Source organism: Pongo pygmaeus, chromosome 9 (assembly GCF_028885625.2).
Source record: "Pongo pygmaeus isolate AG05252 chromosome 9, NHGRI_mPonPyg2-v2.0_pri, whole genome shotgun sequence".
NCBI lineage: Eukaryota > Metazoa > Chordata > Mammalia > Primates > Hominidae > Pongo > Pongo pygmaeus.
This window is the reverse complement of record NC_072382.2, coordinates 102,570,291-102,858,648: the sequence shown is the minus strand read 5'-3', so window position 1 is coordinate 102,858,648 and position 288,358 is coordinate 102,570,291. Positions and strand designations below refer to the sequence as shown.

General features: G+C 38.2%; 1 protein-coding gene and 1 long non-coding RNA gene across 3 annotated transcripts; one reads left to right on the top strand and one right to left on the bottom strand.

Moving 5' to 3' along the window:
• Positions 1-117,397: 117,397 nt before the first annotated feature.
• Positions 117,398-184,783, bottom strand: LOC129007696 (uncharacterized). Its single transcript, XR_010127625.1, has 4 exons — positions 184,687-184,783; positions 182,311-182,430; positions 120,628-120,778; positions 117,398-117,534 (listed from the first exon to the last, which is right to left on the bottom strand). It is a non-coding gene; the product is annotated as an uncharacterized LOC129007696 (long non-coding RNA).
• Positions 184,784-185,663: 880 nt separating this feature from the next.
• Positions 185,664-285,081, top strand: PGR (progesterone receptor). 2 transcript variants are annotated; one of them, XM_054438878.2, is made up of 8 exons: positions 185,664-188,049; positions 189,319-189,470; positions 223,708-223,824; positions 252,047-252,352; positions 263,143-263,287; positions 264,657-264,787; positions 272,610-272,767; positions 275,429-285,081. In XM_054438878.2, exons 1-8 carry the CDS (start codon positions 186,407-186,409, stop codon positions 275,582-275,584), a joined length of 2,808 nt encoding a protein of 935 aa, XP_054294853.2. In that variant the 5' UTR covers positions 185,664-186,406; the 3' UTR covers positions 275,585-285,081. The 2 variants fall into 2 exon arrangements, with proteins under 2 accessions (XP_054294853.2, XP_054294854.2); XM_054438879.2 differs by lacking the exons at positions 272,610-272,767; positions 275,429-285,081 and having other exon boundaries at positions 186,407-188,049; positions 264,709-264,763.
• Positions 285,082-288,358: the final 3,277 nt, after the last annotated feature.

Below are 288,358 nucleotides of genomic sequence, written 5' to 3'. Positions count from 1 at the left end.
CATGATCATCTCAATAGATGCAGAAAATGCATTTGACAAAATTCAGCATACCTTTATGATTAAAACCCTCAGCAGCAAAATTGGCATACAAGGGACATGCCTCAATGTAATAAAAGCCATCTATGACAAACCCATAGCCAACATAATGCTGAATGGGGAAAAGTTAAAAGCATTCCCTCTGAGAACTGGAAGAAGACAGGGATGCCCACTCTTACCACTTCTAGTCAACATTATACTAGAAGTTCTATTTAGAGCAATCAGACAAGAGAAACAAATAAAGGGCATTCAAATTGGTAAAGAGAATGTCAAACTGTCACTGCTTCCTGATGATAACATTGTATACCTAGCAAACCCTAAAGACTCATCCAAAAAGCTCCTATAACTGGTAAATAAATTCAGCAAAGTTTAAGGATACAAAATTAATGTATACAAATCAGTAGCTCTTTTCCACACCAACAGCAACCTAGCTGATAATTAAATCAAGAACTCAACCCCTTTTAGAATAGATGCAAAAAATAAAATAAAATACTTAAGAATATACCTAACCAAGGAGGTGAAAGACCTCTACAAGGAGAACTAGAAAACACTGCTGAAAGAAACCATAGACACAAACAAATGGAAACACATTTCATGCTCATAAATGGGTGGGTAGAATCAATACTGTGAAAATGGCTGTACTGCCAAAAGCAACCTACAAATTCAATGCAATTCCCATCAAAATATCACCATCATTCTTCACAGAACTAGAAAAAAAATCCTAAAATTCATATGGAGCCAAAAAACAGACCACATAGCCAAAGCAAGACTAAGCAAAAAGAACAAATCTGGAGGCATCACATTAACTGATTTCAAACTATGCTATAAGGTCAAAGTCACAAAAAACATCATGGAACTGGTATAAAAATAGGCACATAGACCAATGGAACAGAATGGAGAACCAAGCAATAAAGCCAAATACTTAGAGCCAACTGTTATTTGACAAAGCAAACAAAAACCTAAAGTGGGGAAAGGTCACCAAATTCAACAAATGGTGCTGGGATAATTGGCTAGCCACGTGTAGGAGAATGAAACTGGATCCTCATCTCTCACATTATACAAAAATCAACCCAAGATGGATTAAGGACTTAAAGACCTAAAACTATGAAAATTCTAGAAGATAACATCAGAAAAACCCTTCGTGACATTGGCTTAGGCAAGAATTTCATGACTAAGAACCCAAAAGCTAATGCAATGAAAACAAAGATAAATGGGTAGAACTTAATTAACTAAAGAGATTTTACACAACAAATGGAACATTGAGCAGAGTAAATAAACAACCTGCAAAGTGGGAGAAAACCTTCACAATCTATACATATGACAAGGGATTAATATTCAGAATCGACAATGAACTCAAACAAATCAGCAAGGAAAAAACAAACAATCCCATTAAAAAGTGGGCTATGGACATGGATAGACAATTCTCAAAGGAAGGTATACAAATGTCCAACAATCATAAGAAAAAATGCACAACATCTCTAGTAATTAGGGAAATGCAAATCAAAACCACAATGTGATACTATTTTACTCCTGCAAGAATGGCCATAATAAAAAAAATTTTTTTAAATAGATGTTGGCATGGATGCAGTGAAGAGAGAACATTTCTACACTGCTGGTGGGTATGCAGACTAGTAAAACCACTGTGGAAAACAGTATGGAGATTCCTTCGAGGACCAAAAGTAGAACTATCATTTGATCCAGCAATCTCACTATTGGGTATACACCCAGAGGGAAAGAATTCATTATATGAAAAAGATATTTACACAGTCATGTTTATAGCAGCACAATTCGCAACTGCAAAAATGTGGAACCAACCCAAATGCCAAATGCCCATCAATCAACGAGTGGATAAAGAAACTGTGATATACACACACACATGCACACACACACACTGAAATACTACTCAGTCATAAAAAGGAAAGAATTAATAGCCTTTGCAGCAACCTGGGTGGGATTGCAGACTATTATTCTAAGTGAAGTAACTCAGGAATGGCAATCCAAACATCGTCTGTTCTCACTCACAAGTGGGAGCTAAGCTGTGAGGATGCAAAGGTGTAAGAATGCCACAATGGAATTTGGGGAACCAGGAGGAAAGGGTGGGAAGGGGCTGAGGGATAAAAGACTACAAATTGGGTTCAATGTATACTGCTCAGGTGTTGGGTGCACCAAAATCTCACAAATCACCACTAAAGAACTTACTCATGTAACCAAATACATCTGTTCCCCCAAAACCTATGGAAATAAAAAATGCAAAAAAAACACAAAACCTTTCAGTTATTTTATTATATTCATTAACTCTGATTTGATTAATTTATTTTCTTATGCAAGACCCGAGGCTTGTTATTTTAACTCTCTAAATTTCATTTAGAGATACATACATACATAAGAGATACATACATAAGAATATGTAGATAATACTATCATGTATTTGTTATGAATATCAGGATTTCCATATTTAAAATACCTAACACAGGGCTGGAGCCAAGATGGCCGAATAGGAACAGCTCCAGTCTACAGCTCCCAGCATGAGCGACGCAGAATACGGGTGATTTCTGCATTTCCATCTGAGGTACCGGGTTCATCTCACTAGGGAGTTCCAGACAGTGGGCTCAGTACAGTGGGTGAAACACACCGTGCACCAGCTGAAGCAGGGCAAGGCATTGCCTCCCTCAGGAAGCACAAGGGGTCAGGGAGTTCCCTTTCCTAGTCAAAGAAAGGGGTGACAGACGACACCTGGAAAATCAGGTCACTCCCACCCCAATACTGTGCTTTTCTGACGGGCTTAAAAAACGGCATACCAGGAGATTATATCCCGCACCTGGCTCTGAGGGTCCTATGCCCATGGAGACTCGCTGATTGCTAGCACAGCAGTCTGAGATCAAACTGCAAGGCGGCAGTGAGGCTGGGCGAGGGGTGCCCGCCATTGCCCAGGCTTGCTTAGGTAAACAAAGCAGCCAGGAAGTTCGACCTGGGTGGAACCCACCAAAGCTCAAGGAGGCCTGCCTGCATCTGTAGGCTCCACCTCTGGGGGCAGGGCACAGACAAACAAAAAGACAGCAGTAACCTCTGCAGACTTAAATGTCCCTGTCTGACAGCTTTGAAGAGAGCAGTGGTTCTCCCAGCATGCAGCTAGAGATCTGAGAATGGGCAGACTGGCTCCTCAAGTGGGTCCCTGACCCCTGGCCCCCGAGCAGCCTAACAGGGAGGCACCCCGCAGTTGGGGCAGACTAACACTTCACACAGCCAGGCACTCCTCTGTGACAAAACTTCCAGAGGAAGGATCAGAAAGCAGCATTCGCGGTTCACGAAAATCTGCTGTTCTGCAGCCACCACTGCTGGTACCCAGGCAAACAGGGTCTGGAGTGGACCTCTGGCAAACTCCAACAGACCTGCAGCTGAGGGTCCTGTCTGTTAGAAGAAAAACTAACAAACAGAAAGGACATCCACACCAAAAACCCATCTGTACATCACCATCTTCAAAGACCAAAAGTAGATAAAACCACAAAGATGGGGAAAAAACAGAGCAGAAAAACTGGAAACTCTAAAAAGCAGAGCGCCTCTCCTCCTCCAAAGGAACACAGCTCCTCACCAGCAATGGAACAAAGCTGGATGGAGAATGACTTTGACAAGTTGAGAAAAGAAGTCTTCAGATGATCGAACTACTCCGAGCTATGGAGGAAATTCAAACCAAAGGCAAAGAAGTTGAAAACTTTGAAAAAAATTTAGATGAATGTATAACTAGAATAACCAATACAGAGAAGTGCTTAAAGGAGCTGATGGAGCTGAAAGCCAAGGCTCGAGAACTACATGAAGAATGCAGAAGCCTCAGGAGCAGATGCAATCAACTGCAAGAAAGGGTATCAGTGATGGAAGATGAAATGAATGAAATGAAGCGAGAAGGGAAGTTTAGAGAGAAAAGAATGAAAAGAAACGAACAAAGCCTCCAAGAAATATGGGACTATGTGAAAAGACCAAATCTATGTCTGATTGTTGTACCTGAAAGTGATGGGGAGAATGGAACCAAGTTGGAAAACACTCTGCAGGATATTATCCAGGAGAACTTCCCCAATCTAGCAAGGCAGGCCAACATTCAGATTCAGGAAATACAGAGAACGCCCCAAAGATACTCCTTGAGAAGAGCAACTCCAAGACACATAATTGTCAGATTCACCAAAGTTGAAATGAGGGAAAAAATGTTAAGGGCAGCCAGAGAGAAAGGTCGGGTTACCCACAAAGGGAAGCCCATCAGACTAACAGCAGATCTCTTGGCAGAAACTCTACAAGCCAGAAGAGAGTGGGGGCCAATATTCAACATTCTTAAAGAAAAGAATTTTCAACCCAGAATTGCATATCCCGCCAAACTAAGCTTCATAAGTGAAGGAGAAATAAAATCCTTTACAGACAAGCAAATGCTGAGAGATTTTGTCACCACCAGGCCTGCCCTAAAAGACCTCCTGAAGGAAGCACTAAACATGGAAAGGCACAACTGGTACCAGCCACTGCAAAATCATGTCACATTGTAAAGACCATTGAGGCTAGGAAGAAACTGCACCAACTAACAATCAAAATAACCAGCTAGCATCATAATGACAGGATCAAATTCACACATAACAATATTAACTTTAAATGTAAATGGAATAAATGCTCCAATTAAAAGACACAGACTGGCAAATTGGATAAAGAGTCAAGACCCATCAGTGTGCTGTATTCAGGAAACCCATCTCACGTGCAGAGACACACATAGGCTCAAAATAAAAGGATGGAGGAAGATCTACCAAGCAAATGGAAAACAAAAAAAGGCAGGGGTTGCAATCCTAGTCTCTGATAAAACAGACTTTAAACCAACAAATATCAAAAGAGACAAAGAAGGCCATTACATAATGGTAAAGGGATCAATTCAACAAGAAGAGCTAACTATCCTAAATATATATGCACCCAATACAGGAGCACCCAGATTCATAAAGCAAGTCCTGAGTGACCTACGAAGAGACTTATACTCCCACACAATAATAATGGGAGACTTTAACACCCCACTGTCAACATTAGACAGATCAATGAGACAGAAAGTTAACAAGGATACCCAGGAATTGAACTCAGCTCTATATCAAGTGGACCTAATAGACATCTACAGAACTCTCCACCCCAAATCAACAGAATATACATTTTTTTCAGCACCACACCACACCTATTCCAAAATTGACCACATAGTTGGAATTAAAGCTCTCCTCAGCAAATGTAAAAGATCAGACATTATAACAAACTGTCTTTCAGACCACAGTGCAATCAAACTAGAACTCAGGATTAAGAAACTCACTCAAAACTACTGAACTACATGGAAACTGAACAACCTGCTCCTGAATGACTACTGGGTACATAACAAAATGAAGGCAGAAATAAAGATGTTCTTTGAAACCAACGAGAACAAAGACACAATGTACCAGAATCTCTGGGACACATTCAAAGCAGTGTGTAGAGGGAAATTTATAGCACTGAATGCCCACAGGAGAAAGCAGGAAAGATCCAAAATTGACACCCTAACATCACAATTAAAAGAACTAGAAAAGCAATAGCAAACGCATTCAAAAGCTAGCAGAAGGCAAGGAATAACAAAAATCAGAGCAGAACTGAAGGAAATAGAGACACAAAAAACCCTTCAAAAAATTAATAAATCCAGGAGCTGGTTTTTTGAAAGGATCAACAAAATTGATAGACCGCTAGCAAGACTAATAAAGAAGAAAAGAGAGAAGAATCAAATAGACGCAATAAAAAATGATAAAGGGGATATCACCACTGATCCCACAGAAATACAAACTACCATCAGAGAATACTACAAACACCTCTAAGCAAATAAACTAGAAAATCTACAAGAAATGGATAAATTCCTCGAAACATACACCCTCCCAAGACAAAACCAGGAAGAAGTTAAATCTCTGAATAGACCAATAACAGGCTCTGAAATTGTGGCAATAATCAATAGCTTACCAATCAGAAAGAGTCTAGGACCAGATGGATTCACAGCAGAATTCTACCAGAGGTACAAGGAGGAACTGGTACCATTCCTTCTGAAACTATTCCAATCAATAGAAAAAGAGGGAATCCTCCCTAACTCATTTTATGAGGCCAGCGTCATCCTGATACCAAAGCCTGGCAGAGACACAACAAAAAAAGAGAATTTTAGACCAATATCCTTGATGAACATTGATGCAAAAATCCTCAATAAAATACTGGCAAACAGAATCCAGCAGCACGTCAAAAAGCTTATCCACCATGATCAAGTGGGCTTCATCCCTGGGATGCAAGGCTGGTTCAATATACACAAATCGATAAATGTAATCCAGCATATAAACAGAACCAAAGACAAAAACCACATGATTATCTCAATAGATGCAGAAAAGGCCTTTGACAAAATTCAACAACTCTTCATGCTAAAAACTCTCAATAAATTAGGTATTGATGGGATGTATCTCAAAATAATAAGAGCTATCTATGACAAACCCACAGCCAATATCATACTGAATGGGCAAAAACTGGAAGCATTCCCTTTGAAAACTGGCACAAGACAGGGATGCCCTCTCTCACCACTCCTATTCAACATAGTGTTGGAAGTTCTGGCCAGGGCAATTAGGCAGGAGAAGGAAATCAAGGGTATTCATTCGGGAAAAGAGGAAGCCAAATTGTCCCTGTTTGCAGATGATGTGATTGTATATCTAGAAAACCCCATTGTCTCAGCCCAAAATCTCCTTAAGCTGATAAGCAACTTCAGCAAAGGCTCAGGATACAAAATCAATGTACAAAAATCACAAGCATTCTTATACACCAATAACAGACAAACAGAAAGCCAAATCATGAGTGAACTCCCATTCACAATTACTTCAAAGAGAATAAAATACCTAAGAATCCAACTTACAAGGGATGTGAAAGACCTCTTCAAGGAGAACTACAAACCACTGCTCAATGAAATAAAAGACGATACAAAGAAATGGAAGAACATTCCATGCTCATGGGTAGGAATAATCAATATCGTGAAAATGGCCATACTGCCCAAGGTAATTTATAGATTCAATGCCATCCCCATCAAGCTACCAATGACTTTCTTCACAGAATTGGAAAAAACTACTTCAAAGTTCATATGGAACCAAAAAAGAGCCCACATCGCCAAGTCAATCCTAAGCCAAAAGAACAAAGCTGGAGGCATCAAACTACCTGACTTCAAACTGTATTACAAGGCCACAGTAACCAAAACAGCATGGTACTGGTACCAAAACAGAGATATAGATCAATGGAACAGAACAGAGCCCTCAGAAATAACACTGCATATCTACAACTATGTGATCTTTGACAAACCTGACAAAAACAAGCAATGGGGAAAGGATTCCCTATTTAATAAACGGTGCTTGGAAAACTGGCTAGCCATATGTAGAAAGCTGAAACTGGATCCCTTCCTTACACCTTACACAAAAATTAATTCAAGATGGATTAAAGACTTAAACGTTAGACCTAAAACCATAAAAATCCTAGAAGAAAACCTAGGCATTACCATTCAGGACATAGGCATGGGCAAGGACTTCATGTCTAAAACACCAAAAGCAATGGCAACAAAAGCCAAAATTGACAAATGGGATCTCATTAAACTAAAGAGCTTCTGCACAGCAAAAGAAACTACCATCAGAGTGAACAGGCAACCTACAGAATGGGACAAAATTTTCGCAACCTACTCATCTGACAAAGGGCTAATATCCAGAATCTACAATGAACTCCAACAAATTTACAAGAAAAAAACAAACAACCCCATCAATAAGTGGGCGAAGGATATGAACAGACACTTCTCAAAAGAAGACATTTATGGAGCCAAAAAACACATGAAAAAATGCTCACCATCACTGGTCATCAGCGAAATGCAAATCAAAACTACAATGAGATACCATCTCACACCAGTTAGAATGGCAATCATTAAAAAGTCAGGAACAACACGTGCTGGAGAGGATGTGGAGAAATAGGAACACTTTTACACTGTTGGTGGGACTGTAAACTAGTTCAACCCTTGTGGAAGTCAGTGTGGTGATTCCTCAGGGATCTAGAACTAGAAATATCATTTGACCCAGCCATCCCGTTACTGGGTATATACCCAAAGGACTTTAAATCATGCTGCTATAAAGACACATGCACACGTATGTTTATTGCGGCACTATTCACAATAGCAAAGACTTGGAACCAACCCAAATGTCCAACAATGATAGACTGGATTAAGAAAATGTGGCACATATACACCATGGAGTACTATGCAGCCATAAAAAATGATGAGTTCATGTCCTTTGTAGGGACATGGATGAAATTGGAAATCATCATTCTCAGTAAACTATCGCAAGGACAAAAAACCAAACAACGCATATTCTCACTCATAGGTGGGAATTGAACAATGAGAACACATGGACACAGGAAGGGGAACATCACACTCTGGGGACTGTTGTGGGGTGGTGGGAGGGGGGAGGGATAGCATTAGGAAATATTCCTAATGCTAAATGAAGAGTTAATGGGTGCAGCACACCAGCATGGAACATGTATACATATGTAACTAACCTGCACATTGTGCACATGTACCCTAAAACTTAAAGTATAATAATAATAAAATAAATAAATAAATAAATAAAATACCTAACACAGGTCAGCTAGGTTATGCTTCCTTCACTTTGAAGTAGAAGATAAATGAATTATGCTTTCAATGTTGAGTTTGCAGTGAAGCACTGTGGTCCAGAAAGATGTTTGCCCTGAAGGTTTATGGGTTGAGTAGCCCTCATCTGAAATGCTTGAGACCAGAAGTATTTCAGATTGTTGATTTTTTGAAATTTGGAATATTTGCATATACATAATGAGATAAGTTGGGGATGGAACCCAAGCCTAAACACAAAATTCATTTATATTCCCCAAATAAGGAAGTTAAAAAAAAAAGATGTTAGCTGGAGAGAATGTGAGATCAAGGGAGGAGATACTAGATCATCTCTGTATCATGAGAGGATTGCTTAGAGAGAGAAGCAGAGGGAAACAATGGCTGAAATAAAGACCCTGAGAAGAATAGAGGAGACAGAATCCAGAGTACAAGTGAAAACTGACCTTTCATAGGAACAGTGACACTCCATATACTGTAAGAAAAGGGAATGTAAACAGTATGGTTTAGATGCAGGGAAATTAGAAGTGGGAAGATGGAGTTCACTTAGGTTGCTTCCATTTCTCAATAAGGTATGATGAAAGATCTTCTGCTGGGAGTAATTGGGAAGACGAGGTGTGGGAAGTCTGAAGTGAGAAAAGAAACTGTAATGCTCACAATTTTTGACCTGTAGGAGTTCAAACCACGTGTGGGAACTCTCACTCTTGCCTTACCCTCTAACCACCAGAAAAACCCTGTTTTGGTCAGGGTTCCCCAAGAGAGACAGAACTGATAGAATATATATAAAGAGAGAAGTATTGGAAAAAATTTATTAGGGTAATTGGTTCACTTAATTATGAAAGCTAAGAAGTACCACAATAGGCCGTCTATAAGCTGAGAACCAGGGAAGCCAGTAGCATGTTCAGTTCAAGTCAGAACACCTCAGAACCTCATAAACTGATAGTGTGGCTCCATCTAAGGCTAAAGGCCTTTGAGTCAAGGAAGCATATGGTGTAACTCTCAGTCCAAGGTCAAAAGTCCAAGAGCCCCAGGGGCCACTGGTGTGAGTATTGGAGTCCAAAGGCCATAGAACTGGAGTTCTGACATCCAAGGGCAGAAGAAGAGCACCTGACTCCAGCAGAAAGAGCAGGAATTCACTCTTCCTCCACTATTTGTTACATCAAGGTCCCCAGCTGATTGGATGGTACCCACCCACATTGAGGGCAGATCTTCCCCTCTGTCCAGCTACTCACATGCCAATTCTCTCAGGAAACATTTTCACAGACACATTTGGGGCATCCCAATCATTCTAATCAAATGCCAAACCACCTGGGTTTTTCTTTCAGAAGAAGAGGTATGGGCTTACTGCCTCCTAAAACATTGAGAATAATTAATGCTTTACCTGCTATCTGGGTACACCTTGATGCAGTCAAGTTGCACCCAAAATCAACCCTCATAAACCCCAAGCTAGTCTCTCCTTTCCCTGTTCTTATCACATTTTTTTATTTGCTAGGGAGTCACTTGATCTTCCCAGAAAGGATCATTGTGTGAGTAATTAATTTTTTCATATGCTTTTAGTGTGTGTGTGGTGTCATCAGTTTTGACATCGAAACCAACAGGGTCCACCTTGTTTCTACAGCATGTCAATAATACCATAAAAGCAATATCCAAAATACTGTTAGAGTAGCTAAACTTATATTAGACAAAATAGACTGAGACTAAAAACTGTTTTACTAGAGAGTAACAAGGTCATTTTATAATGATAAAAGACTTAACTCGTTAGGAAAATATAGCAATTATAAATAAATATATAGAATGTATTCTATATGTATATCTAACAACAGTGTCCTGAAATACATAAACCAAGACAGAAGAAAAAGAAGAGATAATTCAACAAGGATTTTTCAATATCCCACTTTCAATAATGGATGGAACAATTGAGGTATAAGATCAACAAGGGAATAGATAACTTCAAGAAATACACACATCAATTACATCTAACAGACAGCTAGAGAACACTTCCCCCAACAACAACGAATACACATTCTTCTCAGGTGCACATGGACTTCTCCAGAACATGCTAAGCTATGCACAATATTCGATAAAATTAACAGGATTAAAACCATGCAAAGAATGTTCTGCAACTTCAATAAAGAAAGATTAAAATTCAACAACAAAAGAAAATTTGGGAAATTCATAAGTATGTGGAATTAAACGCTACACTCCTGGGCAAGGCGTGGTGGCTCATGCCTGTAATCCCAGCACTTTGGGAGGCTGAGGTGGGTGGATCACTTGAGGTCAGGAGTTTGAGACCAGCCTGGCCAATATGGTGAAACCCTATATCTACGAAAAATATAAAAACAAACAAAAAAATAGCCAGGCATGGTGGCATGTGTCTGTAATCCCAGCTACTCAGGAGGCTGAGGCAGGAGAATCACTTGAATCCAGGAGACAGAGGTTGCAGTGAGCCAAGATCATGCCCCTGCACCCCAGCCTGGGTGACAGAGCTAGACTCCATCTCAGAAAGAAAAAAACAAAAACAAAAATCAAAAAACAAAAAAACAGCACACTCCTAAATAACAAATGTGTTATGAGGAAATCACAAGGTAAATTAGCAAATACTTGAAAATGAATGAAAATGAAAAGACAAACACTTACGGAATGCAGCTAATGCAGTGCTTAGAGGTAAATTTATAGCTAATGATGCCCATATTAAAAGAAAAAAGTTCTCAAAGCACTTGAAGAAACTAGAAAAAGCAGAGCAAATTAAACCCAAAGAAAGCAGAAGGAAGTGTAACAGAAACTACCATCCTTCTTGAAAAACAGTTGTTTTTCTTCTTTTTCCCCCTTTCTTTCTATGCTAGGCTTTTCGTAATGTTTAATTCATTTTTTTTTTTTTTTTTTTTTTTTGCTTAAAGAACTCCAGGAAGTAGCCTTGAAAACTAAGCACAGAATCAAGGTTGTGGAACATTCCTCTCCAAGAAGAATGCTGAGCAGTTAATCTATATTTCTGTTGGAATCAAGCTGATGCCAGCCAGACCACCAGATGGCCCATTGCTCAAGACAGTCATCAAGATGAGACATGCTTACCTGCATATAGTCAACCTCTGTGTGCAGTTTCTCTATACTCCCCCCACCCCACCATTAAAACCCTCCAGCCAGCTTGAAGAACTGAGATAGTCTTTGCAACACTAGTCTGCCATCTCTGTGGTTATGGTTCTTGAATAAGACTGCTTTTTCTCCCACCAACTCTTGACTCTGGAGTATGACTTTTGAGCAACAACCAGCCAAAGCTAGGTTCAGTTACAAAAGAAAATAATAAAGATTATAGTAAAAATAAAATAAACAATAGAGAAAATCAACAAAATGAAAAGTTGATTTTCTGAAAAGATTAACAAAATTGCCAAACTTTGGTTAGACTAACCAATAAAGAAAGGGAGAAGACACAAATCTCTAAAAATAAAAAATGAAAGAGGAGATTATCTGTCAAAAAGACAGACAAGTGTTGATGAGGATGTGGAAAAATTAGAGTCCCCATACATTGCTGGTGGGAATGTACAACAGCACAGCATCTTTGGAAAATAGTCTTTGAAATGCTAGGCATAGAGTTATAATATGATCCAGCAATTCTACTTCAAAGTTTACATCTCCCCGCAAATGAAAATGTATGTCCACAAAAAACTTGTGCATGGATATTTGTAGCAGCATAAGTATAATAGAAAAAATGGAAAAGGTCAGGCATAGTGGCTCACACCTGTAATCCTAGCACTTTGGGAGGCTGAGGCAGGCAGATCACCTGAGGTCAGGAGTTCGAGACCAGCCTGTACAACATGGCGAAACCCCGTCTCTACTAAAAATACAAAAACTAGCGGGGCATGGTCATGCACGACTGTAGTTCCAGCTACTGGGGAGACTGAGGCAGGAGAATCGCTTGAACCCAGGAAGCAGAGGTTGCAGTGAGCCGAGATTATGCCACTGCACTCCAGCCTGGGAGACAGAACAAGACTCTGTCTAAGAAAAAAGAAAAAATGGAAAACAACACAATTGTCTATCAACTGATATCCATACAATTGAATGTTATTGGGCAATAAGAAACAGCAAAATAGTAATACATGCTATAACAGGGAGAAATCCTGAAGTCATGTTAAATGAAAGCAGCCAGACACAAAGTTATACACTGCATGATTTTATTTATGTGAAATGTCCAAAACAAGCAAATCTTTAGAGACAGAAAGCAGCTTAGTGGTTTCCTGGGTCTGGGACAGGGGGACAGAGAGCGGAAATGGAGAATGACTGTGAATTTGTATGGGGTTTCTTTCCGGGGTGTTGAAAGTGTTCTAAAATTATATTGTGGTGATGGTTGCACAACTTCAAGAATATACTCAAAACCACTCAAGTGTACAATTTCAATGGATGAATTTTAAAGTGTGTGAAATGTATCTCAACAAAGATATAAAAAATAAATACAAGTATAATGAATGTTAATAAAGGAAAAGAGCAGTTGACAAAGGAGCACAGAACAAAGGGCCGTAACCTAGACTGGTGTGTGTGAGGGGGTGGGGGGCAGTGAGATGAGGAGGGCTCAGAGAAAACATTCCTGAGCACATAACCTGTGAAAGGGGACTTGAGGATAAGAGGCAGTTAGTCTTGTAGGAGAAAAGAGGCAAGGAGGTTGGTAGCTGCTAAAGATTGTCTCATAATAATAGATGAGCATATTTGAAGATCTGAGGACAAAACATAGAACATGGCACACTCCACTTGAAGCAGCTAGACTGAAGGAGGGAGTGGTTGGAGAGGAGGCAAAAAGCAAGCAGGGGCCAGGACACGCAGAGTCTCATACACCATGTTAAGAATCTTGAACATGATCCCAGTGGAAAATAAGAAGTAATTGAAGCATTTTAAACAGAAAAGTTACATGATCAAATCTGTACTTTAGGGAGATCACTCTGACTCTGAGTGAAACATAAATGCAGATGGTCATGAATAAACCAAAGGAGATAACTTGTGAGGTTATCTGAGCAGCCCAGATAAAAAGGTGATGAAGAGAGGTCCGGTGGCTATAAACAAATTTGTCAAAATTTGGTGATAGTTACCAAGATTCTAGCTTGAGTTGTAAGTACATAGTGGTTTTATTTATTGAGAATGGAAAGGTGGTGAAAAGGGAAGTTTAAAAGTTTAGATGAGGGCCAGGCACGGTGGCTCACACCTGTATTTCCAGCACTTTGGAGGCAGGAGGATTACTTGAGCCCAGGAATTAGAGGCCAGCCTGGGCAACATAACAAGATCTCATCTCTACCAAAAAAATCTTTTAATTAGCCAGATGTGGTTGGGTCCACCTGTGGTCCCAGCTACTCAAGAAGCTAAGGTGAGAGGATCACCTGAGCATGGGAGTTCAAGGCTGCAGTGAGCCATGATTACATCACTGCACTCCAGCCTGGGTGACAGAGTAAGACTATGTCCTCCCCCCCAACAAAAAAAAATGAGTGGATGAAATGAGAATTTAGTTTAGGACAATCTGAGCTGGTCTTTCTAGGTAATTCAGGAGTGACATGTGAGAAGATAGAAGGACATAGGGACGATGGCTGGGGAGAATCTACATGCTTAAGGGATGACCAGAGGAGGTGGAGAGGAAAAGTTGAACTGAGAAAGAATATTCAGGAAGGAGAGACGAATACTAGGGGAGTAGGTGTCATAGAAACCTGAAGAATTTCAAAAAGGGGGAAATGATCAACAATGTCAAATGCAGTTGAGGTCAAGTGAGATGAAAATAAAAAAAAGTATTCTTTCAATTAGCAAAAGAAAATGGCTGCAAACTCAGGAGAGAAGTTCCCATGAAGCTGGAGGTGGGTCAAATTGGAGTAGATTGATTGAGGAGGCAGTTGGAAAGAAAGTGAACTGAAGTGGTGTAGTTAAATAATCTTCCCAAGGTTTGAACTACTGGAGAGGAATTAGGGAATTAAGAGAATGAGTTTCTTTATTTTTGAAATAAGAGTGACTGATTCATATTTAAATGTTTATGCAAAAGACCAGTATAGAGAGAAGTTGGCTGGACAGAAAAAAATAATTAGTAGAGCAATTTCCATGAGAGAGCAGGAATACATGTGACTAAAAACAAAGGTAAAGGTAAATAAATTGGTCTTAGGTAAGAGAAATTGATATTACCTCCTTTCTTACTAGAATGGAAGTGAAGAAAGTTGGATGAGGTCTGTGTACTAGTCTGTTCTCACACTGCTATAAAGATATATCTGAGACTGGGTAATTTATAAAGAAAGATTTAATTGACTCACAGTTCCACATGGCTGGTGAGGCCTCAGGACATTTACACTCATGGCAGAAGGGGAAGCAGGCACGTCTTACATGACAGCAGGCAAGAGAGTGTGTGTAGGAGGAACTTGTCAAACACATAAAACCATCAGATCTTGTGAGAACTCAATCACTATCCCAAGAACAGCATGGGGGAAATCGCTCCCATAATCCAATCACTTCCTACCAGGTTCCTCCCTCAACACCTGGGGATTACAATTCAAGATTAAATTTGTGTGGGGACACAAAGCCAAACCATGTAAGTTTGTATAGACTTGGTACTGTTAAACTGAGGGACTTCCTGAACAAAAGTTTCTCTTTTACACACAGGGTGGAAAATGGAGACCTTTTTGGAAAATGAGAAGTATTGGTGAAGAGTGATGGAAGTCTGAGGAAGATGAAAAATATTTGAAATAGTAAGTTTGAACATGAAAGAATGTGGTAACTTCAGTAACTACTCGGCAGCCTTGAGGGCCTATATAGGACTGGGGAGCTGTGTCTGATGATGTGACATTGGTCAGCCTGGTGGTGTGATTTTCCCCAGCAGTGTCCAGCTGCCCACATCCTTGCAGCGGGGTGGACAGCTGGCTTAATCAGAGATTGTGATTTTGCCACATGGCTATTTGTAGAAGCACAGCATGGGAAGTAAGTGATGGAATTGATGCATAAAGGATCTATGTTAGACAGGAAAACAGGACCGTGAATAGGCTAATGAATAGTAGAAAATAGAATGATCAAAGGACTATAGAAACATGTAAATTTGGAGAGCAGGCATACTGTGAATATGTGAGAGTGGGATATCTAAATTGATGATATCAGTGGTAGAGGGGGTAAGCAAAGTTGAATTTTGGCTTGTGTAAAGAGGGAATCAAAGGAGTCTTAGTCTATTCAGGATACTGTAACAGAATACCATAGACTGGGTGGCTTATAAGCAATAAAAATTTATTTCTCACTATTCTGGAGACTTTGAGATCAAAGTGCTGACAGATTTGGTGTCTGGTGAGGGCCTGCTGCCTGGTTCACAGTCAGCTATCTTTTTGTTGTGTTCTCACATGGCAGAAAGGAAAAGGAAGCTCTCTAGAGTCTCTTTTATAAGGGTGCTAATCCCATTCATGAGGGCTCCAGCCCCATGACCTAATCACCTCCCAAAGACCCCACCTCATAAGACCAGTACATTGAGGAATAGGTTTCATCATACAATCTTTGGGAGGGCATAAATGTTCAGTCTATAGCAAAAGGCTATAGTTTTGTTCCTGATTTTGACATCAAGAAATATAAGTTTAAATAAAGCAATGTTCAGATGCCTTTCTTCACTTCAGACAGGCCAAGATTAAAATGTTTGAAACTACTATGTTGGCAACAATGTGAAGCAACAGGCAATCTTATTTATACATTTCTAGTAACAACTTAGATTAATATAATCTTTAAGACGGACAATTTGACAATATCAATCAAAATTAAAATGTGCATGCACTTTGACCCAGCAGTTTCACTTGTAGAAATTTTACCTAAAAATAAGTTCGCATAAGTAAAAATTGTCAGATGTACAAAGTTATTTTTTGAAACAGTTTGTGCAAGCAAAAAAATTGGAAACAATCTAAATGCCCTTATACAATATAAGCAAATAGTTAAATAAATTATGATACATTCATATGATGGAATTAAAAGAATTCATACAAAATAAAGATGCTATTTTATGTTAATGTTGAACAAATTCTAACATAGCTATTAAGTGAAGCAGGAGAATGTGTGCAGTATGTGATTAGTTGTGTAAAACGAGGAAAAGAAGGAAAAAATATATTTACATATATAATTGAAAAGGCATAATATGCTATATTTACAGATACTCTAGAAGTGAAAACATTATTCCCCTTTAGAAAGAAGAATTCGGTTGACCGGAAAACAATGGTAGAAAATTTGTCACCATAAATATGTTTATACATTTTGATTTTATAATCATATTATTAAATTTCAAATTCAATTAAGTGGTTAACTAATTAATATGTATAGTTAATTACATATTTTATACACGTAAACCATTGGTAGACTTTAATTGAGGATTTTGTCCTATAAATCACTGTATGTGCATATATTAAACAAAAGATAGAAAACAAAGAAAATATCGAAAAGTATTTTAAATTTTAAAGTATAAAAAAATTGCCAAAGTAAAGGAAAACATATCAGTTACAACAATAAGTGTAAGTGGGTTAGGTTAGTCTTGGTTATAATTAATAAAAATAATAACTATAATAATATACTATATATTAAGCTTTCAAATACTGTGGTTAAGAGGTTTAAATAAACTATTTTGTTTAATCCTCAAAGCAATCCTATGAAGAAAATACTTTTTTTATGCCTTTTAATGACATGAAGTAAATGAGAGTGAAGGGGGTTAATTAATTGCACAAGAATGCATAGTTAAGAAATCAGCAAAGGTTGAGTCTAATATTAAGTATAGAATTATAAACCTATTAAAGGAAAATACTCCCACATTGAGTTAAAGAATAATATACCATATGCTACTTACAACTGCAAACAAAATCACAAAAACATTAAAAATAAAAGAAATTATAAAGATATATGTTACATAAATATAATAAACATAAGTAATGACTGGCAATAGTAGGCACACAACCATTTTTTTTTGAAAACAGGAAAGGAAGAAAGTGAAAAAGGAGGAGGTGGAGGAAAAGAGGAAAGGGAGGAAGAGGAGGGAAGAAAAAGAAGGATTAATAATAAGGAATAATTACTTTGTATTTCGATAAAGGTCGTCTAGGTAATTTGGACCAACCATCTATCTGAAGACTACTGAAAAAACAATGAATTAATCTTAAAAGCATCAAAGAGCCAACAATATAGTGGGGAATGGTTTTGCCCATGTTTGGAAGGTCAAAGGAGGAAACCCAATTTTCTAAAACACTTTTGCCTGGAGGATTTTTGCAAATCCAGAAGCAAAGGATTTCAATATATTTGTGGGGAAGGAATACAATAGCTAAAGTTAGCCCAGGTGGGAAATCCACATCTGATAAGACTTCCAAAAGGCTACAGCTTCAGAGTTAGTAGGAACTGAATGCAAACAGCTCTCAGGCAGACTTATGGCCTGGATATGCATCACCTGAACGGCCCAGAAAACCTCAAACCTTAATGGCCCCAAACCTGTAGAACCTACTAGAAATCAATGATATGAATAACATATTTATCAGTATATATATCTCATTATATATTATGATGTACATATTATGATGTAATACATATATAACTGTACTTTTAAAAATATATTTATATTTAAAATAAATAATATTCTTAAAATATACCTATATAATATAATCTAATATAATTATCCTATATATTATCTTACATAATTATATAATTAGGCACATAAGGAACAAGAACAGAAGAAATAAGAAACAACTAAAATAAATCCACAAAGACTTGAGATAGTAGAATCATCAAAATTTATATCTTATGAAATAACTAGGCTTACTATGTTTAAGATTAGGGAAAACATGCTTGGAAATATCTGCAGGGAGACAAAGGGAAACTAAAAACAACTCTAAAAACCAATTGATCCTAAGCGAATTAATGTAGGAGCATAAAACCAGATACCACACGTTCTCACTTTAAGTGGGAGCTAAGCATTGAATATACATGGACGCAAAGAAGGGAACAATAGACACTGGGGCCTACTTGAAGGAGAAGGGTGGGAGGAGGGTGAGAATGGAAAAACTACCTATCAGATAGTATGCTTATTACCTGGGTGAAAAAGTAATCTGTACACCAAACCCCCTTGACACACAATTTACACATGTGACAAATCTGCACATGTACCCTCTGAAATTAAAATAAAAATTGGAAAGAAAAATAATGACCAAGAGGGAATAAAATGAGAAATAAGAACTCACATTAAAACAAAGCCCCATAAATGAGGTTTAAAATGCTCTACTCTGTTTAGATCAAAGAAAGAATAAAAATACCAAATTAAAACCTAAGAAATCATTAAATATTGGTTTAAGATGCCATCTAGTTAGTATCTCTTAGTGTAGCTTTTCCAAATATAGCTTTGAAGGCCCAGAACAAGACACAATAAAATAGAAAAGTGGGGCTGATGGGCAATGTAATGTCAGAATCTGGAGGGTTCATCCACAACCTATTCAGTTGACTGAACTAGAGAAAAACCCAATCAGGCATCCCTTCACTTATTTATCCAGGTGTTGCCCAGAAAACAGAAACAATTTTTCCAAGATATTAAGAAAATATTTTATATCTTCAAGACGGCCTCTGGATCCAAATATCCAATGAGACCAGACACTCATACATGTCTAGTTTTCTCTTCCCTACAAATCTCCAATTTTGCTTGCAGCAGCAATTTGTCCAGCTAAGATTGTTGCTTTGCAGCCACCTTGCAATTAGGATGGTCCTTCTGACATTCCTGCAAATTAATGTGAGCAAGAATTAAATAGGTAGGACATCTAGGAAAATGTTTTAGTGGTAGATTCTCATTGCATGTGCTTTTGCTTATTGCATTTGCCTTTTCCTTTTCTTCCTGCTTGTCTGGAGATGTGGCCACCATCTTATAGCCATAAGGACCAAAGCATCATGGTAAGGATGGTGGAACAGAAAGACAGAAGAGCCACCATTGCTTCTTCATGACAGATCTGAATGCGGATTTTGTGGCCTTTTTGTTACATGAAAAGTAAACAAAAGTAAACAAGTAAAAACACTTGCCCATGTGTTTAAAGCCACTGTTGGTTGTTTTCTGATACTTAAAGGTGAATTCTTTCATAACTGAAGGTCAAGACCTCAGAGAAAACTCAAGAGTTATCCTTCTACCATGCGGAGGCTGCCTTCTGAGTGGACAGAAGACCTCTGTTCTTTCCCACTACTGCCACTTCAACATCCACTGCCCACATAATGCACTTAAATTCCTCAGCCTACATTCAAAGCTCTCTATAACTGAACATTCCTCCCCCTGTTCAGTTATTTTGCTGAATAGTGCTTATAGTTCATTGATCATGTTTCTGCCAAAAGAACTTCTTCATAAGTTCTCGAAACCCAGTCACTCCTGACCCCCAGGCTTCTTTCTTGCTCCTGTAAAATTTCCCTCATTGTCTTTTTCACTCTTTTCTATGAGCTGTCTTTGAATTTACCAGCGATATTACTCATTTTCTCAGTCAATGATATACCCTTCTACAATGTTATTTGTTATTTACTTCATTTGTATATATGCTTTTTTTTTTTTTTTGAGTTGGAGTCTCGCTTTGTCGCCCAGGTTGGAGTGCAGTGGTACAATCTAGGCTCACTACAGCCTGTGGCTCCCGGGTTCCAGCGATTCTCCTGCCTCAGCCTGATGGGTGGCTGGGATTACAGGTACGTGCCACCATGCCTGGCTAATTTTTGTATTTTTAGTATAGACCGGGTTTTACCATGTTGGCCAGGCTGGTCTTGAACTCCTGACCCTAGGTGATCTGCCTGCCATGGCTTCCCAAAGCACTGGGATTACAGGCGTGAGCCACCGCGCCCTGCCCATTTGTATATATCCTGTATTTTCAACCAGACTGAACATTTCTAGATACACCTCCTTCAACATCTAGTATAGTTCCATAGACAGGACACATCTAACGTTACTGGATAAATGAATTAAAAAGTGATGTGAAAATAAATCTTTTCACATTCTCGATTATAGTGATGATGATGCAAGTTTCTCTTCAGAAGTCTTAACTTCCATGCCTCACATCTTGCCCATTTTTACTTACTCCAAAAGAATATGAGGCATAACGTGATAATGCATCCTGCTGAGTAACCTAGGCAACCCCAGAATGCCATCCTTCAGAATATTAGATACCTGTTGTTTCTCATCCTCTCATGAAACTTCCCGTAAAAATAAAGAAAGAGGCATTACTGTGTGCCATCATTCTCTGCTTTCATCCACATGAATTTTATACTATTAAAATGATTCTAGAAATTTGGATGTTAAAAATATTTTGAAATTGATTATATGTTACACGCTGAAGGGCAACATATAATCTGGTGCATTTTTCAAGTGGAATGGAGAGAACAGTCACGTAATTGCTATTTCAATTTTAGTCTCTTGAATGTATAATTAGGCTCATTTACTAATGGCAACTAATACTTGTTAGGCAGTTACATTTATAGGGGGCTTGCACGACTTTTTCCTCATTTATACCTATCAACGAGGTAAGATTATAATTGCCACTATTTATATATAAAGAGCTCAGAGGTGTTAAGTGATTTACAATAAGTGCTGAAACAAAACTGTTCACAGGTTTTATGATTCTAAATCTAAAATGCATTTCATTATTCCTTTTGGACTTCAAAGGAAGAGCTTCCCTTGAATGTTAAATTTAAGATCAGGAATAATAAGGTCATTCTATGTGTTTCAGGTCCTTAGATAATCTAACCCCTTCCTTCTTTTTTGCGAAAGAAGGCATTACTATCTGGAACAATATTTAATAGCACAGTACTGGAGGTAAATAACTGGATTTGAAGCCTTATTAGCTATAACATGCCAGGGAAGTTCCTTAACCACTCTGTGCCTCAAGTTCCTAATTATGAAATTGATGCAATAAAAGCACTTATCTCCTGAGATTTATGTGAATGATAAAGTGCTTACCACAATATCTCATTAGTCATTTTACAAAATATTATTCATTACAATTATTTTCCTTAACATGACTCCTCTTGAATTTTTAATATTTATTGGTTATAATATGCTTGGCATATTATCTGTATGTCTCATTTACTTCTCCAAATATTCAGTCCTGCAAGGTAAGTGCTATTATTCCCATTTTACAAGTAAGGATAAAGATATGGAAGTTGAGAGTACATTCAGTAGCACATCTAAGGTTTTATGCCTAAACTTGCTTAGCTTCAACCCTTGTTCTTTCCAACTCTCTGCACTGCCTCTTTGGTTAGACAAATGAATTGAATTTCAAATGGGCCTTAGTTTAATAAAGGCTTGTAGATGGTGTGTACAGCATTCCCCATGGACAGAGAGCTGTACTCCCCCAGCATGGGATCAGAGCACGTTTGTGCTCAGACAATGCACAGACTGAATCAGGACTACATGTGCTGCCCAAGTATGGTCCCAGGAGGAAGTTTTCTGTTCATCTCAGCTTCTGATCATTTTATGGAACTCCAATGAGCTACTGCCTTGGGACAGTGATTCTCTTACTCTTAGCTGAAGATTCATGTGGGAGATAAATTTATGCCAAAGGAGAATAGTGAGCTTATTATCTCCTTTCCTCCACTCTGCCTTCATCCAACACATACAATTCTAGAAAATCTACTGGATTAAGAAGAATATAACCTAATAAATTTAGGTGTCTTATCTTTTATTTAATAATAAAAATCTGAACAACTTGAGAAGGGTTCTGAAGGGGATAGGAAAAATGTAACCCACACAACTATAGAAATAAGAGCAGATATTTTTCAGAGTATGAGAACAGATTGGAGGTAATAGGAGGTTTTCTTTGGATAGGTTTAGGGATTAAGATTACAGTGGGTAGGCCAGGCACAGTGGCTCATGCCTGTAATGCTAACACTTCGGGAAGGTGAGGCAGGAGGATTGCTTGAGCCCAGGGGTTTGCAACCAGCCTGGGCAACATAGCAGAACCCTGATTCTACAAAAAGTAGAAAAATTAGCTGGGCTTGGTGGCATGCACCTGTAGTCCCATCTACTTGGGAGGCTGAGGCTGGGGAAGTCGAAGCTACAGTTAGCCATGATTGCACCACCGCACTCTAGCCCGGGTGACAAAGTGAGACATTGTCTCAAAAAACAAAAAATTATGGTGGGTATAAATCCTGGTCTCTAAATGTAGGCGTTTAATATAGGTGCCTTTCTATATTTTCTTTTAATTAAATTAAATCTGACCTTGAGTTCCTATGTCATACATTTGACACGAAACTGAATTTCAGAAGTGCCAGAGTCTAAGAAGCACCTGGTCTACAGTGCCCAGAAGATAGAAAAAATACCTCTAGCCTCTCCTCTATTAAGGCTACCATGAACACCCTCATTATCGAAGCCCATGCATCTTTTCTCTGGACTACTGTGTGTTTGACACAGGAATCTTTGCAAAGGCCAAGAACAGCAATAGATTCAGTCCAACATCCTTAGGTACATCATATGGCCATCCTCTTCCAGGTCTTATCTCCTCAGGGCACCAACACTAAGTGGCAGGATATCCCTGCTTGCTCCACTCCAGTCCTCCTATCCTATAACTTGTTTCATAGTCTTAAAATGCCCTTCCTTCTCCCTTCCAGTTTCCCTTGCTCCTTTCAAAGGTGCTCCCTTCTCCTTTGGTTGCCCTCAAAAGCAATAACCAGAACTTCACTAAGCTTAAAGAAATTTTTAAAAGAACACTGAACAGCAAAATTTTACTTTCTCTCTCTATATATACACACACATATATAATTTTCTATTCACTATAATTTTCTATTCACTATGCATATAGTGAATATAAAATTTCACTATATACACATATAAAATTATAATTATTTATTTTGTAGAGATGGGGTCTCTCTATGTTGCCCAGGCTGTACAAATTTATATGTAGAAAATTAAAAATCAAAAAAATACATCAGCGCAGATGCAGTGGCTCACACCTGTAATCCCAGTGAGGCAGGCGGATCATTGAATCCAGGAGTTTGAGACCAGCCTGGGCAACAGGGCAAAACCCCCATCTCTACAAAATATTCAAAAATTACCTAGGCTTGGTGGTGTGCACCTGTGGTCCTGATACCTGATAGGCTGAGGTGGGAGGCTCACTGAGCCCAGGGAGGTTGAAGGTGCCATGATTGCACCACTGCATTCTAGCCTGGGTGATAGAGTGAGACCGTGTCTCAAAAAAGAAAAAAAATCAAAGTGCAAAAGCTGGAAAAACATATCAAAATGCTATTTTCATCTTTAGACATGTGTTTATTTTATTTGTTTTAACATTTGTTAGAGTGTTGCAGTGGCTATTATAACTGAAGCTCAAAGATACAACAGGAGCCCAGAAGAAGAAGTATGTAACATTACCTGAGGAGCTTATGGAAGTTTTCAAGAGATTTAATTTGAACTGAGAATTGCAAAATGAGGCAGCATCAGAATCCAAGGTTCATGGCATCATGAGGTAGACTGGCTTTCCAGGTAAAGGGCTAAACTGATATCCATTCATTCTCTCAGATATTGTCATAGGTTTACTCCTTTGGGAAGAAAACATCAAGACAAAATTAGATATACTTTATTGCTGTTCTGAGAATGTCTAAGCCATGCCTAAGGGGAGTCCAAGAGCAAAGACTACCTATCAGAGAAGTCCTGCATTGCATCATGCAGGAATGGTCTCCTCACAAACCCTCCACCAGGCTCATTCACAGGTTAGAAGCATTCCTTGGAAGTCCATGACTCAGCTTTAAAAATGCAAAGTTCCAAAGGTGTGGCAAATAGGAATTATTATCTAACAATCATTCTTGCTGCAGGCTTTCTTGGCAATCCTAGTGATGTTTCCAAAGTCTATCCTTTGCATTGTAAAAATCCACACCTCTATACATTCAGGAGAAACTCCTTCATAGTTTTTGTGGACCTTTCTACCTGAGGGGACATTTAGAACAGGGAAGTTAATGAGATGAACTCCAGTACCCACTGTTGCAGTCAGGCTCAGGATCACAACAGGTACTTATTATATTCCCCCTCCTCCACTATCCTCAATCTCATTTACAATAGCTGCAAATATCTATCTATATCTATATCATCTCAGAGTATGTTTAACCAATTAGAAAACACTGGTAAAAGAAATCATAGATGACACAAACAAACGGAAAAACATCTCATGCCCATGGATCGGAAGAATCAATATTGTGAAAATGACCATTGTGTCTAAAGCAAACTGCAGATTCAATGCAATTCCTCTCAAACTACCAGTGTCATTTTTTACAGAATTAGAAAAAAAATCCTAAAATTCATATGGATCCAAAAAAGAGCCAAAGCAATCCTAAGCAAAAAGAACAAAGCTGGCAGCATCACATTTGCTGACTTCAAATTATACTATAAGGCTATAGTAATCAAAACTGCATGGTGCTAGTACGAAAGTACACCCATAACCAATGGAACAGCATAGAGAACCCAGAAATAATGCAAAATACCTACAACCAACTGATCTTCGACAAAGCAGACAAAAACTTGGGGAAAGAGCATCCTACTCAATAAGTGGTGCTGGGAAAATTGGATAGCCACATGCTATCCAATGCTGGATCCTTATATTTAACCATATACAAAAAGTAACTCAAGATGAATTAAAGACTGAAATGTAAGATCTGAAACCCTAAAAGTTCTAGGAAAAAACCTAGGAAAAACTCTTTTAGATATTGGCTTAGGCCAAAAAAAACAAAAAAATGTAGGACTAAGGCTCCAAAAGCAAATGCATCAAAAATAAATAAATGGGACTTAATTAAACTAAAATTCTTTTGCACAGCAAAAGAAATAACCACAAGAGTAAATAGACAACCTACAGAATGGGAGAAAATATTCACAAACTATGCACCCAACGAAGGGCTCATATCCAGAATCTACAAGAAACTCAAACAAATCAGCAAGAAAAAAAGTAATTCTGTTAAAAAGTGGGCAAACAACACGAATAGACATTTCTTAAAAGAAGATATACAAATGGTCAACAAACATACAAAAAAAGTGCCCAATATCACTAATCATCAGGGAAATGCAAATTAAAACCACAGTAAGATACCAACTTACTCTGCAAGGATGGCCATTTTTTAAAAGTCAAAAAACAAAGATGTTGGTACAGATGCAGTGAAAAAGGAACACTTACACACTGCTGATGGGAATATAAATTAGTATGATCTCTACGAAAAACAGTTTGGTGATTTCTCAAAGAATTAAAAATAGATCTACCATTTCATCCAGCAATCTCACTACTAGGTATCTATCCAAAGGAAAAGAAGTCATTATATCAAAAAGATACCTGCACTTATATGCTTATCATAGCACAACTCACAATTGAAAAGATACAGAATCAACCTACAGGCCCATTAACAGATGAGTTGATAAAGAAAAATGTGGTGTATATATATATAAATGTATATATATAATGTGGTATATATATATAAATGTGGTGTGTATATATATATGTGGTGTATATATATATGTGGTGTGTGTATGTGTATATATATATATATATATATATACACCACATACCATGGTGGTATATACACAACATGGAATACTACTCAGCCATAAAAAAGAATGAAATAATGTCTTTTGCAGCAACTTGGATGGAACTGGAGGCCAATATCTTAAGTGAAGTAACTCAAAAATGGAAAACCAAATAGCATATTTCTCACTTATAAGTGGGAGCTAAGTTATGGCATGCAAATTATAATTGGTATATATATAGAAGTGGTATAATTGACATTGGAGACTATTATCTTCAGAAGGGGAAGAGTGGTAGAGGGGTGAGGGATTAAAAACTTCACTTATTGGGTATACTGCACAATAATCTGGTGACAGGTATACTAAAAGCCCAGACTTCACCACTCTACAATATATCCATGTAAACAAAAACCACTGTACTCCTAAAGCTATTGAAATAAAAATAAAAAATAACGAGTAATAAATAATACATTCCCCTTGATATTAGCTATTGTCTTCGCAGATCTTGGCTATTTACCAAGTGATATGACCCAAACTCTTTTTCTTGAGTAGTCTGAGCCCAGACTTCTTAGGCCAGGGTTGCTGCATATGTTAATCATCGTTACAACTGTTATGGAAGAATCAAGAGATATCCAATTGAATCATGTGGGTTCCAAATGTATTAATCTATGCCCCTGTTATGTAAAAGTAGCCCTACCTCCTCCTGTTGATTGGAGGCCATTACTTCTCCCAAAATGGTGGCTCTTTTTATCTGGTGTTTCCTGAGCACAAGGAACCCAAAGTGCAAACACAGCTTGTACAATAATGGGATCTTTGTTGTGTCCCTGGCAAGAATGTGCTCCCCTTTGGGAGTCAGGATCACTAAATTTGCATAGCCTAGAATTGTGGGGACAAGAAACACAAAGTGCTTCTATGGGTCACTGAGAGTGATAATCAGTAAGGTCACTCCTGTTTCCATCTGTAAGTTTCCAGACCCATGTATTCTTTCTACTAGAGATACAGCACCATATAGAGGTCTATGATTAATGCATATGCTGAATACTACAGCATAGCATCCTTTCAAGTATTGCCATTAACCTGGTACTTCAGCTGTATATTCAGTAATCCATTGCCAATGCCCATCCAGCTGGCTGTATGGGATATAGAATGTATGGTATATAACACAAATAGTAGGTCCCTCCATGAACATGGCCCTATCTCATATCTCTGCTGAAAAGTGGATTCCCTTGTTGAATGCAATATTTTGTGTTGTTTTTGTTTGTTTGTGGGTTTTTTTTTTTTTTTGAGACAGGGTCTCACTCTGTCATCCAGGCTGGAGTGCAATTGTAAAATCATGGCTCACTGCAGCCTCAACCTCTCAGGCTCAAGCAATCCTGAGGTGGGAGAACCACAAGTAACTGGGACTACAGGCACACGCCACTGCGCCTGGCTAATTTTTGTATTCTTTGTAGAGACAAGGTTTCACTAGGTTGCCCAGGCTGGTCTCAAATTCCTGGACTCAAGAGAACCACTCACCTCAGCCTCCCAAAGTGCTGAGATTATAGGAATAAGCCACCACGCCCAGCTGAATACAATGTTATATGGAATGTTGAACCTGACCATTTGACATGCTATAACTCCCTGATATGGGTGCTGGTTGAGGCTCCATGGCAGAAAAGGTTAACCCACATTTGAAAGATCTATCCACACAAGAATGAACTGCAGGCCCTTCCAGGCTGCAAGGAGTGCAAGGAAGTTGACTTGCCATTAAGTAAGGGCTTAGTTGTCCTAAGGAATAATGCCAACTTGATAGCTTAGTATTGGTCTCTGTAGGATATTTGGAGGTGGCAGCAGGTAGGTAACCTTGATAAGTAGGAATCCATGCTGTTAGGCCTATATGTTGTCTCCATCACTGCTACCACAGCCACTCAATTCATGCCCACTGTGACAGCTCTAAGATAACAAATGACCAAGTGATATGGCTTGGATGTTTTGTCTGCTCCAAATCTCATGTTGAAATATAACTTCCAATGTTGAAGGTAGGTCTAGTGGGAGGTTTTTGAGTCATGGGGGCGATCCCTCACGAATGATTTGGTGCCATCCCACAGTAATGTGTGAGTCCTCACTCTACAAGTTCACATAAGATCTGATTGTTTATGAGTCTGGCGTCTCCTCCCCTCTCTCTTAATCCCTCTCTCACCAGATGATATGCCAGCTCCTCCTTTGCCTTCCACCATGTTTGTAAGTTTTCTGAGGCCACACCAGAAAAGAATGCCAGTGCCATGCTGCTTGTACAGCCTATAAAACTGTGAGACAAATAAACCTCTTTTCTTTACACAGCCTTGGGTATTTCTTTATAGCAATGCCAGGTGGACTAACACACCAAAGTTGGCGGACATCAGCTGATTAAGTCATTTTGTCAACTTGGTCAGTGCAGTGCCCCTTCTGTGATTGGTTCTATCTGGTGGGTGTTAGCATATGATACATAGATCTGTATATTTTCTGGCCACTCCCATATATCTATCCACATTTCTCTACCCCGGACCTCTTTCTCATATTCCTGTCCTTTTCCTTCAAAGGTCCCTGACCAGATGGCCAGATCATTGACCACTGCCCAGGAATCTATTCATAGCCTCACCTCAGGCCGCTTCCACACAAAGTGAATGACTGGGTATCCTTCCTATTCACAGATATGTGCTTTGGGAAGACTTTCCCTCTCTACTGTCTTTTGAGGCCTATCCCTGAGTTTGACAGAAATGCAATCACTGTCTATTTTTAACTTGCACCCACATATCAAGATGACCCATTCATAAGTCAATCTAGAGCCTTTGCTTCCTCCTCAGCTGGTTATACAGGACCATCCATATGGCATGGGTGTAAAATAAAGGAGGGCACAGCAGCAAATCTGCTGGGTTACATGGAGGCCTGGGCTGCCTGCTCTTGAAGCTAAATCTGAACTCTGGATCTACCCAGGCTCAATACCTGGTATGCCATTTCATTTCTATGATGGGCTGTACTGGGCCCAAATGACTCATATGACTTAATTCCAACAAAACTCACCTAATAATCAGCAGTTCTGGACATGGCCACATGGTGTTCCAGGGCCAAGCATTCTGTTTCCATAGGGCCCAGGGATATACCAGGAGTTATTTTTCATAAAATGTGTAATTCTCCACTGAAGATGATATGGTCCTACTCCAGAATTCCAGGAGTCTGCATTATTGTTCTCCAATGGGGGATTTCCATTAATTCCACCCTCCATCTTCTTTCCACTACTGAAACCTTAACATCAAAGGGTCTTTTGGACGGTATTTGCACTTAAACCTGCTACAGAGCCCTTACCTGTTCTGGGACCCATTCAGTGCTGGCTGGCAGTCAGTATATGGACCACAGAAGTTTTCTTAGGTTTGAAGTGTACTGTCTTCACAACTCAAAGAAGCCTATCAGGTGTTATGTTTACTTTTTTGTGAGAAGGAATGCAAGATGCAGTGATTAGTCTTTTATTTCAGAGAGGATGTCCTAGCACATGCCTGACCATGCCCCCAGAATCTTTACTGAAGTGGCAGGTTTTTGAATCTCCATAGGGTTCTCTTCTCACCCTCAGGAGTACATGTGTGCTACCACCAAGGCCTCCATACTGGAGGATGGATGTTTTTCCATTTGTTGTGTCATCTATGATTTCTTTTACCAGTTCTTGCTCATTCTGCCCTTTCAGCTTGAGGTCATCAATTTAATAAATCAGTGTAATGCTTTGCAGGGTGTCTAAATGATTTCTTCAAACTATATTATGGCAGAGAGTGGGAGAACCATGTTCCCCCCAGGGCAAAATGGATTGGAAATGTAAACTTTTTCTTATTTTTTTCAGAAGAAGAAACAACATGTGTGCAAATCAAAAGCCACATACCATGTGTTAGAGGGCTTATTCATGGGTGCTAGCAGTGATTCTACATTCAATAAGGAAGCTACAATTTGGGCTATGACTTGGCTGAGCATGTACTCCACAATCATTCTCCAGGATGCATATGGTTTCTATAGGGACTAGACTAGTTAATGAAAAAGAGACATTGCAGCCTTTAGGGCTTTACTGGTGGCAACCTCAGCCAACACCAGGAACAAAATTGTTGTTTTTGATTTACTATCTTGGCCAGGAGGGTAAGGAGGGGCCAGTTTCAGAGACTTCCCTACTATGACAACTCTTAACCTCACAAGCCAAGGAACAATTGTGGTAGTTGTTCAAATAGCCAAGTATTTTGTTCTTTACTATTAATTTGATAACTAGGAAATGTCTACAAACCCAATGTACACTAAACTTCAGCCAGTCTCCATTTATCACCTGTCTCCCATAAGCTTCCATTCTAAGAGGAGAATCATTAGCATGCTTTGGGTCTCTGGGTACTAATATCAACTCAGAATATGTGTCCAATAGTTCTCAAAATATCTGGGTATCCTTCCTTTCCCAGTGTACCTGAGTAAAGGGCTGTAGGCAGTGGTGTGCTGGTTAAGTATTTTAACAACTAGCTCGGGGGTAAGGAATACTAAGAGGAGAATATCCTCTTTCATAGTGTTTGCTAATTTCCATGGTATAAATTCTCCTACTTTGATAAATTTCAAGCTTCTATCAAGTAACTGGAAAAAGATACAGTTAACTCTCTGAACCCGGTAAGAGTCAGCTCCAGCACACCACTCACTAGGTTCCTTTGGGGCAGAACTTGAGTGTTGCAGAGCCCTTTCCCCATAACCCAACCATCTCTTTATTTACTGAGTTCTGAATCTGAAAATTGGCTCAAGTTCAGGAACTGAGCCAAGGCCTGAACATGCTTTTCCTTCATTCTCCCATTCTTCTGATTATAGATATTATGTAGCATCCTTGTTGGTTGCCCATCTATTTTGCCCCTAGGGACACCAAGTTCAATTAAGCATCTCCACAACTCTCTGTGGGTCAAGGTCCCTTGGCTGCCCCTTTTACATTACCAGTTGTTATGGTAATTACAGCTGCCTGGTCTCTACTGAGTAAGCACTGACAACTCTTCTATTATTTGGGGGCTTTATCATCCCATTACCATTAATGAACCTAACTCTGTGACTGCTTCTCCTCCCATCATCTCTAGTCTGTAGGGAAACCCACAGCTGAACTTATTATTGATGCTGTGACTTCACACAGCACATCTCTGATGGCCTTGGTGGAGATGGTGTCCTCTGGGCCTTTCTATAGAGCCTAATCCTATGGTGAGTCCATTAGCCTCACAAAACATATCTATGCCAGAGTGCCAACTCCTTGAGCCTTTTGATTCCTGCCTCTATTATCTGCCAGGACAACTCAGGCATTTCTATTTCACTCAGAATGAACCATCACTTTCTCCAAGTGCTAAGTGTCACCCTAGAAGTAAATTTGCCTCATCCTCTAGCGTCTTTGCCAGAGTTCAATACTGTGTCTTGAGAAAGTGCCTCCAAGTCATTGAATTCTTGTTTATTCAGTCTTATGTTGGTGATCTCTTAATCAGGCACCCTCAAAACCCAATGTCATGCATATTGTCTTGTCTTCTGCTAGGCATAACAGCTAACACTTGAAGCTCCCTTGTGAATGTAATCTTCTCTTCCTTATCATGCTCCAGCTCATCTCTATCCAGGTTATGTTGATATTCAATCCTCAGTATATTGCTGGCAGCGAGCAGAAGAGGTGGGGGGGATCTTCTGAGGGGTCACCTTGTGGCAGGGGAAGGCTGCATTGTTTTCTCACACTAGGGGAGTTCCAGCTCTTGTTAGAGAGAGGCCAGCTGCCCCTGGCTCTCAGTTCAGAGAAGTCTGTAAGCCAATTTTTTTAAAAGTACATGGCCCATATGTTCCTATCCTGTATTTTGGTGGTCCCAGGTTTTCCCAATCAAGGCCTTGACCTTAACATAAGGTCAAGCCCTGACCCTTCTGGGCTGAGCAGTTAAAATTCACAGGAGCTCTGCAATTCTAACTATTGAGGCCTGAGCACACTCCTCAGCTGCACCCACTCTTTACTAACGGCCAAAGAGGCCTGCTGGCTCTCACAGATAGACTTTACAATTTATTAACTACTCTCATTTTTCACTCTCTCTGTTAAGCATCAATGCAATTTATTAATTAACAGCCTACCTCCCTGTTGCTATAGACATTTTTCCATTCATACCTTTCAAATGTCTGAATCATCCTACCATTAAGGGCATTCCTAGCCACCAGGGCTTTCTTCTAAATGGGTGTTGGTGAAAGCTTAGCCATTGGCCTTCCACCTGGTGCCAGGGGTTATCCATGCCCCACAATCTACATGAAATGGAGTTCCCCTCACTAGACGATGATGAGCCAGTACTTAAGCCCATCTTAAAACCTGTTTTGTTGGACTACTGCTGATACCATTAATATAGTTCCCAAGAAGTAGATGCCCAGATGTAATAAGGTAGACAAGAGATGTATTGAGGGTGCGGGAGACTCCAGTGAAAAACAAAAGGAGAGGTAGCAGGAATAGGTGTATGCAGTGAAAGCAATAATGAACTCATCCTTGGGCAGACAGTGTGAGGATGCCTGCAGTATGTGGAGGAATTTCTTTTTCTTTTCTCTTTTTTTTTTTTTTGAAACAGAGTCTCGCTCTGTTGCCCAGGCTGGAGTGCAGTGGCACGATCTCAGCTTACTGCAACTTCCACCTCCTGGGTTCAAGCGATTCTCCTGCCTCAGCGCCCACCACTACGCTCAGCTACTTTTTGTATTTTTAGTAGATATGGGGTTTTACCATGTTGTCCAGGCTGGTCTCGAACTCCTGACCTCATGTAATCCACCTGCCTCGGCCTCCCAAAGTGCTGGGATTACAGGCGTGAGCCACCACACCTGGCTGACTGTGAAGGAATTTATTTAAGTAAACCCTAGTTGTGCTTTCTGGGAAGAATTCTGTCACTCATTGTTTTCCGTGGACCTTCACTTGGCTCTCTGATAGAGATAAGCACTTCTTTGACTACTACATCCCATCTTGCATCTAAAAATGACTACTACAGGACTATGCCTTTCCTGAGGGATATTCATCTTTGGGACAAATTTGAAAGCCCAAAGTTTGCTTAAACAGTCAAAAGCTTTTTCAGACTAGGCTCAGGGGTTTCTTTAGCAATATAATTCACTCAAAAATGTTTGGGTTTTGCCAGCTGCATATACTAACATTCTTGCCTTCTGTTATTTCCTTGCTCTCTTGCTCCTGTGCCTCTCTCTTACCTTAACTGGCCTCCAATAAGGCCATCTGAATAGATGCTTGACTGGCATCTCCATATTTCAATTTGCTTTTCTTGTAGGTAGTTCCCTTTCTTTGACTAGGAAGTCTTCACAGGAGGCACTTGAGCTATAGATATCTTATCTCCTGCTATGTGAGATGCAGAAGCTTTTCCAAACCAGAAACGAGTAGGTAGACATGGTCCTAAAAGTCTGTACTTTCTTTCCTTCCATCTCTGCTAGCAAACCTATCAATTTTTGATTAGGTTCTTCATCTTTTTTTATACCTTGATAAAAGCAACAAGGAGCAGCCAACACAGGAAATTTTCACTTTTTTCCAAATACTTTCCTTAGAGCTTTAGGTTAGGTAAGCACTTGCTCTGCCCTCCGATTTATTACAAGCAATTGACTTGCAAAACATTTGACCACAGCATCCAAGAATTCCAGATTTCAAGTTTAACTGCTAATCTAATGTCACACAGTTTGGGTTTCTCTTATGACAATCTGACTGCAAGATACTAACTGGTGAAATAGTAATGGTGGTCTGCACTGTTAAGAATAAAAGAATAAAAAAAAATCTTAAGGACTATAGATTTTCATTTCTTAAGGATTATAGATGTTTATTTATTATAAACATTCATGAAACATTCTAGGGAGGGTGCTGCAGGGGGTTAGCAATTAGCAGCTTTATAACCTTCAGCATGTGACTTCCAAGGTGGCTCTGGTCATCAATATTTAAGCCTAAAGAGCATGGAGATGCACACATAGAAGTCTAAAGGAGACAGGTATGACTTCTGTTCACACAACATTTGTGAGAATTTAGTCATGTTAGATAAATCTAAGGGGTCTGGGGAATATATTGCCATATAGCTTAGCTACGATTCTATTAGTATGAAAGAAGGTAAGAACAAATTCTAATCAACAGCTTACTGTCAACCTTTTTTTATGACTGTCAGGCATTTCAAATAGTTTTGTGCTCAAACCTAACATGCCAAAAACAGAACTCATTCTTTTTCCCTCAATCTAGCTCTTCTTTGTGTCCTTTCTACATTTATTAATGGCACTACCATTTTTGCAGTTATCCCTGCACAATATTGGAGTTATTCTTGGCTCTTTCCTTTCTCTAGTTACCCTATCCAACAGGTTGCCAGGAAATTGTTTGTTCTGCCTGGCTTGTGTCCTCCACAATCTGTCTCTTCCTTTCTGTTTCCACATCACCAATTTAGGTCAGCCCTCATTACCACTCCAATTATTGTGATGACTTCTTGAGTTGTCTGCAAAGTTCCAAATGTTTCCCTATCTTCCATATAACTTGATGAATTAATCTTTCAAAAGTGCATCTCTGAACTACCTAGTTTCTGTTCAATGGTTCTTCAGAGCCTGCTCAAAATTAAACACAAATTAGCCTGTTGTGCAATCTGAGTGGCCTTGTCTTCATGCCTTTGGCTTTTACATCAAACTTTCCCAACAGGGTTAGCTGCCAATGCCAAAATACGTCTCATGTTTTCCCACTTTCAAGCGTTTGCTTTTCTGCACCTTGAAATGTAATTTTACGCTATTTCTTGAGCTAGCATAGGATGAAACATAGCCTCTGGGTACATGATTTTGAACCTCAGCCCCACCACTAATTTTTTGACCCCAACTAGTTATTTCATATCTCTAAGCCTCTGTTTCTTCATTTATAAAAGAAGATGACAACCACTTCACACAAGGTTGTTGTGAGAAATAAATACAATGACTTATATGAAGTGCCTGATGTATAGTAAGTGTTGACTAAGGTTAATTTGCTTTCTCCTTTTGTCTATTGAAATTGTGCCTGCTTGAAGTACAGTATTACCTCCTCCACTAAGCCTGTACATCACTAGTGATATCACAGATAAATCCTCAAACACCAATGTGCTGTGGTTGGACCTGCTTTCTGCACCTCTGCTATTGCTTTAAGAAAAGCATGTCATGGGTAGCTCATTAGTCCATGGAGAATAAAAAGCATATATAGTAGATCTGATCACAGCCTGTAGTTTGGAACCAAGCCAAGCCGAGACCAGTCTGGTATAGCCAGAGCTTAGTCAACATATAAATGTGGGTCTGAGAATAAACGATTTGTTATCAAAACCACAATGAGATACCATCTCACACCAGTTAGAATGGTGATAAGTAAAAAGTCAGGAAGCAACAGATGCTGGAGAGGATGTGGAAACATAGGAACCCTTTTGTATGGTGATTCCTCAAGGATCTAGAACCGGAAATACCATTTAACCCAGCAATCCCATTACTGAGTATACACCCAAAGGATTATAAATCATTCTACTATAAAGACACATGCACACATATGTTTATTGCAGCACTATTTACAATATCAAAGACTTGGAACCAACCCAAATGCCCATCAGTGATAGACTGGATACAGAAAATGTGGCACATATACACGATGGAGTACTATGCAGCCATAAAAAAGAATGAGTTCATGTCATTTGCAGGGACATGGATGAAGCTGGAAACCATCATTCTTGGCAAACTAACACAGGAAGAGAAAACCAAACACCACATGTTCTCACTCGTAAGTGGGAGGTGAACAATGAGAACACAGGGAGGGGAATATCACACACCAGGGCCTGTTGGGGGTGGTGGGCAAGGGGAGGGATAGCATTAGGACAATTATGTAATGCATGTGGGGCTTAAAACCTAGATGATGGGTTGATGGATGCAGCAAACCACCATGGCACATGTATACCTACGTAACAAACCTGCACAGTCTGCACATGTATCCCAGAACTTAAAGTTATAATAATAAAAAGATGCAAAAATATAAAATAATAAATAATTTTAAAAAGAATCAATGATTTATTGTTGTAGGCCATTGAATTTAGGGTGGTTTCTCAGGAAGCATCTTTGCAACAAAACCGATGGATACACGTTGTTATACTAAACATAATACACTCAACACACACTTAATAAATTGTTTAAAATTTGACTTAAATAAGTTACAAGTACAATCATAATAGTGCTAAATATGCTCCCTTAAAGTTCTTCTTTCTTTTTTTGTTTTTAATGAGAAAATGGTATCAGAAGAAAGAAAATAAGATCTTCAGATTTTTTTCATATCAGAAACTTTTGATTTAAAAACCAGCACCTCAATGAAGCTGTTTAACATCAATAAGTCAGTCATCCTGAAAATGGCAATAATCAATTAATGGCATTGCAGAGCACATAGAATATGTAGTATACTTCTCTTTAAGATAACTCCTGCAGAACAGAATGGAAATTCAATTTAAATTGTACTTTGAAATTTTATGAAATTCTTACAACAAAAATGGTAACAGCTAACATTTACTGACCACCTAATATACCACATACCAAACACAATACACTGCTATGTTCAAATACAATTTATAAATTAGCTCTGTGAAATAGGTATTATTTTCCCCCGAGTTTAAATTACTTGCCTCAGGTCACAAATGTAGTACAGGTCAGAGCCATGATGCAAAACAGACATGACTGACTCTGAAAATCATCCTCTTTCCCCTGTGCCACACACTGAGAAGAAAATTGAATTTATTGAGACTTAGTCAGAGGAGTTTCAAAAGTAACCTTACTTACAACTTTTTAAAAGTAAATTGTGTCAATTCTCTATATTTAGCTTTGATTAAACCTGGATTTGATATATACAGCCCACTTCTGTTTAACTAGAGGCCACTTTTTCAGCAGTCTCTGAGATTCTGATGAGTTCATTCATCTACTCACTTAGTAAATAGAAAGTTATTGATCTTGAGCATGTTCCACATACTGTTTTGGAAACTAGGAAATGAAAACTAGAACCCATGGTCTCTATCTGCAGGGAATTTACAGTCTAATTGGGAGATGGACATGCAAACAAATAATTACTCAAACTCAATAGCAATTAGAAAAATGCTAATTAAACAAGATTTATACCCATCAGATTGGCAAATATTAGAATGCTGTACAATGCTAAGTGTTGGCAGGGATGTGAAAACTCCAAATGTGGGGGTCATGGTACTATAGTACAGTGTTGAGGTTTATTTTGATTATATTAAACTTTAAACATCTGGGTGAAACCTAAGTGGAGATATCCAGTAGGAAATTGAATATAACAAGTTTAGAGCTCAAAGAGGTCTTTCCAATGAAAGTTTAACTGTAGGGGTTTTCCATGGTTAAGGCCATAGAAGCCAAAAACAAAACAAAACAAAACAAGCTGAAAGGTCTCTGAGCAGAGAAGTTTCAAAGTCTGGGCACAAAATCTCATGTCTGCAGTCAAAACTGGGTGAAACATGTTTATCATGAGTTATTACAATGCCAACCTAAAGAAAAGGATGTGATTAAATGAGGTAAAATGTTGAATGCAAATCTGCAAATGAGAGATTAAGCTTTGAGTCAGATGACCCAGGGGCTGAATCCATCTTCAGACTGAACAGCTTTCCTTTCTTTGGATTTTGAGTGCCTCTGAGAGTTTTTTTTTTTTTTTTTTTTTTTTTTTTTTGAGACAGTCTTGCTCTGCCACCCCGACTGGAGTGCAGTGGCATGATCTCGGCTCACTGCAACCTCCGCCTCCCGGGTTCAAGCAATTCTCCTGCTTTAGCCTCCTGAGTAGCTGGGATTACAGGCGCCCGTCACCACGCCCAGTTAATTTTTTTTGTATTTTTAGTAGAGACGGGGTTTCACCATGTTGGTCAGGCTTGTCTCGAACCCCTGACCTCGTGATCCACCCGCCTCAGCCTCCCAAAGTGCTGGGATTATAGGTGTGAGCCACCGTGCCCAGCCTCTGAGAGTTTTATGAAAACTACATGTCCTTCCCCAGAACAAAGAAGAAATATATTTTTGAGAGTAATTTCGGAGTGTTATGCATCCTCTGATGAACCCCAGGTTCAAAATACCTAGCAAAGATTAATTGTTATTATGTGACTCACTTCTCTTTCAAACATTTTTTTCCTCTTTACCTAATCAAGTTTTTCCATAATCTATAAACTGGTGGCAATGGAGTTCACTGCAGATGGTAGGAAAGGTGATCTTGACATCCAGGTTTATTTCATTGTGAGATAGACTCATGGCTACACTTGACTGTCTCATTAAGTTTTGAGTAAAAACGGAGAACTAACCGATCTTGTACTTGTTCCTAGAAATCTATATAAAAAGAGTCCTAAGTTCTCTTTTTTCATTTTCTTGTCTTTGTGTTCACATGATGTGTTAGGCTGCTGTTTATAAAGCTATCTCCCAGACTCCATTTCTGAGGCCAGGTGGCATATTAATAGTGACAAAGAAACTGATCTTGTGCCTCCTGAATGAGGGTATTAAATGCCTATGTGAGGAACGTTACATAGCAGATTTAATTCCATGGGTTAGGTGACTGCCATTTCGAGTAATGATACAGTAAAAATCTAAAACCTTGATAATAAATGGTGAAAACTCTACTAAAGAGTACCTTCCTCTCTCAAAAAATTATGAAATTTGATGATGGAAAAGGATGTTTAATCAATGAACTTGTTGATTGTCAGCTTCATACTGTGCTTGAAAATATTTTTTCCAGTTCAGTTTTAAGTCTAAAATAATGGCTTTTTTACTTTTTCTTTTCTCTCTTGGAGTGGAGCCATTTGCTTCTGATATTAATTATTTTAACAAATATCTAGAACATACTTTTACTTTATCTATGAACAAAGTAACACAATAAAGTAAAAAGGGTACTAGATTGAAATTAGAATATCGGGGATCAAATCTCACTACACAACAGGTGTGCGTCTTTTTTTTTTTTTTTTTTTTTTTTTTTTGAGACAGAGTTTCACTCTTGTTGCTCAGGCTGGAGTGCAATGGCAGAATCTCAACTCACTGCAACCTCACCTCCCAGGTTCAAGCAATTCTCCTGCCTCAGGCTCCCGAGTGGCTGGGATTATAGGCACCTGCCACCACACCCAGCTAATTTTTTGTATTTTTAGTAGAGACGGGGTTTTGCCATGTTGGACAGGCTGGTCTTGAACTCCTGGCCTTAGGTTATCCACCTGCTTTGGCCTCCCAAAGGGCTAGAATTGAAGGCATAAACCACCACTCCCGGCCATGGCTGTGTGTCTTGGAGCAAGTTCTTGTACCTCCCTGATGTTCTGATTTGGAAACTGAGGACAATACTTTCCCTTACTTTCTGCTAAGAAAGAAACTATTTCCCAATATTTTCTGCTAAGATTGTTGCAAGGATCAAATGAAGTAAAGTACATACAAAGCAATTTTGTCAAGCTTAAGGTTTTATATTTCTATTTTATTATCAACGTTTAAATAAAAATCTGATGCTCAGATAAGTCTTGAATAAATATTCAACCTTGTTAAGAGCTAGGATCCAAGACGTTGATTCTCAATTCCCTCCTCTTCCTCTGTGGTGGAATACCTGAGCTCACTTGGTACAGTGATGGGTACTTAGATAAACTGCTTGAAGAGTGTGTGTGCAAGGGTGAAATGGGAGATACTGCCTGTACCCCCAAAAGGCCAGCTAGATGAAGGTTTGATGATTTTTTTGGCCACTTAATAAAAATGGAGAACTCCATTAACTACAGGGCTTTTTGTTTTGCAAAGCATTATTTACAAATATCGGGCCACAGCTGGGTTGATTAGTTTGATTAGCTTGTTAGTAATGTTGGATGTGGATCTTGACATATTTGGTTGCCCTGATAAGTGAACCAGTGTCATAAGTCATAGTGGAGCTATGAAAGGCAGGGAGAAAGAGAGAGAGAAAACCTAATGTCTGGTCATTAAAGAAGGGATTTCAGATGAAAATAAAAACATCCAATGGAGAATTGCATTAAGTTGTTTGCTCTGCTCTGTTCTATGAGATGTGAACTATCTGCTCAGTCCCCTGTGAAATCTTCATTACATTCTCTTGCTCAGTGTTTCCTGGAGGAGGGTTTGCTCTGGGGCAGAATGCTGCAAATCCCAGAGTTCTGCATTGAGGCTGAGGTAGAACCAAACTAGAGGCTGCTCCCTGGAGGGCAGCCAGACAAGAGTTACATGAAGATTAACAGAGACAAAGAGTGCAACACTGAGTTCCTTAAGTATCAGTAATCATTTTATTGTTGTCACCTGCCATCTCCTGAATCTGACCGGGACAACTAACAACCTAGCTTCCCAGAGAAGGAAGGAGTGGCAGTGTTATGTATGACATATGGCCTTTTGCCTCCTTACCATGGTTACAACATCTGTTTAGCTCTTTAAAGCAATGTGGTTAAGAAAGGGACACATTGAATGTGTTCTGTTTCTATTATTAGGCTTTATATTTCCTATATTTTCCTGTATTACTAAGCTGTATTTTTCCTTCCTTTTTCAATCAAGATGTATCTCACCATACTTTAGAATTATCCTTGTAGAACATCATTCTCTCTTGTCATTATAGTTATTCATTCTAATACACCACAGAAGTAACCATGTTTCTTTGGTAAGACAACAGCATGAAACTGTGGAGTTTAAAAACAAACAAGAAAACAAGCTTAGGCATGTGAAAGATTCATTTATCAAAGCCCTTAATTTTTGTGGATTTTATTTAAAAATGAATTTGAATTCACCTTTGGCTATCTATTGCTTTATCTACAGAATATACACCTTTATCCACCATGTATCCAAGGATAGATGCTTGCTTTTACCTCGGTATTCCTGATAAAAATCTTTGGCTAGATGTAACGGCTGGTTTGTGAGGCATCTAATAAATAAATAAATATATACATATATATACACACACATGCATCTATATATATACACATATAAGATACATGCATCATATATATATATACATAAGACATATGTGTATATATATCTTTAAGAGCATAGTAATTAACATAACACAATACTTTTTTGCTATGCTTACAGCCTAGAAATAAAAAAAGGTGGATTTTTTGTTTTCACAGATATTGAAACTTAGAGGGGCTGAACTTAAGGAATAGGAACTGGGAGAGCCTAAACATCCTTCAATGTGAGGCAGAGTCCTGCACACAAGGAATTGTCCTCTGCAAATGCCAACATGCCTTCACTGGGAGACACCTCTGTTCTTTACTGATATGATAGAGACTCATAGATATATAGAAAGAGAATTCCAACTTCTTAACTTTGACTCACCTATATATAAGCCTGCAGGTGAGTCAAAAGTTAGGAAGCTAGAATTCTCTTTCTATGTATCTGTGAGTCTCTATCATATCACAGATATATAGAAAGAGAATTCCAGCTTCCTGACTTTGGAATTCTCTTCTGTAACTTGTAATTCTCTTTCTATATATCTGTGAGTCCCTATCATATCACAGATATATAGAAAGAGAATTCCAATTTCCTAACTTTTGACTCACCTGCACTCCAGCCTGGGTGACAGAGAGAGACTCCATTAAAAAAAAAAAAAAAAGACTGCAAAGATTAAATTGCTGTGGTTATTATGCAACACTCTTCACTCTATAGGTGATGGGTTGTGAGTGATGTAGTGCATTATCCAATCTATTGCAGCCAATCATACCATCATAGACTTATGACACAGGTTCACCTCTCAGGGCAACCAAATATACAAAGACCCACAGCCACCATTACTACCAAACTAATCAGAAACTGAGGGTTGTTTTAAAGTGTTGACTGGATTTCTACTTTATACTATTAAACCACTCAATAAAAGATAAAGAAAATAATCATTTTACGTTGAAAGATTAAAGATAAAGATAATATTTTAGATTTGATTGTTAAGGAAAGGACACTAAATGCAGGTAGGTTTTGACAAAGATTCTTAGGTGATATGCTGGGTCAGCAGGAAAGAGTTTTATATCCAATTATCAATGGCCACGGTGAATGCAGGAAAGGTGCTCACACCACATATTTTTCACCTGTTAAAATTAAAAATTTTACATTTTTATAGTTCATTAAAATTTTAATTACAGTGAATCAATAAATATGATGTCTATAATACTGTCAGATATCATTGTATATTTTTCTGATAATATGTGATGAATAATCCATTATTAGAGCAATTTTAATTGTTCATTAAACATATGCCTTGATAGCGAAAATAGAACCATCAAGGAATAACTAGGATCTAAAGAAAGAAGGTGAGAATGAAAGAAAGGGAAAGATTTATATTCTTGGTGAATTTAATTACTATGATTTGGAGAGCACAATGCCCCAGAAACAAAGAGTATTCTTCTTAATCTATGACCCATGACTTCTCTTCCAGAAAAAAAAAAACAAACTTTGTCCACAATGTACATTTTCATTGATTCTTATCTTCCCACTGTTGTAGCTAAGGTTTTAAAAGTGATCACTTTTATGTTTTTTAAAAACTGGTTTAAAAATCCAGGATGTGTTGAAAGATTTCTCATGTCCTGAATTATTTTTGATTTCCAGGATCTGGAAATCTGATATTTCTGATTTTACCAGAAATAGTTCTCAGGCTTTTCGAAGCCTGAAATTACATTAACTTTTCTTAGAGTTAGACCCAAGATCTTGATATTCAATACTACAAAGTTTCTCAGTGGATCTTCTCTAATAACCAGTGAATTTATAGCTTCATTGTTTAACAAAATACTGCTACTAGAACACATTTTTATAATGCCTTCTAATTTAGAAAGTACTTCCTCTTCGGTAATAGTAAAGCAACAGATACAAAAACTAATAAACAATGCATATGAGTAGTATACTATGAAAATATGGAATTAGTTGACAGTTCTACATTGAGATCTAGAAGTAGATTAAGTAGCTAGAATTAAAAGATGAACATTCTGAAGTTAAATATATTTTCACCTCAACATTGTGGCTATGCTTACTATGTCTTATTTAGGAATAGTTATTATTCACTGTGGAACTGGTGAACCAAAAACGTCAATTAACTAGCTAGTGAGATGAAAATGTCATTACTCTTATTTATTATTATTTGAGTTTTGGCCACATTCTTACCATACCTCTGAATCACTTTTGATGTCTCCCCTCCCTCCTTATAATTTATAATCTGCTTTAACCAATTCAATGTGGTTTATTGAAGACGAGAAAGTTAGATCTTCTAAAGACCAAAAAGATTTTATTAGGAGATGATTACAGCATAAATAATAAGTCAATAGTCTTATAAAAATACCTATCTAGAGATGAGAAATTTTTAAAAACTTATAAAAAATGTAATATATCTCAAGAATTATTTTAGAGTACTAAAAAAATGTGATGAGGTTTCCAGAGATTCTAATTTTAAAAATTATGAAAATTCAAAGATCACATTGGGAGTAGATTTTTAACTGAAAAAATAGTTTTAAAATGCATCTTGAAAAAGTCTAATCATAAACCCAAATCCAGAAGAAACTGCACTAATTTTTTGAACCTTTCAACCTTTGTTTTTACTGTAAAATTAATTGGATTTGGGGTGCAGGGAGAGAAAAAATATATTAACTAAAATATTAGCAAATTGAACCAAATCCAAATGGGTGTTTATAAGAATATTCTTCAAATCAAATGATGACATTTAATCTTGACCCCTACATTGTTCTTTTGAGACAATAATCGTACCTACTAGATAGGGCTGATCATCACACAGTTTTTCCAGTATATAATCACTAAGTCTTTGCTAAGTAGTATTAGCAAAATACTACTGCAAGAATGCATTTTTAAATAATGCCTTCCAATTTACAAAATACTTCCTCTTACCTCCCTTATTTATTCCTAGCAATATCTGTGTGAGATTGTAGGCAGGGTACTTCAATTTCTGCATTTAGAAACTGGGAATCAAGATATTAGGTGATTTGACCAAGACTACAAATGTACTATGGAGCAGCAGATGGAAAAGAAACACAGATAACCTGCCTCTGATTTCCATGCTCTCTCTATCTTAATGCTCTCATCTTTGGTACCTCCTATTAGCTAAAGGTGCCCTGATGAGAATGTGACAGCTTTTCAGCATAATGAAACATAGTACTGAATGGAAAGTATTCTAATTCTCAAGACTCATATATATATATATATATATGAATTTATCTTCTAAAAATTGTCTACTAAAAATATTCACTTGTATATTACACTCTTCCCTATTTTCTTCATGTTCTTTCACCCACAAGTTGTGTAACTATGGACAACTCTAGATATTATTCATTCATTCAGCAACTACTTAATGAGTGCCTACTGTTTGCCTGGTACTGTTCTTGATATTGAGGATGTAGCGTCAGCAGTGAAAAAAACAGACAAAAACCCAGCTCCTATTTTAGTGTGGGGAGATAAATATCTAATAAAGATTAAAGTACAAGTATGAATTAAATTGAAAATTTAATTTATAGTAATTGCTTTATAGTAAAGCAATTTTAATTACAGTAATTTTTAAATTATGGCAAATTCTCTAATTATAGTAATTGCTATAGAAAGAAAAAAAAAACAAGAAAGAGAAATAGGGAGTGATAAAAAGCTGGGGAGTTGGGAGACATGAACAAAAAAGGAGGTAAGGGCCTGGAGGAGATCTCGGGAATGGAGTTCACAGTAAAGCAGAGTTCTAAGACTCCAAGGTAAAAATGTACATGGAGGGGTGAAGGAATGGCAAAAACTCTAGCTCAATAAGAAATGAATGTCAGCAATAATGGAGAACCAGATGAAATGAGGCATTATGGATCATTTTAAGAACTTTAGTGTTTAAGTGTAAAACCTCAGAAGAAAAAAATTCATTTTCCAATCAATAGCTAGATAGACATATTTTTATACTGCTTTGAAACTCTAAGATAATGTTCCTCTATTCTTCTTCATTTCCTAAACTTTAAATAAGAAGGATGGACAAGGCAGCACAATCATAGTCACATTAAATGCTGAAATATAATTTAGTAGTGGCTTTAAATATGATAATTAAGAAACTGTAAAGTGTAAAAAAAATTGTTTCAGCTAAATTCATATTCCTTGGAAAATGAGCAGATGCCTACTACCCACGATGAATTACATACTGTGGTAAACAATAAATAGAATGTATTCATAGGAAAAGGTTCATATGTCAATGAAAGAGTACTAAAACTGAAGTCAAATAAGAAGGCTTGGCTACAGATTTGAACATGTGTGATTCTGGGCAAATCACAAAACTTATCTGAATCTCCATTCCTCCTATCTGTTTTGTCTCCCTTCAAAGACTATCATGAAGATCAAATGAGACTACATGTTTATTTGTGTAAAGGCACTAAAAATCACTGTAGCTCTAGAATAAATTATTATAAATAATAGTAGTGATATAACTCAGAAATACTCAAATGACAAGAAAGTGAACTTATATGAGTAACTGAGAGTAATTGGTATTGTTTACTGCGGAGGATTTTTCCTGCCTTCTTGTTAAATGAAGATATTGCCCAGAATTAGAATTCCATCCAATCTTGTTCTCCTTGTCTTACTCGGCTTACATATTTTCCCTGAGCTCCAGACCCATATTTAAAGAAGAGTATTGAATACGTCCATAAGTGTATACACCTCAGAATTAATATTTACCAAATAAAGTTTATCTTTCTACCACACTACCACCCCCATGTAGTCCCTCTCTCAGTGAATAGCATTATCATCTAACCAATTTCTCAAGTTAAAAGTTTAACAGTGTTCATGTACTCCTCCCTATCCCTCATTGTCACCATCCATTTTAGAGCACTGATTCTAGAGTCAATGCTGAATGACTGTAACCTTGGTAGAGCCAAGATTAATTTCATGGCTAGATTACTAGTCATGAGAGCCCAGCAAAATCATTTAAGCTCGCTCTACTTCAATTTTCTTATCTGTAAAATGGGTATTGGATGTACTACTCCACAGGGTGCTTGTGAGGATTAAATACATATGCACACACACACACACACACACACACGTCTTAGACAGTTGTGTGCTAAGTGCTATATAATTGTATTATGTGTATTATTATCAAAACTTACAGAACTGCCCACTAGCTCTGACCTTACTCTCCTCACCCATTACCATTATCTCACTGCAGGCTTTCATCATCTCCTACATGGTGACATTTTTCCCATCTTCTTCATAACTTTCACCACACCATAGTGGCAGATTGACTTGTCTGTCTCCCTTTCTGGACAATGGGCTCCTTAGTGCAGGGCCATCATTTATTTATTTTTGTATCCTTAAAGCCTAGTAATGAGTCTAGCACATGGTGGCTTCTTAATACCTATTTGCAGGAAGGAAGAAGATGCGGGGGGCGGAAACGGGAGAGAGAAAGACAGGGGAAGGAAAGAGAAAGAAAGGAGAGAGAAGGAAAGGAGGGAGGGAGAGAATGAACGAAAGGTAGATGAAAGGAAGAACAGGGACAGAAAAGAAAACAAAAGCAAGAGAGAGAGTGAGAGAGGAAGAAGAAGGACTAGCCAGCTTTCTTTTCAACAGTTTCTTACTCTTACGAAATCCCATACTTAAGAAACTCCTTCCATACTGCTAGGAGAGTTATTCTTAAAAGCAAAATGTTCACATTAAAATATCCATTAAGAAGTTTGGTTGACTCCTGAATAAAGAATAAAAAATAAAATTCATAGCATGGAACTTCTGATTTTTAATTATCTTTCCAAATTCAACCTCTGCTACCACTTCCCTATCCATATGTCCTATACTCTAGCCACCCTAACTGTCTTGCCATTCTCTAAGTCCATCAGAAATTTCGTCCATTCATTGCTCTTTTTGTTCCCTGAATTGCTCACCCTCTTCCTTGCCTGGCAAACTTTTATTCATCCTCTAAGTCCCAGCTCAGTTATCTTTTACATGGTGAAATTTTTTAGATTCCTATAAATTTAGGTTTTCTACAGAATTTCCTCCATCCTTCCACAGTAACACATCTGGTTAAGTAGTTTATTTTTAAATATAATGATATAATACATATAGTCTGATGTTCCTTAAGATCAAGGATTGTGTCTTTTTTATTTCCATAACTTCTGACACACAAGGGGCTCTCCATGGCTATTTCTTGGATGAATAAATGAATGAATGAATGAAGGCACTGACCTTCTCTATTTTGTTTCTATGAAAAGCAGTGGTTCCCAAAACTCAGTTTTTAGACAAGGGTCATGTGATTCCAAAAGAATCACTGGACAAGTGAATTAAAAAATCTTATCATCAGAGATTATGAATCAATAGATCTTAAATGCAGCCTAGTAATCTGTATTTTAAAAAGGTCATCAGGTAAGATCACTAGTGCCAGTTTTTCCCTGCACAAATATGTCCAGCTAAAGGGATAGGAGCTGAAATAGAGTTCAGGCACCTTTCCTCATGCCAATTTTGTGTCTTGTAAGAGAAAGGCGAATAGATTCTAATATACAATAAATCACTGTGGACACTAGTGGGGCCTTTTTAGGAGGATTCTGAATTTAATTAGAAATAAAGAATGTATTGATCATACAAGCAGTTAACCTGTAACAGTATACAAAAGCGATTTGTGGAGATCTTTTTCAAATAAGTAGTTGGTCATCATTTTAGGATATTTTAAAACTGCTGGAAGATAGGATTTGAACAAGATGTCCTTATACATCCTTGCTTCCAATATACAACTAAATATTAATTCCAAAAAATAATTGTATGTAATCTTTTGTTTAACACAATTCAGCTAAAACAGCTGTATCAGAACCCCAGAACTTGAATCATCACAAGGATTTCATTTTGAGTTTCAAAATGAAGGTAGTATGGGAATCTGTTTAAACATTAAGATCAGCTAGTCTTCAAGGCTTCAAGTCAATTTCTCACAATACGGTTTTCCTGTATACTCATTTTAAATGGTTTATCAAATTATCACTCAGAATCTATAACAGAAAATTTGAGAAATCTTTGAAAATCTTCATGTATTTAGATACTTTTCATATCTCTGATTGCATCAAGTGCTTCCATGCACCAATGCCTTTATACTTGTGACTCCCTCTATCTTGCCAGTTCATCCCTTCTCCCTTCTCCTGGCAACATTTCACTCATCCTTCAAACTCAGCTGAAATATGTAGTCATTTAAAAACTGTATTTGGCATTGCCTCATTGCTATAATTTAACAAAATAAAGCCAACCTCTGAGAGTGAGTGAGAGAGAGAGAGAGCGAAAGCTGCTTTAAAATTTAAGAGCTTAAATCCCCAGATCAATGACTTCTAAATTAATAAAATATATTTTGCTAAAAAGGAAATACAGTGCCATAGAAATGAACACATAGGCATTGTATGTATAGAATTACATAGTCAATGGACAATAGTCAGTATAACAGCAAGTTCAATGTAAAAGCTAGAGCTTTGGAGCTGAGCAAGCTGTAGGATTAGAATCTAGGGCCTGATTATCAGTTGTGGGAGCTTAAACAACTCATATAATATTTCTGTGTTTTAGGTCTCTTGAAGTGAAAACAGTAGTAATTTGACCTTATTTTATATGGTATGAGGACTAAATTAAACAATGAATGCGAAAGAGTAGCCCTGGATGCAAAAATGGCTTAGAAATAGCCAATGGGAGATAGTTAATGATGTTATCCAGGAAGTGTCATGGTATCTAGACTTTTCCCAAACTAGAGGCAATCTATTTTCAGCTCATACTTCAATAATGAAATTACTTCTCCCACCAAAACCAGTAATTTCCCAGGTAGAATGCAGAATAAAGAATGTTGATCAAGTGGAATACAGAGAGCACTAATGTCAGAGGTGCTATGAGGAAAAAACACAAGGCCATTTCTGAGTAACTAATGCTAGATCCTTATGCAGCATGGAGTGAAGAAAGCAAATTGTTCCTAATAATAAAATGAATAATGTTTCTAAAATGAACTTTCAGGAAATGCAGAGCCTAGCGTTGCTTTGTAAATATGTTTTAAAACAAAACATGGCTTGGCAGGGTGGCTTACACCTGTAATCCCAGCACTTTGGGAGGCCAAGGGGGGCGGATCACCTGAGGTAACGAGTTCAAGACCAGACAGGCCAACATGGTAAAACCCCATCTCTATTAAAACCACAAAAATTAGCCGGGCATGGTAGCTGGCACCTGTAATCCCAGCTACTCAGGAGGCTGAGGCACAAGAATCCCTTGAACCCCAAAGGCAGAGGTTGCAGCGAGCTGAGATTGTGTCACTGCACTGCAGCCTGGGTGGCAGAGTAAGACTCTGTCTCGAGAAAAACAAAACAAGACAACAACAACAACAACAACAAAACAGAACAAAATATGACTATCCCAGCACATGCACTCAACCATTAGTCAACATGCATTTACTTAACTCCCTGCTTGGTGTAGGGCTCTGTGACTACAATGGGAAAGATGCCCAGAGCCTGTGGCAGAGACCAGCCCAGGATGCACAGAAAAGGACTGGCAGAACCTGAGTAACAAGAGTAAAATACAAATATAAGCCCGACTAGCTCTATCTTCTTTGTTTAACCAAATAAAACCACTTTAGTTAAGCATAGTTAGCCCTGTGGTGATGAAAGGGAACTTGAAATTAACATCATGACAGTTTGATTATACATAATTTGCCTTTTAGTTGTCTAGCAAGGTCTCACTAGTGTTGGTATAGTCTTTCTCAATACCTTTTTTCCATTTTCACAAAATTCAAAAGTTTCCCCAATTATTGTTTTATATTCTCTGTGAATTAAATGCTCCTTACCTATCCATTGCAGTAACATTTCTGGTATTCACAATAATTATATCAGCTAATCAATATACCGTTATAGAATATAGTCAGGGAAAGAAATTTTCATACCAGCCCATTTGTAAGGTTCTCAAAGCAGTTTGTGAAAAAATAAAAAAAAAATTACCAAGGAATATTAATCAGGCTCATTCATTCATATCCTTCTACTCCTTTATTGTTGTAGATCATATATTCTACCTGAATTCCCAGGTTTCTTAAGGTAAGATAAGTAATGTTTTAGCACTAAGCTTAAACATAGACTGTGTGTGATTGACTGAAGATTGAAAATGTTTCTCCTAGAATCTAAGTCTGAAAAAAAGGGGAAATAAAATAATTTGGAAGTTGCCTGTACTATGCCTGAACTCAGTAGAACACCATGACCCAGGGCATAGAAAGACAGAAATATTTTAGGCAATTTCTGATTTAGAAAAATCACAAGCCTATTTGGCTTGAAGCCATTGCTCCTCCAACCTTACTTCATACAAATAAATAACACAGAAAAATTGAAGATTGTAAAGTAGATTTAGAAGAAGCCTCGAATGACTTTTGGTGGAATATTATGTACCCAAAACACAAGGGGTTTAAATTAGTACCTTAAAATGTTCCATTTACCACACATCACAGGAAGTAAGAGTCTGTTTTTGGTTTCTGTTCAGCTTCATTCCTCCAAATCTTTGACCAGATGAACTGCTTGTTCCAGGTCATCAAACTCCTTAATAATTTAAACTCCCAAATTCAGACTGAGATAGGATATAGCTGGCTACAGATTGCTGGCAATTCATGTAGAAGAAAAAATACTGCTACACGTAGAGTCACATGTGTACGCATATATACCAAACATGAACAGACACAATTTCTTCTGAAACACAAAGGAAATCTATATTACCACAAAGATAAATATAAAGAGGAATTTTAATTGGTAAGCCAACATATGGCAACTATGTCAAAGCCTGAGTTAACTTTCAAATTTTAAATTCTTCACAGTCTTTCCCATATGAACCCAAGTCATTTTACCTCGCCTAGGATCTCTGGTTCAAATATGGCCCTACAATTCTACTGGCTATAGATAAAATGAAGTAGGCCTGACTTTCTCAATTTGAACTCTAAAGAAAAGTCAGTTCCATAAGATACTGTTACACACAGAGAAAAGAGCTTCATGGTTAAACTGGACACTACTTAGTTAAATAAAGCTGAATGAGTTTTTGGTTTTTGTTTGCTAACTAGTGGGTTTTCTCACAACTGTTAATGTGCATTGTTCCTAAGATGTTAAATTGTGAATTGGGAAGTGGGTGCAGAGCCAACACTAAATGTGGCAACACTAAATGTGGCTTTTCCCAAAGGTGTTTGAACATCCCATGGAGGTGTTATAAGCCACATATAATGAGAAACTGCTAAATATTTGCATTTAGCAGGCCCCACCACACCAGATTTTTCCTGCCAGTACCCTTTAACTAACTCCTTCCCACTCTCCTAGTTATCATTTCTCCCATTGCCCAATAAGCTCCAGGTGCCCTCACGCTGCCCAGGACCTCTTTAGTGACTGGAGGCTAATTTTCCTCCAAATGTAGGCAATTGTTCAATTTGATTCTCTCAATTTCTTTTCTTTATTTATAACAATAACAAAAGCTAGGATTTTTTGTTGTTTGCTATACATTAGACATGGGATATGCCTTATATTTTTTCATATTTTTAAATTAAAAATGTTCATAATACAATATCTGACTCATATGAGAGACTATATGTAACATGTATGTTAATTAATTAAAATAATCCAGCAAACAGATTAAGAATAATAGTATAATAAGTACATTAGTGTCTACCTATGTTCCTCTCATCTCCAGTCCTCCTGCTACCACAGGTAACTGCTATAATAATTTTAGGATATATTTTTCCTTGCTTTTTAAATTTTTAAATTTTTCAAGTATGTATTTGTCACTAAACAATATTTGTTTACTTTTGCTTATTTCTAGATATATAAAAGTAGAATTGTACTCTATGTAATCTTTAATGACTTGAATTTTTCCCTAATATTTTCTAAGATAGAACCAAATTGTGTGTACAGCTGGAATTCATTCTTTTTTGCTGCTATATAACATTCTATTTCATGAATATACAATAATTTATCTATTTTCCTGTTGGTGGACATTTAAGGTGTTTCTAACCATTTTACTATTACAAATAGTAACACTATGAATATTCTTGCATATGTACAAGATTTTCTTTAGGGTATATAATTAGGAGAAAAATAATAAATTCTATTACATGAGACTATTAAACTTTAAACATAAATCTAAAGCAGATTGTACCAATTTATATCCCCATGAATTACATATATGTGTGTCTATGCATGTATGTGTATATGTGTATATATATATGTGTGTGTGTGTGTATATATATATATATATATATATATATATATGAATACTTATTAGACCTCCTCATCAATATCAGTTGAGGTTATCTTATTTGGTGGATACAAGTTTAGAATTGTTATCAAATCTTAGTGAATTAAGCCTGTTATTGTAGCAGGAAGAGCAGAAGACAAAACCCCTCAGACACCGAGTTAAAGAAGGAAGGGGTTTATTTGGCCAGGAGCATCAGCAAGACTTCTGTCTCAAGAGCCGAGCTCCCCAAGTGAGCGATTCCTGTCCCTTTTAAGGGCTCACAACTCTAAGGGGGTCCGTGTGAGAGGGTCATGAGATTGAGCAAGCAGGGGGTACGTGACTGGAGGTTGCATGCATTGGTAATCAGAACGGAACAGAACAGGACAAGGATTTTCACAGTGCTTTTCCATACAATGTCTGGAATCTATAGATAACATAACCGGTTAGGTCAGGGGTTGACCTTTAACTACCAGGCCCAGGGTGCGATGCTGGGCTGTCTGCCTGTGGATTTCATTTCTGCCTTTTAGTTTTTACTTCTTTCTTTGGAGGCAGAAATTGGGCATAAGACAATATGAGGGATAGTCTCCTTCCTTATTCCCCTCTTTGAGACTCACACTCATTTTATTAGTGGGGGTTCTCACCTTCATCCTCACTACCTATGTCTTCTTGCATGACAGATCGATTGTGATTCATGTAGTACACTTGTGCTGAATGTGAACTGAATGTGAACATTCTGGTGAACTAGAGTAGCGATGGAAACTTTTACCATTTGAATGAGTACAGGTAGTAAACAAGGGATCAGTAAGCAGTTATTACTACTAAAATTTCTATTATAAGAGTTTTAAATCCTCCTAGCACAGGGAACCATTTTCAAACATGGTCTCAGGGTCAAATCTGTGCCACACTTGTACAGGCACGTGTGCCAGTTTCGTCATGTCTTTAACTATATCTTCAACCTTCCCCGATCATCTATATGCAGGCAGCAATTGGTAAGGTTAAATTTTCTACAGACCTTTCCTTCAGCTGCTAGCAAGTAGTTGGGAGCCAATCTATTTTGATAGACAGCATTTATCATCTGAGTTTCTTGCCAGGCCAGAATAGTCAAGGCTCTGCCAGTCTTATTAGTGATTATTTCTAAGACAGCTTGTAACCGTATGATTCGGTTGAGCATGTAAATGGGGGTTGGGTATCCTCACGAGCTGTCTTGTGCCTAAGTAGCAGGCCTATAATATTGTATGATTCTCTCAGGGGGCTATTTATTATCTTTTCTATTACCTGTGGCTATGTTTCACTTTTCACGGGAAGCATAGACAGGGAAGCCGAGGAGTTCGCCTGTTTTTATGGACAGTAGGAAGAAAGATGGTTTAATAGTTCCAATAACACAACTACCTGCCCACTAGTCAGGTAATTTGGTGTAAGCTCTATGCCTACATATCTAGCATAATCCAGTGGAGGCTGTCCAGTCCTGATGGGACTCCAGGTGGGTCCACATGGTTGGCAACCTTGGGAATTTACTAAATGGATTTTTCTTTAGTGTGGTTTGAACTCAACTAGGTGGCTGTTTTTGTAGTACTATTATACAGTTTCTGCCTAAGGCAGCTGAGTCTTCCCACAGGAAGGGTGAAGTCCTTCCCCACTCTTGCTATACAGCATTGTCTAGTGATTGAGGCTTTTAGGACCTAGAAGTTATCAGGGTGATTCTTTTGAGCCGAGAATTCATTAAGAACTGGGTCTGTAGGTACTAATTCTCAGGTTTCTCATGGCCATTGATCCCCTATTACAGTTCTTCTCTGTATATAACATGAAGTGACATTGAGAGACTGGGCTACATGCTTGGCTAATTGCAAAAAGGGCAAATTTCTTGTTTTTCCTGGAATTTCTGGTACTGGCCCATTCAGTTTATCCTAGAAGGTTTGAAATACTGGCTCAGGAGAGCGTCTATAAACTTCTCCTCAAACCACGATATTTACTCGAGGATCCAGTCTGGCCCTATCGATTCCTAGGGTTACACACTCCCCTTTTTTCCAGCAAGGATCAAGGGGGTTGGTTATTACTAGTTCTAAGGGGTTACACTGACCACTGGTACAGGAAGGGCCACTTTTCCTTTTCTGAAAATGGACAGGATCCTTTTCATTTTTTATCCAAGTAGCCTAAATGACACAAGACCAGAATCCACATTCATTTTTAACACAGTTCTAATTCATGACAAATGTACTTATTTTCTGCCATATGGCCTGTTTCCTGATTAAGAGAACCACATCCTATTCCTAACTTATTACTATTAATGACAGCACAGGCATCAAACTTTAAGGTGACTTATTTGGGCACCTTTTGTTTGTTTGTTTGTTTCTGCTAACACTTTACTCGTATCATTTATGAACCCCTACCAGTCCTCAGACGTTAATCTTATTTTAAAAACTTTGGTCATGGGAGGCTCAGATGGGTCATAACACACATCAGGTTGGTCATTTCCTAGGCTATATACCTTGTGTAGAATAACATTATACAAACAAGCTCTTTTTAGAGTTCTAGTACACTTGTAATAACCATAAAATAACAGGACTGTAGCAACCCTTTGTCCCACCTCAGTGACTTGATGTATACACTGGGAATAGTCCTCAGTCTGAGGAAGGACAGTTGAAGTCCTTACTGTAAAATTCCAAATGTGAAGGAAAATGAGTTCCGTGATGAGTTTCCTCATGCTTCGGCCATGCATGGACCAGTCAGCTTCTGGGTGTGACTGGAGCAGGGCTTGTCATCTTCTTCAGAGTCACTTTGCAGGGGTTGAGGAAGCTGCTCCTATCCATGTACAGCTCCCAGTCTACTGATGTTTAAGGATTGTCTCGGAGGTTGGGCCCACTAGAATAAACTGAGTCCAATACTTCTACACAGTTATGTTCAACTGGGCTCTCTGATACTGGGAGCAAGATGGCGGGGTTTAGGGTGTTGCAAACTTTAATGGTTATGTGGGGATATTCACAGAGCAAGCTTTGGTATCTAGTTAGTCTAGCATTCGTTAGCTATTGATGTCCTTTGGTATTTATTAAAGTCACCACAGCATGGGGGGACTTTATGATTAGGATTTGCCCAATAGTTAGCTTATCTGCTTCTTGTGCTAACAGGGCCATTGTTGCCAGAGCCCTTAGACATGTGGGCCAGCCTTTGGAAACCCCATCTAGTTGTTTTGAGAGATAGGCCACTGGCCTTGGCCAGGGCCCCACAGTCTGGGTTAAAACTCCAACTGCCATTTTTTCTCTTTCTGACACATAAAGTGTAAAAAGTTTTGTCAGGTCAGGTAGCCCCAGGGCTAGGGCCGACCTAAGTTTTTCTTTTAACTCATGAAAAGCTCATTGCTGTTGGTTGTAATAGATGTAATTTATCTAATCTACATTTTTATTAACTGTCACCTACTAAAATATTGACTTAAATCCTGTAGCTATTTGATTTCAAGCTTTAAATCAATCTGGTATTCCTTGCGGGGCTCCAATTGCATCTAAGTTGATGTGAGAGTTGAAAGACTCATAAGGGGCTTCTCTCGCTTTATGATGTCTTATTTTTTCTCCCTCTGGTTGATGAAATGCCAGGGTGAAAGGGATAGCCAAATGGACTAAAGCACAAGTGGCACTCCTGTTGTTTGGCAGAGTGCCCAGTAAAGGCCCACCACAATACCACCACACATCCACTCAGGGATGAACAAGGGCTGACTGATTGATAAGCTCTTGAATATTCTTAAGCTCATTGCATCCCTTCAGGTCTCCAAGGAATGCTAAGTTTCCTCCCTGTTGTGAGAGACATGAAGTGAACTTAGTGTTGGGAGATGGAAGCTGGATGGCCCCCAGGGGCTGACCTTCAGGGTGCCGGACTTTGGGATATAGCAGAGAGAGCTTGGCATGACTTATTTCTCCAGGCTGTAGAATCCTGGAAAAGAGCTACCATGCAGCCTATGCCTGGTCGACTGGAGGATCACCTTAGTGGAAGGGGGACAATCTGGGCCTCTGGCCTGCCATGTGCACAAGCATAACAATTGCTTTTGTTTAACGTGCAGATGGAATATTTGATCCATTTTAACCAGGCATTTGCATCTTGGTATCCTGTCTTAACTGCTAAAGTTTAAGTCTTTAATTTCTATGATTCTCTAGTAAAATGAATGTATGGTTTTAGGAAATTACAAAAACTGGTTGGGACAGTCCATCCTTGCTCTTTAGTGGTCCACAGAACCTTGGACCAACTATGGCACAAAAGCTCTACATTGGGAGGCAAGACTTCTGGTTGGCACTGGGGTCTTTATTGAAATCTCTCCAGATTAAATGTCCTAGTCTACTAATGCCCAGTCTGAGGAAAGTCAGGAGGGACAGAAGTGCTTTTCTGAAGTAGAAAATTGTCTTTGACTTGGCAAGTCCCTACAGGGTATAACAAGGCAAGCATTAAATGCAATAGTTTGAGGTGAAATTGACTTGGTTATGTTAATAACTAGATGGTCAGCAATAGAACGAGGAAAGAAGAAAGAGTAATAGAATAGATGAAAGAGTTAAATTTTTCTTAGTTTGAGTTTGGTACGGTTTTCTCCTGGGACTATGGCCCACAACTCTGGAGGGGGTGGCGCTTTCTTGACTCGGGTGTGATGAGTCCATCCTTTTTTGCTGTATGAACAGCAGTCTTGGTGGTAAGCAGCACAAGATAGGGTCCTTCCCAGGCTGGTTCAAGTTTTTCTTCTTTCCACCCTTTGATGAGAATGTGATCTTCAGGCTGGTGCTGGTTTACCGGAAATTCTAGGGGTGGTACATGTGCTAAAAGACTTTTAGTTTTTGAGGGAAAGGAAAATGGAAGATAAACCAAGTACATAATTTTTAAGAAATTGACCTTTTGTTTTAAATGTGGGGACCTTGGCAGTGGACTTTATAGTCCTTAGTGCCTTTTTTACTGAGAAATTTCCCTTAGCACCTATTTAAATATATATATATATATATTTAACTTTTTTAAACTAAACTTTTTTAGTTTTTTTAGTTTGTTATATTATTTTTCTTTAGTTTTTTAAACCAAAGAAAGCCAAATACCATTTTACATTTAACAATGCTTCCTGTATGATTTTTATACCAGATAAGCTAAATTTTACCTTTATATTAGTGTGTTATTAATGTTAAACCTAATTTTAATGAAACCTTGTAGACATATTTATCCAGTTTTCAATGTTTGACCATAAGGTAAGATTTTATAGGCTATTTTTAACCTCTTATAATTTTTGTTAAGGAGCAGGTTGGTTCTTTAAGAAAAATCTGTTATGCTTTTAATGTCCAGTTTACAGAAAAACTGGGTGATACCTCTTTAACTTTAGCCAATGTTTACACACAGAATTTTCTTTCCAAATAACATTTTAAAACTTGATCAAACCTTTAAAACAAAATATACATATTTTTAACCTTTTAATATAGGTAAAACTTTATATTCTTATGCCTCCTTATAATTCTTCTACCAAAAGTATATTTTACTTTCCTTATATACCTTGCATATAAAACATTTCTTTAATAGTTTTATATTTAGGAGGCTTAATTACTGTTAAATTATACAACATTTCTTGCATGAATTTCCTTTTATAACCTTTTTTTTAAAAAAAGTTAATTTACTTTAGAAAATAATTTACCATATAACATTCCTTTTCATATAAATTCTTCCCTATTTTAGGACAATAATTTACCACATAACATTCCTCTTTATATAAATTCTCCCTTTTTTTCCTAACAGAATAGCCCCATACTTTAAGATTTTTGAGTTAGTAAGCTACTTTTTTGCTTTTTGGATTTAGGATAGTTCTGAACTGAACTATTGAAGTGTGCTCACAGTGAGGTTTCCTCTAAAAGTTATTTTTCTACTTTCTTCTGTTAGCAAAGCAGTTGCTGCTACAGGTTGAATGTATTTGAGCCATCCATGGATTACTGAGTTAAGGATTTTTGATAGAAGGCTACAGGTTGTCAGTGGCCTCATTTGGCCCCTCTCCGCCTCTGCACCCCTCTCTGCCCCAATCTCTCTCTCCCTGCCTCTCTCTCTCTTCTGTCTGCCTCTGTCTCTCTCCTCTCTGCCTCTCTCTCCTCTGTCTCTCCCTCTCCTCTCTGCCTCTCTCTCTCTCCTCTCTCTCTCTCCTCTCTGCCTCTCTCCTCCTCTTTGTCTCTCTCTCTCTCTCCTCTCTGTCTCTCTCTCTGTCCTCTCTGCCTGTCTCTCTCTCCTCTCTGTCTTTCTCTCTCTCTCTGCCTCTGCCAGCTGCTTATGCTGCAGTTCTCTCAACCACTGTGGAGGGATCTAAAACCAGCTGTAACCAGGCTTCTATGTACAGGAACTGGTCTGGGTGCCCTGGCTTTTTAGGTTACCTTGTGCCATACCTTTGAAACAAGGGACCTGTCCAGGCTTCCTTCTGATGGCCAACCCACCTCTAATGCTGGCCAGTCTATTTTATATAAAGTTCTAAGTTTTCCTGGTGTCATAGTAACTCTATAGTCTCCTTTAAATCCCTTTTTGAAATTTTTCAGCATAGTTCCTAGTGGGGTGGGCTTGCTTTGTGTCTCACCCACGTTCCTTGAGACAAAACACCACGTTCACACCACACACACACCACGAAATAAAGAATGGGTAAAAAGGGCACACACACACTTTTACAGTTTACACCAAACCAGACTAAAAACCAAAATCAGAGTATCAAGAAATCCAAGCCAAGTCAAAACCAAAGTATCAAGCAATCCAAGTCAAGCCAAAAACAAAAACCAAAGTGCCAGTACAGGCATGTCGTGGGTGATCAGGCCACATTTCCACTCAAATGGAGTAGGCAAGTTCCCAAGACCAGTCCTGTTAAGTAATTCAAACAAAGTCAAAACCAAAACCAAAACCAAAGTGCCGATAAAGGCACGCCATGGGTGATCAGGCCACGCTTCCACTCAAATGGAGTGGGCAAGTTCCTAAGACTGCTCCTGTCAAGCAATTCAAACCAAATCAAAACCAAAACCAAAGCACCGATAAAGGCACGCCATGGGTGATCAGGCCATGCTTCCACTCAAATGGAGTGGGCAAGTTCCAAAGACCAGTCTTACCAAGTTTTAAATGTCCGGACTCCAAGTGCCAGTTCCTTCCCAGTGTTCAGCCACAGCGTTGATCCTTCATGGGAGCCTGCCACACACTGCTCTGGCGAGGCATCCTGCCAGGGCAAATGTCTACCCGAGAGCACTCTCAGGATCTGCATCACTTGGGCTGGTCAGAGTCCCCTGCAGGGATGTTCCACAGGGCAGGCTTAAGCCCCCTAAGGAGCTGCCTTCACCATCCACCAATCACCTCGCTTCCCGGTCAGGGAACCAAGAAATGTAGCAGGAAGAGCCACAGACAAAACCCCTCAGACACTGAGTTAAAGAAGTAAGGGGTTTATTCAGTCGGGAGCATCGGCAAGATTCCTGTCTCAAGAACTGAGCTCCCCAAGTGAGCAATTCCTGTCCCTTTTAAGGGCTCACAACTCTAAGGGGGTCCGCATGAGGGGGTCATGATTGATTGAGCAAGCAGGGGGTATGGGACTGGAGGCTGCATGCACCAGTAATCACAATGGAACAGAACAGGACAGGGATTTTTACAATGCTTTTCCATACAGTGTCTGGAATCTATAGATAACATAACCGGTTAGGTTGGGGGTCGATCTTTAACTACAAGGTCCATGGTGCAGTGCCGGGCTCTCTGCCTGTGGATTTCATTTGCGCCTTCTAGTTTTTACTTCTTCTTTCTTTGGAGGCAGAAATTGGGCATAAGACTATATGAGGGGTGGTCTCCTCCCTTATTATCATTATACATTGATCCTCTCTTTGCCATTTAATTCTTTTTATCAGAGATGTATTTTTTCTGATTTTGATATAGCTATCCTAACCTAGCTTTTCCTTTTCTTTTCAGTTAGTACTTGTCTGGAATATTTTTTCTAATCTTAACTTTCAAGTTTTTTTGTCTTTACATTTCTTGGTCTTCAAAAATAACATATAAGCAACTTATATTTTTACCTGCCAGTTTCAGTTCATTTATGTTTACTATGATCACTGACATATTTGGATTTGTTATACAGGTATTTGGATATATTTGTCACATCTTTTTTATATATATATTTTTTTTGCTCCTCAATTTCATTTTCATTGAATGCTTTTGGCTGTTATACGCTTTTCTTTTGTGGTTAATTATTCAGCATCTTTTTTTATTATACTTTAAGTTCTAGGGTACATGTGCACAACATGCAGGTTGGTTACACAGGTATACATGTGCCATGTTGGTTTGCTGCACCCATTAACTCATCATTTATATTAGGTATTAATTATTCAGCATCTTAAGACCTTAAGCAATAAAAGAACTCTAGAATCTTGTTATCCAAAGTGTGGTCTCACCTGGGAGCTCATTTGAAAGGTACATTCTCAGCCCCACTAGACAAGCTGCTGTAGCCATCCAGCTGAAAAAGTATGGACTCTATCCAAAATTTGGTTTGGGTTCAGTCTGATGATGTCACAAGAACATTCCACCTTCCCCCTACACACACACACACACACACACACACACAAACAGGGCCTAAAAATGTTTACTCCTCACATAATGAAGCTTACTGGAGAAAGTAGGGTGTATTGAATTAAGTCCAAAAATGGCTACAAAGATAAAGGAAAGGCAACTGGCTTGGTGTTTTGTGTGGAGAGCAGTGTGCACTATACTTGGTGCTGTGAGCAGGGTGTATAGACCACAATTACCACCACTGGAAGTCTTTTTTCGTTTGATTTGACTTTTTTAACGGAATTTCATGCCTGTTGGTGAGTTTTCTCTTTGAGCTGTGCCAGTTTATGCTACATTTGCTGAGCCCTACCAAGCCTTTGTTATAGATTTAATGGATCTAAGTCAGATATTATAACTGACATTTAGAGCCAGGTGAGGGTATTGGAGCCCTTGTTAAAGTGACACTGGCTCTTGTGCTTTATCCCAGACCTGTGTAAGACTCAGAAAAAATCATATGTCTTGATTCTAGCATAAGCTCAGGATGACTTTTACCCTGGGCCCCATGGTCATATGCCTCAAACAGGTGTTATCTCCATTCTATAGCACACTCAAAGGAAACACTGATATCCACTGGGTGGTCACTTGCATGGAAAAGTAGTTACTGTGTGGCTTGCTGAAGTCACACGCCTAAATGCAAATACGTCCTATTTTTGCTGCTGCTGCTGCTGCTGCCTATGCCTCTGTCACCAGAAAATATCCTGATCCTCAAGGTTGTAAGGAAAAGACCTATTGCAGCCCTGTGGCACAGCCAAAGGCTAATTCTGCCACTGCCATGAGAGAGGCCCCTAATGCTGATGGTGCTGGTTTGAGAATCTCTTGAAGAATCTCGTACTTAAAAATATGAGCAGAGTAGAGAGTACCTCCTCACCTCCAAAGTAATCCCATAACCACCAAGATGGCCAGCGAGCAGGCAGGCAAGAAGGAAGGAAGAAATAAAGGAACCACCAAAAAAAGAAAGAAAGAAAAGAAAGAAACCCGGATGCAAGAGGAAGAAACAAACAAACAAAAGTGAAACAGAGGTCCAAAATTTGACCCAATTGGAAATCCAAAATTTACTTAAAGAATTTACATACAAAAAATAAGAATGCTGATCAGCTTTTGCGCATCTAGAACACAAGTTCTAAATTAACTTTAAAAGCTGCTGAGCACCATGGAATAGTATGCAGCTATAAAAAATGATGAGTTCAGAAGGGGGAGGAGCCAAGACAGCCGAATAGGAAGAGCTCTGGTCTACAGCTCCCAGCGCGAGCGATGCAGAAGAGGGGTGATTTCTGCATTTCCATCTGAGGTACCATGTTCATCTCACTAGGGAGTGCCAGACAGTGGGCGCAGGTCAGTGGGTGAGTGCACCGTGCGCCAGCCGAAGCAGGGGCTAGGCATTGCCTCACTCGGGAAGTGCAAGGGGTCAGGGAGTTCCCTTTCCAGGAGTGACAGACGGCACCTGGAAAATCGGGCCACTCCCACCCGAATACTGTGCTTTTCCAACGGGCTTAGGAAACGGTGCCCCAGGAGAGTATAGCCCACACCGGGCTCAGAGGGTCCTATGCCCATGGAGTCTTGCTGATTGCTAGCACAGCAGTCTGAGATCAAACAGCAAGTCTGCAGCAAGGCTGTGGGAGGGGTGCCCACCATTGCCCAGGCTCGCTTAGGTAAACAAAGCAGCCAGGAAGCTTGAACTGGGTGGAGCCCACCACAGCTCAAGGAGGCCTGCCTGCCTCTGTAGGCTCCACCTCTGGGGGCAGGGCACAGACAAACAAAAAGACAGCAGTAACCTCTGCAGACTTAAATATCCCTGTCTGACAGCTTTGAGGAGAGCAGTGATTCTCCCAACACGCAGCTGGAGATCTGAGAACGGGCAGACTGCCTCCTTAAGTGGGTCCCTGACCCCTGACCCCCGAGCAGCCTAACTGGGGGGCACCCCTCAACAGGGGCAGACTGACACCTCACACGGCCGGCCAGGTACTCCAACAGACCTGCAGCTGAGGGTCCTGTCTGTTAGAAGGAAAACTAACAGAAAGGACATCCACTCCAAAAACCCATCTGTCATCACCATCATCAAAGACCAAAAGTAGATAAAACCACAAAGATGGGGGAAAAACAGAGCAGAAAAACTGGAAACTCTAAAAAGCAGAGTACCTCTCCTCCTCCAAAGGAACACAGTTCCTCACCAGCAACGGAACAAAGCTAGACGGAGAATGACTTTGACGAGCTGAGAGAAGAAGGCTGCAGATGATCAAATTACTCCGAGCTACAGGAGGATATTCAAAACAAAGGCAAAGAAGTTGAAAACTTTGAAAAAAATTTAGAAGAATGTATAACTAGAATAACCAATAGAGAGAAGTGCTTAAAGGAGCTGATGGAGCTGAAAACCAAGGCTCGAGAACTACGTGAAGAATGCAGAAGCCTCAGGAGCCGATGCGATCAAATGGAAGAAAGGGTATCAGCCCTGGAAGATGAAATGAATGAAATGAAGCAAGAAGGGAAGTTTAGAGAAAAAAGAATAAAAAGAAACGAGCAAAGCCTCCAAGAAATGTGGGACTATGTGAAAAGACCAAATCTACATCTGATTGGTGTACCTGAAAGTGACGAGGAGAACAGAACCAAGTTGGAAAACACTCTACAGGATATTATCCAGGAGAACTTCCCCAATCTAGAAAGGCAGGTCAACATTCAGATTCAGGAAATACAGAGAACGCCACAAAGATACTCCTCTAGAAGAGCAACTCCAAGACACATAATTGTCAGATTCACCAAAGTTGAAATGAAGGAAAAAATGTTAAGGGCAGCCAGAGAGAAAGGTCGGGTTACCCTCAAAGGGAAGCCCATCAGACTAACAGCGGATCTCTTGGAAGAAACCCTACAAGCCAGAAGAGAGTGGGGGCCAATATTCAACATTCTTAAAGAAAAGAATTTTCAACCCAGAATTTCATATCCAGCCAAACTAAGCTTCATAAGTGAAGGAGAAATAAAATACTTTACACACAAGCAAATGCTGAGAGATTTTGCCACCACCAGGCCTGCCCTAAAAGAGCTCCTGAAGGAAGCGCTAAACATGGAAAGGCGCAACTGGAACCAGCCACTGCAAAATCATGCAAAAATGTAAAGACCATCGAGACTAGGAAGAGACTGCATCAACTAACGAGCAAAATAACCAGCTAACATCATAATGACAGCATCAAATTCACACATAACAATATTAACTTTAAATGTAAATGGACTAAATGCTCCAATTAAAAGACACAGACTGGAAAATTGGACAAAGACTCAAGACCCATCAGTGTGCTGTATTCAGGAAACCTATCTCACGTGCAGAGACACATATAGGCTCAAAATAAAAGGATGGAGGAAGATCTACCAAGCAAATGGAAAACAAAAAAAGGCAGGGGTTGCAATCCTAGTCTCTGATAAAACAGACTTTAAACCAACAAAGATCAAAAGAGACAAAGAAGGCCATAACATAATGGTAAAGGGATCAATTCAACAAGAAGAGCTAACTATCCTAAATATATATGCACCCAATACAGGAGCACCCAGATTCACAAAGCAAGTCCTGAGTGACCTACAAAGAGACTTAGACTCCCACACATTAATAATGGGAGACTTTAACACCCCACTGTCAACATTAGACAGATCAATGAGACAGAAAGTCAACAAGGATACCCAGGAATTGAACTCAGCTCTGCACCAAGCAGACCTAATAGACATCTACAGAACTCTCCACCCCAAATCAACAGAATATACATTTTTTTCAGCACCACACCACACCTATTCCAAAATTGACCAAATACTTGGAAGTAAAGCTCTCCTCAATAAATGTAAAAGAACAGAAATTATAACAAACTATCTCTCAGATCACAGTGCAATCAAGCTAGAACTCAGGATTAAGAATCTCACTCAAAACCGCTCAACTACGTGGAAACTGAACAACCTGCTCCTGAATGACTACTGGGTACATAACGAAATGAAGGCAGAAATAAAGATGTTCTTTGAAACCAGTGAGAACCAAGACACAACATACCAGAATCTCTGGGATGCACTCAAAGCAGTGTGTAGAGGGAAATTTATAGCACTAAATGCCCACAAGAGAAAGCAGGAAAGATCCAAAATTGACACCCTAACATCACAATTAAAAGAACTAGAAAAGCAAGAGCAAACACATTCAAAAGCTAGCAGAAGGCAAGAAATAACTAAAATCAGAGCAGAACTGAAGGAAATAGAGACACAAAAAACCCTTCAAAAAATCAATGAATCCAGGAGCTGGTTTTTTGAAAGGATCAACAAAATTGATAGACTGCTAGCAAGATTAATAAAGAAAAAAAGAGAGAAGAATCAAATGGATGCAATAAAAAATGATAAAGGGGATATCACCACCGATCCCACAGAAATACAAACTACCATCAGAGAATATTGCAAACACCTCTATGCAAATAAACTAGAAAATCTAGAAGAAATGGATAAATTCCTCAACACATACACCCTCCCAAGACTAAACCAGGAAGAAGTTGAATCTCTGAATAGACCAATAACAGGAGCTGAAATTGTGGCAATAATCAATAGCTTACCAACCAAAAAAAGTCCAGGACCAGATGGGTTCACAGCCGAATTCTACCAGAGGTACAAGGAGGAGCTGGTACCATTCCTTCTGAAACTATTCCAATCAATAGAAAAAGAGGGAATCCTCCCTAACTCATTTTATGAGGCCAGCATCATCCTGATACCAAAGCCTGGCACAGACACAACAAAAAAAGAGAATTTTAGACCAATATCCTTGATGAACATTGATGCAAAAATCCTCAATAAAATACTGGCAAACAGAATCCAGCAGCACATCAAAAAGCTTATCCACCATGATCAAGTGGGCTTCATCCCTGGGATGCAAGGCTGGTTCAATATACGCAAATCAATAAATGTAATCCAGCATATAAACAGAACTAAAGACAAAAACCACATGATTATCTCAATAGATGCAGAAAAGGCCTTTGACAAAATTCAACAACTCTTCATGCTAAAAACTCTCAATAAATTAGGTATCGATGGGACGTATCTCAAAATAATAAGAGCTATCTATGACAAACCCACAGCCAATATCATACTGAATGGGCAAAAACTGGAAGCATTCCCTTTGAAAATTGGCACAAGACAGGGATGCCCTCTCTCACCACTTCTATTCAACATAGTGTTGGAAGTTCTGGCCAGGGCAATTAGGCAGGAGAAGGAAATCAAGGGTATTCAATCAGGAAAAGAGGAAGCCAAATTGTCCCTGTTTGCAGATGACATGATTGTATATCTAGAAAACCGCATTGTCTCAGCCCAAAATCTCCTTAAGCTGATAAGCAACTTCAGCAAAGTCTCAGGATACAAAATCAATGTACAAAAATCACAAGCATTCTTATACATCAATAACAGACAAACAGAGAGCCAAATCATGAGTGAACTCCCATTCACAATTGCTTCAAAGAGAATAAAATACCTAGGAATCCAACTTACAAGGGATGTGAAGGACCTCTTCAAGGAGAACTACAAACCACTGCTCAAGGAAATAAAAGAGGATACAAACAAATGGAAGAACATCCCATGCTCATGGGTAGGAAGAATCAACATCGTGAAAATGGCCATCCTTCCCAAGGTAATTTATAGATTCAATGCCATCCCCATCAACCTACCAATGACTTTCTTCACAGAATTGGAAAAAACTACTTTAAAGTTCATATGGAACCAAAAAAGAGCCCGCATCGCCAAATCAATCCTAAGCCAGAAGAACAAAGCTAGAGGCATCACACTACCTGACTTCAAACTATACTACAAGGCCACAGTAACCAAAACAGCATGGTACTGGTACCAAAACAGAGATATAGATCAATGGAACACAACAGAGCCATCAGAAATAATGCCACATATCTACAACTATCTGATCTTTGACAAACCTGACAAAAACAAGAAATGAGGAAAGGATTCCCTATTTAATAAATGGTGCTGGGAAAACTGGCTAGCCATATGGAGAAAGCTGAAACTGGATCCCTTCCTTACACCTTATACAAAAATCAATTCAAGATGGATTAAAGACTTAAATATTGGACCTAAAACCATAAAAACCCTAGAATTAAACCTAGGCATTACCATTCAGGACATAGGCATGGGCAAGGACTTCATGACTAAAACACCAAAAGCAATGGCAACAAAAGCCAAAATTGACAAATGGGATCTCATTAAACTAAAGAGCTTCTGCACAGCAAAGGAAACTACCATCAGAGTGAACAGGCAACCTACAAAATGGGACAAAATTTTCGCAACCTACTCATCTGACAAAGGGCTAATATCCAGAATCTACAATGAACTCCAACAAATTTACAAGAAAAAAACAAACAACCCCATCAAAAAGTGGGTGAAGGACATGAACAGACAGTTCTCAAAAGAAGACATTTATGCAGCCAAAACACACATGAAAAAATGCTCACCATCACTGGCCATCAGAGAAATGCAAATCAAAACCACAATGAGATACCATCTCACACCAGTTAGAATGGCAATCATTAAAAAGTCAGGAAACGACAGGTGCTGGAGAGGATGTGGAGAAATAGGAACACTTTTACACTGTTGGTGGGACTGTGAACTAGTTCAATCCTTCTGGAAGTCAGTGTGGCGATTCCTCAGGGATCTAGAACTAGAAATTCCATTCGACCCAGCCATCCCATTAGTGAGTATATACCCAAAGGATTATAAATCATGCTGCTATAAAGACACATGCACACGTATGTTTATTGCAGCATTATTCACAATAGCAAAGACTTGGAACCAACCCAAATGTCCAACAATGATAGACTGGATTAAGAAAATGTGGCACATATACACCATGGAATACTATGCAGCCATAAAAAATGATGAGTTCGTGTCCTTTGTAGGGACATGGATGAAATTGGAAATCATCATTCTCAGTAAACTACCACAAGAACAAAAAACCAAACATCGCACATTCTCACTCATAGGTGGGAATTGAACAATGAGAACACATGGACACAGGAAGGGGAACATAACACTTTGGGGACTGTTGTGGGGTAGGGGGAGGGGGGAGGGATAGCATTGGGAGATATACCTAATGCTAGATGACGAGTTAGTGGGTGCAGCACACCAGCATGGCACATGTATACTTATGTAACTTACCTGCACATTGCGCACATGTACCATAAAACCTAAAGTATAATAATAATAATAATAATAAAATAATAATAAAAAAAGAAAAAAAGAAAAACATAAAAAAAATGATGAGTTCATGTGCTTTGTAGGGACATGGATGAAACTGGAAATCATCATTCTCAGTAAACCATCACAAGAACAAACAACCAAACACTGCATATTCTCACTCATAGGTGGGAATTGAACAATGAGAACACATGGACACAGGAAGGGGAACATCACACTCTGGGGACTGTTGTTGGGTGGAGGGAGGGGGGAGGGATAGCTTTGGGAGATATACCTAATGCTGAATGGCGATTTGATGGGTGCAGCACACCGGCATGGCACATGTATGCATGTGTAACTAACCTGCACATTGTGCACATGTACCCTAAAACTTAAAGTATAATAATAATTAAATAAAAAATAAAAAAATAAAAAAATAAAAGCTGCTGAAATATATCAACTGGAAAATCTTACAGCCTTCATCCACACTGTGGCCTAAATTAGTTGTACCTGAGGATCTCACTAAATTTAAACAAGGTATCCCCTATAATCTTAAGTGAGTTACTGAACATAAAAGAGAACAAAGAATTATGTGTCACCTTAATTACCAGAAGTATCGCCTTTCCTAAATTTCCATGATCATAACATCCATTGCTTTAAAATATCCCATAGTAGGCATGAATGCTTTAAGCCAATAGCTAATAAACTAAATTTAACTTTTTATCCCTTATAAGCTGGATTTACAAAATAGGACCCTATGGATGATCCCTCTCTACTTAAATAGTTAATACTGCCTAATGTAAATTAAAACAGAAACTTCAAAAATTAAAATCATTATATAAGACCTATTTGAAGAAGAGTGATTATCCCCATTGTGTCTCTACTTAACAGCCCTATTTGGCCTGTTCTTAAAGTTGGAAAAAATGAGTGGTGCCTCACAGGGCTTAACCACAGTCTTAAAACTGTGATCTCCCTCTTTAAGGCACTCATACGCAATATTATTGAAATTACTGGCTCCATCTACTCAGCAAATTGTACTAAGAGGTGACAGCATGCTGGCAGCCCTCGCTCACTCTCGGCAGCTCCTTGGCCTCGGAGCCCACTCTGGCCATGCTTGAGGAGCCCTTCAGCCCACTGATGCACTGTGGGAGCCCCTCTCTGGGCTGGCCGAGGCCAGAGCTGACTCCCTCTGCTTGTGGAGAGGTGTGGAGGGAGAGGCACAGGCGGGAACCAGGGCTGAGCGAGGTGCTCGTGGGCCAGTGTGAGTTCCGGGTGGGTGTGGGCTCGGCGGGCCCTGCACTCAGAGCAGCCAGCCAGTGCCACTGGCCCCAGGCAGTGAAGGGCTTAGCACCTGGGCCAGCAGCTGCAGAGGGTGCACCAGGTCCCCCAGCAGTGCCAGCCAGCCAGCCCTGTGCTTGAATTCTTGCCAGGCCTCAGCTGCCTCCCCATGGGGCAGGGCTCGAGACCTGCTGCCTGCCATGCCTGAGTCTCCCCCCAACCCCCACCATGAGCTCCTGTACGTCCTGAGCCTCCCCGATGAGTGCTGCCCCCTGCTCTGCAGTGCCTGGTCCCACTGACCGCCCAAGGGCTGAGGGGTGCGGGCCATGGTGTGGGACTGTTGGGCAGCTTCACCTGCGGCCCTGGTGCAGGATCCACTAGGTGAAGCCAGCTGGACTCCTGAGTCTAGTGGGGACTTGGAGAACCTTTGTATCTAGCTAAGGGATTGTAAATACACCAGTCAGCACTCTGTGTCTAGCTCAAGGTTTGTAAACACACCAATCAGGGCTCTGTGTCTAGCTAATCTAGTGAGGACTTGGAGAATCTTTATGTCTAGCTAAGGGATTGTAAATACACCAGTCAGCACTCTGTGTCTAGCTTAAGGTTTGTAAACACACCAATCAGCACCCTGTGTCTAGCTCAAAGTTTGTAAATGCACCAATCAGTGCTCTGTGTCTAGCTAATCTAGTGGGGATTTGGAGAACTTTTGTGTCTAGCTCAGGAATTGTAAATGCACCAATCAGCATCCTGTCAAAATGGACCAATTGGCTCTCTGTAAAACAGACCAATCAGCTCTCTGTAAAATGGACCAAACAGCAGGATGTGGGTAGGGCCAGATAAGGGAATAAAAGCAGGCTGCCGGAGCCAGCAGTGGCAACCCGCTAGGGTCCCCTTCCACACTGTGGAAGCTTTGTTCTTTCACTCTTTGCAATAAATCTTGCTGCTGTTCACTCTTTGGGTCTGCACTGCCTTTATGAGCTGTAACACTCACCACAAAGGTCTGCAGCTTCACTCCTGAAGCCAGCAAGACCACGAACCCATGAGGAGGAATGAACAACTCTGGACAGGAGGAGCAAACAACTCCAGACATGGTGCCTCAAGAGCTGTAACACTCACCGCAAAGGCCTGCAGCTTCACTCCTGAAGCTGGTGAGACCACGAACCCACCAGAAGGAAGAAACTCCGAACACATTCAAACATCAGAAGGAACAAACTCCAGACACACCACCTTTAAGAACTGTAACACTCACTGTGATGGTCCGTGGCTTCATTCTTGAAGTCAGTGAGACCAAGAACCCACCAATTCTGGACACATTTTGGCAACAACGAAGGGACTATCGCCTATCACCAAGCGATGAGACTATTGCCAAGTGGTAAGACCATCGCCTATCGCTGAGTGGTGAGACTGTCACCTATCACCAAGCAGTGAGTACCATCGGACCCCTTTCGCTTGCTATTCTGTCCTATTTTTCCTTAGAATTCAGAGGCTAAATACCGGGCACCTGTCAGCCAGTTAAAAGCGACTAGCTGCCAGACTAAAGACACTGGTGTCAGGCTTTCTGGGAAAGGGCTCTCTAACAACTCCCGACTCTTCGGAGTTGGGAACGTTGGTTTGCCTAGAATCAGCTTCTGCTTTTCCTGTACTTCTGGGCTGAGCTGAGGGTCGACAGAGAGGAAAGCCATGCAGCTCCGGTGTCCCAACAACAAGTTGGTTGACCCTGCGGCTGTGAGCAGACCTCTCAAAGGCATGTCGTCCAAGCAAGACTCGCCGATCTATCTTGACCTTTGCCCCCTGGGTCCTAATGCCTGCCAGGCAAACTTCCTCTCACCTCTCTTCTCCAAGGTTAGTCCCACTTCTAAAAATCACTACCTGTCTCTGGTGCTTTTCTAGTTTCTCCTATAAAAATGATTTCTAGTATAAACTCCAGGGCTCTGTTACATTCTTTAGCCACCTGGGCTCACCAATCAGAAAGAGATAATTTTTGCCCAAAGCCCCATCATAGTGGGGACTACCTGGAATTTTAGGATCTCTCCTCAGACTAGCAGGCCTAACAAGAGCTATTCCTGAAGCTACGATGTGGGGAGCCTCAGAAATTGTATCCTTCCTATTCATATAAGTGAGGACAAAAGGCATCACTCTTCCAATTCTGGAGATCCATTCCCTCCCTCAGGGTATGGCCCTCCACTTCATTTCTGGGGCATAACATCTTTATAGGACACAGGGAAAGTCCCAATACTAACAGGAGAATGCTTAGGACTCTAACAGGTTTTCAAGAATACGTTGGTAAGGGCCACTAAATCCGATTTTTCTTGTTTCTCCTTGTGGTCTAGGAGGACAGGCAAGGGTGCAGGTTTTTGAGAATGCATTGGTAAGGGCCACTAAATCCGACCTTCCTCAGTCCACCATGTGGTCTGGGAGGAAAACTAGTGTTTCTGCTGCTGCGTCAGTGAGTGCAACTATTCCGATCAGCAGGGTCCAGGGACTGTTGCGGGCTCTTGGGCAGGAGGAGAAACAAAACAAACCAAAAGTGTGGGCGGTTTTCTCTTTCAGATGGGAAACACTCAGACATCAACAGGCTCACCCCTGAAATACATCCTAAGCCATTGGGACCAGTTTGACCCACAAACCTTGAAAAAGAGGCAGCTCGTTTTTTCCTGCACTATGGCTTGGCACCAATATTCTCTCTCTGATGGGGAAAAATGGCCACCTGAAGGAAGTATAAATTACAATACTATCCTGCAGCTGATCTTTTCTGTAAGAGGGAAGGCACATGGAGTGAAATACCTTATGTCCAAGCTTTCTTTTCATTGAGGGGGAATACATAACTATGCAAAGCTTACAATTTACAGCCCACAGGAGGACCTCTCAGCTTACCCCCATATCCTAGCCTCCCTATAACTCCCCTTCATATTAATGATAATCCTCCTCTAATCTCCCCTGCCCAGAAGGAAATAAGCAAAGAAATCTCCAAAGGATCACAACCCCCCACACCGGGCTATCAGTTATGTCCCCTTCAAGCTGTAGGGGGAGGGGAATTTGGCCCAACCCAGGTTCATGTCCCCTTCTCCCTCTCTGATTTAAAGCAGATTAAGACAGACCAGGGGAAGTTTTCAGATGATCGTGATAGGTACATAGATGTCCTACAGGGTCTAGGGCAAACCTTCAACCTCGCTTGTAGAGATGTCATGCTACTGTTAGATCAAACCCTGGCATTTAATGAAAAGAATGCGGCTTTAGCTGCAGCCCGAGAGTTTGGAGATACCTGGTATCTTAGTCAAGTAAATGATAGAATGACACCCAAAGAAAGGGACAGATTCTCTAATGATCAGCAAGCCATCCCCAGTATGGATCCCCACTGGGACCTTGACTCAGATCATGAGGACTGGAGTTGTAAACATCTGTTGACCTTTGTTCTAGAAGGACTAAGGAGAATTAGAAAAATGTCCATGAATTGTTCAATGATGCCCACCATAACTAAGGGAAAGGAAGAAAATCCTTCTGCCTTCCTTGAGTGGCTATGGGAGGCCTTAAGAAAATATACTCCCTGTCACCTGACTCACTCAAGGGTCAATTGATTCTAAAAGATAAGTTTATTACCCAATCAGCTGCAGATATCAGGAGAAAGCTCCAAAAGCAAGCCCTGGGCCCTGAACAAAATCTAGAGGCATTATTAAACCTGGCAACCTTGGTGTTCTATAATAGGCACCAAGAGGAACAGGTCCAAAAGGAAAAGTAAGATCAGAGAAAGGTCGCAGCCTTAGGCATGGCCATCAGACAAACAAACCTTGGTGGTTCAGAGAGGACAGAAAATGGAGCAGGCCAATCACCCGGTAGGGCTTGTTATCACTGTAGTTTACTTGGACACTTTAAAAAGGATTGTCCAATGAGAAACAAGCTGCCCCCTCATCCATGTCCCCTATGCCAAGGCAATCACTGGAAGGTGCAATGCCCCAGAGGATGAAGGTTCTCTGGGTCAGAAGCCCCCAACCAGATGATTCAACAACAGGACTGAGGGTGCCTGGGGCAAGTGCCAGCTCATGTCATCACCCTCACTGAGCCCTGGGTATGTTTAACCATTGAGGGCCAGGAAATTGACTTTCTCCTTGACACTGGCACAGCCTTCTCAGTGTTAATCTCCTGTCCTGGACGACTGTCCTCAAGGTCTGTTACCATCCGAGGAATCCTGGGACAGCCTGTAACCAGGTGTTTCTCCCACCTCCTCAGTTGTAATTGGGAGACTTTGCTCTTTTCACATGCCTTTCTTGATATGCCTGAAAGTCCCACACCCTTTTTAGGGAGGGATATATTAGCCAAGGCTGGAGCTATTATCTACATGAATATGGGGAACAAGTTACCAATTTGTTGTCCCCTACTTGAGGAGGGAATCAACCCTGAAGTCTGGGCATTGGAAGGACAATTTGGAAGGGCAGAAAATGCCTGCCCAGTCCAAATAAGGTTAGAAGATCCCACCACTTTTCCTTATCAAAGGCAATATCTCTTAAGGCCTGAAGCTCATAAAGGATTACAGGATATTGTTAAACACTTAAAATCTCAAGGCTTAGTAAGGAAATGTAGCAATCCCTGCAACACCCCAATTCTAGGAGTACAAAAACTGAATGGTCAGTGGAGACTAGTGCAAGATCTTAGACTCATCAATGAGGCAGTAATTCCTCTATATCCAGTTGTACCCAACACCTATACCCTGCTCTCTCAAATACCAGAGAAAGCAGAATGTTTCATGGTTCTGGACCTCAAGGATGCCTTCTTCTGTATTCCCCTGCACTCTGACTCCCAGTTTCTCTTTGCCTTTGAGGATCCCACAGACCACACATCCCAACTTACGTGGACGGTCTTGCCCCAAGGGTTTAGGGATAGCCCTCATCTGTTTGGTCAGGCACTGGCCCAAGATCTAGGCCACTTCTCAAGTCCAGGCACTCTGGTCTTTCAGTATGTGGATGATTTACATTTGGCTACCAGTTTGGAAGCCTCATGCCAGCAGGCTACTCTAGATCTCTTGAACTTTCTAGCTAATCAAGGGTACAAGGTGTCTAGGTTGAGGGCCCCACTTTGCCTACAGCAAGTCAAATATCTAGGCCTAATCTTAGCCAGAGGGACCAGGGCCATCAGCAAGGAATGAATACAGCCTATACTGGCTTATTCTCACCCTAAGACATTAAAATAGTTGTGGGGGTTCCTTGGAATTATCGGCTTTTGCTGACTATGGATCTCCGGATACAGCAGGATAGCCAGGCCCCTCTATACTCTAATCAAGGAAACCCAGAGGGCAAATACTCATCCAGTAGAATGGGAACAAGAGGCAGAAACAGCCTTCAAAACCTTAAAACAGGCGCTAGTACAAGCTCCAGCTTTAAGCCTTCTGACAGGACAAAACTTCTCTTCATACATCACAGACAGAGCAGGGATAGCTCTTGGAGTCCTTACTCAGACTCGTGGGACAACCCCACAACCAGTGGCATACCTAAGTAAGGAAACTGATGTAGTAGCAAAAGGCTGGCCTCACTGTTTAAGGGTAGTTGCAGCTGTGGCTGTCTCAGTGTCAGAGACTATCAAGATAATACAAGGAAAGGATCTCACTGTCTGGACTACTCATGATGTAAATGGCATACTAGATGCCAAAGGAAGTTTATGGCTATCAGACAACCACCTACTTAGATACCAGGCACTACTTGAGGGACTGGTGCTTCAAATACGCATGTGCATGGCCCTCAGTCCTGCCACTTTTCTCCCAGAGGATGGGGAACCAATCAAGCATGACTGCCAACAAATTGTAGTCCAGACTTATGCCGCCCAAGATGATCTCTTAGAAGTCCCCTTAGCTAATCCTGACCTTAACCTATATACCGATGGAAGTTCATTTATGGAGAATGGGATATGAAGGGCAGGTTATGCCATAGTTAGTGATGTAACCGTACTTGAAAGTAAGCCTCTTCCCCCAGGGACCAGTGCCCAGTTAGCAGAACTAATGGCACTTACCTGAGCCTTAGAACTGGGAAAGGGAAAAAGAATAAGTGTGTATACAGATATCAAGTATGCTTATCTAATCCTACATGCCCAAGCTGCAATATGGAAAGAAAGGGAGTTCCTAACCTCTGGGGGAACCCCCATTAAATACCACAAGAAAATTATAGAGTTATTGCATGCAATGCAAAAACCCAAGGAAGTTGCAGTCTTATACTGCCAAAGCCATCAGAAAGGTGAAGGACACAAGGCAGAAGGAAACCAACAGGTAGATGCTGAGGCCAAAATTGCTGCCAGGCAGAACCCCTCACTAGAAATACCTATGGAATGGCCCTTGGTATGGAACAACCCCCTCCAAGAGATTAAGCCCCAGTATTCCCTGACTGAAACAGAGTAGGGACTTTCATGTGGGCAGTTTTCTCCCCTCAGGGTGATTGGTGACAGAAGAAGGAAAGGTACTTATACCTGAAGCCAGCCAGTGGAAAATACTTAAAACCCTCCACCAAACTTTTCATATGGGTGTTGAAAACACTAATCAAATGGCTAAATCCCTATTTACAGGGCCAAATCTCCTCTGGACCATCCAACAGGTAGTCAAAGCCTGTGAGGTGTGCCAAAAGAATAATCCCTTGGTTTATCGTAAGGCCCCTTTGGGGCAACAAAGAATAGGTCACCATCCCAGAGAGGACTGGCAGTTAGACTTCACCCATATGCCTAAGTCAAAGGGATTTCAATACTTGTTGGTCTGTGTTGATACCTTTACAAATCGGATAGAAGCTTTCCCCTGCAAGACAGAGAAGGCTCAGGAAGTGATTAAAGTCCTAATTCATGAAATAATTCCTAGATTTGGGCATCCCCAAAGCTTACAGAGTGACAGTGGTCTGGCCTTTAAAGCCACATTAACTCAGGGAATTTCCAGGGTGCTAGAGGTACAATATCACCTTCACTGCTCCTGGAGGCCACAATCCTCAAGGAAGGTCAATAAGGCAAATGAAACACTCAAGAGGCACTTAAGGAAACTAACACAAGAAACTCATCTCCCATGGCCTACTCTTTTGCCCATGGCCCTGTAGAGAATCTGAAATTCTCCTCACAAAATGGGGCTCAGTCCGTATGAAATGCTGTATGGACAACCTTTTCCCACAAATGACCTCCTACTTGATCAGGAAACGGCCAACTTGGTCAAAGATATAACTTCTTTGGCAAAATATCAACAAAACCTTAGAAACCTATCTGAAGGATGCCACAGAGAAAAGGGAACAGAGTTGTTTCAACCAGGAGATCTAGTGTTGGTCAAATCTCTCCCCTCTACCTCTCTATCTATGGACCCTTTGTGGAAAGGACCATACTCGGTAATCCTCTCTACTCCCACTGCAGTTAAGCTGGCAGGAGTGGAATCTTGGATTAACCACACCCGAGTTAAACTTTGGACATCCCCTGAGGAACCTGTGGGGCCATCAGCTCAGGAGTCCTAAGATCAGCCAGAATAGCCTCGATACACCTGCGAACCATTGGAGGACTTGCACCTCCTATTTTGGAAGGAAACATCCCAGACTAAAAAGGCTTCTACCACTGATCCTGAGGAAAGACCCCTTCCTCCTTAAAAAAGATAAGTGAAAACAGCATATTAACCATACTCTTTGTGATAGGACTAAATACTCTAGCTCCTGCCAGGATGAAAATCCTAATCACATCAACCTTCTTTCTATCTTCCTTCCTTTTGACAGCAATTTACTCCTACCTCTAACTCAGGCTAGATAAAATGATCTCATTTTCTAGAGCACCCTCTTTACCTTCCTATTTTCTCTTTGCCTATGTATCCCTCCTGCTTCCTTGGATACCTCATACATCACCCCTCCCCTTCCACTAGCTCCTAATTACCACTACAAGACTCTCAACTTAACTCAGTCTCTGTTAAACCAGTCCAATCCTTCCCTGGCAAATGACTGTTGGCTTTGTATCTCTCTATCAACCTCTGCCTATGTTGCCACTCCCATTCCCGCAAAAAACTGGGTCTTTACCAACTAGACCTACCACCCTCGTTATGAAGGAAAAGACCCTTTCTGACTTCTAAATATGCAATCATTAGCCAACTTCCCCATATCTGATAGGACCAAGAATACCCCAACAGGATGTGCAATGCAACTTTCACATTTTTAGATTTCCAACCTCACCTATTACACAAGCAATGAAAAGCCCATACAAGGCCCCATAACCATGAATACTATTTTAACTTTCCAAGCCCCTTTATGCATCCAACGCAACCTGTTATCAGGCCTGCCCCTGGGGCACCTACTACCGCATCAGAGTAATTACACCCTATGACTTCAAGCCCCAACTGATCATAGTAACTTCTGAGTCACCCAAACAGCTCCATTCAGATGGCTTATCCACTTCTCATGGCCCCCCAAAATCACCACCTCCTCTCTGCTTAACAAACAGTCCAGGTTTTGTAACGGCAAACATACTCCCTGCATGACCATTCACCCCTGGACCCCCTGCAGCAGCGCCCCCACCACTAGTGAATGCCTTCTCATCCCATCTTTCAATCACTGTCTCGAATGGTCCTAGTGGATACTAAACGTTTTTTTCTCCAATGTGAAAATAGAACACAGGGAGCCACTCAGTTTGCTCCCAACACCCCTTCCCAGCCACTCACTGGAGCTACCTTGGCAAGTACTCTAGGAGTATGGGAAAATGAAAATAACAAACTCACACACCTTTTTAACATACATAACCAGTTCTGTCTACCCAGCCAAGGTATATTCTTCTTATGTGGAACATTGACCTATATCTGCCTCCCCACTAACTGGACAGGCACCTGCACCTTAGTCTTTCTAAGTCCCAACATTAACATTGCCCCAGGAAATCAGACCTTATCAGTACCCCTCAAAGCTCAAGTCCGTCAGCACAGCGCCATACAACTAATACCCATACTTATAGGGTTAGGAATGGCTACTGCTACAGGAACTAGAATAGCTGGTTTATCTACTTCATTATCCTACTATCACACACTCTCAAAGGATTTCTCAGACAGTTTGCAAGAAATAATGAAATCTATCCTTACTTTACAATCCCAAATAGACTCTTTAGCAGCAGTGACTCTCCAAAACCTCCGAGGCCTAGACCTCCTCACTGCTGAGAAAGGAGGACTCTGCACTTTCTTAGGGGGAGAGTGTTGTTTTTATACTAACCAGTCAGGGGTAGTATGAGATGTCGCCTGGCATTTTACAGGAAAAGGCTTCTGAAATCAGACAACGGCTTTCAAACTCTTATACCAACCTCTGGAGTTGGGCAACATGGCTTCTCCCCTTTCTAGGTCCCATGACAGCTATCTTGCTGTTACTCACCTTTGGGCCCTGTATTTTTAACCTTCTTGTCAAATTTGTTTCCTCTAGAATCGAAGAAATCAAGCTACAGGTGGTCTTACAAATGGAACCCCAAATGAGTTCAACTAACAACTTCTACCAAGGACCCCTGGACTGACCCGCTGGCAGTTTCACTGGCCTAGAGAGCTCCCCGCTGGAGGACACCACAACTGCAGGATGCCTTCATCACCCCTATGCAGCAGGAAGTAGCTAGAGTGGTCATTGGCCAAATTCCCAACAGCAGTTGGGGTGTCCTGTTTAGAGGGGGGATTGAGAGGTGACAGCATGCTGGCAGCCCTCGCTTGCTCTCGGCACCTCCTTGGCCTCAGCACCCACTCTGGCCATGCTTGAGGAGCCCTTCAGCCAACTACTGCACTGTGGGAGCCCCTCTCTGGGCTGGCTGAGGCCAGAGCCAGCTCCCTCTGCTTGCGGGGAGGTGTGGAGGGAGAGGCACGGGTGGGAAACGGGGCTGCTTGCAGCATTCACGGGCCAGTGCAAGTTCCAGGTGGGAGTGGGCCCAGCAGGCCCTGCACCCAGAGTGGCCAGCTGGTGCTGCCAGCCCTGGGCAGTGAGGGGCTTAGCATCTGGGCCAGCAGCTGCGGAGGGTGCACCGGGTCCCCCAGCAGTCCCGGCCTGCTGGCACTGTGCTCAAATTCTTGCCAGGCCTCAGTTGCCTCCCCACAGGGCAGGGCTCGGGACCTGCTGCCCACCATGCCTAAGCCTCCCCTCCCCACTGTGGGCTCCTGCATGGCCCAAGCCTCCCCGACGAGCACTACCCCCTGCTCTGTGGTGCCCAGTCCCATTGACCACCCAAGGGCTAAGGGGTGCAGGCACACGGCACAGGACTGGTGGGCAGCTCTGTCTGTGGCCCTGGTGTGGGATCCACTAGGTGAAGCCAGCTGGGCTCCTGAGTCTAGTGGGGACTTGGAGAACCTTTATGTCTAGCTAAGGGATTGTAAATACACCAATGAGCACTCTGTGTCTAGCTCAAAGTTTGTAAATGCACCAATCAGCACTCTGTATCTAGCTAATCTAGTGAGGACTTGAAGAACCTTTATGTCTAGCTAAAAGATTGTAAATACATCAATCAGCACTCTGTGTCTAGCTCAAGGTTTGTAAACACACCAATCAGCACCCTGTCAAAACGGACCAATCAGCTCTCTGTAAAACAGACCAATCAGCTCTCTGTGAAATGGACCAATCGGCAGGATGTGGGTGAGGCCAGATAAGGGTATAAAAGCAGGCTGCCCAAGCCACAGTGGCAACCCACTCGGGTCCCATTCCACACTGTGGAAGTTTTGTTCTTTCACTCTTTGCAATAAATCTTGCTGCTGCTTACTCTTTGGGCCTGCACTGCCTTTATGAGCTGTAACACTCACCATGAAGGTCTGTGGCTTTGCTCCTGAGGCCAGTGAGACCACGAACCCACTGGGAGGAATGAACAACTCCTGATGGGAGGAGCGAGCAACTCCAGATGCAGCAGCTTAAGAGCTGTAACACTCACCGCAAAGATCTGCAGCTTCACTCCTGAAGCCAGCAAGAACATGAATCCACCAGAAGGAAGAAACTCTGAACATGTCTGAACATCAGAAGGAAAAAACTCCAGACACTCCACCTTTAAGAATGGTAACACTCACCGCGAGGGTCCACAGCTTCATTCTTGAAGTCAGTGAGACCAAGAACCCACCAATTCCGGACACAGTACTTTTTTTTTTTTTTTGAGATGGAGTCTCACTCTGTCGCCCAGGCTGGTGTGCAGTGGTGCCATCTCAGCTCACTGCAGCCTCCACCTCCCAGGTTCCAGTGATTTTCCTGCCTCAGCCTCCCGGGTAGCTGAGATTACAGGCACATGCCACCATGCCTGGCTAATTTTTTGTATTTTTAGTAGAGACAGGGTTTCACCATGTTGGCCAGGATGATCTCGAACTCCTGATTTCAGGTGACCTGCCTGCCTTGGCCTCTCAAAGTGCTAAGATTACAGGCACGAGGCACTGCACCTAGCCCAGATTTTTGTATTATAGATTTGGTTAGTGTTCAGGGCCTATTTGAATAGCCTTCCACCACAATTTGCCTTTACCTTCAAAGGGACACAGTATACCTGTTATAGGCTCAATTTTGCCTCTCCAAAATTCATATGCTGAAGTCTTAATGCTCAGTAAGTGGCATGTGTCTGTATTTGGAAATAGAGCCTGTAAAGAGATAATTAAGGTAAAACGATGTCACATGGGTGGGCTGAAATCCAATATGATTGGTGTTCTCATAAGAAGAGTTTAGGACACAGACAACACACAGGTGGAGGATGAGAGCAAAAGAGAGAGGCCTCAGAAGAAACCAAACCTGCTGACACCTTGATCTTGCACTTCTAGCCTGAAAGACACTCAAGAATAATACTTGTATATATTGTCTCTATGAGACAAAATGTTCCCAGAATTCTTTATCCAGAAAGTTCCAACCTTGTACAAGGAATTGTTTCTGCCAACAGTGATCAGTCCAGGCAGTCAGACCATTGAATGGCACAAGAATCTATAAAAATGTGCAGATAGAGATGGATATTGCTTAATGTCTGTCGTAGTCTGTTTATGCTGCCCTAACAAAATACCTTAGACTGGGTAATTGATAAAGAACAGAAATTTATTTCTTACAGTTCTAGAGGCTGGAAAGTCTAAGATCAAGGTACTAGCATTGGTGTCTGATGAGGGCTGTTCTCTGTTTCCAAGATGGCACCCTGTTGCTGTATCCTCCAGAGGGGAGGAACACTGTGTCCTCATGTGGAGGAGGAGCAGAAAAGCAAGAGAGCACTCCTTTCAACCTCAAACCCTTTTATAAGTGTACTAATACCATTCATGAGAGCAGAGCCCTCATGACTTAATCACCTCCCAAAGGCTACATCTCTTAATACTGTTGCAGTTGGGATTACACGTCAACACGAATTTTGGAGAAGACAGAAACACACAAACCATAGTAATGAGTGACCAAGGCACTCATTTCACTTCTCAGCCTACACAATGTTGGACTTTCTTTTTTTTATTTTTTTTAATAAAAACTTATTTCATTTGCCAAGCACACATGGTTTTTAATATATTTATTTATTTATTTATTTATTTATTTATTTATTATTATTATTATTATACTTTAGGTTTTATGGTACATGTGCACAACGTACAGGTAAGTTACATATGTATACATGTGCCATGCTGGTGCGCTGCACCCACTAACTCGTCATCTATTATTAGGTATATCTCCCAATGCTATCCCTCCCCCCTCCCCCCACCCCACAACAGTCCCCAAAGTGTGATGTTCCCCTTCCTGTGTCCATGTGTTCTCATTGTTCAATTCCCACCTATGAGTGAGAATATGCGGTGTTTGGTTTTTTGTTCTTGCGATAGTTTACTGAGAATGATGATTTCCAATTTCATCTATGTCCCTACAAAGGACACGAACTCATCATTTTTGATGGCTGCATAGTATTCCATGGTGTATATGTGCCACATTTTCTTAATCCAGTCTATCATTGTTGGACATTTGGGTTGGTTCCAAGTCTTTGCTATTGTGAATAATGCCGCAATAAACATACGTGTGCATGTGTCTTTATAGCAGCATGATTTATAGTCCTTTGGGTATATACCCAGTAATGGGATGGCTGGGTTGAATGGAATTTCTAGTTCTAGATCCCTGAGGAATCACCACACTGACTTCCTCAAGGGTTGAATGAGTTTACAGTCCCACCAACAGTGTAAAAGTGTTCCTATTTCTCCACATCCTCTCCAGCACCTGTTGTTTCCTGACTTTTGAATGATTGCCATTCTAACTGGTGTGAGATGGTATCTCATTGTGGTTTTGATTTGCATTTCTCTGATGGCCAGTGATGGTGAGCATTTTTTCATGTGTTTTTTGGCTGCATAAATGTCTTCTTTTGACAAGTGTCTGTTCATGTCCTTCACCCACTTTTTGATGGGGTTGTTTGTTTTTTTCTTGTAAATTTGTTGGAGTTCATTGTAGATTCTGGATATTAGCCCTTTGTCAGATGAGTAGGTTGCGAAAATTTTGTCCCATTTTGTAGGTTGCCTGTTCACTCTGATGGTAGTTTCCTTTGCTGTGCAGAAGCTCTTTAGTTTAATGAGATCCCATTTGTCAATTTTGGCTTTTGTTGCCATTGCTTTTGGTGTTTTAGTCATGAAGTCCTTGCCCATGCCTATGTCCTGAATGGTAATGCCTAGGTTTTCTTCTAGGGTTTTTATGGTTTTAGGTCTAACATTTAAGTCTTTAATCCATCTTGAATTGATTTTTGTATAAGGTGTAAGGAAGGGATCCAGTTTCAGCTTTGTACATATGGCTAGCCAGTTTTCCCAGCACCATTTATTAAATAGGGAATCCTTTCCCCATTTCTTGTTTTTGTCAGGTTTGTCAAAGATCAGATAGTTGTAGATATGTGGCATTATTTCTGATGGCTCTGTTCTGTTCCATTGATCTATATCTCTGTTTTGGTACCAGTGCCATGCTGTTTTGGTTACTGTAGCCTTGTAGTATAGTTTGAAGTCAGGTAATGTGATGCCTCCAGCTTTGTTCTTCTGGCTTAGGATTGACCTGGCGATGTGGGCTCTTTTTTGGTTCCATATGAACTTTAAAGTAGTTTTTTCCAATTCTGTGAAGAAAGTCATTGGTAGCTTGATGGGGATGGCATTGAATCTGTAAATTACCTTGGGCAATATGGCCATTTTCACGATATTGATTATTCCTACCCATGAGCATGGAATGTTCTTCCATTTGTTTGTATCCTCTTTTATTTCCTTGAGCAGTGGTTTGTAGTTCTCCTTGAAGAGGTCCTTCACGTCCCTTGTAAGTTGGATTCCTAGGTATTTTATTCTCTTTGAAGCAATTGTGAATGGGAGTTCACTCATGATTTGGCTCTCTGTTTGTCTGTTATTGATGTATAAGAATGCTTGTGATTTTTGTACTTTGATTTTGTATCCTGAGACTTTGCTGAAGTTGCTTATCCGCTTAAGGAGATTTTGGGCTGAGGCAATGGGGTTTTCTAGATATACAATCATGTCATCTGCAAACAGGGACAATTTGACTTCCTCTTTTCCTAATTGAATACCCTTTATTTCCTTCTCCTGCCTAATTGCCCTGGCCAGAACTTCCAACACTATGTTGAATAGGAGTGGTGAGAGAGGGCATCCCTGTCTTGTGCCAGTTTTCAAAGGGAATGCTTCCAGTTTCTGCCCATTCAGTATGATATTGGCTGTGGGTTTGTCATAGATAGCTCTTATTATTTTGAGCTACGTCCCATCAATACCTAATTTATTGAGAGTTTTTAGCATGAAGAGTTGTTGAATTTTGTCAAAGGCCTTTTCTGCATCTATTGAGATAATCATGTGGTTTTTGTCTTTGGTTCTGTTTATATGCTGGATTACATTTATCGATTTGTGTATATTGAACCAGCCTTGCATCCCAGGGATGAAGCCCACTTGATCATGGTGGATAAGCTTTTTGATGTGCTGCTGGATTCTGTTTGCCAGTATTTTATTGAGGATTTTTGCATCAATGTTCATCAAGGGCATTGGTCTAAAATTCTCTTTTTTTGTTGTGTCTGTGCCAGGCTTTGGTATCAGGATGATGCTGGCCTCATAAAATGAGTTAGGGAGGATTCCCTCTTTTTCTATTGATTGGAATAGTTTCAGAAGGAATGGTACCAGCTCCTCCTTGTACCTCTGGTAGAATTTGGCTGTGAACCCATCTGGTCCTGGACTTTTTTTGGTTGGTAAGCTATTGATTATTGTCACAATTTCAGCTCCTGTTATTGGTCTATTCAGAGATTCAACTTCTTCCTGGTTTAGTCTTGGGAGGGTGTATGTGTTGAGGAATTTATCCATTTCTTCTAGATTTTCTAGTTTTTTTGCATAGAGGTGTTTGTAATATTCTCTGATGGTAGTTTTTATTTCTGTGGGATCAGTGGTGATATCCCCTTTATCATTTTTTATTGAATCTATTTGATTCTTCTCTCTTTTTTTCTTTATTAATCTTGCTAGAGGTCTATCTATTTTGTTGATCCTTTCAAAAAACCAGCTCCTGGATTCATTGATTTTTTGAAGGGTTTTTTGTGTCTCTATTTCCTTCAGTTCTGCTCTGATTTTAGTTATTTCTTGCCTTCTGCTAGCTTTTGAATGTGTTTGCTCTTGCTTTTCTAGTTCTTTTAATTGTGATGTTAGGGTGTCAATTTTGGATCTTTCCTGCTTTCTCTTGTGGGCATTTAGTGCTATAAATTTCCCTCTACACACTGCTTTGAATGCATCCCAGAGATTCTGGTATGTTGTGTCTTGGTTCTCGCTGGTTTCAAAGAACATCTTTATTTCTGCCTTCATTTCATTATGTACCCAGTAGTCATTCAGGAGCAGGTTGTTTAGTTTCTACGTAGTTGGGCAGTTTTGAGTCAGATTCTTAATCCTGAGTTCTAGCTTGATTGCACTATGATCTGAGAGATAGTTTGTTATAATTTCTGTTCTTTTACATTTACTGAGGAGAGCTTTACTTCCAAGTATGTGGTCAATTTTGGAATAGGTGTGGTGTGGTGCTGAGAAAAATGTATATCCTGTTGATTTGGGGTGGAGAGTTCTGTAGATGTCTATTAGGTCCGCTTGATGCAGAGCTGAGTTCAATTCCTGGGTATCCTTGTTGACTTTCTGTCTCATTGATCTGTCTAATGTTGACAGTGGGGTGTTGAAGTCTCCCATTATTAATGTGTGGGAGTCTAAGTCTCTTTGTAGGTCACTCAGGACTTGCTTTATGAATCTGGGTGCTCCTGTATTGGGTGCACATATATTTAGGATAGTTAGCTCTTCTTGTTGAATTAATCCCTTTACCATAATGTAATGGCCTTCTTTGTCTCTTTGGATCTTTGTTGGTTTAAAGTCTGTTTTATCAGAGACTAGGATTGCAACCCCTGCCTTTTTTTGTTTTCCATTTGCTTGGTAGATCTTCCTCCATCCTTTTATTTTGAGCCTATGTGTGTCTCTGCATGTGCGATGGGTTTCCTGAATACAGCACACTGATGGGTCTTGACTCTTTATCCAATTTGCCAGTCTGTGTCTTTTAATTGGAGCATTTAGTCCATTTACATTTAAAGTTATTATTGTTATGTGTGAATTTGATACTGTCATTATGATGTTAGCTGGTTATTTTGCTCGTTAGTTGATGCAGTCTCTTCCTAGTCTCGATGGTCTTTACATTTTGGCATGATTTTGCAGTGGCTGGTACCGGTTGTGCCTTTCCATGTTTAGTGCTTCCTTCAGGAGCTCTTTTAGGGCAGGCCTGGTGGTGACAAAATCTCTCAGCATTTGCTTGTGTGTAAAGTATTTTATTTCTCCTTCACTTATGAAGCTTAGTTTGGCTGGATATGAAATTCTGGGTTGAAAATTCTTTTCTTTAAGAATGTTGAATATTGGCCCCCACTCTCTTCTGGCTTGTAGGGTTTCTGCCGAGAGATCCGCTGTTAGTCTGATGGGCTTCCCTTTGATCGTAACCCAACCTTTCTCTCTGGCTGCCCTTAACATTTTTTCCTTCATTTCAACTTTGGTGAATCTGACAATTATGTGTCTTGGAGTTGCTCTTCTCGAGGAGTATCTTTGTGGTGTTCTCTGTATTTCCTGAATCTGAATGTTGACCTGCCTTGCTAGATTGGGGAAGTTCTCCTGGATAATATCCTGTAGAGTGTTTTCCAACTTGGTTCCCTTCTCCCCGTCACTTTCAGGTACACCAATGTGACGTAGATTTGGTCTTTTCACACAGTCCCACATTTCTTGGAAGCTTTGCTCATTTCTTTTTATTCTTTTTTCTCTAAACTTCCCTTCTCGCTTCATTTCATTCATTTCATCTTCCAGGGCTGATACCCTTTCTTCCATTTGATTGCATTGGCTCCTGAGGCTTCTGCATTCTTCACGTAGTTCTCGAGCCTTGGTTTTCAGCTCCATCAGCTCCTTTAAGCACTTCTCTGTATTGGTTATTCTAGTTATACATTCTTCTAAATTTTTTTCAAAGTTTTCAACTTCTTTGCCTTTGGTTTGAATATCCTCCCGTAGCTCGGAGTAATTTGATCGTCTGAAGCCTTCTTCTCTCAGCTCATCAAAGTCATTCTCCATCCAGCTTTGTTCGGTTGCTGGTGAGGAACTGCATTCCTTTGGAGGAGGAGAGGTACTCTGCTTTTTAGAGTTTCCAGTTTTTCTGCTCTGTTTTTTCCCCATCTTTGTGCTTTTATCTACTTTTGGTCTTTGATGATGGTGATGTACAGATGGGTTTTTGGTGTGGATGTCCTTTCTGTTAGTTTTCCTTCTAACAGACAGGACCCTCAGCTGCAGGTCTGTTGGAGTACCTGGCCGGCCGTGTGAGGTGTCAGTCTGCCCCTGTTGGGGGGTGCCTCCCAGTTAGGCTGCTCGGGGGTCAGGGGTCAGGGACCCACTTGAGGAGGCAGTCTGCCCATTCTCAGATGTCCAGCTGCGTGCTGGGAGAACCACTGCTCTCCTCAAAGCTGTCAGACAGGGACATTTAAGTCTGCAGAGGTTACTGCTGTCTTTTTGTTTGTCTGTGCCCTGCCCCCAGAGGTGGAGCCTACAGAGGCAGGCAGGCCTCCTTGAGCTGTGGTGGGCTCCACCCAGTTCAAGCTTCCAGGCTGCTTTGTTTACCTAAGCGAGCCTGGGCAATGGCGGGCGCCCCTCCCCCAGCCTTGCTGCAGACTTGCTGTTTGATCTCAGACTGCTGTGCTAGCAATCAGCAAGACTCCATGGGCATAGGACCCTCTGGGCCCGGTGTGGGCTATACTCTCCTGGGGCACCGTTTCCTAAGCCCGTCGGAAAAGCACAGTATTCGGGTGGGAGTGGCCCAACTTTCCAGGTGCCGTCTGTCACTCCTGGAAAGGGAACTCCCTGACCCCTTGTGCTTCCCGAGTGAGGCAATGCCGAGCCCCTGCTTCGGCTGGCGCACGGTGCGCTCACCCACTGACCTGCGCCCACTGTCTGGCACTCCCTAGTGAGATGAACACGGTACCTCAGATGGAAATGCAGAAATCACCCGTCTTCTGGGTCGCTCACGCTGAGAGCTGTAGACAAGAGCTGTTCCTATTCGGCCATCTTGGCTCCTCCCCCCCAGTGTTGGACTTTCAAATAATGCTTCCAATGAAATTTTCACCTCCCTTACTGGCTTCAGGCTACAGGCCTTACATGGAACTATAATGGCTTATTTAAGTTTGAAATCCACTAAATTAAACATGGTGAATTTCAGTCATCAGTCATATATCAGGATTTAATTGTAATAAAAAATGTGACTCCATGTATTTTTAACATTTTGCTGCTGACAACTTTTAAGCCTCACCCTCCCTTTTCCCCTTCTGCCACATATCTGTGCAAGCTGAATAAGAAAGTTCAGGTTTTTCTCCCCTTGGCACCTATGGAAAGTTTTAAACCTCATGTAGGAACCCTGACCCAGACCCACCACTAATCACCATGAAAGCCTCAAGCCAGTTTCCTTTTCTGGCCCTTGCAAGCCATTTTTGGAATGCCTGAGAGCCTCCCTGCTTTCCCCAGCAAATCTTATTGTATGAGTAATAAACTTTTTCATACCCTGTTGGGTGGGTGTGTGTGTGTGTGTGTGTGTGTGTTTGTGTGTTCATCAATCTTGACATTTGAACCAAATTTTGTATGGGGGTCCATCCTACATTTTCAGAGTGGCTAGACAACTCATTAAATGAGAATCCTCTTGTTTAAAACCATCAACAAGTTGATAAAGTATTAAGCAGTGTTCTAGAACACTTTACTATCACTCTCTCCTCCCAATTTACATGTTTTTCTTTAGTTCTGTTTCCTTTTTAACCTACAAATAAGATAGCACTATTTTTAGTATCTTACAACGTTTACCTATATGTTTCCCAACATATTTGAGCACCATTTCTTTTTTTCTGTCTCCTACCTGCTGTCTATAGTCATTTTCTTTATTTATTTCAGCAGTTCTTTTATCTTACACATTTCACTGTTGTCACCTCTTCATAGATGATCTGCCTGGCCTTTATGCCTGCTTTTATGAACTTCTCCTTGGTTTTATGCTGTTTCATCACAAAGTGTGAAGGTGTACTTTTTTCCTAATTTATCCTGCATGGTATTTGCGTTGCTTCTCTCTGTATGGATTCATATTTTTCATTTATTTTTAGCTATTATTTCTGCAAATATTCACTCTTTTAAATTTCCTCTATTCTGACTTTGTAGCAGTTCCTTTGCCTTATATTGAATCTTATTCTTTCCTTCATATTTTTAAAACTTTCTTCTATATTTTTGTCTTCTCTATGTACTATATTCTAAGTGATTTATTTTGGCTTATCTTCCAGTTCACATCTTTCTTCAGCTGTGCCTGATCTGCTATTTAATATCAATTTTTCAAAACAATTTTATTTTTTATACCTAAAAGTTCTATTTGTTTTTTTTTTTTCAAAATAACCCTAGTAATTTCTTGAGGTCTCTGCTTTTGCATTACAGATTCTGTTTTTTTATATTTTTAGACACTTCATTTTTAGTTATATTGTGTTCTCTGTTTCTTAGTTTCAATATCCACAACCCTTGGGGAAATCTCTCTTGTTTTTGCTAAATTTCAGTCATAAAGTCATCTCTTTTGTGTTTTTTTGATCTTTATTTTGAGCTAAATTTGCTTGAGCTTAATCTCTGAAAATTTTACAGTCTAAATAGAAGTTGTTATCTTCCAGAGAGGATTTGCACCACTTCTACTAAAAGCCAGGAGTTGCTGTCAATCTGAAATCACTTGAGTTCAGTTTAACGATTCCACATTGCAACCAACCGACAACACTGTCTCTTCTTTCTTCACTAATATCAGCACTTTTTTTCTTTTTTTTAGGCAACTTCACCTGTCCAGCTTGTTCTGCAGTTACCGCTCAGTGGTGCTACTCTAGCCTAAACTCACGTATCAATTTTCATAATATGTGTTTATTTAGGAGGTGATTCTTGGAGATTTTCTTAACTGCCTTGAGTCTAGCAATGCATTAGAAAAATGCATGTTTTATTTAGGATCTAATTAATTTGTGGCAGGAATGCCTTCAGAATTAACGTTACTTCTAGAAGCAGAAATTTAAAGATCAGAATTTCAGCTCATTGAACCAGAGATATTCAGGAGTAGGAGTAAGATGTGCCTCTTAACTTACACTCCAGAAGCAATTGCCTCCTTAGTCTATACATCACAGGGACAGCCCTCTCATACATTTAAGTGGAAATAGAAGATTCATCATTATATAACTTTTCTAGATTATATTTCTTGCATTGTCTTGAATTATATTTTTATTTAAGATGTTTCATTTTTAAAGTGATTTTGAGGCCGGGCACAGTGGCTCATGCCTGTAATCCCAGCATTTTGGGAGGCCAAGGCAGGCGGATCATAATTTCAGGAGATCGAGACCATCCTGCCTAATATGGTGAAACCCCGTCTCTACTAAAAATACAAAAAATTAGCCAGGCGTGATGGCAGGCACCTGTAGACCCAGCTACTCGGGAGGCTGAAGCAGGAGAATGGCATGAACCTAGGAGGTGAAGCTTGCAGTGAGCTGAGATCACACCACTGCACTCCAGCCTGGGCAACAGAGCAAGACTCCATCTCAAAAAAAAAACAAAAAAAAAAACTGATTTTGATTATCTCTTTCGTTTGTTTATTTTATTTTATTTTGCTTTTTGTTTCATTTTAGGGCATTGAGTACTAGTTTTCAAAAAGTCTTGTTATATTGGTAATAATTGCTAAAGAGACACCTCCCCAAACTGTGTTCTCATTATAATAAACTAAAAAGAAAAGTTAAAGTCTTTAGTTTTGTCAATCTGGAGAGTTGATTTATACTTTGAAGAAGATTAGTTTTGACTCAGCATTTAGTAACTACTAAATTTTCATTTAACAGTACATCTTTCCTGAGCTACAATTTCCAACTGGTATAATTATTGTACAGAATTTTGAGTAGCTGTATTCCATCTTGGTCGCTTATCATATAACTAATAAGTTATAATTATAGCAGCAAAACACTTTGAAAAGCAAAATTAGTTTAGTGGCAATTAAATTAAAAAATCCATTCAAAGAAAGCTAAGTAATAACTGTAACTGAGTCATATGTAAAATGAAAAAGCTTCAAAACATAATGTTTTAAAACAACTTGTAGAAAAGTGACACAGCGTCTTTGATTTTCTTGCTATGTTGCTCTTTAGCTATAAAGATAAAAAAATTGGAGCAAGATGATTGACTAGAGATGCTGAGTATGCATCTCTGTGACAACAAACGACCAAGGCAACAACAAATAAACAGCTAAGATTTCACTGGAGTGTCAAAGGGAGAGGACTGGAGTGCAGTAGGGGAGTGGAGATACACTTGCAGTGACTGCAATTCCAGGAGGTCATCACCTCTGTTGTGTTGTCTCCACCACTTGGACCAGATTGGCCCAGAGTTAAGAGAGACTTCCAGTTGCAGGGAAAAGGTAAGCAGATGATCCCACCACTCTCCAGTGCCACTGAAAACACCTACCATTCTTACTATAGGAGAAGCTCCATAGTACTCAGCAAGCCTTGAGCCCAGGTTGGAAGGCTGCTGGGAATTCATGCAGATGCATTGCCTCAGACTAGGCACATAAAGTGTGCACCATCTCCCCCTCACCAACCCCTGTGAGACAAGCTGCTACAGCATAGTGCCATCTTGAGACCAGAGCCACCTCTGGAGTGCACCCTCCTCTGGGAGCCAGTAGCCACTATACTTCTTCAGTACTGTAACTCCATTTTCATTATGCCAAGCCCATACTGATGGCTAAATACCACAACCAGCTAGCTGTGAGGAGCCTGGGTCCAGGATCAGCTATGATTTGGCTGAGTTGATGTCTGTTCCCCAACCTAGCAGCTGTGCACCCACATCCTAGACTTAAGAAATAATCTTGTGGGCCATACCCAGCAGAAATGTCCCTAGATCAGCCAAAAAGCCATAGGATCACATCCTGAGCCTGAGAAACACCTGTGTGGGCCACCCCAAGCAAACATATCCCCAGATCAACTGGGAAGTCATGCAGCTGTGTCCTGGGCCTTAGAAACAGCCCCATGGGTCACCCCAAGCAGATATGTGCCATACTGGGCCAGCCCAGTAGCTATGTGTCCACACAGCAGGACTAAAAAACAGCCTGTCAGAATGCCTCTGGTAAGCATATCCCCAAGCCAGCCAAGTAGCCTTGTGCCCCATCCCAGGCCTGAGAAACAATCTTGTGGGCTGCCTCTGACAAACACATTCCCAAACCAACAAAGCAACCACATACCTATGTTCCTGGCCAGAGTAACAGCCCCATGGCCCCAACCCCAGTGAGCCAGATATGAAGTCAGCCAAACCACCATTTGTGTAAAAATGACCCTGACCTGAGAAATAGCCTGGCAAGCCCATTCCTGGAGAGCTATACCACAAATTCTGTCTGTCTAAGCTGATGATAAACTTGCAAATGCTACCAGTATGGATTACAGCTAAAGAAACTACATGGAGAGTTACACGATTGCATCTAGAACCAAGGCCAATATACTCCATCAAACCAACACACCAAGGCTCATTTATACAAATAGCTCTTTCTATATGAAACCTATTCAATAAAAGAGAAAAGTCAACTTTTCCAGTACATGCACAGAAGTCAACACAGGGACACATCAACCATGAATAAGCAAGAAAACATGTCACCTCCAAAGGAAAATAATAACTCTCCAGAACAGATCCCAATCATAAAGAAATATATGAAATGTCAGAAAAAGAAATAAAAAGAATATTCTTAAGGAAACTCAGTGAGATACAAGAGAATATAATAGATAATTCAACAAAATCAGAAAAGCAATTCATGATTTCAATGAAAAATTCAACAGAGTTAGATATAAAAAAAGAACCAAATAGAAATCCTAGAGCTGAAGAACTCAATGAATGAAATAATAAAAAAACAAAATTAAGAGCTTCAACAAAGACTAGACCAAGCAGAAGAACTTCTGAACTTGAAGGCAAGTCTTTTAAAATAGCAAAGGCAGACAAGAAAAGAAAGAGAAAAAGCCTACAGGATTTATGAGACAAAATTAAGCAACACATTTTTGTATTATGGGCATTCCAGAAGGAGAAGAGAAAACAAAAAGTGAGGAAAATATATTTAATAAAATAATAGCAGAAAATTTCCCAAATATTGGGAAAGATATCAACATCCAGCTCTGGGAAGCTCAAACAGCCCCAAATAGATTCAACTCAAACAGGTTCTCTCCAAGGTACATTATAATCAAATTGTCAAAAGGCAAAGACAAAGGAATAATTATAAAAACAGTAAGATAAAAATAGTAAGTCAATATAAGTGAATCCCCATTAGTAGAACAGCAGATTTCTCATCCAAAACCTCATAGGTGAGGAAATAACATGATATATTCAAAGTACCAGAAAAAAACCCCTGCCTGCCAAGAATATTATACTCAGCCAAGCTATCATTCAGAAATGAAGGATAAACAAAATCTTTTACAGACAAGCAAAAACTAAGAAAATTTATCACCATGAGGCCAGCCTTACGAGAAGTGCTCAAGGAAACTTCACATCTGGAAGTGAAAAAATAATAATCACCATCATAAAAACATGCAAAACTATAAAGCTCACAGGTAGAAGAAGGAACCAAAGGGTATCACTACAGACAAGCACCCAACCACAAAAATAAACAATAAGAGAGGAAGTAAGGAACAAAGGATATGTTAAAAAAAAAAAAAGAAAGAAAATAGTCAATAAAATGGCAGGAGTAAGTCCTCACCTATTAATAATAACCTTGAATGTAAATTAATTAAATTCCCTATTTAAAAGGTATAGATTGACTGAGTAAGAAAAAAAAAAGACCCAACTCTGTGCTGCCTACAAGAAACTCAAATCACCTGTAAAGACATGCATGGGCTAAAAGTGAAGGGATGGCAAAAGATATTCAGGCAAATGGAAACCAAAAGTGGGCAAGAGTTCTATATTTATAACAGACAAAACAGACTTGAAATTAAAATCTGTAAAAAGAGAAAAAGAAGGACATTATGTAATAATAAAGGGAACAATTCAGCAAGAAAAATATAACAATTGCAAATATATATGCACTGAACACCAAAGTACCCAGACATATGCAGGAAATATTATTAGATTACAATGAAGAGATAGACCCAATAGAAAAACAGTTAAGGACTTCAACACCCTACTGTCAGCATTAGACAGATCATCTAGATAGAAAATCAACAAGGAAACATATTTAAACTGCACCATAGACCAAATGGACCTAACAGACATTTACAGAACATTTCACTCAACTACAGAATACACATTCTTTTTTTTTGCTTGTAAATTGTACTTTAGTTTCTGCAATCAGATATGATGCAGTGAGATACAAGTATAAACTTTCATTGTGCATCCAGAAAATAAAAAGCTCATGTATACAGGTTTAGCTCAACAGCCTATTCCCTTATAAAGAAAAAAAAGTTTTGAATTTAATTAAAGCTAGTTTATCCTCAGTGTAAAAACTTGGAGGTATAAACAAACTCTAGATATTATATACAGTAAATTAATGTGCATTTCCAAACTTGCACAGTACAGCATATTAAACAAAGTACATGGCCTCATTTCAGCTTAATGAGACCATTAAGCATAATCCATGTCCCAATCTCAGATAAAAATTTCACAATATGTAAACCCATTGATAATTCTGTACACAAATACAAGTTATAGAAATCTGATTTCAAATATAAATACAATAATTGTCATGACCTTACACTTTAAAACAGCTTATTTTTCTATTGTAATTTTTAAAAAAATCATAGAAAAGTATTTCAATGAACATTCAACTGCTATGACAAAGGCCATGACCTTGTGCCTTTAAACCATACTTTGTAGAGTGTAAAGCATCACACCAGGCATTTTTGGAATGGAAATTATGAAGCCTGAAGAGGCTACCATATACATATTCATGTTATAATGTGGTAACAAAAATAGCTCCATAGATATTTGGGAGGCAATGGGGCAGAGAAGGAAGTGGAGGTTAGTGCTAATTTAAGAAGGCCTATAGAATGTATGTGAAGGTAGCTAAGGAACTAGTTAGTGTATTTTAAAATCCCTATTGCAAGCCTAACACTGGCCTCACTAGTAACTCTTAAAGCAATCAAGGCAGAACATGTGTGTAGCCCCCAGATGCATGAATCCTGCCCTCCCCTCAATGTTTGTTACAGGAAGTCAGGGCCCCGAGCAGAGGGACCGGCTGGAGCTGCAGCAGAGGAATACAAATTGTGAAGATTTCATCTTAATATGGACATTTATCAGTTCTCAAATAATACTTTTATAACTTCTTATGCCTCTCTTTACTTTAATCTCTTAATTCTGTTATCTTCGTAAGCTGAGGATATACATCACCTCAGGACCACTGTGATAACTGTGTTAACTGTAGAAACTGATTGTAAAACATGTGTGTTTGAACAATATGAAATCAGTGCACCTTGAAAAAGAACAGAATAATAGCGATTTTTATGGAATAAGGGAAGACAACCACAAGGTCTGACTGCCTGTGGGGTCAGGCAAAAAGAGCCATATTTTTCTCCTTGCAGAGAGCATATAAATGGACTTGCAAGTAGGAAACATATTGCTAAATTCTTTTCCTAGCAAGGAATATGAATATTAATACCCTGGAAAAAGAATGCATTCCTTAGGGGAGGTCTATAAATAGCTGCTCTGGGAATGTCTGTCTTGTGCCATTGAGATAAGGACTGAGATAAGCCCTGGTCTCCTGCAGAACCCTCAGGCTTATTAGGGTTGAGAAAACTCAACCCTGGTAAATTTGTGGTCAGACCAGTTCTCTGCTTTCGAACCCTATTTTCTATTGTTTAAGATGTTTATCAAGACAATACATGCACTGTTGAACATAGACCCTTATCAGTGGTTCTGCTTTTGCCCTTTGCCCTGTGATCTTTGTTGGACCCTTATCAGTGGTTCTGCTTTTGCCCTTTGCCCTGTGGTCTTTGTTAGACCTTTATCAGTGGTTCTGCTTTTTGCTCTTTGAAGCGTGTAATCTTTGTACCTACTTTCTGTTCTTATACCCCCTCCCTTTTGAAACCCTTAATAAAAACTTGCTGGTCTGAGACTCAGGCAGGCATCACAGTCCTACCGATATGTGATGTCACCTCCTGGCAGCCCAGCTGTAAAATTCCTCTCTTTGTACTGTCTCTATTTCTCAGCCAGCAGACACTTATAAAAAATAGAAAGAACCTACGTTGAAATATTGGGGGTTGGTTCTCCCAATATCTGGCACGCCAATGTGGTTTTCTTTTTCCTAAGTGCATGTGGGAACCTGATTTCCTCTGGTAGGTATGTAGAAACGTTCATCAGTCTGGCTCACAGAAATGCGTGTTCGGCTCCCTGACGATTGGTGAGTTGACTGTGTATTGTCCAGGGTAACTATAGGTCACGCAAAGTCTAAACGTTATGCTTATCTCTGCTATATTAAACTCTTGTTAAAATGGGGGAGTTTGGGTACCCACGGAAAATATGGTCACCCTATTCAGGGTGGTGGAAGAACACTGTTCTTGGTTTCCTGAAAAGGGAACATGAGATGTGGAACTATGGGATCCTGTTGGTGCAAAATTCTGGGAACTGATCCTGAAAGGAAATTATGTTCCTGTCACTGTTTCAGGTGATTGGGCCTTGGTATGTGCCATCCTAATGACACGCCAATCCTGTGGCCCCCTGCAGTTACCACAGTTTTCTGAATCTGGTGACCCTCTACCTCTTCCTCAGCTTTCCTCTCCCACTCAGCCTTCATTATCTGCTCAGCCTCTCCCTTCATTTTCTCCTCCCCTACCTGAGGATATTGAGGATCCAATACTAACTGGTGATTTTGGCTTAACGTCACCCCCGATGATCTTATTTCTTTTCACAAGGAGCCAGTACTTGTAGCTCCCATGGCCCCAACTCGGACAGCCCAGGACCATATCTATGCTAACTCTTCCCTCTTCAAACCTTTGCAGCCTTTGCCTCCAGAGCCATGTAATGGCTCCAGGACCAAACTACAATTTACCTGTAATTCTGCAGGCCCTCCCCTCTCCACCACAGCCCCTCACTCTCCTGTCATTTTGGTCCCTTAACCGGTCATTTTGCCATCCACTCAACCTGCTTCTCTGTAGCCTTCTTCATGCATGGACACCCCTGCCACTGTGGTTGCACAGGATTGAGACAATAATCACCAGTATGCTTCTGCCTCTTCTGCTCCTCCAATGCCCCTTTCTCACACTCTCATACCGGTCTGACCTCCTCAACCTCAGTTTCCTTTATCTACACATACTTTTTCTGTCACTTCTATGCTGACTTCGTCTCATGTGCTTGTTCTTGAAACTTCTGTTCAATGCTTATTATGCCAGAACAAAGAAACAAGTGGATTAGAGGTGTGGGCTTATGTGATTGCGCTGGAACTTCCCAATGCTCAAGGGGTACAAGTGCATTGATATGCGCCGCTCAGTCTTACCTTTTTAAAAGAATTCAAGGATGCTTGTACTCAGTATGGTCCTACTTCTCCATATGCTAAAATGGTATTACAGATTCTTTGTATAGAGGTCATTTTGCTTCCTTTAGATTGGGGCCTTTTGGCAAAAGCTGTTCTAACTCCATCTCAGCATTTATAATTCCATACATGGTGGTCAGAGGAGGCCCATCTGCAGGCTCAGTTAAATTGGGCTGATGGTATTACAATTACTCAGGCTCAGTTCACAGGCTCTGATAATTACTCTGACACTACCACCCAATTAGGTTTTGATGCTCTTACCATGGAACAAGTAACAAAGGTTTGTATGAGAGCTTGGGATAAATTACGCACCCTGGGCCAAGCTCCTGTTTCTTTTACTACTGTTAAACAGGGTCACAATGAATTATATCCTGATTTTTTGGCTAAATTACAAGATGCTGTTGAAAAATCTGTCTCTGATGAGCACGCTCAAGGCATTCGCCTTCGTATATTAGCTTTTGAGAATGTGAACCATGAGTGTAAAATGGTATGCGTTCCATCCAATGACAAAATTTACCTGATCACAAGGTGTTGCCTACATATATTAAAGCTTGTGAAGGCATTGGATCAGAGACCCACAAAGCTATTCTGTGAGCACAGGCCATGAAGGATGGCAACCAAACTGGCTCGACTGATTCTTTTCTTGGAGCCTGCTATAATTGTGGTCAACTTGGTCATACTCGAAAAAATTGCACTGTTAAAAACTTAAAAGTGGCCAAGCCAGCTCAGCAAACATGGCCAAATGCTCCTGCTACTGTTTGCCCTCGTTGCCATAAAAGTAAACATTGGGCAAGTACTTGCCACTCTAAGACTGATATAGATGGAAATCCCTTGCCACAGAACCATGGAAATGGGAAGCAGGGCCAGTCCCAGGCCCCAATATCAAATGGGACACCTCAGACTCAGACCAATGTTGCATTTCTGCTTCAAGCAGCCCCAACACAGCCCCCAGCACAAACAAATTTACCTACAGCCAACCCAGATGGGTCCCAGCCTCTTCTTCTGTCCCAGTACAATGCTTGTCCACCTCCACAGTAGGTGATGGGGTGGTCAACCTCTGTAGTTCCATTCCTCTAAATTTACTACCTCTTTGCCTTTAATTGTCCCCATGGGGGTCACCGGCCCTTTACCTCAAGGTTCAGTGGACCTGGTGTTAGGCAGGGCATCCACTACTACTAAAGGTATCACAGTTCATACTGGTCTCATTAATTCTGATTCATCTGACGAGATTAAACTTATGGTGTCTACCAAGGTTCCTGTCTCCATTCCGGCCAGTGAGTCAATTACTCAATTACTTTTACTACCTAATATTGTTTTAAACAATGGAGATAAGACACAGGGACCTGGGATGGGCTCTGGCAGTGAAAAAGCCACTTATTGGATTAATGTAATTTCTAAACAACAGCCCACCTGCACCATACACATTCAAGGAAAAAAGTTTGAGGGCCTAGTAGATACCGGGGCTGATATTTCTATTACTTCCTCTAATTTATGGCCTTCCTCCTGGCTTAAACATCCCACTAACATGGGACTAGTAGGGGTTGGAAAAGCTGATGAAGTTCACCAGAGCACATTTATCTTGCCTTGCACTGGCCCTGATGGTCAAAAGAGTACAATTCAGCCTTATATCATGCCATTCCCCATTAATCTTTGGGGTAGAGATTTGCTGGCACAATGGGGGGCTGAAATTAATATTCCACATAACTCTTATAGCACTCCCAGTCAACATATAATGGAAAACATGGGGTTTGTTCCTGGACTCAGTCTCGGTCCAAAACATGAAGGAATTACTAAACCTCTTCAAATTACTGTAAAAGAAGACAGGGCTGGTTTAGGTTATCCTTTTTAATGATGGCCACTGCTACACCTCCTAATCCTGTTCTTCTGCAATGGAAATCTGAAACACCTGTTTGGATTGAGCAGTGGCCGCTCTCTAAAGAAAAACTGGAGGTTTTAATTCAATTAGTTTCTGAACAGTTACAACTTGGAAATGTGGAACCTTCTTTCCCCCTGGAATTCTCCTGTGTTTCTAGTAAAAAAGACATCAGGCAAGTGGAGGTTGGTAACTGATTTAAGGACCATTAATGCTGTAATTAAACCTATGGGAGCCATCCAACCCAGCATGCCTGTCCCTGCTTTAATACCTAAGAATTGGCCTTTCATAGTTATTGATCTTAAAGACTGTTTCTTTCATATTGCTTTACATAAATCGGATTGTGAAAAAAATTGGCTTCTACTGTACCATCTATCAATAATCAGGAGCCTGCAACTTGTTAACAATGGAAAGTACTCCCTCAGGGAATGCTGAATAGCCCTACCATCTGCCAGCTTTGTGTTGGACAGGTCCTTTCACCAGTTTGAGCTCAATTTCCCCAGGCCTATATTCTTCATTATATCGATGATATATTAACTGCTGCCCCCACTGATAAAGAATTAATTGACTGTTATCAATTTCTGAGCCACCGTGTTACAGAGGCTGGATTACACATCATTCAGGATAAAATTCAACAGACCACTCCTGTTCAATATTTAGGACTGGTGGTCGATAAAGAATGTATTCAGCTTCAAAAGGTTCAGATTAGGAGAGATTCTTTAAAAACCTTAAATGATTTCCAAAAACTTTTAGGTAACATCAATTATTTAAGACCTACTTTAGGGATTCCAACATATGCACTGTCTAACTTGTTTTCTATGCTATGCGGAGATTCCAATCTCTGCAGTCCCAGGACTTTGATCCCTGAGGCTTCACTGGAACTGGAATTCATGGAGGAAAGAATCCAAACTACCCAGTTGTCTAGGGTACAGCCATCTCAGCCTTTTCAGCTTCTGGTTTTCACTTCATTGAACTCCCCTACTGGGCTAATAGTTCAACATAATGATTTAGTGGAGTGGTGTTTTCTTCCTCATTCTGTGTCAAAACCTATGTCTGTTTATCTGGACCAAATGGCCACCTTAATTGGACAAGCTTTGTGTAGAATACTTAAAATTTCCAGATTTGATCCGAATTTAATTGTGGTTCCTTTAAATCAGCTCAAAGTCCAAGCCACTTTTCAACCTTCCATACTGTGGCAAATTCACTTGACTGATTTTATCGGTGTTATTGACAATCATTATCCAAAAAACAAATTGTTTGATTTTATAAAAATGACTTCTTGGGTGGTCCCTCAATTGACCAAATATCAGCCCATTCCTGAGGCCATTACAGTGTTCATTGATGGCTCCAGTAATGGAAATGCTTGTTATGTGGGTCCTACAGACAAGCTAATTTCTACTCCTTATACCTCTGCTCAAAAGGTAGACTTAATTGCTATAATTACTGCCTTACAGGATTTCTCCAAACCTTTAAGTATTGTCTCTGATTCTGCTTATATTGTACATGCCACTAAAAATATAGAAACTGCTACTATCAAACATATTGATAATTCTGAATTGGCTTCTTTATTTTCAAGGTTACAACAGGTGGTTCACCAATGTAGACACCCTTTCTATATTACACATATTAGATCTCATAACACTGTACCAGGACCCATGTCTGCTGGAAACCATAAGGTCTACTGTTTGGTCTCTTTTGCAATCCAAGAGGCTCAGGAGTTCCATAATCTCACTCATGTCAGTGCGGCTGGATTAAAAGATAAATTTACTCTCACCTGGAAGGAGGCTAAGCTTATTGTCCATTGCTGCCCTCAGTGACAAATTTTTGTACTTCCAAATCAGGAACCTGGCATTAATTCCAGAGGCCTAACTCCTAACAATATATGGCAAATGGATGTGACTCGTGTTAGCTCCTTTGGCAGACTTTCATATGTATATGTTTCTGTAGACACCTTTTCAGGTATTATTTGGGCTACTTGCCAAACAGGGGACCGCATGGCCCATGTTAAAAGACATCTGTATTCTTGCTTTGCAGTTATGGGGCTTCCATATCAGATAAAGACAGACAATGCCCCTGGATATGTTAGTAAGGCTTTGATTTATTTATGCAACAATGGGGAATTTCCCATATTACTGGAATCCCTTACAATCCTAAGGGACAGGCTGTGGTGGAACAGGCCAATCGCACTTTAAAAACTCAATTGTCCAAACAGTCTGAGCAACAAAAGCATAATTTAACCACTCCCCACTCCCAATTACATTTAACATTGTTTACTTTAAACTTTCTAAGTGTTCCTAAAGACAATATTCTGACTGCAGCTGAACGTCATTATACAGGCAAAAAATTGTCCCTAAATGAAGGCAAGCCAGTGTTATGGGAAAACTCCCAGAACAATACCTGGGAACCTGGAACAATTATAACGTGGGGAAGAGGGTATGCTTATGTTTCACCAGGAGATCATCAATCCCCTGTCTGGGTGCCCACTAGGAGACTTAAACTTCATGTGAATACTGACAATGAAAACCACAGGGAAGAGACATCCATGTCAGAGACCACCTCATACCTGGTGAGATCTGTGCCGACTCCTCAGAAAATGACATGCCAAATCAAAATGGGTCTGGTTCTATCCTCCCTAATGGCAACGGAGACCCCTCTAACTAATTCCACTTCTCCTAATTCCCTTTCTTTTTCTCCTTATGAACCTAAAAATCTCACCATTTCTATTAGCCTGAGAAAAACATCCCCCTCTTCTTCTCTTCCTCCTTCAGCACTGGATCTCACTTACAATAGGTTTTATTTAATAATTCTCCTCTTTATACTTTCTCTCTCACCAGTTTCCCCTCAAAGTGATTTACCTGCTACACAAAATTATTCTTATTGGGCTTATGTGCCTTTTCCTCCACTTATTTGACCTCTCACCTGGATGGATGCTTCTGTGGAAATCTATACTAATGATAGTGTGTGGATGCCGGGAGCTACAGATGACTGTTGCCCCACTCAACCAGAAGGCGGCACTACATTTAATGTTACTATGGGTTATAAATACCCTCCTCTCTGCCTTGGACATGGACCTGGTTGTATCCATCTAGAAACTCAAATCTGGGCTGCTTACCTTCCGGAGAGATCAGCCACAGGGGAACAGGGACATTTGGTCTCTGGCCTCTCCCTTTCTCCTTTAAGACAAATGAAAGGGGGAGTAATAGGAGATACCCCATACTTTCAACATAAACCTGTAGGAAAACCATGTCCAGAAAATTTTGAGGGCCCATCTAAAACTTTAATTTGGGAAGACTGTGTTAACTCACATGCAGTAGTATTAAAAAATGACTCATATGGTTTAGTAATAGACTGGGCACCAAAGGGCTATTTAAAAAACAATTGCTCCTCTGGCAGAAGGGAATGCCTGGAGGCTACTTATTTTATTTCTTATTAGGAGGATGAGGATCATCATCCTACTTTGCATAGGAGGTTCACCTCATTCTTTCCCTTAAAATAGGAAGATAGGGGCATTACTCCCCTGAGGCCTCATATGATATTCCCCATTCTGAGCCCAGAACACCCAGAACTTTGGAAATTGGCTATTGCCATGTCTGGACTGCAAGTATGAGAAGGGGAAACTTTTCTGTCTGTTGTCCCCACTACTGCCCCTCACATCTGTGATTCTGAACCCCATGATAAAAATCCCCTTTGAACCCTCTTCCTCTTTTTGATGCCAATCCTCCTTTATGAGACTCTGACTGGTATTATGATAATTCTTCTCAACCCAGGTATGCCCCTCTACCTCTTCAGCATCCCTGGGCACCTCGGATTGCTTCTTTATGGCAGAGAACATCGGGCATTGCCACCGCCACTCCTCCCCCTCAGTATCAACATAGATTCAAATATTCTGCTTTGTTTACCTCCAGCCTGACTATTCCTATACAGAGTTGTGTTAAGCCTCCTCACATGCTGTTAGTGGGAAATATCAAAATTTGGATGAACAATCCAACTGTCCAATGCATTAATTGTCATTTATACACTTGTGTTAACTCCCGTTTTGACTTCAGGAAAGTGTAATGTTGGTTCAAACTCGAGAGGGAATCTGGATACCAGTAACTTTACCCAGAACTTGGGAATCTTCCCCATCAGTACGTTTAATTAATGAAGTGTTACAACGAACTGTCAAAAGATCTAAGAGATTTGTTTTCACTTTAATCACTGTGATCATGGGCCTAATTACAGTCACTGCACTGGCCACCACTGCTGGAGTGGCATTACACCAATCTATTCAAACGGCTCATTTTGTTAATGATTGGCAAGCCAGTTCCACCCAAATATGGAATTCTCAACAGGACATTGATCAAAAATCAGCTAATCAAATTAATGATTTAAGACAGTCTGGTATTTGGCTTGGAGATTGGCTAATGAGTCTTGAACATCGCATGCAAATGCAGTGCAATTGGAATACTTCTGATTTCTGTGTCACACCATATTCCTACAATAAGACTGATCATTCATGGGAAATGGTCAAAGGACACCTTCTGGGTAGGGAAGATAATTTATCTTTGGACGTAACTAAATCAAAGAAACACATTTTTGAAGCCTCTCAAGCTCATTTATCCATTGTGCCTGGAGCTAAGGCATTAGATCACGTGGCAGGAAGTCTTTCTGGACTAAACCCCACGACTTGGATTAAGTCTATTGGGGGCTCCACTGTAGTAAATTTTGGAATCATGTTTCTCTGTTTAATCAGCTTGTTTTTAGTGTGCCAGACCAGTCAAAGAATCCTGCATCAAAACTGAGAAAATGAACAAGCCTTCATTGCCATGGCACATTTATATAAAAAGAAAGGGATACATGCTATGGGAAGTCTGGGACCCCGAGCGGAGGGACCGGTTGGAGCTGCAGCAGAGGAACATAAATTGTGAAGATTTCATTGTAATATGGACATTTATCAGTTCTCAAATAATACTTTTATAATTTCTTATGCCTGTTTTAACCTCTTCATCCTGTTATCTTCATAAGCTGAGGATGTACGTCACCTCAGGACCACTGTGATAATTGTGTCAACTGTAGAAATTGATTGTAAAACATGTGTGTTTGAACAATATGAAATCAGTGCACCTTGAAAAAGAACAGAATAATAGTGATTTTTATGGAACAAGGGAAGACAACCATAAGGTCTGACTACCTGCCGGGTTGGGCAAAAAGAGCCATATTTTTCTCCTTGCAGAGAGCCTATAAATGGACGTGCAAGTAGGAAACATATCGCTAAATTCTTTTCCTAGCAAGGAATGTGAATATTAATACCCTGGAAAAAGAATGCATTCCTGGGGGGAGGTCTATAAATGGCTGCTCTGGGAATGTCTGTCTTGTGCAGTTGAGATAAGGACTGAGATAAGCCCTGGTCTCCTGCAGAACCCTCAGGCTTACTAGGGATGGGAAACCCAACCCTGGTATATTCGTGGTCGGACCAGTTCTCTGCTTTCGAACCCTATTTTCTATTGTTTAAGATGTTTATCAAGACAATACATGCACTGTTGAACATAGACCCTTATCAGTGGTTCTGCTTTTGTGCTTTGCCTTGTGATCTTTGTTGGACCCTTATCAGTTGTTCTGCTTTCACCCTTTGCCCTGTGATTTTTGTTGGGCCCTTATCAGTGGTTCTGCTTTTGCCTTTTGCCCTGTTCCCTCAGAAGCATGTGATCTTTGTTAGACCCTTATCAGTGGTTCTGCTTTTTGCTCTTTGAAGAATGTAATCTTTGTACCTACTCTCTGTTCTTACACCCCATCCCCTTTTGAAACACTTAATAAAAACCTGCTGGTCTGAGACTCAGGTGGGCATCACTGTCCTACTGATATGTGATGTCACCCTTGGCAGCCCAGCTGTAAAATTCCTCTCTTTGTACTGTCTCTCTTTATTTCTCAGCCAGCTGACACATATGGAAAATACAAATAACCTATGTTGAAATATTGGGGGCAGGTTCCCCCAATACTTTTTTCCTATTAACAGACCAACCTGGCTCCTGCATTAATACGGAATGGGGAGAACAGCAAAACAATTCATTGTATGCACAAAAGCCAATTCAGTGCAAACCTAGAAACTCCTCTTAGTCAACAGTTTCAAATTTTCTTGTTTTTTGAGATGAGGTCTTGCTCCATCACCCAGGCTGGAGTGCAGTGGCACAATCTTGGCTCACTGCAACCTCTGCCTCCCGGGCTCAAGGGATCCTCCCACCTCAGCCTCCCAAGTAGCTGGGACTACAGTTGCCAGCCACCACGCCTGGCTAATGTTTTGTATTTTTTGTAGAGAAGGAGTTTCACTGTGTTACCCAGGATGATCTCAATCTCCTGACCTCGTGATCTGCCCGCCTTGGGCTCCCAAAGTGCTGGGATTACAGCTGTGAGCCACTGCACCTGGCTGAAAGTTTTTCTAAACATGTAACATTCAAATTAGGATCCATGCTGAAGAGCAAATATATGTAAAAGGCAAACATTCAATTTAAAACATTCTAATGAGTTTTGTTTTTTTTCCACTTTTATGGGATTTGACAGGGTTCCACTGAGAACAAAATAAATAAATAAATAAAAACTACTCCTTACAAAGTATACTTTCCTGCAGTAAAATATATATATAATCAGACAGCAGATCCAAGAAGGTGACCAGGCATAGTCAAGTTTCTTTTATGGCTTTTAAAATCACTGAAGTATCATATTATAATCATCACTTCTGATATTTATGTTCAAACTGCTTTCCTGTGAAAGCCACATTCAAAGGTGACCCAATCCCATCAGTCTGTAAAGGTAAAGGAATGCGAGGAACTCAGCTCAGGGGTTGCTGCAGAAAACCGCAATCACAAGTGCTCCAAAGCCTCAGCAGGTGAGTAGAAAAAGGTGAAGCAATTTTATCCAAACACCAAGAGACCTCAGACGAACAGAAGCTCCTCAGGCAAAGAAAGAGATCCCCCCAGCATAACCAACAGGTTTAGCAGTGAGACACTACCCACATGGAGGCAGGGAGTGCAGAGGGACAGTGGGGAGTGGTGTGGAGCAGGCGGAGGAAGACCTGGGGCTGGCAACACAGAAAAGAGGGCTGTGGCTGGCTAGCCCCCACCCACAAGCAAAGTGACACAGTCTATGAAGGTGGGAGGGCGATCTGAAGCTTCAGGATGGATGACACCAGTGGAATTTCCTAGCTGTTTTATAGGCAAGGGGGCGTAGAAAGGAAAAACATGACTGTTTAAGTAAATGCCACACATCTTAATACCTCTACTTGAATCTTCAACTCGCCATACAAATATGTAAAGCTGAACTTGCCTTTATAATTGAGATGGGTTACACAGAAGTTTACTATTCCCAATGACTGGATAAATTATCTTGGCACAAAGTGGATCTGAAGAAAGTATCAAGACCAAGAATATCTTACTGAAGCCCTTTCTGGTAGTAAACTGGCCATTGTGGGCTCTGTATAATACTTAGGCATCAGAAAACAGTCACAACCCTATTACGGGTCAAGTAATAATTCCTTCCAATTAATAATACTACAGATGTGGTTTTGAATGCATAGTCTTTTAGAACCACGAAAAATAATGAGAGCCACCTCTTTTCCTGAAGACCCAGATTTATTCCAACAGAGCGCCAGGCTAAGGATCCGGCCAGCATTAGCTGCAGTGTGACACGAATCCGGGGATCAGCTGTCCCAATCTCCCACATTCCTCTTTCACAATCACTCAATAAACAGGTCACATATCCCCTAGGTCCACGAACTCATCTTCTCGTTTGGCCAAATCATCTTCATCTTCCAAAGCTTTCCAGCCACTTGTGGGTAAGACCGGCTTAGAGGAATGTCGCTGGAGCAGAGCGAAAGGAAACAAAGAGGACAGGTGGGAAGAGTTCCTCAGCAGGCAGTGGGCCTCAGCCTCGGGGGCCTGCTGGCTGTGGTGTCTCTCATCGACCTTCTTTTGTAAACTCTGGACTTCCTCCATCATTTACAAGAGTTTGCTCATACTGGCCACTCAGCCACCAACTAGGATTTGGGCTTCTGGAATCCAACGCAGAGAGCGCTGGGCCCAGACTTTGATTTCCCGCCCCTGGATATGCGGTAACAACAAACCATGGTAGTCAGTAGGCTTGCTATGCCAGCTGTCATAGAACTCTTGAAAGTTGTCTTGGAGCTCATCAGGAGAATTAATAAGTTTGCTAATTCTCTTGCCCAGAAGGTTTTTAATTAAATGATCTGTTTCTTCCCTGAAAAATCCTCTTTTGGGAGATGACTTAAATTGAGAATACACATTATTTTTGTCAGCACTTAGAATATTCTTCAGGATTGACCATCTCTTAAGAAACAATGCAAGCTTCAAAAAATGCTTAAAAATCGAATCATATCAGGTACTTTATATGACCACAATGGAATAAATCCAGATATCAATAGCAAGAGGAACATTTCAAACTATAAAAATATATTGAAATTAAACAACATGCTCTTAAATGACCATTGGGTGAGGGAAGAAATTAAAAATAAAATTTTAAAATTCTTGAAACAAATGAAAAGTGAAGCACAACATAACAAAACCTATGGTATACAGCAAAAACAGTATTTTAGGAGGCAAAGTTTATAGCAATAAATGTCTACATCAAAAAACTGGAAAGACTTCAAGTAAGTAATCTAATGATGCACTTCAAGGGAGTAGAAAAGCAAGAATAAGCCAAACCCAAAATTAGTAGAAGGAAATAAATGAGAAAGATCACAGCATAAATTAATGAAATTGAGAATAGAATAAACAATACAAAAGATCAACATAAAAGCTGATTTAAAAAAACAAACAACATTGACAAACCATTAGCTAGATTAAGCAAAAAGAGAGATGACTCAAATAAATAAAATCACAGAAGAGAGATGTCACAACAGATACCCAGATACCACAGAAATACAAAGAATCATTATAGACTACTATAAACAATTATTTGACAATGAATTTGAAAACCTAGGGAAAATGGATAAATCCCTGGACACAGACAACTGATCAAGATTGAACCAAAAAGAAATAGAAAACCTGAATAGACCAATAGCAAGTAATGAGATTGAATCAATAATAAAAAGTCTTCCAACAAAGTAAACTCCAGAACTGGATGGCTTCACTGCTAAACTGTACTTAACCTTTAAAGAAAAATTAATACCAACTCTCAAATTATATTAAAAAATTGAAACAGAGGAGATTATTCCTAACTCATTCTACGAGGACAGCATAACCCTGATATCAAATCCAGATAAAGACAAAACAAAAAACTACAGTCCAATATCTCTGATGAAAATAGATGGAAGAATCCTCAACAAAATACTAACAAACTGAATCTGACTACATATCAAAAAGATAATACACTGTCTTTGAGTGGGATTTATCCCAGGATTAGAAGGATGGTTCAACATACACAAATAAATAAATGTCATATATCACACTAATAGAATGAAGAAGAGAAACCATATGATCATCTCAACAGACACAAAAAAGAAGCTTATAAAAATATTCAACATCTTTTTATGATAAGAAGTCTTAATAAATTTGGTATAGAAGGAAAGTATATCAACATTATAAAGGCCATATATTACAAACCCACAGCTACCAAGAGCTTCAAGCTTTTCTTCTAAAACCTAGAACAAAAAAAAAGATACCCACTCTCATCACTGTTATTCAACACAGAGGTCCTAGCCAGAGAAATCAGGCAAGAGAAATAAATAAAGGCATTCAAACTGAAAAGCACGAAGTCAAATTGTCCTTGTTTGCAGATGACATAATCTTATATACAGAAAAATCTAAAGACTCATCCAAAAAACTCTTAGAACTGGTACACAAACTCATTGAATTTGCAGGATACAAAATTAATATACAAAATCAGTAGCATTTCTATACATGAACAACAAACTAGCTAAGAAATAAGTTAAGAAGGCAATTCCACTTATAATAGCTACAAAAATAATACTTAGAAATCAATTTAACCAAGGAAATGAAAGACCTCTACAAGGAAAACTACAGAGCACTGAGAAGGAAATTAAAGAGGACACAAACAAATGGAAAAATACCAAATACTCATGAATGAGAATAATTAATATTGTTAAAATGGCAGATAACCCAAAGCAATCTACATATTCAATGTAATCCCTATCAAAATATCAATAACTTTCTTCACAGAAATAGAAAAATGTCCTAAAATGTGCATGCAACCACAAAAGACCCTGAATAGCCAAAGCAATCTGGAGCAAGAAGAACAAAGTTGAAGGTTTCACACTGCCAAACCTGAAAGTATACTACATAATTATAGTGACTAAAACAGCATGGTATTAAAAAAGACACATAGACCAACAGAATAGATTAGAGAACCCAGAAATTAATCCATATATCTTCAGTCTATTAATTTTTAACAAAGACACAAAGAACACTCACTGCAGGGAAGTGGCGGTCAATAAATGGTGCTGGGAAAACTGCATTTCCATATGCAGAAGAATGAAACTAGACTCTAGCCTCTCACCCTACACAATAATCAACTCAAAATGGATAAAAAACCTACATGGAAGACCTGAAATGATAAAACTACTGGAAGAAAGCAGAGGACATGCTTCAGGACATTTGGCTGGGCAAAGATTTTATAAGACTTCAAAAGTACAGGCAACAGAAGCAAAAATAAACAGGATTATATATATATATATATTTTAAAAGCTTCTACAGAGCAAAGGAAACAATCAACAAAGTGAGAAGACAACCTACACAATGGGAGAAGATATTTGCAAAGTACTCATCAACCAGAGGTTAATATCCAGAATATACCAAGAATACAAACAAAGAATACAAACATGTCAAAAGAAAAAAAATCCAATTAACAAATACGAAAATAATCTGAAAATACATTTTTGAAAAGAAGACATATAAGTGCCCAATAAACATACGAAAACAGCATCACTTATTATCAGGGAAATGCAAATCAAAACCACAGTGAGGTATCATCTCACCCCAGTTGGGATGGCTATTATTAAAAATACAAAAAATAATAAATGCTGGTGAGAATGCAGAGAAAAGGGAACTCATACACTGTTGGTGGGAATGTAAGATATGAAATGGGTGGGAATTTAAGATAGTAAATGAAACTAGGTGTCCAACGACAGATAAATAAAGAAAATGGAACATATATACAAAATGGAATACTATTCAATGATAAAAAAGAATGAATCTTGTCATTCTCAGGAACATGGATGGAACTGGAGGAAATCATATTGATGAAATAAACCAGGAACAGAAAGTTAAATACTGCATGTTCTCACTCATACGTGAAAGCTAAATATAAATAAATAAATAAATTAATTAATTAATAAAAGTTTATCTCATAGAAATAAAAAGTAGGACAGAAGATGAGGCTAGGAAGGGCAAGGCGAACGGGGGAATAAGCAGACATTTGTTAAAGGATACAAAATTACAGCTAGATAGGAAAAATAAAGTCTAGTGTTCTATAGCACTGTAGGATGAATATAGTTAACAATAATACATAGTTTCAAATTGCTAGAAGGTGTATATTGAACATTACAAAAACAAACACATGAAAAATGTTTGAGATATTGGATATGCTAATTACCATGATCTGATCCCAATATAATATATGTATCAAAACATTACTATGTACCCCATGAATATGTACAATTTTGTCAATTAAAAAACTGAATTAAGAACATTGTACATTAAAGTTTTACATAAATGATTATAAAATGTTAAAGAGTATATAAAAATGCCAAAGTGACCTTCATATTTTAGTAAACTCTAACATATGGTTTTTCATATCTCTTTAGGAGGAAAATAAATGTCCACATCTTATTTATTACCACTTTTCAGGGGTGAAAACAAAAAGTAAATAATTTTATGTGATTAAAATTACTAAGAACTCTTTCTGCCATCTCCTATAATAATTAAAGGCTTAAATGTAAAACCCAAAACCATAAAAACCCTGGAAGACAACCTAGGCAATACCATCCTAGACATAGCAACACATAAAGATTTTATGACAGAGACACCAAAAGCAATCACAACCAAAGCAAAAAACTGACATATGGTTGGGAGGCCGAGGTGGGCGGATCATGAGGTCAGGAGATTGAGACCATCGTGGTTAACATGGTGAAACCCCATCTCTACTAAAGGTACAAAAAAAAAAAATTAGCCAGGTGTGGTGGTGGGCGCCTGTAGTCCCAGGTACTCGGGAGGCTGAGGCAGTAGAATGGCATGAACCCAGGAGGCGGAGCTTGCGGTGAGCTGAGATCATGCCACTGCATTCCAGCCTGGGTGACACAGCAAGACTCCATCTAAAAAAAAAAAAAAGACATATGGGATTTAATTAAACTTAAGAGCTTGTGCAGAGCAAAAGAAATTATCAATAGACTAAACAGACAACCTACAGAATAGGAAAAATATTTGCAAACTATGTTTCTGACAAAGCTCTACTATCCAGCATCCATAAGGAACTTAAATTTACAAGAGAAAAATAACCCCATTAAAAAATGGGCAAAGGACATGAACAGGTGATTTTCAAAAGAAGACATACGGGCGGCCAAGAAGCATGTGAAAAAAAGCTCAATATCACTGTTCATTAGTGAAATGCAAATCAAAACCACAATGAAAAATGCAAATCAAAACCCCAATGAGATACCATCCCACACCAGTTAGAATGGCGATTATTGAAAGGTCAAAAAATAACAGATGCTGGTGAGGTTGCAGAGAAAAGGAAATGCTTATACACTGTTGGTGGGAGTGTAAATTAGTTCAACCATTTTTGAAAGCAGTATGGCAATTCCTCAAAGAGCTAAAAACAGAACTACCATTCAACCCCACAATCCCATTAGTGGGTGTATACACAGAGGAATAGAAATCATTCTACCAAAGACACATGGACATGAATGTTCATTGTAGCATTATACACAATAACAAAGACATGGAATCAATCTAAATGCCCATCAATGACAAATTGGATAAAGAAAATGTGGTACACATATACCATGGGATATCACGCAGTGAGAAAAAAGAATGAGATCATGTCTTTACAGGAACACAGATGAAGCTGGAGGCTATTATCCTTAGCAAACTAACACAGGAACAGGAAACCAATTACCGCACTTTCTCACTTACAACTGGGAGCTAAATGATAAGAACTCATGATCACAAAGAGGGAAACAACAGACACTGGGGTATACTTGAAGGTGGAGGGTGGGAAGAGGGAGAGGAGCAGAAGAAAAAAAAAACTACTGGAAACTAGACTTAATACCTGGATGATGAAATAATCTGTACAACAAACCTTATGACATAAGCTTACCTATATATCAAACCTGCACATGTACCCCACAACCTAAAATAAAAGTTAATTAAAAAAAAATACTCCATGGTATATCTTTTTCCTGCCCAGCAGATTTCTGTTTTTAAATTTTATCTCCGTCAAAATAAATGAACATTCAGCTGGGCATGGTGGCTCATGCCTGTAATCCCAGCACTTTGGGAGGTCAAGGCAGGTGGATCACTTGAGGTCAGGAGTTCAAGACCAGTCTGGCCAACATGGTGAAACCCCATCTCTACTAAAAACACAAAAATTAGCTGGTCATGGTGGTGCACATCTGCAGTCCCAGGTACTTGGGCAGCTAAAGCAGGAGAATCACTTGAACCCAGGAGGCGGAGGTTGCAGCAACCTGAGATTGTGCCACTGCACTCCAGCCTGGGTGACAGAGTGAGACTCTCTCTCAAAAAACAAAACAAAAGTAAATGAACACTTTATAAATTTACTTTAATGAAGTCTCCACTTCTGGTTACCATGTTGTAACTGGTAGTGAACTCACCTTTTTGCCATAAGCAACAACACAAAAGTGCAGGGTTGTGATTGGCACACATGAGTATCATGTTTGCCTGGACGTTCTCCATGGAGGCACATTTCATGGTCAAGCCCAGCAGAGCAGAATAATCTCTCTGAGCTGAGAAATCAGTGACTGTAGCTCATGATAAGTAAAACAGTGGGAATACACAAGGTATATTACTTTGCTCACAGATATGCAATCTGGGCAGGACTCAGAAGCGACACCTAATTTCTGTCCTGCTCAGTCATCTGGGGCAGCTTGAAAACTGGGCTGAAATCATCTGAAGTTTCTGTTCCCTTGTGTCTGGCGGTTGACACTGGGAAGACTCAAACTGTTGGGGGCTAGGACAGCTGGAGTTCCTTGGGTCTTTGCATCTCTATGTGGCTTCTATATGTGGCCTCTCCAGTGCAAAGCTTTAGGATAGACAGATTTCTCATGTGTCAACTCAGGGCTCCCAAGACATGTGTCTCAAGAAAGGGTAACAGGCAGAAGCTGAATTGCCTTTCCTAACCTAACCTTTATGGCCGTTCTGCTTCTCATCCAACACACTAGAAGTGAGTCACTAAGACTGGCCCAAGATTCAAGGGGAGGGAATCCAATTCGGCCAACTCTTGTGGAGGAATGTCCAAAATTTTGCCAACATGTCTTAAAACCATCTCAAGATCCAGAAGTACATCCAGTAGTCTTAGATGGAGATGGAAATCTAGATTCATACAGAGATAAACTGATATGCTGGGATGAGAAGAGGGAGCAGGACAATATGATGGTTCTCAGAAAAATATGATTGCTGAGTTATAAAAGTATACAAAATACAAAATGTAGATGAAATTTCATACTGTCAGCTTTAAAGGAAGGCAGACTTAGCCAAACTTCTTGAAGAACATGGTCTTTGAACTATTAATATGTCTTAAAGAAAAACAATGTGGGGCATATTAAGGATTAATTAGCAAGATGATTAAGAACATCAAATTGGGCTGGAGTCTAGCTGGAATGGGAGTGGAGGCAGAAGGAGCCAGAGAGTGGTGTGAAATTAAAGCTCTGAGGGTAACTGTAGAAACATAGAGGTACAAACAAATTTTGAAAATGGAAACACCTCATCTTGGGTTATTTCAGTCTAGAAGAACTAAATAATGACAATAAATTTATATTACACATTTTTTTTAATTCCAAGGAAAATCTTTAAGGAAAGTAATTCAGTGCCCAAAAGAGAAAACAGATTAAGTATGAAAGATCTTTAAAAGGTCAATCTTAACATGGAAACAAAAGAGAACAAGATAGAAAATTAAGCATGAATGTGTACAAGGAAGAGAAAGAATAGGGACTCAACAACAAATGGGGAGAGAATAAAGAAACACAGTTACGAACAAAGTATAATTTTCATTATCCATAAAAATTGTGAGTCCTCAGAGAAAAGAAGGGAAAAGGGGAAATTTCATCAGCAAAATATTTCATCTAAAGGAGTGTAAAAGGAATTATTTGGCAGCAGAAAAAGGCCAAGACAAGAAGTTTTTGTTAATAAGCAAGATTTTTAATTTATCAAATTTATTAAATATATTTAATATTAATAAATGTTAAATATTAAATATTGTATTAATAACAATATTCCAGCACATTGATAATATGCTAGGATTTCAGCACATCTATTGGCTAATAACACTTGCTCAGTACCTTTTTATAAATTAAACTAAAATCACATAAGCTATGGATTTTAAACCTAAAGGTAAGAGACCGTAAACTGGTATGCAAAAGATTATAAATTGAATAGATTTTTTAAAGCACATTTCGAAGTAAGTTTTAAACATCTTTGTTATATGTTTATTATATATCTAGTACTCTCAAAAGAGTGAATAACAAATTCAGTAAGAAGGTCTGTTGATGTATAAGGTGAATGATATTTTATTATTGAGTGTGCAAAAACTAACATTTTGTTTATTTGCTGTAGCTTATCTTGCTTTCAAGAGACCATTCCCACCAGCTTCTAGTGGTCTGAAGTAGTCTTTTTGTGAAAAATATTCAGTTAATTCAAAATCCTTTGTCCAAAAGCACAGCTGGTTATCAAGTTATAATGCCAGCACCCACTGTTTAAGTTTGTGCTGGCTCTCCTTACTTCTGAAGACCTGAGAGGTCTTTTCACTCTGTAGCCTCCTTGATGGAAGCCACAGCCCTATTCCAGTTCACTAGTTCTTTCCTCCAAGCCATCTGAGGAGCCTGGGAACTTCAGCTCCTTTCTTCCTACTACATAAAGCCATGCCGTAGCCATTGCTGCTCCACTGCTTTGGCACCTTGTTGGATGTGGTACCAGGGAAAATGTGGAACTTCTTTTCAGGGCTAGCAATTTTCAGGACTGTGCTCTCAGCATCAGAAAGAAAGACCTGCTATAATGGAGTGTTCCTAGGAAAGAAAATTATCCTTTACTTGATTTCTTCTCCCCATTTTCCAGGTACTCCCACCATGAGGGGGAAACGCAAGGTCATTTGTGTGTCTCTTTCTCCTCTTCTCTCAGGACTGGAAGGGCTGTGCACTCAGCACTTCTCCCTCCTGTCTCTGAGGGAATTCTATACATTCTCCATACCTTGGCTTTTAATAAAATTCTACCTTCAGACCAGTAAGCTTTTCACTACATAAGCAAAGAGAAGTTTTTCTACTTAGAAATTTTCTCAATGAAAAAAGCCTAATTTTTAATACTATTGTCTTTCTAGAGACATAAGAAAGTCAGCTTTGAGACTCAAAGCTAAGCAATAATTTCTTTGTTCTAGACCAGTATTTTCAAACTTCAGTGTACGTCAGAATCACCTGGAAGGTTTGTTAAAACAGAGATTGCTGGGCCCCACCAGCAGAGTTTTCTATTCAGTAGGTGAGGGGTGGGGCTTTAGAATTTGCATTTCTAACAAATTCCCAGGAAAATGACACTTTAAAATCACCTGTTATTACTTGATATGAATTTACAAGAAGATTCGGGGACTATAGGAGGCCATTTACATAAATATTTCTAGCCCAGTAGGCATTACTATTATCTCTACTTTCTCAAGGACATACAATCAGTCTTGTAGAGATTACATGACTTCCAAGATGGTACAGTTTATAAGTGTCAGGGCCAGGATTTGAATCCAGCTTGCGCTCCAAGGATGTACTTCATTACACTGACTAAGGATCCAAGCAACATATGAAGGTGATGGTAATTTTAAACTGTATCTAATGGACTACTCTAATAGTGCTTGCACACACACACATACACATGCACATGCATGTACATAAATTATCCTGACACCTAAGAGGGTCAATGTTGGAGCCAAGAGTACCCACTTAGGGGAATAAACTTACTGAAGCACGATTTTCCCTGATCCATTCCCAGGAGGGAACTGGAATATACAGGTGCTCGAACTAGCCAGCTGCTTCAGTGCCGGCAGAGGTGAACTCTACTTACTGGGACCCGCTACACTCCACCCCTCGCCAGAGGGAGCACACAGGTGAGCCAGTGCAGAAGCCAGGGCAAGTGCTTTTGGGCTCTGGAAGCTTTACTTTAAACTCTATTATTAAAATTAATTTCATTTTATAATTTACAACATTTTCAAAATGAGCTAAAAAATGTGCAACTAATATCTGAACTCATGGTGATATACAACTTTGGCATGCAATTTGTTTTACTTCACACAGCAGGAAAAGATTTCTCTCTGAGTGTCCCAAGACACATGCAGTCCCAGAACCTGGAAGATGTTATGGACTGTGAATTTGCATTCTGGGTGGGTCCCTGGTTAGAGTCAATTGGGACCCTATTTTAGGACTATTACCTTACAGTGTTTCTTCTTGTGTCCCCTACTGTCATAATATGGCTGAGACAAATGCAAAGCAGTGGTTTCCCCTTTTTACTCCTATTTTTTTGAAGGTTGGTAAATTGTAAGGTGATTTTCACATTGAGTAAGAGCTAGCAATGCTTACTGAATGTCCCTTATATTAAAGATTAAGTTTTGTTTTGCAGAAGCCAAAGCCTAGTTTTTAAAACTGACAGTGGTGTTTTAGAGATGAGAAAGCTGTGTTAAAGATAGCTCTGTAGGTTATTGGCTTATTAGACATATATATGTCCTGTAATTATAAAACCAAATTCATAATGCATCTTTCTGATACAACAATGGAGCATAGATATCAATATGAAGTTTGGAGTCTGACCAGGAAAATTTATCTTTAGAAGTGGCAGGATTATTTCGTCCTGGTTATCTATGGTGCTACCTAATCACAACCAAAGCTCTTCAATCCAGAAATTTCTTGAATTCTCATTCAATACATATGATAATATAAGGCCAATCAATATGTTACAATTTGATGTTATAGCAAGACTCTACAGCTCTTTGAATTTGTAATTGTTCATTCTTCTATGTACTAGAAATTAGAAATGTTGCACTTAAGCAGGATTACAACTCTATAAAGACAAACATTTTGAAAAGGAAAATAAAGTTTTATTACTCTAATATATATACTACAAGAAAGACACAGGATGACAACTTTTCCAGAGAAAAAGAATGAAAACAGCCTTTCCAATGAAATAGACCGACTTCTAATCCCAGTTTCCTCACTTGGTATCTATAAGACCTTGGTTATTGTCTCTGATGCTCTCATCTGTAAAATGGATTAATAAATAAGACTGTTAGGGGACTGTTCAAAGAATCAGAAATTACTCAGAAGTTTCTTAGAAGCAATGTGTGATTTAGAGAATTACAGCTATTTACATGAGATAAAATAAAGCTTTAGTTGAATTTGCATTTTGAAACAAAATTTAATCGGTAAGCATACTGTCTCTGGACATATACGTATGTATACAAATAATTACAGACTGTTTGGATTGCATGTGATTTATATGTCATCCAGCTCAAACCTCTACTTAAGGCAAAATCTGATATACAACTTTCTTAAAATAAATTCATTCAGCTTTGCTTGAACCTTTCCAATGACCAAACTTCAAAAGGCTGCATTTGTTTTCAAGGAAGGGATATTGGTGAATTAAGAGCATCTGAGACCTAGTGGAGTTTCTATGGTTTCATCATTTTTCTCCTTCTTTGGGTGATGTTGAAGTCACTTTTTATGCATGACTTGCCTAGTTGCCTTCTAGTAGACTTGCTAATCAGTCCTGCTCTGAACTCCCAGAACCAATCACAATAGGGATGCAGGTTGGATATCACAGTTCAAGAAAATTATTAGTTCTCTCTCTTTCTTCAAACTTATTCTTTAAAAAAGAAACATAAAACCAAAAGGGGCACTAGCATTTTGTGAGACCCCTTCATACTTTTGGTACATGTAAAGTTTCATTAACTACAATTTGTCGGTTTGTCTTAATGGGGTCTTTACTTAAATATCTGATCATTGCTAGGAGCAGAGAGTCAGAAGAGTAATTTGAGATTCCTCATTCTCACAGTGCTTGGTATTCCTGATGCAATTCCTATTAATTCTACCTCCTTGAAAACAAAACTATAAAACTCTCCAGGCACAATTTGTAACAGAATGTAGTTAAACCTGCACCATAAACTTATTCTTTATGTCAGTGTAACTTACTCACATTGTCTCCATTTATTTCAGTCTTAAGGCTATTAAAATCTAAATGATGATTCAAATGCTTGTTTTGGTTTACTTCATTATTCAATTATGTTTTTAAAGATGAAGATGGTTATATTATCTCCAAATGAAATTAACACATTAAATAAGGAATACAATATTAAATATGTAAAGTTTTGGCATTACGGCAAGGTCAAATGTGGTATTTTTTAACTCTATTGATTCACATTTATGACCCAAATGAGGTTAATGCTTATGTACAGGGTACAATTAAATCAAGGTTAGACAAGAAGTCTTCTCCAATACAAGATAGAGAACCAACAAATTGCACAGTATTGTTAAAATTTGCATTAGTGTTCATTCTTAATGATACATTATCTACTTTTCCTAAATGTTAACACAGTCTTTACCCCATTATTGAGTCTAATTTTCTAAACTATTTATATTGATAATGTGATACTTGTTTCAGTAATACTTAGCTGTGACTATGTAATGATTCACTTATTAAAACAGAAAAATTTTCTTCTATAGTACGTTAAAATCAAATATGTAAAAAATAATTTTCCTGAGAAAACTTTCAAATTTTCCTCTTACAGGTAGGAAGGCATAATTCTGTTTCAGAATACACTCTCACATTAAAGTTCTCAATTCTTAAATTATTTAAATAAATACAGTTTAATACTGCTACCATTTGCTTTAAAAAAGAATTAAACTGTTTAGAGTTATCACATAGTTCAATTGATTTATATCTTGAGAAGAATATGTATCATACTATTTCTAAGTTAAAATGGAGTGCAAAAACATATCAAGTAGGGTAATTTGGAAACTGTGTCATAGTGAACTAAGGGGTTTATGTTGTCTGCTATTTGGTACATTAAGAAACAATGTTTCCGATTGTTTTCCCATAATTTTGAGGCATAACTATAAATATTACACAACTGAACTTAATGTTTTAATGAATAAGAGTAGTTGATTTTCCTGAATCTATATTTTGTGTTACAATGAGATAAGCATACTGAAGTGAGTTAATCTAATTACACATACACTGACCTCATTTGTAAAAAACAGCCATGAAAACATACAACACCCATTGAACAAATTTGTTATTGTTTCCAAATTCTGGTTTTTCTGGACAGATATGTGTTAGGAGAACTGCTATGATGCATGGTGCATGCAACTGCTTATCTTAGTCTCAGCTCTCACATGAAAACTATTACACAAATTCTATCATTATCAGAATGACTTTGTATGCCAATTCAAACACCAGCTGAATAATTTTGCTACACATTATTGAAATGGTAAGGAGCATTTCCTTCAAGCTATCCCTTTTTAAACTCTCTATACTCTCAGAAAACTCAACTGCCTCTGTACAAATGATTCCCTAATCTGCATAGCCATGTTAATCTCCGTGAGCTTGAGGTCTGTTGCTTGGCTATTGCCACTTTGATGTCTACTGCCAAACCAAATTTGATTTATTAGAAACATAAAATAGCAATTCTATGAAATGCTTGCCTTGCCTCCATTTCCTCCCACTTTCTCTTTCATTTTAGAGTCAATGTAATTCTCCTAATACCAGGTTCAAAAGTAACCACTGCTTTTCTGTATTTTCTAAAATCCACTTAGTCCATAAGCGTAGTCAAAGCTTCCTCTCAAATGTGTCATTTCCTCTCCATTTCCATTGCCACATTCATAAGCAAGGTCTTCACTAACTCCCAAGTAAGCATAAATGTTAAGTTCCATGGGAAATTCCAAATCTTACTTTTAAAAATTAGATCCTATTCGTGTTCAAATTCTCACTTGGTCTAAAAATCTTAATCTTAAACTTTTAAACTGAAGTATATGATGAATGGTCCTTCAAAATCACATTTAGCTCAAATGGAAAAAAGAGTCAAGCAAATAAACACAAATTAACAATTTTTCCAAAGACAATATTAATTGATCTTTCTAACTGTTTTGTTTTTTATTAAAATGTCAAAGATGCCAAACACTGGGGAGAAAAGTAGAATATGGAAGTTAGGTGACAAGGTATTATCAATTTCAATTCTTTCTGGAGTGTATAGTAAGAATGAAAGAAAGAAAGGAGGAAGGAAGTTAGCGATAACTGACTTTTTGAAGTGTTTATATATGTTATACATAATATTAAAACATATGCAACATATGTACCATATAGTATTGCAATGGTCTCATAATTGGCCTTTCTTTCTGTTGTTACTTCCTCCAATCTACTTGAACATGAATTTGTGATGAATCTTCCAAAACAATGGCCCATATACATCATTCTCTTGCTCAGAGTCCTTCATTGCTTCCTCATTGCCTGCAAAATGGAATGCACAAGCCTTGATTTGGAATTTATGACTCTCCTAAACCTACCCTTAAGCCACCATTCCAATTTATCTAAGCTCTTTGCTGGGGACCTGTTGCTGATCAAGTTTTGTTTTTGAAAATTACAATTCTCTTGGCCTTATCTTTATCCTGAAACAAGGAACCCCAATGACAGGGCAACTCATTTAAAAATACAAAAGACATAGAAGAATAGACAATGGCTAAACATCTCCTATGCTACCTACATCCCTTGAGGAAACCAGGGAAGTCTGTTGGATTTATTTTCTATGTATGGACATTCTTCCAGATTTATACTACGTAAAAATAATAAACACATATATCTCTGTTGCATCTCCTATATTTACACAAAGGATAGTGCACTATATACCCCTTGCTTTTTCCCTTGGAGATTGTTCCTTGTGGGTACTTAAACAGCTTCCTTATACTTTACTTCTTTTCTGTAATAATTAAAGAGCATGCCATTTTACCACAATTTGTTTCTCTAATTCCAAATTTGCACTGGTTCCATTTAGACTGTTTACAATATTTTATAATTACAAATAATAATATGCAATAATATTTTATAATTACAAATAATGCTTCATTGAATAACTTGTCATATGTCATTTTCATATGTGCAACTATACCTATGGGATAAATTACGAGAAGTCAAGTTGCTGGGTCAAAGGGTATGCTGCATTACTAATTTTAAACATATGCCAAATATATAATTTATACTTTCACCAATAATGTATGAAAGTATGTGCTTTCTTATACCTTTGCCAACATAGTAACTTATCAACTATTTTATCTTGATTAAGCTGGTAAGAAAAAATGATAGCTGGTTATGGTTTCCTCAACACGTTTCTGTGGTTGAGACTGAACATCTTCCTTATGTATAAAAACCATTTATATTTTGTTTTCTGTGAACATAAATATGTCTTTTGGCCATTGTTCTATTAATCTAATTACCTTTTACTGAGTTATGGAAATTCTTAACATATCAGAAAATGTATTTATGATTTAAAAAAATGCCAATATTTACTGAGTTTATCTTTTGACTTTGCTCATAGTGGGTTTTTTTTCTATTTTGAAATTGTTTTCAATTTAATTTAATTTAAAAATCTTTTAAGAATTCTAAGTTTTTGTCATACTTATAAAGGACTTCTTCATTCGAATAATTTTCTGAATTCTCTTAGTTTTTTTATAGTTTAATTTTAACATGAACCTCCCAAGACTGGGAGTACCACTTTTAAAGCTTACTTAGGACCTAATTTCTAGGGCCGGAGTTTTGGAGATGCTTCTACCAACATAATAACATTATATTTGGAACCTGGAAACAAAGTATTTTTCTATCTATTCAACACTCCCTTTAAACACATCCCTATAGACATCTAGGCCCCTACAGAGTGCCTCCTGACCTCTTGTCCCTTCAGTCCTGAGGTACATAATCATTTACTACCCTTTCTTCATTACTGTTGTCTCATGATCTCATCCCTTTCAGCACAGCTCTAACCTGCTGCCAACCTTTCGGTATTTTCTGCAAGCCTAATCACTATGGCCCCTAAAACAAATTCTTTTTTAATATTTGAACATTTTATCCTCTTCATCTTAATTGAATCATTTGTTTTCCTTAAGATTCCTACTTCCTTCCCAACCGAATCATGTCAGGGCCATTCACTCCTAAAGAAGTGAAAAGTCTACATGCCCTTCTTCTCCACTAGTACTTCTAGACTCATTCCATAGATAGCTGGTCCAACTACTCTCTTCTTTTGAGTCCACTCCCTTCTGTTGTAAGAATCCTTCCTCATCACCATGTCACCTTCTACTGACATCTCTGGCTCATTCCCACATTTTCTCAAGAACATTAGCACCTAATTCAAATTCAGCCTAATTCAAATCAGCCTCCATTAAAAGTCTTGGTTCTAGAACTAGACTGTGAGGATTAAATCATGGCTTCTCCATTAGTGTCATATACTTCAGTAAGTAACCCAGTGTCTTTGTGCTTTAGTTATTTCATGTACAAAATGAGATTAGTACTAGTACCTACCTCCTAAACTTCTTAGTGTTGTTATGAAGATTAAATAAGATGTTATATAAAAAGTTCTTAAAATAATGTAGAGGGTACTCAATAATGTAGACGGTACTCAATGGACATTAATTATTATTATTATTATTATTTCCACTTTCCCCAAGCCTTCAATGCCTTTTTAATTACCAAATTCGCCATTCTTGTTTCCTCTATAGCACTTGATGAAATTAAGCATTTCTCACCTTCACACATTTCTCCTCTTTTTAATAGCTATTATCTTGGCTTGGGAAGACTGTATTCTTTAAGTTCTCTCCTACTCTTTCACCAGTCCTTCTTTATCTCCTTCACTGTGCTTTCCCCCTTCCCTGTGTCCTAACCACAGATATTCTGTTTCTGCTATTCTCCCTTCCATCTCAGTGTATGTTGAAACTTTTCTGTGTCACGTGAATTTTACTTCATCCTAACTATTATAAAAGAACAAGAAAAATACCACTTTAAAGGATTCTGAATGCAAAGAAAATACTGAGATAGCTTTACTAGTTTATAGTGGCAGGTACCTAGGCCTGACGAGTATTTTTGACATGTAAACAGGCACACCGAGCACCTTTATCAAAATCTAGGCATCTCATTGGGTATATTGCAGGAAACATACATCTTCATAAAGGTTAAAGTAATGGCCATAGGAGTGGTAGTGGTGCTAATGGTATAATATTGATTTTCCTGTGATATCAGGACTCTTATTTTCTGACCTATAGTTCTATTACTCTCCAAATAGGTGAAATACTTTTTAATTGATTTTTATGCCATGCAATCCTAGTTGTGACTGGATTCCTGATGCCTTCCATTTTCTTGGTTAAAGTAACAGACGGTAACCGTAGTAACCATAGTTACACACCTGGCTCTAGATTTGATTCTACAGTTTCTGGATCTCTTTTCTTTCTCTGACATTCGGTAAACAGTTACCCTGACTCTTTGCCTATGTTTGGCCTCTGATGCCTACCTGAGAATATGTATGGGTTCTCTTTTGCCTTTCCCTCCCATCTTCACATTTCATTCTTACTGCTGGTTTCTTCATTCATTTAACTTGTTATGGAGTGACATGACCAGATATGCGTAATTTTTAAAAATTCAAAATATTTTCCAGATGAATGAGTTAAAAGCATAAAACTAGTTAAATAAAAGCACAATTTAGGAAATACTGAACTGAAAATAAAACACTAAAAGATTTTAGTAAAGAATTCTTTTTGAATGTTGCAAATAGAGAATTGAAACAATAAGTTAAACTGGTCATATTAGATATTAAAAAACATACTTACAGAAGAGTAGCAAATATACAATTTGGATATGTTCTTGGCATTCATACATCAGCTAGTAAGATTAAAAACTATGTTGAGTAATTAGCCACATAGGAGACCTCGGTGTTACTTACACAAATGACACCTAGGTTATCCAAAACCCTGATAAATAACACCAGGGATTTATTTGCAGTGCTAGATTTGTGTTTCATGCTACCTTAAAGAACCTTTCTGCACTGAAACCACATCAACTTCAAAACATGTATCCAACAGTGCTTCTAGGATGGTAAGAGAGGTTGTTAAAAATGTGTTAAGCCTCTTACAGTGCAATATTATTGCTTTAAGGGCATAGTAAACATCAATTCCACCTAAAAAAAACTACTCCTGTGATGACATTGATGTGAATTCAAAAAGCTTTTAAGATTTTCTTAGACTGATTCCATGCTTGAAGGCAAAACTGTCCACTAACCATTATTAGAATAATGCCTAAATAAATTGATCCCTTGTGATTCATCTGTACGATAGTATCATTGTCAAAGAGTTAAAAGTATCAGTTATTCTCACCACCATATACTAAGGAGAATTGTTATTCATTCCTTATTGGATTAGCACAATATTCACATAGATAAGGGGCTAAAGATACATCTTTGGCATTTCTGGTTTCCTTTTGTGGTCCAATCAAGTCTTTAGTAGGGTAAAGACTTACTTAGGCTTTGAAGGGTAACTGAGTAATGACTGTGTCTGTATTCCATGAGGTCAGGGTGCTTGCCTCATTTGCCCACCTCTATACCATCAGTGTGTAACACAATACTTGGCGCATAAACAGAACTCAATGAATAATTGTTGAATGAGTAAATGAATGAAAGATCCTACAGCCAACCACATGACTTAACTGAAAAAATGCTTGATGCAGCATCTTGCTTATACTTCAGGCAATAAATTTTCAAGGTTTAAACAATTATAACTTAGAACCAAATAGGGGCAAAAAGAGGTAAGGTTATATTTTTTTCAAAGTCTCTGCCTTCTTTCCCCTCTAACTCTTACTAATTTTTCAGGTCTCTCTACTGTGTCCTTCTCTCTAGGAATCCTTCTCTGACCTTTTCACCAACCCAGGCTGAGTCCATCTGCTATATACCTCATGGTGTATACAAGAATACCAAATCAGTTTGGTACTATTTGAAAAGAGGAGTGAGAGAGTAACACAACCTGAGGCTGGAAAAGTTGAAGGACTCACAAAGGGCCTTGTCTAATGCTACGGGGCTTAAAAAACATCCTGTGGATGATATAAAGCCATTGAAAAGATTCTGCCAGCAGTGGCAATATCGTATTTTAATTCAAAATGAATCATTTTGAGAAATGGTAATAGAGGGTAGGGTGGCAAGATTGGATAAACAGATTATTTTGACAGTCTAGATAAGAGATAATGAGAACAGAGGTGAGAGAGAAATCAGATTAAATAACCATTTAGGGGGTAAAATCAGAAGGAATGTACAGCGGTGAGAAGAGAGATCAGATTAAATAACTATTTAGGGAATAAAATCAAAAGAACTTGATAATGGTTTAGATATAGGGAAGAGAGAAGGATAAGTTTCATTTACTAATTCAAGAATTTATTGACTACCTCCTGTATTCTAATTTACTGTGCTAGGTAGAAAAGATAGGATGTTGAACACGCTCTATCCTGTTCTCAAGAGATCACCATCTAGTTGAAGAGATTACGGTGCAGAGTTGAGCAAAGGAGTGAGGTCTTGATGACTTCTAAGTTCCTAGCTCAAGCCACTGAATTGATGAAAGTGCCAATAACTAGGAAAGAAAATACAGGAGGAGCAAGTAGGAAAACAAGATATGACACATTAAGAAATCAGCTCTAACGTGTCTTAGTTATTTGGCCTGGTATAACAAAATATTGTAAACAAAGTAGTTTATAAACAACGGGAACTTATTTCTCACAGTTCTGGAGGCTGAGAAGTCCAAGATCAAGGCACCAGCAGGGATTTGGTGTCTGGTGAGGGCCTACTTTCTCACAACACCTTTTTACTGTGTCCTCACATGGTGGAAGAGGCAAGGCAACTCTCTGGGGCTTCTTTTCTAAGAGAACTAATCTCATTCATAAGGCTCTGTCCTCATGATCTAATCACTTCCCAAAGGGACTACCTCCTAATATCATCGCATCAGTGATTAGGTTTCAATATATGTATTTTGGGGGCATGCAAACATTGAGACCATAGCACAAGGCAACATATAAACAACATGTAATATAACACAAACTACAATGATATAATTTAGTTGCTTTAAAATTAGGGTTTAGGGCCAGGCACAGTGGCTCACGCCTGTAATCCGGCACTTTGGGAGGCTGAAGCGGGTGGATCACCTGAGGTCAGGAGTTTGAAACCAGCCTGGCCAACATGGTGAAACCCTGTCTCTACTAAAAATACAAAATTAGTTGGGCATGGTGGTGCATGCCTGTAATCCCAACTACTCAGGAGGCTGAGGCAGGGGAATGGCTTGAACTTGGGAGGCAGAGGTTGCAGTGAGCTAAGATCATGCCATTGCACCCCAGCCTGGGCAAAAAGGGTGAAACTCTGACTCAAAAAAAAAAAATTAGTGTTTAGGATTAAGTGATCTCCTTAGACTAAGCTTCTATTATTCTGTGATTCTAAATTGCTCTTTTAAAGAGGAATTTTTTACTCTTTAAAAGGTCTCCTTTAATTTCTTAGAGTAATTTCTAGGAAGGTTAAGTATTTAAATTCACTCCCTCTAGTGAATTGAAAATGCAACTTGCCTTGCTAATTTTAGAGTCCCACAAATATTTTCAGAAATTCAGCTCTCCCTTAGCTATGGCTAAATATAATTGTTGAAGGAGTACAGAACAAGGAGGTGATTAAAATGGAATGCATTGAACATGACAGAAGGAATGAAATGTGAGAACAAGTTCAGAAACTAAAAGAAAAATAGAATGGCTAGGAACCAAGAGCTCATCATGTTGGACAACAACAAATGATGACGTGGGATGGCCTTGAGGCAGCTTAGTGACAAGAGGACTCAGTGTAGACTGCGAAATTCAAAGTGGATTTAATATGAAAGAAGGCATTTCTGCAGACTTTGCAAAAGAATGAGCTAAATATGATGTTTGAAGACCTTATCATGGCCCTTATATAGAGGATGAGGTAGAATTAGGAAGAATGGAGGTAGGGACACTAATGTTGTGACACAGGCAATTGGATGGCAGAATTGTGATATGACTGGAGAGTGCAGCAGGAACAGGTTCAGTAACTCAACCCATCCAGTAAATATCATCTCAAAAAATGGGTAAAAATGAATTAACTTGTTACAGAAGTATGCTTACACTTGACAGGGCTCCTATGAGATTATTTGGAAAATGCCACTCTTGAGAGATGCTCTTCCCCAAAGAACGTATAGCAAAATCTTGGGATGTTGAAATTATCATAACTCCTTCAGAGATCTCAGCCCTAGGAAGCAGCATACTTGCAGAAGGAAGGACAAGTGATAAATCTTAGATCTGAAAGTATGGTGAGAGTATAAAAGACTTAGTAAGATAATCCAGAATGATGTCACATTAACTGAAGTATTGAGAAATAATCCAGAAAGTATGACTACATTATTGACGCAGAGATATTTACTACATCAAGAAATTCCAAGTTTTCTTGATTACTAACAGAGGAAATGGGAACAAAAAACATTAAACATGCCCTGTCAATGATAATGTACTTCCACGGCAAAATGTTAAGACATTGAAGTTTATGAGGTTAAGTCAAGCCAAGTCACTCATTTAATTCAGCCAAGCTTCTTGAAAAAAATGGGGATCTGGACATGGCATTTTAGAAAAATGAATAATGCCATCCTGAAAATGATTTTGGTGCTCCATGTTAGAATTACTGTAGTCTGAAAAAAAAAAAGCCTTCCTTTAAAAAATGTCAACACTTTCTTAATGGTGCAGAAGAAAATCTAAATGATTTATAAGGTATCTACATGGATTCTGGTCAGCTTTTTTGGAGCAAGAGCAAATAAAGCCATGTTGACATTAGCTGTGTTGTTAATACGCAAACAAGGCAAAAGTGAAACAGTTCTGCTGGCCTTAACCCAGATGGATTCTGTGTTGGCAAAATTTATAAAGTGCATAACAGACAGCAAGATAAAAAATGTTTTCTATATTTTCTAAAGCAGTAATATGATCATACAAAATGTGTTTTACCAAGAAGTAGAAAAAATACCTGCTTCATGTGTATGTTTATATTAATTTTACTTAATATACAAAGTGTGACATGCAACTCTCTTAAAATGAAAGGACTGTAAGTAACTAAATAAATTTAAGATATGAGACATAGGAGAATACTCTGTGGACAAGCTGTGGACAAGCATGTATTATCACCATTATCACCCTGCTGAGTTTCTGGTGTTATATTAAAAAGTTTAGGCATATATAATTATCTCAAAATTCCTTAATGATGATGTAACAAATTTATTACATAAACCACCATATAAAATATAACAACTGTAAGCACACATTTGTAGAAGAGTTTTATCAGACTGTGCTGGGGGCTAAAGCAGTGGTTCCTAAATGGGTGGTCGGACTGTATAGTCATGTGGGAAACTTTTTCTAAGTCCAGATAACTTGGCGCTGGCTCAGATTCAGTAGGTCTGGAGTGACCTACTGTAGGCCTGTAAATCTATGTTTTTAAAAAAATTCCTAGTTCATTTTTATGTCCACTCATGTCTGGGAGTCACAGGACTAGGTGATAGAACGGGTAAATCAATGAAGGCTTATTAGAAGAGGTGTGCCTTGAGAAGTGGTTCACTCACACAGTATTCTATCGAGCACTCTTTACTGAATAGTAACTATGTGCCAGGTACTAGGAATATAAAACTAAAAGTAAACCAACATTAGCGTAATGTGATAATTCAAGTGAAAGTATACAGAAGATGCCCAGGAAGCTCATTAGAGGAATATTTACATCAAGTAGGATGTTTGGAATCTTTTCTTGGAGGAAGTAAAGCTACAGTTAGAGCTTGAATAACAGAGAAGAGAAAGGGCTTTAAAAAAAAAAAGAGAGAGAAAATCCTTGTCTGTAATCCCAGTACTTTGGGAGGCCGAGGCGAGTGGATCACAAAGTCAGGAGTTCAAGACCAGCCTGGCCAACGTGGTGAAACTCCGTCTGTACTAAAAATACAAAAATTAGCTGGGCATGGTGGAAGATGCCTGTAATCCCAGCTACTCAGGAGGCTGAGGCAGAGAATTGCTTGAACCCCATAGGCAGAGGTTGCAGGGAGCCGAGATTGCGCCACTGCACTCCAGCCTGGGTGACAGAGTGAGACTCCATCTCAAAAAAAAAAAAAAAAAAGAAAAAAAAAAAGAAAATCAATACAACGGCAAGAGGGAAGACAAGAAAAGTGAATAGAAAGCTTACAGGCAAAAACATTTCTTGAAATTAAGTTTCTGGATATTCAGAAGTAAAATATACAATATACAAATGACTTAACAATTTTTCAGGTACATTTCCCAAATAAAATCACATCTATTTTCATAATGTAGTTCCCATAATATGGTAATTGACACCACAATATGGTAATTGACTTTTGTCTTTCTTATTTTGTAGGAATTATAGGAATGAAAAAAATATAGCATCAAGATCTGAATCCTAGTTTTACCATTTACTAACTATATGTCTTCAAGAAAAACACTAACCTCTCTACGACTCAATTTCTCTTATAAAATGGACTTACTATTACTTCATAAGTTTTTACTGATACACAATATTTGCACATTTTTACAGTGTACATATGACACTTTGCTACATGCACAGAATGTGCAAGTCATGGTATTTAGGGTATCCATCACCTCAAGTATGTATCATTTCTGTGTTGGGAACATTTCAAATCCGCTCTTCTAGCTATTTTGAAAGATACAATATACTGTTATTAACTATAGTCACCCTACCCTGTTTATTAAACATTAGAAGTTATTTCTTCTATCTAACTATATATTTGTATCGATTAACCAACTTCTCACACACACACACCCACACACACACCACACACCCTTCCCAGCCTGTGGTGCAAACTGCATTCATGACTTTCCTCCCCACCACCACTTCTGTCCCCAGTCTCAGCAAATGGTGCTAGCAGTAATCCAACTGTCCAAACTAGAAACCTTGGGATCATAGTTAACATCCTCCCTGGTCACCAGTAGCCCATTTGGCATCTTTGTGCAACTTAGAAAAGATCTTCTTTTCCCCTGATGGACATAGGCCATGCCAGAGCACACAATCAGGTAAGCTGGGCTCACAGAAAAATCAGCACCTACTCATTTCCTGAGCAGCCATCCTTTGTTCAAGACAACATCTGCAGGACCAAGTGCAGCACTCCTATTCTTCCTTGGCCTCAGTACTACATCCCAAAACATTCCCTAATAACTATTATTACTGTTTTCTAAACATGCTTTGAACCTCTAAATGTCTTGCTAATCCCAAAGTTCTCCTTATCCAAACTACTAACCTCTAACACAGAGATGATTTCAATAGCCACCTTGCTGCCTCTGGTCTTGCTTACCTCTGTAACCTATGATGCAGCCAGAATGAAACTTTTCAACTGCAAATACAAAAAGTCATCTGTCTCCTTACCAAAATCCTGGTAATGGCTTCCCATTGCCCTAGGAAAAAGTAGAGAATACATTCATGGGTACTGCTTTATGGGTATGCAAGGACTGTTATGACTGGCTGGTCCTCTGCTCCCTTCTCTAGATGCCTTTATCACTGTTTCACACTAACTACATTGCTTTCCAGCTTGATAAAATTTGTCTGGTTCCTCTGCTCTTTGTGCATGCTATTCCTCCTCTGAAGCCTTCAATCTCTTAGCCAAAGCAGGCTTATGTTCCAGGTCTCAGCTTAGATATCACTTTTTCTGAAAAACTTTCCCTGACCATGCAAAAATAGTTTGAGACTTCTTCTATGTTATTCTTTGTCCAATACTATCCTTTTATTTCCATAATATAGCATTTTTTATATTGTAGGTTTGTCTTCCCAACAAGGCAATCAGTGCTGTAAGGACAGGCAATGTGCCTGATGCATAGACCATCATGCTAGTGTTCACTATGTGCCTGGTACACAGAGGCTGTTTCATAAATATTTATTAAGTTTGCTTAAATATTAATAAAACTATTAGCATGATGTCTGCCACATAGTAAGTGCTTCACAGATGGCAGTTATTATATTATTATTAAATTAAAAGACTCCTTTTTTAGTTGACTCCTCAATGACCACATTAGTAGGAATTACCAGGAAATTAGAAAACATAAAAATCGATATCTACAAATTTCTGAAGAGTAAGATTTTGGGGATCACTTATTCATATCCCTCATTCCTAGATTGGGACCAGGAACGTAATGGATGTTAAAAGGTAAGTAATGGGTGTTAAAATTATTAGCTGAATTGGTGAAACAAAGTTATTTTTCTTTTAGAGTTAAAAAAAAGCTAACACTGTATTACTGTTTAATATTTATATTGTTTGCAGCGCTGACATTTCAAGAGTGAAAACTCTGTCATAGAACCTCTGTTGAGTGTCTATGGTTTGAATACACACACACACACACACCCCTCCACACACCCACACAGTTGTGATTAGAAGATTGGTTACATCATCCCATTCATTTCGCAGGGCTTAATGTGTGAAAGAAATCAGTTTCTCTAGGTAACTGTAACCATGGGAAACACAAGAGTAGAGGCAAGAGAGGAAAACAAAATATTTCTAATGGTATAAAATTACTTCTACCTTTTACATCAGACAAAAAAATATGTTAATGTAGGAAACTTGTTTATATGAACACTGATCATTAAAATATTTTCACAATAGTCTCACCTCTTTTTTCTTACTCTATCCTTAAAATAATCCTGTTTGTCAATCAACAATAGCTAGCGTTTACTGAATGTAAATGCTGAAGCTGAGCTCTGATGCAGACCTGATCATAGTTTTATCAATCATTTGAAAAAAGAGAGAAAACAGCTCATAAGAATGGTTCTACATTGGGCCAAAAAGGGCCAGAACTTGGTAACCTGGTCTCAGTCAGGGGCCCATTCAGAAGGGTGGGACCATAAGCAAAGCGGCTCATTAGACCTGAAGCAATTCTTGAGACCTAAAAGCTGTTTGTCAACAGCACTTGCAGAGAGCGGGCAACAGGCCCTTCATTAAAGAGAGATCTTGGTGGCACATCACAGTGTCCAACACATTCTATTCCTCATGTTGTTTGAATCCTCTCTTTCATTTATATGAAGAGGGCAGCATGTCTAAAATCTAGTAACCTATCTTCCTGGGGGAAATTTACAAAAAGATTGGTCTATAGCTGGTCTCAACTAACACTGATACTCTCCCTCCTCTATTATCTATTCCAGATTCCTCTCACCCTTGGCTGGCACTTCTGCTGGTTTCAATTGCTTAACTGTTGGCCTGAACAATCGTTCCTGAAGGGTCTGAGCCCCTGAGCCTCACAGTGGGGTGGCTGCATTGTACATTTACTGTCACAATTGGTTGAGAAAGCACCAAGAGGCACCCAGTACCTCAACCGGGTGCCAAACATATTTCTGCCTTTCCCCATTTTGTAACTGCATTTCCTATTCTTGATTATCAGAGTTAATTACCCAAGATCTGACTTCACTTCTTGTCTAACATTCCCTATGAACAATAAGCTTGAATTACCCAGATATTAACCACAGCATATAGTTCAATGATAATTTTTATGTACCCCTGGTAAAAGTGTCCCCTCTTTGGGCCATGAGAACTGCAAATCCCAAAGTTGATGTGAAGATCATACTGCAGATACAAAAGTTGTAGGGACAAGAAGCACAAGTTTCCCAAGGGGATTTGTGGGAGTGATTACAAACAGAGCCACTCCTCTTTCCACCCCTTAGTTCCTGGACTCAAGTATTCTTCCTATTGAGAACACAGTACTGTATAAAGATATGACTCAAGATATACACTAAATCCCGGAGGACAGCATCCCATCCTCATAATATACATCTCCAAACCGGTGCTTCAGCTGGGACTTCAGTGGTCTATGACAGCATCTTAGAATGCTCACTACCCAGTGCATATTTGATGTATATATTAAATGGTTGATAAGAGATTGTTCATATCTCTTCAAACCATATCATTACAGAATGGCAGTTATACCACTGAGGCAAAACTGTTAAATGTATACTCTTGTCCTTTTCACAACTAAAACTGTTTCTGTTTTTCTTTTCTGACAGGAAAGAGAGAATAAATTTGCCAGATCAATGTCTGCATACCATGTGCCTGAGGGCATGTCATCTGCTTGAGCAAAGATGTCACATGTGGTGTGGTGGCTACAATTAGCACTACTTCTTGATTTCAGTTTATGATAGCATGCTGTCATCTTCCAGGATCCATCTAGTTTCTTCAGGGTCCAAACTGGGGATTAAATGGAGATATGATGCAAAACGTCACCCCTGTGTCATTTAGAATCTTTAGGACAGTATTAATTTCCACCACTCCTGGTACCCCAGGATTTAATATTGTTTTGATTCATTAATTTGGATGAGGCAGGGGAGAGCATGTGAAAGTTTTCCACCTGGTCTTCCCTCACTATGATAGCTCTTATCCCACAGGTTAAAGGTCCAATGTGATAGTTGCACTGAATATCAAATATGCCTATTCAAATTGTGCCTTCAGTGACCAAATAACTGACCACCAGGTGAGCTTAAGGACCCCAAAAGTCCCTCTTTGAGGTATACTTTGGCTAGAACTCCATGTATTGAGTGGATCCCATGTACACTGATTAGAAGAGGAAAAGAGTGAGTGTAGGAGGACATTTGATGCTTCAGGTTTCTAGGTATCAATATCAACTCAGGCCTTGTGTCTAACAATCTTCCAAACGTTTGTGTATTCCTCTTTCCCTATGTTCAGTTGCCCTGGAACATGGTTGTTGCTTTCATTGGGGAAGGATGGGGAATCATTACTGCCACTGCTTACTGAGATATTGCCAGCTCCCTTAGGACCCAGGTTCTTCTTCCATCATTGGGTTCTAGGTCCAAATGCTGGCTCTAGTTCAAACATTTGGCTAGTGATTATGGCTGACTTTTTGTTCGGGAAACTACACTCAGTCTCCTTGACCATCCATACTTGATTTCTTCTGATGGTGCTAGTTGAGCACTATCTTTTTGGATTGCCTCTTATCTTGCCCTAGCAACATGAGCTTCATTTAGCACCTTCATAATGATCTGAGGATCACACCCCCTTCGCTGCTTCACTGACCTTAATGGTCTTTATGATAATTGCATTTACCTGGATTTTAAAAGTTCAGTGCTACCACCTGGTTTCAACTGTTTTTGCTCCTATCATCCCCATTGCAATCAATGAGACCAGTTCTAGACTGGTCTCTCCAATCACCAGCTCTGGCCTACAGAGGAGAGTCTACAGTGATGCTGGTGCAATTTTTATAGCCTTTGTAAATGGTGTATTCTCTGTCCCTTTCCCTAAAACCTAATCATCTGGTGCCTTACATAGAATATTTACTCTACATGCCCAGTTCCCTGAATTCTTAAATCCCTTCTTTCATCATCTTCCACAGCAAACCCAGCATTTCAACATCACTGAGCATGGGCCATTGCTTTATCTATGCTTCTAGCCCACTGTAATAACAATTCCTCACCATTTCCTGGGGTCTTTGTCAGGGTATAAATTCTGTATCTTGGGCGTGTACTCCCAGAATTATCAAACTCTCCTTCTTCATTCTTATTTTCCTGCCCCTTTGATCAAGCACCCTTCAGAATCCAGTCCCACATGTCTCCCCTGGCTCCTGTCCACACAGTCTAGCTGGGTCGTGCAGCTCCTTTGGGGTATAGTTCCTTTCCTCCATTTCCAAGCTCAGTGCTTTCCAGATTGATTGTGCTGTTATTTAATCCTCATTAATTTTATTCATGGTGGTGGCAGGGATATGAGGAGACATTCTGAGGGGTCACATGTTGACTTGCTAAGAAGAGACCTCTCTACTGTCTGCAAATACAAGGGATTTGGTGGAAGCTATTAAGAGAGAGAGAGAGCTGGCCAGTTCTGAAGGGTCAGGAGTTTCAGAGAAGTCGAGGGGTTTAAAAGTTCTGGAGTAAAAACCCAGATGTTGCTATTGCATGTGCCAGTGTCCTATTCTTTCATGGCAGACTTACCTTGACTGGGAGTTACATCTTCTTTGAGGCTCAGCCACTCTGATGATTAAGTACCATGCCTGATCCAGCTTTCTCTGACCTCCCTCTGCAGGACACAAGGGGCTGTTTGTATGATAGAAAGGAAGCCCATTGGCTTTCAACTGACTATTAAGCAGTCTGTCTTTTGTTCTCTTTTTTTAGAGTGTCAAAGGAGCTTAGCAATAGCCATTCAATTTCACTTCCCCTAACATTACGTTCTCCTCATACTTGTGGATGCTTGATATATAGAATCAGCTACTGCATCCCCTTCTACCCATTTACCAGCCAAATTTACCACCAGTAAAAGTTTTATCTATAGGACCACTACCACATGTCCAGGGTTGTCTGTGCTCCAGAAACCTCAGAATATTGCCAGTCAGGCAGCAAGCAATCTCACCACTAAACCCCATCTTATTACCTGCTTTCTCAGACCATTCTAGGCATCAATTACGGCAGACTGAGTTATCTGATAATCAGACTCTGATATGAGGTTCGCTATGCAGAACTGTTCATTAACGATTACCCTTGGGATCAATAACTGTGTGTGAGAGAGAGCTGAAGATATAGAGAGTGCACAGGCAGAGATGTTCATCTGTGATATAATTTCAACAACAAACCTCACAGGGCTAGAGCAAAAATGGCCCAATGGTGTTGTCTTTCATTAGGCAAAAATGGCCAGGTCTTTATACCACTGGCTCAATCAGTAAATGCATGTGGGCTACCTCTGGGTGGTGGTGGGCAGGGTAGAGGGGCAGTATGAACTTGGGCAAGGGGGCTCTCTACAGCTTTGTCAATCCAGAGGGGCTAACAAATCCTTCCTTGAATGGAGATATAGGCACTGCAGCAAGGGGTCACCACCAGGGTGAGCCATTATTCAAAACTAGGCAGTTTGATTAAAGAGTTTTCCCTCTTAACCACTATACCACACACTCTGTCCTTACAAGCTGCTAGGCCTTTTTAACACCTAGAAATACAAGAAAAAATAAATTAAAGCACAGCAGAGTTAATATACTAACTTAATAAAATGTGGTGTTCTGAAGTTGAACCTTGCTATAATTCAAATGTTTCTCCCCTCTAAACTAATGTTGAAATTTGGTTGCAGTTGTGGCAGTGTTTGGAGATGAGACCTTTGCGAGGTGATGGGGTGTGAGGGCTCCACCCTCGGGGCAGGATTCGTGCCATTATAAAGTGTGAGTTTGGCCCCCTCCTTGCTCTCTTGTCCTTGTACCTTGTGCCATAGAAGGACACAGCAAGAAGGCCCTCATCAGACAAATGCCAGTGATTTTCCAACTTCCAGAACTGTGAGCCAATACATTTCTGTTAATTATAAATTATCCAGTTTCAGATATTCTCTTATAGTGGCACAAAAGGACTAAGACAAACCCCAATTTTCCTGAAACCAAAAACTTATTGATCATTTGATTGCTTCCACAGAATTAAAATATAATTTATCCTACTGTGAAAGTTTAATATGTGTTCATGGGATCATTGCTGTAATTTTCAGTGAATAATCTGTATTTTAAAATAATCAATCACTTAGGTCTAATGCCAAGTGTTAGATAATACCAATAAAAATAAAAATGGCTATGAAATAGCTTTCATGCTATAACACTCTTTACAAACTACAAATAAGTACAGCTCACCATAATTTACATGTAATTTATGAACAATATGACTCTGAAACACTCTATTAAAAAACAGAAATTATGTCTCTGAGCTTGGCTTATCTGGCTTAATAGCAATACAAGTAAGCATTCATTAAATATATTTACCAAGACAAAACTTGGGAAATCAAACAATATTTGCGATTTGAATTTTAAAACTCCTCTTCTTTGCATTTAAGATATATAGGAAGAAGTCTTAAATCACCTTTCTAAACCTTAATCCTTTCTTGTACTTATCATATCCCACACTTAACCCAATGTGAGCTACATTAGCCAATCCCTAGAAGATGCCCCATAATTTTTCTTTTCCTGTGTTTTGGGTCATCCTGTTCCCTTTGCCCTATTTTCTACCTCTATCCATCTTTGCCAGTTAAGCATTATCTTGCCCTATATCAAATAAGATTTCATTATTCTTTCAAAGTCTAAGTCAAACCCTACCACTTCCATGAAGTCTTCCCTTGACCCCATCAATCAAATAACAAATACCATATATTTACTGCCTCCAATGTGACAAGTGTTTTATGTATTTTATATATAATCCTTAAGTCAATCACACAAGATTGGGTTTATTCTTAATTGTGGGGATACAGGCCCAGAGTCACACAAACCAACCAAACTAGTTTGCCAGGAACTGAAGTGGGGACTTTCAATGGTAAAAATGTACTGAGACATTTCTCATGTCAGGCTTTCAGTGCTAAAATTGATACTGAGTGGTTTCTCAGGATGTAGAACTTTCAGTGTTAAAACCAGACTGACCTGGGCAATCCAGGATCATTGTTCATCCTATTGACAGCTGGTCAGATGATAGCTGGGATGCAAATCCAGGTCTATTTAACTTCAAAGTCCATGTTCTTTCTTGTACCACATTGCCTCCTTTAGGAATCTTCTTTTTAATTCCTGTGGTATCTTTTGCAAATTCTTTCATGACAATTGTTATATTTAGCATTGCATCATAATTATCAATATATTCGTTATGTTGCTCCTGATAGATTCCCTTAAGAATGGGGCTTTGTCTGACTCATCTTTGAATCTCAGACAGCACCTCGCCTAGGATCCTGACTTGACCCCAGTAACCTCTGTGATCTCATCACCTACTTCTTTATCTTCCATTTATGTTCTATTATCTTCTATATTTCTTCTCATATTTCTTCTATTATCTTCTATATTATTATCTTGTATATTTTATGTTCTATTTAAAGCTACAACTCACTTCCCCACCCCAGACTCCCAACCCATTTAGGCTTCCCTAATTTTCCTTTTTTACATACCACTATCACATTCTAACATTCATGTTATATAATTATTTATTATTAGTGATTTATTACCTGCTTCTTCCTGGTATGATGTAAACTCCACAAGGGCAAAATATTTCTCTCTTTCGTTACTGATATATTCCAAGAAGCTAGAACAGTGCCAGTAACAACTGGAATATTCCCAATAAATATTTGGCAAATAAATCAATGAATGAATAAATGAGGTTATTTTATTATATGCATAAATGCATACTGTAACTAGAAAGCTAGTGGCCAGGAATGTAGTTGTCAGACTTGTAAATAACGCAAGAGACATATAGAGATATGTCAGGATGTGGATTTCCTCTTAGTTGAAACTCAGTATATCAGAGATGAGCTTTTCTTCTCTGCCTGTGAAGGACAGATGCTCCCATCCATTTCTAGAACAACACTGTTCAGCACAGTAGCCTCCACCTATGAGGCACTCTAAATGTGAATTACATTCCAGCAGCTCTAGTCTGAATTGAGATGTGACAAAGTATAAAATACACACCAGATCTCAAAGTCTTGGCATGAAAAAATATCTTATTAGTATTTTTACATTTGTTACATATTTAAATGGTATTTTTGTATATACTCAGTTAAATAATATAAAATGAACAAAATATTGGATTAAATTAAAATTAATGTCAGCTGCTTCATTGTATGTTTTAAAATGTGGCTAATACAAACTTTAAAATTTTATGGGTCCAAAGGCAGAATTGCTTTAAAGAGTTCCATGACTCATGATGCAAAGGCCATGAGAAGGACAAGGATGGCAGAACCTGGGATTGGCTGGCAGCAGAACAGACCAGACTTGGTTTGGCTAGGATCCAACCAACACAAAGTCTCATGAGGGGAAACCAGGTAATTTGCAAAGCTATAACCCTAGACAATGATGTGATGCATAGGCAGGTAAGTACTCAACATCAGAGAGGTCTGAAGTGGCAATAGACACAGATCCCAGCAGACAGATGAATTCTTTCAGGGTGGAGCCTGATAGTATAGAATCAGTAGAGATCCAGGAAAGGAAGCAATCAGAATCAAAAGTCACTCAGGGCAACAGAAAAGACCCAATCTTAGGAAGACTTCAGCTCTGGAATTGAGGAGAATGAACCGAGTTCTAGGTTAAGAGTAGAGGGCAAGACCTTAGTCATACAGGACATTAGTAAAGAACACAGTAAGTGCTCAGTTATTACCACTGTGGTATATATACAGTGTGCAAAGTCCTGACAGCTGAGTCACTGAGCTGCTGATGGGGCAACTTTCATATTTCCCTATCCCTATGAAGAATATTGGTCCCAAAGTCATGAGTGAGCCAGTGGCAATGATCGAGGAGTTGTGGGGCAGAATGCCCAACAGATAATTACATTGGCTCCTGTCAACTAACTAGATGAAGAAAACCCTAGTAGTAAGACTTCAGCCAATCCTGGTTCTCCCACACCCTCAAAATCATGAACCTAATAACCTCCTCCTCAGTCACTGCCATGAACTGAGCTCTGAGAAGGTACAAATGTCCTCAGACCTACTTTATTCAAATGACAAACTATTTTCTAGTAAATTTGAAAATAATTTTTCACTATATTCATTCTATAAAGACTGTTAAAGGGGGCTTAGCTACTAGAAATAGAACAATAACAAAACTGACACTTTTTCAAAGTGTTATTTTAATAAATGTTATTGTAAATTAGTGTAGCCATTTTGGAAAAAAGTATAAAGGCTCTGAAATGGGAGGAGTTTTCCCTTATCCCCCTCACAGGGCATGTGATAGGGGTGGCTCATTTCTTCAGTGCCCCACTGCTCAGTCCTCTAGGGGAAGCATACAGATGGGCAAGTCATGGGGCTCCAACACCACAGCAGTGTCTAGGATTGTTTACAGATCCCGAAGTCCCAGTGGGCATGTGTTACAGTGTGCTCTTTCTGCTTAGCCGTCTGCAGGCAGCTTGTGTTAATTAGCTCAATTAGACCCTCTGCCTTATTGCAAGGACAGAGGGCTTTCTGTATCCTGGGGTTCTTGCCCTAGTATACTAGAAAAATTGGATTACACGTGAGCTTGGAGAATGAGTGCAATGTTTCATTGAGTGGTGGAAGTAGCTCTCAGGAGATGGGTGGGGAGCCAGAAAGGGGATGGAGTGGGAAGATGGTCTTCCCTGGAGTCTGGCCGCTTAGCAACCGGGCTCTCCTCCAACCACCATTGGCTGAATTTCCTTCGGCGTCCACGTCATTCTGCCATCGATGGCCTGCCGACCTCTGTCAGTGTGCTTTTCTGCCAGTGTGTTCCTCTTAACATCCAGCCACTTGTGGTATGTGCCCACTGGGGTCTCGGGGTTTTTATAGGCACAGGATGGGGGGGGCATGGCAGGCCAGAGTGGTCTTGGAAAGTGCAACACTTGGGCATGAAAACAGGAGTGCCTGTCCTCACTTAGGTCTGTGGGTACAGGCCCAAGGGTGGAGCCCTCGCCAGGGACCCCACACCCTTCACCATCCAGCATTTCCCTGCCCCACTCCCATATAAGTTCCTCAAAAAAAAAAAAGAAGCCTAAAAATAGAATTACCATGTCATCCAGCACTCAATATCCAAGAACTGAAATTAGTATGTTGAAGAGATATCCACACTCCCGTGTTCATTGTAGGATTATTCACAATAGTCAAGATATGGGGGAAAAACTACTATTTTTAACTGAGGCACTACCCTATGCCAGATTCACAGAAAATTTTATTTAGTCCTTCAAAAATGCTACAAGGGAGATACCATTAATAGCTCCATTTTACCTCTGAGGAAGCTGAGGTTCATCATGTTTATATAATACCCATGGTCAAATCAGCCAGCAAGTTCTGAGGCCAGGATTCAGACTCGATCTACTTTGACTCAAGAGTCTAAGCTCTTCCCTACTGTGCTATAAAGCAGAATTATAGGAGTATCATGGAATACAATAAACAATGAGACAAATCCATTACTTGCTGGGAAGTTAGAACAAGACCTGACCATAGAGGATGTAAACTGAGGAGCAGAACTGTAAGCCCAACCTAGGGAAAAAACAATAGCTATAAATCACGACTTTAACCAATATAAAACAATACTATCTCTACTTCCTTATCTCCCATTTAACCCCTCTACCCCCACCAATCCAATGCCTGCCTTCATTAAGGGCATCAATGCACCAATGACCGGGTTTTTTAATTCAAGGCCGTTTTTCAGTTCTCATCTTACCTGGCACACGATAGATTGATAGATACGTGTTGAGAAAAATCCATACATCTCATTCTATCAGGCCTCAGTTCACATATTCTCTGCCTAGAGTAAGGCTTTTTCCCTCTTCCCTCCCTGGTTATCTGCTGCTCATTCTTTTAACTTAGCTTTCAACTTTTGATGTTTTAACTTTAAATTTCCACTCAAGCTTTCAACTTAAACATCTTCTTCAGGGAGGCATTTCCTGACTATTCAAATCAGGTTGAGTCCTTCTTTTATATATTCTAATAAAAAGTCTTGTGCTTTTCTAACTACACTTACCACTATAGGAATTAATTTCTATATGGGTAATCATTTATTGTTTATATCAATTTCAACTCCACCCCTAAGACTATGAACCCTATATGGGTTTAGGTTTTGCTGTTGTTTAAGTGTTTTAACCACAAGGCCTGGCACACAGTAGAGGCTTGATATCTATCTGATGAATGAATAAATAATGAATAAATAATTACATAAATAATAAGATGGGTCATTATAGCGTTTTCCTTTTTCACCTGTAGCTAAAAAGTATTATAAAACATGATTAGCTTCATAAAATTAATAATTTTATCAAGTGGAATAAAACCCATTATAATCCAATTGGAATAAAACCCAAAGAGTCATAAGTATCATATCACAGAATCATACTCTTTGATCCAGAAGGCATATCTGGTCTACGCCCTCCATTTTCTTCATACATTCATTAATCCACTCAGCAAACATTTTCAGAGTCTACAGTAGTATAGAAATTAGGAGAATGCGCACTGAAGTCAAACTGCCTGAGTTTAAATATTGACTGCCACTTGTTAGGTGTGTAACTCAGTCTGTGTGCTTCAGTGTCCCCACCATAAATTAGATATGATAGTATCTACATTATAAAGTTGTGCATGTAAAATGCTTAAACATTATCTGGTACATAGGAGCATATAAGAAACACTAGCTATAATCTTTACTGCTGTTATTCATCAAGGTCTAGAGAATTTTACCTACCAAAATCTTCTAATAAATACATCTCTTTCCTGATATATGGAGAAAATAAGCTTTATTTATGAGTCATTAATAGTAACTGTAAAGATTATCAATATGTCTGTATTGTATGTAATTTACTTATAAAATATATTCTTTTCTGGGTAGGCATGTCAAGTAGAAGCTATTAAGCACATTTTAAATTAAAATTACATAATGTTAGACATACCTTTTCCACAAGTATACTGTAACCTTACTTTTCATATTCAACTACTCCCAAGCTGTGTGTCATTTTTAGAACATAAAAGAAAGACAGAATATATTTAACCAAATGCATTAAAGAACCAAGAGTAGTTTCTGGTCAAGGATGCACAATCTGAATCTAATCATGAAAAAAATCAGACAAACTCCAAATGAGAAATGTTCACTGATACCTCCCAAGTGCCTAGAATGGTATGTACCCACCATGTAGTATACATTCATTAAGCATCTGTTGAATGAATGAATGATTAAATTCAACAGAAAGAAAATGAGAATTATTTTAAGGGAAAAAAAAAGAAGCATAAGAAAAAAGCATGACGTGACTGAAATTTGGAAAACACAACCTCTTCTTCCTGGGCACCTAACTAGACCACATTTCCCAGTCTGCCCTGCAGTTAGGTGTGGCCTTCTAAGTTCTAAACAATGGAATGTGAGCAGAAATGATAAGCACTATTTACAAGCCCGGGCATTAAAACCCCAAGCTAAAATTCTCCATTTTGTTTTCTCTTCTGAAGGCTAAATACAGAGGCCTCAGAGACCTAGAGGATGGTGGTGAGTCACAAGTTATAAGGAGCCTCTGCACCTGAAAGACCATGATGAATGCTGTCCACATCAGAAACACCACTACTGCACTTTCAGTGAGTGAGAAATGAACTTCTATCGTGGAAAGCCACTGAGATGTGGTGGTTTGTTTATGCCAACAGGTAACATTTTCCTGAGAGTCTGAAGGTCACATACACCAAGGAGATTCTTCTTTGGTGGAAACTTATATATAAATATACAACAGAGAAGAATAAGATCCTATAAGAAAAACAAAAGACACAGTAACCTGAAGATAACAATGAATCATGCCTAAGACAGTTTGTTTAAAATAGGCAAGGAAAGATTCTTTAAGTAAAATGAATCCATTGAAATTGATTTAAGGTGATGAAAGGTTTATAATAAAATACATTAAGCAGAGCCAATCATGGTCAATTTGGCAAAACTTGTTTTCAAAGGTATATTTTCCAAGGAAAAGGACTGAAAATGGGGAGTCTAATGAATGAATCCCTAAACAAATTGTACCAGTGAATAGCTATAGACATTTTATTTAATTGAGGCTAATGTACTTTAAAATGTATTACATAGTCAACATGCTTATTGAACTTTTCTATATTGTGCAGGATTCTCATAATGCCTGTCTATACTAATTTTTCATGTATATAAATATGCACATATTATTAATGTTGAGAAACAGAATGTACCCACATTAGCAGCAAATAAGATAAATACAAAATACAATATCAGATTGATCAATTAAAATTAATTGCAAAACCTTCCAACTTCATTGCCAAGCCAATTATTTACAAAGATGCTTTCTGTTTGTTTATTTTTTGTAATACTAGCTCATTTTTAAATATGGCAATATCTAAGTTTGGAAGAAGTCATTATCTTCTCACCTTACCGATTATTATGAAAGTTCAATTTAATCAATACAACAAATCTTTAAAAATAGGAAACATAATAGTATTCCTCATTCTAAACTGCTACCTACATAAAACAATTTCTACAGGCAGAAATAAAAGTCACTGAAAAAGAAAGAGCTCCAAGTGAATTGAGATTTATTACTATGAAGGAGTCCATGAAAGCCTACTTCCTTCTCTTGTTCTCTTCCTTTCCCTTTCCCATTTGCTGCTTTTCCATGTGGTCTCTGCATTTTTGTTTTTCCATATTAAAACAGGTTTTATACTCTAGTCTCTCAGGCAGGCTCCTCCAATTGACTGTTTCACTTTGAGTCTTCACTTTGAGTTATCATTCTACACAAATACTTCTTGTTCATTCCAAAGTCTTGCACTTCATTGGTAAAGATGAAAACTAGTTTAAGGAAGAAATGGAAGGAATGAAGGTATATGGGGAAAAAGTTGATTAACAGGTATTGCAATTATTAAAGAGGTCTATATGTACCTACTATATAACCACAACGTTTAAAAATAAACAAACCATTAAAAAATAAAAATAAAAAAGTCTGACATCAGGGTACCAAGGAAAAATAATTTCTGAGGTTAAAATCTTTAATGAATTCTGAAATAGCTCTGCATATAGCTCAACTTTGACTGTCTTTTTTCTGTGTATATGAGATGGTGATCATTACAACTGTTCATAAAGATTATGTTTAATTTTGAAATTCAAATTTAAAATGAAAATGCATAAAAGCTTATCAAGGCCAGGCCAATTAATTAGTTGGGACATATGCTACAAAGACGGAATATACTATTTCTAAAACATGGTAAATTAACCCAAATCCTGGCATGTTATACAAAAGTAAAAGTGAGGATAAGATTTAGTATAATCTTTCATATTTGCATTATTTGTCTTATAATGGTGCAAAACAAGGTATGTTGAGGGAGTGAAAGGAACAACTATTTGTGAGAATAATCTTGAACTAGCTTCCCTGATCGCCCAGGAAGATTGTCCTTCCTCTCTCTGCCATCACAGAGATGATCTTCCTGGATAATAAAGGATTTCTCTTCAGCCTCAGTTATACTAATCGTTGTCCTCCTTTCCTAAATATTAATTTCAGTAGTCTACATAGTCCATTCAGAGAGAAAGGGAAGCAGAGTACATAATGTTAGAATACCTTTAAAAATGTTTAAATAGTTGATTTTTTCCTCGGTGCTAAATATTTTTTTAAAAATTTTCCGAGTCCTACCAATATCCTCCATTATTTTCATACATGATTTATAATACCCATAGGTGAAAAACATCCACCCACAAATGGAAAGTTTTCCATTTAAGGTTAAGCAATACACATAATTTAGATGGTGTTATTTTAAACTAGTATAAAATAATTCTTTTTACTTTGTTTTGGCAGTAATTCATTTTTACTTCAAAATTTGATAGGAGAGGAAAACAGATGTCTAGTGAGATTGTACTTTATACAGAAAAAAAATAATTTAATATATGATGCTTAGGAAGGTACCAGAAGTCAAGTTCAAAAGGAAAGGAATAGCTCTCCTTTGGGTCCCTTCCTAAATTTATCCTTTGTTTCTAGTGATCCCTAGCATACAGTTTTCTGCTAACAAATATGATCTCCAGGGAAGCTGCCTGAGAATCATGACATCTAAAGCTAAAAAAGATCATGCAGATTTTCTAGTCCAATTGTTTAATGCTTTAAGAGGCCAGGCAGAAAACTGAAGTGGAGTGTGTGTACCATAGCAGAGAGCGAAGGTCCCTCTTCAAATGTGTTCAAAACAAACAGAACGTGCTTTAGCACAATGTGAGAGTCTAACAAAACAAGGATACAGAGTGGATATCCACTTATATTCTCTGATTACAATTTTTAAACTCAGTGCTATTAAGCTTATATTTGTTAGCGTTTTATACTTTCAAGATTGTTTTTCTCTTTCTCCTGATGCACTAAGAAGCTGGAACTTAATTCTACCTTATAACATATTGCATAATTATTGAGAACAGTGTTTTGTACTTGTCTTAAATTACTATTCCCTTCTCCATCCCACCCCAGCATCCAACAAAGTCCTGAGCACATATCATGTCCAGTAAATGCATGAATTGAGCTTTAAGAGATGACTTCCTTGCCTCCTTTCTTCGACCTTAGCAAGAGATTTCATTCTTGATCAAAGCCCATCTCTCCACCAATGGTTTCAACTCCATCTTCTCCTCATATCCTCCAAGATCTTAGTCCTTCTTCCTCATACATTCTCAGTGTCTTCCATTTCTACAAGCTCCTTCTCCTCACCCTATACACATTTCAAGTTTCTCTCCTTTAAGAAAAATAAAATCCTTCCTTGACCTTGTAGTTAGTTACTGCCATATCTCCTTCTCAATTAAAATTCTTGAAAGAGTCATCTGTTTATCCTTCCTTTCTTCAGGAGTAGATGTGTACAACATGTACCCCAAAACTCTTCTGGCTTCTGTTACCCAGTTCCAAAGCCACATCCATATTTCTAAGTAATTAATATAGCAGCAATCCATTTCTTCAGACCAATTTTCTGTCTTAGTCTGTTCAGGTTGCTACAACAAAATACCTTAGATTGGGAGCTTATACACAACAGAAATATTTTTCTGACAGTTATGGAAGCTAGAAAGTCCAAGATCAAGGCACCAGCCGACTCAGTGTCTGGTAAGAGTCCATTTCCTGATCCTGATGGTACCTTCTCAAATGGTGAAAGGACAATGCAGATCTCTGGGGCCTCTTTCATAAGGGCACTAATCCCATTCTTGAGGGCTCTGCCTCCATGACCTAATTACTTCCCAAAGGCCTCACTTTCTAATATCATCACATTGGTAATTAGGTTTCTTTCTCTCTTTTTTTGGTAATTAGGTTTCAACATATGAATTTTGGGGGTATACAAACATTCAGACCATAGCAAAGGGGAAACATCCTCTCTGATCAGATAGCTGTGTTCCAAAAATGGTAGAATAAACATCTACTTTTCAGTTTGGAGGTTTTGTTTGTTAGTTTAATTATTTGTCTTCCTGGTGCTAAGCTCCAGACCTGGGCATGGTCAGCTAAACTGTGCATGTGCAGCAGACCAGGTAATTAAAGTCTCAAGTCTTTGGCCAGAGGACCAGAACAAGGAAGGTCAGGACCTGAAAAGTACTATACCAAGGAGATCACAGAGAGAGAATAACTCATGAAAAAGACCCCATAGAGTTGTTTATGAACTCTAGAGCTTACCCCTAAGCTTGTATTTATGAATCAGACACTAAACAACATATCAAAGGCTACAAGAAGAGAACTATGGATAGGTCACCTCCCTAATCTCAGACTGGCTTCCTATAGGACAGATCTAAACAACACTGCAAAAACTTTATATGTGGAACTGACAAGAAACAGACATGACAACAGAAAATAGGTCAGTCATGACTTGTACCTAAAATGAACCAGGTGGATTATCTACTAAACTAAAAATATCAAGATTTATATGTACTATAATATATATGATTTATATCATAATATAATATTCAAAATGTTTAGGATATAATTCATATTTACTCCATATTCAAAAATATAGGAAAATATCAATTTTCATAGGAAAATATAATTAACATGCCAAAACCAAGATAGTACAGATGTTGGAATTATCAAAAACTTTAAAGCAGGTATTATAAAAATGCTAAAAGAAGTAAAGCCACACACTTTTGAAATGAACAGATGGTATAAACTATCAGCAAAGAAATATAAGATCCAGATTAAAATTTTAGAACTACAGCATACAATAACTCATTTTATATATATATATAAATTTGAATGAACTCAAAAGTAAAATAAAGATGACACAAGATATCATTGAATTTGAAAATAGATCAAAATAAATTATCCAAATTGAACAACAACAAAAAATTTAAATAAATTAATAGAGCCTCGGAGACTTGTGAGAAAATAACAAAAAGTCTAATATTTATGTCAATGGAATATCTAAAGAAGAGAATAAAGAGTATGAAGCAGAAAAAAAATTAGAGTAAATAATGCCTGAAACTCTCGAAATTTAGTGAAAAATATAAACTTACATATTTAAAAATATCAGAGAACACTAAATAGAATAAACCCACCCATAGAAATCAAAATCAAGAGACATAATCAAACTGCTGAAGAATAAAGACAAGAAAAAAAGTTGAAAGCAAGAAGAGATAAACAATGCACTAGCTATGATTCAAATAACTGTGAATTTCTCATCAGAAACCATGGAGGCCTGAAGGAAATAGAACAGGTTTAAAGTGTTGAAAGAAAAGAACCATCAATCTAGAATTTCATATTTAGTGAAAATACCTTCAGAAATAAAGACAAATGAAATAAAGACATTCTCTGCAGGAAAAAAATAAAATAAGAGAATTCACACAAGCAGATGTGGTCTAAAAGAATTGCTGAAGGAAGTTCTTCAGAGAGAAGGGAAATGATGTGAGCAGGAAACCTTGAATGTAGGGAATGAAAGAAGAACAGAAATGGTAAATATCTGGTTAAATCTCCTCAAGTTCTTTATCCTCAAGCTCTTTAAAATTTGATGGTTGAAAACAAAATTGTTACATTTTTCTGATGGGATTTTTAATGTATGGATATATAGTACACAGACAACTACAAATTAAGGAGAGATGGTAAAGGACCTATATACTGGTAAGGTTTCTACATCTCACTTGAAGTGGTAAGATATTGATTCTAAGTAAGCTGTCAAAGTTAAGTGATTTCATTTTAATTCCTAGAGCATCCATTTAAAATGTTAGATTAAGGGACATAATCAAAAACACGCTAGGTTAACAAAACTGGAATGCTGAGAAGGTTCAAATGAGTAAAAAGAAGGCAGAAAAGAGAAACAGGAATAAAAAATAGTTAACAATCAAATCAAATAATAAAATGATTGATGGAAACTCAAATATAAGTATAAATTCTCTAAAAACACCAATACAGAAAATTTCAGAATAAAATCAAAACCAAAAAATAAAAGACCAAAATATATGTTTTTTTACAAGAAACTCACTTCAAATATAATGACATAGGTTGGTTAAAAGCAAAAAGACGGTGGTTCCAAAATGGAAGCATAGAAGCAAGCTAGCTTCACTCTCCGCAATCTCCTGAAAACAAAAAACAAATACACCACACCAAACTTTTCGTCAGAAATATCCCAGAATTTAAATATGAAAATGAGAGAGTTCACAGAGCAAAAGAGAAGTGAAAAAACTGAAAAGACTGTAAGAGAATTAGATATCCCCATCCATGATACCTCTCCCCAATTCTGCCCAGCACTAAACATGTGGAAAATTTCCCCCAAATTCACTATTTCTACACTGGAAAAAGTGAGATCACAGTGAAAACTAGTTTCCCCACCACTGTGGGTTCCCTGGCAGGAGACCTGTCCCTGCCTTAACCCATGTGAAGCATTGCGAATGTATGAAGGGAGGTATAACCCTGAAGACAGGCAGAAACAAAGCAGGGAGGTGGAACTACCAACCCCAGTCCTGGAAACTGCTCTGTAACTTGGCCAAAGAAGACACCAAATCAGAGTGACTGTTCAGCATCACCATGCTGCAGGGGGTTCTTCTAATAGGTCCCTTGGGCATGAACCCCTAACCAACCTTCCCATACCACACTGCTGGGACATCCCTTTTAGGATCACCCCTGTTGGCTTAAGGCACCACCTAGAGCCAAAAAGGAGGCAGAACCTAGCAATAAAGAAACTCTATACAGATATATCCAATACAAACCAAAACAAACCAGACAGAGAAGACTGGAATAAATAATCCTTCAATGAAAAGACATAGACATCTACAAGAAATAACAGCAAACATGGAACCAAACCATAATCTCCCCAAATAGACAAATCAGGAAACCAGGAATTGACCCTAATGAGACAGCAATATTTGAGCTCTTCGGCCAAGAATTCGAGATAGTAGTTTTAAGGAAACTCAGTGATCTCCAAGCTATCACAGAAAATCAATTCACAAATTTATTGAAGAACTTAACAAAGAGGTTGAAATAATAATTTTAAGAAATCAAACACAAATCTTGGAACTGAGAAATACATTTTCTTAACTGAAAAATTCATTAGAGGCTATCGACAATAGAATGGATGAAACAGAGGAAAAAATATCAGTGAGCTTGAAGACAGGCTATTTCAAAATACACAGTCAGAGGAGAAAAATGAAGAAAAAAGGCATTGAAGATCACCTATAAAACAGAAAATTACCTCAAAAGATCAAATCTAAGAATTATTAACGCTCGAGAGAGAGAGAAATGACCAACAAGGGGTAGAAAGTTTATTCAAAGAAGAAACAACAGAAAACGCCCTATAACATGAGAAAGATATAAATTTATCCAGGTAGAGAAAGGTCAGAGAACACCAGACAGATTTGACCCAAGTAAGACTACCCCAGAGTCAGATGTAGTGGCTGACGCCTGTAATCCCAGCACCTTGGAAGGCCAAGATGGGAGGATTGCTTGAGGCCAGGAGATCAAGACCAGCCTGGGCAACATAGTGAGACCCAAGCTCTACAAAAAATTAAAAAAATAAAAATAGCTGACCATGGTGGTATATACCTGTAGTCCCAGCTACTCAGAAGGCTGAGGCAGGAGGATTGCTTGAGCCCAGGAGGTTGAAGTTACAGTGAGCCATGATCATGCCACTGCACTACAGCCTGCATGACAGAGCAAAACCTGGTCAAGGAAAAAAAAATACCTCTCAAAGGTCAAGGACAAAGAACAGAGAGAAAAGAAGCTAATAATGAATAAAGACATTCCAATTTATCTGTTAACAGACTTCATTCAATGGAAACCATACAGGCCCAGAGGAAGCAGAAGGACATTTTCAAAGTGCTGAAAGAAAACAAAAATCTACTGCCATCTAAGAATATAGCAGCCAGCAAAGTTATCTTTCTAATATGAAGGAGAAATAAAGTCTTTCCCAGACAAAGGCTGAGCAAATTTACCACTACCAGACCTGTCTTACAAGAAATGCTAAAGGGAGTTATTCAAATCTGAAAGAAAAAAAGAAACAGTAATATGCAACAAAAAAAGCCACCATCAATGAAAACAACAAACATTTGAAGATATATAATCCACTTGTAAAATTACACAGAAAAACCCAAAATAATACTGTAATTATGGTATAGAGTCTACCCATAACTCTAGTATGAAACCCAAAAGACAAATCTATCAAAAACAGTAATAGCTACAGCAACTTGTTAAGAGATAGGTAATATAAAAATATGTAAATTAAGACAACTGAAAGTTAAAATGTAGCAGAGATAAAGTTAAAATGTAAGGAGTTTTTGTTGTTTTTCCTTGTTTCTATTCATTTATTTATGATCAAAGATAAGTTGTCATCCCTTTAAAATAACTTGTTATATCTATAAGATGTTTTTCATAAGCCTCATGGTAACCACAATAGAAAAACTGATAATAGATTCACTAAAAATAAAAAGTGGCCGGGCACGGTGGCTCATGCCTGTAATCCCAGCACTTTGGGAGGCCAAGGTAGGCGGATCACGAGGTCAGGAGTTTGAGACCAGGCTCATAAACATGGTGAAACTTCATCTCTACTAAAAATACAAAAATTGGCTGGGCATGGTGGCATGTGCCTGTAATCTCAGCTACTTGGGAGGCTGAGGCAGGAGAATCACTTGAATCCAGGAGGCGGAGGTTGCAGTGAGCCAAGATTGTGCCACTGCACTCCAGCCTGAGTGACAGAGCAAGACTTCGTCTCAAAAAAGTAAATAAAAATAAATAAATAAAAAAAATAAAAAGCAACAAATTAAAACACACTACCAGAGAAAATCCCTTAATCACAAAGAAAGGCAATAAGAAAGAAAGAAAGAAAGAAGGAAGGAAGGAAGGAAGGAAGGAAAGAAAGAAAGAAAGAAAGGAGTTACAAAACAACCAGAAAACAAATAACAAATTGGCAGTAGTAAGTCCTTACTTATCAATAAGAACACTGAATGTAAATTGACTCAGTTAAAAGGCACAGAGTGGCTGAATAGATAAAGAATCAAGATGCAACTATATACTGCCAATAAGAAACCCATTTCACTTATAGACTGAAAGTAAAGGGGTTGAAAAAGATATTCCATGCAGCTAGTAACCAAAAAAGAACAGGAGTAGCTATACCTATTTCAGATAAAATAGACTACAAATCGGCCAGGCCCCATGGCTCACGCCTGTAATCCTAGCACTTTGGGAGGCTGGGGCATGTGGATCACAAGGTGAGGAGTTGAAGACCAGCATGGCCAATATGGTGAAACCTCGTCCCTACTAAAAATACAAAAAAAAAGTTAGCTGGGCGTGGTGGCGGGCGCCTGTAATCCCAGCTACTCAAGAGGCTGAGGCAGAGAACTGCTTGAACCCAGAAGGTGGGGGTTTCAGTGAGCCGAGATTGCGCCATTGCACTCCAGCCTGGGCGACAGAGCGAGATTCCACCTCGAAAAAAATATAGACTACAAATCAAAGACTGTAAAAAGAGACAAAGAAAGTAATTATATAATGATAAAGGGGCCAAGTCAACAAATGGATATAAAAATTATAAATATCTATGTACCCAACACCAGAGATCCCAAGCATATAAACCAAACATCAATAGATTAGAAGGGAGAGATTGACTGCAGTACGGTACTAGTAAGGAACATTAACACTCCACTCTCAGTATGGACAGATCATCCAGACCAAAAAAAAAATCAGAGTTAAACTACACACTAGACTTAGTAGGTCTAACTGACATTTATAGAACATTTCACCCAACTGTTGCAGAATACAAATTCCTTTCATTAGAACATGAACATTCTCCAGATCAGACCATATCTTAGACTACAAAACAAGTCTCAAAGAATTCAGAGAAGTAGAAATCATATCAAGTATCACTTGTGACCACAATGAAATAAAACTAGAAATCAATAACAAAGTGAATCTCAGAAGCTTCACAAACACATGGAAATTCAACAACATGCTCTTGAACATATTGAGTCAATAAAAAAATTATGAAGGAAATTTTAAAATTTCTTAAAATAAATTAATACGGAAATACAACATAGTAAAATCTACGGAATATAGCATAAGCAGTACTAAGAGGAACGTTTATAGCAATACATACCTATATCAAAAACGTAGAAAGATTTCAGATAACCTAATGGTGCACCTCAAGAAAATAGAAAAGTAAGAATAAACCAAATCCAAAATTAGTAGAAGGAAAGAAATAAGAATGATCAAAGCAGAAATAAATTGAGACTAAAAAAGTACAGAAGATCAATAAAATGAAAAATTGTTTTTTAAAAGATAAACAAAATCAACAAACTAAAAGCTAGACTAAGAAATGCAAGAGACCCAAATCAACAAACTAAATCAACAAACTAAAAAACAAACTAAAAGCTAGACTAAGAAAAACAAAAGACTCAAATAAGTAACATCAGAAATGAAAAAGGAGACAAAACAACTGAGATCTCATAAATATAATGAATCATTAGAAACTATTATGAATAATCATATACCAACAAGTTGGAAAAGCTAGAAGAAATGAATGAATTCTCAGATACACATAACCTATCAAGATTGAACCAGGGATAAAAAACTTTACTAAACCAATAATGAGTAATGAGATTGAAGCTGTGGTAAAAAGTCTCCCATCAAAGAAAAGCCCAGGACCTGATGGCTTCACTGCTACATTCTACCAAACAATTTAAAGAACTAATACCAATACTATTCTTAAAACAAACTGAAGAGGGTATACATCTAAACTCAGCATCACCCTGATACCAAAACAAGGACACAGTGAAAAAAGAAAATTACTGGCCAATATCACTGATTAACATAGGCAAAAATCCTCAACAAAATACTAGCGAACAGAATTCAATATCACAATAAAAAAATCATATACCATGATCAAGTGAAATTTATCCCAGGGATTCAAGGACGGTTCAACATATACAAATCAATAAATGTAACACATCATATTAATAGAACCAAGAACAAAAACTAAATCATTATTTCAACAGATGCAAAAAATGTATTTGGTAAAATTCAACATCCTTTATAAAAATCCTCATCAAACTTGATATAGAAGGAACATAACTCAAAATAATAAAGACCATATATGTCAAACCCACAGCTAATATCATACTGAATAGGGAAAAATAAAAGGCCTTTCCCCTAAGATCAGAAAGAAGACAAGGATACTCACTTTCACAACTTTTATTCAATATAGCACTGGAAGTCCTGGCCAGAGTAATTGGAAAGAGAAATGAATGAAGGGTATGTAAGTTGAAAAGGAAAAAGTCAAATTAGCCTTGTCCACAGAAGACATAATCCTATGTTTAGAAATACCTAAAGAACCCATACTGAAACTGCTAGAACTGATCAATGAATTCAGTAAAGTTATAGGACATAAAATCAACATTAAAAAATCAGTAGCACTTATATATGCCAAAAGCAAACAATCTGAAAAAAAATAAAGTAAGCAATCTTATTTATGATAGCTACAAAGAATTAAAATACCTAGGTATCAATTTAACCAAAAAAGTGAACGATAAATACAAGAAAAGCTATAAAACATTGATGGAATAAATTGTAAAGCACATGAAAACATGTAAAAATATTCCATGCTCATGGATTAAAATAATTAATATGATTAAAATGTCACTACTACCCAAGGCAGTTTACAGATTCAATGCAACCCCTATCAAAACACCAATGACATTATTCACAGAAATGGAAAAAATAATCCTAAAATTTATATGGAACCACAAAAGGCCCAGAATACTTGAAGCAATCCCAAAAAATAACAAAGCTGGATGCACCACACCACCTGACTTCAAAATTTATTGCAAAGCTGTAGTAACCAAATCAGCATGGTACTGGCATAAAAACAGACACATAGACAAATGGAACAGAATAGACAACCCAAATATAAATCTATGCCCTTACAGTCAATTCATCCTGGACAAAGCTACCAAGAACATACAATGGGGAAAGGACAGTCTCTAACATAAATGATACTAGAAAAACTGGATAGCTATATGAAGAAGAATAAAGCTAGACCCCTATCTCTCACCATATACAAAAATCTGATAAAAATAGATTAAAGATTTAAATCTAAAACCTCAGACTATGAAATTATTAGAAGAAAACATTGGAAAAATACTCCAGGACATTGGTCTAGGCAAAGATTTTTTGTAAGATCTCAAAAGCACAGATAACCAAAGTAAGAATAGACAAATGAAATTACATCAAGCTAAAAAGCTACTGCACAGCAAAGGAAACAATCAACAAGTGAAGAGACAACCCACAGAATGAGAGAAAATATTTGCAGACTATCTATCCAACAAAGGATTAACAACCAGATTATGTAAGGAGCTCAAACAACTCAATAGGAAAAAAATCTAATAAACTGATTTTAAAATGGGCAAAAGATATGAATAGATATTTCCCAAAAGAAGACATACAAATGGCAAACAAGTATATAAAAAGATGCTCAACATCACTAATCATCAGAGAAATGCATATGAAAACTACAATGAAATATCAACTTATCCCAGTTAAAATGGCATTTATCAAAAAGGCAATAACGAATGCTGGCAAGGAAGTGGGGAAAGAGGAACCCTTGTACATTGTTAGTGGAAATGTAAATTAGTACAGCCATTATGGAGAACAGTATGAAGGTTCCTCAAAAAATGAAAAATAGAATTGTCACATAATCCAGTAATTCCACTACTGTATATATAGCCAAAAGAAAAGAAACCAATATACTGGAAAGACATCTGCACTCCCATGGTTACTGCAGCACTACTCTAAATAGCTAAAATACAGAATCAACCTAAGTGCCATCAATGGACAAAAGGATAAGGAAAGTGTTGTACATATACACCAAGAAGTATTATTCAGCCATAAAAAAGAAACATTGCATGTTCTCAGTCATATGTGGAAGCTAAGAGTGAATCTCATGAAAATAGAGAATAAATTGGTGGTTATAGAGGCCAGGAAAGGTAAGGGGGAGGGAGGAGTGAAGAGAAGTTGATGAATGGTGTATTAGTCCATTCTCATGCTGCTAACAAAGACATACCTGAGACTGGGTAATTTATAAAAGAAAGAGGTTTAATTGACTCACAGTTCAGCTTGGCTGGGGAGGCTGCAGGAAAATTACAATAATGGTGGAAGGGGAAGCAAACACATCTTTCTTCACACGGCGGCATGACAGAGAGGAACTGAGCAAAAGGGGTAAAAGTTCATTACAAAACCATCAGATATCATGAGAACTCACTATCATAGGAAGATCATGAGGGTAATTGTCTCCATGATTCAATTACCTCCCACTGGGTCCCTCCCATGACCCATGGGGATTATGAGAACTACAATTCAAGATGAGATTTGGGTGGGGACACAGCCAAACCATATCATTCTGCCCCTTACCCCTCCTAAATCTCATGATTTCACATTTGAAAACACAATCATGCCCTTCCAACAGTCCCCCAAAGTCTTAACTCATTCCAGCATTAACTCAAAAGTCCAAGTCCAAAGTCTCATCTGAGACAAATCCCTTCCACCTATGAGCCTGTAAAATCAAAAGCAAGTTAGTTACTTCCTAGATACAATGGGGCCATTGTAAACACACCCATTCCAAATTGGAGAAACTGACCAAAAGAAAGGAGCTACAGGCCCCATGCAAGTCTGAAATCCAATAGAGCAGTCATTAAACCTTAAAGTTCCAAAATGGTCTCCTTTGACTCTATGTCTCACATCCAGTTCATGCTTATGTAACAGGTGGGCTCCCACAGATTTGGCAGCTCTGTCCCTGTGGCTTTCCAGAGTACAGCCCCTCTCCTGGCTGCTTTCATGGCTGGCATTGAGTGTCTATAGCTTTTCCAGGTGCACTGTTGGTGGAGCTACCATTCTGGGGTCTGGAGGATGGTGGCTTTCTTCTCACAGCTTCATCAGGCTGTGCTCCAGTGGGGACTCTGTGTGGGGAGCCCCACTGGACCATTCACCCTTTTAGCTTCCCATATTTCCGTTCCACACTACCCTAGCAGAGGGTCTCCATGAGGGCTCCACCCCTACAGCAAACTTGTGCCTGGACATCCAGGCATTTCCATACATCCTCTGAAATCTAGGCAGAGGTTCCCAAACCTCAATTCTTGACTTCTGTGCACTTGCACGCCCAACACCACATATAGGCTGCCAAGGCTAGGGGCTTGTACCCTCTGAAGCAGAGGCCTGAGATGTGGCCCACTTTAGCCATAGCTGGAGCTAAAACAGTTGGGATTCAGGGCACCATGTCCTGAGGCGGCATAGAGCAGGGGGGCCCTGGGCCCAGCTCAAGAAACCATTGTTCCCTCCTAGGCTTCCAGGCCTGTGATGGGAGGGGCTGCTGTGAGGGTCTCTGACATGCCCTGGAGACATTTTCCCCATTGTCTTGGTGATTAAAATTTTGTTCCTCATTACTCATGCAAATTTCTGCAGCCAGCTTGAATTTCTCCTCAGAAAATGGGTTTTTCTTTTGTATTGCATCCTCAGGCTGCAAATTTTCCAAATGTTAATGCTCTGCTTCCCTTTTAAACATAAGTTACAATTCCAGACCATATCTTTGTGACTACATAAAAATGAACGCTTTTAACAGCAAAAAAGTCACTTCTTGAACACTTTGTTGCTTAGAAATTTCTTCTGCTAGATACCCTAAATCAACTCTCTCAAGTTCAAAGTTCCACAGATCTCTGGGGAGGGGTAATATACTGACAGTTTCTTTGCATAGCAAGAGTGACCTTTACTCCAGTACCCAACAAGTTCCTAATCTCCAACTAAGACCACCTCAGCCTGGACTTCATTGTCCATATCACTATCAGCATTTTGGTCAAAGCCATTTAACAAGTCTCTAGGAAGTTCCAAGCTTTTCACATCTTCCTGTCTTCTGAGCCCTCCAATTCTCTAGGAAATTCCAGTCTTTCCCACATTTTCCTATCTTCCTCTGAGCCCTCCAAACTGTTTCAGCCTATGCCTGTTACCAAGTTCCAAAGTTGCTTCCACATTTTTGGGTATCTTTACAGCAGCACCCCACTACCTGGTACCAATTTACTATATTAGTCCATTCTCATGCTGCTAATAAAGATATATCCAAGACTAGGTAATCTATAAGGGGAAAGAGATTGAATTGACTCGCAGTTTCACATGGCTGGGGAGGCTGCAGGAAACTTAAAATCATGGCAGAAGGGAAAGCAAACACGTCCTTCTGCACATGGCAGCAGGTGAGAGGTACCAAGCCAAAGGGGGAAAAGCCCCTTATAAAGCCACCAGATCTCATGAGCACTCACTATCATGAGAACAGCATGAAGGTATCTGCCTCTCTGATTCAATTACTTCAGTTACATAACATGTGAAGATTATGGGAACTACATTCAAGATGAGACTTTGGTGGGGACACAGCCAAATCATATCAAATGAGTACAAATATACAGTTTGATAGAATAAATAAGACCTAGTGTTTGATGGATCAGTAGGGTAACTATAGTTTACAAGAAGGTATTGCACAAATTCTTGTCTTCTAGCTATTTTTCATCTAACAGTATTGTAAACTATAAAATGGTTTTAGCATAAAGAAAAGAAAAATATTTAAGGTGATAGATATATCAAGTACACTGATTTGATCACTGTAAATTATATGAATGTATTAAATTATTACATGTACTCCAAAACTAGATACATCTATTCAGTTAAAAAAAGCAAAAGGACAAAAAAAGATATACCATGCAGTCACTAATGAAAAGAACCCTGAAATGGATATATTGATATTGTTCAAAGTAGGCTTCACAGCAAAGAAAATTATCAGAATAAGAAGAAAATTACATAATAATATAAGGGGCATTTCATCAAGAAAATACAATAATTCTGAATGTATATGCATCAAACAGTGTTTGCAAATACATGAAGCCAAAACTAATAGAACTGAGGAAAAATAGACAAATTCACAATATAGTTGGGGACTTCAACACTTCTCCCTCAAAAATAAATAGAAGTAGACAGAAAAATAGCAAGGATATAGATGAAGTGAATATCACCATCAACCAACTGAAATGCTATAGAGCCTCACATCCCCAAACAGCACAATATACAATCTTTGAAACCGCAGATGGAACATTCACCAGCACAGACCATATTCTGAATCAGAAAACTTAAATTTATAAGAATTGAAAGCATGCAAAGTATGATCTGACAATAATGAAATCAACATAGAGAAATGCTAGGTTCTGAGGATGTGAAAAGATACAGTCTATATTCCCAAGAAACATGGAGTCTAACTGGAGACACATTTAATCATTAAATTCTGTACTGCATGCCATATGCTGTACACAAAATACAACACAACATGGAAAGTGCTCTGATACAACAATAAATTTCTCTGATTGCACTGGGAGTGTCCAGGTAGGTTTCATAGAGGAAATAATATCTAATCTAGATTTTCAGTTAAAAAAAAAGATACTTTTATTTAAAATGAGATACCAAAGGAATTGTGAAGATGTTTTGATTTTTAAGTTGGAATTACATGTAAACACAGAAAACACACACAGTAATTCAAATATAGACTAACTTCCAAATCTCTTCAAAGGTAGTTGTCATAAAAGAGAATAATAACTGAAAACAAGAGATGACTTTGAAAGTCCTGGTAAATGTTTTTGGCAAAAAAGCAGCTTGGAAGGCAGGCCTCCCAGTGAGAAAGAAAGAACAATTTTATGCATTCAGTATCAAAATCATAAATTGTGTATTCAAAAAAAAAGAAAGATGAAGAAATGCAAGTAATAATAAAGGGAGCTACAGACATCTCATTGTTTTTGCATTTAATACTAGAAAGACATGTATCATAATTAGAGTTGACCTAAGTGAGGTGGCATAAACTGCTTAAATCAAGCACATAATGAAATTAATTGGGTATCTCTAATAATATGCTTAATGGTTATTCTGCTTCATGGTAATTAGCCAGAAATATTAGCCATATGTATGAAGATTTATAATATTTCTTTTACCAAATAAAAGTATTTCTAAATCCAATTAATAAAAGGAAAGGGGAGAGTAACAGAGCAGAAAGTTTATTTATATCCCTCCTAAAAACTCCGTTTTCAAAGCAGGTCTTTCAATTCTTTATCAGTAAGTATCCATAGGCCTGGACTTCTAGGATCATCATCACCATCACCACCAATTGTTATTATTAGCAGTTACACTCTAATGAATACTCTATTAGTCTGTGTGATGGTTAACACTGAGTGTCAACTTGATGAGATTGAGGGGTGCAAAGTACTGATCCTGGGTGTGTCTATGAGGGTGTTGCCAAAGGAGATTAACATTTGAGTCAGTGGGCTGGAAAAGGCAGATCCACCCTTAATCTGGGTGGGCACCATCTAATCAGCTGCCAGTGCAGCCAGGATATAAAGCAGGCAAAAAAAACAGGAAAAGACCTCAGCCTACCTACATCTTTCTCCCATGCTGGATGCTTCCTGCCCTTGGACGTCGGACTCCAAGTTCTTCAGCTTTGGGACTCAGACTGGCTTCCTTGCTCCTTAGCTTGCAGGCAGACTATTGTGGGACCTTGTATCATGTGAGTTAATACTATTTGGTAAACTCCCCTCTCTATATATATCCAACCTATTAGTTCTGTCCCTCTAGAGAACCCTGACTAATACAGTCTGCATGGGATGACATAATAAAATATCAAAGACTGGGTAGCTTAAATGACAGGATTTATTTTGTCACTGTTCTGCAGGCTGGAAGTCTGAGGTAAAGGTGCCAGAGTTGGTTTCCGGTGAGGCTTCTCTTCCTGGCTTGCAGAGGGCTGCCTGCTTAGTGTGCCCTCCCAGTCCTTCCTCTGGGTTCACGTGCATGTAGAGCGGGGAAGAGAGCAAGAGAGAGAGAGAGAGAGAGAGAGAGAGAGAGACAGAGAACTCTACCTTTCCTCTTTTTATAAGGACAGCAGTCATATCAGATTAGGCTCCATCCTTATAACCTCAATCAATCTTACTGCCTCCTTAAAGGCCCTACCTCCATATATAGTCAAATTGGGGGTTAAGGCTTCAACATATGAATTGGGTGGGGTAGCACACAATTCAGTCCATAATAAACACCTACCACATACCAGATATTATGCCAACTTTAGTATCTCAATGTGCTCTACATCAACCTTACTAGATACTAAGTAATCCACTTCGAAAATCAGTAAACAGTCATACAAAGAATTTAAATAACTAGTCATATGACAAGTAAAATAGAGAAAATATTGTAAAATGTTTCAATTTCCAGGAAAAACTTGGTGGCAACTAAGTTATGAATTATTCCACTTCTCTAGAAAGCCATAGGGAAATAAGAATAATTAGAAAAAAATGCATTCAATGGTCAACAAAGGCAGAAGACAGAATAAATACCTCCAAGCTACAAATTTTGTGTAAATGCTGCCCATAGCAAAATTGTTAGCAACACCTTGCGGAAAACTGAAATGAGATATGATAAAACTCAAGGGGAAGGAGGGGACAATGGGAGAATAGTGTGACAACTATCACCACATAAACATACCCAGGAGAGGACCACACTCTGAATGGGAACTGCTATGAGCAAGGCTGGGAAGCACACTTGGAGGCAGAGAAAGAGAGCTCAGAAGTGACCCAGGGATAGTAGATAATAACATGATTTTTAAAATCTTCTATATGTAAGGGAGATTTTCCAGAAGGCATGATTTCTTCCTTGGTGATACAGGTAGATTAGAACCTGAAGAAGTTTAGGTATGGCACTAGAACCTCCTCTGAGCCAAGATAGATTCAAAAAGTAGTAGAAAAAATGAAATAAAACCTAGCTCTGTCACTATAACAGAGGTGACAGCCTTTGAGTTATAGAGGTGCCAGGTTACCCTGGTCTTTCCCCTTTCTCCAATGTGAGATTCTTGTAAACAGCTGGTTCATAAATATAAAACTAAATCAAGTGTGAGAAACAAAAAGAAGAATCACTGCATCTACACAACAATTTTGTGTTTTAAAAATGGAAAAAGAGTTTATCATGGGAAAGCAAATCAAAACCATAATAAAATACCAACTCACTATAGTTAGAATGGTGATTATCAAAAAGACAATAGAAAACAAGTGTTCTGGAAGAATAGAGAAGAAGGAACACTTAGACACCATTGATGGGATTATAAATTAGTAGAGCTGCTATGAAAAACAGTATGGAGGCTCCTGGAAAAATTAAAAACAGAACTCCCATATGATTCAGCAAACCCACTTATTGGTATATATCCAAAGGAAATGAAACCAGCATATTGAAGAGATATCCACACTCTCGTGTTTATTGCAGCACTATCTATAACAACCAAGATCTGTAATCAACCCAAGTGTTTGATATCTATTATATCTAGAAAACCCCATCGTCTTTCCATTTGTTAACATGTCGTTCCATAAGTTAAGACTACATATGTGTTTTTAACCAGTGTTAAATGAATTGATAAAGAAAATGTGGCATATATACAGAATGGAATACTATTCAGCCATAATAAAGAATGAAATCCTGTAATTTGTGACAACACGGATGGACCCGGAGGACATTATGTTAAGAGAAATAAGTCAGACACAGAAAGATAAATACCACATGATCTCACTCATATGCAGAATTTAAAAAACTCATTGATATCACAGAAGCAGATAGTAGAATGTTCACCAGAAACTGGAGACAGGAGGGGAAAGGGGAGGATGGGAAGAGGATGCTCAATGGGTACAAAGTTACAATTAGATAAGAGAAATAAATCCTGGTGTTCTACTTCATGTTCTCACTCCTGAGTGGGAGCTGAACAATGAGAACTCATGGACACAGGGAGGGAAACAATGCACACCAGGGCCTGTCGGCAGGTGGGGGTCAGGTGGGGGTAGGGAGAGCATCAGGATAAATAGCTAATGTATGCTGGGCTTAAAACCTAGGTGATGTGTTGATAGGTCCAGCAAACCACCATGGTACATGATTACCTATGTAACAAGCCTGCATGTTCTGCACATAGTATCACAGAACTTAAAATAAGAATTTAAAAAAAATTCTGGTATTCCATTGCACAGTAGGGTAATGATGGTAACATTAAGGTATTGCATATTACAAAATAGCTAGAAGAGAGGCTTTTGAATGGTCTCACCACAAAGAAATGATAAATGCGTGAAGCAATGGATACACAAAATACCATGATTCAATCATTATACAATATATAGAGAGTAAAACATAAAATTATACCCATAAATATATCCAATTGCATGTCAATAAACAAATAAATAAATATTGGAAATAACAAAATAGTTTTATTTTAAAAATCAGCAGTGTTGACACTGATCATATGAAAATTGTAAACCACTAAGCTTTGGACAAATATTGAAGAAAGAAAACCACAAAGCAGAAATACAAAAACTCAGGGAAGAGATAGCCAGAAAACAGTGGCTTATGATAGAACAATAAGTGTAGATGAATCAAGAACTTGAAAAACTCAAGGATTAAAAATAGAAAAAAGGCCAAAAAAAATTTCAGAAGACTAAATTTGATGAAAAATAAATATGAAAAAGCCTTTGACAAAATTCAAACTCATTCCCAGTGAAAAATTCAAGACACTAAGAAGCTATAAACACTTAGTAATATATGTGTATGTGTATATATATATTAGTACATATGTACATATATTACTGTGTGTATATACTTTATACTCTGTGTCTGTGTATGTTCCCATTCAGCGAACATTCAGAGACAATAAGAAGCTATGAATACTTAGTGTATATATATATATATATATACACACACACATACGCACACACACATATATACATATTACATATAACTTATCATCAGCATATAACATTGTTATATATGTGTATATATACATATACATATATATCTCTCTCATAATCCTAAAGCAGCATTGGACCTAATGAGGAAACACCACAGGAACTCCAATTAAGTTCAGAAATAAGGCAAGGATGCCCATTATCTCTACTACTTAGCATAATACTAGACACATAAGTCACTGCAATTAGAAAAGATAAAAGAGGTATAAAAATTACAGAAGAAGAAATAAAACCATCTTTACATGCAGATAATATGGTGGTATACTTGGAAAATCCTACTAACTCAATAGAATTCATCAAAGTAGTAGATTATGAAATTAACACTCAAATATCAGTAGAATCAGTATACACAAATAGTAGCCATTAGGAGATAAAAATAAAAAGAAAATTACACTTATATAGCAACGGAAAATATAAAACACTTAGAATAAACTTCAAATGTTCAAAGCTATACAAAGAAAACTATAAAACACTGGTTAAAAACACATATGTAGTCTTAACTTATGGAACGACATGTTAACAAATGGAAAGACGATGGGGTTTTCTAGATACAAAATCATGTCATCTGCAAACAGGGACAATTTGACTTCCAGCCCAAAATCTCCTTCAGCTGATAAGCAACTTCAGCAAAGTGTCAGGATACAAAATCAATGTGCAAAAATCACAAGCATTCTTATACACCAATAACAGACAAACAGAGAGCCAAATCATGAGTGAACTCCCATTCACAATTGCGTCAAAGAGAATAAAATACCTAGGAATCCAACTTACAAGGGACGTGAAGGACCTCTTCAAGGAGAACCACAAACCGCTGCTCAATGAAATAAAAGAGGATACAAACAAATGGAAGAACATTCCATGCTCATGGGTAGGAAGAATCAATATCGTGAAAATAGCCATACTGCCCAAGGTAATTTATAGATTCAGTGCCATCCCCATCAAGCTACCAATGACTTTCTTCACAGAATTGGAAAAAACTACTTTCAAGTTCATATGGAACCAAAAAAGAGCCCGCATCGCCAAGTCAATCCTAAGCCAAAAGAACAAAGCCGGAGGCATCACGCTATCTGACTTCAAACTATACTACAAGGCTACAGTAACCAAAACAGCATGGTACTGGTACCAAAACAGAGATATAGACCAATGGAACAGAACAGAGCCCTCAGAAATAATGCTGCATATCTACAACCATCTGATCTTTGACAAACCTGACAAATACAAGCAATGGGGAAAGGATTCCCTATTTAATAAATGGTGCTGGGAAAACTGGCTAGCCATATGTAGAAAGCTGAAACTGGATCCCTTACTTACACCTTACACAAAAGTTAGTTCAAGATGGATTAAACACTTAAATGTTAGACTGAAAACCATAAAAACCCTAGAAGAAAACCTAGGCAATACCATTCAGGACATAGGCATGGGCAAGGACTTCATGTCTAAAACACCAAAAGCAATGGCAACAAAAGCCAAAATTGACAAATGGGATCTAATTAAACTAAAGAGCTTCTGCACAGCAAAAGAAACTACCATCAGAGTGAACAGGCAACCTACAGAATGGGACAAAATTTTTGCAATCTACTCATCTGACAAAGGCCTAATATCCAGAATCTACAATGAACTCCAACAAATTTACAAGAAAAAAACAAACAACCCCATCAAAAAGTGGGTGAAGGATATGGACAGACACTTTTCAAAGAAGACATTTATGCAGCCAAAGACACATGAAAAAATGCTCATCATCACTGGCCATCAGAGAAATGCAAATCAAAACCACAATGAGATACCATCTCACACCAGTTAGAATGGCAATCATTAAAAAGTCAGGAAACAACAGGTGCTGGTGAGGATGTGGAGAAATAGGAACACTTTTACACTGTTGGTGGGACTGTAAACTAGTTGAACCATTGTGGAAGTCGGTGTGGTGATTCCTCAGGGATCTAGAACTAGAAATACCATTTGACCCAGCCATCCCATTACTGGGTATATACCCAAAGGATTAGAAATCATGCCGCTATAAAGACACGTGCACACGTATGTTTGTTGCAGCACTATTCACAATAGCAAAGACTTGTAACCAACCCAAATGTCCAACAATGATAGACTGGATTAAGAAAATGTGGCCCATATACACCATGGAATACTATGCAGCCATAAAAAATGATGAGTTCATGTCCTTTGTAGGGACATGGATGAAGCTGGAAACCATCATTCTCAGCAAACTACCACAAGGACAAAAAACCAAACACCGCATGTTCTCACTCATAGGTGGGAATTGAACAATGAGAACACATGGACACGGGAAGGGGAACATCACACACCGGGGCCTGCTGTGGGGTCGGGGGAGGTGGGAGGGATAGCATTAGGGGATATATCTAATGTTAAATGACGAGTTAATGGGTGCAGCACAACAACATGGCACATGTATACATATGTAACTAACCTGCACGCTGTGCACATGTACCCTAAAACTTAAAGTATAATTTTTTAAAAAAAGGAAAAGAATGGGGCATATGGAGTAATAAACTAGTCTAGGTACTGGACTAATGTAGGAAAAAACATGAAATTGGGCGGGCCTACAAAAAGACTTTGTTTCTCATTAAATTTCGTAATATAAGAAAGAAAAAAAATGGAAAGACATATTTTGTTCTTGGTTAGAACTTATCAGTATCATCAAGATTTCATTTCTTGCTAACTTAATTTGCCATGTATTTATTTTCATATAAATATATAATTTTATTTATGAAGTATTCAATTCCAATAAAAATACCAACAATCTTTTTTATAGAGCGAGGTAAGTTAATACTAAAGCTCACGTAAAAAATAGACAAGAAGAGACAGTGAGCAAAACACTAAAAAAGAATAGTTTTGAAGATGTTCTAGCCCCATAAGACATTAAAACATATTATAAAACCTTTGTAATTAAAACAATGTGGACTACTATACGAATAGAAAGACCAATGGAACAGAATAGAGAGTACAAAAGTAAACCCTATTACATATGGAAAATCTAATATATGACAAGGATAGCATCTCAAATCACTGGGGGCAAAAATGGACTTTATAATTAAGGGTGTAGGGACAACTGAAAAGTCATTTGGAAAAGATAAACTTAAATCCATTCCTCATACCATAAATAAGAATAAGCTCCAAATGAAATAAAGATCTAAATGGTTTTAAACTATGTGAGTACTAAATAAAAAACAGGGGTAAATTCCTTTATAAAGTTAGGGTAGCAAAAGACTTTGCAATTATATCTTAAATTCCAGGCTGGGCACAGTGGTTTACACATACAATCTCAGTGCTTTTGAACATCAAAGCAGGAGGATAGCTTGAGGCCAGGAGTTTGGGACCAGCCTGGGCAACATTGTGAAACCCCCATCTCTGCAAAAAAAAAAAAAAAAAAAAAAGTTAGTAACAATTAACCAGGCATAGTGGCACCTATGTATAGTCCTAGATACTCAGGAGGCTGAGCAGGGGGATCCCTTGAGCCTAGGAGTTTGAGGTTACAGTGAGCTACGATTGTGCCATTGCACAGAGTGAGGCCCTGTCTCTTAAAAAAAAATTCCAGATGTAATTTTTTAAATTAACAAACTGAACTACACTAAATTTTTAAAAACTATTTTTCATGGCAAGAAATGACAAGAAATTGGGAATATAAATAATGTGCCAGAAAAAAATTTACAACATATATGACAAATAAAGGAATAATATCTCTAAATATAAAAAGATTTTAATAATTGAAAGAAAAACTCCAAAAAATCATAAAATGGGCAAAAGAATAGGAAATTTATAATGATATAAAGACCCCTTAAAATATAAAAATATTAGCACATAAAAAGATATCATATCTCATCTATCAGACTGGTAAAATGTCAAAAGCTAAAATTCACTTTGTTGATGAAACTACAGGGAAACAAGCACTCTCTTGCATTGCTGGTAGGAGTGTAAAACAGTACAACTTCTATGGACGAGAATTTGGTACTTAACAAAACCGCACATTCATTTATCTTTCATACCTAGCAATCCTACCTCTTGAATTTACCTTGAATGTACATTTCCGAGAATATGAAAATACATATGCACAAGATAGTTCTTTCTTGTAAAATATTAGAAACTACTTAAATGTTCAAACATAAGATATTATTTGAATAAACTATTGCTTATATGCAGACAACAGAGTACTATGTGGCTGTAAATATTAATGAAGAAGATCTCTCTGGCCTGATATAAAATTATTTCTGGAATATAGTAAATAAAAAGAGCTACCCTTTGTGTGAGAAATAAAAAGAAGCAAAAAAGCAAACACATCTGAATGTGTAAACAAAAAGAAAAGGGGCATTGACTAGAAAAAAATGAAATTGGGAGTAAAGTGAAGGGGACAAGAGAGGGCATCATAATTCACTGAGGATAACTTTTTGTGTAGTTATGACTTTTGGAAGTATGTTAATGTTCTACATATTCTATAAAAATAAATCACTAAGGAGTTGAGAAACAAACTATTAAAATATCTAATACTTAGAGCAAGTTGAAACAAATGTACACAACTGTATTACAAATGAATAACATAATCATCCTGGAGAGAAATTTTTTTAAAACCCCTATTTTTTAAAACACAATATTTAACTATAGTGCTTCAGTCTGTGGGTAGGGATGAAGGGAAGAAGAGCAAACTAAATTGGAATTTTGTGTAGGTATTTTTATAGTGGTATGCATAAAATAATTAGGAGATTATTTTATGTATAAGAGAGTAAATACTTTGATGTTGCTGGGAACCAATGTTCTCTTTCCCTATGGAAGAAGTGAGATACAAACAGAATGGGGGAAGGCAAGGACACCTCTATGGCAATCAGTTGAATTTGGAAGTATCAGTAAGAACTCATGATTTCTTTCTTTTTTGAGGGGGTGAGGGGAAAATAGAGTCTCTCACTCTGTCACCCAGCTGGAGTGCAGTGGTGAGGTCTCGGCTCACTGCAACCTCTGCCTCCCAGGCAGAGGTATGTATGTAATGTCTTCAGAAGGACACAAAATCACTAATACAGTACTCCAACCAGAGAGCTTAACTTGAATGTAATCATAAAGAAACAACAGACTAACCAAAAATGAGGATTAGTCTATTGTTTTAAAAGAACCGGCATATTTCAAAATGTCAAAGTCATGAAAAACTAAGAAAAGCTAAGGAGCTATTTTAGATTAAAGGAGATTAAAAAGACATGACAACTAAATGTAACACATGATCCTGAACTGGAGGGAAAAAATGCTATAAGGAATTTTATTTGATCAATTGAAAAAATTAGAAAAATGATAGATTAATGTATTGTTTCAGTGTCAAGTTTCCTGAGGGTGATAACCATACTATGTTAATGTAAGAAATTGTCCTTGTTCACACTGAAGTAGTTAGAGGTAAAGCAGTATGATTTGTGCAACTTACTCCCAAATGGTCCAGAAAAAAATGTATTTCAATCTGTAACTGTAAATGAATGAATAGATATTATATAATAGATTAGCTAGATTAGATTTGATAGAGCAAACAGTAAAGTGAATTGGACAAGATGTTGGAAAATCTGGATGAAGGATATATGCGAGCTTTTGGACGCTTCTTGAAATTTTTCAGTAAGTTTGAAATTATTTCCAAATAAAAACGTTAACAATGAGAACACAAGGACATAAAGTGGGAGACAAAAGACCCTGGGGACTCCAAAATGTAGTGCAAGAGGATTGCAAAACTACCCATTGGGTACAATGTTCAATACGTGGGTGATGGGTACACTAGAAAACCAGTCCTTACCACTATGCAATATACCTATGTAATGAATAAACACATGTACCTCCCTGAATCTTAAAAAAAAAAAAGTTTTAAAAAATTAAATGAGAACAAACAAAATAGACACCCCATGTAGTGGGTTGAATTGTGTCTCCCTAAAAGATATGTTCAAGTCCTAAGCTCTCATACCTGTGAATTTGACCTTATAAGGTCTTTGCAAATGTAATTAGTTAAGGATCTTGAGATGAAATCATACTGGATTAGGCTGAGCCCTATATCTAATGACTGGTGCCCATATAAGAGGAGAGGACACAGAGAGACACACAGAGAAAAAGGCCATGTAAAAATGAAGGTAGAAATGGGATATACGCAGCTAAAAGTCAAGGAATGCCAAGGATTTCTGAGAATCACTAGAAGCTACGAAGAAGCAAAAATGGATTCGTCCCTAGAACCTTCAGATACAGCACGATCTTGCCAACGCTTTGATTTTGAACTTCTAGTCTCCAGCACTGTCGGAGAATATATTTCTGTTGTTTTAAGCCACCAAACTTGTGGTAATTTGTTATGTAAATTGTGGGAAATTGACACACAAGTAATTATAGGAAATAAACAGCAAAAAGAAGAAAAAAGAGAAATAAAGAAAACTTTAAAAATAGAAAGAAAATAGATATATAACACAGGCAGAAGAGACCTAACAATTTCATAAATGTAGTCTCCAAAAAAGAAAATAACAATGGAAAAGGATGAATATTTTAAGCTATCATTTAAAAAGGAAATACTTTCCTAAAATAAAAGAATTTAATGTACATATTGAAACAGCACATCAAAATCATATCACAATCTGATTCAGAATAGTCAACAATAATACTGATCTTAGAAAGTCTATTAAACTTCAGTGATGAAGAAAGGCTCCTTAAGAAACTTGTAATGGAAAGAAAAACACAATGGCATGAGTCTTCTCCACATTCAGGAAAGAGGAGCAACACCTACAAGATACATAACAAAAGAAAGTCCCCCAGATTTCATACACAGTCAAGCACTTCTACAAGTATAAAGACAGAAGACCAAGAACTTTGAACATATAAGAACTTAGTGAGGATTTTTCACCTTTTGAAAAAGACTAAAGAAACCACATTTGGTGATGAAATCTACAGCAGTTGGCATTAGATATTTTAACCAACAAAAATCTAAAATTAAAACCAATATTAGAATAAGAATCACTGGATAGAATATTATAAGTGGAAAGAGAATGGAAAGAAAGGTGAAAAATAGAAAATGCTCTATGAATGACCTGCTCATATAAGTAGGGAAGAAAGAATATTAAGACAAAGCTGAATACAAATAAATGTAGAAGCATATTAAATAGTACAATGAGAAGCATTAAAGGTAACATGATTAAATTGATTTATGGAAGAAAGAGGAGGAGGAAAAAGATACAACCATCTTTAAGTGATACATTATTTGAATTCTAAAATTAAAATTAAGTCATCTTTTTTTTTTTTTTTTTGAGACGGAGTCTCGCTCTGTCACCCAGGCTGGAGTGTAATGGCGCGACCTTGGCTCATTGCAACCTCCACCTCCCAGGTTCAAGGCATTCTCCTGCCTCAGCTTCCCAAGTAGCTGGGACTACAGGCATGTGCCACCATGCCTGGCTAATTTTCGTATTTTTAGTAGAAACAGGGTTTCACCATGCTGGCCAGGCTGGTCTCAAGCTCCTGACCTCAAGTGATCTGCCTGCCTCAGCCTCCCAAAGAACTGGGATTACAGGAGTGAGCCACCATGCCTGGCCAAGTCTTCTTAATAACTAGTTTTCATCACCATTTCTTCATGTACACTAAAGTTAAGGCCTAAAGAAAACATCTGCGGTTATTTCTGTGGTTATAGGAGTTTTAATTCTTAGAAATTATTTTATTATCAAAAACTTATTTCAAAGCCTATACCATGTCAAACTTTTTTTTTGTAATTACGGTTTTTACCAATAAACTGTTTCTCTCATTCCTTCAGAAATAATGATCAAGACTTTGGGAAGAGAGATATATGGTGTAGAATAAAAACTGGCAGTCAATTGAAGATAAACATCTAGGAAAGTAGAGTTGAAGCCCACCTTAATGTGGAATAGCAACAAAAATGCATGAACCTGATTGAGAATTAGCAACATAGAAAGAGAATGTCAGAGAAAAGAAAGGGAAGTAGGATCTCCTGTGGCAATAAAACATAAATGACTATCTGAGCTTGAGACCCTTCCTTCTCTTTTATTCCTGTTTACTGGAATTGTTCTATACAGGTAGCTATTTAAGATGAGAACTACTACCATGTTTTATATTTTCTAAATTTAGCTATGCTGTTATATTGTGCTTTCACAATAACTGGTATTGTAAAAAGATAATGGCTTTTGCTAAGCCAAAATTTTCAAATTTTCAATGAATTGAGTAGTTTTTATTTTAAGTCAGAATAATGAAAAAATGAAGGCTTTTTGTAAGGAATGAGTTTGGCTGACAACTGGAAAAGGCCTGCAGCTCCAGAAATGGTCTGGTGATAGGGAGATTTTTTTTTTTTGCACTTAATCATGCATCTTATATTTTTCTTAATGTATGATTTTCCAGTTGTATGTATACGCTCCTTTTCTTTTTATTGGGAATCCAATGTCCTTCTCAATACTAATAGTACTTATATGTAGTATAACTGTAAAAGTAAGAGAAAGCCTTTTTTGTCTCATGTTATAGTTTTAAACTTAAAATTATCATTATTTTATTTTAAACTCGACTATAAAATTACTATTGATCTTGTTAACCTCATGAGAAAGTATTATTTCTGGTGTTTAAGCTTGTAAAGATACCACTATTTTACACAGCATTTGTTCCTTTTTTATCAAAATTATCATAACAGTATTATATTCCTTTCCTTCCTCCTAGACAAATTAGGGAATGAAAGATTTTTGTCTGCCTTTTTTAATAAACTGTAGGAAAAAGAAAGAAAAGAAAAAAGATTGTTGGAAAAGCTAAGTCTTCCCTCTATTAATGAGTAAAGGTTTTTCTCTTTTTAAAAATATTGTTATTATTTTGGCTAAATGAATGACTTAACAGTAACCTGGAATTCTATTTTACAATATCAAGTGTCTTAAATCTTTGATATTTTACAAACTTTCCAAAATCAAATTATAAAGTATGTGTTTTTCTGACCTAATTAATTTTTTAGATATTAGGTCACCTAAAGTCCAAAAGTGACATTTGGCTTATTTGGTATAAAAATCATACAGAAACCATTGTCAAATATGAAATGGTGTTTGGCTTTCTTTGGGTTGTATTTGCATAAATGTGTTATTGGTATGTGTTCCAAAATTATGAGAAACTCCTATAATTCTCATATGACTTAGTGTGTTATTAATAATTACAATTGTTATGTAAAACTGTTGTATGCCACAGAAGTAATCAAAATTCCTAGTCAATTGTGGCTTTAATAGTGGCTGTACTAAAACTTTTTATCATACACAGATAATTGTTTTCTTGTTTTAATCCTCTTTAAAAGGTGGTTTATAATCAACTACAGGACTCTAACAGGTGTTCTTGAATGCAGGTTTCTAACAACTTTGGAGACTGTGTGACATTAGGATAGAGAAAAAAACTTTCAGGAATCATGGAGAGCTGAAATGTCACTGACTATCAAGTAGGACAGGAGTTAACTGCATGGAGTGAAGTAATAGAAGACTGAACTAACTTATGTGACATTTTGCTCAAAATGTTGTTGATCCTTTGTTTTGTTTTTCAGAGTCAAGGAAACTTTTTTTAAAAGCTATTTACAGCTTTTAACACTTGAGTAAAGTATATTCCTGTGAACAAAATTTGGACCGTACTTGTTTCTCTCTACCTGACTTCTCCATAATTTAGAAACTATTTGTAAGTTTTATTGACTTATGGCAATATAGTTATTTCCATAAGTACAATAAATCTGTTTTCATTTGTAACAGGACACAATTGGAGAAACTGGTTATTTTACCAAGGCTTTGACTTGAATGTTATGCTTTCCTTTGAGAAATAAAACTTGACTTACAGAGCCAATAAAAGCCCCTTGGGAAAACTGGCTTCATACCTTGTCTACCCTGTCCCTGTGCAAGCTTCCTGAACTGTGGTAAGTAAAGAATGTCACTTTCTGACAGACCCAGGAGCCCCAAGTTATCTTTGGACCTCAAGAGGAGAGGAATTTACCCAACTCGTGGGTAGTTGAGGGTACAAACCCATGGCTGAGCTCAGCTTTAAGAAAACATCTTATCTGAAATTCCTTATGGAAGAGAATTCCATCAAAGCCAATTTTACAGGCCTATGTGAAAAATAATTATTCTTGCTGCACTTCATACAAATAAAGTATAATAAAGCAAATTCGACTCTCATCGTTTGTCTTTAGTAAAAATGGAAGACTGGAGAGAGAAAAAAAATATGTTTCAAGAACTATGGTATACTTGTTGTTATATACTAGTCTTATCAGTTTTTTTTTTTTCCTGCAATTTAGGCTAACCTTGCTTATTGCTATGAACCAGCCAGCGATCTCTGACTGCAGCTCAGGAAAAACAAGAAGGATGGGTAATGTATAAATCTGAATCAATATCCTAATTCTGGGCACACATTGGAATCAGCTATCAACCCCATATCAGCTTAGTTCCACCAGTTGCCCAGTTCATGGAAAGCCTTCTTATTTAGTTTACTTGGGATAATTTCACTTATTTTGCTTTACTGTTGTGAAATATATTGCTGTTGTACTCTTTGTGTAGGAATGCAGGATAAGCTTACTGAATGTTTTCTTAAATTAAACACTTATTCATCTTCCAAATATCACCTTTTGTCAGAACTCAGAGTTATGAATGGCCTCACTATACTGACGCTTTCTGACTGAGCTCCTCTCTACCCTGAATTCAAAAGACCCTAATACTTAGGCAGGAATCTCATCGCCCTTATTCAGCATGAAGAAGTTACAGAAAGTGGATCTTTATCCTTCTGCAACCCTTAGGATTAAGGGTTCTCTTATAAAAGAGAGGGGGGATATGTCAGAGGCATTTGAACCACAGTGACTCTATCTTGAATAGGGACTGGGTAAAATAAGGCTGAGATCTACTGGGCTGCATTTCCAGGCAGTCAGTCATTCTAAGTCACCGAGAGAGAGAGGAGGTCAGCACAAATATAGATCACAAAGACCTTGCTGACAAAACAGTTTGCAGTAAAGAAACTGGCCAAAACCCACCAAAACCAAGATGGTGACAAGAGTGACCTGCGGTCATCCTCTCTGCTCATTATTCACTAATTATAATGCATTGGCATGTTAAAAGACACTGCCACCAGTGCCATGACAGTTTACAGATGCCATGGCAACATCCAGAAGTTACCCTATATGGTCTAAAAAGGGGAGGAACCCTCAGCTCCAGGAATTACCCACCCCTTTTCTAGAAAACTCATGAATAATCCACCCCTTGTTTAGCATATAATCAAGAAATAACCATAAAAACAGGCAACCAGCAGCCCTTGGGGCTGCTCTGCCTATGGAATAGCCATTCTTTTATTCCTTTACTTTCTTAACAAACTTGCTTCACCTTAAAAAATATATATATGTTAAGATAAACAGCTGGTATTTATGACTCTTGCTTCAAAAGATTTGATTATGGAATGTAGTAGAAGAATTACCTTCTAGTTCTTAACCTTCACATTCCTGCCCAATATCATGATACCTTTCCTCTTAATTGCACAAAATGTATCATTCATATTAACCATATAAACTACAGATTATGGCAGATTTTTATCTTTAGTACTTACATTTGCCAGTCTTTCCTTATCCTAAAATATTCTATATAAACTTTTTTTTTTTTTTGAGATGGAGTCTCGCTCTGTCACCCAGGCTGGAGTGTAGTGAAACGATCTCGGCCCACTGCAAGCTCCACTTCCTGGGTTCACGCCATTCTCCTGCCTCAGCCTCCCGAGTAGCTGGGACTACAGGTGCCCGCCACCACGCCTGGCTAATTTTTTGTATTTTTAGTAGAGACGGGGTTTCACCGTGTTAGCCAGGATAGTCTCGATCTCCTGACCTCGTGATCCGCCCGCCTTGGCCTCCCAAAGTGCTGGGATTACAGGTGTGAGCCACCGCGCCCAGCCTATAAACTTTTAATAGTAATATAAAAAAATCCCTAAAAGCTATATTACATTAAAGAGAAAAAACTAGACAACAAAATTAAAAATTAAAAGTATTTCCAAACTGCAATACAAGCTAGGTCTAGTTAAGTGTATATAGTCCCATGGACACAAAAGTGTAACAAATGAAGCTATGTGTAAACTCTGAACAACTGTATGCTAAACTGTAGAACCAAAGAAATGAGAGCCATAGCCATCAGCAATTAGTGCATAAGGCTGAAGGTTAATTTAAGGCACCTAAAGGGATATTTGGAGTAGATAGTTACTGTGAAATATCATGTAAAATAGAATTGCCAATATGTATGTACATACGCATGTATAAAAAATAATCAGGATAAATATATGAAAAGATTACATTTATAAAAATAAGTGGGCTATTAAATTCATTCATACATTAGTGTGAATTTCTTTCTCAGTTTAGATTAAGTATCACTTAGGACTCTGAGGGAAATAAGATCTTGGTATAATGTCAGACACTATTTGTTGAATTCCCAACAGCCATCTCCCTACCCTTATTCCCTTCTAACTAAACCCCAGTTGTGTTCACATATTGATAGCAAAGGATGCAGAGCAGTGGACATAGCTGCAGGAGATGAACCACGGTTAGTCTAATCAAATTCTTCTTTGAGTAACTGGTTTAGTAGTGGACAGATGACTCAGTTCTAGCCAATATGTTTTGATAGGATGTCTATGGAGTGGGCTTCTGGGTAAGAATTTCTCCCCCTGATTTGAAAAAATAATGCCAAGAGAAATTCTCCTTATTCCTAATTCTGTATGAGGTTATGTGAGGCTCTGATGCCTGCAGCTTTAGTAGCCATCTTTGGATGCTCAGGTTAGCTCACTGAAAAGGCAGGGAGTCTGGGACCGTGAGACTATTACTGAGCCAATGGTTAGCCAACCCTAGAACTACTTTCCTCCAGACTTCTTGTTATGAGGGATAATAAACATCTATTATATAACTCACTTTTCGTTGAGTATCCTGTTACTTCAGGCAAAATATATACTATCTAACATGGGTATAAAAATCAGGTATACTTTGCAGGTTATTCCGTACATCTGTGGAAGGGCCTTAGTAACCCCGTGGTTGTATTGGGGCAGTGAATTCAGAAACCGAGGGAGCACCAGGAAGGTCAGAGAAGTGACCTCTGTATACTCCTTCTCTTGTATATCCATCAAGTCCCAAGTTACACCTGCAATTAGCCCTATGTAAATATAGAAGAAATGCCTCAGGCTAGAACCACAGATATCAAATCCTATTTCTCAAACTTGTATAGACATAAAAACTACCAACTAGCCAAGTCATAGGTCTGGGTGGCCCAATATGCCCTTCTGAATGTGTTCGTATTTCTGGGTCCTCAGAGCAACTAAATGTTTCTACATAACTCCAAGAATCTTGTCAACTATCCAACACTTGGTACTGTAAAAAATAAAGAACTAAAAATCACACTAGATTTGATATCAGAAGCCCTAGTAGTGAGTTCTGGCTCTCCTGACAACTATTTCTAAGACAGCAAGCTTCAATTTCCTCATCTGCAAAATGGAGATAATAATACATATGTTGTGAAGTTTTATGAACATTATATATGACAGTGCAGAAAATGTAGTACAACTTGGAAAATAACATACAAAGCAAGCTGTTTAATGACATAGTACAGGCAGATGTTTGTAAAAATGAATGAATGATTCCTTAGTTCGCTATAAAAACTGAAAAGCAAACATGAAAAAACTGAATCATCTTTTCAAGTTTAAGGAAGCTTCAGGACTTTCTTTGCATGCTATGCTCACTGTCACAGTGGATAGCCAACACCAAAGAGCAGCTTGTGCCAAAATACATTTATCTGTGAAAACTACACCTATCATCGTATTCTTTTATTTCATTCTATTAATATGAAAATATACCATGTAGGCTGGGCACATTGGCTCATACCTGTAATCCCAGCACTCTGAGAGGTCAAGGTGGGTGGATCACCTGAGCCTGAGGTCAGGAGCTCAAGACTAGCCTGGCCAACATGGTGAAACCCCGTCTCTACTAAGAAAAAAAAAAAATTAGCTGGGTATGGTGGCATGCGCCTGTAGTCCCAGCTACTCAGAAGGCTGAGGCACGAGAATCATTTGAACCTAGGAGGTGGAGGTTGCAGTAGGCTGAGATCGCACCACTGCACTCCAGTCTGGGCAACAGAGTGAGATTCCATCTCAAAAAATGAAAGAAAATATACTATGTATACAGTGGAATTCATGATACCAAAATCAGATAAAGTCATTACAAGAAACGAAATCAACAGGCCAGTGTTCCTAATGAGTAGAAATTTTAAAATTCTAAACAAGCTTTTAACAAATCAAAATGCAATATATGAAAGTAATACATTATGATGAAGTGGGATTTAGCCAAAGAATACAAGGTTCATTTAACATTCAAAGCTGAAGTACTGTCATTCACCATTAACCAATTAAAAAAGAAAAACTATATGATTATCTCAACGGATGCTGAAATAACATTTGACAAAAACCTACATCTACCCCTAATAAAATTTTCAGCAAACTCAGAATAGAAGGGAATTTCTTCAACCTGAGAAGGGGTATCTATGAAAAACCTGCAGCAAACATCATGTTTAATGTTAAAAGACTGAATGGTTTCTTCCTAAAATCAACAAACTGGCAAGGATTCCCAACCTCATCACTCCAGCTAAAGATCAATTGTGTAAACACTAAGAATGCACAATATAGAAATTCAGTATAATTATAAAATGGTATCCAAAATTCCTGCCCCCATTGTACAGTATTTGTATAATTGCCTCTCCTTGAATGTGGACTTGAATATCGATATGATCGATGTCACTTCTGTGGATAATGTTACATTTATGGCAAAAGGAAATGTGAAGATGTAACTAAGATCCCAAATCAGGTCAGGTGAGGTGGCTCATGCCTGCATATCCCAGCACTTTGGGAAGCTGAGTGGGGAGGATCACTTGAACCCAGGAGTTTGGGAGCTGCCAGGGCAACACAGCAAGACTGACCCTATCTCCATAAAAAAAAAATAAGAAATAAAAATTTGCCAAGCACGGTGGTGCATGCCTATAGTCCTAGCTACTTGGGAGACTGAAGCAGGAAGATCGCTTGAGCCCAGGAGTTTGAGGTTGCAATGAGCCGAGATCATGCCACTGCACTCCATCCTGGACAACAGAATGAGACTCTGCAAAAAAAAAAAAAAAAAAAATGCCAAATCAGTTTTGAATAATACGGGTATGGACATCATCTGGGAGGGTCTGACTTAATCAGGCAGAAACCCTTAAAAAGCATGAGTAAAATTGTTTCCTGCTGACCTCAAAGAAGATGAAAGTCACAAGAGTTCTACAGCTGCCAAGAACTGAACACTGCCTGCCAGTCACCTGAATAAGCCTAGATGGGCACCCTAAGCCATAGATGGCAACGCAGTGTTGGCTAATCCACTGATTGCAGCCATGTGAGCCCTAAGCATTGGATCCATCCAACCGATGCCCAGACTCCTGATCCACGGAAACTGTAAGATAATAACTGAGTGCTCTTTCAAGCTAGTAAGTTTGTGGTACTTGCTGACTCAGCAATGGAAAGCTAATATATACACCATCCAAAATACCAGCAAAAATATGAAATAATTGGAGAGAAATCTGACAAAAGATGTGAAAGACCTGTACACCGAAAGCTTGAAAACATTGCTGAGAGAAGGAGGGATATATTACCTGTATGGGTTGGAAGACTTAATTTTAGTGAGAAGCCAATTCTCTCCAAATTGATCTATAATTTTAGCTCAATCCTAATCAAAATTGCAGAAGGGTTTTTTTTGCAGATATTAACAAACTGCTTCTAACATTTACATGAAAATGCAAATGACCTAGACAAAACAATTTTGAAAAAGAAGAATAAAGTTGGAGCACTAGTACATTAAGTATCCGTGGGGGGAAGCGGGGCTCCACCCAGGAGGGAAGATGGTCTAGCCTTTAACTCTGTCCTACTGGGAAGGGAGCTAGTGGCTGAGGGCTCTTCCATTTTGGCATTTCCATTTCTGGGGAGGGGGTTCAAAGTCACCAACAGGCCGAGAGCTGGGGTTCAGAAACAGAAGTGGGGACCCACTGTTACCACTCTGCTTAGAAACTTTATGGGTTGCCTCTCATGCAACCTGTAGCTTCAGAGCACACCTTCGATCCCGTCTCTTCCCTCAACCAGCTGTGGGCTGCCCCTCCGCACCCCCAGGGCTGGAAGGTTAGAGGAAGAACACTATCATTTATACAGAGGGATTTAAAAAAGAACAGCTTAAAAAATTACAGCTACATCAATCAAGAAAACGTATTGACATAAAAACTGTCCAATAATACAGTTAAACGGAATGGAGGGTACAGAAACAGATCTTCACATATTTGAATAACTGATTCTCAACAAAGGTGCAAAGGCAATTAGTGAAGGGTATTCTTTTCCGCAAATGGCGCTGAAACAACTGGATATCCACATGCAAAAAAGTAAATTTTGATCTAGACCTTATACCATATTAAAAAGTAACTTTAAAATGTATCACAGATATAAATGTAAAACCTAAAACTATAAAGCCAAAAGAAAACATGACAGAAAACATTTACGACCTTGGGTTTAGCAAGGAATATTCAGTTATGACACCAAAAGCATAATTCATAAAAATGTAAATAAAGAGTTTTATCAATATTAAAAACATCTGCTCTTCAAAAGATCCTGTTAAGATAACTTTAAGACAAGCCACAGGCTAGAAGAAACTACTTTCAAATCCCATATACGACAATGGACTTCTAACAGAATTCATAAAGAACTCTGAAAATTCAACAATAACAAAACAATTCAATTTTTTTAAAAATAAGCAAACAAAAATTTGAACAGACACACAGAAGAGGAATATATAAATATCACAAATAAGCACATGAAAACATGATCAACATCATTAGTCATTAATGAAATGCACATTGAAACCATAATGAGATACCACTACCTACCTGTTAGAATTGCTAAAATTAAAAATGCTGACTATACCAATTGTTGTCCAGCTTTTGGAAGAATTAGAACTCTAATATACTGGGTGGAAATGTAAAATGATACAATCACTTTGGAAAATTGTTTGACAGTTAAATGTACATGTATTGTCTTGGTCCATTTGGGCTGCTATAACAAAATACCATAAACTAGGTAGCTTATAAACAGCAGAAACTTATTTCTCACAGTTCAGGAGGCTGGAAAGTCCACAATAAAGGTGACAGATTCAATGTCTGGTGAAGACCTGCTTTGTAGTTCCTAGATGGCAACTTCTTCCCCAACAGCCCCCTGCTACTAAGACTATCACATTGGTGATTAGGTTTTGACACACAGATTTGGGGAGAACACAAACACTCAGACCACAGCACCTACTAATTTATCCAGCCATTTCACTGCTAGGTATTTACCCAGAAAAAATGAAAACACATGTTCATACAAAGACTTGTACAATATTTTCATAGTAGCTCTATTTATAATACCAAAAAATTGGAAACAACTCAGATATTTATCCACAGTTAAACAGATAAACAAACTACAGTATATAAATAAAAAGAATAAAAAGAATTAACTACTGATACATACTACAATTTAGCTGAATCTCAAAATAATTATGCTGAGTGAGAGAAACCAAATGAGAAAAGCATACACTATATTATATACAATTCTAAGAAATAAAACCTAATTTATTTGGCACCTAGATCTTCATTTCTATACCAGTTTCCAATAAAAAGTCTCAAACTTCCTTGGATAAATGGCTGATTCTACGACTTGGGCCGGAAATATACAAGAAGAGCCTGTAGCATCTTCTAATACCAGAAAGTAAGAAAGTCCACACATACACACACATACACACAAGGAGCACAGGAGTCAACTGAAAAAGCTCCCAATGCCAAAAACTGGAAAAATTTGAGTAACAAAGTATTCATGAATCCATACAGATATAAAGAAAAGACTGAATAAAGAAGTAAATGGGGGAGAAGAGGCAAATCTTCCACACAGAATTCCAAATAAATTATGTAGATACTCCACTCCAAAGGAGGGCTAGCATAACTCCCTACTCCCCCACACTTCCTTAAGTGACTCATAATGATTTCCTTCCAAGGAGTACAGAGTATGCAAAAAGGGAAACAAGAGTAACTATGCAATGGAGAAACCTGACAAACACTACTTTAGCCAGGTGATGGAGAACAACATTAACAGTCGTAAGTCATGTTATACCCTTCATATGATGTAATAAATACAGCACATTACCTCTTTGATTTCCACCCCCCAAAACCCAAAACCCTAGTCTACTCATGAGGATACATCAAATCCCAATAGAAGGGCATCTTGCAATATACCTCACCAGTACTCCTAAGGACTATCAAGGTCATCAAATACAAGGAAAATCTGAGAAACTCTCACAGCCAAGAGGAGCACAAGACATCATAACAATTAAATGTGGTGTCCTGGATGGAATCCTAGAAAGGGAAAAGGATATTAAGTGAAAATGAGGAAAATCTAAATAAACTATGAATATTAGTTAATAACAATTTATCATTATTAGTTCATTAATTGTAACAAATGTATCCTATTAATTTAAAATGCTAACAGAGAAAATTGTACAAATGATATATGAGCATTCTCTATATTATCTGCTCGATTTTTCTGTAAATCCAAAATTGTTCCCAAAAGTAAAATCTATTAATAAAACATCTAAAGCAAATAGACCTAAAAGGCATATGCATATGTATAATTTAATGTTTAATAAATCAGATATAAATATTTTTAAAAACCTAATATATGGTGACAGAAAGCAGATTAGTGGCTTGCCAGAAAGTGGTGATTAGTACTAGGGGAAGCGGATGGGATAGAATAGTGTGAAGGGATTTAAAAAATGGCATGAGGAAACTTTTGGAGGCAAAGGGTGTGTTTATCATTTTAGTTTCACAGGTATAACAACAAATTATACAATTTAAATATATGCAGCTTATTATATGACAACTATATCTTGATAAAGTGGGTTTTTTTCCAAACTATAGAAAAAATACTTCCACATTTAAATCCTTTTCTCCAAAAACAGTCTTCAGGAATATTTGAAGCCCCATCAAACCTGAAGCCCCATCAGGTTTGAAGCCCCATCAAACCTGAATTTAATCAGTGAATTTTGTTCATTCAAAGATTCATACATTTGGGAAGTTCCTGTGCCAAAAATGCTAATCACCCAGCATTAAAATTTATGGAATAGTGGTGATTTAGGACATGCTGGACATCTTTATTGTTGTTTTCCCACTTCAAGATTTTCAATCTTTTGGAAACAACCTCCCCAGGCATTCTGACAAGGAAATTATTATAACCAACCAAAATCAAGCCAAATATAGTTTGTCAGATTTAAAATGAGGCCAAGTGCCAATTTTACAGCAGCAACCAGGAAATCAAATTACATGGCATCTGACATTTAAAATCACACTCCTAAGAAGGCTGTCATTTGATGTCTTGGGTTTGGGTTGCAGTACTTAACTTTATAATACTGGGTAACATTGTGCCTCAGTTTTCCCAACTATGAAATTAGGATAACAGTACCTATTTTGTGAGACTGTTGAAGGAATGCAGTTAACACAGGTAAAAGGCTTAGAAGACTACCTGGCAATGCTGTCCTGATTTTACAAATTCTATACATTTTGTGGCATTAGCCATCAGGAAAATATAAATAAATCAGTGAGACACCACTTCACACACTTGGGGGGCTATAACAAAAAAGGCAGATAAAAAGTGTTGTCAAAGATGTGAAGAAACTAGGACCCTTATACACTGCTGGTGGAAATGTAAGAAGTACAATCATTTGAACCATAGTCTGGCAGTTTCTCCAAAGACTACACTGAGAGTTACCATGTGACCCAGCAATTCCACTCCTGCGCATATACGCAGGAGAAAGGAAAATATATGCTGCACAAAAACTTGTACATGAATGTTCATTAGCAGGATTTTTCATGGTAGCCAAAAGGTGTAAACAACCCAAATGTCCAACAACTGATAGAGATGGATAAATAAAATGTGGTTTATCCATACAATGAAATATTATTTGTCAATAAAAAGGAGTGAAGGAGTGAAGTACTGATTCATGTGGAACATGGATGAACCTTGATACAAAATAGCCAAATCACAGGTACAAAAAGCATATTAGTGGCTGCCGGGAGATTCAGGCAGAAATGTGGAGTAACTGCTAGTGGGTATTGAGATTTTAGAGTCATACTCATGTTACAAAATTAATAGTGGTGATGGTTGCACAACTCTGAGTACATGAAAAATCAATGAATTGATACTTTGAGTGAGCTGTATGATATTGGAATTATACCTCAATAAAGCATGGTAACTGTTTTAACATAGGCCGGAAAGAGAAAGCCTGAAAACAACAATAATGATATTAATAAATTAGTTTACTTCTCTAGTCTCATATACTTCTGTGCCCACACTTGCTCCTACTCTATTCATAACAGTCCCCTTGTAGTTGCCATATTATATCCTGCTATTTGATGCCCTGTGAACATACTATACCTGCTTCCTGGAATTATCTTTACCTTTCCTCTATCTGCCTAACTCCCACATACCTAAAATTAATCAGAGTAAACTACTTGCTAGAACAACCAACTCCAAATCCTAGTAACCTAACAGGATAAAGGTTTGTTTCTCACTCATGTAGCCCCTCCCCAGGTGATCGAGGGGTCCAGGCTCCTTACCTCTAGTGGCTCCCCCACTTCCTGGAGTCTTCTTCTGTATTCTTTATATATGGTTGAGATAAACTATGAGGCATTAGCACAGCTAGACCTTGAGGTCCTATAAGAAAATTTGCAAATCATTCACTCTGTTTTGAACAAGGTATATTTAAGATGATGTTAAAATACCCAATGGTCTTGGGTCAAATATAGTTTATGACTGTGTATCTAAAATATCCATTGCAATATTCTTCCCTTTCTCTACTAACTTCATGAATTTAGAAGGGATCCATTTTATGAGCTCAAAGACAATTACTTTTCAGACTAAGAATATTTAGGGGAAAAAGTACTGTTCAACATCTCTACTGAGAATCTTATGATGTAGCACAGGGTATAAGCTGGAGCTAAAGGAAACTTTCCTTAAAGTGCTATTTACTAAAAATTGGAACACATTCCTTAAGACAAATCGAAGTATGGCACACAACATCCAAACTTCCATCATAGATACAGAGGTGTTACCATCTCCCACTCCCAAATTTCTTTGTCACGCCGAGGATACTCAGGAGGAGCAGGACATGTTGGTTGCAGCAGGAGAAACTTGAAAGCATTCACTTTTATGGAACTCATAAGGGAGAGAATCTCTTAAAGTATTTAGAATCATCCTTGATACATTTATTATTTTAAACGATAATGTAGCCAAATGTCTTCCTCTGTGTTAAATCTTTACAAAACTGAAATCTTAAAATGGTGACAAAAATTCTACTTCTGACAGAATCTATTCATTTTTCCAATTAGATAGGGCATAATTCTTAATTTGCAAAACAAAATGTAATATGCTTATGAGGTTCCATCCCAAAGAACCTGCTATTGAGACTACCATTCAGAATAACGAGTGGAAATGCCAACTCCAGAGTTTCAGATCCTACCCGTAATTGGGGTAGGGAGGGGCTTTGGGCGGGGCTTCCCTAGAGGAGGAGGCGTTGTTAGAAAGCTGTCTGGCCAGTCCACAGCTGTCACTAATCGGGGTAAGCCTTGTTGTATTTGCGCGTGTGGGTGGCATTCTCAATGAGAACTAGCTTCACTTGTCATTTGAGTGAAATCTACAACCCGAGGCGGCTGGTGCTCCCGCACTGCTGGGAACTGAGATCTTCGGAGATGACTGTCGCCCGCAGCAGGGAGCCAGCGGAAGCCCGACCCTTCCTGGGAATGGGCTGTACCAAGAGGTCTGACTAGCCCCAGGGTTTTAGTGAGAAGGGCAGTGGAACTCAGCGAGGGATTGAGAGCTTCACAGCATGCACGAGTTTGATGCTAGAGAAAAAGTCGGGAGATAAAGGAGCCGCGTGTCACTAAATTGCCGTCGCAGCCGCAGCCACTCAAGTGCCGGACTTGTGAGTACTCTGCGTCTCCAGTCCTCGGACAGAAGTTGGAGAACTCTCCTGGAGAACTCTCCCAGTTAGGAGACGAGATCCCTCCAATTACTACTTTTTCTTGCGCTTCCCACTTGCCGCTCGCTGGGACAAACGACAGCCACCCTTCCCCTGACGACAGGATGGAGGCCAAGGGCAGGAGCTGACCAGCGCCGCCCTCCCCCGCCCCCGACCCAGGAGGTGGAGATCCCTCCGGTCCAGCCACATTCAACACCCACTTTCTCCTCCCTCTGCCCCTATATTCCCGAAACCCCCTCCTCCTTCCCTTTTCCCTCCTCCCTGGAGACGGGGGAGGAGAAAAGGGGAGTCCAGTCGTCATGACTGAGCTGAAGGCAAAGGGTCCCCAGGCTCCCCACGTGGCGGGCGGCCCACCCTCCCCCGAGGTCGGATCCCCACTGCTGTGTCGCCCAGCCGTAGGTCCGTTCCCGGGGAGCCAGACCTCGGACACCTTGCCTGAAGTTTCGGCCATACCTATCTCCCTGGACGGGCTACTCTTCCCTCGGCCCTGCCAGGGACAGGACCCCTCCGACGAAAAGACGCAGGACCAGCAGTCGCTGTCGGACGTGGAGGGCGCATATTCCAGAGCTGAAGCTAAAAGGGGTGCTGGAGGCAGCAGTTCTAGTCCCCCAGAAAAGGACAGCGGACTGCTGGACAGTGTCTTGGACACTCTGTTGGCGCCCTCAGGTCCCGGGCAGAGCCAACCCAGCCCTCCCGCCTGCGAGGTCACCAGCTCTTGGTGCCTGTTTGGCCCCGAACTTCCCGAAGATCCACCGGCTGCCCCCGCTACCCAGGGGGTGTTGTCCCCGCTCATGAGCCGGTCCGGGGGCAAGGCTGGAGACAGCTCCGGGACGGCAGCTGCCCATAAGGTGCTGCCCCGGGGCCTGTCACCATCCCGGCAGCTGCTGCTCCCGGCCTCTGGGAGCCCTCATTGGTCCGGGGCCCCAGTGAAGCCGTCTCCGCAGCCCGCTGCGGTGGAGGTTGAGGAGGAGGATGGCTCCGAGTCCGAGGACTCTGCGGGTCCGCTTCTGAAGGGCAAACCTCGGGCTCTGGGTGGCGCGGCGGCTGGAGGAGGAGCCGCAGCTGTCCCGCCGGGGGTGGCCGCAGGAGGCGTCGCCCTGGTCCCCAAGGAAGATTCCCGCTTCTCAGCGCCCAGGGTCGCCCTGGTGGAGCAGGACGCGCCGATGGCGCCCGGGCGCTCCCCGCTGGCCACCACGGTGATGGATTTCATCCACGTGCCCATCCTGCCTCTCAATCACGCCTTATTGGCAGCCCGCACTCGGCAGCTGCTGGAAGACGAGAGCTACGACGGCGGGGCCGGGGCCGCCAGCGCCTTTGCCCCGCCGCGGAGTTCACCCTCTGCCTCGTCCACCCCAGTCGCTGTCGGCGACTTCCCCGACTGCGCGTACCCGCCCGACGCCGAGCCCAAGGACGACGCGTACCCTCTCTATAGCGACTTCCAGCCGCCCGCTCTAAAGATCAAGGAGGAGGAGGAAGGCGCGGAGGCCTCCACGCGCTCCCCGCGTTCCTACCTTGTGGCCGGTGCCAACCCCGCCGCCTTCCCGGATTTCCCGTTGGGGCCACCGCCCCCGCTGCCGCCGCGAGCGCCCCCAACCAGAGCCGGGGAAGCGGCGGTGACGGCCGCACCCGCCAGTGCCTCAGTCTCGTCCGCGTCCTCCTCGGGGTCGACCCTGGAGTGCATCCTGTACAAAGCGCAGGGCGCGCCGCCCCAGCAGGGCCCGTTCGCGCCGCCGCCCTGCAAGGCTCCGGGCGTGAGCGGCTGCCTGCTCCCGCGGGACGGCCTGCCCTCCACCTCCGCCTCTGCCGCCGCCGCCGCCGCCGGGGCGGCCCCCGCGCTCTACCCTGCACTCGGCCTCAACGGGCTCCCGCAGCTCGGCTACCAGGCCGCCGTGCTCAAGGAGGGCCTGCCGCAGGTCTACCCGCCCTATCTCAACTACCTGAGGTGAGGGCCCGGGACGGGGCGCGCCCAGCGCGTCCGGGAGTAGCGGTTCCGTTGGCGGCGGCGGCCAACCCTCAGCCCCAGCCCCGGCGCACCGCTGCGCTCCCCCGGGCGGCCGGAGGGGGTGGGCAGCGGGACACAGCACAGGGGCAGTTGCCTCCCTTCTTCCCTCCTCTCCTCACTCTTTTGGGGACACGAAGGTGGGCGCAGAATATACTATTTTTGGGGCGTGCCTCCGTGAAAGCTGTTTTTTTTTTTTTTTTTTTAACTTTCCGAATCTTCCAGATTCCGAAGCGGAACCAACCCTGATTTAAAACGTGCAGCGTCACACTAGGTCCGCTGTAGCCCAGTGGGGCAGAAAGTGCACGGCGAGTTGGGGGCTTTATGAAATGCTTCTTTCTTAGAAGAAGGACGTTTACCAGGAGTGCCTGTCTTGGAGAGGAGTTAAGGCACCGTTCCCCCGGGAGGGGTGGGACTTGAGAGGTGGCCGGCCAGAACCGAAAGCAGCACCATCTTAGGGATTTGAACACTTTAATGGCTCAGTTTTCTTAAGAATCTCAAGATTAAAATTAAGTTCACGTGGGAAATGTTTAAACTGTGGATTTAAACACCTATCACTGCATTGCACCGTTTTCTTATTATTGCTTGCGATTCACTACAACTTTTTTTATATACAGGTTTAAAAAACACTAATTTGCATACTGAAGTAATGGAATGTAAAAAAAGAATGCTCTGTTTGGAATCTTATGTTGTGAATAGGCAAAACAGCGTCAGTGTATTGGACAATACTTTAAAATGACAAACATATACTTGTTTAAGTAAGCAATGATTACAGGGTTGTCTTTTAAAAACTCAAAACCAAAAAGCAAAGTACCATCGAACTTTTAAAGCCAAACCGTATTTGTTTTGACCCAGCATACAGACAGGAAGGACATAAGATTTCATTTGTCAAAGACTAAATTGTTTCTATATAAAGAGTTTTGTAGAAAGATTTCTTTTTAACCGACTTTAGCTTTCTAGGACATAATGTTATACACTAATTATTGTTCTTTTATATTGGTGCTACTGATGAATGGCTAATCATTTACAAATGTGGTGCATCCAGTTACAGGTAGTCTGTTACCAAGTTTAGTTTGCATGTCTTTCAGGTGTATATATAGAGTTCTGTTTTTAAAATCTCCTTTCACCCTGTTAATACTGGTTTAAGAAACCTTTAGTATTAGATAGTGGTGCACTTAAAAATAAATGGAGTAATTTGTTTTGCATTTCAAGGCCGGATTCAGAAGCCAGCCAGAGCCCACAATACAGCTTCGAGTCATTACCTCAGAAGATTTGTTTAATCTGTGGGGATGAAGCATCAGGCTGTCATTATGGTGTCCTTACCTGTGGGAGCTGTAAGGTCTTCTTTAAAAGGGCAATGGAAGGTAGGCTCCTTTCCCCGATCCTTTATTATTGGTTTAATTGTAAATGGAGACCATCTAATATTGTACAGATTTCAGTTATTCCTTGTTTCTTCTGAGAAATGGTGATATTTCCATATAATTTAAAATATATGATGACATTTTAACAATATGTTTTTATTTATGATACTCAGATTGAATGTGGTTGGGTACTATAATTGCATACTCTTTGACTAACACTTTCAGTATTAGACATAAGTCATAAAAATCTTGAGGACAGTTCTGCTGTTGTTCCTTAACTGCTTAGCTTTCAGGAAACAGCTTTGTTCTAATAGTACTTTTATATATCTATTATGTAGATATATATGTATGCAGTACTTTAAAATTTTGATTAAAAGAAAAATGGTAGTTGACACATGTACATGTATGCGTATACATATTTGTACATACACGAACATATATCACAACATATATGATGCAGTTTTCCACATGATACTGTCTTTTGACTACATGAATATTTATGTAATATTTACAAAATAGTAATTCTAAACAAATTTTTGAATTCTCTTTTTGTTCAGTATATTTTTGTAAGTGTATAAGAGGACAGGATTAAACAGTTTAAAATAAAAAATCTGGACATCACAGTAACATAATTTCTAAAGAAGTATTTTGCTTTAGGTAAAACTTTCATGTTTTTAAACTCAGTGAACTTAACATGCTTAATGATTTCAGATTTACTTGCATAGTGTGTTTCAGATTTTAACTTTCAAAGAAAATATTTTTGAATTTCTTTCTACCTAAAGTCTAAGCAGCCAAACATCTTTACATTAGAAGATAAAAATACATTGAAAGATTTCATATTTTAATACCAGCAATAAATGTATTGTATAACTATGTAAAATGAAGCTTAGGATTCCCTCTGGAGTGCTGAGATCACACCTAGACAAGGAACCAAAGATCTGAATGTTAGTTTTTTGTTTCCTGTTCTGAGGTTTTTTTTTTGTTGTTGGTTTGTTTCAAGAGCCCTCTCCTTACAAGCAGAAAAGCAGGTAATAGGAAATTTCACTTTAAGGGAGCTTTCAAAGGAGTTCTTCATAACAAATATTTGCTTCGTGTATTTTTAGAACATGATTTTTTTCTCACAAAAGATGAATGTATTTTACTGATGTTGAACATATTCAGCTTTAGGGGGTTTGATTGCTTTTTAAACTAATTGAGGCAGTGTTAAAAGTGGTACTTGAGAAAATAGGGCAACTGAGAGTGGCTCTTACCCATTGACATAATTTATTTACAGCTACAGTTGGAAGTTCTTTGTGTGGAAAAGTCAGTTTTCCAATGGGTAATTGGAGTTACCTTTTTTATCTGACTTTGGTTCTGGTTTCTGAAACATTCCCTTCTGCATTAATATGATTTCCTCTATTCTTAAAGTCTCCTAAGGATAGTATAATTTTATAAGTGAATGACTCCCTTAGAATCCTCTGAAGGCCAATTTGTCCTACCCCAGCTCCTTCTTTTGAAAGATAAGCAAATCTCAAAGACATAAATATGAGTTTCCAAAGGTCACAAAACTAGTTAGTAGCTGATTGTTAGTAAACATAGGTTAAATATTTTTACATCGCAGCGCTTGTAAATCAGAGATGATATGCAAAAGTAGATATATAAACTGTTTGATTCACAGAAGTTATTTCATAAAGTGCATATGTAGAACAAAGAGCACCCTAACTAAAATACAAATGCTTTCTCATCATTTTGTTAGAATAGCATCCAAAACTGTAGAGGAAGTCTTTCCAAATGTACTCTTAGAAAGCGTTTGTTGGACTCTGGCTGTTGGCATGGTCCTATAGTCTTGAGTACTAGAAGTGAAGCACCTTTATTTAGCAACAATTACAAAGAGTTGCTTAAGATTGATGCAGATAAATCATTCATGAAACTAGAACAAGATTATGAACTACATTAGTAAGTTCATTCAGCAATTTATGCCAAAGATACCCTTTCTCTGACTTCACTTTTCTCTGCCTTGAGATAAAATGAGGATAACAGTGGCTATTTCTTAGGGTTGCTCTAAAGATTAAATGAGCTGATACTTGTAAAGTATGTAAAAGAAGGCCTGACATATTATCAGTTTCCATTGACATTTCTACTTTCAAGGAACAGTTAGGGAGGTAACATATGCACATAAAACATCTAAATAAAGATTCTCAGTAAATGCCCAGCAAGCAATTCTGTAATGTATTTGAGAACTGTGTGGTTTGTGAGTGTTTGTATTTGGACAGAGCAAGGTGGTTATGGGCTGGAATATGTATATTCTTGAATGATGAAGAAGGCTTCATGGAAGATATGAACATTTGATTAGTAAAGGACAAATAAGCTCTCTAGGCATTGAGGAGAGCTTTAAGTGTAAACAGTCAAAGAAGAGTGAAGAAATTAAGATTACACTGACTAAGCATTGAATGTTCACATTAGGAAATTGAGAGAGTTAAAGGTTGAGAAACTAGATTGCTAGTGTTTGGGTGAATTTGGAGAATCGGTAGTTTAAGGCAAGAGAATAGAGAGAAGGTTCTAGGAGTTTTCAGGAATGAGAAAGATAAGTAGAAGGACTTATATCAGGTTCAAAATCTTCAATAAAGCAATGCTGCGTGATGAGCTGGTTCAAGGTGGTGCTATGTGTGGATGCCAATATGGCCAGAAGTTTAAAGTAAACAGGCAACAATATGGATACTAATGTTGCCAAGGATGATAATGAAAATGATGGCATTATAAAATGCTTTCTCTGTGCCAGTGACTATTTCAGTGCTTTGCAGGTCTTAACTTATTTAGTTGTTATAATGTTGGTATTATTATTATTACTCCCACTTTACAAATGAGGAAACTAAGACCTGTAGATGTTAAGCTGTCTTAATACACTTAGGAAATGGTAAAGTCAGGATTCAAATCCAGGTGATATGAATCCAGAATCCCTGCCCTCGACCACTGTGCTTCCTTTCTCATAACAGGAAATGCAGTCAAGGAAAAACAATGGAGGGTTAGAAGAAAAGATGTGAGCCAAGTGATGAAACATCTAGGAAGGTAAAAGTGAATCCTAAAGGAGAATGCAAGAGCAGGGGTAATGAGAAGTGTGTGATATAAAAGATGGATCATATTAACTTCACATTTAGCACAGCAATAAGAAGACATAAGCAGGAGCCAACAGCCAGTTTCTTCACCTCCCTCCCATGTTAGGAATGGGAGGTGATAAAGCCTATAAAGTCATTCTGGATGACTGGGTTTCCCTGGATATGAGACAGAAGAGAGAAGAGATAAAGAAATAAGATACCACTCAGGAAATGGGAGAAAGGAGTTGGGAAAGATGATTTCTTTTAAGCTAATTGAACTGTTTAAGATATAGTATTGGCCAAAAACCAGTTGGTTGGATAACCCATTGCATTTCTTTACCAAGACTTGTAGGTTTGGAGTGAACCATGAAAGGGTCAGGAATTGACTTAATGCCTTCCAAAGAGAGAAAGTAATAATGACCTGCCAGTCCTACAGATGCAGACTACTAACCTGGTGTGATGAAGGAAAGGACTATTTTTCAATGGCTTATCTTTGCCAGTACACAATAACCAGCCCAGTGCTAGGAATATACTAGGCATCCAGTAAATAACTGCTACAAGATCCAGTCGTCATAACTGATAATGCCACACTTTTATTCTTTGGATGCTTTACTCAGTGACAGCATTTGTTGTGAATACATTTGATGTAATATCATTAAACACGTTATAATACAGTTGAAATGTATTACTTAGAAGACACTAAGCTAAGTAGGTATTGAAGGATTTTCAATTGTATTGCAATATTATCCTCACTCTTTTTTTTTTTTTTTTTTGAGATGGAGTCTCACTCTGTCGCCCAGGCTGGAGTGCAGTGGTGCGATCTCTGCTCACTGCAAGCTCCGCCTCCCGGGTTCACGCCATTCTCCTGCCTCAGCCTCCCAAGTAGCTGGGACTACGGGTGCCTGCCACCATGCCCGGCTAATTTTTTGTATTTTTTAGTAGAGACGGGGTTTCACCATGGTCTCAATCTCCTGACCTCGTGATCCGCCTGCCTCAGCCTCCCAAAGTGCTGGGATTACAGGCGTGAACCACCGCACCCGGCCTATCCTCATTCTTTTATTCATATATTAATTGTTCATGAAGTAATTACCTTAATTACATTAGTTCATATATTTATTGAGTACCTGCCATGCGCCAGGCACTATGTTAGGTACTGGTGAAACTGCAGTAAAACAAGAGAGACCTTGCTGGCTGTTGACTGAAGTTTATAGTGTAGTGGTGGAGAGAGACATTTTACCTATTTGTGTACACATGACTAATTGCACATGTGGTAAGTGATTCGTTTATGCAGTGTTTGGACAACTAGAGAATTGACCCCTCTGTCAGATAATGGGGAAAGTTTTTCAGACCTAGACATCACAATAAATAGACTACAGAGGAAACTAGACAGAAATGAAATACTTCTATGAATAAAGTGTTTCTTTCAAAAGTTGGGTATACTTGGTGTCATAGACTAGTAATGAAAACTGGTTTGGTAGCATAGTTCTCCTTGACACAGCATCAGAAATAGATTGAACATCCAATTTTTCATTAGCAACTTCTGTGATTTATTTGTTCTATATTTAGAACTCTGTAATGCTTTCTCTATCTTTTGTAGTGCACAGATTATCCATCAATCTCTTCCACTATAATCTATTTGAATTTGAATAATATTTGGGCTCTGAGAAGATATTTTGCCAATAATCTTATTTATATTCATTTAATCTCCAATAGAGTCTACTCTATAGCAGCTTTCACATTACCCTAAAAATAAATATGTGGTAATTCACTAGACCTTATTTCAAAACTCTATATCCAATTTCTTTTCAAGCTGAGGTCTCTCAGTTTAATATTTAGCATGGATAATGATAGACTGGTTTTAAGCACCACTTTACATTATGGTTCATTGAAATAAACCTCTACTGTACTGAAAAAGAAATGGTTAAAAAGATAGCATTTGGTTTCATCTGTTCATATTTGGTTATTTAGAGCTCCTAAATTTTTAATACTCTTTCAGAACATGTACTTTAATACCACTACAAGAGCCAGAGGAGAAGCAGTGGTATTAGCCATGCATGCTAGTGCTAATAACTGCTCCTGTTCTGGCCACTGAATCATTGTACTTTAATTACTCAAGTAATACAACAATCCATCTCCTTTAAAAAATGAAAATGTTATCAATAAGGTTTAAGTCCTCTTTGATCAATACCTCTAATCTGTTCCCTTGCCTACCATTTTTCTATACCTCTACCTCAGTTTTTCCCATGTGTATGTGTGTGTGGAATATGTTCTCTGGGGTGTGTTAATGTGTAAATGGTATTATATATAATAATGTATGCATCATTCATGTTATTTTGATACAAAAATGACTTGAAGCTCTATTGTTCATATATGTAGTTCTAACTTGTTTTTTTAACCACTGCTTAATATTTCATAATATGAAAAATCATTACATCTAGGAATTACTATTTACACTATTACTTGAGTAAACCCTTTTTGTACTTTTCTCCTTTGGTATATGTCTTGCTTCTCTTTCCAGAATATATTGAAGTATTTTGATACAGTTCTAAATGAACTAGATGATTAACTTTCTACCTGCTGCAAAGATGATTTGATTCACTAATTTATTCACTTCAGATACATGTATTGATCCTACATTTAAAAGTCGCTTGTGCTGGGACTGAAGATGAAAATGTATGCAGACCCTGTCTTTGACATGCACAAAACCAAGAAGAAGAAAACAAAACAGAACAAACCCGTGGTACAACTAGTGAACATGAGAATACCTTGATTCAAGTTATGCCAGAGCCATGGCCAACACACCGTAGTATTCAGTTAGACACATGGAGAAGGATGGCAGTTTATTCTACTAACATATCTTGATGTTGTGCAAGAGGCTTATTCATTTAATAGTCACTAAAGTCGCCTTCACTATAACCCAGGCACTGTTTTAACTGCTTCACTGGATTTGCTCAATTAATCCTTGTAAGAGTCCTTTGAGGTGGAGGTTCTGTTAGTATCTATATTTTACAGATGGGTATAAAGAGAGGTTTCTACTATTCAGGAGGTCTGACTCTAACTTCTGTGTCTTAAATTCCTGCTTCTGTGCTGTTTTCCTGGACTGTTTTGTATTTGAGCAAATATTAATTACTTTATACTTTTTCAGGTAAATACATGGTCTCTTATAAGAGACTGGTTTTCAAATTGTGCTCCTTAACTCAGTCAAGTTCCTTCTTCTGCTCAGAACAGCTCTGTATTTCTTTATTTGGCTTATATTTCCACTTGAGATTTTTATTGGGACAAAGGATTCTCAGCCAACCTTTTTTTAAAAAACGCTCCTTTATAACAGGAAACCCTTAGGTCTCAATCAAGTGTTTATTCGAGTGACTCCTAAGAAATTTTTTGGCTCTATTTGCTGGTATCTTTTTGGCATTTGTGCAAAGACAAGACCATTTGTGATCAAGATTTAAAGTCCAGCTGCTCACTCTTCTAACAGCATAGCCACATTATCAGCCGAAAATCACATCTGAGTTATAGAGCTTTTGCTTTTGTCAGAAAAAAAACAAAGTTCAGGGAATCTTTTATCCGTCACTTCTTTAAAGGATTGATTGAAATAATTGACACTTAAGACAGACACTCAAAAATAGGCACACTAGTCATTTACACAAGGGATTTCCAACCCCTAGGATGTGGACTGGTACCACAGCCAGTCCATGGTCTGGTGCGGGTCCGTGGCCTGTTAGGAAGCGGGCCACACAGCAGGAGGTGAGCAGTGGGCAAGCAAGAATTACAGACTGAGCTCCGCCTCCTGTCACATCAGCAGCAGTCTTAGATTCTCATAAGAGTGAGAACCCTATTGTGAATTGTGCATGCAGGGGATCTAGGTTGCGCACTTCTTATGAGAATCTAATACCTGATGATCTGTGGTAGAACAATTTCATCCAGAAACCATCCCACACCATCTGTGGAAAAATTGTCTTCCACGAAACTGGTCCCTGATACCGAAAAGGTTGAGGACTGCTGGTTTACACCTTGGTTTTTAAACTCCATTGTCATCAGAAAGTCCCATACTCTGTGTGTCTTCCCTATCTACCTAATTTGAGGACGGGCCGATGAACACAATATCCTTCTTGTGGCTAGATGGCCCTCATATCATTAACAATATAATGCATACGTCATATAGTTTATCATCAAGACATTTTTTTCTCCTTTGATGAGATGTTATGCTTTCTAATAAGTGATATGTAAATAGCCTATTGTGTTTTCCTTTTTATTTTAACTCCTACAAAACAAGTACATTTTAATGCTCATTTTTTAAAAATTAACAGGTTTTGAGCTTTATTTTTAACTGCTACTACAGCATCTTGTGTTATGTACTTTATATGACATTTTAAGGAATCATAACTTTTTTCTTAAAGCATAGTATTTAGTAGTAATCATTATTTCTTTAGGAAAAAAATGCAAATACTTTTCATGCTATTTACTCTTCTATGACCAAGTGATTTATTTATGAGATTGAATACACATGTAGTGAGTATGGACCGTGAACTCAAAACAATGCTGTAGCATTTGTAGGAAATATAAAAATTAAAGGGTAAAAATAATGGTTATCATTTATTGAGTGTTTACTAAATTCAGGTACTCTTCTAATGTCTCTTTGTTTACTAACTCATTTAACTCTTGCAACAAACCTATGAGACAGGTTCTATTTTCCTCATTTTCCAGATAAGATTTGTTCAGTTAGTCAACAGTAGAGCAGAACTCCACTCCTGGAGTCAGTGCCCTTAACTTCCACTGGATATTCCTTTGCAGCAAAAGATACAGTCTTTGATTTCAAGGAGCCTGCAGTGTGTGTGTGGGAGTGATTAACAGACAACACTGCAATTTAGTGTTTGATTAAATTGTGTGTTGCAGACTTAGGGTGCTATAAGTGCACTAGAGAGGAAAGTACCAAGAGTTGTCATTACTGATTGCCTATATGTAATAGAAACCATACTAAATGCTTTATATTTAATATTTCTATTCTTCACAACAATCCTAAAAAGTAGAATTTACCATTCCCACTTCATATGTAAGCAAAGACTCAGAAGTTAATTAACTTACCCCGAGTAATAGTAGTACTGGCAGAGATTTGTCTGCAGTAGTTAGAAAAGGTAGTTTATTGAGCTAGTGAGACTTATTCAAAGCCTTTAAAAACAGACAGTAATTAAGAAACGTTTATTTTTGATAGTTTTTTTTAATATAATAATATTGTGACTCCTGGCTTATTATACACAAGAAAAATTTCAGGTGGGTCAACAACTTAATTTTTTTTTATTTAAAGAAAAGAAACCTAAAAGTATGGAAAGATGATGGAGGTATGTATTTATAATCTTGGGATGGAAAACTTTCTAAATTTGATATAAAATCCAGAATTCAAAAACAAATTTGCTCCATTTGCTATATAATCTCAAATTTCTTATATAAGGCAAAAAATTCATAAAGTCAAAAGACAACAACAAATTAGGAAACTGTAACATATATGTAAATCAAAAGGAAATTATTACCCATATACAAAATATTCTTACAAATCAAGAAAAAGACAAACAGGAAGAAAAATGAACAAAAAATATTAAGACAGTTCACAAAATACAGCCCACAGAAGTATGAAAAAGGCTTAACTTACTAATAAGCATTACTGATTAAAATAATAATGGGAATTTCAGCAATTTGATTACTGGAATAATAATGAATAACAAATAATGACCATTGGAGAATCTGAAGATAGTTTGGTATTGTCAATTAAAATATGCATTACTTTGGCCCAACAATTCTACTTCTAGAAACTCATCCTTACAGAACTCTAGAATACCTTTAGGTGGATGTTTATTGCAGTATTACATTATTTATAATACTGAGAAACTGAATACAGCCCAAATGTCTGTTAAAAAGAGGTTAGCAAACTGTGGTATACCCTTGGAATGAAAAGAGTGAGTTAGCTGTCTATACTACAGATGTCAAGAAGTCTCTAAAATATTTGATTTTATGGAAAAGCAAGGAACAATATCATTCTGGGTAAAAAATTGTACCCATTTGATCTTGCTAGGTATAGAGAGCTATCTAAAAGAAAATAACTAAGTGCTTACTGTCAGGATGAGAGACTTCCAATTTCTGATGACATGTTTGGTCTTTTTTTTTTTTTTTTTTTGAGATGGAATCTAGCTCTGTCACCCAGCCTGGAGTGCAGTGGTTTGACCTCAGCTCACTGCAACCTGTGCCTCCCTGGTTCAAGTGATTCTCCTGCCTCAGCCTCCCAAGTAGCTGGGATTACAGGCGCCCACCACCATGCCCAGCTAATTTTTTTATTTTTAGTAGAGACGGGGTTTCACCGTGTTGGCCAGGCTTGTCTCGAACTCTGACCTCCGGTGATCCGCCCACCTCAGCCTCCCAAAGTGTTGGGATTACAGGCATGAGCCACTGCACCCAGCTTCATTCTTTAAGCAAGTATTTACTGAAGGGGCTGCAATTACACACCAACTTGGTGCCTGACTTTCCTCCACACTGGCCCCGCCTAGTCTCAGCTAGCCTCTGCTGCCCTAATGCTGTCTAGTGACCATATGTGTCACTTTTCACCTTCAGGTACCCTAGAATGTTGAAAGAGACTAAGAAAGAATGAAACTTGAAGAATATTGAAGCAAAAGCTTGAGGTTACTCTGTATCATGAATTAAGGAATCCTTCCTGACTAGATGGAGACAAGAATGGACACAGCCCACAATTCCTCACACACAATCTCAATATTCAAAAAGCACTGCAAACAAAAATTTTGTTGTAGTCACTTGTCAACAATACCTAACGTGACGTGAATTTGTTTGGCAGCAAAATCTGATCTGAAATCACATGAGGACATCTTGTAGTCTATGTAAATATTCATACATTTTGCTGCATAAATATAATGTTTTATTAAGTGTTGCTCTATTTTATCTTTCTAAAATACAAACAATTTTGAATTTTGAAACACGATTGGTCTGATACATTTCAGCTAAGAGATTTTGGTCATGTACTCAGAAATGATTTATAGACTATGTTGAGAGTAGTGCCTGCTGGCTTTTTGCAATGTAGCAGCCCTGAAAATTTTTATAAACAATTCTTATCATTTATTCTTATCTTTTTTTTTTTTTTTTTTTTTTGAGACAGAGTCCCGCTCTGTTGCCCAGGCTGAAGTGCAGTGGCACAATCTCAGCTCACTGCACTCTGCCTCCTGTGTTCAAGCGATTCGCCTGCCTCAGCCTCCCGAGTAGCTGGGATTACAGGCATGTACCACCACACACACTAATTTTTGTAGTTTTAGTAGAGATGGGGTTTCACCATGTTGGCCAGGTTGCTCTTGAACTCCTGACCTGAAGCGATCCTCCCACCTTGGTGTCCCAAAGTGCTGGGATTACAGGCGTGAGCAATGGCGCCCAGCCTATTCTTATCCTTTTTAATAAATTCTTACTACCATGCTGGGTTCTGCAGGGAGCTATAAAAGATAAATAAGCCATATTACCTAACTTCATATAGTTTTCATTCAATCATGGAGTTTATCCCATATTCAAGTATAATATAGGTAATATATAAACCAAATGTGTTTTTTATTTCAAGGGGAAAAAGATCATATTTAACTAGGGAGACCAAAATATGTTTTTTATGGAAAGGGTAGCATGCTAGATGGGCTGCTGAGAATGCATGAAATTTTTGATAGCAAGAATTGTAATGGCTTTTTATAAACAAAAACTACAGACTGAGCAGAAGGACAATTTGGCTAAAGCATGGAACATGGTCAGAATCCCTTATGATTATATATAAATTATTTGTGTTTTTTTCTAGGATAATTCTTTTCATGAGCTTTTGAAAGAGATCAGTGACCCCTTATCCCTACCCCCAAAAAAGTTAGCTTACCACTGCTTTAAAGGAATGGTGAGGATTATTATAAAACAGAAGGTCAAGAAAATGTGGAATGACACAATGGGGTGTTTACAATTAATTGAGTAAAGAGTGAGAAGCCCCTAAATATTTTTGGGCAGTGTAGTGGCATATTTTAATATTTAGGAAAACTAGTATATCAGCAGTATATTGGAAAGATTAACGTCGGAAAGGTAAGGGATGAAGAAAACAGTCTGGGGATGGTGCACTAAGGACCTGAGCCAGAGTTGTGGAGAGAGGAATGGGTTCAGTGGGTAGATTGGAACCAATTGAGAAGGGTGATGAAAGCAACACAAGAGAATTGTGGGGGTGGGGGAAGTCACCTTCAGAAATAGGAAGTACATGATCATTTTACTCAGTAAAGGAGTGATGTTGAAAGTAGTATTTAGGGAGGATTATCCTCAAAGCACCAAGCACAATGTATTTGAACAGAGATTAGATAGCTTGAAGTCAGAGAGAACAGCTAGGAAACCGATAACACAGATTCTGAGAAGTAGTTTAATTTCCAATTGTTTGTATTATATTCTACATAATGTCCTCAGCAGGATATTGAAATAATATAATTTTTTGTGCACAAAATAACTTCTGAGAATTGAGATGTTCTGGTTTGTCACTTCATTTAGTCATCTGCTTATTTATTAACTCATACCAAAAATAATGCCGTTTTGTGCCTGGATTTGTGTTACATATTGAGACTCAAAAATAGATGAGCCAAATTCATAACTTAGGAGAAAGGCACGTAAACACATTGCAGAAATGCAGTCTGGTAATATCTGTGAGAGGTGTGAGCTGAGAATTTGGAAGTATAGGATAGGGAGATCTAACCCTGGTGTTTAAATGCGGGGTATGGAAGGCAAAAGTCTGAATCCTGACTAAGTATTATATGAAAAATATTAAATTTTAAGAATTATTGTAATTTCAAAGTTTGTGGCAACTTTTTTGTTATTAACAGTGGAGACCACAATGGTTTATCTTCTTTAAGCCGAGTATTTCAGTGAGTGTTTCTTTGTGCAAAAGCCCATCCAGAGGCCACTTTGGGTGGGGTGGAGCGGGGGATGAAAGTATGAAGAAATGAACCTCTCTATGTACTATTTTAATAGAAATTAGGGAATTGCAGGCTAGCAGCTGGGGCAAGGAGTAGGAAATAGAAAGGGCCTAACAACTGAGTAGGAAGCAAAGGCTCAAGGAGAGTCGATGCCTGTGAGAATTTCCCTACTGCAGGTAATAATCCATAAATCCCTAGGCTGGTAGTGCCTGATAGCAAACTTGGAATTGTTTACTATCTCATGTTTTAATGACCTCCAGCTACCTCCCAAACCTTAAGTAAATTTTTGCTGTTTACATTGTCCTTTATAAAAGGATATGCATTTCAGATTGCTGACTTTTCCTATGATGACAAGTGTCTCAGTAGTATGATACTTAGAAGATATATAGGCCGGGTGCGATGGCTCACGCCTGTAATCCCAGCACTCTGGAAGGCCAAGCTGGGCAGATCATGAGGTCAGGAGATCGTGACCATCCTGGCTAATATGGTGAAAGAAACCCCGTCTCTACTAAAAATACAAAAAAAAAAAAATAGCCAGGCATGGTGGCAGGTGCCTGTAGTCCAGCTACTCTGGAGGCTGAGGCGGCAGAATGGCATGAACCTGGGAGGTGGAGCTTGCGGTGAGTGGCGATCACGCCACTGCACTCCAGCCTAGGCGACAGAGCAAGAGTGTCTCGGAAAAAAAAAAAGATATTTAGCAGAAGGTACAGTTAATCTGCCCCTTCAAGTTAAAGATAATGTTCATGATAGAAAGAAGGATGTAACTTCCGTTTGAAAGACACTGTTGTTTTGTAGATAGCATTTTGAAAACAAGTCTTTGGGGATGATTCCACTGTTATTTGATTTTGTTGTGAAGATATTATGAGAGATCAAAATTTGATAGTTTCATACATAAACACTTTGAAATAAGATTTTCTAACTTGTTAAAAAATCTTCCAAAAAATTTCAGTGGTTAGGTTCTGAACACATTTCATAATAGTGGCATTTATTGAACACATATGTCAGGAACTTGGCTAAATGTGTTATATTAAACACAAAGATTTTAAATCACTTGCACAGATAAATAGTAAATAAAATGGTAAAGCTGAGATTGGAAGCCACAGAACCTTCTCTCTTATTTGTTAACATTACCTCTTATTCATTATCTAGCGTCTCTTTGTCCTAAGTATTTGTAATGTAAATTGATTGACATCAGGGAGAGTAGATACTTGCTAGCTGAATTTCTGGGTAAAAGAAGCTTTTCATAACTGATATGTGGAATTGAAAGTGAATATTATGACTAGATAATCTGCCCTGCAGACAGTCCCCTCATTCTCCATGGCTTCTGGATGGGTGTCTTCCGCCTTCTCTTTTCAGCCTGCCAGCACTCCCCTGTCCTCACTTTCAGCTAACAACCTTGCTTCCTAATTTTCGGAAAAAACTTTCTGAAATTGCTACCACCATCTGTATGGACAGAAGTGGCATCTGAACTATAATCCCATTTTTATTCTGTTACCAGAGATCTGCAGTTCTCAAGTCCAGCCCTCTCTCCTTGACCACTAGATCCAGATTACTCCTGCTGACTCAAGGACAGGCTCCACCAATTCTCCCCCAACATTTAAATCATTTTTCCCCTTCTCTACTGGATCATTCCTGTCAGCCTACAAATATGCTCTTCCTTTTCCCATCTTAAAATATAAACAAAATACTTTTGTTGATTTCACTTACTGTTCAGCCACCATTTTTCTTCTTCTTTTACAGAAAAACTCTTCTAACACCTTTTCTTCTCCCATTCACTCTTAAACCTAACCCAATCAGTTGTTGACCTCTGTCGCTCCACCAAAACTTCTCTTGTCAAGGTTACCATGTTGCTAAATCTTATGGGCAATTGTCAGTCCCATGTTACTTGACTTATTGGTAGCATTTGACAATTGATCACTCCACCTTCTTGGAAATACTTTATTCGCTTGGTTTTCAGGACATGACCCTCTCTTGATTTTCCTCACTAGCTCTCCTTCAAACTGTTCTCCTTTAGCTTTTAATGTGAGAGGGTCCAGTGCTGAGTATTTGGTCCTCTTCCCTTCTGTTTATATACTTACTTCCTTGGTTATCTAATCTAGTCTCAAAACTGTGGATAAACCACCCATAATCCAATCACTCCCAAATTTCTATCTCCAGCCCAGACCTTTCCCCTGAACTCCAGACTGAATATCTCAAACCAACACATCCCAAAGTTGGCTCCTGATCGACTTTGGATTTTGTCTGGTAAGCCAGTGTTCTTTCAGTCTTCAAGCTGTCTGCCTCAGAATCACCTGGGTACTGGTTTGAGATGATTTCTGTGCCTCGCTCCAGGTAAGCCAAGTCAAAATATCTAAGAAAGGGACCCAGAAATGGCATTTCAGCTAGCTGTTTGGCTGTTTCTTAAAGTTCTACTTGGCTCAGAGGGGAGCCAGATACAAAGCTTGAGAGGTAATATGGTTGGCTTTGTTTTTGAGAACATTAACTCTAGAAGCAATGGGGAATAGAGGCAGAAGGTCATGCCAGGGAGATCAGACCTAAGATTATTTAAAATACTCTTTGATCGAGATCTGGGGGCCTTGAGTCTTTTGCTGAGAAAACACTACTTTTCATTCCCTAAAGCAGTGAAGCTGAAATATAGAAGGCAGGCAGGCTGTGGCCCCTACCAAGAATGCTCCCTTCTCTAGGAAGAATTCTAAAAAATGTGAGAGGCTAGGGAGGGAGGTTGGAGACTTCCACTTTTTGTGTCCTTACTATATACCAGGCACTATAGTAGACACATTATATGTATTTGTTATAGGCATATCTTAGAGAGATCGCAGGTTCTGTTCCAGACAACTACAATAAAGCAAATATTGCGATAAAGCAAGTCACACAAATTTTTTGCTTTCTTATATCTAAAAAAGTTATGTTTATACTATATTGTAGTCTGTTAAGTGTGCAATAGCATTATGTCTAAATAAACAATGTACATACCCTGATTGAAAATACTTTATTGCTAAAATTGCTAATGATCATATGCGCCTTAAGCAAGTTGTAATCTTTTTGCTGGTAGAGGGTCTTGCCTTAATGTGAATGGTCATTGACTTACCAAGGTAGTGACTGCTGGAGGTTGGGGTGTCTGTGGCAATTTCTTTAAATAAGACAACAGTGAAGTTTACCATATCCATAGACTGTTCCTTTCACAAAAGATTTCTCTGTAGTATGCAATGCTGTGTTTTACCCACAGTAGAACTTCTTTGAAAATTGGAATCAGTTTTCTCAAAACCTGCTGCTGCATTATCAGCTAAATTTATATAATATCCTAAATCCTAAATCTTTTGTTGTCATTTCAGCAATGCTCACAGCATTTTCACCAGGAGCAGATTGAATCTCAAGAAACCACTTTCTTTGCTCATCCATGAGACAAGACCCCTCATGTGTTCAAATTTTATGAGATTTTAGCAATTCAGTCATATCTTTGGGCTCCACTTCTAATTCCAGTTCTTTTCGTATTCCTACCACATATGCAGTTACTTCCTCCATGAAGTCTTGAAGCCCTCAAAGTCATCTATAAGGGTTTGAATCAACTTCTTCCAAACTGCTGTTAATGCTGATGCTTTGACTTTCTCCCATTAACCACAAATGTTCTTAATGACATCTAAAATGATGAACGCTTTCTAGAAGGTTTTCAATGTAGTTTGCCCAGATTCATCAGAGGAATCACAGTCTATGGCAGCTGTAGCCTAATAAAATGAGTGTCTTAAATCATAAGGCTTGAAAGTCAGAATTACTCAGTGATCCATGGACTGCGGAATGGATGTTGTGTTAGCAGGCATGAATACATTAACCTTCTTGTACATTTCCATCAGTGCTCATGGGAATTTTTTTTTTCTAAGCAGTAGGTCTCAACAGTGGGCTTAAAGTAGTTAGTGGACCATGCTGTAAATAGATGTGCTGTCATTCAGGCTTTGTTGTTCCATTTCTAGAACACAGGCAGAGTAGATTTAGCATAATTCTTAAGGGCCTTAGGAATTTCAGAATGATAAATGAGGATTGGCTTTAACTTCAAATGACCAGCTTCATTAGCCCCTAACAAGAGAGTCAGCCTTTCCTTTGAAGCTTTGAAGCCAGGCATTGACTTCTCCTATCTAGCTCTGAAAGTTCTAAATGGCATCTTTTTCCAAGAGAAGGCTGTTTTATCTACATTGAAAATCTGTTGTTTAGTGTAGCTGCCTTCATCCATGGTCTTAGCTAGATCTTTTGGATAACTTGCTGCAGCTTCTACATCAGCACTTGCTGCTTCACCTTGTACTTTTATGTTATGGGAATGGCTTCTTTCCTTAAACCTCATAATCCAGCTTCTGCTACTTTCAAACTTTTCTTTTACAGCTTTCATCCCTCTCTCACCCTTCATAGAATTGAAGAGAGTTATGGCCTTGCTCTGGATTAAGTTTGGCTTAAGGGAATGTTGTGGCTGGCATGATCCTTTATCCAGACCATTAAGCATTTCTCCATATCAGCTATAAGGCTTTTTTTGCTTTGTTTTTTGCTTTCTTATTATTCATGTGTTCACTGGAGTAGCACTTTTTAACTTTCTTCAAGAACTTTTCCTTTGCATTTGCAACTTGGCTAACTGGTGCAAGAGGCCTAGCTTTTGGCCTGTCTTGGCTTTTGACATTCCTCCCTCATGAAGCTTAATCTTTCTAGCTTTTAATTTAAGGTGAGACATATGCAATCCTTCCTTTCACTTGAGCATTTAGAGGCCATTGTAGGGTTGTTAATTAGACTGATTTCAATATTGTTGTGACACAGGGAATAGGAAATCATGAAGAAAGAGACAAGGACAGAATGCCAATTGGTGGAGCAGTCTGAACACACACATTTATCAGTTAAGTTTATTGTCTTACATGGGCAAGGTTTGTGGCACCCAAATACAAGTACAGTAATAACATCAAAGATCTCTGATCATAGATCACCATAACAGAGATGATAATGAAAAAGTTTGAAATATTTTGAGAATTACTAAAACGTGACAGAGACAGGAGGTGAACATGTGCTGTTGGAAAAATGATGCCCATAGTCTTGCTGGATGCAGGGCTGCCACAAACCCTGAATTTGTAAAACATACAATATTTGTGAAGTACAATTAAGCAAAGCACAATAAGATACGATATGCTTGTATCTCCCTTAATTTTCAGCTAAGAACTGTTTGAGAAGTTACTGCCATCTCCTTTTTTCAGATACAAGAATTAAAACAAGGAAGGAAGTTAACTTTCCTAAAGATACCCAGCCAGTTAGTAATGGAGCTGGTAACCAAACCCAGTTCTGGCAGACTCCAAAAATTAAACTGCTTTCACTAAAGCACACCACTGGGCACTGTGTTTGAAGCATGAGATGATACTAGCAACTGATTGAGAGATTTATTGAAAAGACTTAAAAATCTTATTGTAGTCAAGTCGTTTAAAAATATTTTTTACTTTTAAAATTTATTATTATTTAGAGACAGGCTGGTGTTCACTGGCATGATCACAGCTCAGTGAAGCCTTGAACTGCTGGACTCAAGTGATACTCCCACCTCAACCTCCAGATATTTTTTTAATAGACAAGGCCTTGCTTTGTTGCAGGCTGGTCTGGAACTCCTGGCCTCAAGCAATCTTCCCAAAGTGCTGGAGTTTCAAGCATAAACCACCTTGCCTAGGCTCATTTATTTATTTTATTTTATTTTATTTATTATTATTATTATTTTTTAGATGGAGTCTCACTCTGTCACCCAGGAGTGTAATGGCACAATCTCTGCTCACTGCAACCTCTGCCTCCCAGGTTCAAGTGACTCTCCTGCCTCAGCCTCCAGAGTAGCTGGAATTACAGGTGCCCACCACCAAGGCCAGCAAATTTTTTTATTTTTGGTAGAGACGGGGTTTCACTGTGTTGGCTAGGCTGGTCTCAAACTCCTGACCTTAAGTGATCTGCCTGCCTCAGCCTCCCAAAGTTCTGGGATTACAGGCATGAGCCACTGTGGCTGGCCGGCTCAAATCTTATATATTTTGGTGCCTAGACTTAAATAACATTTAGGAAAATGTTAATTAATTATCCATAATAGTTCTACCTTTTTTTTTTTTTTTTTTTTACAAAGCCAGTTTCAAGTGAGACTGGGGAGATTCTAGAAAGTTATAACAGAATCTTAAGTCACCTGATATGCCTAAACAGAATTTGAAGAAATAATGAAGTTGAACATTGATAAATTTAGGATTTCTATAATCAGGAAGAAAAAACTAAACTTCATAGATATGAGGGAAGGAATTAACCATTTGCATGTGTGTAACTGTTATAATCCTGCATCACAGTAGCACAAGGACATGAACAACTTTGTTGACAAATAGTTTTGTAATTTTTTAATGTTTTTTATGTAGCTGTCTTAAACTCCTTTCTCGATAGTATGTGAGGTCAAATGATTGTGGTTTCTTTTTAAAATTTTGCATGTAATGTGTAGTTCCTTACATTCTCTAAATGCTTACTGGTTAGCTAACTATGTTATTATGGATGTCAGGTATAACTAAGTACTTTATACAATTTCACATTTTATAAGTTAGAAGATATGTGAATAATTAGGGCATTTGCAAGAGTTCCAGAGAGATTGTTTTATTTAGAAAGAGAGGAGCAGAACAGCTTCAGGAAAGATAGATGAAAAGCTGATTCACGGTCAGAAATAATTCAATGTAAGATAATTGAAGGGAAGAAAAAAGAACACATTATTTAGAATGATGACATGAAGAACTTAATTTCCTTTTTTTACTTATATTTTAAGTTCTGGGGTACATGTGCAGAACGTGCAGTTTTGTTACATAGATATACACGTGCCATGGTGGTTTGCTGCACCCATCAACCTGTCATCTACATTAGGTATTTCTCCTAATGCTATCTCTCCCCTAGCCTCCCATCCCCTGACAGGCCCAGGTATGTATTGTTCCCCTCCCTGTGTCCATGTGTTCTCATTGCTCAACTCCCACTTATGAGTGAGACCATGCGGTTTTCTGTTCTTGTGTTAGCTTGCTGCTGATGGTTTCCAGCTTCATCCATGTCCCTGCAAAGAACATGAACTCATTCTTTTTTATGGCTGCATAGTATTCCATGGTGTATACATGCCACATTTGCTTAATCCCATCTGTCATTAATGGACATTTGGCTTGGTTCCAAGTCTTTGCTATTGTGAATAGTGCTTCAGTAAATGTATGTGTGCATGTGTCTTTATAGTAGAATGATTTATAATCCTCTGGGTATATACCCAGTAACGGGATTGCTGGGTCAAATGGTAATTCTAGTTCTAGATCCTTGAGGAATTGCTACACTGTCTTCCACAATGGTTGAACTAATTTACACTCCCACCAACAGTGTAAAAGCTTTCCTATTTCTCCACATCCTCTCCAGCATCTGTTGTTTCCTGACTTTTTAATGGTTGCCATTCTAACTGCCATGAGATGGTATCTTATTGTGATTTTGATTTGCATTTCTCTAATGACTAGTGATGATGAGCATTTTTTCATGTATGTTGACTGCATAAATGTCTTTTTTTGAGAAGTGTCTGTTCATATCCTTTGCCAAATTTATGAGGTTGTTTTTTTCTTGTAAATTTGTTTAAGTTCCTTGTAGATTCTGGATATTAGCCCTTTGTCAGATGGATAGATTGCAAAAATTTTCTTCCATTCTGTAGGTTGCCTGTTCCCTCTGATGATAGTTTCTTTTGCTGTGCAGAAGTTCTTTAGTTTAATTAGATCCCATTTGTCAGTTTTGGCTTTTGTTACCCTTGCATTTGGTGTTTTGGACATGAAGTCTCTGCCTACGCCTATCTCCTGAATAGTGTTGCCTAGGTTTTCTTCTAGGATTTTTATGGTTTGCGGTCTTACATTTAAGTCTTTAATCCATCTTGAGTTAATTTTTGTATAAGGTGTTAGGAAGGGGTCCAGTTTCAGTTTTCTGCTTATGGCTAGCCAGTTTTCCCAACACCATTTATTAAACAGGGAATCCTTTCCCCATTGCTTGTTTGTGTCAAGTTTGTCAAAGATCAGATGGTTGTACATGTGTGGCGTTATTTCTGAGGTCTCTTTTCTGTTCCATTGGTCTATATATCCGTTTTGGTACCAGTGCCATGCTGTTTTGGTTACTATAGCCTTGTAGTACAGTTTGAAGTCAGGTAGTGTGATGCCTCCACCTTTGTTCTTTTTGCTTAGGATTGTCTTGGCTATGTGGGCTCTTTTTTGGTTCCATATGAAGTTTAAAGTAGCTTTTTCCAATTCTGTGAAGAAAGTCAATGGTAGCTTGATGGGGATAACATTGAATGTATAAATTACTTTGGGCAGTATGGCCATTTTCATGATATTGATTCTTCCTATCCATGAGCATGGAATGTTTTTCAATTTGTTTGTGTCCTCTCTGATTTTCTTGAGCAGTGATTTGTAGTTCTCCTTGAAAAGGTCCCTGAAAGCTTCATTTCTTTAAAAAAAAAAAAAAAAGGAATATGTTACCAAATAGGACTCTTTAAATCAATTGGCTCCTCCTTCAGAAAACATCCAGAACCTGACCTCTTATCACCACCTCCACTGACCACTTTGGTTCAAGCCACTCTTATTCCCCTTTGGATGTATTGCAGTGGTCTCTTGACAGTCTCATTTTTATCCTTACCCTCCTAGATTCCAGAGGTTGAGAGTCTGCCCTCAACTTAGAAGCCATTGTGATACTGTTAAAATATAAGTCAGATCATGTTACCCCTCTGCTCCAGTGTCTCCAGTGGTACCATATCTTTTAGAGAAAAATCAAATTTCTTACAGTGGCCTTCAAGGCCCTACAGCATCTGCACTCTGCTGCACTCTGATTGTACTATCTACTACTCTTCTCCCTGTCTTAGCCAGCTCTAGCCTTACTCACATCCTCAAACAATCCCTGTCATTTCTTAGCATCTTAGCAATTTCTTCTTTCCTCTCTAATTCCTTTCCCCAACACTCCCCACTTCTCCAACCCATTCCAGCTCCAGCTTCCAGCTTCCATGAATATCCTGAAACATAGCAAACTTTGGTTACTGCCAGTGTCTCACTTAACACATTCCCCCACTAGAGTGTTGTCAAGTTGTTTCATTTAACACCAGTAACATTTAATATCAGTAATAGGCAGATTCTATCTTAGGAAAAATATGCCTAAAATTTATTTGCTGAAAAAGAAAATAAAAATTTGGATAATAATCTGCTTTGAGTTATTACAAACACAACAGTATCTGTGAAACAAGACTGAGTGTCATAAGGAAACAACCAGATTAGATAAAAGCATAGCTGGATGAGATAAGAAAATACTGCAGTATGATCCAAAATGCAATAACAGAGTTAAAATCCATATTGGTCGTCATAAAGAGCAGGAAATGACACCAATTATGTAGAGTTCACATTTAAGGAGTTACTTCAGAATGAAGAGAAATTGGTAAACTGGTGAAAATTACATGCTATGATTTATTGTTTTTATTATGTACCAGTCATTGTGGTAACATTTCATCTAATTTAGCTCACTTAATCCATATAACAGCCTTATAAAATGTTTATCTCTATATTATATGTGGGAAAACTAAGATTTTGATTAAATAATTTTATCATGCTGCAGAAAGTGACAGAACTGAATTTGAATGAAAGTCTATTTGACTCTAAAGCATATGGCCTTATCACTATGCTGTTGGACAACAGATATGATGAATAGAGAGCACATTTGCAACCCATAAATATCCAGTGATTCTGAAGAAGAAACTAAAAAACAAGGCAAGCAAAAGTATTAATTGATTATAGAAAATGACTCTTCCTTATGTATCTTTTTTACGAGATCATTTCTACATTGTGTCATCAGCACCTAGAAGAATGTTGGCACATGGTAGATATTCAAGAAATATTTGTTTATTGAACTGTCATAATTACTATTAAGCATTTCTTCTGTGTCTGTTATGGTGCTATAGATTTTATGTACATTATTTTACCCTCAAAGCAACTTTTAAACTGTTATTTTATAGATGAGGATAATGGAGTGCCAAGAAGTTAAATGATCTGCTCAAGGTTATATAGCTAATAATAGGTGGTAGAACACGGATAACAGAAGTAAGTTTAGCAGTTAAATAAAAATTTTACTTTTTAGATCAAAAGGACTCACTGCACCCCAAGTAAATATAATTTTAAAAAGCTAAAACTTTGCATATATTGGTAATTTTTTTTAAATTTTTCATAAGAAGAAAAAACACCCTATATGCATTTAAGTAGGATTAATAAAACTGGTTAACTACTAAGACATAAAAATTGGGTTGACATTAGATTTCCTCTTTGAGTACTAAATGCTGAGATTGGCAAAAATTCCATCAGGTTGAGTTGCTATTCTTGGGTGAAGATAACATATATTCTTATATATGTGAGAGGTCAGGAATATGCCCAGTCTCTACCGAAGTACTTGTTTGTCTGATGGTTGGACTAATTTGGGATTCCTGTAGTGTCCTGTAGTTCAGGGTGAAGTTTAGTAACATGCGAGGGTAAGAGACAGGAGGTGCTATTCTCTGCCCTGCTGCTCACCAGTGTGCTGTATCCCTCCCCAGGATCACCCTTAAGGTCTCAGATGCTCACACCTGGTGTTCAGTGCCCAGTGGTCTGTTCTCTAGCCAGCATATTCTGTGTTGTCTTAGATTCTAGTCCAAAGACTATTTAGATCTGCTCCATCCTTGGGAATTTCCACGCACTTTATTATTTCTTCTAGGGCAGGGGTCCCCAACCTAGAACAAGCCTACGATTTGTGGGTCATACCATACTGACTTCCACTGTTTCATTCCTTGAACTATTGAACATACATTATCATTTCTCCTGCCATTTTACTCACCTGCTGCTCACCTCCTGCTGTGAATCAGGCCACACAGCAGGAGGTGAGCAGCAGGTGAGTGAGCATTACTGCCTGAGCTGCACCTCCCATCAGACCAGTGGCGGCATTAGATTCTCATAGCAGCGCAAACCCTATTGCAAACTGTGCATGCCAGGGATCTAGGTTGTGCTCCTTATGAGAATCTAACTAATGCCTGATAATCTGAAGTGGAACAGTTTCATCCTGAAATCACCGCTTCCCCCAACCCCCTCACCCCTCACTGCCCCCGGTCCGTGGAAAATTCGTCTTTCATGAAACCTGTCCCTGGTGCAAAAAAGGTTGGGGACTGCTGTTCTAGGGAAAATTAAATGTTTATATATCTACTTTGTTACAAGGTTACATGAAATAAACCAGTTAAATGCTTAGTATATTGGTCTCTAATATACTCAATAAGATTTTCCTTCTCTCCTTCACCCCACACCTTTTTCCTTCACTTTTATCAAAAATCCTTGGATCTTCATGAAGATATTTTAAAACCTACTGGTTTGTTATTGTCCAGCTGTCTTTCACACTCTGCTAGATAGTCACTCTTCATTCCACTTTACATGACCATCCCCTGACTTACTAACATGAAAAACTGGTCTGAACCTTTGTCTCATTCTGCATGCATCTTCAGAATATGCTGGATTCCAGAAAACATACAAAAAACTTTAAGGAATAGTACAGCAAATATCTATAATCAACAATTTGAAGGTAAGTTGCAGACATCATGACATTTCACCTCTTAAGACTTCAAAATTCATGTCCTAAGGACAAGAACATCTTCCATTATAACCATAATATTATCATCCCAAAATTTTAACATTGATAAAACAATTCTAATATTCAGCCAGTATTAAAATTTCTTCAGTTTTTCCCAAAATGTTTTGTATAGGATTTTTTTTTCATTCAGGATCCAGTCAGGAATTGTGTATTTTACTTGGTTAACAACTCTATTTAGTTTTCTTTAATCTAAAAAGATCTCCCACCTTTTTTTGTCTTTCAGGACATTGGCATTTTTTTAGGAGTCTAGGCCAGCCGTTTTGTAGAAAGTTCCATAATCTGGCTTTGTCTGATATTTTCCCCCACATAATTATATGCCAGTTAAACGTTTTGACAAGAATCCTACACAGGCCAACGGTTCTCAGACACTGATCTCATGACCCCCTTATGTGCTTAAAAATTGCTGCAAGCCCAAAGAGCTTTTGTATACGTGAATTATCTCTCTCAGTATTTACTGTGTTAGAAATTAAAACTCATGTTTTAAAACTTTTTATTATATGTAACTTACCTGCACGTTGCACACATGTACCATAGAGCCTAAAGTATTATAATAACAATAATAATAATAATAATAAAAAGAAAAACTTTTTATTAGCTCATTTAAAAAAAAGCAAACCCATTAGATACTAATTTTTCAAACCAAAAAATTTAATGACAAGAATGACATTGTTTTACATTTTTATAAGTCATTTTAATGTCTATCTTAATAGAAGACAGCTGGATTCTCATATCTGGATCTACAGTCAGTCTGTTCCAATATGTTGTTTTGGTGGAAGCATGGGAAGAAAATGTGGCCTCACAGAGATATGTAGTTGGAAAATGGAGGAGTATTTTAATTGTCTTTTCAGACTTGACAAGTGGTGGCCATTTCATTAGGAATTGCAAAAGGATGATTCTCTATTTCTATTATCCCTTCTGATTTTATCAGCTATAAATATTTTTAATAGTTCTCTCTCTCTTCCAAGAGGCAATCTGGTAATCCTAAAATATGCTTAATAATGGAAAGCCTAACAGATAATTATTATTTACTTTTAATTTTCAGTTTTCAAAGTTGTTAAGTTTGTGCCCTAGTAATCTCCAGTGGTTTCCAGTGAGTTCCTCTTGTTTCTTTCATTCTTTCTCTTCTTACATATCATTATGTACTCGTGTTTTTTTAAATATGTATTCAATGTGTTTTAATCACTTGAACCAGTTCTTTTTGATGTTCAAATGGTTTTAACTTTGGTTGGTGTGAATTATCAGTGGTCAATGAAACACAATTTTATTAGCCCTCAGTAAAAGCAAATCATCTGTCACAGCAAAGCATCCCAGGCTCAACTTGCAAATTTCCTGCCCTAGTCCTGGATCAGTCATTTCCCCAAGGAGCTCTGGTTCCTTTTAGATGAAAATTATATTAGATGTGAAAATCTGAATTCCTGCTGGAGTTGTCTTTACTTCTGGGCGTTTTCAGTGAACAGACCTAGAAAATATCTCTTTTTGAAAAAGTAAGGGGATCATGAGTTTATACCATGATTTCTCAACCTCACACTATTGACCTATTGGGCCACATAATTGTTGCAGGGGGGATGTCCTGTGCATTATTGGATGTTTAGCAGCATTTTTGGCCTCTCTGCAATAATACCTGCCCTCTAGTTGCATAAACCAAAATTGTCTGCAGATATTGTGAAATGTCCTGGTGAGGAAGGGAGCAAAATTGCCTCTAGTTGAGAATTACTGGTTTATGTTTGTATTTCTAGAAAAATCAAAATAATTACTAGTTGTTTTATCTATATGTATTGTGTGTGTGTGTGTGTGTGTGGATTCAAAATACTAGTATCAGCATTATTACCTCTAACAACAAAACCTGCTTTGTAGACTAGTTCTTCCATCTCCTGCATAAAATCTTAGGCCAGTCCCATAGATTTTAATCAGAAGAACAATCTCATTCCACTAACTGTGCTAGTCTGTTCTCATGCTGCTGTGAAGAAATACCTAAGACTGGGTAATTTATAAAAGAAAGAGGTTTAATTGACTCACAGTTCCACATGGCTGGGAAGGCCTCAGGAAACTTACAATCATGGCTGAAGGGGAAGCGAACATGTCCTTCTTTACAAGGCAGCGGGACAGAGAATGAGTGCCAGTAGGGGAAATGCTAGACTCTTATAAAACCATTAGATCTCATGAGAATTCACTGATTGATCACACTGCTCATGATGATCACAAGAAGAGCATGGGGGGAAACCACCCCCATGATTCAATTACCTCCCACTGAGTTCCTCCCACAACATGGGGGGATTATGGGATTACAATTCAAGATGAGGTTTGGGTGGGGACACAAAGCCAAACCATATCAGTAATCAAAATGCCCAGGGAAGCATTATGCCAAATTTATAAATCATCTTCTAAATTTAGATTTCTTCTTTGCCCCAATTCAGCACTCACTGCTTTGAGCTTGAAGCCTAAAGGGAAGAACAAATAAGATCTGCTTCTTCTCTGTTTATGCTGCCTACACTCACCCACTGACAGCTGATTTTGACCCTTCCAGGGCCAAGGTGTGGGAAGAGAAGTTAGACAGAGAGTACAGTTTTACACAACAAGTAGGAATTTTAGTGTCACTGGGGTTATCTGTGTTTGGTGGGTGATTACAGGCTGCTCTTCCTCTAGTGGGTTACTTTGGTGAGATTCATGGAGATACTTTACTGAGAGGCTCTAACTGTAATCCTGTAACACTGTAATGCAGTAGACACCTCTCTTCTCTCTGGACATGACCATGACCCTCTGCTTCTGGACTTCCACTGACTGACCCTACACAGATTCTGTTGGATCACAATACTCTCTAGGTTGTCCTTTTAGCTGGAGCCAGTTTTTAAAAGAAAGAAACTGTTATTGATAAATATTTTCAGAAAGGCACTCAAAGATGTAGAGCTTATTCGTAGGTAAATGAAACGATGTTATTATCACCCAGACTAAAAAATTTAAAGATCATTAGGTTCCCAGAAGCTTCATTTTGCCCCTTCCAATCATTCCCCAGAAGTAACTGCCATCCCACTTTCTAACATGATAGATTGGTTTGAACTATTTTAGAACTTTATATTAATGGAATCAGATAGTATTTTTCTATGTCTGCTTATTTTACACAACATTATACTTATGTAGTTCATCCACATTTTGCATGGAGCTAGACATTTATTCTCATTGCTGTAATAATGCATTGAATAAATAAAACCATTTGTTTACACATTATGCTATAGGTGATCATTTGGGTTGTTTTCAGATTGAGGCTATTATGAACACTGCTGCTATAAATATTCTTGTACAAATCTTTTATTTTTTGCGTGTGTACACACCTGTCCCTACAGATAGGCTTTTCATTTGCCTCTCCAAGGACCCTGGCAATTTCACTGGTCCTGTACCAGTCTTTGTTCCTTGGCCCAGGTTCCTATACCATGTGATAGTGAAAAGTCACCTCCCATTAAAGGCCAATATTTTATTTTGTTTATGTTGTTTTTGGCTTAAATGATTTTTGTCCTCACCCTGAATTTTGGACAGATTCCTGGCTTCCTGGCATTTTCTGGATAGTGTTTTCTAGCCCTGTTTTCATTGCTAAGGCAGCCTTTTAAGGTTCTACATTTTTATGCATATAGTTCAGCCTTGCTACTCTCTTCCATTGGGACTGAAGTAATATATCCCATCCTCTCATGGGCTTTAAACCCCATTTCTTATCTTTTAGGCATTTCTTATATCTGTATCTGAAACTTTTTTGGATCGCTGCAGAGTTCAGTTAAGTTTGTTCCTCTGGCTTTCATTTCTTTTTTCTTTTCTGGCTTATAGAGATTTACCTACCTTTTTTTCCAGACTGTAATTAAGCAACATGCTTCTATTATATTTTATCCAGTATTTCTGTGTTTGTGGTAGAAAGATTGCCCTCATATGGACCAGTTCGTGTTGCTTCAAGCCCGTGACTTGTGGGTCATACCGTACTGACTTTCACTATTTCATTCCTTGAACTATTGAACATATATTATTTCCTGCCATTTGACTATGTATTTTCCCCTTCTTTTCAAAAATGCCATGAAAAATTGTGAACTCTCTCAGACCTAAGTGAATTATGTTCACTTGTGCTCATATTGAGAAGCAACACAAACAATATAGATTTCTTATTTTACAGGTAAGTCCCTTTCTTGTTTATAATAAAGATATTTTATTTCCTTTAAAATGGAATTTTGTCATCTATCTAAAATTTTTGTAACTCACTAGGCAAATAAAATGATCTAATCACATTTTGATAGTGCTTTTATTTTCACAGAATATTTTTTATTAAGAATAACACTTGGGGCTGGGCGCGGTGGCTCACGCCTGTAATCTCAGCACTTCGGAAGGCCGAGGCAGGAGGATCACAAGGTCAGGAGATCGAGACCATCCTGGCTAACATGGTGAAACCCCATCTCTACTAAAAATACAAAAAATTAGCCAGGCGTGGTGGCGGGCGCCTGTAGTTCCAGCTACTTGGGAGGCTGAGGCAGGGGAATGGCATGAATCCAGGAGGCAGAGCTTGCAGTGAGCTGAGATCGCTCCACCGCACTCCAGCCTGGGTGATGGAGTGAGACCCCACTCAAAAAAAAAAAAAAAAAAAAAAAGAGTAACACTTGGAAATTAGATGTTAAAAATAATCTTGTTAGACTTCACATTTAATTATGGTCTATTACTATAAAAAAGCAAGAGATTACTGAATAAAAGGCATTCTGTAAGAAAAAAAGTTAAAAGGTGGTAAAAAAAATCAGAAGCAAGTGACTATTTACTATATATGACAATAAGTGAAATATGTCTTATACTGTTGAGTATAACTATATTTACAAATATAAGTGAAACGATAGGTATAATTGTATATACACTTATCTAAAAAATATTTATCAAACTGTATTTTACACAAGAGTTAAAAGTATCAAACTAAGTAGTTCCTACTCTTATAGAACCTAGTAGCTATAGGCACACAGTATACAATAGGAATACGTTGAGTGTGCACTTGGTACACAGAAGAAATGTCTAAAGCCTTTATGAGAGCAGTCAGGTAAGACCAGATGAGGGGAGCAGTTAAGCCAAGGCTTGAAAGATGAGTGAGATTTCGTTAAGTTGATAAATTGGAAGGAAGGGAGGAAAGTCATAGAGGCATGAGAGAGTGTGGGGGTAATCCAAGGATGTTAGTACTCTGGAGCATAAAGAACATGGGAAAGAGTATGTGATCAGAAAGAAAAGACATAACAGTTTGAACTCACCCCCTGCTTTCCCCACCCTAAAACAGATCAGTTTTGCAAGGAGAAAGAAGCATAGTGCTCTATTAAGCTCCCCAGGTTTCAACAGGGGCAGATGATGCATATATTAAGGGAGAGAGCTAGATAGTGGCTCCTAGTAGGGTGAACTCCCCTATTTATCATGATGCCATGTAACCTGTTTGTGGTGGCTTATAGCTTATAAGTGTTCCTAAATGTCTTATAACTCCTGGTGGTGATAATGTAGGTAAATAGCAAAGATGGTAGCAAATGGAATTCTCTGAGTGGTTTAATATAGTGACGTGTTTTACACTTGTTGTAGAGTCACAATGTTATGTTGGACCAAGGAGAAGAAATGGTATGCAATTTGAGCCATCAACCTACGGTTTATGATGAGTGAGTGAGTGGATCTAGACAGGGATGTGTTTCTCAAAACCAGAATATAAACTGTGGACTGTTGTCTGAATAAAATGGTAGCAACTGATGTTATGTTAGATTTTCATCTTTTTCTAGATTTCCAGGAAAATGTTGTGACAGGGCTAATGCACTTGTGCCTGACCTTTCTTCACCTGCATATACAGCCAGGTACCTGATGTAGTGAGTGGCTCCCACTGCATTCATTGCATTCTTGGTGGCTCTGAGTCCTGGCTGTGCATTATGGTTCAGAGGCAATGCCTGGGCCCCATGCCAAATTCTCTTAGTCAGCTCTAGTTGGAACTGACTGGCTACAACATTTCTTTAAGCCAAAAAATTGCTTGAGAAGATAAACCTTTAACTATACTCCCCATATTTTGTTTGCATAATAATGCATCTACTTTGCAGTTTTGATGGCTCATCACTTAATGTTAAAGATGATGAAAAGTTAGAGTGAATTGAGCTTCCAGATTTCTTTAAACCATTCCAGACTGTCACAGGCAGTCTATAATGATATGAGTCGTGCCAACAACCCCTCAAGTTCGTGACTTCATGCCAGTGACCTTAATTATTAAAAATTATCCTTCCAACTCAAACTTTAAATATTGGACATCTAAGTCATTTTTTCTTCCAAACTTATAAGAATTGCATTCTGTTTGGTAACTATAATTTCCTTATTTATACTCATGTTTAAATTTATACTTATGTTTAAATTTATTTGGTACTTATCATCAGTCTCTTCATACCATACTTCCTACCTCATACATTGTCTGCTATAACGTATCTATTGTTGACTGGATTACATCTTTAGGAAGAGCATACTAGGGTCTTATTTCCCAATTTCATGCACGTTTGAGAATATCTTTAAGTTGCCTTTAAAACTGAATAACTTAACTAGATATAGACTTGTTGGACCACATCTAGAAAAAATCTAACTATATTTGAGATTTAGATGAGTAATAATCATAATTATAATAGACATTTGTTAAGTACTTGCTATGTGCCAGACTATTCTAAGCTCTTACATGAGCTTGTGTATTCCTTAGATCCAATCCAAGGTACTAATGTTATCTTCATTTTAATTGCCAAATGTCATCCAGCTACTAAGTGATGAGATTGACATTCACACTTAAACAGTAACTTTCTATACTACCTCTCAAGATAATTAACCTAAAATGTTTAACTATGTGACCTTGAGCATGTTATTTAACTTCTAGATGCCTCAGTTAACTCTGTATAAAATGAGAATAATAATACCTCCAAATGTTGCTTTGATGATGAAATGAGTTAATATATGTCAATAGCTCATAACAATGCCTGGCACATAGTAAGTGCTTAATAATTGTCTGTTCTTCTTTTATTATTTTTATTTGTGGATAGTAAGTTGCAGATCTGAGCTTTGAACAAGCAGTCTGGCCTCTGTAACTTTGCTCTTCGGTACTACAATGTAGTGTCAGCAACTAAGATGGCATTTTAATTTAGTGGGGGAAAACATGGATTAGTAAGTAAATAGTGTTGGGATATAGTAGATACTCAATACTTGTTGAATGAGAGTTTTATAAAAGTATAAATACATTAACTTAAATATTAACAAATAGATATTAAATACCATTTAGATTTGTATAGACAGTTTGGAAATACTTTAGTCTGTTCCACTGCAATAAAAAAATACCTTAGACTGGGTAATTTATAAATACAGAAATATTTTCTGACAGTTCTAAAGGCTGAGAAGTCCAAGATCAAGGTGGCACAGATTCCATGTCTGGTAAAAACTTGCTCTCTTCTTCCAAAATGGCGCCCCTTGCTGCATCCTCACATGGCAGAAAGGGCAAAAAGGACCAAATTCACTCCCTCAAGCCCTTTTAAAAGGGTACTGATTCCATCCATGAAGGCAGAGACCCCACCTCTTAATATTGTCACATTGGGGATTAAGTTTCAATATGAATTTTGAAGGGGACACAAACATTCAAACCCTAGCAAGAAGGAAGCAAAAATGAGAATAGATGCATGATTATCAAATTGTAGGTTATTTTCTGTTTTGAATTTCCTTATGTTCTTATAGAATTTCTCTAATAATACAATTCATGATATAATTTGTACAGATAACCACTTAATTGTATTTTGTATATATTGAGTTTGAGGTACCTAGAAATATGACTGGAATGTCAGAGCTCATGTTGAGATTTTGGGACCATCAAAAGATAATGAGACTACCCACAAAGTGTGTGCAGTGGCACACAACATATAAAGAATAAGCAAAGTAAGAGGAGTTGACAAAGGGAATTTAAAAGGAACTGCTGGAAAGACAGGTCAAGAGTCAGAAAAGAGAGGCCCCAAAATATGAATCAATGGGACAGGTGGGCAAAGAAATTACCTGAAGCAAATGATTCAGGTCAGGAAAGCATTCACAGCATTTAGGAATGAAAAAATCTTTGATGATGTTAAGACATTTTATAAGAATAGTGAATATACAAGTCAAATTACCACATAGGAATAAAGGAAGTTAGGTAGAAACAGCAAATGTAGATGATGTTTTCGACAACTTTGATGACCAAAAAAAGGGGAGTGTATTCAGGGAGAATCTAGAGTGAGCTAGGGTTCCTTTTTTTGGTGCTGGAAGTTTTTTGGATGGAAAAATAATGAGAGAGCAGGACATCATTGAACTGGAGAGACTAAAGATTTTAGGAGAGAAAGGAGGAAATTGATGGAGCAGGACTTGAAAGCAGGTAGGAAGGAATTGTTGAGGGACAAAAGCAAAAACCATTGGTAAGGAGGACTCTCCTTGAGACACTGAATAAGGAGATGATATCGTAGGCCATTTTAGAAATGTAAGTGAGACAGATCAACAGCATGCCAGCTTCTGGTGTTTAGATCAGACCTTTTTCGTGCGTATTTATGACCTAGGAGCAGAGAGTAGGACAGCCTCTCTTCAAACAATTACATCTGCGTGTTCTATTTCTTGAAGTCTGTTTTCTGTATAGAGAAAACCTTGGCAGGCGTGGTGGCTCATGCCTCTAATTTCAGCACTTTGGGAGGCCAAGGTGGGCAGATCACCTGAGGTTGGGAGATCGAGACCAGCCTGACCAACATGCAGAAACCCTGTCTCTACTAAAAATACAAAATTACCCAGGCGTGGTGGCGCATGCCTGTAATTCCAGCTACTCAGAGGCTGAGGCAGGAAAATTCCTTGAACCCAGGAGGTGGAGGTTATGGTGAGCCGAGATTGTGCCATTGCTTTCCAGGCTGGGCAACAAGAGCGAAACTCCGTCTGGAAAAAAAAAAAAGAGAAAAGAAAATCTTGCTATTTTCTGTTCTCTCTTCTTATGAGATATCAGTATAGGGTCGAAATAGATGATCAATTGATAGACTGACTTACACACACCTTGCTCTCACAGTCACTCCTATAGCCTAAATATATAACTTGTGGTAAAAAAAAAAAAAATTAAGAGTCAAATCAGAAAGTAGTATGCAGTACACTCTGCTAACCTCCTGTAGGACTAGCATTATGTGCACAAAAGTCAGCATAGATATGAGGCTTCACAGTTACCCTTTATTAGGTGAAGGCTTAATTCCTGGGACTCTAAACAAGAGATGAACACTATGTGAGTGTACATGAACATAAGTTTATAGAGGCATGCATCTTTAAGAAAATATTTGTGCTTTTCCAGAAATGCCTGAGGTCAGGAACCTTCTTGATATCAGCTGTCACATAGATAGGCCTTTTGGCATTTTTGCCCTTTGTCATTTAGGCTAATCCTTTCCCCTGCTTGATTAAGTACATGTTTTAGGTACCTCTGAGTTCCCTTACTACAAACTTTGGCCAGAAAACTCTGATTTTAATCTTAACTAATGTAAAATACTACAGGAAAATTCCATGATCTTTTAAAATTATGTGTCATGCTTCAGAAGTATAAGTAGGCTGAAGTAGGCTGATGATATTAAAAGACTCACAGTCTGTTTTAAAAAAATTTATTGGGAAAAAAAGAGAGTGTCAAAAAAAGTAAATTAACGTTTACATGTTTAAGCTGAATTTTTTTATTTTTGTTAAATCTGAATAAATTAGATTGTTCCATGCCTTATTAACATATTTGTGGTTTAAAAATCATTGTTGAATATTAAATTCGTGTGCCAGACCTTTTTGAAGGCATCCATAGTTTCTTCTACACAAAGTGACCCCAGGGTGATGTGCGATGTGTGTAATCTATACTTCTATAATGTTTCTCTTCTTTATTGAGTACTTCTATCTGTTTTAAGTTCTCCCTTTATCATTATTTCTGTTCAAGGTATTTTCTAATGTGTAGTCAAAATAAGGCAGGTATTAAATTCAGTACAATAAGTGATCTTTTTTACATGCTCTTCCGTTGGTTCCTTAAAGAGAGAACCAGCTCTGGGATTTTTCCAATAGAACTAAGCATTTAGATTTTTTTTAAAAGGTCTATTCCAGAGACCTCTCCAATTCTTTAGTCTGTATCTGTTTTCTTGAAGGCATCAATGTCAGAAAGAAAGGTTTTACTAGAGTTTGACCACCTTGTACAACTAATGCTTATCAGAAACGTGTAGCTAATCTTGAAATGACATCTGAAGGCAATCTGATACTGACACCATTAAGAAGATAAACAGAAATCTTTTGCAAAAGACTTTTAAAGGAGCCCTAGGATTGATTCTTCAGCTATGCTCACCTAATTTAGGCTCCTAAAGGCACAGGTAAAGTACTGAGCAGTTTTATAGTTTCACCAACATTCAGCTGTGCCAGGCAGGAAGCTGGCTGAGTCATGTACTTGCTGATGTGTATCTAGTCTCTATTTCAGTTGTCACTGCATAGAATTTCCAGTGAATCGTAGATATTGTAAGTAATTTTGACTCATTTTGGTTTTTTTAGGGCAGCATAACTACTTATGTGCTGGAAGAAATGACTGCATCGTTGATAAAATCCGCAGAAAAAACTGCCCAGCATGTCGCCTTAGAAAGTGCTGTCAGGCTGGCATGGTCCTTGGAGGTAATTCTGATGTTTTCATCAATAGCATACTGTGTAATCTTTATACCATAAAACTGTGTGTCAGAAAATTGCAATTTCTTATTCATTTTTGTTTTGTTTTTTCTGTCTTGATTATTGGCAGTGACTGCACATGTGAGTGTCTGAATGAAGCAACCAATACCATTCCGTTAACTTTACAGTTTTCTAGCACATTGAGATCTGTTAAGAGGAGAAAACTCCATTCATCTATATTGCCTATAAGTAGAGGTAATGGGCAATGTACTGACCTGTCATTAAGTAACATGTGTTGGAGTCTAGGCTTTCCTGCCCATCTCCTGTGTGACCACAGCTCTTCCAGAGCATTAACATTCCTTTCAGCTCAAAAAATTGACTCTGCAAATTGGTCAGGTACATTGCTTACTAGCTTCTCCAAGTGATTGATTAAAGCAAGATTACTGTAACTGGGGTAGGAGTCCATTTGATGAAGAGTTATATTAGTAATTCCCTTTTCCCATATTTTTATTAGAATCTCTAAAACTTTCAGTAATATAGCACACATTTAAAAAATTAATGTCAGATTGTGACAGATAGTTTGAATAAAAACATAGCAGAGTCAGGGAGATCAAGCGAGCCACGGTTATGCAAGACACCCCTACTCCCTTGCATTTTTTCGCTTAGCCACATCCTGCACAACACTGTCTGGGAATCGTGGCTTTTACATCTAGATATAACTTTTTAAAAACATAATAAAAATATTATGTAATTATTACAGCTAAAAATGTTTTTTCAGCGCACTAACTATAAACAGCTTGCGTTCCACCAACGTGTGTATTTTCCTTTGGGAAATGCTATATTTAGACCAATGCTTGTCAAGTTTAAAGCATATACAACTGTCACCTCCTTTGTTTTTGCAAACATGCTGGACCAAAATTAATCACCCAGGTAACATGCTGGGCACTTTACAGTAATTCATGTAATTAGATCACTTATAGAATTTTATAATTTCTTGATTAAAATACCACAGCCTCCCGAGTAGCTGGTATTATAGGCACCCGCCATCACGCCCAGCTAATTTTTGTATTTTAGTAGAGATGGGGTTTCACCATGTTGGCCAGGCTGGTTTTGAACTCCTGACCTCAGGTGATCTGCCCACCTCGGCCTTCTAAAGTGCTGGGATTACAGGCGTGAGCCACTGCACCCGGCCTTTAGCATATTATTCAAGCATCTGTAATCCTTTATCTTCTCTAACCAAACTGCTTGTTACTTTAGCCTGTTATTCCTATGCTTCCCAAGCCATATTCTATGGACTTCACAGCTATTGCTGCATTTTCATACCTTTTATATTACTTATTTGCTTAATTCTACTCCCTCCATCCCTCCCTCCCTTCTGTCCCTCCCTCCCTCCCTTCCTTCCTTCTTTCCTTCCTCCCTCTTCCCCCTCAGTTGCTTTCTAACTTGCACCCCATCCCTTTCTTTCAGTAACTGTATATTGAGCCCTTTCTAGTTACCAGATACTATTCTAAGTTCTGGGCATATAGCAGCAAAGAAAATGGACAAAATTCCTGCCCTCATAGATCTTACACTGTGGGAAGACGAGCAACAAATGTACACGTCAAATAATGATAAGTGCTGTGGAAAGACATTAAGCAGAGTTAGTGGGGATTATCAGGAAGCAGACTCACTACTAAACTCATTACTCTAATATTTTTGTTTGCTTAGCCTCTTCCTAAGCAATAATATCTCTGAAATAATGGATTTGATATGCCAGTTATAATTTTTCTAAAAGACTTTAATATACATTCTTAACTATTTAAAATATATATTCGATGTACCACCTAAAAACTGCTTGTATACCATAAATGATTATGTGTTACACTCTGGGAAAGAGTGTATTAGACCATTTTTTCCAGCAATCGCAGCTCTATTTATTTTTTCAGCTTTTATTTTAGCTGCAGTGGGTACATGTGCAGGTTTGTTACCTGGGTATATTGTGTGACACTAATGTTTGAGGTACAAATGATCCCATCACCTAGGTACCGAGGTACTGAGCATAGTACTCAATAGTTTTTCAATCCTTTCTTCTTCTTTCTTCCTCCTCTAGTAGTCCTCAGTTTCCATTGTTATGCTCATGAATACCCAATGTCTAGCTCCCACTTATAAGTGAGAACATGCAGTATTTGGTTTTTTGTTCCTGTGTTAATTTGCTTAGGGTCTTGGCCTACAGCTACATCCGTGTTGCTGCAAAGGACGTGACTTAATTCTTTTCATGGCTGCATAATATTCCATGGTGTATATATGCCACATTTTCTTTGTCCAATCCACTATTAATGGGTGCCTCGGTTAAGTCCATGTCTTTGCTATTGTGAGTAGTGCTGTGATGAACATGTGAGTGCATGTGTCTTTTTAGTAGAACAATTTATTTTCTTTTGGCTATATATCCAGTAATGGGATTGCTGGTCTAATGGTAGTTCTGTTTTAAGTTCTTTGAGGGCTGGGCGCTGTGGCTCACGCCTGTAATCCCAGCACTTTGGGAGGCCGATGTGGGCAGATCATGAGGTCAGGAGATCGAGACCATCCTGACTAACACAGTGAAACCCCGTCTCTACTAAAAATACAAAAAATTAGCCGGGCGTGGTGGTGGGCACCTGTAGTCCCAGCTACTTGGGAGGCTGAGGCAGGAGAATGGCATGAACCTGGGAGGCGGAGCTTGCAGTGAGCTGAGATCACGCCACTGCACTCTAGCCTGGGCGACAGAGCGAGACTGTCTCAAAAGAAAAAAAATGTCCTTTGAGAAGTGTTCAAACCAATTTCTACAGTGGCAGAACTAATTTACATTTCCACCAACAGTATATAAGTATTCCCTTTTTTTCACAGCCTCACCAGCATCTATTAGGTTTTGAGTTTTTGGGGTTTTCTTTTTTGAGACAGAGTCTCACTCTGTCACCCATACTGGAGTGCAGTGGCACAATTATGGCTCACTGCAGCCTCAATCTCCTGGGCTCAAGTGATCTTTCTACCTCAGCATCCTGAGTAGCTGAGACTACAGGCACGAACCACCACACCTGGCAAACTTTTTATTTATTTTTTTCTTGTAGAGATAAGGTCTCACTATGTTACCCAGTTAGGTCTCAAATTTCTGAGCTCAAGTGATCCTCCAAAGTGCTGGAGTTACAGGTGTGAGCCACCATGCCTGGCATGAGTTTTTAATAATAGTCATTCTGATTGGTGTAAGATGGTATGTCATTGTGGTTTTGATTTGCATATCTTAATGATTAGTGATATGGAGCATTTTTAAGTGTTGGCTGCTTGTATGTCTCCTTTTGAGAAGTGTCTATTCAAGTCTTTTGCCCATTTTTTTTGGTGAGATTTTTTTTTTTGCTTTTTCAACTGTTTAAGTTCCTTATAGATTCTGGATATTAGACATTTGTTGGAGGCATAGTTTGTGAATATGTTCTCCTATTCTGTTGGTTGTCTGTTAACTCCATTGGTAGTTTATTTTGCTGTGCAGAAACTCTTTAGTTGAATTAGGTCTCACTTGTTAATTTTTGTTTTTGTTTCAATTGCTTTTGAGAACTTAGTTAGAAATTATTTTCCAAGGCTGATATCCAGAATCATAGTTCCTAGATTTTCTTTTAGGATTCCTATGGTTTGAGGTGTTATATTTAAATCTTTAATCTACCTTGAGGTAATTTTTGTATATGGTGAAATGTAGGGGTCCAATTTCATTATTCTGCATGTGACTAGGTAGTTATCCCAGCACCATTTATTGAATAAGGAACCCTTTCTGCATTGCTTATTTTTGTCAACATTGTCAAAGATCAGATGGCTGTAGGTGTGCACCTTTATTTCTGGGTTCTATATTCTGTTCTATTGGTCTATGTGTCTGCTCTTGTGCCAGTATCATGCTGTTTTGGTTACTGTAGCCTTACAGTATAGTTTGGAATTGGGTAATGTGATGCCTCTGACTTTTCTTTTTGTTTAGGACTGCTGTAGTTATTTGGGCTCTTTTGATTTTATATAAATTTTAGAATAGCTTTTTCTAGTTCTGGAAAAAATGTCGTTGGTAGTTTGATAGGAATAACATTGAATCTGTAGATTGCTTGGACAGTATGGCCGTTTTAACAATACTGATTCTTCTAATCCATGAACATGGAATGTTTTCACATCTGTTAGTGTCATCTGTGATTTCTTTTAGCAATGTTATGTAGTTATCCATGTAGAAATCTTTCATCTGCTTAGTTATATGTATACCTAGGTATTTTGTGTGTGTATGTGGCTATTGTAAATGGGATTACTTTCTTGATTTGGCTCTCACCTTGAATGCTATAATTGTATAGAAATGGTACTAATTTTTGCATGTTCATTTTGTGTCCTGAAACTTTACTAAAGTCATTTATCAGTTTTAGGAGCTTTTGGTGGAGTCCTTAGGGTTTTCTAGTTATAAAATCATGTAATATGCAAGAGAGATAGTTTGACTTCTTTTTTTCATGTTTGAATGCCTTTTATTTCTTTCTGTTGCCTGACTGCTCTGGCTAGCACTTCCAGTGTTAACAGGAGTGGTGAGAGTGAGCATCCTTAACTTTTTCCAGATCTCAAGGAAAATTCTTCCAGCTTTTGCCCATTCAATCTGATGTTGGTTGTGGGTTTGTCATTGTGGTCTTTTATTGTTTTTAGGTATGTTTCTTTGTTGCCTAGTTTCTTGAAGGTTTTTATCATGAAGTGGTATTGCATTTTATTGAAAGCTGTTTCTGTGTCTATTGAGATGATCATGTGGTTTTATTTTTAATTCTTTTCATGTGGTAAATCATATTTATTGATTTGCATATATTGAGCTAACCTTCCATACCAGGAGTGAAGCCAACTTGATCGTGGTAAATTAACTTTTGGATGTTTGATTTGGTTTGCTAGTGTTTTGTTGAGAATTTTTGTGTCTGTGTTTATCAGAGATATTGTCCTGTAGTTTTCCTTTCTCATGGTATCTCTTACAAGTTTTGGTATCAGGGTGATGCTGGCTTCAGAGAACGACTTACGGAGGAGTCTTTCCTTCTCAATTTTTTGAAATAGTTTCAGTAGAATTGGTACCAGCTCTACTTTGTGCATCTGGTAGAATTTAGCTGTGAATCTCTCTGGCCAGGGCTTTCTTTTTGGTTGGTAAGTTTTTTATTACTAATTCCATTTGGAACCCAATATTGGTCTGTTCAGTGCTTCAGTTTTTTCCTGATTTAAACTTGGGACATTGTATATTTTCAGGAATTTATTCATTTCCTCTAGATATTGTAGTTTGTGTGTGTGGAGGTGTTCACAATAGTTATCTAAGGATCTTTCATATTTCTGTGGGATCAGTTGTGATGTCACCTTTGTCATTTCTGTTTGTGTTTATTTGAATCTTCTCTCTTATTTTCTTTGTTAATCTAGCTAGCAGTCTATCAATCTTGTTTATCCTTAAAAAAAACTTTTGGTTTTATTGATTCTTTGTATAGATTTTTGGGTCTCAATTTCATTCGGTTCTGCTCTTTAGTTTGTCCTTTTCTTCTGCTAGCTTTAGGGATAGTTTGTTCTTGTTTTTTTTTTTTTTTAGTTCCTCTAGGTGTGATGTTAGGTCATTAATTTGAGATCTTTCTAACTTTTTGAGGTAGGCATTTAGAGCTGTAAACTCTCCTCTTAATATTGTTTTTGCTACATCCCAGGGATTTTGGTATGTTGTGTCTCTATTTTCATTTATTTTAATTTATTTCTGCCTTGATTTTATTGTTTACTCAAAGTTATCCAGAGCAAACTTTTTAATTTCCATGTAATTGTGTGGTTTGTACAGATCTTCTTGATGTTGGCTTCTCTTTGTATTCCACTGTGACCTGACAGTATGACTGGCATGATTTTGACTTTTTAAAATGTATTGAGTCTTGGTTTATGGCCAAGGATGTGGTGAATCTTGGAGTATATGTTCTGTGTACAGATGAGAAGAATTTATGTTCTGTGGTTGATGGGTGGATTATTCTGTAGATGTTTATTAGATCCAATTGGACAAGCATTGAGTTTAAGTCCAGAATTTCTTTGTTAGTCTTCTGCCTTAATGATCTAATGCTATCAGTCCCCCCACTATTGTTGTGTGGCTTTCTAGGTCCTTAGAAGTCCTTGTTTTATGAATCTGGGTGTGCCAATGTTGAGGGCATATATATTTAGTATAGTTAAATCTTCTTATTGAATTGAACTCCTTATTGTTATGCAATGCCCTTCTTTTTCCTTTTTTACTGTTGTTAAAGTCTGTTTTATCTAATCTAAGAATAGCAACCCCTGCTCTTTTTTGTTTTCTGTTTGCATGCTACATCTTTCTCCAACCCGTTACTTTGAGCCTATGGGTGTCATTACATGTGAGATGGGTTTCTTGAATACAGAACATGGATGAGTCTGGTTTTCCTAGCTGGTTTGCCACTCTGTGACTTTTTTTTTTTTTTAGATGGAGTCTTGCTCTGATTCCCAGGTTACAGTGCAGTGGTGTGATCTCAGCTCACTGCAACCTCCACCTCCCAAGTTCAAGCAATTCTCCTGTCTCAGCCTCCTGAGTATCTGGGATTACAGGCACCTGCCACCACACCTGGCTAATTTTTGTATTTTTAGTAGAGATGGGACTTTACCTTGTTGGTCAGGCTGGTCTTGAACTCCTTATCTCAGGTGATCCACCCACCTCAGCCTCCCAAAGTTCTGGGATTACAGGTGTGAGCCACTGTGCCTGGACCTACTCTATGACTTTTAAATGGGACACTGTATTAGTCCATTCTTGTGCTGCTATAAAGTACTACCTGAGACTGGGTAATTTATGAAGAAATGACATTTAAATGACTCATAGTTCTACAAGCTTAACAGGAAGCATAGCTAGGTAACCTCAGGAAACTTACAATCAAGGCAGAAGGTGAAGGGGAAGCAAGCACATCTTACCATGGCAGAGTAGGAGAGGTGGGCCAGGGGAGTGCCACACACTTTTAAATCATTATATCTTGGGAGAACCCACTCACTATCATGACAACAGCATGGGGTAAATTTGCCTCCATGACCCAATTGCCTCCTACCAGGTTCCTCCCTCAACATTAGGAATTACAATTCAACATGAGATTTGGATGGGGATGCAGAGCCAAACCATATCATTCTGCCCCTGGCCCCTCCCAAACCTTATGTCCTTCTCAGTTTTCAAAACATAATCATGCCTTCCCAACACTCCTCCAAAGTCTTAACTCATTCCAGCATTAACCCAAAAGTCCAAGACCAAAGTCTCGTCTGAGACAAGGCAAGTCCCTTCCACCTATGATCTTGTAATATCAAAAACAAGTTAGTTACTTCCAAGATACAATAGGGGTATGGGCATTGGGTAAATACTCCTATTTTAAATGGGAGTAACTGGCCAAAACAAAGGAGATACATGCCCCAAATAAGTTCAAAACCCAGCAAGGCAGTCATTAAATATTAAAGCTCCAAAATAATCTCTTTTGTCTCCATGTCTCACATGCAGAGCATACTGATGCAAGGGGTGGGCTCCCAAGGCCTTCAGCAGCTCCACCCTGTGGCTCTACAGGGTACAGCCCCCACAGCTGCTTTTACAGGCTGGCATTGAATGCCTGCAGCTATTCCAGGCACACAATGCAAGCTGTTGATGGATCTACCATTCTGAGGTCTGGTTGATGGTGGTCCTCTTCTCACAGCTCCACTAGGCAGTGCCCCAGTGGGAACTCTGTGCAGGGGCTCCAACCCCACATTTCCCTTTCACACTGCCCTAGTAGAGGTTCTCCATGAGGTCTCCGCCCCTAAAGCAGACTTCTGCCTGGACATCCATGCATTTCCATACATCCTCTGAAATCTAGGTAGAGGTTTCCAAACCTCAACTCTTGCCTGCTACATACCCGCAGGCCCAATACCATGTGGAAGCCACCAAGGCTTTGGGTTTGCATCCTCTGAAGCCCTGGCCCAAGATGTACCTTGGCCCCTTTTAGCAACAGCTGGAGCTGGAGCAGCTGGAATGCAGGGCACCATGTCCCAAGGCTGCACAGAGTAGCTAGGCCCTGGGCCTGGCCCACAAAACCATTAATCCCTCCTAGGCTTCTGTGCTTGTGATGGGAGGGGCTGCTGTGAAGATCTCTGAAATGCCCTGGAGACATTTTCCCCATTGTCTTGACTGTTAACATTTGACTCCTCTTTACTAATGCAAATTTCTGCAGCAGGCTTGAATTTCTCTCCAGGAAATGTTTTTTTTTTCTCTCTTTTCTACCGCACGGCCAGGCTGCAAATATTCCAATATATTTTTTGCTCTGCTTCACTTTTAAATGTAAGTTCCAGGTTCAGATAATCTCTTTTTTCATGCATATGAGCATACATGTTTAGAAACAGCCAGGCCACATATATCTTGAATGCTTTGCTGCTTAGAAATTTTTTCCACCAGATACCCCAAATCGTCTCTCTCAAGTTCAAAGCTTCACAGATCTCTAGGACAGAGGCAAAATGCCACCAGTCTTTTTGCTAAAGCATAGCAAGAGTGACCTTTACTCTAGTTCCCAATAAGTTTCTCACTCCATCTGAGACCACCTCAGCCTGGACTCATTGTCCATGTCACTATCAGCATTTTGGTCATAACCATTCAACAAGTCTCTAGGAAGTTCCAAACATTCCCATATCTTTCTGTCTTCTGAGCCCTGCAAACTGTTGCAACCTCTGCCCATGACTCAGTTCCAAAGTCACTCCCACATTTTCAGGTATCTTCTTAACTGTGCTCCACTCTCCCAGTACCAATTTTCTGTATTAGCTCATTCTCATACTGTTATAAAGAACTACCTGAGACTGGGTAATTTATGAAGAAAAGACCTTTAACTGACTCACAGTTCTGCAGGCTTAACAGGAAGCATAGCTAGGAGGTCTCAGGAAACTTACAATCATGGTGGAAGGCAAATGGGAAGCAAGCATGTCTTACCAGGGCAGAGTAGGAGAGAGAGAGGGAGTGAGAGGGGAAGTGCCACCACTTTTAAACCATCAGATCTCCTGAGAGCTCACTCATTATCACAACAACAGCATGGGGGAAATGTGCCCCCATGATCCAATCACCTCCCATCAGGTCCCTCCCCAAGCATTAAGAATTAAAATTCAACATGAGATTTGGGTGAGGACACAGAACCAAACCATATCAGGCATTTAGACCACTTATGTTCAAGGTTAATTTTTATATGTGAGGTTTTGATCCCTTGTTTAGTTGTTGGCTGTTTGCTTTGTTCTTTCTATTGTGTTTTTGCTTTGTAGGGTGTGCAGGCTATGTGCTTAAGTGTGTTTATGTGGAAGCAGGTATGGTTCTTTTGTTTCCATGTTTAGAACTCCCATGTAAGGATCTCTTGTAAGGATGGTTTAGTGGTAACAAATTCCTTTAGCACTTGATTGCCTGGAAAATATTTTATTTGTCCTGCACTTATGAAGCATAGTTTGGCAGGATATGAAATTCTTGGTTGGAATTTCTTTTAAGAATGCTGAAAATAGGCCCCCAATCTCTCCTAGCTTGCAAACCTCTGCTGAGAAATCTGTTATTATCCTGATAGAGTTCCCTTTTTATGTGATCTGCACTTTTCTCTGGCCTCCTTTAAGATTTTTTCTGTAATGTTGCCCTTGAACAGTCTAGTGACTATATACCTTGGTGATGTTCTTTTTTTTTGAGATGGAGCCTTACTCTGTCACACAGGCTGGAATGCAGTGGTGAGATCTTGGCACACTGCAACCTCCACCCTCCAAGTTCCATGGATTCTCCTGCCTCAGCCTCCCAAGTAGCTGGGATTACAGGCGCCTGCCACCGTGCCTGGCTAATTTTTTGTATTTTTAGTAGAGTCGGGGTTTCATCATCTTGGCCAGGCTGGTCTTGAACTCCTCGCCTCATGATCCACCTGCCTCAGCCTCCCAAACTGCTGGGATTACAGACGTGAGTCACCACGCCTAGCCAGTGATGTTCATGTTTGTGGTGTCTCACAGATGTTCTCTGGATTTCTAGCTCTCTAGCCAGATTAGGAAAGTTTTATTGACTTATTCCCTCAAATATATTTTCCAGTTTGTTTTCTTTTTCTCATACTTTCTCAGGAATGCCAATAATTCATAGTTTTTTTTTTTCTTTATATAATCTTAAATTTCTCAAAAACAGCTCATTTAAAATAATTTTTTTCTTTATTTTTATCAGATTGGGTTAGTTCACAAGACCAGCCTTCAAGCTTTAAAATTTTTTCTTCTGCTTGATCCAGTCTGTTGATAACGAATTTCAAAATATGATTGAAAGCTTTAAGTGAGTTTTTCAATTCCAGAAGCTACTATTGGTTTTTAAGATGTTCATTTCTTTCTTAATTTCCTAGATTGCTTTAGAAGTTTGTGTTGGTTTTCAACCTTGTCTTTGATTACAATGAGCTTCCTTGCAATCCATGCTTTGAATTATTTATCTGTCATTTCTGAGTTTCCATCTTGGTTAGGGATCATTGCTGGAAAGCTAGTGCAATCCCTTGGTGATGTCACTGCAATCAGATTTTTCATTATGCCAGAATTCTTGCACTGGTTTCTTCTCATCTGGAGACATTGGCACTTCAAATTTTTGTACTTATTTTCATGTGGGTAGGAGTTTTTCTTTTTTTTTTCTTTCCCTATAATGGTATTATTATTTTAATATTTTTTTGTTTCCCTTTTCCCCCTTTTCTAGGGGTTGTGCCTCTAAAGAATGCTGGGTAGGATCTTTTCACTTTGATTCTACAGCCCTATGTGCTTCTTTCAGCAGGTTTTATACTGGGCTCTGCAGGTCATCCCACAAGCCGATAGGCGGCACGTATAGGTAAGAGCTGGCTGTGACCAATGTGGCTGGAAATATACTTGATCCTTGTTTCCGAGCGAAAGCTCTCCATTGCCTCAGGCAATGGGCTGATTCTGATTCATAGAATGCACAGTAGTTGGAACTCCCTGCTCAGCCCCAAGGAGATGGGAACCACAAAGGGCAGGTTTGGACCGAGCAGGTCCACCTGCAGGTCCCTGATGGCAGACACAAGCACCAGTGCCAAGGAAGAATCCAATGGGTGGCCACCCAGAGTTGTACACAGACCTGAAGCTTGGAAACCTCCTCAGCTGCAAATTCTCTGCATGGGAGGCATCCTAAGCTCCTGATTCAGGAGAGTGGGTGCTCCAGATGCCTAGAGATCTGCTTTGGCATGGAATAGAGAGGGGCCCCCTGCACCAAGATCTCTACACAGGAGGGGTAAATGACAATTATGCCTAGTGCTGCAGTAAACATGTGAATGCAGATAATATCTTCAATATACCAATTTTCTTTCTTTTGGCTTTATACCAAACAATAGGATTGCTGCATCACATGATAGTTCTGTTTTTAGTTTTAGGAACCTCCATACTGTTTTCCGTAGTTACGATACTAATTTAGATTACTACCAACAGTGTATGAGAATTTCTCTTTCTCCATATCCTCACCAGCATTTATTTTTTGTCTTTTTAGTAACAGCCATTTTAACTGGGATGAGATAATATCTTATTGTGGGTTTGATTTGCATTTCCCTGATGATTAGTGATGTTGAGCATTTTTCATGTATCTGTTGGCATTTGTATGTCTTCTTTTGAGAAATTTCTGTTCAGACATTTTGCCTATTTTTAAATGGGATTACTTGTTTTTTTTGCTATTGAGCTGAGTTCCTTATATATTCTGATAATTAACTCCTTGTCAGATGAATAGTTTTCAAATATTTTCCCTCATTCTTTGTCTCTTCACATTGTTGACTATTTCCTTTGCTGTGCGGAAGATTTTTAGCTTGATGAAATTTCATTTGTCAATTTTTGCCTTGATTGCCTATGCCTTGAGGTCTTACTACAAAAATATTTACCCAAATGTCTTAAAGCAGTTCCCCAAAGTTTTCTTGTAGTAGTGTTGTAGTTTCAGATCTTACACTTAAGTCTTTAATCGATTTTGATTTTATTTTTGTATGTGGTGAGTGATAGTGATCTAGTTCTGTTTTCTGCATATAGGTAGCCAGTTTTCCCAGCAGCATTTATTGAAGAGATTGCCCTTTCCCCAATGTATGTCCATGGCACCTTTGTCAAAAATGAGTTGACTGTTAATGCATGGCTTTATTTCTGGGTTCTCTATTCTGTTCCATTGGTCTTTGTGTCTGTTTTTATACCAATATCATGCTGTTATGGCTAAGAATTCTCATTTCTGACATAGAGACCATTTGAATAACAAAAGATAAAACATGAGAGAATATTAGAAAGCTTTTAAAAGATTTAATAAAATCTTACAGTAGAATAATAGAGGTAATAAATATGTTTTGACATGTCATGACATAGATTTTGTTAGGAGCAGTTTGTTCTTATCTGCTTCCGTGGCTATGTTTTGATTATAAAAATTATGTTTTGAGTTATTTGATTTCTTTGTTGCATATGATTCTTGTTTTTAATGAATCACTTCCCTACCTTGAACAGGTCACAGTGAACTTTTGCTTTAGTTCACTGCTGTACAGCACTGAGTGGGAAGATAGTTACACCCCTAAGGATGGTAATATATCTTCTATTTTAGGTGTTCTGCTTCCATCTTCTTTCTTCTAGAAAACATTTTTGTTTAATGACTCACAAAAAAATATCTGAAATGAATACAGCTTTATATTTTGCAGTTGTAAAAATGCTAAACTAGTATAAGGTAATTCGCTTTTTCAAAAATAAGTAGCTTTCTACGTAAAAGAATGATTAAGTGAATAGTTATCTTCGTTGAAATTTTTTTAAATCCACAGTTATAGGTTTTATGGGTTTTTCTTTTTTTCTATTTTCTTTTTTGGTAGAGAGCTTTATCTTCACATTTTAAAAAGTTGTGTTAGAAAGCCAGTTGCTCTCCTCCCCCTACCTCCTCCTCCACCTAGATTCAACCACTTCTTATGGCAAAGAGAATAACTTTCTGGGCTAGAGAGTGTGGGTTGTGTAGTAAAAATTTTTGTTGTTTTTTGTTTTCTCCTCCTACACTTGAAAGCCAACAAGGCTACAAGTCTTCTTTGGAAGAACTGCAAAATTCTTGAATTTAAGACACAGTGGTATCTTTTCTAGAAGTATAGAGTCCTGCTCTGTGCCTTTAATACCCTAAGAACAAAAATCATTTTTCCTCTTTAAGGCAAGATCTACTGTGGGTGATGGCTACCACCTGCCTCTCTAGACCTCACAGAATCTTCTTCTTATGGGCATCTCTGTTTCCACCCAAATCCTGGCCTTTGACTCAGCATCTCTCAGAGATAGCACCTCTCACATTGCTCCCCAAGTTCGCTGCATTGGAGCCTGCAGCCAACTGATGTCTTTCTCATCAGTCTGGTTGTTTACCCTAAACACCATCTCACGCATGCTAGCTGGAGATAGTCCTCAGACTATTCATTCTCATTTCTTTGCTTAAAATTTTTCTGTGTTTGTATGGGACGTCTTTTATGGTTTGCCAACTAGAACTTTTCAGTAGTATCTACAAGCATTTATTATTTTCTAGACTCAGTAAAAAGTTAGAATTGAGGGGTTCAAATATCTCCTCCATTGTAGTTGACTTTATTTGAATGATTAAGACATATACGTTTAAAAAAATCAATTCTAGTATAGTTTTGGTTTTTGGAAAATACCTGATTTCACTTTATATTTCCTGTTGTCTAGCATCTTTGTTTTCTTTGAAGTATATACAAAGGCACACTCTGTTTTGATCTGGAAATTGGTGGTGAATCCTGAAAAACAGAAGGCAAGCACTATCAGTGCTATGAAGGATTGTTAAAGTGTAGTGCCAGTGGACTGATCCCAGCACTGCGCAGTGGTCATTATCATTTTGGTAATCTGAAGTAGAAGCATGCCTCTAGACATCCTTCCATAATTTTATATAGGTAGTGTAAGGATGACTGCCTATAAATTCATTTGAACTACAGAGATTCTTCTGATAAAAGAAAAATACAGAGATTTTTCAGGATGGTAATACAAACACTAGGAAATTGGAAAAGCAAATTAAAACTTCTGAATTAATAGAAAAAGTTAAATAGGAAAGAGAAAATAAAGGGAAACTTGACCAAGCTAGCAAAGAAAGAAAATGGAAAAGAGGTAATTATGAGGCAGTATGACACAAACTCTGTCGCAAAAAAAAAAAAAAAAAAAAATTCCATTTGTAGTTTTAAAAAAATAGTAAAGATATAGAAAAATTAGTAGAAAATACAAAAATCTGTATTCTTCTTTTATTATATCAGAATTAAATAATAATTATGCCTGCCCTATTTTACCAAATTATTTTATTAAAACACGCTAAAGAAGTTTATAAGCTTTTTTTCTCCCTGCTCCCATTCTCTATAGGATTTTTGCTGAGATATTTCAGAATTTTTATTTTTAGGTTATATTTAAGCTTTCACTTCTAATCTCTCTCAAAACCCTTTCATATCACTTGTCATAAAAATTTCTTCTCATAGTATCATCATCCAGATTCAGTCACATATACATCAAGAATAATTGTGCAATACTGTTTCCTAGACTCTTCATCTTATCTTTTCAATGCATGATATTTAAATAAGCCATACTTTTTAATGTTTTCAATTTTTTAATTTATTTATTTCAAATTTTTTTATTATATTTTAAGTTCTGGGATACATGTGCAGAACGTGAAGGTTTGTTACATAGGTATACACGTGCCATGATGTTTCGCTGCACCCATCAACCCATCATCTACACATTAGGTATTTCTTCTAACGTTATCCCTCCCTTAGCCCCCCACCCCCCGACAGGTCCCGGTTTGTGATGTTCCCCTCCCTGTGCCCATGTGTTCTCATCATTCAACTCCCACTTATGAGAGAACATGCAGTGTTTGGTTTTCTGTTCTTGTGTTAGTTTGCTGTGAATGATGGTTTCCAGCTTCATCCATGTCCCTGCAAAAGACATGAACTCATCCCTTTTGATGGCTGCATAGTATTCCATGGTGTATATATGCCACATTTTCTTTATCCAGTCTATCATTGATGGGCATTTGGGTTGGCTCCAAATCTTTACTATTGTGAATAGTGCTGCAATAAACATACGTGTGCATGTGTCTTTATGGTACAATGATTTATAATCCTTTGGGTACATACCCAGTAATGGGATTGCTGGGTCAAATGGTATTTCTGATTCTAGATCCTTGAGGAATCACCACACTGTCTTCTACAGTGGTTGAACTAATTTACACTCCCACCAACAGTGTAAAAGCTTTCCTATTTCGCCACATCTTCTCCAGCATCTGTTGTTTCCTGACTTTTTAATGGTCACCATTCTAACTGGCATGAAATGGCATCTCATTGTCATATTGATTTGCATTTCTCTCATGACCAGTGATGATAAGCTTTTTTTTCATGTTTATTGGCCACATAAATGTCTTCTTTTGAGAAGTGTCTGTTCATATCCTTTGCCCACTTTTTGACGGGGTTGTTATTTTTGGAAATTTGTTTAAGTTCTTTGTAGATTCTGGATATTAGTCCTTTGTCAGATGGATAAATTGCAGAAATTTTCTCCCATTCTGTAGGTTGCCTGTTCACTCTGATGATAGTTTCTTTTGCTGTGCAGAAGGTCTTTAGTTTAATTAGATCCCATTTGTCAATTTTGTCTTTTGTTGCCATTGCTTTTGGTGTTTTAGTCATGAAGTCTTTGCCCATGCCTATGTCCTGAATGGTATTGCCCAGGTTTTCCTCTAGGGTTTTTATGGTTTTCAGTCTTACATTTAAGTCTTTGATCTATCTTGAGTTAATTTTTGTATAAGGTATAAGGAAGGGGTCCACTTTCAGTTTTCTGTATATGGCTAGCCAGTTTCCCCAACACCATTTATTAAATAGGGAATCCTTTCCCCATTGCTTTTTCTTGTCAGATTTGTCAAAGATCAGATGGTAGATGTGTGGCATTATTTCTGAGGCCTCTGTTCTGCTTCGTTGGTCTATATATCTGTTTTGGTACCAGTACCATGCTATTTTGGCTACTGTAGCCTTGTAGTATAGTTTGGAGTCAGCTAGCCTGATGTCTCCAGCTTAGTTCTTTTTGCTTAGGGTTGTCTTCATTATACGGGCTCTTTTTTGGTTGCATATGAAATTTAAAGTAGTTTTTTCTAATTCTGTGAAGAAATTCAATGTTAGCTTGTTGGGGATAGCATTGAATCTATAAATGACTTTGGTCAGTATGGCCATTTTCATGATATTGATTCTTCTGATCCATGAGCATAGAGTGTTTTTCCATTTGTGTCCTCTCTGATTTCCTTGAGCATTGATTTGTAGTTCTCCTTGAAGGGGTCCTTCACATTTCTTGTAACTTGTATTCCTAGCTATTTTACTCCCTTTGTAGCAGTTGTGAATGGGAGTTCAGTCATGTTTGGGCTTTCTGTTTGTCTATTATTGGTGTATAGGAATGCCTGTGATTTTTGCACATTGATTTTGTATCCTGAGACTTCACTGAAGTTGCTTATCAGCTTAAGGAGATTTTGGGCTGAGATGATGGAGTTTTCTAAATATACAATCATGTCATCTACAAAAAGACACAATTTGACTTCCTCTCTTCCTATTTGAATATGCCTTATTTCTTTCTCTTGCCTGATTGCCCTGGCCGGAACTTCCACTACTGTGTTTAATAGCAGTGGTGGGAAAGGACATCCCTGTCTTGTGCTGGTTTTCAAAGGGAATGCTTTCAGCTTTTGCCCATTCAGTATGATATTAGCTGTGAGTTTGCCATAAATAGCTCTTATTATTTTGAGATACAGTCCATCAATACCTAGTTTATTGAGAGTTTTTAGCATGAAGGGATGTTGAATTTTGTCGAAGGCCTTTTCTGCATCTGTTGAGATAATCATGTGGTTTTTGTCATTGGTTCTGTTTATGTGATGGATTACGTTTATTAATTTGCATATGTTGATCCAGGCTTTCATCTCAGGGATGAAACTGACCTGATAATGGTGGATAAGCTTTTTGATGTGCTACTGGATTTGGATTGCCAGTATTTTATTGAGGATTTTTGCATCAATATTCATCAGGGATATTGGCCTGAAATTTTCTTTGTTGTTGTTTCTCTGCTGGGTTTTGGTGTCAGGATGATACCAAATAAAATGAGTTAGGGAGGATTCCCTGTTTTTCTATTGTTTGGAATAGTTTTAGAAAGAATGGTGCCAGCTCCTCTTTGTATCTCTGGTAGAATTCAGCTGTGAATCTGTCTGGTCCTGGGTTTTTTTTGGTTGGTAGGCTATTAATTAGTGCCTCAATTTCAGAACTTGTTATTGGTGTATTCAGGAATTCAACTTCTTCCTGGTTTCATCTTGGGAGGGTGTATGTGTCCAGGAATGTATGCATTTCTTCTAGGACTTCTAGTTTATTTTCATAGAGGTGTTTACAGTATTCTCTGATGGTAGTTTGTATGTCTGTGGGATTAGTGGTGATATCCCCTTTATCATTTTTTATTGTGTCTACTTGATTCTTCTCTCCCTTCTTTATTAGTCTGGCTAGTGATCTATCTACTTTGTTAATCTTTTCAAAAAACCAGCTCCTGGATTCATTGATTTTTTTAAGGGTTTTTCATGTCTCTGTTTCCTTCAGTTCTGCTCTGGTCTTAGTTATTTCTTGTCCTCTGCTAGCTTTTGAATTTGTTTGCTCTTGCTTCACTAGTTCTTTTAATTGTGATATTAGCGTGTCAATTTTAGATCATTCCCACTTTCTCCTGTGGACATTTAGTGCTATAAATTTCCCTCTAAAAACTGTTTTAGCTGTGTCCCAGAGATTCTGGTATGTTGTGTCTTTGTTCTCATTGGTTTCAAATAACTTATTTATTTCTGCCTTAATTTCATTATTTATGCAGTAATCATTCAGGAGCAGGTTGTTCAGTTTCCATGTAGTTGTGCAGTTTTGAGTGAGTTTCTTAATCCTGAGTTCTAATTTGATTGCACTGTGGTCTGAGAAACTGTTTGTTATGATTTCCATTCTTTTGCATTTGCTGAGGAGTGTTTTACTTCCAATTATGTGGTCAATTTTAGAATAAGTGCAATGTAGTGCTGAAAAGAAGGTATATTCTGTTGATTTGGGGTAGAGAGTTCTGTGGATGTCTCTTAGGTCTGCTTGGTCCAGAGCCTGAGTTCAAGTCCTGGATATCCTTGTTAATTTTCTGTCTTGTTGATCTGTCTAATATTGACAGTAGAGTGTTACAGTCTCCCACTATTAATGTGTGGGTGTCTAAGTCTCTTCATAGGCCTCTAAGAACTTGCTTTATGAATCTGAATGCTCCTGTATTGAGTACATATTTTTAGGATAGTCAGCTCCGCTTGTTGCATTGATCCCTTTACCATTATGTAGTGGCCTTCTTTGTCTTTTGATCTTTGTTGGTTTAATGTGTGTTTTATCAGAGACTAGGATTGCAACCCCTGCCTTTTTTAGCTTTCCATTTGCTTGGTAAATATTCCTCCATCCCTTTATTTTGAGCATATTGTGTCTCTGCATGTGAGATGGGTTTCCTGAATATAGCACATCAATGGGTCTTCACTCTTTATCCAGTTTGCTGGTCTGTGTCTTTTAATTGGGGCATTTAGCCCATTTACATTTAAGGTTAATAGTATTAATGTGTGAATTTGATCCTGTCATTATGATGCTAGCTGGTTATTTTGCCCGTTAGTTGATGCAGTTTCTTCCGAGCATCGAGGGTCTTTACAATTTGGCATGTTTTTGCAGTGGCTGGTACTGGTTGTTCCTTTCCATGTTTAGTGCTTCCTTCAGTAGCTCTTGTAAGGCAGGCCTGGTGGTGACAAAATCTCTCAGCATTTGCTTGTCTAGTAAAGGAGTTTATTTCTCCTTTGCTTATGAAGCTTAGTTTGGCTGGATATGAAACTCTGGGTTGAAAATACTTTTCTTTAGAAATGTTGAATATTGGCCCCCACTCTCTTCTGGCATGTAGGGTTTCAGCAGAGAGATCTGCTCTTAGTCTGATGGGCTTCCCTTTGTGGGTAACCCGACCTTTCTCTTTGGCTGCCTTTAATATTTTTTCCTTCATTTCAATCTTAGTGAATCTGACAATTATGTGTCTTGGGGTTGCTCTTCTTGAGGAGTATCTTTGTGGTGTTCTCTGTATTTCCTGAATTTGAGTGTTGGCCTGTCTTGCTAGGTTGGGGAAGTTCTCCTGGATAATATCCTGCAGAGTGTTTTCCAACTTGGTTCCATTCTCCCCGTCACTTTCAGGTACACCAATCAAATGTAGGTTTGGTCTTTTCACATAGTCCCATATTTCTTGGAGGCTTTGTTTGTTCCTTTTCATTCTTTATTCTCTAATCTTGTATTCATGCTTTATTTCAATAAGTTGATCTTCAGTCTCTGATATCCTTTCTTCTGCTTGATCAATTTGGCTACTGATACTTGTGTATGTTTCACATAGTTCTTATGCTGTGTTTTTCAGCTTCATTAGGTCATTTATGTTCTTCTCTAAACTGGTTATTCTAGGTAGCAATTCCTCTAACCTTTTTTCAAGGTTCTTAGCTTCCTTGCATTGGATTAGAACATGCTCCATTAACTCAGAGGAGTTTGTTATTACCCACCTCCTGAAGCCTACTTCTGTCAGTTTGTCAAACTCATTCTCCGTCCAGTTTTATTCCTTTGCTGGTGGAGTTGTGATCTTTTGGAGGATAAGAGGCATTCTGATTTTTGGAATTTTCAGCCTTTTTGCACTGGCTTTTCCTCATCTTCATGGATTTATCTACCTTTGGTCTTTGATTTGGTGACCTTCAGATGGGGTTTTTGTGTGGATATCCTTTTGGTTGATGTTGATGCTATTCCTTTCTGTTTGTTAGTTTTCCTTTTAACAGTCAGGCCCCTCTGCTGCAGGTCTGCTGGAGTTTGCTGGAGGTCCACTCCAGACCCTGTTTGCCTGGGTATCACCAGCAGACTCTGCAGTACAGCAAAGATTGCTGCCTGTTCCTTCCTCTGGAAGCTTCATCCCAGCAGGGCACCCACCAGATTGCCAACCAGAGCTCTCCTGTATGAGGTGTCTGTCGACCCCTGCTGGGAGGTGTCTCCCAGTCAGGAGGCACAGGGGTCAGGGACCCACTTGAGGAGGCAGTTTGTCCTTTAGCAGAGCTTGAGTGCTGCGCTGGGAGATCTGCTGCTCTCTTCAGCGCCAGCAGGCAGAAACGTTTAAGTCTGCTGAAGCTGCACCCACAGCCGCTCCTTCCCCCAGGTTCTCTGTCCCAGGGAGATGGGAGTTTTATGTATAAGCCCCTGACTGGGGCTGCTGCCTTTCTTTCAGAGATGCCCTGCCCAGAGAGAAGTCTAGAGAGGCAGTCTGGCTACAGCAGTTTTGCCACGCTGCAGTGGGCTCTGCCCAGTTTGAAGTTCCAGGTGGTTTTGTTTACACTGTGAGGGGAAAACTGCTTACTCAAGCCTCAGTAATGGTGGACGCCCCTCCCACCAACCACCACGCTCCAGCATCGCAGGTCGACTTCCCACTGCCTGTGCTGGCAGCGAGAATTTCAAGCCAGTGAATCTCAACTTACTGGGCTCTGTGGGGGTGGGATCTGCTGAGCTAGATCACTTGGCTCCCTGGCTTCAGCCCCCTTTCCAGGGGAGTAAATGGTTCTGTCTCACTGGCATTCCAGGTGCCACTGGGGTATGAAAAAAAACTCCTGCAGCTAGTTCATTGTCTGCCCAAATGGCTGCCCAGTTTTGTGCTTGAAACCCAGGGCCCTGGTGGTTTAGGCACCCGAGGGAATCTCCTGGTCTGTGGGTTGCAAAGACCATGGGGAAAGCATAGTATCTGGGCCAGAACGCATTGTTCCTTACAGCGCAGTCACTCATGGCTTCCCTCCGCTAAGGGAGGGAGTTTCCCCACCCCTTGCACTTCCCGGGTAAGGCAATGCCCCACCCTGCTTCAGCTCGCTCTCCATGAGCTGTAGCTACTGTCTAGCCAGTCCCAATGAGATGAGGCTGGTACCTCAGTTGAAAATGCAGAAATCACCCACCTTCTGTGTTGATCGCTTTGGGAGCTGCAGACTGGAGCTATTCCTATTCAGCCATCTTGCCAGCCAGCAACCACCCTACTTTTTTTTTATTATTATTATACTTTAAGTTCTGGGATACATGTACAGAATGTGCAGGTTTGTTACATAGGTATACATGTGCCATGGTGGTTTGCTGCACCCAACAACCCATCATCTACATTAGATGTTGCTACTAGTGCTATCCCTCCCCTAGCTCCCCACCCCTCAACAGGCCCCAGTGTGTGATGTTCCCCTCCCTGTGTCCATGTGTTCTCATCGTTCAGCTCCCACTTATGAGAGAATATGCAGTGTTTGGTTTTCTGTTCTTGTGTTAATTTACTGAGAATGGTTTCCAGCTTCATCCATGTCCCTGCAAAAGACATGAACTCATCCCTTTTGATGGCTGCATAGTATTCCATGGTGTATCTGTGCCACATTTTCTTTATCCAGTCTCTCACTGATGAGGATTTGAGTTGGTTCCAAGTCTTTACTATTGTGAATACTGCTGCAGTAAACATACATGTGCATGTGTCTTATGGTACAATGATTTATAATCCTTTGGATATATGCCCAGTAATGGGATTACTGGTTCAAATGGTATTTCTGGTTCTAGATCTTTGAGGAATCATCACACTGTCTTCTACAATGGTTAAACTAATTTACACTCCCACCAACAGTGTAAAAGCTTTCCTATTTCTCCACATCCTCTCCAGCATCTGTTGTTTCCTGACTTTTTAATGATCGCCATTCTAACTGGTGTGAGATGGTATCTCATTGTGGTTTTGATTTGCATTTCTCTCATGACCAGTGATGATGAGCTTTTTTTCATGTTTTTTGGCCACATAAATGTCTTCTTTTGAGAAGTGTCTGTTCATATCCTTCACCCACTTTTTGATTTTTTTTTTCTTGTAAATTTGTTTAAGTTCCCTGTAGATTCTGGATATTAGCCCTTTGTCAGATGGATAAATTGCAGAAATTTTCTCCCATTCTGTAGGTTGCCTGTTCACTCTGATGATAATTTCTTTTGCTGTGCAGAAGGTCTTTAGTTTAATTAGATCCCATTTGTCAATTTTGTCTTTTGTTGTCATTGCTTTTGGTGTTTTAGTCATGAAGTCTTTGCCCATGCCTATGTCCTGAATGGTATTGCCTAGGTTTTCTTCTAGGGTTTTTATGGTTTTAGGTCTTATGTTTAAGTCTTTAGTCCATCTTGAGTTGTATAAGATGTAGGGAAGGGGTCCACTTTCAGTTTTCTGTATATGGCTAGCCAGTTTCCCCAACACCATTTATTAAATAGGGAATCCTTTCCCCATTGCTTTTTTTTGTCAAGCTTGTCAAAGATCAGATGGTTGTAGATTTGTGACATTACTTCTGAGGCCTCTGTTCTGTTCTAGTGGTCTATATATCTGTTTTGGTACCAGTACCATGCTGTTTTGGTTACTGTAGAGTTGTAGTATAGTTTGAAGTCAGGTAGCATGATACCTCCCCCTTTGTTCTTTTGACTTAGGATGTCTTGGCTATACAGGCTCTTTTTTGGCTCCATATGAAGTTTAGTTTTTTTCTAATTTTGTGAAGAAAGTCATTGTTAGCTTGATGGAGATATTATTGGATCTATAAATTACTTTGGTCACTATGGCCATTTTCAAAATATACATTCTTCCTATCTATGAATATGGAATGTTTTTCCATTTGTTTGTGCCCTGATTTCCTTGAGCAGTGTTTTGTAGTTCTTCTTGAAGAGTCCCTTCACATCCTTTGTAAGTTGTATTCCTAGGCATTTAATTCTCTTTGTAGCAATTGTGAATGGGAGTTCACTCATGATTTGGCTGTATGTCTATTATTGGTGTATAAGAATGATTGTGATTTTTGCACATTGATTTTGTATCCTAAGAATAAGCCATACTTTTTAATACATTTTATTCATAAAAAAATGCATATAAAGCAAATGACATATAGAAACAATATGATTAACATCCACCTCTGGACTCAGTTGGCTTAAGAAAATATAAATATCACTACACTTGAAATTGATTGCATATTTCTTCCTTATCACATTCCTCTTTCTCTTTCTCCAGAAACCTCTATATCTTTAATTTGGAGTTGGTCATTTTCTTATATTATTCTATAGGATTTTTTAATATCTATGTATTTCTCACCAATAGATTTTTTAGTTTTGAGATCTTTTTTTCTACTCCATAGAAATGGTATGTATATTTATGCAATTTGATCTTACTGCCTAATATTATATTTGTGTTTTTTATTTTGATTTGTGTTATTCTGGTTTGTTTTTTCCTACACTGTATGATTTCATTGTATGAGTATCTCCCATTTATTTATTCTTATGTATTGACATGTACTTCCACTTTATATTTGCTGTACTTTACCTACAGTTCAATTGTGAACATTATTTTACATGTATTCTGGTGGTTCATGTGTGAGAGTTTCTGTAGGTAACCTGCACACCGGGGCATGAAATTTCTGATTGTAATACATGCTCATGTTGGGCTTTACTAGATAATGCTAGATTGTTTTTAAAGTAGTAGTAGTTTACACTCCATGGCAGCTCTTCGTTGTTTTGTGTGTTCCTGTATTCTGTGTCCTTGCCATTTTAGGTAGATGATGTCTCATGTAGTCTTACTTTGCATTTCTCTGGTTAATAATGAGGTCAGTCATATTGCTGTATTTTGTCATCTATATATTTCTTCCTTTGTGAAATATCTGTTCATGCCTTTTCTTTCTGATTTATAAGAATTCTTTGTATATTTCGGATATATATGTTATAAATATCTATAGGATAGATAAAAACAAGCTATCTGATAAGGTGATGTGCAGAAATATAAATTAGGTGAGGAAGCAAGCCATGCAAATATCCAAGGAAAAAATCATTTCATGCAGAGGAAACCGTCAGTGTAAGACCCCAAGGCAGAAACACACTTCAAGGGCAAGATGGGCATCAATATGGGTGGAGCATGAGGGAGAATAGAAGAGAGACCATCTATGCAATGGTAAGTTGGGCCTTGTAGAGCTTGATATGAATTTTAACTTCATTCTAAGTAGGATCAGGAGTCACTGAAAATATCAAGCAAGAATGACATAGTCTGATTAAGTCTGTAAAGTTGTATAGAAAAGAGTCTACAAAAAGTGAAAGCTGGGAAACCAGCTAGCATATGTTACAGTAGTCCAACTGTGATTGTGGGGACGTAAATTATGGTGCAAGCAGTGGAAACGGGTATTTGGATTTGGGTTATATTTTTGTGGTTATCCACCAGGATTTGCTGATGTATTAGATAAGAGGTGAGAAAATAAGTGAGGTATCAATAATGACTCTAGAGTTTGGGGCTAGAGCAGCAGGTGTGTAAATGAAGTTACAAACCTAGAAGATGCATTTTTGGACCAATGCATCAAAGTTCTCCTCTAAACATATTAATTTGAGGGGTCTGTTAGAAATACAAGTGGAGATGCTGAGAATACAGTTGGATAGTTGAGTCTAAAGTTTCTGGGAAAAGCTGGGTCTAGGACTGTAAATTTGGTAATCATTAATGTCTAGATGATATTAGAGATGTAGAACTAGATGCAGACACCTAGAAAGAGAGCATAGATATCTAAGAGAAGTCTGAGGACTGAGCTCGGTGTACTCAAAGATTTAGAAGTTGAGAAGATGAAAAAAAGCTAGAGAGAGAGAGACTGAAAGAGTGACTACAAGAATGAAATATGTGGAAGCCAAAGGAATAAGAGCGTTAAAAGAAGAAAGAAATGATCAATGTGTTAAGTACTTACCCGGGTTAAGACCAGGACTGAGAATTGGCCATTGTTTTTTGACATTTAGAAATCTTTGAAGGCCTTGCCAAGAATAATTTGGTTGGGATAAGGAGAGGAATGACCGGACTGGAAAAGGTTCAAGGGAGAATTGGAGGAGAGGAAATGAAGAGAGTGATGTTTCTCCATGGAATACATTATGTGTGAGAGGGACTATTAGAGGATGCAGACAAGAGGGCAAATGATTTCAGAGAAAAGTCCCTGAGTGGGTGAGAAGGGCTAAGATTTGGCACTGAAATGTCAGGAGTATGAATTGTAACAGGAGGGAAGGCAGAGTACAGGGGTAGCCATACTGTAGATTGGCCACAAAGAATATATTCTCCAAATGGAGCTTCTTTCCCCCAAGCCTCCCCCAAATCATTACCTCTGCTTCTGATTCAATCCCTCAAAACCTCATCCATCAGCTTGAATGAGAGACAACTATTCAGCCACCATGTCCATCCGCTTTCTTATCCCCCCTTGCTCACCCCCAGCATCTGAGCCCAAATCTTCCCTCCTTCCAGCAAACAAAGCTCCCGTGCCTGTCATCTCCTGATGTCGATTCAGCGGGCAGGGGAGTGGGGGACCACTGACCCCACACGCCTACTCTCTGCTTAGATTACTCAAAATACCAGGTGTCGTTATTTTTCAGAGGTGCAAAAATATAATACAAAGTCATTCTAAACTGTCACTGAATTCAGAGTACTTTTTGCCATTGTCTATTTTCTCAATCAACAAATGCTAAGAGTACAATTATATGAAGTTCTACAGATTTATTTGTTACTTGCATTACTTAGTAAAGGTTCTTATGCATAAAAGTTAGGAATAACTTCTTTGAACAAATATCTTATATAAAAAAACAACAAAGTGGTTTTTAAAAATCACATTGCAGTTCACATTCCCTTTTTAGTACTCTCTTCTGATATTCTTTTTTAAGCTATGTTAGGTCAAAACAACTACTATAATAGCTCAGCAAATATTTATCAGTCAGGAGTCCACTGTGTAGTTAGCAGTTTATAAAGCTTCAGATCTACATTGGTGAATGAAATGGACCTAGCCCCTATCCTTACAGGGCAGCAAGCCTGGTGGAGAAAGCTATGTTCTCTGAAGGAAACAAAAACAGTCATGCGTCATTTAAGAGTCGGGATAGGTTTTGAGAAATGTGTCATGAAGTAGTCAGTTTCATCATTGAACATCATAGAGTGCATTTACACAAACTTAGATGTTATAGCCAACTACACACCTAGGCTGTATGGTGTAGCCCATTGCTCCTGGGCTACAAACCGATACAGCATGTTACTCTGTTGAATTTTGTAGGCAACTGTAATGCAGTGGTAAGTATTTGTGTATCTAAACATATCTAAAGATAGAGACAGTACAGTAAAAAATACTATCTTATGAAAACACTTGTATATGTGGTCTGTCATTGACTGAAACAATATTATGTAGTGCAAACCATACAGCAATAGATAATAAAGACAAGATATTCAGAGTGGGAGATGGAAAAGACAATAATGTATTCTTTCATTCATTTAGCAGACATGTATTGCTAAAAGACACTGGAAAAAATAAATAAAGAGGACAAACAGGTGGTGCCTTTGTTGAAGATTATAGTCAAGGACAGGGAAACTTTAGCCCTCTTCTTAACATTATCTTCCCTTAGACACAAACACACACACACACACACAATTCCTGGCATATGCTATATACTCTGTAACTGTTCCTTCCCTTCCCTTTGTGACTCATTCCTTCCCCCAGAAAGCTCATTTGATCTCTGCAAATAATTTTGAATCCCCTTTGTTTTTTAACCATGGCAATTGTTTTGTTTTCCCATCTCCTACAAGTTGTAGCTCAACTCGTTGGGGCTTTTTTTTTTTTTTTTTTTTTTTTTTTGAGGTGGAGCTTCTCCCTTGTCACCCGGGCTGTAGTGCAATGGCATGATCTTGACTCACTGCAACCTCTGCCTCCTGGGTTCAAGTGATTTTCCTGCCTCAGCCTCCGGAGTAACTGGGATTACAGGTGCCCACCACCACACCCAGCTAATTTTTGTATTTTTAGTAGAAACGGTGTTTCACCATGTTGGCCCGGCTGGTCTCAAACTTCTGACCTCAGGTAATCTGCCCACCTCAGCCTCTCAAAGTGCTGGAACTACAGGCATGAGCCACCGTGCCTGGCCATTCCTTGGAGCTTTACAGAACAAGTATAATCCTTTTTCTTTATGACAATACCCTGAGTTCAGAAATCTCAAAGACAAATGACCAGGTAAATAAGTAGCTAGAGTGACAAGACTTAAGAAAAGAGACCATTGGCGTACCACCAGTTTGTGGAGGGAACTGGACAAACTGGAATACCCATGCCCCATCCAAAAGCAACCACTGCAACTAAACTTTAACAGATTGTTGCCACCTAAGTAATTCACGGATAGTCTCATAATTCTGGTCAGCATTGTCTGAGCCAAACAAAACATATCTATGGGCATGATCAGATACTAGAGCCAGCAGATTGCAACCTCTGCTTAGATAATTGCAGGTATCAGCCTTCCCTTGGCTAAACAGCCACTTCATACTGATAAGTAGCCCTTTGCCTGGCACAAAGCAGGTGGGGCCGAATCCAGCCTGATATCACATCACCAGAACTTTCTCTAATTCTCCTCAAGGCATCTGTGAACTACCAGCAGCCCAAATAAGCATCCTTTTCTCCTTCAGTCATTTCTCAAAAAGCAGATTCTACTCATCTCACCATCCATCTTTTTTCCCCTAACATATCAGAATTCATCAAAGTAGAAACTCTAGAAATCATCCAGAAATACAAATGTGATCTGACCAGCACAGGTATAAACTTTCTCTTTCCTTAATTTAGAAAAAGGATTATTAATTTTGAGTCTTCGATCTCATAAAAGTAGAGCTGGATTGATTTTAAGGGATCAATGAACCTACTGAAATTGTATAAAAAGATTTTGTGGGGCTGGCAAACAAATGCTTTTCTTTTAACGTATTCTTAAAAGAATAAAACCTCAAAGAAGATTTAACAACCACTATAGACTAAGTTTCAATTAATGTAGTCTGTAGCATTAGCTTTTGGAAGGTTGTTCTATCAGAATATGGACCAATACTGAGCTTAGTCTCTGCTAAAACTCTGTCTTTTTATTCGTATCTTCTCCTAAAAAGCTCCATAACCCATGCAGAATACTGGTATAATTACCCACACCTCACCCACCCAGTGATTGTTGATGTAACTATTTAATCCAAGTCTGAGGCCTAAATTATTTTTAATCAAGAGTTACATGTTTTAATTTTTTGTAATTTTAATATCTAACACTTATTCTATTTCATTTTATTCGATTGATGCTGAAATGTATAATGCTATGATTCTAAGACTTAGGAAAAATAATACTATACTGGGATTTGGAGTTTATATATATTTACATGAACTTTTTTTTCTTCTCTGTAGGTCGAAAATTTAAAAAGTTCAATAAAGTCAGAGTTGTGAGAGCACTGGATGCTGTTGCTCTCCCACAGCCAGTGGGCATTCCAAATGAAAGCCAAGCCCTAAGCCAGAGATTCACTTTTTCACCAGGTCAAGACATACAGTTGATTCCACCACTGATCAACCTGTTAATGAGCATTGAACCAGATGTGATCTATGCAGGACATGACAACACAAAACCTGACACCTCCAGTTCTTTGCTGACAAGTCTTAATCAACTAGGCGAGAGGCAACTTCTTTCAGTAGTCAAGTGGTCTAAATCATTGCCAGGTAATAATAATTTTTATATATAGCATGTAATAAAAAATGTACTATGTTTGTTGTATTAGTAGATTGTTAAATAAAACACTCTATGCAGTAAATTAACTACAATATAAAACAGTATGTGACAGTATGTGTTTCAGCAGTTCAAAATATTTGCCTAGGACCCTAATATGTGTTACAGAAATATAAAAAATTAGAGAACACACTGAGTCTTATTGATGAGTCAGAAATGGCATACATTAAACCTATGCTAATAAGAAATAGCTTAGGTTTATGTGTTCAACCATAGATATTAGAGTAGCTCAGAAATGATAAATTGAGCATTTTTTATAAATGCCCCATTTATTCTAACCCTTAATTCAACCAACCTCATTTGGTTGAAAATAAAACAATGTATAAAGTCATATAACAAATCAAAGTAGTATTCAGAGTACAGTAAGGTGTCAAAAGTAAATTAAGAAAACAAAATTCCTACACATAAATTGCTTTAAAAAATAATAGCACACAGAGAAAAGAATCTCTAGTCACTATTCCTCTAATTTATACCCAAAGGGAGTATATCGCCCAGCAACAGAGAGAACTTGAATTATATCATCACAGAAGAATTTCAGTCACTTTACTTATCAGCTATTTTTGCTCCCTCACCACAGCTCTGTAGGAGCCAAGTACTTGAAAGAATAACAAGGATGAAATTCTCATTTGGTTAAGTCTTAGACTGCAGAGCCAGGAGAATACGTGTATAGCAATTGTTTGTGAAGGCATTACTCCTATAATTAGAAATAGAACTTTTTTAAAAACTACATTCTCTTCACATCAGTAATACCCTTATATTGCTATAGATCAAATTATTTTTCTAATATCCGATCAAGAATTAAACATATTATGTCCTTTTAGTCCCCAAGTAAATTCAATGGCACTTTTAGAAAAAGAATTTCTTCCCAATTCTCCTTAATATAATTCTCAGTTATTATTCTACCTGAAAGGTTTGAAATACAATAGATGAATTGTTACTGAAAATTCAATTACATGAAACAGAAAGAAAAATAGATATCTGTTTGTTGAATCTTTCAAAAAATACATATTAAGAAAAGTTAATAGAATTCAGTATTTTAGTGGGGATGAAGTAATTTTATAGAAAAATCAAAATGCCCAGATTCTTATTGGCTTCAGTCTCACCAAAAGGCCTTAAACAGATAATAATTTTTTGAACATTCTGAATGTTTAGATTTATCACATACTGGTTATCAAACTTGACAGAGCTTTAATAAATAAAAATAACCCAATAGCATTGATGAACTTTTTCTGTTTAAAAATGAGTGTTTAAACATGTGTTTAATTTTTCTCCATTGTTCTATTATTTGGAAAATACGATTTCATTGATTTTTGTTGATATAGTTTATATTCCTTTTGTTTGCAATTTTGGAGGTTCTTTACTGTTTAAAACGATTCTAACATCAGCTGGCAACATTAGAAAATAACCAGTTGTACTTGAAAAGATGACTTACTCACTTTGGATAAAAGCTAAGTGACCTTTTTAACTGGAAACAGTTATCTATCAGGATTTTTTGACCCCCACGCAACCTCAAAAAGGAATGAGAGAAAACTCTTACATTGAATTTGGTGGCAACTTTTTTAATGCTGCAAAATGTAATTTTTGTGTAGTAAATCAGAATAATGGTAACACTAGTATTACCCATACTGTTTCCATTAATTGAAAACAGGGAAACATTGAGATTATCAAAGTGTCTTGTGGCCTGTGGACTTTTAAAGCCATATTTTCATGGTCTGCATTTTGGGAATAGCACTACTGAATGAATTACAAAAATGGTCAGTGAACTAGAGTGACTATTTGACCTCTGAGAAAGGACTTGGAGGGACACGTGTAGAAAGTACTTTAGTATCATCAGCTACTTAAAACTGATTTCAATTGACTTGAAATAAGCTTACAGTTTTTATTCACTTATTCACTCAATAAATGTCTATTATGTACCTGCTGTGTGCAATATCTAATAATTAAACAGTGGTTTAGAAAGAAAAGCCACAAGGCTGGGTTCATGGTGTGAATGCATTTTGGTGCAGCACATCCTAGCATCTGGTCATCAGTTTTGCATGTAAAAGAAATTTATTTCATTCATTCACTCATGTGTAATAAAACTAATGAGTCTGTGGAAGACAGACTTTTGTTAAGTGAGCCTCACTAATAAGCCAGAATGTCAACTAACTTGCTTATTTACAGTGAGACACACACACACACATGCACACACACAATATAAATATACATAATACTTCTGTTGCTAGAAAAATATATTAATAGATCAGATCATTCTTTCACGATAGGAAGCTGTATTTGGGAAGTCACATTAAGATCTGATGCAGAAAGACCATCATAACAAAGGTGACAGCATTTATGAAGACACCTAGGCATATATTTGCAGGTGCCCTGAGAATTCTTACTGCCTGGTAGGGCTTTCTCATTTCTTCTTTGTCTATACTCTTCCATTATCTTGGATCTGTTATAATAATGGTAGTTTATATTTCTTCAAAAATATTTTAGATATATCCTTTTTCTTTTTTCTTTTTTTTTTTTTTTTTTTTTTTTTTTGAGACAGGGTCTCACTCTATTGCCCAGGCTGGACCGCAGTGGCACGATCTTGGCTCATTGCAGCCCGGACTACTTGGGCTCAATTTATCCTACCACCTCAGCCTCCTGATTAGCTGGTAGCTGAGACTACAGGCATGCGCCAGCTTGCTTGACTAATTTTTTTTATTTTTAGTTGAAATTGGGTTTAACTGTTTTACCCAGACTGGTCTTGAACTCCTGGGCTCAAGTGATCTGCCCGCCTCAGCCTCCCAAAGTGCTGGAATTACAAACATGACCCACCGCGCCCCACCCCTTTTTCTTTAATAGAGACTTGCAAGATGCTCTAGCCTTATGTCAGCACATTTATAAACCATCTCTTAGGATACATTGCAAATGAGTGATTTTACATTGGCTTTTATCTGTAGCCTTAGTGGGCAATATTTTCTTATTTGAAATGTAGAGCAACACAATATTTGAATTTTTTTAGTGAACAAGACATATTCCCTCTATTAAGGAATTCTCAATCCAATGGCAGAGAGAAGATAGATACCCAAACAACTATAGTGTTATGTGAAAGTGATGTAAGATACAGATATAATGAAAGTGGGGGCAGAAGAACATTTTTGGCGTCAAGGACTAAAGAAGCCTTCAGAGACAAAAATGTCAGTTAAACTGCATCTTACAGGAGAAACAAGACTTTGATAAATCATGATAAGAGAAAGCATTCTAGATAGAAGGAACAGTATGGCTGAAATAAGAAAAGGATGAGATAGGTTTGGTGAATAATGCATTAAACCAGCATATTAATGGTTCTCAACCTTTTCAAGTGTGGGGGTCCCTTAGTAACATCAAAAATTTTATACAGTCTCCCCATAGGGTAGTAGTAATTAAAGCTTTTAGTAGCTACGGGTTGAGAAAACACATTTGTACATACAGTCCCTCGGACACTGCTACAGTAAGTACTGGCCTTCAGGAGATTTAATCACCCAAATGGTAAGAAACCATTGAAAATAAATTTATTTTGAACTGAATAATGGAAAGTAAACTTAGAGGTGTAAGTTATAGGCTGATCAAGGAGGGTCTTAAAAATTACTGTAGATGTTAGAGTTTAAATTAAAAGTACTAATTCACAATTCAGTGTCGCCTTTAAATTGTCCTCATCGTGTACATCAATACGTTGCAGTGAAATTGATGATGTGACAGAGGGGTATGAGGGAAACATTTCCATTGCACAAATTTTGTCTTGATATTTCAGTTAACTTAGTGAAAATTCCATTTAGGTCAATGCTTTGAATTTTTAAACCTTGCATTTTTTAGGACATACTTTATTTTTTGTGTCATTTCACCAGACTACTTGCGATTATTAGTATCAGAATATTGGAACAGTATTTTACCTCATTTTTCTGCTTTTGAAGCATGCCAAAACAACTTTTGAGTCAGTGACAGTCATTGCATCTTGACAGAGGATTTTTTCTCTTCCTTCCCGAATCAGAAGATTAAATTAAATTATTGCTCTCCAGAAAAAAAATGAGAGAGAAATGAGAGTAGCGTACTGAGAGTAAAGGCCTTAATAAATGTGTTGATAAAGACTAAAACATGGTTTTTCTCACACCCTATTCCACTGAAATTATGATTGTCAGTGGCAACAAAAATTTTTACTTGTCAAATCAGATGAATATTTCCAGCCCTTAATGTGTTTCACCTACCTCTAGGACTATTGGCAAAGTAACTATTTCTTGCTAAAACTCTTGCTTAGGTATTTGTCACTTCCCTTCCAGGTGGGTATGTTTCTCTCCCTATGTACATTGCCCGACTCCTGTGTGGATTTGTTCTTCCACCCACACTATAAATTTGTTTGTGTTCTGGGTTCTATCTTTTCCAGTCATTTCTCATTCTACATAGTCTGCATAAGCTCATTCATAGTCTTGTCTTCAACTACCACTATATTTCAATGACTCCTAAATATGTAGTATTAGCCAGACCCTCTACAAAACTACTGAAGTTTCAACTGCTTATTGCACAGCTCCACCCAGATGACTTCTAAGTCAGTATGACCCCATAAACCTAAGGCCTTTTCCAGTATCTTGAAATGTCACCTCAGTCAGAATTTTTGGTATCATCCTTGGCTCAGTTTCTCCTTCACCCCTTATCCAATAAATTGTCAAATTCTATCAACTCCACTTATTAAATATATGATTCATTATACATGCCACTTCTGTTGCTACTTCCCTGACTTAGTTTGGTGCTTGTCTTTTTTTACTTGGATTCATGTTGCAGCCTCCTGACTGATTCTATTACCATCAATTTCACATGGTGCCCAAACGATCCTCTATTCTACCCCCAGAATCATTTTTCTAAAACAGTTATTATCAATCAGATTTTCCATTTCTTTTTCCAAATAGCATCCAAACTCCATAGCCTCAATATCCAAGGGCTTTCTGTGATCTGGCTCCTGAATTTGCAGTGTTATCTCTCATCATTCCTCTTCACATGACTCTAAGATCTCGTTCCCTAAATGCCGTTTGCTCAAATTCTAGCCGCCTTCTCTCGCCCATATTATTTTTCCTACCTGGCAGCTCATCTCTTTTCCCACATCTTCCTTTGACTGACCTGTAATTATCTTTCAGGATTCACATTACTTGTCACTTGCTCTGGGAAGATTTCTCTGAGCCTTCCTAGACTGGGTGAGGGAACCCTGTACTCTCCCTTGTCTCCTTTGTGCTTATCAACCATAACACTATGACTCTGAGTTACAACTGTGTTCTACTTTTCTATCTGTCTCACAAGCCTATAGTGTTAAAGGAGAAACAGCATCTTTCTAATCTTGATCCTAATTGCAAGTATAATGCTTCCTCCCAAATAGGTGCTTAAAGAATATTTATAGAAATTTAAATTACAGAATTGATATGCAAAGAACTATACTACCTCAGACTGTTAAACATTAACTTCTTATTCGGAATAAGTCATCAAACATACGTTGGTGATTATACTTATCGTATTGAAGCTTCTTTGTGCTTCTCAACATTGATACTTGTGTATGAAAGTTGTTGCTTTGTGTCAGAAGGTTCTGAGATATTTAATGCTCTGCCATTGTTGTAGATTATCTGTTTCAATTACATAACATTTTTTACAGAACCAAAACCTACATATTTTATCAAAACTCTGGGAGTAAGACTGGGGAACTTAGTAGGTCATACAAGCTGTCTTTTTTTTTTTTTTTTTTTTTTTTTTCTTGAGATAGGCTCTCACTCTGTCACCCAGGCTGGAGTGCAGTGGCATGATCATAGCTCACCGCAGCTTACAACTCCTGGGCTCAAGCCATCCTCCTGCTTCAGCCTCCCCAGTAACTTCAGCCTCCCCAGCACTACAGGTGTGCACCACCACACCTGGACAAGCTTTTTAAATTGGTTTGTAGAGACTGGGTCTTGGCTTGTCTCAAACTCCTGGCCTCAACTGACTCTCCTGCCTCGCCTCCCAAAGTACTGGGACTACAGGCATGAACCACCACACCCAGCCCCAGGCCATCTCTTCACTATACACTTTCTGTTAATTCTTTAAGCTAAAATTGGACAGCTGTAACAGGGCTTTTGTCAGAAATTATCAGGTCAAGTCACTTAAAAGGAAGAGTGGGGTTTTTTTAAACATTTGTTAAACACACCTAGTGATAATCCATCACTTCTCTATGTGAAGGTTTTTCATTTTGGTCATCTCAGATGTACTAAGTTTACCTGATCATTATCATCATTGGGAATTTGATCTCCGTGTTCCCGTCTTTGTTTCAGCATAAAGTAATGAATGATATTACAGTTAATAAGGAAAAAAATAGCATTTCTGTACTAGGCATGTTCAAGTCAATTTAACATTGTACATTTATCACAGATAAGCACTGTAAAAGGTGGAGTAAATGTTATTTTCTGAGTTCTATTCCATTCTGTCAAACAGAAATATAGTTTCTGCTATAAATATTGGTAATTTTATAAATTTAAAGTTATTGTAATAATATTTGCCTTTAATGTTGTAATAAAATAAAAGTAAGCCTGAATTTCTAGTCCCAGAATGCAAAAACAAAGAAAAAAGCAAAAAGACAAAAACTAAAACTAAGAGTAGGATAAAGTGAAAGTAAACATGTAAATGTAGACAGGATCTGTTTTTGGATAAAGAACAATTTAATTGTTATATAATTTTGTAAAATGTTTAAATGTTTAAAACTACTCAAAGGTTAACATAAAACAAATGCCTGAAGTGAAAAATTACAGCATAGTTAAGTCAGATATTTAAATATTATAAAATACTTTTTTTAGAAAGTTATAAAGTTCACCAAGAAAGATATAGAAAATAATAAATGTAATAAATGTATTTGTGGAGATTATTCTGAACACTTGGTTAATGTTTTAATACATCTGATTAATGAAAACTAACTTTCTAGGAGCCTTTTTTTTTTTTTTTTTTTTTTTTTTTTTTTGAGATGGAGTCTCGCTGTGTCACCAGGCTGGAGTGCAGTGGCGCGATCTCGGCTCACTGCAACCTCAGCCTCCCGGGTTCAAACCATTCTCCTGCCTCATCCTCCCAAGTAGCTGAGACTACAGGCATACGCCACCACGCCTAGCTAATTTTTGTATTTTTAGTAGAGACAGGGTTTTACCATGGTGGCCAGGATGGTCTCGATCTCTTGACCTCGTGATCCACCCACCTCGGCCTCCCAAAGTGCTGGGATTACAGGCGTGAGCCACTGCGCCCAGCCCATTTTTTGTATTATATGAAATATATAATTTGTTATATATAACAACATACATAAAATATATATTCTGGAAAATACATATTCCAGAACAAACACATAATTTATCTTTAAAATTTTTTCACCATTATTAATATTTATACTTCAGTTCTATCTTATATGTTCTATAATATATAAAATGCCTCCTAAAATTTTTTTTTATGCCATTGTGTTTTAGTATTAGAGACTTCCCATTAAACTGACTGGTGGATTTCATACTAGTATTACTCCAATGAGCAATTCTGTTGCATTGATAGACCAATAATAAATATCTCCATAGTGTTCTACAATGTGCGTAATTATCCCATTTGTCTCATAGCAACTCACTGAGTTAGTTATCATTGTCAATTGTGATTTTTACTTATGAAGAAATTTAGATTCAGTGATAATAAGTGATGTTTCCAAAGTGGCTGTTAGTAAGTGGTAGAGCCAGGACTGGAACTTGGGTCTTCTGTCCTGAATTCCTTCCAACTTGTTGAGACAGATCAGCAATAGGGAGGTTTATATGTGCGTCCCTTTAGAAAGGCTCCCTTTTCAAAAATTAAGACAATTCATTGATCTCTTTGTCAGATGATTCAGATGATTCTAAATCTTATCACAAAATTACCCATTTTTGTAGTCTCTTAAATATTTGACTTACAAGCAGCATTTATGTATTAGATTTATTGTGTTGAGCTTTATAATTTTCTTAAAAAGTTATTATGTAGACCTATACTTGAAGACACATTCAAGTCATATGCAAATAAAAAAATGATAAAACTTGCATACCAAAAATTTTTTTGGCTGCTTATTTAGAGAGTCTTTCTGCACCTGAGTAAACCAGGATTCTTGGATGCCAGTATTAAAAATCAACTATGTTAATTATAAGACACACAAGCAACAACAAAAAACCCTGACTTTTAAAAACAAAAGAAAAAGAAAAAAAATAATTTACTGAGAGGACACCAGGGGTTCACTGAATAGAAGCTAGAGGACAAGCTTAGAATATGGGCAGAAGCCAAGGCACATCTGAAGGGCTAAAAAGCAAGCATCACAAATCCTCCCATTGGTTCTCATTATCTGGACACCACCAACATCAAGAATAAATAGTCATATCTTTGTCTTTGCTTTAGTATTTTCTGATTCAAATTCCTGTTTGTATATGTTCCATGGGCCAAACCTATGCCCCAAGCCCAGGGAAGGAGAAGCTTTACCCAGCTTTCTCAGTGGGAAAGTAGGAAGGTGAGACATTTGCTCTCACAAAACTACAACCAATGGGGAACTCTGCCCACACAGAGAAAGGAAGGAGGGGAGGAAGGAAGGAGGGAAGGAAAGAAGGAAAGGAGGAAGGTATTAGGGAGCAGTGAGGGAGGAGGAGGAAAAAGAGGAAAGGAAGGAAGGGAGAGAGGGAAGGAAGAAAGGAGGGAGGGAGGGAGGAAGGGAGTGAGGGAAGAAAGGAGGGAGAAGGGGAGGGAAGAAAGGAGGGAGAAGGGGAGGGAAGAAAGGAGGGAGAAGGGGAGGGAAGAAAGGAGGGAGAAGGGGAGGGAAGAAAGGAGGGAGAAGGGGAGGGAGGAAAGGTGAGAAGGAGAAAAGAAGGTTAGACACTGAAGAGCATCCCTTCTCAGTAAAAGGTAAATGCTTACTATGGCATCTCTAATTATGAATATGCATTTGAGTTTTTGGTCTTATTGAGGCTAAGGAGTTATAAGAAGAGAATAGCAATTTTTCTACTATTCACATGAAGATGGGACGATCTGAAGTGTATGAAGAGAAGAGCCTTCTTTTTTGCTACCTACCTTGACATGATTAACATTGTCAGGAAATAACTTTCTTTTGCTCTTGATAGCTAATGAATTAAGTTTTGCTTTGGTTTTACTTTTGAAACAGATTATTTGTAAGAACATCAGTGGATTTTTAGAGAAAATAGATGTTTTTAAAACAGCTTTATAGAAAGTGGTTGATGTTCTCAGCAAAACATTGTCTCCATACCTTTAATTTTAAAAATTCTCCATTTTCATCGTTTCAGTTATACTCAGATACAAATAACTTTCAAATTTATATTAATATTTTTAGCCCAGGATCTCCCCATACTTCTAATTCATATGTGCAGCTGATATCAGGATGTTGACCCCTGAATCCTATCCAAAACTATTTTCTCCCTAGCAAGTTTCTTCTCCTTTATTTTATCTCAGCAATGCTGTTATCATCATCTACCATTCAAGAAAAATACTGAAAGATGTATTTGATTCCTTCTTCTTCCCATCTACCTGCAATCAGTTGACAAATGTCTTTTATTTTTCCCTTTAAATATTTTTCTGATGCACTCTCTCTTAATTCCAATGTGTCGACTTGACTTACTTCAGGCTTTTATCATCTCTTACCTGGGCTTTGACAGTATCTCCAAACTGTCCTCCCTAACCCCAGACTTATTCCCTTGAATCCACCTACCACATAGCTAAAAACGATCTATCTACAATGCAAGGCTATGTCACTCCCATTGCTCCTTAATAGACATGCAAGACCTTGGATGATCTGACCCAGCCTCCATCTCTAAACACATATTTGTTTTTCCCACCTTTAAGTTACTCATTGTTGAGCTGGTGATCTTCCCTTGAGAATTGGGAAGACATGGAGAGACTTGTGATGATTAAGTCAAGATTAATTTGCCCTTTCCCTGCCATCCTTCTGCCACCAACAGCATGGAACAGCCTAAAAGAGGATGAAAGACCAAAGCATTCACACCACAGCCCCCAATACACACACACACAGATTCTAAATCTCTTACGCCACAAGGAAGTTTAAAACAAGACTGGATTAAGTTTCAGAGAACTAAAGTGACCTGATGACTGTGGAATCTACCCGACATAGTTAAGGGTTGTTAAAAGAAAATTAGATATAACACAACTGAAAGCAGTGGTTTTACACAGTAAGACCAGTTTATGTTTAAATCCCAAAGATTTAACAAACTGATTATATTCCATTCAGGCATTCTCTCTCTTTTTTTCTAGAAAGTTTTTCCTGACCTCCCTCCCGATTGACTGATACACTTCCCTTTAACCTTCTCTACCCCGGCACTCATGTGCTTGTTTCTCCTGTTGAGTTGTGAGCTTCTTTTGAGACTAGGATTGAGTCTTACTCATCTTCATTTTTATACAGTGCCTGGCACACAAATGGTTCTCATTAAATGGATGTTGCATGAATGAGTGATGGATGATGGATTCACTTAGCAAAATCCCAGAAATGCTAAATCACAGTGACTAATTTCAAGTGACTTCCAAAGTTGCTGATATTTTAGGCTGTATTATTTATTAATGTTTTCTGATTTTCAGTGTAAAATATGTTGAGATTGAAAACATTATATTACCCTATGCATACCTATTTCCAGATTTATATGTATTTTCAACATTTTTGACATAATTCAGTCATTTTTATGGTCACCATATTTTTAAATTTGTTTTGTAGGTTTTCGAAACTTACATATTGATGACCAGATAACTCTCATTCAGTATTCTTGGATGAGCTTAATGGTGTTTGGTCTAGGATGGAGATCCTACAAACACGTCAGTGGGCAGATGCTGTATTTTGCACCTGATCTAATACTAAATGAGTAAGTAGTAACTTTTGTTGTTTTTGTTATTTTAAGTCTACATGTAGGATAATTTTGAAAGTTATACTTCAATAGATGATCACATATTTAGTGTTCTTGATATGATGATATTAATGTCATTTTACGGTAATTTGATATTTGGAGCTTTTTCCTCTTGTTTCAAAATATATTATAGTTCTATCAAATCCAATTTGCTTACACATCAAGAATGTATCAAGAAATATATTTAAAGATAAACTTAAATGTTTCATTTATCAATTTAAAATTTCATAGCTTGGTACTAATGACAATAATAAATGAGAAATATTTTTGTTAGTGACTTACATTCAAAAAGTAAAAACATCTTTCTTCATAATGACAAATTAGACTGGTAATTTATTTAAAAAATTGAAAGATAAATATTTCAATTTGCTTTATATGTAAATAATTTTAATTAATTTTCTACATATAACCTTTAACTGAATAAGAATATTTTCATGGTAATATTTATATTGTTCTAATGGTGAATGCTGACTTAGAAGTGTATAACTCGCACTTATATAAGTCTTTACAGTTTTTAGATAATTTTCATGTTTCATTACATTTTATCCAGCAATTCCTTGAGATAAGTAAGGAATCAGCATTCTTCATTGTACAGTTTAGAAAATTTAGTCTCAGGAGAATTATATAATCTGCCAAATAATTTGAATGACAGTGAGATTCCTTATCTCTTTTGAGTCAAAATCTAGTTTTCATTATTCTTGTTAGCATCATTTGACTAATGTGGACATTATGAAACAACACAACGTTGGGAAAATGCCTTAATTAAATTTTCTCAGCCTTCAGCACTTGTGTTTAACTTTGTGAATTAATTAATGCTTCCCAATGTCCTCTTTTACTCTTTTCTGTATCATTGTATATTTCCCTAGAAAAGTTCAAAATATGGTAAGCTTTGTGAACTGACTTCTCCTCTTTAATTGCACACAAAATTATATAATTTCTCATAGAAAATAAATTGCAAGTAAATAAAACATTTCTGAGAATTCTTCAGCTTCACATTCTCAACTCCTACACCTCTACTGTGTTTTCTTGGTTTAGGTATTTAAAGTGTGATAATAAAAGTGAGAAACAATGTTAATCTTGGTCACTGTGTATTTAATATAATTTTCTAGTTTTAAGATTTCTTAACCTCAAAAATTCAGTATTGTGAAAAGTTTAGAAGATGTTTAAAATTCCGCATATTGGGTTTGTTTGTTAATAGTAGTAGTCATATTCAATAATATGTAAGGTAATTACCAAAATCATATTCCCTGATAAATTACCTAAACTGGCTGAGACACTATTTTTTTTTCCTGTTGCTTTTTCTTTTGTGTATTGTGTGTGATGCAAGACAGCGGATGAAAGAATCATCATTCTATTCATTATGCCTTACCATGTGGCAGATCCCACAGGAGTTTGTCAAGCTTCAAGTTAGCCAAGAAGAGTTCCTCTGTATGAAAGTATTGTTACTTCTTAATACAAGTGAGTGAGTTCAAGTAACTTAATGCAAGATATCTAGTTTCTTAATTCATTAGAAAAGTTGCAAACAATATGATTATACAGTTATATATGAGGTAGACATCTTGGATTATAAGTATAAAGAAATACCCAATATAGTGTTATAGACATTAATAAAATGACTCAATTTTTTTCATCTTTTACCTACCATGTAATACTAAAATAGCCTCATCAATTTCTTTTTATTTTAGATAAAATGATTTAATTACTCTTTCATATTCACCTAATTCAGTAAAATAAACTACAGTCATGTGCCACATAATAATATTTTGGTCAACAACAGACCACATATACAATGGTTCCCTAAGATTATAGTGGAGCTGAAAAATTATCATCGCCTAGTCCCATTATAGCCACCATAACATCATAGCACAATGCACTAATCACATGTTCGTGGTGATACTGATGTAAACAAACCTACTGTGCTGCCAGTCATATAAAGTATAGCACATACAATTATGTACAGTACATAGTACTTGGTAATGATAATAAACAACTCTTACTGGTTTATGTATTTACTGTAGTATACTTTTCTATTGAGAGTCACTACTTCTAATTTTTTTAAGTTAACTGCAAAACAGCCTCAGGCAGGTCTTTCAGAAGGGATTCCAGAAAAGGGCATACGTCACCCTAGGAGATGACAGCTCCATGTGTGTTACGGCCCCTGAAGACCTTCCAGTGAGATAAGATGTGGGGGTGGATGACAGTGATATTGATGATTCTGACTCTGTGTAGGTCTAGGCTAATGTGTGTTTTGGGTATTAGTTTTTAACAAAAAAGTTTAAGCAAAAAAGAAAATATTTAGAAATAGATAAAGCTTATAGAATAAAGATATAGAGAAAGAAAGCCAGGCACGTTGTGTCATGTGCCTGTAGTCCCCACTACTTGGGAGGCTGAGGTGAGAGGATCACTTGATTCCAGGAGTTTAAGTCCAGCCTAAGCAACATGTGAGAACTTGTCTCTAAAAAAAGAAAGAAAGAGAACTGTACCTTGTGTTTTTGTTTTTAACTAAATGTTATTACAAAAGAGTCAAAAAGTTAAAAAACTAGAGTTTGTAAAGTAAAAAAGTTACAGTAAGGTAAAGCTAATTTATTATAAAAGAAATAAAAATATTTTTATAAATGTAGTGTAGCCTAAGTGTACGGTGTTTATAAAGGCTACCGTAGTGTAGCCTAAGTGTACGGTGTTTATAAAGGCTACCGTAGTGTATAGTAATGTCCTAGGCCTTCACATTCTGTCACCACTCACTCGCTGACTCACGCAGAGCAACTTCCAGTCCTGCAAGCTCCATTCATGTTAAGTCCCCTATGCAAGTGTCCCATTTGTATCTTTTATACTGGATTTTTACTATGCCTCTTCTGTGTTTAGATACACAAACACTTACCATTGTGTTACAGCTGCCTACAGTATTCAATAATCACATGCTGTACAGGTTCATAGCCTAGGTATAAGGCCTAGGTGTATAGTAGTCTGTACCATCTAGGTTTGTGTGAGTACACTCTGTGATAATCACACAATGATGAAATCGCATAAGGACACATTTCTCAGAATATATCCCCATCATTAAGTGATACATGACTGCAATTAATAATTGGATAAGCACAAACCATACTCTCCGCTACCACCACTCTCACCCCATTCCCAAAGTATTTACTACATAAAATACATAATTTTGTTTAGAATTATTTTTGTCAAGATAAATTGTTAAAACATGTAACTATAAAGATTAGCATCTTAATATAATAGTGGTTTCTTTATCACAGGCACAGTCCAGTGAGTTAGCAAGAAACACCCAGGCTCCTTCTAGCCAGTGGCTTCACCCCTTCCTAGTGGCTTGCAAACCTCTATTGGACATGACTAGAAATGAGCACTGAGTGAGAGAGATTTTGAAGGCTAGATCTGAAACTATCATCCATCACTTTCACCCACATTCCAAGGCACTTAAGCTGCAGGAAAGGCTGGGAAATACAGCCTAGCTATAGGCCCAGAAGAAAGAGGAAATTATGTTTTATAAAGCATTGCATTGATCACCAGAAGGACAGGCAAATATCCATTCCACTTTTTCTTATATCCAAGGAACATACTTACCTCTGCCTCAGTGGATCCCCAAGGGTCTGGGTGGGAAAAGTTTTAAAAAAAAGAGAAACCAGCTGCTTTGACCCTTGCGTAGGCAGGATCAGCCCTCAAATGTACACGCTGATGCTTCTGTGATTCATTGTGATTTGTATGAGAACCACAGGGAGCTAAGACCTCAGGCCGAGGGTGAGCCTGAGGTCTTTCTCGGCAACATCTTTACAGGGACTTCTTTCTAAGGTCCCAAATCTCAGATGGCTAGGGGGTGCAGATCAGGAGGGAAGGGCAGGAGAGCTAAACCCTGAAATGGAAGGCTTCCTCATAGAATCTATGCAAAGACAGGGATGAATACATAACCCTCTTGGGAACCCTATTTGGACAGGGAATTTCAAGCCTAATTTGGTGACAGAGCATCGATTGAACAAAGGATATTCATGTGGAACCGGCCCAGAGAGTCAACTGGAATACATTTAATAATACAGTAATTAGCTCCTGCCCTTTTTTGCATGAAGGAATGAATCCTATAGCACTTATGTCACAGATAGTCCTAGATCTTCCAAATTGGCTTATATCCTTAACATAATTCTCTATTTATGGATAGGCAACATTATGCTGGGGAATTAAACAACAATGGAATTAATCAACAGGGAGGCTCTGCTCATTGTTGTCACTTAGAAACTTAGGCGCTCACTAGAGCAGTGGTAAGAAAAGGAAGTGAGATTCATACAACTTCCACTCACATACCATAGAAAGCAAGATTTTTAGCCACTTGCCACTTCACAAAAAGGAAGAAAAAGAAACTATTTAATGAATAGTACTTACGCTTTCCACAAATTCTAATCAAGATTCTAATGAGATTTGGGGAGAAGAGGGTGAACTTGACAAACCTACTGAAAATCCATCTTTAAAATTAGAAGAATAAATAGATAAGCATTATAAAAATATGCAGGGAATTAGAAAGCTGCTATAATTAATACAGCATGGGAGAAGAGATATACTGAACTTTTGGGCAAATCAGACAAGTATATATTAGAACATAAATAGTATAGTGGAAAGCACAAATCAAAGAGTCTGAAACAAATAAATGTTAAGAAAAATAGTTTTATATTTGGAAAAAAACTGTTTGGATATGTAGCTCAAATTATATCATTGAATAACAGATAATTGAGTTAAATGTAAACACTCAAATAATTAAAAAAACAAACTAGAAGAAATAGAAATCATCTTCAATCTCAAATACCTTTTATAAAATAAATGCAAGGAGAAGATTGGCAAAATAAAACTTTGATGATTTGGTAGTTATGAACTTAAACCTCTCATTTGCCATTAAATATGAAAATATAAACCTCCAGGAATAGACAGTAAGTTGAACAAACATTTTTACATTGTTCTCTCCAAAATTACACTAAAGGCCAAATGTAGTGGGTCCCATTTCTAATCACACTTTGGGAGGCCAAGCCGGGCGGATGGCTTGAGCCTAGGAGTTTGAGACCAGCCTAGGCAACTTGGAAAACCCCGTCTCTAAAAAAAAAAAAAAATACAAAAAATTAGCCAGGCATAGTGGCAAGTGCCTGTAGTCCCAGGTAGCTGGGAAACTGAGGTGGGAGGATCACCTCAACCCAGGAAGTCGAGGCTGCAGTGAGCCATGATTGTGCCACTGTACTCCTGCCTGGGTGACTGAGTGAGGCCCTGTCTCAAATAAAAAATAAATAAAGATAAATAAAAATAAAAAAATTACACTAAAGTCTTAGTAAAGGGATTTACTGTGAAAAATTAAGAAAAAATGATTTTACGTTCATGTTTATAGCTGAGGGAAATATAGGGATTGGTTGGTAACCTTAAAGAGAGTTGTGAAGATTTGAAATGACTGCTATTTGAAGTAGTCCAGAAAATTAGTACAGCCTCTATGGAACACCATATGGAGATTTCTCAGAAAACTATAAATATAACTACCGTTCTATCTAGCAATCCCACCACTGGATATCTACCCAAAGGAAAAGAAATCATTATATCAAAAAGACACCTGCACTCTTGTTTATCACAGCACTATTCACTATAGCAAAGATAGGGAATCAATCCAAGTGTGTATCAACAGATAATAGGATAAAGAAAATGTGACATATTCACACATACATACACACACACACACACATACACACAATGGAATAGTATTCAGCCATCAAAAAGAATGAAAGTGTGTCTTTTGCAGCAACATGGATGGAACAGGAAGTCATATATCTTAAGTGAAACAATTCAAAGACAAAGTCAGATACCACATGTTCTCGCTTACAAGTGGGAGCTAAATAATGCATGTACATGGACATAGAGTGTAGAATAATTGACAGTGGTGCCTTAGAAGGCTGGAAAGGTAGGAGGGAGGTGAGACATTACCTAATGGATACAACGTGCATTATTGGGTGATGGTTATACCAAAAGCTCAGATTTCACCACTATGCAATATATTCATGTAACAAAACTGCACAGATGTTCCTTAAATTTATATAAATTTAATAAAAAGAGGTTCTAGATGTACATATAGATGTACATACTAGAGTTAAGTTTTCAATTGACAAAAATTTGCATAGATATACTGAATTGCCAGAATTACTCTTCAGAGTCTCCTTTATATACAAGATCTTGAAAACTCAAAACCAAAGAATTAACTTATTTGTTTTTCATAAGTTTGTATCTCTGGCCTTATTTTCTAGGGGAAATGGAAACCAAGGTTTGATCAGGGTGCAGGGGATAAATATATGCTTAAGAAATAGTAATTTTCCTCCCTGTTCCCTGAGATACAACAATATTGGAATTAGGCCAAGGCTGGGCATGGTGGCTCACGCCCGTAATCCCAGCACTTTGGGAAGCTGAGGTGGGTGAATCACTTGAGGTGAGGAGTTCAAGACCAGCCTGGCCAATATAGTGAAACCCCGTCTCTACCAAAAAGACAAAAATTAGTCGGACATGATGGCACACACTTGTAATCCCAGCTACTCAGGAGGCTGAGGCGGGAGAATTGCTTGAAACTGGGAGGCGGAGGTTGCAGTGACCTGAGATTGTGCCACTGAACTCCATCCTGGGCGACAGAGCAAGACCCTATCTCAAAAAAAAAAAAGAAAATAAAATAAAAACAATTAGGCCAACTAACAATCTTAGAATGGCCTCTCAGTGTTCCAGTAAAAGAAAGAGTTGCAAGTCTGAGGTAAAAATGATTAAGCTTAATTAGGAAGGCATGTCAAAAGTTGATATAGGTTGAAAACTAGGTCTCCTGAGCCAAGCAACTAGCCAAGTTTCAAATACAAAGTAAGAGTTCTTGAAGGAGTTTAAAAATGCTATTCCAGTGAACACATGAATGATAAGCAAAACAGCCTTATTGCTGATATGGAGAAAGTTTTAGTGGTCTGAATAGAAGATCAAACCAGCCACAATATTCCCTTAAGCCTAAGCCTCATCCAGAGGAAGGCCCTGATTCTCCTCAATACTAGGAAGGCTAAAAGATGTAAGGAAGGAGCAGAAAAAAGTTTGAAGCTAGCAGAAGTTGGTTCATGAGATTTAAGAAGCCATTTCCATAACAAAGTATAAGATGAAGCAGCAAGTGCTGATGTAGAAGCTGCAGCAAGTTACCCAGAAGATCTAGGTAAGATTGTCACTACTTATGAAAGTAGCTGTGCTAAAAAACAGGTTTTCAGGGTAGATAAAACAGCTTTCCACTGGAAGAAGATGTCATCTAGGACTTTCATAGCTACAGAGAGGAAGCCAATGTCTGTCTTCAGAGCTTCAAAGGACAGGCTGACTCTCTTGTTAGGGGCTAATGAAGCTGGTGACTTGAAGCTGAAGCTGGTGGCTTGAAGCTGAAGCTAATGCTCATTTATCATTCTGAAGATCCTAATTTAAGAATTATGCTCAATCTATTCTGCCTGTGGTTTATGAATGGAACAACAAAGCCTGGATGACAGCACATCTATTTATGGCATGGTTTACTGAATATTTTGACCCACTATTGAGACTTACTGCTCAGAAAAGAATACTACTTTCAAATATTATTGCTCATTGACAATGCACCTAGTCAGCCAAGAGCTCTTATGGAGATATACAAGGAGATTAATGTTTTCATTTCTGCTAACACAACATTCATTCTGTAGTTCATAGATCAAAGAGTAATTTTCCACTTTCATGTCTTATTATTTAAGAAATATATTTTGTAAAGCTGTAGCTGCCATAGATAGTGTTTCCTCTGATGGATCTGGGTAAAGTAAATTGAAAACCTTCTAGAAAGGATTCACCATTCTAGATGCCATTAAGAACATTCGTGATTCATGGGAGAAGGTGAAAATAGCAACATTAACAAGAGTTTGGAAGAAGTTTATTTCATCCCTCTTGGATGACTTTGAGGGTGTTCAAAACTTCAGTGGAGGAAATAACTACAGATGTGTGAAAAGAGCAAGAGAACTAAAATTAGAAGTAAAGCCTGAAGACATGACTGAATTGAAGCAGTTTCATGGTAAAACTTGAAAGATGAGGAGTTGTTTCTTATGGATGAGCAAAGAAAGTGGTTTCTTGAGTTGGAATCTACTTCTAGTGAAGATTCTATGAAGATCATTGAAATTACAACAAAGGATTTCGAAGATTACATAAACTTAGTTGGTAATGCAGCAGCAGGACTTAAGAGGATTGACTCCAATTATGAAAGAAGTTCTATTGTGGGTAAAATGCCATCAAACTGCTAGCATTGCATGCTACAGAAAAATTATTCACAAAAGAGTCAACTGATGCAGAAAACTTCATTGTTGCCTTATTTTGAGAAACTGTCATAGCCACCCCAACCTTCAGCAACCACCACCCTGGCCAATCAGCAGCCATCAACATTTAGACAACACCCTCCACCAGCAAAAAGATTTTGACTTATGGAAGACTCAGATGATTGTTACCATTTTCTAGCAATAAAGTATTTTTTAGTTAAGGTATGTTCACTTTTTAAATAATGCTGTTGCACACTGAATACATTCTAGTGTAGTGTAAATATAACTTCTACATGGACTGGGAAACAAAAAGATGCATGTGATTCACTTTGTTGCAATATTTCCTTCATTGCAGTGGTCTGGAACCAAACCGGCTATATCTCCAAGATATGCTTGTGTAACAAAGTGGCTGGATATAAGATAAATATTTAAATATTAATACCTTTCTCCCATATCAGCAGAAAGGCATTAGAAAACTTAATGAAGCAATTTTTAAAATTACAACAAAAAGATAAATCATCTAGGAATAATCTTAATGGCAAATACTTGAGATTTATACAAAGAAGACAAAAGTTTACTAAGAGATCCAAGTATTCATTAAAAAGAAGGGAAAAAAAAAGATCCAGATTACATGCAGCTGTAAACTAAGTCAAACCAAGTATTTAAGAAGCACGTAGAATAAGGCCAGGTGCTCTTTTGAGCAAATGCTAAGTTAAATGCACAATCCATTGATACAGGTCTAAAATAGGTCAGCTGAAGTGTTCTTTAATATACCTATTAGTTCTTATATTCTTCCAGTGAACTAGAAGTTTATATGTCCTGAAGCTATCAATAACACTATCTCTTTCCTATATAAGGTGTTTTTTTTCTAGAGTCATGTATCAGAAGAAATCATTATATAGCTCAGAAATATATGGTATAAATTGTTAATGTCATCTTTTTATACACAACTGCCACTTTTAATTGTCTTCTTACAGTTCCTTTGGAAGGGCTACGAAGTCAAACCCAGTTTGAGGAGATGAGGTCAAGCTACATTAGAGAGCTCATCAAGGCAATTGGTTTGAGGCAAAAAGGAGTTGTGTCGAGCTCACAGCGTTTCTATCAACTTACGAAACTTCTTGATAACTTGCATGATGTAAGTATTTGGTTGATTCCGGAATATCAATGATTATTCTCTGAATTTCCATAACTTTTTAAATGTTACATGTAAATTTTACTTTATATGATTTTCTCAGATTAATACTTGTATTTTAAAAGTGTTTGGATCACGCTGCTCAGACTTTGTATTGTGGTTTTGTTTTTTTTTTTCATTTTCAATGTAGACCACCCAAATATTCTTTTACAAGTATTTGTATAATGTGAGGGTAATTTAATAGCTGATAGAAATTATGGTACATTTCCTGAATATGTTCTAAAATATTTGTGCCTAAAATTATAAAAGATTTTATATATACAGTAAAAACAAAGGTATGTATGTGGAAAATAAGACTCATGCCATTTTCAGTGGAATAAAAATAACATTGCTGATGGATGGGCAATGAGGCAATATATAGCAAAAGTTAAAATTTGCATGCTTTTCAAGTTTCTATTTTTTAGGATTTATCTTAAAGAAATAATTAGACAAATGTAATATACATGCAAGGATGTTCACCATAGCAGAGGGGGAAAAAAGAAAAGCAAACAAGAAATGCCCAACATCAGAGGTGGATTACTAAGACAAGATATCTGTGGTTTGTCAAGATGTATGAAATACAAGCTTTTATTGCTACTATATTCAGATCACATTAAAATGACAGTGAAGACATAAAAAAGCTATCCACTCTCCAGGTCAACTTTTGAGGTCTTACTCCTGAATATGAACAGACAGCCAAGATTATGAGCTATTTGAGTAAAGCCTCTAAAATGAAAGGCAGAAAGCAAAATAAAAAGAAACTTGAAGGAAATAAACACCAGTGCAGAGAACAGAAGAAAACTTCTAACATCCTTAGAGAAATAAGAATGATATGGTATCCATGACATGAGAACAGAAAACATTTTTAAAATGGACATTTAGCAAGAAAATACTTTTGGATAATTAAATGAAGAAAGGCAGAAATTAAAAATTCAATGAAAGGGCTGAAATGGAAAGGAAAATCTGAGGAAAAATAAAAGATCAAAACATGGAAAATTAGAAAGAAGAGTTATAGTAAATTTAGTATTCAGGGGATTCTAGCCTCCAATTAATAGGAATGTCCAGAAGAAAAAATAGAGAAAATCAAGGAGAGAAATTTATGTAAGAATCATAAAAGTTGCTGGAACTGAAACATATGAGTTTTCTAACAATAAGGGTCCAGTGTAGAGGCACTGCACGATTGAACTGAGGTACATTATTGTAAAATTGTACCAGGCCAGAAATGAAGAGAATATTTTAAAGTATACCAGTGATGAAAGAAACAGGTCACATAGAAGTTATCAGGATTCAGAATGATGTTGGACTTCTCTGCAGCAACACTGGAAGCCAGAAGACAGTGGAGCAGTGCCTTCAGAATTTGATGGAAAAGAAAATCTTCAAAGAATTTCATACCTAGCCAAACCATCAAACAAGTACAATGGCAGCATGAAAGTATTTTCAAACATGCACGGTCTCCTAGAGTTTACCTCAGATACAACTTTCTCAAGAACTGCTACAGGATGTCTTATAACAAAACATGGGATTAAGCCAAAGATCCACCCCAACAGAGATGCAAAGTGATGTCCCAGCACAATAACTGTGCAGAGCAGTAGTTAGTCTAGATGGGAGCAGTAATACAAAGGGTTCTAGGATACCAGCTCTAGGAAAAATAAATGGAACTGAGAGATTACCACTAAGTGTGACTGTAATTGAGGTGATTTTTACAATTCTGTTGGAGAATTTGACTATGGCTTTGTGACAAATATAGAGAAAACAAAGCAAACAAGAACACAAGGTGATTCACTTTTGCAAAATAAAAATGAGTCATAAGAATGGAGATGCAGTCCAGCAGAAAACCATAAAAAAATCTTTATAATATAAATGCTGGATATTGACTTTAGCTAAAAATTGAGCCAAAAGCTCTCTCTGGGGAGAAGAGAACGTGTATGTAGTTGAGGAAGAGAGTGTCTAGTATAAGAGAGCTTCATTTTCTTCATTTCCCATAGTAGAAACTAAAACTAACTTTAGTGGAAATATAGAAATGTCAAAAGACACTGGCTACAAAAAGTTGAAGGTAGTTGTGTCTAGGGAGCTGGAATAGGGATGGGAAGAAGTCTGTCAGGAAACTGCTAGGCTGCATTGATGATGCTGCTGCTGTTTTTGTTTTTATAATCATGTGGTACTACTTGACTTTTAACATTATACACATGAATTACTTTGATAAAAATTAAATGATGTTGGATTATTGGCATAGGAAGAACCAATATGTTGTTATATAAAACAGCTAGATTAGCAAATAGAATTTATGAAACGTGTAATATTGTGTGTATACTTGGATATGTCTGTATACATGTATAAAAAGAAAAAAACTTGAATACACCAAAATGTTCACACAGCTTATCCTGTAGAATTATGAATAACTTTCATTTCTTTAATCTTTCCATAATATCAGAATGTTCTATCACGGGTATATAATATTTTACATATTATTCTAGAAAATGGTGGGAGTCATTTTCATTGTAAGAAAAAAACACCTTGAGAAGTATTTATATTATAAATAGTTAGAAAAATAAATTGTCATGTTTGAATAGCATATGAATTTATTATTTTTATTACATGTTTTCTACTCATTTGTTAAACCAACAGCTTGTCAAACAACTTCATCTGTACTGCTTGAATACATTTATCCAGTCCCGGGCACTGAGTGTTGAATTTCCAGAAATGATGTCTGAAGTTATTGCTGCACAATTACCCAAGATATTGGCAGGGATGGTGAAACCCCTTCTCTTTCATAAAAAGTGAATGTCATCTTTTTCTTTTAAATAATTAAATTTTGTGGTATGTCTTTTTGTTTTGGTCAGGATTATGAGGTCTTGAGTTTTTATAATGTTCTTCTGAAAGCCTTACATTTATAACATATCATAGTGTGTAAGTTTAAGAGAAGAATTGTGAGGTTCTAATTATTTTTCTTTATAAAGTATAATTAGAATGTTTAACTGTTTTGTGTACCCATATTTTCTTGAAGAATTTACAAGATTGAAAAAGTACTAAAATTGTTAAAGTAAACTATATCTTATCCATATTATTTCATACCATGTAGGTGAGGATTTTTAACTTTTGCATCTAACAAATCGTCGACTTAAGAGAAAAAATCTTACATGTAATAACACAAAGCTATTATATGTTATTTTTAGGTAACTCCCTTTGTCTCAATTATATTTCCAAAAATGAACCTTTAAAATGGTATGCAAAATTTTGTCTATATATATTTGTGTGAGGAGGAAATTCATAACTTTCCTCAGATTTTCAAAAGTATTTTTGATGCAAAAAATGTAGAAAATTTAAAACCACTAAAATAGATTGATGTTCTTCAAACTAGGCAAAACAACTCATATGTTAAGACCATTTTCCAGATTGGAAACACAAATCTCTTAGGAAGTTAATAAGTAGATTTGTATCATTATGCAAATAGTATTGTGGGTTTTGTAGGTTTTTAAAATAACCTTTTTTGGGGAGAGAATTGTCCTCTAATGAGGTATTGCGAGTGGACATAAGAAATCAGAAGATTATGGCCTAACTGTACTCCTTACCACCTGTGGCATGTTGAAAGTTAGTCACTCTTACTGATTCTCAATTCTCTCACCTTTGAAAGTAGTAAAATATCTTTCCTGCCAATTGCTCCTTTGGGTCAGAGCTTATTAACATCTTTTCAAATCAAAGGAAAGAAGAAAGGGAGAGGAGGAGGAGGGAGATATCAATTCACATACCTTTCTCCTCTTTATCCTCCACTATCATGAATTCATCTTATGTTTCAGCCATGCAGATCTTTTTACCATGAAATTTCTTCCAGAATTTTCCACCTTTGACGCAAATTCCATGCATGTTTCAACCTTCGAGACTCAGCCTAATGTCATTTCTGTAAAATGTTCCCTGAGTCTTCCAAGCAGTAATTTGCCTTCTCCTAGAGTTTTCCTGCCATTTTGTGCACATTTGAGTTACAGTAGCATGTTATTTTACAATTGTGACTCTCCTAGGAGTCTGGGAGCCATATAAAGTGGACAATAGTGTTTGTTGACTGAGAGTTGAATGACATTTTCTCTCTGTCTTGGTATTACTGTAGATTTCGATCATTCTTTGGTTACATTTTTGCATATTTCTGTACCCATGACTTTATCACTTTCTTCTCCCATGCTTTATCTCCATCAATTTTCTTCATCACTGTTAAATTTTCCACCTTTGCTTCCTACTTTGTGAGATCTCTCCCTTTACTGACTATAACATAGAAGAATAGAAGTGTATTTTATCTGTCTTAAGGACAATACTTTAGATTCCTTGTTCTAAGTTTTTAAACTGAATGAATGGAATATTATTTCTCTCACTAAGCAAAATTCCACAAAACAATTATTTCTTATGTTTATGTAGCCTTAAATTGTTTTGTACTGTAAACCTCAGCATAAAAACTTTCTTCATTTCTAATTTAATTCAACAAATATTGATTGAATACCTGGTATTAGCACAAGAAAAATGTGCTAATAAGCCTTATGAGAATTTGGAGCTGAAGAAAGACTATATAACTCAGGAAAGTTACAGTCCGGTAGTAGGTATAAATTACAGTGCCTGATAAATAGGCATTTTAATATTTGTACACTCAACATATACTAGATAGGTGCAAAACATTTACATATAATTTTACTGATACCCGTGCAGCACAAAGGTACTAACATTAAAGTAAATATTAAATAACACCTTTATGTGTCAGTAATTCATTTGCATTAAATCTTATTGAAAAGGCTTTCAATATACTTTCCCCACAAATGTCATCCCAAGAAAAAAGTATTTTTAACATCTCCCAAATATAATAGTTACAGGAAATCTACCTCTGTGAGAGTGACACCTCTCAGAATGAACTGTGTGACATAAGAAAATGAATGTAGGTCTATCCAAAAAAAAACCCCAAGAAACAAAAACAATATTATTAGCCCTTTATGCTTAAGTGATGGACTCAGGGAACAGTTGATGTTGTGATCATTTTATTATCTGATTCTTGTTACTTTGAATTAAACCAATATTTTGATGATATAAATCATTTCCACCAGCATAGATTTAATTACCATATTAACTTTAAAATTTTCTAATTTCACTCAACTATGAGGAAATAGAGTGTGGTGGCCACAGGTTTGGCTTTTGTTAAAATGTTTGATATCTTCGATGTTGATCTCTGTCTGCAATGTAGATGTCTAAACACTAGGATTTAATATTTAAGGCTAAGCTTAAAAAATTAAACACCTTTTTAAAAAGAATATGGCTTCACCAAATGGAAAATACCTAATTTCTAAATCTTTTTCTCTACAAAGTCCTATCTACTAATGTCTCCATTACTGTTTAGTCATCATAACCATTATCTTCATTTTACACGTCGTGTTCTTTCTGGTAGCTCTAAAATGACACTAAATCATAAGAAGACAGGTTACATATCAGGAAATACTTGAAAGTTACTGAAATAGATTCTTGAGTTAATGAAAATATTTTCCGTAAAAAGGTTTGAAAAGCCATTTGAGTCTAAAGCATTATACCTCCATTATCAGTAGTTATGTGACAATTGTGTGTGTGTTTAATGTTTAAAGATGTGGCACTTTTTAATAAGGCAATGCTATGCTATTTTTTCACATTTAACATTAAGATAATTTATTGCTATACAGATGATATGGAAATATGATGAACAATATGTTTTTTTGCCAAAACTATGCCTTGTAAGTAGCCATGGCATGTCAACCTTAAATTATCCACAGATAGTCATGTGTTTGATGATGGGCACTGTGGAGATAGCTGACATAGGACTGTGCCCCCCCTTCTCTGCCACTTACTAGCTGGATGAGATTAAGCAAGTCATTTAACCGCTCTGATTAAACTTGCCTTTCCCAAGTGCTTTGTAATGAATAGAAATGGAAACCAAAAAAAACATATACAGGCCTTCAGAAATAGTAATTGCTACTATTTTGTTTTCATTAAGCCATAGTTCTGGCTATAATTTTATCAAACTCACCAGCTATATTCTACAGTGAAAGCAGGATTCTAGAAAGTCTCATTGTTTTATTTATGTCACCATGTGCTATGATATATTTGATTGAATTCATTTGAAATTAGGGCTGGAAGTATTCAAGTAATTTCTTCTGCTGAAAAAATACAGTGTTTTGAGTTTAGGGCCTGTTTTATCAAAGTTCTAAAGAGCCTATCACTCTTTCATTGTAGACATTTTAAAATAATGACACTGACTTTAACATTTTTAAGTGTCTTTTTAGAACAGAGAGCCTGACTAGAACACAGCCCCTCCAAAAACCCATGCTCAAATTATTTTTACTATGGCAGCAATTCCACAAAAGGGAACAATGGGTTTAGAAATTACAATGAAGTCATCAACCCAAAAAACAACATTCCTACCCCTAAGAAGGTTATGATACAAAATGCCCACAAGAAATCTATGTCTGCTTTAATCTGTCTTTTATTCCTTTGGTAGGATGGCTATTACATTTTTAGTTTTTGCTGTGAATACCTGAGCAGTTTCTCTCATCTGTACTTATCCTTCACACATCAGAAGTCAGGATAGAATATGAATCATTTTAAATATTTTTACAACTCCAGAGCCGTGTGCATAAGCACTCAAAACTTGCCAAAACATATATTTTTTTCAAATTTAAAGATACTCTATTTTTATATTCAATAACTCAACAACTGTGGTCCCCACTGATAAAGTGAAGTGGATAAGAAGACAAGTAATGGCATAAGTTTGTTTTTCCCAAAGTATGCCTGTTCAATAGCCATCGGATGTGGGAAATTTCTACATCTCTTAAAATTTTACAGGAAATACATAGCCAGATAGTCTAGCAAAAGTTCACCAAGTCCTAAATTGCTTATCCTTACTACACTAAGTCATGAAATGATTTTAATGAAAAGAACATCACCTAGGTTTTGTGGTTTCTTTTTTTCTTATTCATGGCTGAGTGAAAAGAACAATCTCTGTTTCTCCCTAGCATCTGCAGACTATTTAATGTACCATTATTCCACACTCTATGGTCCTTATTAAATCCAAAATTGAACAAAAAGCAGTAAAACAACTGACTACTCACCCACATTATAAAATATAATCCAAGCCAGATTAGTCAACATCCATAAGATGAATCCAAGCTGAACTGGGCCTAGATTATTGAGTTCAGGTTGGATCACATCCCTATTTATTAATAAACTCAGGAAAGAAGGCCTTGCAGACCATCAGTTAGCTGGAGCTAATAGAACCTACACTTCTAAAGTTAGGCCTAGAATCAATGTGGCCTTATGAAAAGAAGCAGGAAAGAAGAGTTTTCTTCAATAATTTGTACACCCTGTCACTGGAGAAAATTTAAGAATTTGGGGGTGTTGGTAGTAGGTTAAACACAGCAGCTGTTCATGGCTGAAATGATTTAATACATACCTTCTCTGAATATCCTATAACCAAAGCAAAGGAAAACACCGAGGGGTTTGTTCTCCTCCTTGGAGTTGACCTCATTCCAAGGCAGAGCTCAGGTCACAGGCACAGGGGATGCGCCCAAGCTTGTCCGCAGCCTTATGCAGCTGTGGAGTCTGGAAGACTGTTGCAGGACTGCTGGCCTAGTCCCAGAATGTCAGCCTCATTTTCGATTTACTGGCTCTTGTTGCTGTATGTCATGCTGACCTTATTGTTAAACACAGGTTTGTTTGCTTTTTTTCCACTCATGGAGACATGGGAGAGGCATTATTTTTAAGCTGGTTGAAAGCTTTAACCGATAAAGCATTTTTAGCGAAATGTGAATCAGGCAGCTAAGAAAGCATACTCTGTCCATTACTTTAAAGAAAATGTACAGATTATTAACTCTGCATTGTGGCATTAGTGTCCTGGTCAATATTTGGATAGGTATGAATAAAATATTTAAATGGTATTGTAAATAGTTTTCAGGACATATGCTATAGCTTATTTTTATTATCTTTTGAAATTGCTCTTAATACATCAAATACTGATGTATTCAATTTATCAGATATAAATTATTCTAAATGAAGCCCAGTTAAATGTTTTTGTCTTGTCAGTTATATGTTGTTTCTGATCTCTTTGTCTATGATGTTTACTAATCTGAGTTTTTACTGTTATGAATTATTTTAGACAGCAGTGGTTTTAAGCTTTTTGCCACTAAAAATACCTTTTATTTTCTCCTCCCCCAGAAAAGTCTATACCTTGAAGTATCTATCCACCAAACTGTACTTCTATTAAGAAATATTTTGTTTTCTTAATGTTTTGTTATTCAAAGACATATCAATGAAAGCTGCTGAGCAGCATGAATAACAATTGTATCCACACAGATTTGATATATTTTGTGCAGCCTTAACTTGATAGTATAAAATGTCATTGCTTTTTAAATAATAGCTAGTCAATGGACTTCTATCACAGCTTTCCTAAACTAGGTTAAGATCCAGAGCTTTGGAGTCATCATATATTACATACAATTAAGTTATCTTTTTCTAAGGGCTTTAAAATTCATGAGAATAACCAAAAAAAGTATGTGGAGAGTTAATACAAACATACCAAATTCCTGTTAAAACAGAGATGTGGCTCTGCTTGTTCTCCATAAGGTAGAAATACTTTCCAGAATTTGCCTAGACTAGTAAGCCCTGAATTTGCTATGATTAGGGATAGGAAGAGATTTTCACATGGCAGACTTTAGAATTCCTCACTTTAGCCAGTAAAGTATCTCCTTTTGATCTTAGTATTCTGTGTATTTTAACTTCTCTGAGTTGTGCATGTTTATAAGAAAAATCAGCACAAAGGGTTTAAGTTAAAGCCTTTTTACTGAAATTTGAAAGAAACAGAATATCAAAGTTCTTTATATTTTGAGAGGATTAAATATGATTTACAAAAGTTACATGGAGGGCTCCCTAAAACATTAAATTAATTATTTTTTGTTGAAAAGTCTTACTTTAGGCATCATTTTATTCCTCAGCAACTAGCTGTGAAGGCTTTACTGTGTTGTATGCCAGTCACTCTGCCAGATTGTGGAGATAACCAGTGTTCCCATCTCCTCCGAGCTTAGAGTTGGATGGGGAATAAAGACAGGTAAACAGATAGTTACAATATTGTACTGTGAATGCTTATGCTGGAGGAAGTACAGGGAACTATTGGAGCACCTAAGAGGAGCACCTACCTTGAATTTAGGGGTTAGCAGAGGCATCCTGAAAAAAGTCAAGGCTAAGCCACAATCTACAAGCAGTTTAGGAATTAGCAGAACGCGCAGGGTGAGGAGATGCCAAAGGCAAGAAGAGAAGAGTATTCCAAACAGGAGGGATCCCAAAGAGAGAAGAGTATCACAAACAACATTTTCACAAACATGATGGGGAGAGAGAATGTGGGGTGGGGATGGATGATGAGACTGAAGAAGAAAGCCAGGTCTAGATAATCAGTGGCCTTGTACACCATGTTAAAGAGTGTAGACTTGATTCTGTTGTAAACAGGAAAGCAGCACAATTCATATGAATATTTTAGAAGACTCCCACTGGAATATGGAGAATAAAGTTGGAGATGACTAATCCTGGAAGCAGGGAGAACATTTTTGAGGAAGTTGCACTATTTTGGTGAAAATGATGGTCATAAACATGAAGAGTTGTAGGTGATCATGACCTCCTCTCTAATTTTCCCGAAGGGTTTTGAAAGATATAACATAGGAACATTGACAGGACTGATGAAAGCAGATGAAATACACCATATAAATTGTCAAACACAAGGCCAGATGTCTAATCATTTTGCTTATGTGTTGAAATTACAAATTTTTCATCAAGCAAGAAACCAAAAATTACAAAACTTAGTTTTCCCAAGTCCCAGAATTCTATCTATCCAAACAATCTGTACCACTCCACCTATATCCCTACCTTTGCATGTCTGTCCAACCTCAAAGTCCAGGCCTATACACACGGGTAAGACTAGAGCAGCTCAAGGTTCAGAAAATGAGAAAGAGGAACTGAGTTGTGCTGAACCCACACAAAATAAACACATTCTTTGTATAGATTCTTGGAACCTCAAGAGGAGAGGAATTCACCTAACTCATAGGTATTTGATGGTATGAATCCATGGCTGGGCTCAGCTTTTAAAAAGCCTTATCTGGGATTCCTTCTATGGAACAAAGTTCCATCAAAGCCCATTTAAAAGCCTACATTAAAAACAAAATTCTTGCTGCATTGTATACAAATAATGATGTTATGATCAAATAATCAGATGCCATTATCAAGTGGAATTACAAAATGGTATACCCACTCCAAAAAAAAAAAGCTACATTCTCAGTAGAACGTTGTGACTTCATGAGCCCTCCACAGCCTTGGAGCTGAGGAGGGAGCACTGGTGAGCAGTAGGTTGAAGAGAAAACTTGGCGCTTAATAATTTATCCATGTTTTTTCATCTAAAAGAGCCTTGGTTTTGGATTACCTTATTCAATTTCCATCAAGGGCTGGTTTTCCTTTTCAGTTCCACTAACCAGACAGCAGCTGGGAAGGAAGAAGGTTTCTATGTGTACATAGTAGCTGTGGGAAGAAGGTTTCTTTCTCCAGGTCCTCACTGGCCATACACCAGTCCCTTGTTAGTTATGCCTGGTCATAGACCCCGTTGCCGTCGTCTCATATTTAAGTCTTTGGCTTGTGAATTTATCTATTCTTTCAGCTTTAGCACTGCAGAGTGCTGGGACTTTGCTAACTTCCATTTCTTGCTGGCTTAGCACATTCCTCATTCCTCTTAGGCCCAGCTGTTTTCTCATCTGGCCCTGCTGTGGAGTCACCTTGCCCTTCAGGAGAGCCATGGCTTACCACTGCCTGCTAAGCCTCCACTCAGCTGCCACCACACTAAATCCAAGCTTCTCTAAGATGTCGCAGACTTTACGGGCAAGCATGAAAGGCTTGATTTTCCTGGACTTCCCTTTACTTGTCTGAATCTCACCTCCTTCAAGTTTCAGTCTCAGAATGTAGGCATTTGTCCTCTTTGTCCTACTTCTTCCTTCTTCTGAATCATGAAAGCCTCTCACTTCCTCTTGCTGTGTGCTGGAGGCTTCTGTCAGGTCTTAGAATGAGTTCTCATCTAGTCCTAGTAGCTTTTGATGCTTAAGTCCACCTTCTAAGGATACCTTTGAGATTTAGACCATGTTTTTCGCTTGAGAAAGCCCTAATCTCCAGACTTGCCTTTCTGTGGATTTCAAAGACCAATTGAGGAAGTCAAAAGCTGAAGGTTGACTTTCTTTGAACATTTCCGCTATAACAATTCCAATTCTCCTCAGAGCAATATGCCTGCCTCCAACTGACCAGGAGAAAGGTCCAGTGCCAAAGAGAAAAACACACAGATTAATTATTTCAGTAAGCATATACTTTCAAAGTGCTTTGGGTATTCATATGAGGTTTTCTGTCAAGAGGGTGAGACTCTTCATCCATCCATGTGTGCCTGACAGTTCTCCTGGCACTGGCTGGTAACAGATGCAAAACTGTAAAAATTAGGTGATCATGGATTTTAACGATATCATCACATACTTATTTTCTATGTAATGTTTTAAATTTCCCCTAACATACTTTGACTGTTTTGCACATGGTAGATATTCACATTTTTTTCTGTTGAAGTTGATGAAATCTTCAAAATTATCTACCCCGTTGCTTGTTAGTAAAACTAGTGTTAATACTTGGCAAGAGATGCGGGGAATCTTTCTCACGACTCACGCCCTATTTAGTTATTAATGCTACTACCCTATTTTGAGTAAGTAGTAGGTCACTAAGTACATTGTCCAGAGTTATACTTTTAAAGATATTTAGCCCCATATACTTCTTGAGTCTAAAGTCATACACTTTGCTCCTCATTTCTGAGTGGGAAAGACATTTGAGAGTATGTTGACAATTGATCTGAAGGTTTTTGCTGAGAAGGTGAAACTGTCCTTTCATCTGTGTATGCCTGGGGCTGGGTCCCTGGCAGTGATGGGGTGACAATGCAAAGCTGTAAAAACTAGGTGCTAGTGGGCACCTAATATCATCATCATATACTTATTTTCAAGCTAATATGCAAAATCCCATCTCTGTTTTTAAACTAAGTGTAGATTTCAGAGAAAATATTTTGTGGTTCACATAAGAAAACAGTCTACTCAGCTTGACAATTGTTTTATGTTAAATTGGCTGGTGGTTTGAAATGAATCATCTTCACATAATGTTTTCTTTAAAAATATTGTGAATTTAACTCTAATTCTTGTTATTCTGTGTGATAATAAAGAATAAACTAATTTCTATCTCTCTTTATTAATGAATTATAGCATCTAAAACCTCAATACAATTACATACAAGACACGCACTAATCATCAGTACATTTTTTACCAGTCATTTTAAATTTATAACAAACATTTCAATTTGTACAATGCTGTATGTGGCATAAGGTGAGATATTGATATGGAAGATCTGGCATTATAGAGAAAATATCCTTGACTGCGTATGCATTTTAGCAAAGCAAAGAGTGATTCTCAGGCAATTAAGTTGAAACCAACTACACAGTGTTTCAATCAGAAAGACAAAATACAATCGACTGACATCTAGTGAGATTCAATAATATACTGTTTTGGCTATTCACATTGATTAAAAAGTTTGGTATTATACAAGAATTTTCATATGAAATTTAATACATTTCACATTAAGGTGAATGATAATCTACTTGTAATAACAAAGTATTTCAGACTACACTGGTTTCATTACTAGGAGTATAATTTAGTATAGCTCTAGAAATACACAAATATGCTCCTTTAGTAAATAAAATAAATGCCTAAATTCTATAAGGAACTGATGCAGGCAAACACCAAAATGGGGGCTCAGCTTGGGAGGATTTTTGGCTTAATTCAGAAAAGAATTCAAGAGGGAACCCACAGTGAAAGAAGCCAAGTTTATCGGAGCAACAGCATCCAGCAAAATGGCTACTCCATAGGCAGAGTAGCCCTCATGGGTTGCTGGCTAGCTCTATGTATACCAACTCTTAATTATATGCTAAATATGATGTCTGTTATTCACAGATTTTCTGGAAAAGCTGCAGGGAGTTCTTGGAACTATATAAGTTAATTTCTGGGTGTTCCCATGGCATTTGTAAAGTGTCATGGTGCTGGTGGCAGTGTCTCATAGCCTGCAGATGCATTATAATTTCTAGTCCTAGCTGATTTGGGCCAGTTTCTTAGCTACATCCTGTTTTTGATCAGCAGGGTCATGAAAACAAGTCCTGGTGATCTTTTATCTCAGAACCATGTTAGGTCTTGGAGACACAAAGATAAATGAGTAGAACAGGATTCTTGCTGTAAGTTTGAGTTGATACAATGCCACATATTATTGTTTGAAATGTCAAAATACTTGTGTCTTATTGAATCAACTAGATTTGGAATAGACTGGAAAATCTGGAAAGCTTTATTGGATCATTTGGCCATGAAAATGTTCCTATCACTTAAACACTTTATTTATTCCTGGTTAATACTATGTTTTCGGTTTTTAAACATGCCACCATATTCAGATTTACAAATGTAAATACTGTTGAGAAACTTCATATTTACCTATGAAACAACATGCTGTTTTTTTATAAATACTTGATTCTGATCGTTGGTGGAGTTTTTCCAATCGAAGTTAACTAATGAATAAAGAGAAAATGTGGGAAGTGGTTGTGAATGTCAACACACATGAGACTTTTCCCTTGTGTCACTGTATGTCACTGTATGGAGTCACTATAACAAACTAAGAATATAGCTCTCTCTACACTAATCATGAATAAATACTTAATATCAAAGATCAAGTTTTTTAAAGCTATATTTTAATGGCAGGAGGTTATATTTACCTAATCAGATGAAGTTGAATCCCATCTTATAAATGATCGAATCCAAACAAGTAGAATAACTATAATATGCAGAGATCCGTGACCAGTTATTTGTGAGCAGTTTGGAATTCATAAAGCTTAAACAACTTAGGTACTCTATGAAAAAGCAAAGTATTTTTATGTCTGAATTAATTATGTCAGCTACCCATAATTATGCTTTGATATAAGAGAAGAAGTATAGGAAGAATATATGCTCTGGAGCTACACCTTCTCAATCTCATTTCAGGCTGTACCACTTGCTAACTATGTGAGCTTGTAACATGCTTTCACTCTCTGCCTTAGTTTTCTTATCTGTAAAATGGATATAACAATAGTACCTGTTTCATAGGGTTGTTATGAGGATCAAGTCAGTATAAGAAAAATAAACTTAGAGCAGTGTGTGACATAGCAAGCACTATTTCAGTGTTTCATCCAAATTAAGTGGCTTTTTCCTTAATAGATAAATGATTAAGTGTACAAAAGATATTAAACTTTTTTTTTTTTTTTGAGATGGAGTCTTGCTCTGTCACCCAGGCTGGAGTGCAGTGGCACAATTTCAGCTCACTGCAACCTCCACCTCCCGGGCTCAAGCGATTCTCCTGCCTCAGCCTCCCAAGTAGCTGGGACTACAGGCGTACACCACCAGGCCCAGCTAATTTTTTATTTTTAGTAGAGACAGGGTTTCACCATGTTGGCCAGGATGGCCTCCATCTCCTGACCTTGTGATGCGCCTGCCTTGGCCTCCCAAAGTGCTTGGATTACAGGCGTGAACCACTGCACCTGGCCCAAATTTTATATTATATAAACTATTTATTAAAAATAATTTTTATTGTTTTAGGTCACGGGAAATTCAGCAGCATAGTAATTATCAAAGTAGTAAATTTTTTCAGCAAAGGAGATCAAGGATAGACTGTTACAAGTGAAAAAAATAGGATATTAGTCAACAAAATTATCAATCTGAATAGCCACAAGTTTTCAGTTTCTGTACCTGAAATAGTTTCTGCATGGGACAGATTGGACTAACCAAATTTATCTCATTTTTATGACTCTAGCCTAACTACCCTCCCCATTAGATAATGTTTTTAAGTAAATACAAAGGGAAAAAAACAACTTTTTGAATTTTGAGATATACTGAATAAAACAATAATGAAAAAGCTATTTATAAAATAGTTAAGATTAGATTATAAATCTAAAGTTGTATTTTCTTGGCCCTAAAGGACTCCAATATTGTTTATATCTCAAATTATTGGCCGGGTGCGGTGGCTCATGCCTGTAATTCCAGCACTTTGGGAGGCCGAGGCGGGCAGATCACCTGAGGTCAGAAGTTCGAGACCAGCCTAGCCAACATGGTGAAACCTCATCTCTAGTAAAAATACAAAAATTAGCTGGGAGTGGTGGTGGGCACCTGTAATCCCAGCTACTTGGGAGGCTGAGGCTGGAGAATCACTTGAATGCAGGAAGCAGAGGTTGCAGTGACCAGAGATTACACCATTGCACTCCAGCCTGGGTGACAAGTCAAAAAATAATAACATGAAAAGCACAAAGTAAGATCTTTAGTTTGAGAAATATTGTTTTGTGTAGTCCTTGTTTTGACACATGATGAACAGCTTGGAAATCTAAAATAATTCTTTTTTTTTTAATAAAATTTGACTCATGTGAATGAAATATATTTTAAAAAGAATAAAATA

What these genes read in the sequence shown, in the direction of transcription:
- PGR (XM_054438878.2), top strand. Translation starts at nt 186,407, where the DNA reads ATGACTGAGCTGAAGGCAAAGGGTCCCCAGGCTCCCCACGTGGCGGGC. An exon ending in CTTTAAAAGGGCAATGGAAG is followed by an intron (nt 189,471 to 223,707) that starts GTAGGCTCCTTT and finishes TGGTTTTTTTAG; the next exon opens with GGCAGCATAACTACTTATGT. An exon ending in ATTGTTACTTCTTAATACAA is followed by an intron (nt 264,788 to 272,609) that starts GTGAGTGAGTTC and finishes GTCTTCTTACAG; the next exon opens with TTCCTTTGGAAGGGCTACGA.